Source organism: Mustela erminea, chromosome 6 (genome assembly GCF_009829155.1).
Source record: "Mustela erminea isolate mMusErm1 chromosome 6, mMusErm1.Pri, whole genome shotgun sequence".
In the NCBI taxonomy this organism is placed as follows: Eukaryota; Metazoa; Chordata; class Mammalia; order Carnivora; family Mustelidae; genus Mustela; species Mustela erminea.
The window spans coordinates 103,613,488-103,901,845 of NC_045619.1; the positions used below are offsets into that span (position 1 = coordinate 103,613,488).

Sequence of the window (288,358 nt, forward strand, 5' to 3'; positions counted from 1 at the left end):
AAACAGGGGGCGCCTGAGTGGCTCAGAGGGTTAAAGCCTCTGCCTTTGGCTCAGGTTGTGATCCCACGTCCTGGGATCGAGCCCCGCATCAGGCTCTCTGCTCAGAAGGAGCCTGCTTCCCCCTCTCTCTCTCTCTGCCTGCCTCTCTGCCTACTTGTGATCTCTCTCTGTCAAATAAATAAATAACATCTTTCTTTTAAAAAAAAATTCATGGAAACAAATGAAATGAAAACACAACTGTTCAAAATCTTTGGGACAAAGAAAAGGCGGTCCTGACAAGAAAGTATATAGCATTACAAACCTTTCTCAAAAAGCAAGAAAGCCCTCAAGTATACAACCTAACCCTACACCTACAGATGCTGGAGAAAGAACAGCAAAGAAAGCCTAAACACAGCAGGAGAAGAGAAATAATAAAGATCAGAGCAGAAATCAATGAAATAGAAACCAAAAGAACATTAGAACAGATCAATGAAATGAGGAGCTGGTTTTTTGAAAGAATTAATAAGATTGATAAACCCCTGGGTGGATTTATTAACAAGAAAAGAAAAAGGACCCAAATTAATAAAATCACGAATGAGAGAGGAGAGATCTCAACCAACACCAAAGAAATACAAACGATTAAAAGAACATATTATAAGCAACTATACACCAGCAAATTTGACAATCTGGAAAAAATGGATGCATTCCTAGAGACATACAATCTACCAAAACTGAACCATGAATAAATAGAAAACCTGAACAGACCCATAACCTGTAAGGAGATTGAAGCAGTCTGGTTCTTTGCTCAGAGGGGAACCTGCTTCCCCCTCTCTCTCTCTGCCTGCCTCTCTGCCTACTTGTGATCTCTGTATGTCAAATAAATAAATAAATAAAATCTTTTTTAACCAGGTGGTGGGTATTATAGAGGGCACGGATTGCATGGAGCACGGGGTGTGGTGCAAAAATAATGAATACTGTTATGCTGGAAATAAAAATAAATTAAAAAAAAAAAAAAAATCTTTTTTAAAAATTTCCCAAAAAACAAGAGCCTAGGGCCACATGGATTCCCAGGGGAATTCTACCAAACATTTAAAGAAGAATTAATACCTATTCTCTGGAAACCATTCTAAAAAATAGAAATCGAAGGAAAACTTCCAAGCTCATTTTATGAGGTCAACGTTATCTTGATCCCAAAACCAAACAAAGACCCCATAAAAAAGGAGAAATACAGACCAATGTCCTTGATGAACACAGATGCAAAAATTCTCACCAAAATACTAGCCAATAGGATAGGAATATCATTCTCAATGGGGAAAAACTGAGAGTTTTTCCCCCTAAGGTCAGGAACATGGCAGGGATGTCTGCTATTTCCACTGCTATTCAACATGGTACTAGAAGTCCTAACCTCAGCAATCAGACAACAAAAAGAAATAAAAAAGCATCTGTATCAGCAAAGAAGAAGTCAAACTCTCACTCTTTTGCAGATGATATGATATTTTATGTGGAAAACCCAAAAGACTCCACTCTGAAACTGCTAGAACTCATACAGGAATGCAGTAAATGTCAGGATATAAAACCAATGCACAGAAATCAGTTGCATTTCTATACACCAACAGTTAAGACAGAAGAAAGAGAAATTAAGGACTCAATCCCATTTACAATTGCACCCCAAACCATAAGATTCCTAGGAATAAACCTAACCAAAGAGTCAAAAAATCTGTGTTCAGAAAACTGTAAAGTACTCAAGAAAGAAATTGAGGAAGACACAAAGAAATGGAAAAATGTTCCATGCTCATGAATTGGAAGAACAAATATTGTGAAAATGTCTATGCTACCTAAAGCAATCTACACGTTTAATGCAATCCCTATCAAAATCCCGTCCATTTTTTTTTTCAAAGAAGTGGGACAAATAATCCTAAAATTTATATGGAACCAGGAAAGATCCTGAATAGCCAGAGGAATGTTGAAAAAGAAAGCCAAAGTTGGTGGCATCACAATTCCAGACTTCAAGCTCTATTACAAAACTGTAATCATCAAAATGGTATGGTACTGGCACAAAAACAGACACACAGATCAATGGAACAGAATAGAGAGCCCAGAATAGAGAGCCCATCCATATCTGAATGACTCTATAGTCAACTAATCTTTGACAAAGAAGGAAAGAATGTCCAATGGAAAAAAGTCTCTTCAATAAATGGTGTTGGGAAAATTGGACAGTCACATGCTGTCCAATGTGAATGAAGCTGCGCCATTTCCTTACACTACACACAAAAATAGACTCAAAATGGATGAAAGACCTCAATGTGAGACAGGAATCCATCAAAACCTTGAGGAGAACACAGGCAACAACCTCTTCAACCTCAGCTGCAGCAACTTCTTCCTAGAAACATCACCAAAGGCAAGGGAAGCAAGGGCATAAATGATCTACTGGGACTTCCTCAAGATCAAGAGCTTTTGCACTGCAAAGGAAACACTTAACAAAACCAAAAGACAACTGACAGAATGGGAGAAGATATTCACAAATGACATATCAGATAAAGGGCTAGTGTCCAAAATCTATAAAGAGCTTATCAAACTCAACACCTAAAGAACAAATAATCCAATCAAGAAATGGACAAAAGACATGAACAGATATTTCTGCAAAGAAGACATCTAAATGGCCAACAGACACATGAAAAAGTGTTTCACATCACTTGGCATCAGGGAAATACAAATCAAAACCAAAGTGAGATACTACCTCACACCAGTGAGAATGGCTAAAATTAACAAGTCATGAAAGGACAGATGTTGGGGAGGATGCAGAGAAAGGGGAACCCTCCTACAGAGAATGCAAGCTTGTGCAGTCATTCTGGAAAACAGCATGGAGGTTCCTCAAAAAGTTGAAAATGGAGCTACCCTATGACCCAGCAATCTCACTATTGAGTATTTACCCCAAAGATACAAATGTAGTGATCTGAAGGAGCATGTGCACCCAAATATTTATAGCAGTAATGTCCACAATAGCCAAACTATGGAAAGAACCTAGATGTCCATCAACAGATGAATGCCTAAAGAAGAGGTGGTTTTATATATATATATATATATATATATATACACACATACATACATACACACACACACACACACACACACACACACACACACACACTGGAATATTATGCAGCCATCAAGAGAAACAAAATCTTGCCGTTTGCAACAATGTGGATGGAACTAGAGGGTATTATGCTGAGTGAAATAAGTCAGTCAGAGAAGGACAATTATCATATGATCTCTCTGATATGAGGAATCTGAGAGGCAGGTTGGGGGGTCATGAGGGAAAGGAGGGAAATTGAAACAAATGGAATCGGGGGGAGACAAATCATAAGGACTCTTAATCTCCTGAAACAAACTGAGGGCTGCTGGGGGAGTAGAGGGGTGGGATAGAGTGGCTGGGTTATAGACATTGGGAAGGGTATGTGTTATGGTGGGTGCTGTGAAATGTGCAAGCCTAATGATTCACTGACCTGTACCCCTGGGGCAAATAATTGTATGTTAAAAAAAATTCTAGAATTTTAGAATTGAAACTCAGAGTAGTAATTTTTAGTTAGAGATTTACTGAATAAAAACTTAGCAGACTGGCAACTTCAGACCAAAATTTCATGAATTTCAAAACATACCAAGAGAAATTATCCAATGTGAGGTAAAAAGAGAATAAGATGATTTTTTAAAATAGACTCAGTGAACTGTGGGACATCAAGTAGTCTAATTGTAATGAGTCACAGAAGGAGAGCAAAGAAAGAATGAGAGAAGAAATATAAAAGAAATAATTGAAAAAAATGTCAAATTTGGTGAAAATCACAAAGCTGCAAATATAAGTGTCTTTTTTGAGAATGCATTTTTCAAAAGCATGTATTGGCATTACACAATTTTTGGAAACTACGGAAAGAAATCTTAAAGGCCACTATCGGGGCAATAATATCAGTGCCATGGAGAAGACAATGAAATGACATCTTTAAGGATGTGAAAGAGTGTGCATATTAACATAGTATCATACATCAGGCAAAAATACTTTTCAAAAAAAACCTATTTTTGGATAAATGAAAGCTTAATCAGTACAATTGCACTACAATAAGCACTAAAGAAAATTCTTCACACCTAAGCTAAAGTAACATTGTGTGTCAACTATACTTTAATAATATACTGCACTAAAAGGAAACTCTGATCTACAGGAAGGAACAAGGAACACTCGAAACAGAAAATATATGGCTAAATATAAAAGACTACATTTTCTCTTCTCTTAATCTTCAAAAACAAATGACCATTTAGAGCAGAAATAGTGACATAGTAAGGTGGAATTACAACGTACGTAGAAATAATAGCACAAAGCATGAGGAAGTAATGGAATTACACTTACATGAGGTTTCTACATTTTAAAAATATTAAACTTAAAATTATATAATACCTAACAATTATATAGTAGTAACTCGAGGCAGATAAGTTAAGAATGCATAGTATAATCCCTAGAGCTATCAAGACAACATAATGGAAAAAATAGAGAAATTAAAACAAAACAATAAAAAATTAATCAAGCCAAAGAAATATGGGAAAGGAATAACAGAGGGAAAAAACCGGATGTGATAAATAGAAAACAAATAGCAAAGTAGTAAATTCAAACTCAACCATATCAATAATTATGTTTAAAAAAGGGGGGGACTAAACATAAACACACCAACTAAAGGCAAAGACTTTTAGACTAAATCAGGCATTGCTAAGCTATGATCTCACAGGCCAAATCCAGCCTGCCCCCTATTTTTTAAAATAAATTTAATTTTTTAGAGCAGTTTTAAGTTTGCAACAGAAGTGGGAAGTGTACAGAGAATTCCCAGTCACTCGTCATTCCTGCACACACATAGCGTCCTCCACTATCAACACCCTGTACCAGTTTAAAATTTGTTTAAATCGATGAATGTCTATTCACACATCATTATCATTAAAATCAGTGCTGGTATATAGGAAAGCCATTAACTTTTGTATACATTAGCCTTGTATATTGCAACCTTGTTACAACTTCTTAGTTCCAGGAAGTTATTTTGTTGATTTTGGGGATTTTCTACCTAGATAATCACAACATCTGTGACCAAATAGTTTTATTTCTTCCTTCCCAAACTGTTCTTTTTTATTTCCTTTTCTTGTCTTATGCCTTAAATGCACTTCCATTGCTATGTTAAAAAAGAAGTAGTGAAAGGGGACATTCTTGTCTTGTTCCTGATCTTAGCAGGAAAGCTTCTAGATTCTCACCATTAACTATGATGTTAGCTTCAGAGTTTTTGTAAATTTCTTCATCAAATTGAGGAAAATCCTCTCTGTTCCTAGTTTAATTATGTATGGATATTGGATTTAGTCAAATGTATTATCTACATCTATTGATATAATCATGTGATTTCTCTTCTTAACTTGTTGATGTGAAGGATTACATTAAGTAATTTTTGAATGTTGAGCCAGGCTTACATACCCAAGGTAAATCCAACTTGGTCATGATGCATAATTCTTTTTATACAATGCTGAATTCAATTTGTGAATTTTATTGAGGATTTTTACATCAGTGTTCATTGGTCTTCAGTTTTCTTGTAATGTCTTTGTCTGGCTTGGGTATTAGTGTATTAGCCTCAAAGAATAAGTTAGGAAGTATTTCCCCTCCTTGTATCTTCTGGAAGAGATTATAGAGACTTGTTATGACTTGTTTTTCAAATGTTTGGTAGGATTCACAAGTGAACCCATGTAGACTTTGTGCTTTCTATTTTGAAGGGTTATAACTTTTGATTCAATTTCTTTAATAGATATAGGCCCAGTTTAATTGTGTACTTCTTGTGTGAGTTTTGGCTGATCATGTCTTTCAAAGAATTGGTCCTCAGCTAGTTTATTAAATTTCTGGACATAAAGTTACTCATAGTATCCCTTTATTAGCCTTTTAATATTTATGGGAACTACTGGGATGTCACCACCTTCATATTTTATATTATTAATTTCTGTCTTCTCTTTTTTCTAACTTAGCCTGCATAGAGGCTTAACAATTTTGTTAATCTAAAGCTAAGCATTAGCTTTTGATCTTACTGATTTCCTCTATTGATTTCCTTTTTGCAATTTTACTGATTTCTGCTCTAACTTTGATTATTCCTTTCCTTCTACTTCTTTTGGATCAAATTGGCTCTTCTTTTTCTAACTTTCTAAAGTGTAAACTTAGATTATTGATTTTAGGTCTTTCTTTTTTCTAATATGTGCATTCAGTGCTGTACAGTTTCCTCTAAGCACTGCTTTCATTGCATTTCACAACTTTGATAAATTGTATTTTCATTTTAATTTAGTTCACAGTATTTTTAAATTGCACTTGAGATTTCTTTTTTCACCCATTTAGAAGAGTGCTGTTTAATCTCCATGTATTTAGGAATTTTCCATCTATCGTTCTATTTTAATTTTAATTTATAAGAGCATGTATCTTACAGTTTCTATTCTTTTAAATGTGTGAAAATTTAGTTTTATGGCCCAGAATGTGTCTACTTTGGTAAATGTTCCATTTGAACTTGAAAAGAGTGAGTATTCTATTTGTTTTGAATGAAGTATTCTATAAATGTCAGTCATATCTAGTTGATTGATAGTATTGACCCAACTATGTCCTGACTCATTGCCTGCCTGCTAGATCTGTTCAGTTATACTGGGGGTGCTGACATCTCCAAGTATAATAATGGATTCATCTATTTCTCCTTGCAGTTCTATCCGTTTTTACCTCATGAATTTGACACTCTTGCTATTAGGTGCATACACATTAAGCATTGTTCTATTTTCTTAAAGAATTGACCCTTGTGTAACATTACGTAATGCCTCTCATTATTTCTGACTATTTTTCTTATTCCAAAATCTGTTCTATCTTATAGCTACTTTAGCTTTCTTTTGATTAGTGTTAGAATGATGTGTTTTTCTGAATCCTTATACTTTTAATCTATGTGTATTTTTACATTTGGAGTGGATTTCTTGTAGACAACATAAGGTCTAGTTTTTAAACTACTTCTGACAATCTGTTTTTCACTGTTATATTTAGACCACTGATGTTTAAGATGATTATTGATACATTTGGGTAATATCTCCCATATTTGTTAATGTATTCCACTTATTGGCCTTATTTCTTCCTATTATTGTCTTCCCCTCTTTTTATGCCTTTTGTATTTTAACTGAGCATTTGATATGACTCTTTTTTTCCCTTAGCATATCAATTATAGCATTTTCTAAAATTCTATTTTGGTTGTTCTAGAGTTTGCAATATACATTTATAACTAATTAAAGTCCACTTTCAAATAACAGTGTAATGTTTCACAGGTACTACAAGCACATTATAATATTAAAGAGTTTTTCTCTCATACTCTAAGTACTTCACTGTACTCTTTTTCCTTTCATAATTTCTGAGGGGAATTCAGATATAATTCTTACATTTCCCAAAGGTAAGCACTGCCCCCACCACCACTTGATTCTTTCAGTATTTTTTCTTCACCTTTAATTTTCTGAAGTTTGTATATGAGATGTTGAGGTGTAGTTTTTTGGGGTTGGTTGTTACTTTTGGAAAGTTTGGCATTTATCCTTTTTAGTGTTCTTTGAGCTTCTTGAATATATTTTCTTTTCCTTTCTATTTTCTCCATCTGGTATTCCCATTATGTATATGTTAAAACTCTTATATTGTTCCACCATTCTTGAATATCCTACTCCACTTTTGTCAGTCTTTTTTCTCTTTGTTAGTTTTTAAAGTTTCTATTAACATACTCTCCAACTCAGAGATTCTTCTTCAGCTGGGTCCAGTCTACTAATGGGCCTAAAAATGTTCCATTTTTATTATAGTGATTTTGATCTCCATAATTCTCTATTTTGTCTTAGAATTTCCATCTTTCTGATTAGAGAACAAGAACTTCTTTGATTAGAGAACAAGAACATGGTTCCTGTTCAGTTTTTGTTTTTGCTTTTGTCTACTTTGTCCATTAGTGAACCTACCATATTAATCATAGTTATTTTAAATTCCTGGTCTGATAATTTCAAGGCTCCTGATATTGGCCTTATTTCTTATTCCTGATATTTCTAAGGCTAGCTATGGTGCTTGCACTATCTTTTCAAATTGTGCCTTTTGCCTTTTAGTATGCCTTGTAATTTTTGTTAAAAGCTGCACATATTGTACTGGGTAAAAAGAGCCATGGTAGTGATGTGATAGTAAGGTGGTATGGAGGGAAAAAAAAAAGTTTTATATAATCTTATGATCAGGTCTCAGTCTTTAATGAGCCTGTACTCAGGACTGTGAACTTTATAAACGTTTCTCAGTTCCCCCCACACTCTTAGGTGGAACAAGATGACTCAAGGGGGATATAGGTAGGAATTTCCCTCTTCCTTCTCAGTAGGTTAGGCTCTGATAAAGTCCTATCAGGTTAGGCTTTGGTAAAATAGTTTTTCTTGAAGGCAGATCTTGTTTTTTAAATAATAATAAAAAAAGCTCTAGCATATTTCAAAATGATTAATTTTCTCTTCCCATTGGTAGAAGCACAAGAAGATTTTTCTCCAATATTTACTATGAAAATCTGGTCTAGCTCCTAGTGGTAAAATAAAAGTGTGGGCACCCTCATAAGACTGGAGACCCCCTCTCACCCAAGGAGTTTTTAAGCTCTGAATTATTTGCACTGAGCCTCTAGCAATTCATCAATTACAGTTTATGTTTTCCTATCCCAGTACTGGTTCCTAAGGAAGTTTCTGTTCCAGTAAGTTGTGATTCTCTGTATCTGCCTGTCTTTTTAATTTTGAGGGTAGTGGTTTGTCCAGTTATCTCAATTCTCTGAAGGATCTAGGAAGAGTTGTTGATTTTCACTTTATTTGGCTTTTTACTTGTTCTTAGGACAAAAGGACAACTTCTAAGTTTAACTGGAAACTAGAAACCCCACCTATTTTTATAAATAAGATTTTGGTGAGATACACAAATGGATTGTCAATGGCTGCTTTTGTGGTACAACAGCATATTGACTAATTTTGACAGAAACCATATGACTTACAAAGCCTAAAATATTTATAATTTAGCCCTTTACAGAAAAGTTTGCTGACCCCTGTAGTAGACAACTATATTGAAGGGCGGGACTCAACTATATTCTGTCTCCAAGAGACACATTTTGAGCATAAAGACACAAACATGTTGAAAGTCAAAGATCAAAAAAAGAAATACTCTGCAATAATAAGCATAAGAGAACTGGTGTGGCTATATTAATGTCAGGCAAGAAAGTCTTCCACACAAGGAGCATTAGCAGAGATAAAGGAGAAATTTCTAAAATAACAAAATGATCAGTCAACCAGAAAAATATAACAATCTTAAATGTTTATGAAACTTATAACAAAGAATCAAAATATATAATGTAAAAAAGTGTCAGAACTAAAGATAAACAGGCAAATCTACCATCCTGGGAAGAATAAGTCATAAAATAATTAGAACAAAAAGTTAGTAATTGCATTTGCTTCCTATTGCTACATAACGAATTGACACAAAATTAGTGGCTGAAAACAACACAGTTTTGTAGGGTAGAAGCCAAGGTGAACTTGAATGGCTTCTTCACTGGGTTTCATGGGCCAAAATCAAAGTATCAGCTAATTTGGGCTCCATAGCTTTTAGAGAAGAATTCACTTCCAAGGTCCTTTAGGTTGTTAGTGGAATTCAATTCCTTGTAGCTGTAGCCTGTTTATTGACTGTTAGCCAGGGCCACTCTCAGCTCCTAGAGTTATATGCATTCCCTCCATCTTCAAAGTCAGTAATGGTGCATCACAAAATCTGACTTCCTTCTCTGCTACCAGCCAGAGAAAATTGCTCTTAAACAGAGTTTATTAACATGCATGCCTCTTGGGGAGACACTTGAGGGAAATGAATAATTCTCAATGTGGTGGCTTAAAACTCAGGTTTAAATATTACCTTCAGGGGCAACTGGGTGGCTCAGCAGATTAAAGTCTCTGCCTTCAGTTCAGGTCATGATCCCAGGGTCCTGGGATTGAGCCCCGCATTGGGCTCTCTGCTCAGCAGGCAGCCTGCTTCCTCCTCTCTCTCTGCCTGCCTCTCTGCCTACTTGTGATCTCTGTCTGTCAAATAAATATCACCCTCAGCTAAAAACAAAACAAGAAGGCTATTGGGAGTCCAGTTTGGGGAGTGGTCAGGAAATGTATGGTAAGTAAAAGTACGATTTGTTATGCAGATTTAAATTGGTGCCTCCCCCTGTCATCAGTGAGTCTCCAGTAATCTTTCTCTTCCAGGTACAGAGAGGGAGATACCATTACAAATGGAGATTTCCTTTATAAAATGTGCTAGAGAAGAAAAGTTCTAATCGAAGAAAGTGATAGGCTCACCAAACAAAATAATCAAATCCAATAATCTTGCAGTGCTTCAAGGTGAACTTCCTAGAAGCCTTGTGAAGAAAATGCTATTTCCAAAACTACAGCATATCTCCCCAACCATATGTGTTCCTTTTCTTATTTAAAAAACTTTACTTAGCACTGGGTGTTATACATAAACAATGAATCTTGGAACACTACATCAAAAACCTATGATGTATTGTATAGTAAGTAACATAACACAATAAAAAAATCTTTACTTAGTTTTGAACATAAATACTCAATTCTTATTGAGCAACAACTTTTGATTAGATCTTTGACACAGAAAATAACATAAATGCATGTAGATATTCATGCAAAAAATTCCTTACAATTTCAGAGGATTGATGAATCTTAGTCCTTATACGTTAAGCTCAACCTTCCTTTCTCAATTTACCAGGCCCATGCTGGTAATAGCATTTTATCATCATGATACTCTGACAATGGTCTTTAAAAATAATTACTACTGTTTTAAAATTTTTGTTATTATTTATTAGTTTTATTATTATAAAAGTAAAACATGCTCTTTGTAGAAGTTTATAAAATAAAAATAAGCAAATAAAACATTTAAAACACTTGTAATCCCAATACCTGAGGAGAACCAGAGATGACTTTTAGATTATGTCCTCCTGGTCACTTTATCTTTAATTGAAATAGAGTTGACATATACAACACTGTATTAATTTCAGGTGTACAACATAGTAACTGGACAATTTAGACATTATAGAATGTTCACCACAGTAAGTACAGTTACTTCCTAGTAACTTTTTTAAACATTTTTTACAATAAAAATAAGATCATGTGAAGTTTTAGCTTGCTTTTTAAAATTTAATGATATACTTGAATATCTTTCCATGTCATTGAGTACTCTTCAAAAGCATTATTTTGAAGGGTAGAATAGGAGTGCCTGGGTGGCTCAGTTGTTAAATGTTCACCTTCAACTCAGGTCATGATCCCAAATGATCCCAAAGTCCTGGGATCAAGCCCTGCATTGGGCTCCCTGCTTCAGCGGGAAGCCTGCTTCTCCCTCTCCCACTCCCTCTGCCTGTGTTCCCTCTCTCACTGTGTCTCTCTCTGTCAAATAAATAAATAAAAATCTTTAAAAAAAAAAAAAAGAAAAGGTGGAATAAAATTTTATCACAAGCATTCATCCAAGCCTTGATTGTTATTTTCAATGTTTTACTACTATAAACAATGCAACAATAAACATCTTTGAAACAAAATTTAATTCTTTGCCAAAACTCAGGATATTTCCCTATGTCTTTGAGGTATTATTTTCATACATATTTCCCAATTGTTCTTCATTTCATTTTATATACCACCACCCCAACCTCCTAGCAGTATGGAAGATTACCCATATCATCAATCTTTGCAAACTCTATCTTATTATATTATTGTTGCTGTTATTGTTGTTATTCATTAATATACTAGATGGAAAATACTGTTATTTAAATTTGTATTTCTTTGATTTCTAATTATATTGACTTTTTATGGCTTATTAATTGAATATCTTCCTGCTTTTTGGAGATTTCCACTTGGATATTCCACACACAACTTAATTTAATACATAGAAACGTTAGCTCACCTTTTTCCCCTTGTAAATCTTCTCCTCTTCCAATGTTCCATGCCTTGATCAATAGTACCATCATCCAGCCAGATTCCCAACCATCACTGATTCTTTCCTTCATCTTCTACAATCAGTTCATGACCAACATGTGTTAACAGAATTTCCTAATTATCTTCTAAACTGGTCCACTTCTGTCTCTTCGCTATTCTCAACTATCAGGATGTCTTGCCTAGATGACTTCCCCAGAGCCAGCTGGTTACCCCTGCTTTTAGTTCCATTCCCTTTTGACCCCTTTACAGGGTGTAGTCAGAATAATCCTTCCAAAATACAGATTTTATATTGCCATGTTGCTTCAAGCCCTTTAGTGGCTTCTATTTTTAGCTGGATGAGGTCCAAGTGTCAAGCTGTTATACAAAGCCTACATGACTAATCTCTGCTATTTGTACAGCAAAATTTCTTTGCAGACTATGTCTTGAGTCTGTTTCCTCTGCCTAGAATATCCTTCCTCTTTTCTCTCATTTCCTGGTGTGGTAAAATCCTACTCATCCTGCCAAGTCCAGTGTAAACACCTTCCAGGTAATTTTTCCTCCAACTCTCCATTCAGCTATGAAAGTACTCCCTGTGTGCCTATGGTATATGGGTTCTATGTCTAAAAGAGCATCATGTGGCTATGTTTGAACTTATCTGTTTTCAAATATGTCTTCCCAATGAGACTTATTTCCTTAAAGACAGAGAAAATGTCTTCTTCGTCTCTGATTTCCATAGCCTAGTATAGAATTGGACATACTGGGGTATAAATAAATACTGAACAAAAAGAATTAATAAATAAACAAAGAAAACCCATGAATTAATGAATCTCCAAAATATTTTTTTTTTCAAAATTCTATTTATTTATTTTTAGAGAGAGACAGAGCAAGCATGAATAGGAGGAGGGACAGAGGGAGAGAGTCCTCAACTGACTGAACCACCCTCCAAAATTTTTCTTAAAGAAAGTGTTCTTCCTTTTTTCATCTTCTTTTATTTCAATTCAACAAGGACTTACTGAGTTCTAATGTATTTGATGTAAGTATCAGGGATTCCACAGAAAATAAGACAAAGTTCCTGACTTCAAGGAGATAACTTGCAGACATTACTTTTCCTAAAAAAAAAAAAAAAAAAAAAAAAAAACCAAAGTGAGGAAAATCTGTCTCTATCCTTGACAGACATAACAGAACTTCCCACTCTCAGCTCATGAAAAAGAAAACCCAGTTCACAGTTCCTCAGATTTGGATAACTGTGGTAATTTAAATAATGTTTCTGCTGTCAATTTTACTACCACATAATATCATGTGGTTAGTACAGTGAAAACAACAGAAGGTGCTCTAATTAACTAGTCAAGTTTTGAGGACAGAGAAGGGAGGGGGAAAGAGAAGAAAGTGAAGATTAAAATTAGGAAGAATATAATCTGGTCTAGGATCTTATCCTTCCCATGACTTTCAGAAACTGACTCATTCCACAACTTTAACTTGACACAATTATAAATGGGGAATATCTCCACCATATGTATCAGTAGTTTCATGTGCGGAATATGACAATCAGTTCTATTCTTACAGAGCATCAATGCCCAGTATCTTGTATAAGTCATAAGAAGACATTTGCTCCCTAGGAGTTTGTATCTAGTCTATGAAGATAAGAAAAAATGAAAGAAAGAAACTGGTAATCTTCATTCCTCTCAAACCTGGACAGTTTGGAGAAAAATCATTTCTCATTTGTGTCTGAGTTTTATGGTTCGCTTCTCACACCTAGGGGACCTAAGTAGAAAAAAAAAAAATGTCATTTTGCTAGTATTTTATTCCAGCTCCGTCACTCTAATTGTTCTTTATTGGGTACGATCAAAAATATCCTCCACTGTTGATTGCCTTCTCTTTCCTGGCCTTTCAAATCCTTCAACCTCACCCTTTACAGCATCAAAATTTAAAAATAGGCAACAGTTGGCTTTTTTATGTAGTGATCACTTATTTTGTCAGTTAGAGGCCAGTTCTCTAAAGGCAGGTGTCTAGTCATGAAGCACTTGCTGTAGCACCACTGGTAAGAGCTGAGGATAGACCAACAGTGAAAATGAGCACCTGCTCTGTAGCTAAGAGGACACATAGTTAAAACTTCTACCATTGTTTTGTGTAAAATAATTTTCTAAGCATTTTCCCTCAAATACTGATTTTGTTATATCTGTAACACCTAGGCCACCTCCCTGAGGAAGAGCAACTTATCTAGCAAATCATCCACCCTTTATCCTTGTGATAAGTATTATTGAATACCTACAGTACATGAGATGTTGTCTAAAGATACCAAGAATTATGCTCAAGGGACCCAGAAGACAAACACCAAACCAGGGGAAGTAATCCCAAATGGAAAGAGATTGTATTGTGATGTCCTCATTTTATCATGTTTTATGTCTGACTTGTAATGCCTTTTCTAACTTAGATTTAAATCCCCAGGGTGAACACTTTGTTCTTTGCTGGTACCCAGTGTGCCCCCAGTAATCACCATTATTAAAATTAGCCCCCCATGTCAACATTGTCATCTTTGATGTCCACTACCAACCATAATCCAGAGGAAATTTTAAAAAGGTTAATGTAGGTACATTAATTGATGTAGTCTTTAGAGAAGCACCTTTAGATATTACAAGGCCACAGTATTCTCTGCTCCTTGGGAGTGTTTTTACATAAAACACAAGATTCTCTACAATGCCCACATTTTGGCTCTGTAGTCTAACCTGTCAGAAACTGCACACACATTCTATATACCTATTGGATTTGAGCTGATGATTACAGTTCTGCTCCCCTAACATGACCAAAAGACACAAATACTTACTCACACCTTTGAGACTTAACAATGGTTCTTCCAGCTTCTTATGTCACCACCCTAGCAGTGACCACATACTGTCATAAGTCGACAAGGGTAAGGATGCACTATGGGGTTTACAGCTGTGAATTCTAAGACTTCACATGATAACCAAAGTTATTTGTTGAAGGTCAGTGTCACAGATCTCCCTAATTCCACCAGGAAACATAGATCTGTCATCAGGATTAGTTAGTTGTAAGGGCAGAACATGAATTTATCCCTAAAACTGTCAAGACGTTCATAGGTGAAAAACTTTCTAAAGACTATTTTGGCTTTACAACAGGCCTCCAAAGCCTCCAAGGTAGGAACTGAGTACATGGTAGTAGGCAGTGTGTAAAAGAGTTATTTTTACAGAAGCTCTGTTTCTTGGGAGCTGGCAGAGGGAAGAGCCTTTGGTAAGTACTCATACTCTCCCCAAAGGAATCAGTATCCTGCCTGAGTTCCAAGTTAAGATTAACCCAGCCTGAGAAGTTTCTCTGCCCAGGACATTCACACAAGCCACTGTCCACATAGTTTTCTATTTGCCTCTAGCATAATAACAACAGCCACAGAAAACAGTAAGCACTTAAATCTTTTGGTCCCCTCTGCAAGATCTCCTTGCAGTCACTTTGGGATGCAGTGACAAGGCTGGGTGTCTAGCGCCATTTCTCTTCTAGTCTCCTCCCGGTGGAGAGCAGCATTAAATGCCCACGTCCCCACTGATTCTTTCTAAGGACCTGCAGTGGTCCCTGAGGCTGCTCTGCTTTGTTCCCTTGGCTCCTTCCCTTCAGGAGAGTGGTTCTCAGGCCTCCACATTGGCAAGGATTGAGGTTTAGTCCTACCAACACCTCCTATGGCCCCATTTCAAATTTGAGTAGCTAGACTGGGAGAGAGTATAGATCATATATTTGAGATTGCCCTGGGAGCACCACCCATTGGCTGGGATTTCTAAAGAACTAAGATATTCCTCAAATACCAAGGTGAACTTCAGGTGTACTTTAGATATTAAAAGTGCCATAGAGTTGGAATAATTAAAATAGAATCCAATTTGGCACAGAATATGGTATACTGATGAAACAGAAGAGCTCCAAAACGGACCCTAATAGTGACAGAATTTGGTATCTGATAATAACTAACATGCACATAGCAGTTAATCTTGTGTTCTGGATGGTTATCAAGAAGATGTTCACTTTCTTCAGCCCAGTAATTCCATTTCCTGACAAGACAATCAGGAATGTGGGTCATGTGTCTAAGAATGTTCTTTGCAGAATTACTTATAATGCTGAGGCCGTTTATGAGATAGCACCCTTGGTCACACCATAACGGACTCTCCTATCCAAACTGGGCACATGTGCTTTGAATGTTCACATCATGGCAAATTCCCTCCATTTCTGGAACAGTCTCCCTGGGAACGGGACAACTTAGCACCTCAACTTGGCTTCTGGAGTTTTAATGCAGGGGACTTGGTTTCAATATTAATTTTGTCATTTTCACTAAGGGCAAAGAAAAGTGGTTTCTGCAGAAAAGACTCAAGATGGCCACGCCGAGCCCCCAGTGCTCTGCAAATTTCTCTCTAGATTAGGCTTCCAGCAGCCTCCTGATGAATCCTGATTCTGCCTGCTTTCAAGGGGTCTTTTCTCCCCCTTAGCTTTCCCTCAGTACTGAGAGCCCCCAAATCTATACCTTCTTGTTCTAATGTTAGACAAAATGCCAGTAATGAACTTTGAACCACTTCCTGTCTGATTCCTCACAATCACCTCAGAATCCACACACTTAAAAAGAACAACATTATCCCTATCAAACTAGGATTGACTCCCCCACCATTTAGCATTTTAAGCAAGGAAGTAAAAATTCAAGCCTCTATGTGAAGAGGAAAACTCTGACAATGGTGAAATTTAGAATGAGTACAGAGATGAAAACACCAAATAGGAGAAAATTATTTTAAGAGGAGGGGTGGTAAAACAAAACAACAACAACAAAACAGCTAGAAGGTCCCCTTCAGAACCATTTGAGTTTCTTGTCTTTGACTCCCCAGCACCTAGCACAATGTCTGAAATATGGAGAGTTCTGCTGAATCGAATTGAACAGAAAACTTTGTGATACCCAACGAAGACAAATGAACCCGGATCATCAAAAGCTTATTTTATTTTTATCAATGATCAGCTGCTCATATATTCTGTTTCTTTGTTTTTATTTCAAAGTGTCTGATAATGAGCTCTGGATTTAGAATCACATTATGTTTTATGAGACCATTGCGTTTGTTTTATGATTATCAGCTGTGCATCCTTGGCTGAATCTACCTTGCTTACCCTCACTGTATAACAGAGATAATACTTCCTTCTCAGAGTGGTTAGGAGCCTAACTCAGGGTCTTGCCTGCCATGTTTCCTGGGGTAAGTGAAATGAGGAGGGCAGAGACAGTGTTAAATGTATGTGATATGCCGAGTAGACACTAGTACGGTGCTAGACATGTTCAGGAGGAGGTCAGTAATTTTTTGGGTGAACGAATGCTTGCTTTGTGCACTCTTCTCATGAAACTTATTCAGGAAACTCAAAAGTGAATAAACAGTGCTTTTTATCCATCCTATGATCCTGCCAGTTTTCCTAAAAACCCATCCATGCTGTTGTTTGCATTGTGATTTACAGCCATCCGATGATTACTGTCCTTGAGAAAGAATCTACATGTTAGGTTTAAAGAACCTAGGAGTATTTCTTCAGTTGGCACTGAAATCGCACAAATCATTTGAAGAAGGTGGTGGGTTATGAAAGCGTCTCTGAAAACCCACCCTGCTCACTCTGTTAAAGGATCTCCCTACTGAAATTTCTTGTGAACCTGATGATTTCACAGCTCAGGCTTATGCTGGCCCCAGATAAAGCAGGGCCGCCATTCCTTTCCACCTCAACACCAACTCACTGTTCCTGGTCATAGGGAAAACAGCGCTAGGCAGAGAAGCCGGGTCTAGACTGGCTGCTGCCCGTGACATGGAGTGGTATCTACTTCCCAGGTTGGCGGTGGAGGTGAGGAAATGCATGAGGGAGCCCAGGGTCTACTTCAGGTCAGCACATGGTACTCCTTGGATCCAGGTTTCCTGTGCTGTCCAAACCCAATACAGCAGCCATTAGGCTGGATTGGGCCACTGAAATTTGGGGGCACACACGGATTTTTTTTTTAATATTCGGTCATCAATATTTAAAAATAAAGAGGTTTTATACATGTATAAGAATTGGATTTTCAGCTTCCCTTGAAAATCTGTGGAGAGCTGGTAACACATCCCCATCTAGAAATAATCATCTGGAGAAAGCCCTGGGTACTGCCCCAGTTAGCCCCAGTCCCTTGAGTTAAAAGATAATTTTGAAACAAAGGTACCAATCACGATTCTCATATGGATATAAAAGTGAACGCATGTTAAAGACTGTATTTAATTCATAATGAGCCAAGTGGTGAGATGTTACATCAAGTTCAAAGGAGATCCAAAGATCCAGAACATTGAAATAAAGGTATCTTTGGAGGCAAAATTAGGGAGGGAGGTCTGCTGACTCCTGCTGGACAGAATTCATGTGTCTCTGGATAGGAATTATTTTTGCATTGCTAGCAGTTATTTCCAGTTTACAGAGTTGTGAAACAACCCCCACAGAATCTGAACTAGATAGCCGGAGAGGGTGAGTTCTCTTCTGCGTCTAGACTCCAGATGATGCTCTGTTTTCCAAGGAAGTACACATTTTCCCCTACACTTCCATTTCCTGTCATCCTATTTATGGACTGCCTGGCCCCAGAAGTGTTTGCTCACCCAGATCCTATGGAGCTGTTTGTTATCTCTTGTTTTTATTTGGTTTCTTCAGTTACAACATGTGGAGATTATACCCGATAATGTCTGCATTCCCTCACAACTCCTTAACTCGCATTTCTTAGTACTGCTTCCTTCTGACACCCCACTCCATACACATATCACTCCATAAATTATTCATCCTTATTCAGGCATTCGGGTCCTTATCAGTGAGCCATAGGCTCCTCAATTTCTGTTAAGGTGTGAATAGGTGATGTGTTATTTATATGCTACTTTATCTTCTGCAGCATCTGCTTCCATATCTTCAATTACTACTGCAAACCATCATCACTTGTATGAAAGCACCCCCCCCCCCCCCAGTATTCAGGTTTAAACATCAGCTGCTGCTGGGAAGGTCCACAAATCTATCTGCCAGTGAAGACCCTTGTCTCATAAGACTGTGCCTTTCCCCATACTCCCTCACCCATGGCCCAGTCCTAGAGGAAATAAAACCTCTATTGGCTAAGTGAGGATGAAGATGAGAGAGGGCCAACCACTCCATCTTCCTGGACCCCAGCTGAGGAGCACAGAAGAGATTTAGGTTACCAAGCTAGCAATTTTTTAAAAATATTTTACTTATTTATTTGAGAGAAGGAGCATGAGAGAGAGCACAAGCAGGGGGAAGGGGCAGAGGGAGAGGAAGAAACAGACTCCCCGCTGAGCAGACCCCCCCCCCGCCTCCAATGCGGGACTTGATCCCAGGACCAGAGTTGAAGACAGATGCTTAATTGACTGAGCCACCCAGATGCCCACCAGGCTTTTAATTATTACCTGAGACTAGGCATCCTCATGATGAAATTGTGCCTTGAGATTTTATTACAAAACTAAAAATTGTTATTATATAATCAAGACTAGAACAATTTGGGGTCAGATGGAGTTTTCACCTAAGAATAAGGTGAGACTCTCCTACCCCATTCATTCAGCAAATACTTGTTGAGTGCTGACTAGATTTCTACCACTGTTTTAGATGTCGGGGACAACACAGTGAATATGACGACAAGTCCTGGTCTCATGTGGTTACATTCTAGTATTGAGATTTTATTTTATTTTTTTTAAGATTTTATTTATTTATGTGACAGAGAGAGAGAGCACAAGCAGTGAGAGCGGAAGAGGTAGAGGGAGAAGCAGATTCCCCACTGAGCAAAGGACCCTGAGATCATGACCTGATCCGAAGGCAGATGCCCAACCGATTGAGACACCTAGACGCCCAGTCAGTTTTAAAGAAAAGTTGAGAGATAGAAATCAGCATTGCATTTTGGATACACTGGGAAAAGTTTTTGTTTAATATATGTTATCATACCACTATTACTATCAGCCCACACTGTCCAGTGTTGAAGCTAATCTTCCATCTGTGGTCCGACTCCTATCCCGTCCACTTCCTTCAGGACCAGACACCCCAGACTACACAGGCATTATCCCAGAACATTAAGGTGCTTGCATCTATGTAACCCCCTGCCCTTCTCCCCACCCCATAAGAGGGCCTTATCACTCCCTCAGCCTGACTAAACTTTGGACGGGTTTCTTCCTGACTCTAGGCCCCTGACCTCCCCTAAAGCATTTCCTTTAGAGAATGTGTAAAGTCTTTCTCTGCCCCTTTGAGATATATGTAAATATTTTTAAAAAGCTTTCTGTCAATTTTGCAACCCGGGAATGTCTTCCTCAAGTACATCCCTTTGAAATGTAATTATCAAGGAGATAGCACCCCATGTCCAGTCTCTGTAGTGTGATTTGGGCACCTTGCTTCAATGTGTAGAACCACGTCCTGTCATACAGTTTAGAACGGTTTATTTTTCCTTTGGATAAAGCCAGTGAACAAAAAAGATAACCTATGACCTCCTTTCACCCTGGGCCTCGTGGAATCCAGATGACCTACTGTCCACCAGGACTTCTTCTCCAGCTCATCCTCAGCCCTTAAGAATCCTCCCACACTCTGCTTTAGCAGAGTTGAGCTCAGACTTAGCTCTGGTCTCTCCCTTTGATTGCAATAGTCTCTTTCCCCCCCTTGCAATAATCTTTTCAAATAAAACTTCTCCCTAAGTCTGAATTTGCTTTTTATTTGACACCCTTCAAACTTCTGTCCTGCTCTTACTCCATTCTCTCTTAGATCTTTCCTTCACCAGGGAGATTTCTTCAAATATGCCTTTCATTCCCTACAGCTCCCACTCACTTTGTAACCTTCTAGGATATAAATCTATCTGCGTCTTTCTCCTGAGCATCCTTAAACCCTTCCTGGAACAAGTCTCCCATTTTGTAGCCAGATAGATCCAGGTTCGAAAACCAGCTCAGCTACTTACTAATGTGGCAATTCACTTTCTCTAAATCCCTGTTTCCATTATTTGGAAAACAGGGATTACTTCCTCCCTCAGGAAAGACAGCCATTATTTATGAAGTCAGGAAACCAGTAAATGGACTCACATAGTCACGGTATTTCCAACTTAAGTGATTATAGCTAATGTTTACTGAGAGCTTACTATGTGCCAACTTCAGTGTTTTACATTTAATTCCTCACCACAATCCTATGATTTAGGTATTTTTAGGTATTCATCTTCTCCATATTACAGACAATTTTGAGGCTGATAAAGAGAATTTAGGTAATCTTTCCAAATCTCCAGCTGAGAAGTCTTGGAGTTCACCTTGGGACCAAAGTCTGTATAGAGCTTACCTGCTAAGACGGTCACATTCCCCCCTCCTCCCTCTCCCAAAATAATGATGGACTCTATTTCCCACAGATAACCATCTACACTCTATGCCCCAGTGCATTTGCTCATGGTGTTCTCCTCATGCCAAGTGACTGCTTCCTCCTTACCCAGATACACAAACAACAAACCCGAACGTACACTCATGTGTGTCTCCAGGTTATCCTTAAGACAGTTTTAAAATCCATTTTCTGTGAAATTTTCTCAAGTCTTCCAGAAATAGCCTTTCCTTCAATACTCCCAGAGCTCTTCATATCTCCACATATGCTTCCATTATAGAATTTACATTTGGTTTTTTTTAAGCGTTTTTTTTTTCCATTTATTTATTTTCAGCATAACAGTGTCATTATTTTTTCACCACACCCAGTGCTCCATGCAATCCGTGCCCTCTATAATACCCACCACCTGGTACCCCGACCTCCCACCCCCCGCCACTTCAAACCCCTCAGATTTTTTTTCAGAGTCCATAGTCTCTCATGATTCACCGCCCCTTCCAACTTACCCCAACCCCCTTCTCTCTAACTCCCCATGTCCTCCATGCTTTTTGTTATGCTCCACAAATAAGTGAAACCATATGATAATTAACTCTCTCTGCTTGACTTATTTCACTAGCATAATCTCTTCCAGTCCCGTCCATGTTGCTACAAAAGTTGGGTATTCATCCTTTCTGATGGAGGCATAATACTCCATAGTGTATATGGACCACATCTTCCTTATCCATTCATCCGTACATTTGTTTTTAGGATAAAATATGTGAGGTGACCTTAGGACCAAGCGAAGCTGAGGGAGCTATACAGGAAGGTCAGGAAGAACATGAAAGGAATTTAGAGTAGCATCATAAAGTACATAGATTTGTTGCATTATAGAGGTGTAATGATAAATGAGGATAAACTATAAATGACAATGTAATGACAAATGGGGTGGGTTTATAGCCTTGAAGGCTGATATCAGCTGTGATGATCAGGTCATGTGCAGCTTGAATCCAAAGAACATGGGCTCTAAATGCGCCCCCATGAGAGCATGATTTGAAGTCTCAACCAAAAAAAAAAAAAAAACCCAGCCCTATAAATAAACATTTAGTTCACCCCTCTTTAGCATGAAAAGAACTATCCTGGATATGTGTCCCAGATCTTGTCCCCAGGGCACTGTCCCTGGTCACTCACAATCTCCACACACTGAGAAGGAAACCCCAAACAGCTGGGGATGGGACAATTGCCTCCTTAGTTGGTAAAGGTCTTCCACTTCCCAAAGCCTTAAACCTAAATATACAGAATGAAGTAATTCAAACCTTGATTTATATTTCATGTCAAATTTGGGGAGAGCCTCTGCATATTTGGTACAGAAAGTATTTGTAATATTTAGGAATTTAGCATTTTAGAGTCTAATAGTTTCATCTTATGATTCTAGTTTCAAACGTGTATTTTATTTATTTAGACTTTGGTTTTCAAGTTGGAAGGTAGGAGAATTTTGCCAAGTTTGCAAAGAGTGTCACGATTACCAGACTTTAATACTAGTCTCTGTATAATTAATTCATTAGCCTTACTAGATTTGCCCAAGAACACAGGAAGGTTTTGTATATTGCAAAACTTACATTGTAAAACTTAACAGAAAAAATAATTTATTAAGTTTTTACTTATAATTCATTATTTTTAAAAACAAATTTAACTAGCTCAGGAAATTTAAGTAATGGAATCGTAAGAACCCCTCAAAGCCAAATGCTCTAATCAATAAATGTGTAATTACAATTGTGGGTTGCATAAAGAAGTGTAAAAATTAGTGATTTCAATAAATTATATAATATGAAAATTTCTATACTGATAAACTGCCCTCCTAGAAACCTAAAAATTGACATTGAAGTACAGTAACTACTACTTCTATGTCTTTTTTCCTGCCTGAACTGTGAATTCACTGAGTGGAAAGCATCCTTGCATGCCCATCATCCAACACAAGAATGGCCCAAAGGGTAAGACATACACCAGCTGATATTATCTGTTCTCTCTTAGGACTGTGATTTGTGATTTATTCATACACTCTCAAGAAATCCTCACCACAACCTAGAGTGGAGGGAGGGAATAGCAACAACCCAGTCACCCAGCTGGGGAGAGCTGGAGCCTGGGAGGAACCCCGGCTGACTTGAGGGGCTGCATCTTCCCTTAACTTTTATGTTACCAGTCGAATGGATAACAATCTTTAATGCTGGGATGCTGGGACTTTGGACAGTATTATTTGAGCTGAGGAGGACAATATGCATGTGCTAGACATGGACATAAATTGTCCCCTGTGGACAAGTGACCAAGACAGAGATACAAGATCCAAGTGGAGCTTCCTGGGAACAATTTGATCCAAGTGGAGCTTCCTGGAACAATTTGAGAAAAGTAGAAAGGCTGTCTTCCCTAAGAAACAGAAAATACGAAGAGTCTGGACAGGAGGAGATAAGCAACGGAGAGGAAGAAAATAGTTTTGATTTTGAAAATAGTTTCCTTTAGAAGAGGATTAGGAAAAGTACTGTCCGGTCATGATTTATTCAATGAACGCCCAGCGGACATTTCCTTCATGGTCAGTTGACTGTCGTGGCATTTTGATTTGGAGCTGAGGCACAATGCCAGGTAACCCAGATTAAACAGGATTCTCAGGAGCCAAGGAAAATGAAAAAGAACATCTCTGGGACTGGCCTAAGGAAGAAGTATGAGAGGATAAGCCAGGGGGACAGCCCAAAGGAACAGTATCAGAGGGGTTGGCTGACCAGGAGGGGTCAAAATCACACAAGTTTGGTTATTGTGCTAATTCATGGAAAACCATGAATGATGAATAACAATTTCTGTAACTAGCGAGAGTCAGTACCAGAGGTACTATGGCAGCTTTTTTGCATTCTGAACTTCAACTGTGCACTCTGTCCAAGAGTGTACTGCGGCGGAGGAAAATCAGAGATCAAGTTAGAAGACTGACCCATGGTGTGACCTAGGCCTGCCTGGTCGAACAGCCAGCAGAGAACTTTAGGTGCTTGTGTTGCACAACTGGCAGGCAAGAGAGGGGAAACACTACACTTCTGCTCAATGCTGTTTCCGATCTTTACATTCAAGCACTGTCACCTTGCCCAAACTCACCTTTGATCCCCAAGACAAGCCTACCACATACTTCTCAAAGATTTCTGTGCATGGATCACAGCAATAGTAGGGTGGTAGAGCCCCCTAAAGGCATCTAGAAACTCTGTGGGTACCTCTGGTTATCACGATGACTGAGGAGCACCAGCAGCACGAATCAGGAATGGTAGGAGTTGAAACACACTAGAATCTAACTCTATTTTACAGATATAGGAAACATCTGGCATGGGTTTAATAAATGCTGATTTTTAAAAAATTTTTTTTAGTATTTTACTTATTTGAGAGAGAGTATGAGAGAGAGCAAGTGAGCATGAGTGGAGTTTAAGGGGGTAAGGCAAAGGGAAAGGGAGAAGCAGACTCCCTGCTGAGCAGGGGCTCAATCATAGAACCCTGAGATCATGACCTGAGCCAAAGACAGACGCTTAACTGATTCAACCACCCAGACGCCCCCACACTGCATTTTCTGAGAATACGATCACTATAAACCTAGAAGGGATTATATTTTGTTTTGTTCTGAACTTTGCAAGTAGTTGTTCACTAAATACAGAAGCTGGTACCAAGAACAGTGGCGGTGTTCACAGTGTTTTGGTGACCAACATGACCCCTCCCCTGTGATGACAGGCCAGTTTACATCTGTGCCCATCATGACCGCCTAGCGGAGGCGAGAAAGCAACAACTCCCTCATGCCTTCTGTATGGCTGTGCACACATCGATACACAGGAGTGCATGTTGTTTTATTATGTACTACTTCCATTTCTTGTTTGTACTAATAGGACATTGTATTTTGATTACATGTTGTAGAAGCTAGGGCTTTCATATCATATCAGGATAATAAAGGACACATTAGAAAATACAGGAGGTGTTGGCCATGACAGGAAAGAAAAACTATCTTGACTGAATCATGGTTTTTAGAGAAAGCAAGTATGTGGCACCATGAGTTATGATACAAATGAGAAACAGCACTGCTAGAACATGTAGATTCTATAAGAAAAGATGCTCTATACTATAGAATTATGATTTCTTTTCAGAGTGCACCCGCCCATCTGTGTGCCTACCGGCTGGCTTGCGACCAACCAGGGTGTCATCCGAAATAAGTCATCTGCACTGAAGACAAAAAGGAAAGCTGGTATTGGGTTCCTTTCCCTAGAACACGATTCTCACATCTTACTGTGTAGAATAAACTGCCATGTTTAATAAAAATAAAATTGCTGGGTCTTTTTTTCTAGAGATTCTGATTTAAAATGTCTGGGCGGGGGGGGGGGGGCACCTGGGTGGTTCAGTGGGTTAAGCCTCTGCCTTCGGCTCGGGTCATGATCCCAGGGTCCTGGGATCGAGCCCTGCATCAGGCTCTCTGCTCAGCAGGGAGCCTGCTTCCTCCTCTCTCTCTCCGCCTGCTTGTGATCTCTGCCTGTCAAATAAATAAATAAAATCTTAAAAAAAAAAAAAATGTCTGGGTGGGCCTCAGCCATCTGAGTAATGGGAACGGCCCCACTCAGTTACAGTGTTTCTGCACATCGGTGCTTTTCCACCCATGTGCATACACATCTTCCAGGGTCCTTTCTAAAATGCAGATCCTGATCCAACAGGTAGGGCCTGGCATTCCACATTGCTGCATGTCTTTCCTTCTTTCTTTTTCTAAGATTTGTTTATACGAGAGAGAGAGAGAGAACGTACATGAGAGGGAGAAGGGGGGGGAGAGGGAGAAGCAGACTCCCCACTGAGCACAGTGCCTCAATCCTAGGACCCTGATATCATGACCTGAGCTGGAATCAAGAGTCAGAGGCCTAACTGATGGAACCTTCCAGGCGCCCCTGGCATTCTGGATTTCTAACGAGCTCCCAGGTGATACAGATGCTGTTGGTCCATGATTGCACTGAACAGCACACTTCTGTCCATCTGGGGACAAAAGATTCTGGAGCACGCGAGAGTGCAGGTAGAGAACTCACCCTCCACATTCATGCTCCTTACTCTGTGAGGACGAGATGGACATTACCAGAAGTGAACAGGGTTTTCCTGGTCACCCCCATCATACTGACCAAGGGGCTGCAGGGCAGTGGAATGCAGGGGCCAACCTTGGGTCACCACAAATGGTAGTATGCTGGCTTCACCACAAATGACGGGAGTTTTTATTCGTACTGCACTGAGGGACTTGCCCTCACCACACCAACTGTTCACATGGATCTTGGCTGTGATGTTAACAACTTTTATAAAAAATTTTAATTCCTAAGCATTGGCATTACCGAACAGAGCCCCGGCCTTGCCTCTGCACAGGAGAGAACCCACCCGCACCCACGATCTGAAATCACCTAGATGTTGTCCAGACAGCAGCAGGACAAAGGCCTCGGGGAGTTCAGATCCAAGCAGAGGACTGAGGAATTACTGCAAGTCATTGGAGAACCCATGTCTACAGACAATGTTTCTACATGTACTAACTAGTTTTTTAAGTGTATGTAGATGTCATTAAGACAAATCTTTGAAAATACCTTAAGTGTGAATAATTCAGGTTAGTTATGGAACACTATATACCTTCTCAGTTAATAGATATTAAACGACAATCACATATCACTCGGGGTCATCACAATAGCTGGACATTAAAAAGGGGTCCTTATCTTCCAAAACAAATGCCAGAAATAGCCTGACATAGGAAATTCAAATCCTTCAATATCTCAAAGAATAAGTGATATATATCATTATTAAATATATATTTAAAGAAATTATGTATGTAAATGACTGAATTTCTCATCTTATAAGTGAGGAAAGAAAAAGCTGCAGCAGAATTTATCCTCAGGTGGTTTAATAGACGGATCTTATTCATTATATACAGGATTTTCTAACGACAGTGGGCTGGTCACCAGTCAGGTAAACCAACAGACACAGAAAGCCCGGGGCAGCACAGGGGCCACTAAAAGTTGACAGTCTTGGCTGGCTTCACATCTTCAATATCGGACAATAGCCAGCGGTAAGTACGGTGGCGCCGCAGCACCTCGATGGCCTTGAGCTCCAGGGGTGTGGCCTGAATTCCAAGGTCTTCCAAGCCAGGCAGGTGAGGCGACAGCATGTCTGTGATGTGAAGCTGTGGACACACAGAACCACAGAGAACTCTGAGAACTGACCAAGAACACAAAGTGCTATCTCACTGACCCCTGAAACACTCAAGCTGGCCTGAGTCCCATTACCAAGACTTGTTTCCAAAGGACACATGCTGGTTTTGATTCCTGGACCTCACTAAAAGTAGACCACAGAAAAAGAAAAAGGCAAGGTCACCAAATATAAGCATAAAGGTCCCCAGCACTACCACGAACAAGGAACACTGGGTCCAGATGAGCCATTCCCCAGACTGAATGAGAAATCAATCTGCAATGGAGAAGCGCCAGCCACATCATCACAGTGGCTTCACAGGAGGTCCAGGAAGAAAATAAAACAGAGGCTAATGCAGAACCTGCCCATTCCCCAATTCTCCCTTGTGCATGGGCTTCCTGCTTCCGTTTGTACTGCTGCATTAGGGAGATAATTGGTGTTTATTCCTTGCTAAGAGATAATCCATTAACCTTTGTGCTTCTACTATACTTTGCCTGGTTGACCGATGCTCACCACAGATCTAAAAACACCAAACCCATTTTGTTTGTAGAGGAGGAGAATGAGCTGGAAGACTTCCACGATCCCAAACCATCCACAAGTGCATGAAGAGAATCAGTGTGTGTATAGAGCACCTCACTCCTACATCCACCCCACCTGACTAAGGCTGCAATTTTTACTGAAATGCTAAGAGGCAGCCTCCAAATCGAAAGCCCATGCAGCCTATTGTATTTATCAAAGCCCACTCCATTATCAGTGTAAGAGGCACATTTGCACAAGACACGCTCAAGTATTTGGACAGTCAGTCCTCTTGTCTGGCTTTTCAGGAATGTAGAAGGGATATCTTGAAAACAGTCTCAACTTTCTGGACACAGCTGATCAGAAGGGAGGATCATGCCTGTCCCATCCACATCTGTTCCCCAAGGACTACTTTCTCATCTTCTCTCTGTTTTAACTTTTAGGTAACACTCAGAGGATCATTTGACTATTCTTGTTGAGAAAGGTCAACAGGTCTTCAAATGTAGAGACAATATGGAATTTTTATTTTATTTTGTGTTCTTCCTCAAAACACTTCTACATGCAATGTGGGAGACTAGCATGGGAGACAGCAAGACAGAAAGAACCAAAGCTCTGGAACTCAACACTCTGTAAGGGGACAAAACAGGCAGCCCGAAACTGGTCAAGAGAATACGAAAGGAATAACTGACTTACTTGGATTAGGGTAGGCAGAGTGGAGACCTTTCTTTAAGCCAAAAATGTTCAATGCTATTACATACACTTTCAGAATACAAAGTTGGAAAAACAAAAACAAACAAACAAACAAAAAACCAAAGGGCCGGGAGAAGCAGGAGCAGTTAAGATTTGGCATATATTTTGAGGGTTGCCTGAATAATACCCGCTGATGGTCTATGGCTGTGCTCCACAAAACAGCAGCCGCTGGACAAATGTGGTAGTCTTCATTTAAGTTTAAATTAATTAAAATTAAATAAACTTCAAATCTTATTTCTTCAGTTGCACTAGCCGCTATTTCAAATGTTCAACAGTCGTACATTGCTAGTCTCTATGTTTTGAACACTGTAGATTACAGAACACTTCCATAACTGCAGAAAGTTCTGCTGGACAATACTGGTTTAGACTGGTAAGAGAAAGTAATAAATCAGGGGAGAATTCCTAAATTTTTGGCTTGAGCAACAGAAAGAACAGTGATCTCATTAATTAAAATGAGAGAGGCCAGGAGAGAAGCAGGTTTGCAGTTCTAATTGCGGAGATGTTAAGTTTCAAAAAACTGTATTAGATCCGAATACATGTAAGAGTCTGCAGCTGGGAAGGGTGAGGAGCAATTCAAGGCTGGAGATAAAAATGCAGCCGTGAGCTCACAGACAGCAGCTGGAGCATGAGAGGAGGGGAGAGTCGTTCAGAGGTTAAGCAAAGATACAAAAGGGCTGAGGACAGAGCTTGTCAGTCCCCCAACATTTACAGATCAGGGAGAAGAGGGTAAACCAGGAAGAGAAACTGAAAAGCATGGCCGAGTGAGAGGAGGACAAAGCAAGGGAATATGGAGATGGCCAGAAAACAGACTGGCAAGTGAGGGTTCACAGGGAGAAGGGATGATCATAGGTAGTCCGGGTCACATATAACCTGGAAAAGAGCAGTTTGTGGGGAGAAGTGGGAATAAAAGCCTGAATGGAGTGGGTTAGAAAGACTGAGGTAAGCAATGGTTAACAGCAGGAACAGAGAGCTCTTCTGCAGAGTTACGACTCAAACGGACCCAGACAAACAGGACGGTGGCTAGAAGGGACAAGGGAGGGCTTCACCTTTAAAAAAAATAGAGCCCTGCAATTGCTGGGTCATAGGGCAGTTCTATATTCACAGACCTGTACCCCTGGGGATAAAAATATATGTTTATAAAAAATAAAAAATTAATTAAAAAAAAAATAGAGCCCTGAAGGCATGTTTATGTGCTGTTGGGAATGATCTAGCTGAGAAGGAAAACAGATCACATCTGAGAGAAGCCAAGGGAGCATCCCCACAGCCTGAGAAGGCTGAGGTGGGGTGAGTTTCAGGGCCCAAGCTGCAGGGCTTGCTTCAGATAGAAGGATAATGGACAACAGCATGCAAACAACCCAGCAAGCAAACAAAAATCAATTCTAACTTATCCATCTCTGTAGTTCTCTGCCCAGTACCTGGCCGGAGAGATATTCATCACATACTCACCCGCTCCACTTTATCCCTTGTCGTCCAGGGTTCAAACGGACTCATTTCAAAGAGTCGTGCTACCCACCTAGAAAAAGGAATAAATATGGTGCATGTGATAGCATTTCCACACCCAGTACTCAAGCTGGCCTCCAAGAAGCACCGGGAGAAAGGCTGCCATACAGGTGGAAGCTCACTGACTGTTTTGTTTTGTTTTTTAAAAAATAACCAATGGGGCACCTGGGTGGCTCAGTGGGTTAAGCCTCTGTCTTAGGCTCAGGTCATGATCTCAGGGTCCTGGGATCGAGCCCCGCATCGGGCCCTCTGCTCAGCCGGGAGCCTGCTTCCCCCTCTCTCTGCTTGCCTCTCTGCCTACTTGTGATCTCTCTCTCTCTCTCTGTGTCAAATGAATGAATAAAAAATCTTAAAAAAATAAATAAATAACCAATATCCTGGCACCCCTACATGTGAGTTTACCTTTCCTTTTAAGCTAACCCAGCCCGAGTGCCGTAGCTTGTGGCAGTCCTGTTCTCCACGGAAGATACAACAAATCCAAACAAATGAAAATTAAAATAAAGCCATTACTACCAACAAAATAAACAAAAATATCTGACGTTCAGAGAAGTCAATGCCATCTAATCTAATTTAAACCTCACACATTCAGATATGCTTCTGTTAAAAACACCGGGCAAGCCAAGTAGTAAGGAAGATGCAAATTGTAATCCTTAAAAACAGGGTCCCCCGCCACAAAAAAACCAAAACCAAAAACAAAACAAACAAAAACAAACAAACAAGCAAAAAATATCCCAAGGGAACCAAAAAACTTGAAAAGTAAGGAGATGCCTAAGACAAATGATTCAAATCAGGAAGCAAATAGAAAACCCAGGACAAGAGTGCCACCTGCCTCAATTAATGGCATCTCTCCACTCTTATGAAAATAGGGTTAATAAGGTTTTCCTTATCTGCCGAGCTCCTGTTAAGTATCATCGGAGCAGGGGGTCTCACCCTGAGTCCAGGGAACCCTAGGAATTCCTCAGGCTCCCCACAGAGCACTGGGGCAAAGGCTGGGTGTTCAGGTTCTGAGGACACCCATCACTACAGCTAGAGCAGCTCTGCCTCTATCTGATTTACCTCGTAGGTCTCCAGTGGGTCACTGAATGCGGGGCTCCACGGCTTTCTAAAAACTTAAAAACATCATTCTAGTATGCATAAAAAAATTAAAAAGCAAGCTGAAGATGAGTCAGAATTTCTCCAGGAGCAAATAAAGTCTCAGAGTCCAGACAACCGGTCCAGATGGCACTATACTGGACTATTACAGCGTAATTAAAACACGCACAGCAAACCTCCAACTCTGTGCTCTGGCTGGGTGTTAACAGAGAACTTCTATTCTCCACTTCTGTGTCCTCGACAGGCCACTCCGTGTACATATGCCAACTCCACTACGCGGTAATTCTCAATTTCCTGCTCAGCCAAGAAAGCAGCTCCCTGCAGTCTGGCTTATGGCCCCTGCACTGCACCAAAGCCACTATCAAAATGACCTCACTACTGACTTCAGTGGATACTTTTAAGTCCTTCACCTCGTCTGACTTTTCTGTAGCCTTTCATTCCACAAACACTGACAAAGTGCCTACTGTGTGCCAAGCACTTTTCCCAGTGTGGGAGACACAGAAGTGAACAAATAGCCAGGATCCCCTTCTTGAAACAGTCATTTCCTCCCTAAAACACCCCCTCCTATCCCTATCTAGGCTTCCAAATGTTCCACTTCTTTCACCTAAATGTCTGATGACTCACTTTGAGCCTCTTGATAAATTTCTCTGACACTGCAGGTCCTTTAAACAGAGGTATTCCTCGTGCTTGGCCCCCAACTCTACTCCTTCACGTGCACTTTGTGCTCTTCCCTACCCACGTCACTCAGAGTACTGAGGATGAAGGAGACGACTTAACAAACAGAACACCCCAATGAACAGTATCATCACGCTGCAGTCTGCCTATTTTTCCAATACCTGTGTTAGATCACAAGCTTTTTAAGGGTTTAGAATAATATCTTGAGTCTCTAGTGCCTTGCCTCAGACATAGAGGGCATTTGGGAAATATTTGTTGAATGAATTCAGGAGTGAAATGCCATGTTGGTTTGTAAGTCAATCCCTGGCAAACTGGATGCGAAGGTCTCCCCGACCAGACCACGAAGTTGTGATATGATCATTCTGATATTCTAAACCTGCAAAGGGAAGAAGTGAATCAAGAAGCAAGACATGAAGAAAGAAGATAAGGTATCACAAGATCAAGAGTGAATCAACCCAGCTCCTTTCCCCAGTGACATGACCAGATTGGTTTAATAAAGAAAGATCCTTTCCCACATCTGGGAGAGAGGTTTGAAACAAAGGGAAACCTGATTGTTCCTTTATACAACCTGCTGAGCAAGACACTTCTCCAAATTAAAACCAGTGGTTTCTAATGAGAGAATTTGAAGAACTGCAGATTTAACCTCTTAATACACATTGTTTTTCTCACCCACACTAAGCACATTTCCCTTTCTTTGACACTTCTGGTTCTGTCCTAGAGTAACACCAAGACATCAGAAGCACCTCCAAGTCAGAGATTCAGAAGCTCTACTGTAACAAACATTCTCCCTATAACCCTAGATGACAGTATTACAAACAAATGTATGGCATTAGCTCTATTTTAGAAGGCATAAAAAGAAGCACTTTACTTACCGATAGGCAAAATGTGGCAAAGGATATGGCAGGAAGGGTCTGTGAGCCACAGCAAAGGCATACTGCACCAGGTCGAAAAGGAGGTACCGATTGGGCCTACCAAAAGAAAATTTGTAGTTCCCCAAATTATTCACTCCTTGCAAATTTTCTTTTGAAATTTAACGAACTAACATTTTTCTTATGAAAGACGAAACACATAGCACTATAGTTAATACAGATTGGCACAAAGAAAACTCACCCATAATTCCATCAGAGATAAAGTTAATATATTTAATGCAGCCTTCTCATCCCCTTACAAATACACATTTTTTTGTTTTTACAAATGTAAGATTACACAGGTCTTCCTATTCTGTAATGCCTTTCATTTAACATTAAATCCCAATCACCTTTCTATGTCACTCAATATTCTAGTGCATGTTTAACAGCACATAAATTGTACTGCATACAATCATAACTATTGGATAAACTCCCAGTCTCGGGGATATTTAAGTAATTAAAATATATTTTTCTTTTATGAGATAATGCTTCAATGGCACTCTTACAGTAAACATTTGTACTTATCCATAATTATGTATTTACAGTGTATTCTACAATGGAATTGGCTCCAACTATGCTTGGAAAATTTAAGGCTTTTATTGAATATTTCCAAACTGCCTTCCAAAAAGGTCGTATCAATTCACATAAATTCACATAAAATGCTAGCAGCCCCCTCACCAAAAATGAGTTTAGTCATAAAACTGCTGCCAATCTGCCCTAATAATGGTACCCCAACATTCTGATTTGCATTACTTTAATGATAGAGATTTTTTTTTTCTTTATATAGTTTTGGCCACATACACTTCATTTCTCTCTTTCTTCCTGAAGCCCTATCTATAAAGAATGATTTCTAAGAATGCTTTATATGGGGGGGGGGGTGCTTGTGCATACATGTGATGATGCGTAGGGGGAGGGGAGAGGAAGAGACAGACTCCCACCAAGGAGAGAGCCTGATGCGGGGCTCGATTCCAGGACCTGGGGACCAGGACCCAAGCCAAAGGCAGACACTCAACTGACTAAGCCTCGCAGGTGCCCCAGAATTCTTTACATTTAATGACATAGTTGGAAATATTTTTTGCTGTTTGTATTTTGCTTTTTAATGTTTAAGTGTTTTGTGACATACACAAGTTTAAATATTTCACTTAAGCAAAAGTTCTGATATATTTTATGGTTTGATTTTATATTTAGAAAATCCCTCTTAGGCACCTGGGTGGCTCAGTGGGTTAAAGCCTCTGCCTTCGGCTCAGGTCATGATCTCAGGGTCCTGGGATCGAGCCCCGCATCGGGCTCTCTGTTCGGCAGGGAGCCTGCTTCCTCCTCTCTCTCTCTCTGCCTGCCTCTCTGCCTACTTGTGATCTCTGTTTGTCAAATAAATAAATAAAATCTTTAAAAAAAAAAGAAAAGAAAAGAAAAGAAAATCCTTCTTTAGTAACTAGTGACATAAATTCCCACTTTTTTTTTTTTTAAAGGATTTTATTTGAGAAAGAGAGCATGAGAGGGGTAGGGTCAGAGGGAGAAGCAGACTGCCCACTGATCAGGAAGCCTAATGTGGGGCTCGATCCTGGTACTCCAGGATCATGACCTGAGCTGAAGCAGATGTTTAACCAACTTAAGCCAAACAGGTGCCCCTCCACATATCTTTCTAATGTTTTGAGATTCTTTAATCCATAACATGGTAGATCATTCAGTAAATGGTATTTTATCTTTACCTTATGTAGATATAATACCAGTTATTGAATGATCTACCCTTTCCCCATATTTTGAAATGTCACATACTATATTCTTACATATACCTGAGGCTGCTTCTGTTCCACAGATCTGAACAGTTTTGTCCTGGTATAACCTAGTTTTAATAATTATTATTGCTTATAATACATTTTAATATCTCTTCACCCGTTTGCCTAGACCCCTTTGCCTCAGAAAGTCTGTGAGAGCTCAAGAGCTGAATAAACGTAATTAATAAGCGAGAAACTCCTCATTCTGACATTTTAACAAACAAAAACAAAAACAAAAAAACCATGAAAATGTCAGCGAGGGAAACTATCTGACAAAGGCCTCAAATAGCTTCCTTCAAGTTCCAGAAGGATGGGTAAGGATCACTGCAGGGCATACATGCTATGCCAAAGAACAATCTGTAATCTTCACTATGACAAGCAATACTGGTATCAGGGGTAAACTAATTATATGTAATACACTTGCTCTTCAGTTGCTCTGAAGCACTCTGTGTTCCATTAACTGTGACTCAAAGACCCGTTTAAGTGCCTCCGCTCACAGAGAAAGGCACACTGAAGCCTGTGTCCTTCCCAGCTAAGCTTTCATGGTTCGGCATTATAGTCATTCCTTTGCAAATACCCTCAGCAAAACCTTGCCCCCAGCTGTCTCTCCACTATACTAGCATAGCCAAGTCCCTCTTCTGGCTCATACAAGTATCTGTCTTCTTTGTGCCAGAACCCCAGAAAGACAGAATTGGAGAAATAATACAACGGGACTAACTGACTTCACCTATATTTCTGATCACTAACTTCAAACAGAAGACTCCGTTCCGCTGTGCTACCTTACTCTGCTCTCCTAAGAGCTGTTCTTCTGTGCTCCCCGGGAAAACTTCCTGTCTTTTCCCCAGTCCCTCAAGGTTTCCATATACCTCTCTGACCTACCCCCTGCCTTTTAGCGGATGATCTCCCCACTTATCATCATTTTCTTAACGGTGCCTTCTGAAATACAAAAGTTTTTCATTTTGGTGGAGTCTATTTTTATCATTTTTTATGATTTTTATCACTTTTATCTATTTTTATGAAGTATGCTGTTGATATCACATCAAAAAAATCTCTGCCTAGGGGCACCTGGGTGGCTCAGTCGGTTAAGCATCCAACTCTTGGTTTGGGTTCTGGTCATGCCTCTGGGTTATGAGATCGAGCCCCATGTCCAGCTCCGCACTCAATGCCGAGTCTGCCTGACAGTCTTTCACCCTCTCTCCCCCTCCCCCGTTGCTCCTCGCCCCACTCGCACTCTAAAATACACACATACACACACACATACATACATAAAATCTTAAAAAAATAAAATAAAATAAAACTCTGCCTCGCCCAAGGTCTAGATCATTTTTCTTCCAAAAGTTTTATAACATTAACTCTTACATTTAGGACTCTAATATATTCTGAGTTAATTTTTTCATGTATTGTGTGAAGTTAAGGCCCCATGTTCAACTTTTTTGCATATGGATCTCCCAGGACCATTTAAGGAAAAGATTATTCTTTCCCCACTGAAGTGTCACAGCACTTTTGTCAACAATCAATCATCTATAAACACAAAGGTTGATTTCTAGACTATCAGTTCTGATAATTCATCTATATTCTATTCTCATGCCAGTATCAGTCTTTATAACTATGGTTTTAGAGTAAGTTTTGAAATTAGGAAATTTAAGTGCTCCAACTTTATTCTTCTTTGTCAAATTGGTTTTGGCTATTGTAGATCTCTGCATTTTCATATAAATTTGGAATTCATTTGCCAATTTTTGCCAAAGCAAAAAACAACAAAAAAACAAAAAATCTCCTGGAATATGGATAGGATTGGCTTGAATCAACAGATGAATTTGGGGAAAACTGCCATTTTAACAATATTGGCTCTTTCAGTTCATGACCATGAGATGTCTTTCTGTTTACTTAACTCTTTTTTAATTTCTCTCAGCAGTGTTTTTCAATGTTCTAGATACAAGTCTTATTTTTGTTAAATTTATACCTAAGTATTTTATTCTTTTGATGGTATTGTGAATAAAATTATTTTATTTTTATTTTCAGATTGTTCATCTGCAAATATATGGAAACCCAGCTGCATATGCTTATCCTGTACCTTGTGACCTTGCTGATTTTATCAGTTCTCACATTTTTATGTATATATGGGTCTATAATAGGTATTTAATGAACAAATGATGGAATGGACCAAAATCCTATAGTTAAAAAACTATGAAAAAACTAGGAGCAAAATTAAGGTCTCATGCTTCTGTCTTCACCTCAAAGTGCTGAGAAATAAGCCAAGTTTTCCCCTGTGCTAAAGAGACAGAAAGAGATACACAGATGCCTAGCTACACTTACGCCAGTCACAAAATACATACACTGCCATGCCAAGCACTACTCTCCCATCGATGTGCCAAACAAGTATGGCGCACTACAGCCTAGCAAAGAGACTGGAGGTCTCTTTCCCTCAAGGTAAAAAGGGAAAGGGCTAAGAGTTATTTCCAGCAAGTAGTAAGCAAAGTCTGTAAAGACAGTTCTATTTTCTTGTCATCGGAATCCTAGTCTGACTAGGATCAGATGTCTTTGAGTCTAGTGATTTATGGACCCTGAGCTGAACACAGTTTTTGTAGCTAATTCTCCTGGAGTATATAACTGTGCTAACACAGTGAATGAGGAACTCAGAGAAAGGCATACATCCTGCAGCTGCTAGATATAGAAATGTAATATGGTTTTTAACACTGACAACAATTTTACTAAACTAAGCCTTCAACAAGTGAAAAACGTAACAGTGTATGAATTCATAATTCTCAGAATATATACTATGCTTCCTGGCTTAGAGAGAAAAGCATCTTTTCTCTGGAAGCAAATATTTCTTTTCTTTTCTTTTCTTTTCTTTTTTTTTAAACATTTTATTTATTTATTTGTCAGAGAGAGAGAGAGAACACAAGCAGGCAGAGCAGCAGGCAGAGGCAGAGAAAGAAGCAGGCTCCCCACTGAGCAAGGAGCCCGATGTGGGACTCGATCCCAGGATCCTGGGATCATGACCTGAGCCAAACGCAGCGGCTTAACCAACTGAGCCACCCAGGTGTCCCTCCTGGAAGCAAATATTTCTTAGAAATTACGCTATCACTTAATTGTTAATCAGATTCTCACCTTTCATGGACATCAGGTGTCATCAGTTTGCTTCATAGGACGATAGGGTTCTGGGCCAATTTTTAGGTGGATTTAGTACCTATCAACCTGGCAGACTGAATCTTCACTTTTTAGTTTTAATTAAGTCAGAAAAGAGGTTCTAAACCCAGCTGAAGCAAGATTTAAGAAAATCAGGCAAGTCACATAGCTTAACTGTGCCCCATGTGTCCTAACAGCAAAGACGGCATATCATGAACGATCAGCATCACAATACACTACTGTACCCAAAACCAGCCATCTCCAACCGTTTGGGCACATTGCGATACTCTATCAAAAGCAATTTAATTTTACAACTGTACTTACTCCCTAAAAGTGTTCTGTTTGTGTTTTTGAATCTATAATAATATCCTTTTATATGTTAAAAACATCACTGGAATAGTACAAAACCATCCTTGGTGATCATTGGACAAAGTATATGTAATAGTCTAGGGCAGTTGGTTCTCTCAGACTTTGATGAGAGAAAAATCACTTATTAAAGCAGATTCCCCAGTTCACTCAAAATTCTGATTTAAAGGAACCATTCAGGAGATTCTGACTATAGCGGACTTTGGACAGCTCTTTGAAACACACTGACCTTGGGGCTAGTGAATAAAATTTCTGGAATAAATACCGTAGAGGAAAAAAACTAAAAATGCAACAAATAAAACTGTAGTGACATGTTTAGAAGTTACTGTTCTTCTAAATCATTACAATTTGTTCATTTTAACAGGGAGCACAATTTTAAGGTCAAACTCTAGTCACCTACCCAACGAAGGCAAAAGATTTCCCTCTGGAATCTGGATCCTTAATTGCATTAATAATTCCTTTTGATACATCTACAACCTATAAGAAATTGTAACACATGTTTAAGTAATTGTCAAAAGAGAAAAACAGGGATGGGGAAAGGGAGGGTGGGAGGAAGGAAAGCAGGCCACATCAGTCACAACCAAAAAATAAAAAATAATAAAAAGAAATTAAAATAATGGCACTGTCCATTTGAAAAAGCTCCTTAAAAAACCCACTCCTCAAGGCTTTAAATGATCTGCATATTGGAAGGTTCACCTATATATTTTTTCTGGTCAGCACATGTTCACGCTCAGACGGCTGCTGAGGCCCTTTGACTAGACTGTGCCCACTATCTCTGCAATCTCACCCCTTAACACTCGTCCTAACGCTGTTACCAAGCTGTCACAAATTAGTAGGCAGAATCCTCCGGAACTGCCAATATCCTACTATTCTGACTTGCCCATTTTATATGGGCACATATAAACAGACCCTGTGGTTTTCAACAGGGGTGATTTTAGCCTCACCTGGAAGGCGCTTTTGGCAAAATGCCTGGAGATATTTATAGCTGTCACAACTAGGGAGGTAGTGCTACTGCCATCTGGTGGTGAGTGGCCAGGAATGCTGCCAAACATTCTACAACAGCCCCTCCAACAAAGAATTATCTGGCCCAAAATGTCAACAGTGCCACAGATAAGAAAGCCTGGCTTTGACAAGCTCTTATGGAACCCAACATGCTCTTACCTCTGGACCCCTGTACTTCTGTTCCTTCTGCTTGGAATGCTCCTCCCCAACCCCCTTCATCTGACATGCTACTAGTCATCTTTGAGGTCTCACCTTAGATGTTCCCTGTGGGAGGCTGTCCCTGACCCTGAAGTCTGGATTCAGTGTCCCTCTGCTGTAATTACATAATCCTCTCCCCATCACAGCACTTACCACACTGCATGACAAATGCTTTGCAAGCCTGCCTCTGACTGAGGCCAACGTGAGGAGAGCAATTTGTGTCTCATTCATATCTCAATGTTCCCAGGGATGTATACAGTGTGCCTGGCACATTCAACTTATTTTTCTTATGTGAGTGAACAAGTGAACGCAGAGATACGTGTGCCTCTTAGGTAAACTGAGAGGCAAGCAGTTGGAGCAAGTCGAAAAGAAGAAAATGAGGGAACTACAGGAGTAGATTAAAACCAGAAAATGGATCACCTGAATCTGGATCCAGCCAAAGCCCCTTCATCCAGGGTACTTACGTATACTGGTTGTTTCACCGTCTTCTTGCCCAAGGAAATAAGAGGTACACCACCAAACCAGCGAATATCTGGTAGAAGAAAGAGAAGTATGCTAAGAAGTCCTCAACTACTAGAAGCCCACCAAACTCCACATGCTCCAGGTTAGCAGAATCATTCTGCATAATCGAAATAACGGAATAAACATAGCTGACACTGAGAAAGCTAATGGGCAGCCAGGCCAAATATTGAAGGACGTTGAAAGGAAGGGAAAATGGTCAAATGGCTTGGCCACTTGGTGCACGGCCACTCCCAAGACCGGACAATTACTGCACCCCATCCCAAGGAGGAACATGGGAATCAACAGATCAGCAATACATATGGGTAACTCAGAAAAAGACTCTGATAAAAAAATGGGAATTTAGAATATGATGACTACATTACCACAAATATGTGGGAAATGAAAAGATTATTTAATACATGGTGTTGAGACAATCATTTATTAAAATGAGAAAAAAAGAGGACGAGAGGGAGAGAGAAAAGGCTTCTATCTCACCATAAACCAAAGCAAATACCAAATGGATTAAAAGTAAAGGTAAAAAAAAAAGCCTTACAAAAATTTTTTAAAGTAGACATTATTTATAAAAGCATCAAAAAGAATGAAACACTCAGGAATAAATGTAACCAAGTTGGCTAAAAACTTGCACACTGAAAACTATAAAACATGCTGAAAAATTTTTTTAAAGATTTATTTATTTATGTGAGAGAGGGAAAGAAACAGAATGGGAAGAGGGACAGAGAAAGGGGGAGAGAGAGAATGTCAGGCAGACTCCAAGCTGAGGGCAGAGCCCGACACAGGCTTTATCCCACGACCCTGATCATAATCTGAGCCAAAACCAAGAGTGGAATGCTTAACCAACTGAGCCCCCCAGGCACTCCTCCTGAAAGAAATTTAATGAAGACACAAATAAATAGAAATCCATCTCATATTCATGTCAAACTACCCAAAGAATCTACCAGTAATGCAAACCCTATCAAAATCCCAATGGTGTATTCTGCAAAAGTATAAAAAGCTCCATCTTAAAATTCATATGGAATCTTCAGGGATCCCAAATAGCCAAAACTATTTTGAGAAAGAAAAACAAAGTTAGATTATTGCGGGGAGGGGGAGATTTCAAAGCTTAGTACCAAGCTAATCATCAAGATCCGAACAGTGGCATAAAGATGGACATATAGGCTAGTGGAATAGAATAGGGAGAAATAACTTTTATATGTATGGTTAAATGATTTTTTTGACACAGTGCCAAGACCATTCAATGGGGAAATGACAGTGTTTTCAATGACATTAGTTTCAATGGTGTTGGGGGAACTGAATATCCACATATAAAAGAATAAAGTTGGACCTTTACCTCACACCATATACAAAAATTAACTCAAATTGGATCAAAGACTTAAACATAAGAGGTACAACTACAAAATCCTTATAAGAAAATATGGAGGAAAGCTTCATGACACTGGATGTAGCAATGATTTCTTGGCTATGATACTATAAAATAGGAAACAAAAGTAAAAACAGATAAGAAATGAATTTGGGGAACAGAGGGAAGACAATGACATAATTCAGTCCAAAGCAGAAGATAAATTTTGTTTTATTTTAATTAATTCATTTATTCATTTAGGACATTCCCTGCCCAGTGCAAAGTCCAACACGGAGCCTGAACTCACAACTCTTGATATCAAGACCTGGGCTGAGATGAAGAGTCAGAAGTGTAACCGACTGAGCCATCCACGCACCTCAATGAATTTTATATGTTTTTCATCACAATTTTTCTTAAATTGGAAATTAACATAGAATGTGAAAAGACATGAGCAATCAGGGTGAAAAAACACAGGATAAAAATATCTAAAGTGGATAAATGAACTGTGGTCCATACATAAAATGGAATATTGTTCAGCTATAAAAAAAGAAATAAGCTATCAGCCATATTAAGACATGATGGAAGCTTAAATGCAGAGACTAAGTGAAGGAAACCAATATGAACAGGCAACACAGCACATGATTCCAACTATATGATATTCTAGAAAAGGCAAAACTATGGAGACAGAAAAAGATGAGTGGCTGTCAGGTATAGGAGTGAGTGTCACAGGGTAAGGAAGGAAGAATAAGTAGGTCGAGCACCGGAGATTTTTAAGGCAATGCAACTATTCTCTATAATACTCTAATGGTAGGTAGATGTCACTATACTTTTGTCAAAATTCACAGAATGTACAACATGAAGAATGAATCCTAATGTAAATTATGGACTTGAGTTAATAATAATGTATCAATATTGGCTCATCAATTTCACAAATATATCACCCTAATGCCAGGTGTTAATAATAGGAAAAGTGGGTGCCTGGGTGGCTCAGTAGGCTAAGCGTCTGCCTTCGGCTCAGGTCATGATCTCAGAGTCCTGGGATCGAGCACACAATGGGCTCCCCGCTCAGTGGAGAGTCTGCTTCTCCTTCTCCCTCTGCTGTTCCCCCTACTTGTGCTGTCAAATAAATAAATAAATCCTTAAAAAGAAACAAACAAAAAAAAAAAAAAAAAAAAAAAAAAAAAACAGAGAAAACTGTTGTGGGCAGAGATCAAGGGGTTAAAAGGTATATGAGAACTCGGTGCTTTCCACTCAACTTTTCTATAAACCTAAAACTACTCTTAAAAAATAAAATCTGGGGGCACCTGGGTGGCTCAGTGGATTAAAGCCTCTGCCTTCAGCTCAGGTCATGATCCCAGGATCCTGGGATCGAGCCCCTAATCGGGATCTCTGCTCGGCAGGGAACCTGCTTCCTCCTCTCTCTCTGCCTGCCTCTCTGCCTACTTGTGATCTCTGTCTGTCAAATAAATAAATAAAATCTTTATAAAAAATAAAATAAAATCTATAAATTTAAAGCAATGTAATAAGCCAACAACAACAAAAAATAAAAGTATGCAACTATTCTCTATAATACTCTAATGGTAGGTAGATGTCACTATACATATACAAAAGATGTATACCTTTAATATATAGTCTAAATAAATCAGTAAAAAAAAAATCTCGCAAAACGACACTGTTCATAGGCAAAGGCTGTACAAAGAAAACGGAATGAAAAAATATGAGTAGTTAACAAGGAGAAACAGGAAGCTACTGATAAAACTGCACCTCATTAACCATCCTGCTACCTCCTAGTATTTCCTAGTACTTTCGAGTACTTCCCAGGAGGGTCAGAATCCTCTCCTAATACATAAGTGAGTACACTGAGAGGTAATTGATAATTCGAAAGAATCAGAAACTAAAGCTGGGTTCTTATCGCAGACTTTAAAAATGTATTCTCCCTTCCCACTCCCACAAATGTACAGAAAAGTTACTTTTTAACCTGCAAAATCTCAAACTCTCATCACTTAGTCAGGGAGACTGATTTCCTCTGCCAAGACAAGTCAAATCATTACACAAAGAAAGCCTGACAGCAAGCATAACTCGATGCCCAGCCCATGAAAGCAGTTTCTATACCAGTTTAGCAATGGTCAAATTCCTATTTATTACTCCCTAATCCCATTCCACAGAAGTTCCTATTAACAAGGAAGACTGACACAATCTCAGGATCGTGAGATTTAGCCCAATGTCGGGCTCTGCATTCAGTGCGGAGTCTGCTTGAGATTCTCTCTCCCTCCACCCCTCCCCACTGTTCATGCTCTCTCACTTTCTCTTCCTCTCTAACATAAATAAAATCTTTCAAAAACGAATAAGCGAACAAGGAAGACTGATTGTATGCACCTGACAAACTACAATGCTGTCTCTTTGTCTTTCAAAATCAACATCCAAGGGATCTGGCAATCAGACTAAAGTGAGGAAGTAGTTAAGAGGGGCTTCATGTGAAAAATGTAAATAAGGCCAACACTGAAGCATTGACTAGTACGGTGACATGCGCTACTTCATTTCAGGAACACACCACTCTTGAGACAGACATTTTCATCTCCATTTCAACATACAAGGAAGCTGCCCCTGATACCCTTGCCACAGCCAGTCTCTGCCTCCCAAGACTGCACTCTTTCTGTGAATCTAAGGTGCTTGTTTTCATAGACAGTAATGAAGACCACACTAGGCACTTCTGGGGGACAGAAAATATACCTCAGTCGGCCATGTCAGAGAACCAGTTAGCTTGTGCTTAGCTTCAGTCTGGTTAACCTGCATCCTCTTCTCTAGTACTGAGAAAGAATACAAGAAAGAACACATACTTGCAAAATGATTGAGGAATCTATCCTCTCTTCCAAAGATGTCCGATGGCTTTATGATAATGGCTTCTGGAAACACATCTCTCACTTCCTTCTCTCCAACAGCCTAAACCAACCAAACAAAAAAACAGAGTTCAGAGATGAGTGACTAGAGCTTGCATTCCTTCCACTATCAGGATGTTACTTGTATTTCAAAGGTCAGTTTCTCCAGATTAAGGTAGGATTCATGAAAGTCAGTAACGCAGAATTTTTTTTTGTTAAATAACATATATTTTTTTTGTAAAAACACTTTCACTGATTATTTTATTTGGAAAAAAAACAAACAGGAGAAGAAAGAAACACAATTCTGGTCATTTGCAGTATCTATCAGCTTTCAATCTGACTCTCCTGTCCAGAAGCACTTCATGTAAAAATCCATCTTTCTAGGCCTTTTTGAGCAGGCCCAGTTACTGCCTTCTTTACTTATTTTAAGTTTGTGGTCTTGAAAGCTCTGAAATGTCTTTTTGTAATTCATTTCACACTGTTTAACATTTCCTTTGTCCTGCCTCTAATGGTTCTTGTTAGGCGTCTTCCTATATTTATCCTAGGGAAGCCTACACAGAAGAAAGGAGAAAAATCAGAGTAGAATTTTTCCAGCCTCCATTTTTCTTCCTAACCACAGGTTCCCTGGATGGTATCAACAATATAGCAGGCTGCCAGAGAAAGGAGAGTGTGGTTGGAGGTCACGATATGGAAGTGGCAGCACACATACCTATCCAAAGGAGTGGGGACAGGCCAGGAAGTTTCCTAACCTCAGTACCTTCGCTTGTTACCATCTGCCTCCTAGACAAGGCTTCTTTCCATGCAGGTTTCAGCACCTTGTCCAGCCTTCCTCTCCATCTGCACTGCCACTGAGAGTGACATACATGTCCAGGTGAACTTGAACCTCTCAGTTTCTGGAGCTTCTCAACTCCAGTGACCTCCTCTCTCCACTTCTGCCCCTTCAACTCATTCAGAGCATGACCCATATCAACAACTGCAACTGCCCTTCTGAAGCACTACATGAAGACATCCTGCTCTCAGATGGCAGTCTCCCGTACTTCTACCTGCTGCTTCTTCATCACCGGTTCCTGAGATGTCTGGTCATCACCCTCTCAAGAGCGCTAGTCTGACGCTCCTTTCCTCCACATCAAGCCCTCCTAACTTACCTCAGACTAGATTCCACAGCCCAACTTTTCAATCACTCTCTTACCAATATGGTAAACTACCTCAGCCCTTTTGTCTTTACTCCCCACCCACCAGGCAAAATCCCAATTCTGAAAGAACCACATTAGCTTCCTTCTTTGAGCCATGCACGCTCGCTGCCTGCAGAGCTGGAGGAAAACAAATGCACAAAAACTCACAAACTGGACAACTCTAAAGCAAAACAAAAACAAAAACAAAACAAACAAAAAAACCCCACACTACTTAATTAAAAAATGGGCAGAGGATCTGAACAGACATTTTTCCAAAGAGGACATACAGATGACCAACAGGTACATGAAAAGGTGCCCAGAATCAATAATCATCAGGGAAATGCAAATCAAAACCTCAATGAGATATCACTTCACACCTATTAGCATGGCGATTATCAAAAAGACACGAAACAATGTTAGTGAGGATATGGTGAAAAAGGAACCCTTGTGCACTGTTGGTGGGAATGTAAATTGGTACACCCACTATGGGAAACAACGTGAGGGTTCCTCAGAAACTTAAAAATATAACTACCATATGGTCCAGAAACTCCACTTCTGCTAGTATGTCCAAAGGAAATGAAAACACTAACTTGAAAAGATATCTGTATCCCCGTGTTCAGTGCAGCACTATTTACAATCACCACGACACAGAAGAAATCCTTAGTGTCCAGTGGGAGATAAAGGGTTAAAGAAGATGTCATAAACACACACACACACACACAATATTACTCAGCCATTAAAAAAGGAAATCTTGGGGCGCCTGGGTGGCTCAGTGGGTTGAGCCGCTGCCTTCGGCTCAGGTCATGATCTCGGGGTCCTGGGATCGAGTCCCGCATTGGGCTCGCTGCTCAGTGGGGAGCCTGCTTCCCTCCTCTCTCTCTCTGCCTGCCTCTCCGACTACTTGTGATTTCTCTCTGTCAAATAAATAAATAAAATCTTTAAAAAAAAAAAAAAAAAAAAAAAGGAAATCTTGCCATTTGCAACAACATGGATGGACCCTGAAGGCATTATGCTAATCAAAGTACTCAGACAAAGACAAATGCCATATGATCGCACTTCTACATGTAATAAAAAAGAAAAGCAAAACCCCATCAAACTCACAGACACAGAGAACAGATGCCCAAAGACAGGGGTGAAGGGGCTCAAAAGGAACAAACTTCCAGTTATAAAAGAAATTAAGTCTCAGGACATAACATATAGCACGGCAACTACTGGTAATAAGACTATATTGTATATTTAGAAGTTGCTAATAAAAGAGTAGGTCATAAAAGCTCTCATCACAAGGGGCTCCTGGGTGGCTCAGTCAGTTAAGCATCAGACTCTTAATTCTGGCTCAGGTCATGATCTCAGGGTCATGGAATCGAGCCCCACATCGGGCTCTCTGCTCAACAGGGAGTGTCCACTTGGCCCTCTCCCTCTGCTCCTCCTCTCGCTCATGTTCTCTCTCTCTCCTTCTCTCTCAAATAAATAAATAAGATCTTTAAAAAAATAGTTCTCATCACAAAAAAATCTGTAACTGTGTGGTGATGTTAACCAGACTTATTGTGGATATCATTTTACAATATATACATATGTCAAATCATTCCATTATACACCTAAAACTAAGATGATGTATGTCAATTACACCTGAATTTAAAAAATCATAAACTGGTGCCATTATGCACTCACTTCATTAATTTTAACTGGGCACTCAACATTTCCCAAGTACTGTTTTCTTCTAATTAGCTATCCTCTCCCGTGACAACTTCAAACATTCTCTATTCTATTCAAATTCCTCCCTTACTATTCTTTTCCTTCCAGTAAATGACTTCACCTTCTCATCCAAAGAGAAGACACTGCAGCAGACAAAAACCACCTTAAAAGTTCCTACCAGAAAATCCACAACTCTCCCCCTTTCTTATTTCTTACCTCCCCTGCTCCAGGACTCAGTTCCTTTCACTTTCTCAGGAACCTGCCCAACTGACTCTCTCCTTTATCCTCAGTCTCACTCTTGAGCAGCACCTTCTCACCAGCTCCTACACAATGTCAAGACCTTCCACCTTTAAAAAAAAAAAAAAAAAAAAAATTCCCAACTCCACATGGTTCTCCAGCTTCTTGCCCCCTCCCTCTTCTTACCAAACCACTTAAAACTGCCATCTGCTCTTACTGTCCCCACCACCCCAAGCTCCTGCTCACTCTTTGCTCACCTGTGCTCTAGATTCTGCCCCAACACTTGCACCCAAACCACTCTCGATCAGACCACAGATGACCTCAACACGATCAGATCACAGATGACCTCAACACTGCTAAGTCCAAGGTGACTTTCCGGTTCTCACCTCACTCGGCTTTTCACTGGCATTCATAAGCAACTACTCCCTCCTTGTGACACTGTCTTCCCTTGGCTTCCATGACCTTGTACTCTCCAGGTTTCCCTTCCATCTCACCACATCCACTCCTTCTTGATCTTTGTTTGGGTTTTTGTACGTGCCTCCTCGTCTATCAGAGCACTAATCATGAGTATCCCTCTGAGGCCTGTTCAAAGTTCTCTCAATCTACACTTCCTCACTAGGCAATCTTATTCCCAAACACTGCTTCAGTTAACTGGTTTTATATTTTTTAGAGATGTTGTTATTCATTTGGGAGAGAGAGAGAGAGACGGACAGAGCAAGAGAGAATGAGCATGAGCATGTGGCGGGGCAGATAGAGATGCAGGCTCCCCGCTGATCAGAGAGCCCACTGAAGGGGCTTGATCCCAGGACCACGGGATCGTGACCCAAGCTGAAGGCAGATGCCCAACTGACTGAGCCACCCAGGCTCCCCCAATTAACTGGTTTTATATCTCCAAACCTGACCTCACTTCTGAGCTCCAGTATCATAAACCCCATTCACCATTGTTACTTAGATGATGGACACACACCTGAAACACAACCTGAGTCCAAAATTGGATCATCCTCCTCCTTCTCTGTATATAGTATTTTTTATCTTTGCTGTGTTTTGGAATTACTAAAAGTACTGATGCCCAAGTTCTATCTCCAGAGATTCTATTTTCATTGGTCAGGGTGCAAGATTTTTCAAAGTTGCATCAGCGCTTCTAATGGGCAGCTAAGGCTAAGAACCACTGCCCAACAGTCCTGTCCTTTTCAAGTGTCTCTCCCCTTATTTGCCAGCACTACTATCCACCTCGTGGTATAAGCCACAGGACCGGACATCTCTGAATATGCTCCCTCTCCCTCATCCATGTGGTATGAAGACAGTGAGGGTTGGACATGCTGCTAGCCACTTCATGACTATGAGACACAGAGCTTACACAAAAAGGAGGAGCTGAAAGAATCACAGAGGGAAAAAAAAAAAAAAGAATCTCAGAGAAACAAAGCCAAAACTCTGATGAACACTGGCACCAATGTGACTAAGTCTCCTTATTGCTGGATCTTTCAGATAGAGGGGCCTATAAACCTCCTTTATGTCTGAGCCAGTTTACATTGAATATTCGGATGCTAATAATTAAATGCTCCAAACTGACAGATGCCCTCTCTTCCCCATTATATGCTATGTCACAGTTCTCTACTTTGCAACACCAGGCGCAAGTGGAATTATTTTCCTCAATGGATTAGAAAATAGACGGGGGCTAAGGCTGTGTCGGTTTTATTCACTACTGTATCCCCACCACCTAATACAATATACAGTACACAGCAGATATTTAATACATCATTTGTTCAATAAAAGAATGCAGGGGATCAAAAAGTTGGAGCCACTGGCAAAGAACTGTGCGGTCTTAAACAATCTGACCCAAAGCAGGCTCATGATGGCAGAAAATAAACGCTAAAGACAGCCCCAGACACTGCAATTCCTCGGAGTCCCTGATAATAAAGACATTTCGGGCTACAGAATGACCCCAAATCAGAATGGTCAATCCCTAGGTACAATCTGGATGACAATGTGCTTTCTGGAAGTATAAAAAACCTAAATACTAGATTTCCTTGGCAAATATTTGTCCCTATCATTCTCAGCCTTTCCATTACCCCCCTAAGTGCAGCACAGGACCACGACTAGGCATGATGTTCGAGAAAAAAAGATGGTCTTTTTACCTGTAGGTGACATGGGTAGGATGCTTTAGACAGGAATAATACTCTACTTTTTATGAGGTTTACTATATAATTCTAATATGTCCCAAGCAACCTGCAGCATTTAAGAAGAGGTAAGAATGCTCTATCCATTTCTGAAGCCCCTTACCATAGTTCCCTGCATACAGAAGGCACTCTTCTGTATGTCAGAACACAACACACACATCACACACATCAATCTATTCTGGATACAGAGAATTAGAAACCCGTTTTATTTCTGGATATGTCAGTGAGAAATCCTTATCACTTAACTCATGTTTCCAAGGTTCAAAGGGGCCAAGAAACTCCAGCTCTGGGAACCACTTCCCAAGCCAACTTGTCACTTACCTTATTTCTCAGATATCTAGAAGAGCTTTTAATATCAGCATTCAGATGTGAAACATGAATGAATTTTTCAACTCCAGCTTCTTTGGACACTTGAGCAATTGCTTGGGGAATCTTCACAAAAACATCCTCAAAATCAAAGTTTCTGGAAGAAGGAAAAAAAGGGGGGATCAGTTGAGAACACCTGACTCGGGATTCCAAAGCTTTCTGCAGTAAGCTCGTTTTCATACTATTGCTGGAATTTGTCACAGTTAAACTTTTAAATGGCAATGATTTAACCCAAAGTCAAAATTAATATATATATATGTGTATTTTTATATACATGTAAGTTCTACTGCTCATCATCATTGCTGTACATAATTTAAACCTTACCGTAAGTTGTAAATCAGCACACATAATATTCTCTGTCCTCAAGGAATCCCAAGGCTGAGACCCTTTAAGAACATCTGGCTGCAGTGGTTGGAAAGGAAGCGGGGAGTGTTGGGAGCCGAAAAGGGACCCACTTCTTATCCCTGGGCCTTTGTTTCCCCCAGGGGAAAAAAAAAAACTAAAAAAATCAGTTACTGGTTTAACCCACTAACACTAACATTACACAATAACATTAAGGCTTAAGCTGTACAAGGCACTGTTATTAGTCACTACAGATTTAAAGTTGAATGAGACTCTCCAAGTCACCAAGGAACTTAGAAAAATGTGCTAAGGCGGACATAGATTTTCAAACTTTCATAAATGTTAAGAAAATGGTATGAACAAAGTATTGTGAAACTGCAAGGTTAAAACACTAGCTGTTGATAAACAACCCATAAAGTCTAAAAAGAACTGTTTGAACCAGTACTCAAACTATCTTTGATTAATAATGGAAACACTAGATCTAGAACACTGTTCACACAAGAAAACCAATGTTCAGCTGGATGAACAGTAGGATGGGCAAAATCATCCTGCCTAATCCATCCCAGCTGGACAAATCGAAACAAAGGATCAGCCATTCATGAACCAACTGGTCATTCCTGCAAGCTAATGACACCAACCACACTGACACAATCTCTACTGACTTTTTATGGGCAGCCCATCGCATTGCTCACTTATACCAGACTTACTGCCAATGGCAACTCCTGAGGGGGGGGGTTTCAGTATGTAAACAGCTGTTTAATCAATGCTTAATGATGGACTAATTAAAAATGTGGTAACTACAATTCCTGACATTAGAAGGTACCCAGCGAATGTCTACTGAGCCCTAAGACAGCATATGCAAAGAAAAAATAAGAGCAAAAACTTACTTGGTTTCCCATTCTCGCCCAACAAGATTAATGACCACGTTGCTGTGCTTCACTGCTCTGTGGATAGAATCTCTGTTTCTCCCGTCCCATTCCTGTAAGAACAACAGCCAGTCAGATGCAAACATTAGGGCAAGTTTCAAACTAGGCCATCTGTGGTAGGTATAATATGGTACCATTTCATACAGGCTCCATTAATTACAAGAGAAATGGTCATGAGGTCTCGAACTCCCTGCTGATTCTCTGATTCTCCTGGAGATAAACAGGTCACAGTGTATCTATTTTATCCAGGTAATTAAATGATAGAATTAGAAAAGACAGTATTCACTTTTAGTGGGGAACATTCATTTCTGGCCATCCAACCGCCTCCTGCAAGTTTGTAAGGGACTCTGGTTACCAAATCTCCCTTCCTGAAATAGAGCCCATGAGCAAGGATCATTTGGGAGGAAAACTGACTTTCCCTTCTGCAGCAACCAGATACAGACTGAAGATAGGTGGAGTATCTCTGAAAGGCTAACATTAAATTGGGAGCATTCATGACTATTTTCTTTTTTCTTCTTAACTCTTTCCTCTTTATAACCCCAGATCTAGTCATTTCTACTTTAAAGACATGAAAACAACACTCAGGGAGGAGTGACCTGCCTAAAAGTGCAGGCTGAGTCAATGGCAGATTTCAGTGTAGAACTAAATGTCTGAGCAATTCAGGCTACAGTCAGGTTGACGATTCTTGTCTGAAATGGGAGACCAGGGATTAAATGACCTCAGAAAAAGGTACAGCATTTTCTGTGTTAAAATGATATGAGGAAGTTGCAAGGCAAGGTGGGGCGTTTGGGGGGTAGGAAAGGAATAAATGAAACAAGATGGGATCGGGAGGGAGACAAACCATAAGAGACTCTTAATCTCACAAAACAAACTGAGGGTTGCTGGGGGGAGGGGGGTTGGGAGAAGGGGGGTGGGGTTATGGACATTGTGGAGGGTGTGTGCTATGGTGACTGCTGTGAAGTGTGTAAACCTGGCAATTCACAAACCTGTACCCCTGGGGCTAACAATACATTATATGTTAATTTTTAAAAATTAATTAAAAGAAAAAAGGAAAGAAAAAAATGAAATTGGATTTTTTAAAAACATTTCAAAGGAAATTAATAAGTAGTAAGAAGTTCTTGGGGTAAAACACTAAGGGGTCTGTATGAGTGAGTGGAGAGAGAGAGTGAGAAAGGAATGATGTGGAGATGGAGGAAGCAGGCCCACTAACCAACCGGCGCAATTGAGAAAAGACAGGGCTCCAGAAACCAGACTCACGAGCAAAAGATGAAGCCCTCAGCAGGAGGAACTAGGTACAACTGATGAAGGAGATGGGGTACAAGAGACATATATTAGTGACAGCTGGCGAGTCAGACAGGAATTCCATTTGCTTTTTGTGAACTGTGTGTACAAGGTTATCTCTCCAACCTCCATGGAAAATTTGAAAATACAACCCATATCAAGGGTTTGCTACGAAGATCAAGTAAAACAGACATACAATCTACAGCATGGTAAGTGACATAGCTAATTAAAAAAAAAAATCAGTTCTACACATAAAGACCTAAAAAAGGCTTTTTTTTTTAAAGAAAAGAGGGCAAGGATGAGAAAAAAAAGAATCCAAGAAGACTCAGAGTAGAAAAGCTTGAGCTTGGAGCATACCTGTAAGAATGGTGCAAGAGAGAAGCCTGGAGAAAAAGAATTAAAAGGAAACCAAATTCCCAGGGATAAGGCTCAGGGAGCACAGTCAAGTTAGCAAACCAGGTGGTAATTCGGATAGCAGTTTCCAACAGAGACTAAAGCAGGGAAATCAGTACCTCACACTTAGTATGGTCCATCCTTCTCCAAAATAAACAATATAGTCAAGTCTTCCCATTTTATCTTTCTTGCCTTTCCCCTTTTATAAACAATACTATATTCAAAGTTATATGTTTGGGGCGCCTGGATGGTACAGTTGGTTAAGCGTCCAACTCTTGATTTCAGCTCAGGTCGTAATCTCAAAATCGTGGGATCAAGCCCCACATTATGCTCTGTGCTGGGCACAGAGCCTGTTTATGATTCTCTCTCCATGATGGGAGTTGAGGGAAATTGGAAGGGGAGGTGAACCATGAGAGACTGACTATGGGCTCTGAAAAACAATCTGAGGGTTTTGAAGGGGCGGGGGGTGGGAGGTTGGGAGAGCCATGTGGTAGGTATTAAGGAGGGCACGTATTACATGGAGCACTGGGTGTGGTGCAAAAACAATTAATTCTGTTATGCTGAAAAGAAATTTTAAAAAAAAAGAAAGAAAAGAAAAAAAAAAAGATTCTCTCTCTGTCTGTTCCTTCCCCCCAAGACCACACTCACATGCATTCTCTCTTTCCCCTTCCCTAAAAAACAAACAAAACAAAAAGAAGTTGTAGGTTTAGTCTGTGTTCTCTATTAACACTGAGAGCTCCCTGTGGTCTTGTTCATGAAGACATAATCAGAGTTTAACTCAATGCCAGGCACTCTACAAATACCTGTGGAAAGTATGGGATATATATCATATAGCTCAATTCCAATGACTCGGCATCTGCAAACCAGTCAACGTTTTCACCTATTATTTGTGAAATACTTTAGAGGATTGAAAAAGCGACAGATAAAGTCAAGTCACAAAGAAACAGGGAAAAAGCTAAGCTCTTCTACCTGTAAGACCAAGAAAATATTTGAGAACAAGATTTTAGAGGAAAAAAAAAAAAACTTCAGAAACAGTAATTTCCAACATAGTATTATACTTAGCTTGTGAACATTCAGTAAGGAATAAATGAAAAAGCTATCAAAAGTAAGTAAAAATTTAAAAGCAATCACAAATAATCTACATGAATATATCAAAGATCTTAAGGATGCTTACCAATTTTTTAAAAGGGGAAGTGTGTACATGGGAGAACGCAAGTCCATACAGAATGATAAAAGCTGGACAATTTAGCCAGAAGAACAGGAAACAGAGCATCAAGGCCCAGAGTGTTTCTCAATAGGATAATTGTAGGCACTAGGGGCAGTGCTAATTCTCTGTGGAAAGGGACTGCCCCGGGAGCATCCCTGACTCCTAACTAATAAGCCAAATGGTCTCCAGTCACGGTGGCAACCAAAAAGGCCCACATGTTTTTAATCACCTCCTTGAAAGGTCCCCTCACCCCATCAGCAACTCTTGGCCTAAAGGAAGAACCTGCAGATTAAAGAATAACAATAAGGAAGCAGAGCAAGTGCTGTTCTAAATTCAGTCTGTGCCAAGGAAACTAAGTTATAAAACACCCTATCTGTGATGCTCATCATCTACAGATGCACTGCCCCACAGAATTATAACACGAGGCACACAGGCAATTCTAAATTTTCCACCAGTCACATTTAAAAGAGTAAAAAGAAAGAGGTGAAATTCATTTTAGTAATATACTTTATTTAACCCAATATAGCTGAAATAACCCAATATAGCTGAAATATTATTCCAATATGTAATAAATGTAAAAAATTATTAATGATCTATATCATTTTCTTTGTACTACATCTTTGAAAGCTGGTGTGTAAGCTGGTGTGTAAGTACAGCACATCTTAATTAAGATTAGCCACATTTCAAGTGTTCCATGGCCACATGCGGCTACTGGCTACCATACTGGATGGCACAGGCCTAGAGCAGTGGCTGGCAAACCATGACCCACAGGCAAATCTACCCTATAGTCTAACTAGATAAAGTTTTATTAGAACACAGCCACTTCCATTCATTTATATATTATCTATAGCCGCTTTCAGGCTAGAAGGGCAGAGCTGAGTAATCATGAACAGACTCTGTGACCTACAAAAGATAAAAATATTTACCCACGGCCCTTTACAGAAAGCATCTGTCAACTGCTGGGCAAGAGTTTACGAGACTGGGATAAATGAAGGATGCCCTCGGTTCAGTCTGGGTGAAACTGCTTCTTTATCACACTGCCTCTGTCCTAAAAACGATCTCAATAATTTACATCTGTCAACACAGGCTCTTACCAAAAAGATAATCTGGCCCAGGTCACCCATGGGACGAAGGTGCATGGTGTCATACGGATCACACCGATAGGGTACAATCACCTGTGACCCCATACGTCCTAAAAAAAAGAATGGATTAAAACAAGGATCAAGATTAATGTAATATGGATTTGGTAAATATTTAATTTCTAGTATGGTAAGTGAATGGATACCATGTTTAACAAAAAGCCTATTTTGCTGTGCTAGAGATGCCGTAACTTTACAGAGATGACATTCCTGTTTCTACATCCTATACAGTAAGCATGGTAAGCTTCTTAATGCATAGCAGATCAAGATGACATAAATCCAAGACAGGAGTAATCTGTAACACTGCTAAATGGAAAAGAAACATGCTTCATGGCTTCTCATTAGGCAAACCTAATAAATGGCACTGGAGTATACGGAACTCAAGCAACTTTACTTACCAAGGTGGTTGACAACGTATCGGCCCAGGAATCCTGTTGCTCCAAACACAGTGGCCACAATCCCACTGACTGAGGAACGCCCACCTTTGCCATGAGGTATGAGCGCATGATGAAGCTGGCGCCGGGGAGGGCCGTGAAACACAGCAGTGGCTCTTGCAGCAATAGAAGAACCTTAGACAAAACCCCAGAGTACAAAAATGGCAAATGTTAATACAAAAGTGAGCGTAAATAACCTCTTTTCCTCAAAACTGGTAACGTTATTTTGCTATCACTACTTTCATATGCTTAAGTTTAAAATGAACTTTTAAATCAAAAATTGTAATTTAAGTGCCGACAGCAATAAACACAAAGCACCGCAACCAAGAATCCATGTGTTGTAAGGAAATATATAAAAATTAGAAAGTACAGTTGATCCTTCAACATCACAGGTTTGAACGTCCACTCAGGTACAGATTTTTTTCAATAAATAAAGCACAATACTGTATTTTCTCTCCATTATAATTTTCTTTAATAACATTTTCCTTTCTCTCACTTTACTAAGAACACAGTATATATGTGTTTACATATACGTAAAACATACAGCATATTTTAATCAACTATTTATGTTACCAGTAAGGCTTCTCGTCAACAGAAAGCCATTAGTAGTTAAGTTTAAGGGGAACCAAAAATTATACATGATCTTTTGACTGCAGGAATGGGGGGGGGTCAGTGCCCCTAACTATTGCATTGTTCAAGAGTCAACTGTAAACTCCCTGCCCTATGGGATACAATATACCTAGGAAGATAAATCACATTTGAAAAACAGAAGTCACATATTGAGAGTATAAAACCCCTAAAAGGAACACAGAGAGAATGCAAAGGAAGGAAGCAAAAATTTAGATAATTACAAGGAAAGATTCCTGGATAAAATGGATTTGGGGGACTTTTTTTCCAGTTTTACTGAGAAATAACATACATCACTGTGTTAAGTTTAAGGCGTATAGCATGGTAGTTTGATTTACATATATTATAAAATGATTACAACAGGTTCAGCTTATGTTCATCATCTCACAGAGATATAATAAAAAGGAAAGAAGAAAAACACAATTTTCTCCTTGTGATGAGACCTCTTAGCATTAACTACCTTAATGTTTCTATGAATCATACAGCAGCATTAGCTACAGTCACCATCTTGAACATTACATCCCGAGTACTTATTTATAACTATAGATTTGTACTTTTGACCACCTTCCTCCAAACCCCCCTCCTGCAACCCTTTCTCTAGGAACCACAAGTCTGTGCTCTTTTTCTATGAGTTTGGGTTTCTTTTTAATCCCACATATAAGTGAGAACAGACAAAGTTTAGATCATACAGCATTGTCTTTCTCTGACTTATTTCACTCAGTGTAATGCCTTCAGGATCCATCCATGTTGCAGCTAATGGTCAAATTTCCTAGTTTTTTATGGCCAAATATTCCATCGCATATAAATACCACAACTCCTTATCTGTTCAAATCCCGATGCACACAGGTTGTTTCCATGTCCCTGTTATTGTAAATAATGCTGCAATAAATGTGGGAGTGCAGATACCTCTTTTGAGTTGGTATTTTCATGTCCTTTGAACATATCAGCAGAAGTGGAATAGTTAGATCCCACAGTAGTTGTATTTTTCATTTTGTGAGGAACCTCGATGCTATTTTCCACAGTAGCCATTTTCTTTTCTCCACATCATAGCTAACATTTGTTATCCCCTGCCTTTTTCATGATGGCAATTCTAATGTCTAAGGTGGTATCTCATTGTGGTTTTAATTTGCATTTCCCTGATGACAAGTGATGTTGAGCACCTTTTCATGTACCTGTTGGCCTTTCACATATCCTCTTTGCCCATTTTTTAATTGGGTTATTCGCGGGATTTTTGCTATCAAGCAATAAACTAATTTGAGTAAGGTTGTAAAGAGGAACAACAGAAAGAAAAGATTTCTGTGTGAAACACATTACACATACAACAATGTAGACATGGAAATGAATAAGCCCAGTACAGGGAAGAGAAGATTTACCTGAAACAGACTCTGAAACTGATAATGAATGAAAAAAATAAAGTTGATGATACATGCTGGAGGCAGAGGACTCTTAGCAGAGAACTTTTTTTTTTCTTAAAAAGAGTACAGTTCAGACAATATAAAGCTATTGAAAATCATCAAATGTAATGACAAATCGAATGTTTGGAAAAAGATTTTCCGATCTTTAGAAAGATTAATTTGCCAAACCTCTCACTATTTACATCTCCACTTTATATGCACAAGGAGACCATGTGGCCTTAGCCTAGACATCTGCAAGGTGGGGAAACATGACTTCCCATCACAGACCATTCTTATTTGAGCCATTCTAACAGAGGGTTCCACCATATGGAAGATTAATGACTGTTTCCCAGCAGCTTTGATTTCTTTGCTCCTCTGGAATGACAAAAAACAAATCTAATCCCTCTCCTGCATTTAAGTGAAGCAAGTATATCTCTAAGTCTTCTCCAGGTTACACGCCCCTAGTTCCACCAACTATTCTGCATTCCACAGAGGTGTAAAACTCCTTTGGAATCACACTCCTAATTTTCAAGCCCCTTGAAACGTATAATGGCAGAGTTTTAGAGGAAGTTACCTAACCTTCAGGGAATAGGTAAAAAACAAGTAAAACATTTAAAATGCTAATAAACTTTTGCTAGAATCAACAAACTGTTTACCATCAGCACTGGTGTTCTGTAAACTTGGGGAACACTGAAACAAATCGGAATTGCTTTAGAAGACTTGTGTGGGGGGGCGGGGAGGCAGGCAGGCAGTCAGGGAGGGAGGGCGGAAGGGAGGAAGGGTGGGTAAGTGAGTAACTAAGTGTGTCTGTTTTCTGCACATGATTCTCCAGTGGCACTCTGCCCAGAAACCATGGTTTTTCCCTACCCAAAAGCATAAATTAGAGAAAAAGCCCACTTTTTCAGCTTACTGAACAGTGACTGAAACCACAAAGATTAAAAACAAGCACTGCAGATCAGACACATAACCAACAAACTACAGTAACAGCTAACTTTACAAAACTGTTAGCAGATGCTGGGCATTGTTCTAAGTGCTCAGTAGGTATTACCTTATTTCATACTATTCTTCCTGCCACTTTACAGATAAGGAAGCTCAGGCTCAGAGAGCTTAAGTGACTTGCCTGAAAAGCCAGCAAAGGAGACTGAACAGCAGCACAGTAAGTAAGGGGAAAACAAAAGGAAACGGTACCCAGAAGGTAAAGGAAGAAAGGGACTGATAGAGGTAATAGTTAACTCTATCAAAGGCAGCTGAAAAGTGAAGTAGGATGGGGACAGAGGACCACAGACCTAGATGTTGGTTTTGAGTAGCCTTAATAAGAACAATTTTATTGCTGTGGGAATGACAGCCTGACTCGAGCAGGCAGGAGAGAATGTGAGGAAAGGAAGTGGGAAAAGCAGTATTGAGGATTCTTCTGAGGAGACATGACGTAAAAGGTAGGGGGAGGACTAGAGGAACATAAGGCCAAGGAAGGATTTTTTTTTTCCATATGAGCTATTATAACATATTTATACACTGACAGAAATGAGTAGAAGGGGAAAACGAATGATTCAGGAGAGGGAATACACAGGTAACTGAAGATGGGATGGAATGCAGAAAAGAACTGGCTTTAGATCAAAGTACGAGGGGTTTATCCACTATCACAGGAGGGAAAGCTGAGAATTATCTCAGCTCAGCTATTAGATTTTTATGTTGGGGAAAAAGATCGTTCTCATCTGATTTCTCTGATTTCAAGGTAAAGGTGAGAATGAGACAGAAGCACAGGTTACAAGTTTTAGGAAACTGACAATGTTAAATAATCATATGGAAAAGAAAAAACAAATTTCTTTGAAAAACATAATACTGAAAATCTACTTGATATTTGTATTCATGAATTTAAGGTCAAAATAAGGTCAGTTTGGAGTTTTCTGTAGCTCAGTTCTCTACTATTCAGGGGTATGAAGGAAATATGTGGAAAGCTTGGTTTAATTAGTGTTTTATTTTGTTTTGTTTTGTTTTAAATGCCACAGGCAGATGGGCTGAGGAGTTAAGAATATATGAGGGAATGTTTAGAATGTTCAATAAGGAAGGAAACGAGGACACTGGATAAAGCAGGAAGAATGACTACATTCAAGGAGTTAATACCACAAATGACTGTTAGGAGTATTATAGTAAATGTATATAAAGCACTTAGCACATTATGTAGCACATGTTAAGCACTCCATGAGTAATAGAAGCTTTCACTTGTTATTACCTCAAAATCTTTCAGGCGATGTTACACTAACCTCATGAGATTATTTGTTTATTTTTCCCCAACAATTACAGGCCAACCACTAATCTAGAAACTGACTAGCACAATAAAAAAGTCCCTGGTCTTAGGGAGCTTACATTTTAGAGGGTTGACTTGAAAATTAATATATGGGTAGGTACCTATCACAGTGCCTTGCACTAGTAGGTGCTTAATAAATCTAAGTTGTTACCTTCTTTGGCTCCAACTTCTCTATTTTCTTCCATATATTATGAACACCATTAGGAGAGTAATAGTCTTTATTCATTATATTCTTCTCCTCAAAAACCTCTACTGGCTTCTTACTATAATATATAAACCAATCTTCTCCAAACATATTTGCTTGCACACTGCGTAAGTTTTAAACATTTATAAATCACACATACATTCTGTGTAGTACCAATATGTCATACACACTATAAAGCATATTAAAGCACTTAGAATAGTGTCTGGTATATAGTTTGAACTACGTGTTAGCTACTGTTGTTATTATTACTGAAAATGTTTTTTTAAGTTCTAATACTGTATTTTTGTATCTCACTGACTCCTCTTGCAAAACTCACTTTCCAGACCACTGGACAAAACTGCTTGACTTTCAAAGTCCTCCATTATTTGATCCTACCTAACATATTCAACTTTCTTTCCTACTATCCCATATCTACAGGTAGTCTGTTCACTGCCTCCTAATCACTTTGTGATTCCATTCTCACCACCCTGTCCTTGCCCATGCCAGGAAAATGCCTAGTTTCTCTCACTTTCCAAATCATAACAATCCTAAAAAACAAAAAGAAGAATCAGTGGAAGCACTGCAATTCTCCACTGCTCTTCCAATCTTCCCTACTTCAAATGATACTAATCTTTCCCTTTTCTGATTTCCTATGGTACTTAGTAGTCTCTCCACATCTCACCATATATAATTGTTTCACACAGTTCCGTCCTATAGTTTTTTTTTGTTATACACTAGACTGGCCTCTCTAGAGTTGATGCAAAAGCTTACTTACCAGAGACAATAAAGCATAGAGGTTAACAGAACAAGCTATGGTTTCAACTAAAAAGAAGTTAAAGTGAAAATATTCATTTATTTTAAAATACTTATTTTAATAAATATTTATTTTAAAATACTTAGAACTGTGGTTAGCAAATAGCCAATGCACAAAAATAGCAGTTATTATCATTCATGATCTACATTATGTCCCACCTATGTAATACTTTGACAAGAACCAACAAATGTCTTTGCAAAAAAGTCATAGCTACAAAACCACCCACTATAAACAATGTGAACCAATCACCTTTCTAGTGGTATGTAGCAGCTCTACCCAAGACGGAAAATAGAAATGTGGCCTCCAAATACTCCTGACTTGCTCCTCACCCTAAACATCAGAAGGACTTGTGGAGCTTTTTTAAAACCTAAGGTGCAAGGAGTCAGTCTCAAAAATTCTGATTCAATAGCTCTGCAATGAGTCCCCATTTCTGTTTTTTCTAAAGCACTAAAAATGATTCTGACATGCAGCTAACTTTGAGAGCAAATGATATTTGATAATGACCTGAATACACAATGGAAAAACACAATTTTTGGAGGCTGACTGGGGCAAATTTGTGAAAGGGTGGAAAGGGAAGAATGATACTAAGTTGTAACTGTATTCCCAATTTCTTGCTTTTCTTGCCTCCTTTCTTGAGTGTAAGAGCAAATGTGTATTTTCAACTTGAGGACCATGACAGCATATCCAATCAGAATAGAAGGAAAAATGAACAATGCTTAGACAAACCTTAAGATATCCTTTACTCTTCTTCACATTACTTTCCACCAAGCCCCTAATTGTTCTCTCCAGCATCCCTCGCTCCTCCAGGCCCCAGTGTCTCGACCTAACACATTCTACATATGCAGCGATGTTTTTGACTCAGAAAGTACTTTAATAAATATTACTTTATTTAATCGTTTCGTAAACTTCCTGACATTGTTGTATTACCATCCCCACTGTAACATGAAGAATCTGAAATTGAGACAGATTAAGGGCTTGCACAAGGTCGTACAGAAATTCATTAAGAAACTTCTCTATCCTCTGTCTTCCATCCTTTTCAGATCTCGCCCCCGTCCCAACCCCCGAACGTCCCGCCACCGGCCACACACACTAATTTTTCATAACCTCAAACCCTTACAACCCTATGAGAACTGATCTTTCGATCCTTTACATGTCCCGCACTTCCTCCTTTTCCCTTCCTACTGTTCAGGTTCGCTCAGCACAGACCCCTTCCCAAGTGTACAATTCAATGTGAGCCAAGGAGGGGGAAAGGAAAGCAGAAACTACAGGCAGTCCCGGACCTAGAAAGACCAAGGTAGTCGGGAGTCGGCGTGACCACTGCAGCACCGCGCCACTCTCAACACTTCCGATCCCCGCCTCGCAATCCCAAACGGGGGCCGCTGTTCCCGGTGACACTTACGTGACATTGGCAGGGCCCGGACAACCCGGGGGTGAACGGCGGCCGCCATCTTCTCCCACAATCCCCCACGGCCGGCGCTCCGACCCACTACGGCTACTGAGCTGGGCTAAAAGTCATCGTCCACGTCTGTCTGCGCAGGCGCAAACCGAGAAGCGAAGGCGTGGGTCGGAGATACGGGTGGGATATGAAGAGAGAAGAGCTGGGGGAAGAGAGAGCAAGGCGCAAGGGAGGGAATGTGAAGGAGAAGGGAAAGAAGGGAAATAGAGAAGAATTTTGGGATTAGAATCTCAGATCTGGGGTGGGCCGTAAAGATAATCTCATTGTCAGGGAACGTAAAGTTCAGAGTCAACCAGTGACTGACTGACGGGCGTGCAAAATGGCAGCAGAACTCGAGCTGCAGGGACCCCAACTTTCCTGACTCTGAGTTCAGTTCATTTCCTGAAAATGTCAGAGCAGCTCTGGTGAGACTAGGGGAAAATGGAGGCGTGGCCCCAGCACTCAGGAAGTTCTCAGACGAAAGAACCGGGGTCCAGAGGAGAGGTTGAACAAGAAAGAAGTGAGGCGGGAGGGTAGAGAAGGGAAAGAAGAGAAATGGAAATCAGGATGTGCACGTCCAACTCGCCAATCACATTGTCTCCTCCGAGCCCTAGCTCTTGCTGTACCCTTTACCTGGGATGCTTACTCAGAAGTCTACACCAGCTCAAGTTTCTGCTCGGAGAAAGCTACTCTGACACCCCAGGTGGTCATCATTCCGTCCTCTCTTTGTTGTTTTTATTTAATATGAAAGCACTTATTACCACCTGACATATGACTCCAGGGATGAGTGGCTCAAGGAAGTCTGTGAACCTCCTGAAATGTTAAGTAAAATTTAGCGGGTATGTATGCCACTGCACTTTTTTCTAGAAGGAAACTCAAGACGAGTCTAGAACAATAGTTTATAATTTTTATTTTCTTAACCGTGGACTCTGAGAATCTGCACTGTTCTAGCTAGAGCCTGGGGAGATTGCAGAAAGATTAAACACTTGCATTTTTAAGTAGTTTATTTTGGTTGCTCAAAATCTCTGCGTGGGAGACAGCAACAAGCAATCTGTCCTGAGACATCTGCCTTGGGTTTGTTAGAAAACAAATTAGTTTGGGGGATCTTTCTAGATTTGGTAATTCTTTCAGTGCTTTGTTTTTGTCAAGAGGAAAGTAGTGTGAGTTGCTTGGATGGACAAAAGTCCCCTAATGAGTAGTGGTTGCCTATTACTGGGCTTGTGAGATCCGTTGTTTCCCACTCCCATTCCACCTCCACTATTTCTTGAAGTGTCCTGTACCAAACTGAGTTGGAAGAGAAAAGAAACTCTTAAAGAAAAGAAAATTTCTTGAGAAAATTTTATCAGAGAGGTTCGATAATATTACAGTCTTATATTTCTTGGTCTCATCCAGTGTTCACCCAGCACTTAAAATTCTCAAATATTTGCTTCTGGAGTCAATATGAATATAAAATACTTGACTGGTTCTGATAAACTGGCAGACCCCATTATCATGAGCGGCCTCCTAACCCCTGTGTAAAATGGCAAGGCTGCTATTTTACATCTTGAAGTCGAACACTGGCTCATGTTCTCAATACTAATTTCAAGATGACATATTGTTGAAAGAGCACTGACTTAAAACTCAGAATATTAGATCCCAGTCCTCGCTCTATCAGTTAATAGTTGTCATCTGGGCAGGTTTCTTTTTTTTAAAGATTTTATTTACTTATTTGGCAGAGAAAGAGAGAGATCACAAGTAGGCAGAGCAGCAGGCAGAGCGAGGCCGGGAGGCAGGCTCCCTGCTGAGCAGAGAGCCTGATGTGGGGACCCTGAGATCATGACCCGAGGGAAAGGCAGAGGCTTAACCCACTGAGCCACACCTGAGCAGGTCTATTTACATACCACCAAAGTTTCAAAAATTCTAGACTGTTAGAGCTGGAAAGGATCTTAAGAGATAATTAAGCCCAATTCCTTTATTTTAAAGATGAAGAAACTGAGACAGTATAAAAAAAATCATCAGTAGATAAAAAACCTTGTTGAAGGAAGCCTGTAACAAACCAGTCACTTTTGAATTTGTTAAAAATTTTAATCTTTATCTTGTGGCCTTGATCAAGATTCTTTTGTTTCATGAAAACTATGTGCTAGTCCTATACTTAATCGTTAGTTAAAAGTTCATAGGGTAATATTTCCAAAGAGAATGTACTAAGAATAAAGTCCTCCTCAAGGACAGAAATTGTCAGCCAAATGTCTCTCTAAGTGTGATTTATCCCAGTACATTTCCTCAGATTGAGGCATTGCAGAGAATGGATTAGATTTACTGTCTCTGACCATTGAAGATAAATTATAACCCAGAGATAGTCAGTTTGGGCAAAATATCTGCAAACTTATTTGTTTGTTTGTTTGTTTGTTTTTACAAAAGGTAAGATGCTTATAACTCAGAGTCAAGACTGGGTCCACGAAATGAAGTGATTTCATGGGCTTTGCACAAAAAAATTTAGTTGATGCTGAATTTTTATTTCTCCCTCTCTGTACCCATCTGAATTTGTTTACATATAACACTCTGTTGTTTTAAGTACGATCCAATGGCAAAATTCTCTCCACCCATATTCCCTGCCCAGTTACTTAAAGGAGAAAATTAATTAGGGGAAAGCAAGCCCAGTCCTTCCAAACTAAGCATCAGAGACATGGAGTGTATTTTAACCTATCCCCCTTGTCCTTTGACAACTAAGTTTCTGATAGCCTCACTACTGTTGCTATAGAGACAATGATATCACCAGTTGTGATTCTGATGTCACTCTTCAGTCCCAACAAGGGGGAGGTACATGGAAGGCTGGAGGAGGAAACAAGATCTTGAGCTGAGCAAGAACATCCCAGCATCTTCATTGACTTTTAACGTATAGTCTGGAGTCTTCTGTGGTTCACTCTTCCAGTGCTACAGAGGTAGGAAATCCACTGGACTGATAAAACAGCCTATTTTCTGAGCTTCTGTACTTAAAAAGGAGAATTCAGTGACAAGTGATGGTTAACTTTTAATGTTCAACCCAGCCTCCCTTCTTGCACAGTTTAAATTTTACATCAGGGTTTTCTGGAAATAAATGAGCCTCTCCCTCAGTAGTGTAACAGCTAAACCTATCGTCTTTGCTGCTGAAATTTTAACTTAATTGCAGATTTAACCAGATCTCCTTGGCCATCCATTTGGGATCACAAAGGGGACTTACTCCTCACTTCCCAATTTGATGATGAGTCTGGAAGCTTAACTACCTGCTGACTTCTCTTCATTGTGTAACTATTCCAAAAGTTGTGTTTTTTGTTTTTTGTTTTTCTCCCTGTGCTCTAATAACAAAATCAGACCAGTGTAGCTCTGAGTCCTGCGTCCTAATTCTCATTTACTTTCATCATCTCTACTGTTATTTCTGAAGCCTTGGCTAGACAATAGAGAACATGGAAAAGTCAGGATATATATAAAGCCTTGTGGAGGAAATATCTGTATTTATGAGGCACCAGGAGAAGAAGTTAAGGGAAAGTGAAAATGGAGGAGATCCACAGAGAAGCTAACAGTGAATGGTATCTCCAAGGGAAAAGACACACACAGACACACACACACTTCTAATCCTTAAATAATCCATTGTAACTGATGTTAAGAATAACCAAATTTATTGAGTGTGTACAATGTACCTGGCACTTAAAAGAAGGGAATGAGAGAGAAAAAGAGAATGGATATAATTGAATATATTCTTCCTTTTTAAAATTAGTAATAAAACTTGGTTGAATAAACTTTAAAACATGATGAGATAGGTATCAACCCAGCAAAAGCTTTATTTATGTTGCCTGTAATGTGGGCTTTTCTGTGACTTTAAGAACCTTGAATAAACAGGAGCCTCTTGCTTATGATGGATATAGGAGAAAAATGTCTTGAGATAGAGCTGTGGTCTGAAGTACAGGAACCATAACCAAATTCCTGTGTTATGCCTTCTCTGGCTGGCATTCACAATTTGCATTCCTCCTCGATTATTACTGAAACAGTAACCACACTGGCACTTTTTAAGGGTTGTCCCTTCTATGGGCCACGTGGCTGTAGAAAAACTTCATACCTTCTGGAATATTAACCTGCAAAGCTGTATTTTTTAAAGGAATATATCCAGTGTTTTTAACATTTCCTTTCTGGGACTCAGTTTCTTAATCTATAAAATTAGGTTATTAGAATAAATGGCTTCTAGGGTCCATTTATCTATACACTGTATAGAGTTAGCTTTCTTTCCTCATCAAATTTAATAGATAATACAAAGCATCTTTTTTATTTTCTACCCTAACTCCAGGATATTATTCAGCAACTTTGAGCTTAAGATATTTATGAATCTGTTCATTGGGCCCATTAAACTCTAGATTTTCCTTCCCTTTTTTTCAAATTTCATTATGGGAAATGTATACAGATTTAGAAGTATGAATATCATTATCATCAAAAGATATTTAAGTACTTCATATAAATACAACTAGCCAGGACATTTAGGGCATTTAAAATCTAAAAATAAATTCATGGATGCAGATAAAAATGCAGAAGACATACAAAATAGAATAAAAACATTAGTCTATGTAAGTAGAAGTGTTTGTTGGATATATATGACTAAAAGGTTGTTGATTTATTGGTGTTATTGGGATAGGAAATTCTGTTAATAAATTGTTAGATAATTATTTATACCTTGAATGTGTTTCTGGGGTGAACTTATCCCCAAAAGGAACCAAACTTCAAGAAAGCCTGAATGTGTGGCTTAACACCATAGCAAACTCGAGCAAACCATTTTTTGTTGTTCTCAGATTCTCCTATTTAAGAAAGAAAGAAAAGATTACACTATCTGGAATTCGAAATAGGCAGTTTTCCTGTATTCATTCTTTCAACAGATAATTTTTTTTCATTTTATTTTGTTTTATTTCTTTTCAGTGTTCCAGAATTCATTGCTTATGCACCAAACTCGGTGCTCCATGCAATATGTGCCCTCCTTAATACCCACTACCAGGCTCACCCAACGCCCCACTTTCTCCCCTCCAAAACGCTCAGTTTGTTTCTCAGAGTCCACAGTCTCTCTTGATTTGTCTCCCCCTCCGATTTCCTCCAATCACTTCTCCTCTCCAACTCCCAGTGTCCTCCATATTATTCCTTATGCTCCAAAAGTAAGTGAAACCATATAATAATTGACTCTCTCTACAGTGGATAATTATTAAGCACCAACTTTAAGACATTAGTTACTGTGAGGGATCCCGAGATGAGTAAGAAAATGCATCTGTCCTCAAAACACCATCTTATAATCAAAAACGAATGATGTACTGTATGGTGACTAACATAACCTAATAAGAATTTTTTTTCACTTAAAAAATAATTACAGGGGCGCCTGGGTGGCTCAGTGGGTTAAGCCGCTGCCTTCGGCTCGGGTCATGATCTCAGGGTCCTGGGATCAAGTCCCGCATCGGGCTCTCTGCTCAGCAGGGAGCCTGCTTCCCTCTCTCTCTCTGCCTGCCTCTCCATCTACTTGTGATTTCTCTCTGTCAAATAAATAAATAAAATCTTTAAAAAAATTACTTAAAAAAAAATAATTACAGAGATGAAATATACGTGAGCAATTAAAGAACTAGATGGGATGTAAAGGTTGAAACAAAATATGATGGAAACTTTGGCAGAGGAGCAATCATGTTCAATTAGATATTTAGAAAATATTTTATAGACGTGGTAAGTTTGTCCTGAGCTACCAAGCAAGGGTGGGATTTAGAGAGATATCACAGGAGGGTGGGGTGTGCATGGATATTCCAATATGAGAGTACAATGCCCTAATGTCTTCTATGAAAATGTCTCAGAAGAGGAAATACAGGGAAGATTTTTGATTTGGAAGCTAGAGCTAACATTAACTATATATGCTCTTTGCAACATGAAGATGTATATTTCTCTCAAGTCCTCAAAAGAATATTTACAAAGTGCTTTGAGATCCCTGAATTCAGGACACTTATTCTTCATCCTAGCTACTACTTTTCTGACTTCCTAATCAAGAAGTTTGAAATGAAGTTAAAAACTTCTAGTTTTGTCATTGTTAAATAACCCTATATACCACTGATTTGAAAGTAGAGAATAGCAATAGTCATTTCAGATAGTGTTGGCCAGAAGATGGAACCTTCTTTTTTTTTTTTTTTTTGTCATCTGGGAACATCAGACTGCACCCAGAATAAGATGTGGCCTTTAAATTGAATGTCATTTTGTGCTCATGACCTGCGTACTACATGTGAAAAATAATGAGTAAAGTCAAAATCATTATTTGGTAATAAGAGCAATAGGGTTCATATGTAAAATTAGTCATTTTTATCTGTGTCCTTCCATTGCAGATCCCTTATATTTCATGGCAGGAGAGGTGGGTAAATTTAGGGATAGTGAAGACAACAACAAATTAATCACGAGCTTTCCTCGTACCTCAGAACCTGTCCTCAGTAAGAGTAAGTGATCACATAATTTCCTTCCTTTGTACTTAATTTTCATTCTGGCTTTTTAATTATAATAGATAGCTTAAATAAGTGAGGAGGCCCTATCAATTTTGTCATTTTCTATTAGATGTAATTCATTAAGAGAAAATACCAACTGGAAATTGAAAGGTAAGCTTCTGGCTTTCACTTGTTCTAGCAACAGTTCAGAGCAGTCTATTTCTAAGTCTTCTCATTCTCTGTACAAGTAATAGTAACACCCATTCTTTTGTTCATGGTTCTATGCTTCCTCAAGTATAAGAATATTAGCAGATAATAGTTGCTGAGAGACAATAAAGGCTTGACTTCATAGACATTAAGAACTCCCTTATTATGGTTTAAAAAAAATTGAAATAAGATACCAAAGAATGTTAGGAAATCTTAGAAAATTTTTAAAGAAAAGAATAAATAAAAATAAATCTAGAGAGACTATGGACTCTGAAAAACAATCTGAGGGTTTTGAAGGGGCGGGGGATGGGAGGTAGGGGAAACCAGGTGGTGGGTATTAGAGAGGGCACGGATTGCATGAAGCACTGGATGTGGTGCAAAAACAATGAATACTGTTACGCCGAAAAGAAAAATAAATAAATAAATAAATAATAAAATAAATAATAATAAAGAATCTGGAGCTAGGCAGTCTTTCTCAGAATCCCCAGACCCAGGAGTTCTCATTCTTACGTAGATGTACTTCAGAATCACCCAGGATGCTTTTAAGATATTCAGTGGCTAAGTTTCCCCACCCAAAACCAATGAAATAAGGTTCTTTGGGAGGTGATATCTCAGTCAGTATCTTTAAACAGTTCTCTGGGTGATTCTAACATCTAATCAAGGAGGAAAACCCACTGTATTCCCAAGGAAACTATTGTATTACAATGCCAGGAGGAGTAAGAGAAACTCCCTAATCTGAGTTAGTGATTAAGGTGTGAAAACAGGTACAAATCTTTGCGGGAGCAAAGGACAAGTAGCTCTTAAAAGGTCTTTTTTTTTTTTTTTTTAATCATTACTTGTAATACACTATATAAGAAAAATAGTAAATCCATTTATAAATAAGCTTAGATCTTGTGTAATCTGTATTTGATTTGTGTTGGTTTTTATCTTGAGGGAGGATGTCAGCCCCCACCATTGCCCAAAGTCCTTTAAAACAAACATTTCCAATTAACCAAGGTATTCAGCCCTTCATAATGCTTAACTTATTTCAAGCAATTTTTAATAAAATTTAATTTCACTGTGAAAAAAAAGGAGAAGCTTTTGGACTTTATTGTAACAGTTTAAAACAACTTACAACAATTTTAGGATTTTTTAAATTAATTTATTTGAGAGAGAGCATGCACAGAAGCAGGGGGGAGGGGCAGAAGGAGAAGCAGACTCCCCACTGAGGCAGGGAGCTGAGGTCAATCCCAGGATCTCTGGATGGGACCTGAGCTGAAGGCAGGCACTTAACCCCTTAACTGACTGAGCCACCCAGGCACCCCTATAACAATTTTAAATAAATGTTTTATTTTCTTCAAACCAAATATGAGAACACACATACACACACACACACACACACACACACACACACACACACATTTCTAAAAGACATTTCCATTAGAGAGGAAAAATTGGCCATCTTATTCCACCTTGTTGAGAAAAATTGGCCATTTTATTCCACCTTGTTAAGCAAATTTTATAATGAAAGAAGGGAACTTCAGTGTGGAAGCCTAGTAATGGAAGTCTGGCATGGAAAAAGAGGTCAAAGAAAAGCTTCTTGTAGATTATCAGTGGACAAATATTATAATTAGCCATGTTTTCAAAGACTCTCAAATAAGATGCAATGCTAAGGAAAGTAGACAAGACTAAGGCCAAAGGAAAGGGGGCTGTTACGCTAAATTATGAGGTTAGCAAAAAGCAAGTATAAGCAATTCTTTCATGAAAATTGTCAACAAATGAAAAAAGAAAGTGGTAGCAGCTAGAGGGAGGCTTTGGGGTGGAAGAAGACAACTAAAATGATTATCATTTTTCTGGTTTGGAAGACCAGCTAGACGGCAGTGCCTTTACTGAGATTAGGGAGTAGAGCAAAGTATTGGGAGGGTTATGGAACAATCAACAACAGCAAGGGCATCCATGCAAAGGTCCGCTGAATGGTTTATGTGGCCTCTCTTTTCTCCTGGCACCAGAAGTTTGGCTGAACCATGGAGACTAAGAATTTCCCCCACCCTTAGCTATCTGGAGGAGGGATTAAGCTCCTCTTAAGGAGGAACTACTAGAGTTACTGCTAATATAAGTTAAGTTAGTGCTCCAGAAGTTAATGAAAATGAAGCATTTACTACTTTAAAAGTAAAAGTTGGTGGGACAAAAAATAATAAGTCAGTGGGACAAGAATGGGCAGGGAAAATATAAATTAATTCTATTTTGATCACATTGAGTTTTGAGTGTCTAGTGGAAATCCAGGATGTGGAAAGGCTGTCAAGCAAAGACACATAGAGCAGGACATGGCTACATAGGTTCATTCATGAACAAATCTGTAGTAAATACCTCTAGCATATACCAGGCACCGGCCTCAGTACTAGAGATACAAATATTTAAGAAATCTTCATGCAATTGAGAACTGAGAATGGAGAGATCTAGAGGTTCGTGCATTGTAGTAGCTCATGGGACAAGTCTCTATTGAAAGCGTTGCTCCTGTTGGGCACACATTTGTCTTACTTCTTCATTTCATGTAACTGGTCCTTTGATGGCCCTTTCTCATTTTTTTCTACCTCCAGATGTCAGAAAGGGTTGACTGGTTACAAAGCCAAAATGGAGTATGCAAAGTTGATGTCTATTCACCTGGAGACAGCCAGCCCCAGGACTGGAAAATGGTAAGGTCGAACTTCTTTAGAAATATGGAGGGATTTAGGAAAAAGTGGAATACTCCACCACCACTACTCATCTCTCTGACCCACTACTTTTTAGTTACTCATTACTCACTTAAAATTCTTCGGGAAAAACATGAACTCCTCTAGAATAAAAAATTCTCACCATATTGTTTTGGGGAGAATATCCTATATATGGTAATTTCATAGAAGAAATATAATTAATGCAAAACCTATATATTAACAGCTGTAAATTTTTTTAAATTTTAAATAGAAGGGGATTTGATTTCTAATAAATGTCTACAAAGTTCATAGAAACTATTTTTGAAATGTAGGATGCCTCAAAATTCTCAGAACTTTATCATTCTGTTGTCATCATTCAACAAACATCTATTCAGTACTTAATATCAGGCATTGTAAGTCAGGGTCCAGTCAGAATATGGAAACCATAGCAAATAATGTGATATTAAAAAATTTAGTCTACCCCTGAAACAAATAATTCATTATATGAGTTACTATATATATATATTATATGAGTTACTATAGAGTTAGTACCAAACAAAACTGCTTTTATTACGTATTTTATTTACCTCTGTTCTTTCATGTAGAAAAACAAAAGATAGATGAATTTCAATACTAAATCAAATAAACAAAAAAAGTCATGATTTCTCATTAAGGAAGAAGCACTCTGGGAGATGCAAAAAAAAAAAAAAGAAAAGAAAAGAAAAAAAGAAAAAGGGGTGCCTGAGTGGCTCAGTCGGTTGAGCTTCTGCCTTCCACTCAGGTTATGATCTCAGGGTCCTGGGATCAAGCCCCACATCGGGGGCTCTCTGCTCAGCAGCGGGGGCCTGCTTCTCCATCTCCCTGTGACCCTCCCCACTGCTCGGTCTCTCACTTTCTCTCAAATAAATAAATAAAATATTTAAAAAATAAAATTAAATTAAAAAGAAAGAAAATAAATTTCTGCCCTCACAGACCTTACTATTAATTTGGGAAAATAAAAAATATACGTGTGAAAATATAAAAATAATTGAAAAGTTCTAAATAACCGATAGACCCCAAATATAAGAAGTTCATGATAATTTACCAAACAGCTTTTCTGACCATAATTGCCTAGTTATTTAAAGAACAGATCAAAGTGGGAAGAGGTCAGAGAAAATTTCATAAAGTATCTTTAACAGAGATAGAGGTGAAGAAGAAGAGGATGGTAGGTAAACATGTTGACTTCAAACTAAGGTACTGGAGCAGAAGAACCCTTGCTATCATGTGGAAATGGGAAGACATTACTGCTTACAGTTAGTGCTTTTCTGAATGACAAGTACTGATGGTTTATAGCCTCAATTCTAAACTTTCCGCCATTAGATTCAAATGTCCAGTTTTTAACAACAATCACAAGATATACAAAGAAACGGGAAAGTATAGCTCACTCAAAGGAAAAAAGTAGATCAACAGAAATTATGTCTGAAAAAGACCTGATGGCAGATCCAGCAGATCCACTAGACAAAGACTAAAAACTTGGGGCACCAGGTAGTCTCAGTTAGTTAAGCATCTGTCTTCAGCTCAGGTTCTGGTCCCAGGGTCCTCAGATTGAGCCCCATGTCAGGCTCCCCACACAGCAGGGGATCTGCTTCTCCCTCTTCCTCTGCCCCTCCCCCCACTTATGCTTGCTTGCCTTCTCTCTCTCTCTCTCTCTCTCTCACACGCGCGCGTTCTCTCTGCCTCTCAAATAAATAAAGAAAATGAAAATAGTCTCCTAAAAAACAAAAGAAATTTTAAAAAATTGCCTTAAAGATGCTCAAAGAACAAAAAGAAACACGTGGAGAAACCCAAGAAAACAAAGTATGAACAAAATGCAAATATCAATAAAGAGAAAACCTAGAGATAATGTCAGAAAAGTTCTGCAGATGGGAAGTATCTTATGTATACTACTATAGGAGTACAAATTTTGTGCATATTCTCTCATTTACTATAATTGCAATCACATAAGGAAATTAAAATTAACAATAATTACCTCATGATCCATCAATTCCACTTCCAAGTGAAAATCTGAAGGAAACAAAACCACTATTTCAAAGTGATAACTGCAGCCTCTGTTCACTGTAGCATTATTCACAATAGCCAAGAGCTGGAAGCAACCCAGCCCATCCATGGATGAATGAATAAAGAAAACGTGGTATATGCACAATAGAATATTATCCAACGATAAAAAGAAGGAAATCTTGCCATTTGCAATAACATGGATGGACCTAAAGGGTATAAGCTAAGTGAAATAAGTCAGAGAAAGACAAATACTGTATGATCTCACTTACATTTAGACTCTTAAAAAACAAAACCCCTAGATACAAAGAACAGATAGGTGGTTGCCAGGGGTGCGTGGTGTGAGAGTGAGCTAAATGGGTTGAAAGAGTCAAAAGGTATAAACTTCGAACTATAAGATAAATTTAAGTCCTGGGAATTTGATGTACAGCATAGCAACAATAGTTGTTAATACTGTATTGTGTAGTTGAAAGTTGCAAAGAGAGTAGATCTTAAAAGTTCTCATTATAAGAAAAAATAATTTTGAACTATGGTGTGGTGAGGGATGTTAATGAGACTTATTGTGATCATTTTGCAATATATACAAATACTTAATCATTATATTGTGTACCTGAAACTAACACAATATTTTATGTCAATTAAATCTCCATAAAAAATAATAAGCTTTCAGCCATGCATCAAAAGTAAACAGAAACACAAAACTCACCTGTCCAGAAATCAAAGAACTCTTCTACTTCCAAGTGGGCACAAAGTTCTTAATTACTTTGAGCTTGAGATGGGCAAAAAAAAGCTACCAACACAAATTTTCCATTGTTTCTTAACCAACAGAGAATAGATCTCTATAAACAATCAATCCATTAAAGAGATCACCAAATGATTAAACAATAAAACCAAATTCTTATTCACCACTGTCACTAATTGTTATTGGCCATCAAGGAGCCAAATTGAAAATCAAAAGCAAAATTAGTACAGGGAAAAATTAAAACTAGAAAAAACAGAATGGAGATGGCTGGGTGGCTTAGTCAGTTAAGCTGCTGCCTTCAGTCCAGGTCATGATCCTAGGGTCCTGGGATCAAGCCCCGGATTGGGCACCCTGCTCAGCAGGGAGTCTCCTTCTCTCTCTCCTTCCCACTCATGCTTTCTCTTGGTATCTCTGCCTCTCTCTTTCAAATACATACATACATACATACATACATACAATCTTGAAAAAACAGAATGCAAAGTTCTATTGCCATCTTGGATTCACCTCTGAGGCCAAAGGAAAGATGCACCTCATACTTTTCCTTCCAGATAATATTTATCTCTGTTAGGTGGATCTGCTGGACATCTTGGCAAAGACTTCCAAAACTGTTAAAAGATCATTTTCAGAGAAGGTGAAATAATGACTTCCATATATATACAAAAGTAAACTCACGGTGGGGCTCAGACTAGGTGAAATAATGTGTGTAAAGCGGGAGCACAGTGCCTGGCAAACACTAGTATATAAGAAATAGTAGCTACTAGGGATGCCTGGGTGGCTCACTTGGTTAAGTGTCTCCCTTCAGCTCAGGTCATGATCCCCGGATACTAGGACCAAGTCCCACATCAGGCTCCTTACTCAGGGAGGAGCCTGCTTCTCCCTCTGCCTCTACCATTCCCCCTGCTTGTGCTCTCTTTCTCTCTCTCTCTGACATATAAATAAAAAATCTTAAAAAAAAGAGAAAGAAATAGTAGCTAGTAACTTATGTGACACTTGATAAATAAAGTGCGAAGTTATTCTTTAAAGGGCAGTACTTGTAGTCTTTCCTAGATAGACATTCCTCTAATATAATTACAGTGTTCCTTTACATTTGATAGCAAATAGGACACATACTTCTTTTTTTTTAAGATTTTTTAATTATTATTTATTTATTTGACTGACAGATCACAAGTAGGCAGAGAGGCAGGCAGAGAGAGAGAGAGGAGGAAGAGGAGGAAGCAGGCTCCCCACTGAGCAGAGAGTCCTATGCGGGGCTCAATCCCAAGACCCTGGGATCATGACCTAAGCTGAAGGCAGAGGCTTTAACCCACTGAGCCACAGGACACATACTTCTTATTTTGGTCTATGCTCAAGTGAAAGTTATAGATTGTAATATATAAACCTAAAAATATGTATATGTGCTTATTACAGCTAGTGTCCATTAAGGAATCTGTATTCATTCAAAACTAATAAATTGTCCACAGATATTAACTCCTCAATTAAAAATTGATTGTTCACTTAAGTGATATCATATAGTTCATTGGAAGTCATTTAACATATCAAGACTGGCTTATATAGCCCAGCAAAGTGATTAATGATGCACAATTGTCCTTGAATTCTCTAATTTTTTTAAACTATAGTTTTAATAAGAGATATAAATAAAAACAGATAAATCATGGAAAATAGCAAGTAATATAAAGATAAGAAAAATTGGATCCAGTGCAAATTCAGTACAAATGCTAACTCTGCTACAAAGCAGATGACTGTCAGCTCTTAAGGGTAAGGGTATATATATTTTTTAAAGATTTTGTTTATTTTTTTTAATTTGACATACAGAGATCACAAGTAGGCAGAGAGAGGGAGGGAGAAGCAAGCTCCCCGCTGAGCAGAGAGCCTGATGCAGGCCTTGATCCCAGGCCCCTGAGATCATGACCTGAACCAAAAGCAGAGGCTTAACCCACTGAGCCACCCAGGGGCCCAGGTGCCCCTTAAGGGTGAATGTTTTAAAAGCACTGTAGTGTAGTGGCTGAGAGCATGGGCTCTAGAGTCAGACTGCCTGGGTTGGAACTCCTGCTCCATCAGTGATTAGCTGTATAACCTCAGATCAGTAACTAAAGTGATCTCTCCTTTCTTTAGTTCCTCCTCCTGTGCAATGTGGATAATAAGAGCACTAACATTTAAGTATACTGTAAGAATAATGTTAACTGAGGGGCATCTGGGTGGCTCAGGCAGTTAAGCATCTGCCTTCAGCTCAGGTCATGATCTCAGGGTCCTGAGAAGGATCCCTGCTCTGAGGAGAGTCTGCTTCTCCCTCTTCCTCTGCCCCTCCCCCTCACTCATGCACTCTCTCTTTCTAATAAACAAATAAAATCTTTTTTTTTAAAAGAATACTACTGAGATAGTAGCCTTAAAATACTTGGAATAGTGCCTGATATATCATACTAAGTACCTAATAAATGTTGGTTACTTTTATTGTGATGATACAGCAGTTAAGGCTTGAGAAAGGTGACTGTTTTTGTAACCAGTCTTTGAGGTTGTCCTGAATGTCCCATATCTTTACTTTGTTATAGTCGGATGAATCCTTGTCTATTTTTAAGGAAGCCTCAACTGATCCTATCAGAGTGCTCAGCTGGCTCCGCAGAGACCTGGAAAAAAGTACAGCAGGATTCCAAGATGTTAAGTTCAAACCTGGAGAATCCCCCTTAGGTGGGGAAGTGAGTGACTTAGGAGACCCCTGCAAGGGTTTCTCTGTGGACTATTACAATGCCACCAACAAGGGCAGTCCAGGAAGATTGCATTTTGAGATGACTCACAGAGAGAACCCCATCCAGGGCCCCAGTGTCCAACTTGGTAATGGGAGTTCAGTAGATGAAGTTTCTTTCTATGCTAATCGCCTCACAAATCTAGTCATAGCCATGGCCCGCAAGGAAATCAATGAGAGGATAGATGGTTCTGAAAACAAATGTGTCCATCAGTCATTATACGTGGGAGATGAACCCACGCCCAACAAAAGCTTGAGTACGGTGGCATCAGAACTGGTGAATCAGACTGTCTCTGCATGTTCCAAGAATGCTACCTCAGATAAGTCTCCAGGCTCTGGTGACAGAGCCTCAGGATTATTACAGAGTCCCCCAAATTTGAAATATAAGACCACTCTGAAGATCAAGGAGAGCACCAAGGAAAACAAGGGTGCAGATGATAAGCCTCCTTCTAGAAAGTCTTTCTTCTACAAGGAGGTGTTTGAATCTCGTAATGCAGGTGATGCCAAAGAGGGTGGAAGGTCCTTACCTGGGGAGAAAAAGATGTTCAGAGGGCAAGAAAGACCTAATGACTTTACAGCTTCTGTTAGTCAAGGGATCATGACCTATGCTAATAGTGTGGTATCTGATATGATGGTGTCCATCATGAAGACACTGAAGATCCACGTGAAGGACACAACCATTGCCACCATTCTGCTAAAGAAGGTACTGCTCAAGCATGCAAAAGAGGTCGTCTCAGATCTTATTGACTCCTTCATGAAGAACCTCCACAATGTCACAGGGACCCTCATGACTGATACAGACTTTGTCTCAGCTGTAAAAAGAAGTCTGTTCTCTCACGGAAGCCAGAAGGCCACAGATATCATGGATGCCATGCTTGGTAAGCTATACACTGTAATGTTTGCAAAGAAACCACCTGAAAATGTCAGGAAAACTAAGGACAGGTCTGAGAGTTACTCCCTTGTCTCCATGAAAGGAATGGGTGACCCTAAAAACCAAAATTCAAACTTTGCAGCCATGAAATCTGAAGGTAAATTGAGGGAAAAAGTGTACTGTCCTGCATCCAAACCTGAGGAGAAGTCTTGTGTCGAAACTCTGGGTGAACACATTATCAAAGAAGGACTGACACTTTGGCGTAAAAGTCAGCAAAAAGAAGGAAGATCTCCAGGTTTCCAAAGGGCAACATTTGCAGCTCCCAACAAACAGTACAAGCCTGTACCAGACATTCCTCTGGACTATCCTTTGGATACTTCCAGCCTCAGCCCCCCTTTGCATCACCAAGAGAAACCTGAGAATTTTATGTGTGATTCAGACTCCTGGGCCAAGGACCTGATCGTATCTGCCTTACTTCTGATTCAATACCACCTGGCCCAGGGAGGAAGCATGGATGCACAGAGCTTCATTGAAGCAGCTGGCAGTACCAACTTGCCTGCCAACAAGTCCCCTGTAGTTTCTGATGAGTCCAGCCCCAAGTCTCCTCAAACGGGAGGTAACCAAGAGGAAGCAGAAAAGAAAGATCTGATGAGTGTTTTCTTTAACTTCATCCGGAATTTACTTGGTGAGACCATTTTCAAGAGTGACCGTAGCTCTGAACCCAAGGTGCCAGAAAAGCCAATTAAGGAAGAATGTAGCCACCAGAGTGAAAGACCTGTAACCCCTTCTCCCATCAAATTAAGTGAAGGTGATGAGGCTGGTGGTCCCTTTGCTGGGCTGACCAAGATGGTTGCTAGCCAGCTAGATGGCCACATGAATGGGCAAATGGTAGAACATCTGATGGACTCAGTGATGAAGTTATGTCTCATTATTGCCAAATCCTTTGACTCTCCCTTGGCAGAGCTGGGAGATGATAAGTCTGGGGATGCAAGCAGGCCAACTTCAGCCTTCCCAGATAGTTTATATGAGTGCTTACCAGTCAAGGGCACAGGGACAGCAGAGACTGTCCTGCAGAATGCCTATCAAGCTATCCATAACGAATTGAGAGGTATGTCAGGACAGCCCCCTGAAGGGTATGCAGCACCCAAAGTGATTGTCAGCAATCAGAGCCTAAGTGATACGGTTCAGAACAAGCAACTCCAAGCCGTACTTCAGTGGGTCGCCGCCTCTGAACTCAATGTCCCTATTTTGTACTTTGCTGGTGATGACGAAGGAATCCAGGAGAAGGTAAGGAGGTAGAGTCAGAGGGATTTGGGAAGATTTGTTAAGGAGTAATTAGGGTTTTAAGTTTCTATTTTCTTTCTGCATGGGATGTTGGCTATAAGAGTAGGAGGAGGATAGTGAGAATTTGAAGATGCCTCCTGGCAGAGATAATGGATAAAGTAAAATGGGATTTTGCCCAATAAGAGGCATATTAAAGGGGATAAAGAGGGATAAGTGTGTATATGTATACATATATATGTATATGTATATATATGAAATGTGCTGTTGATTTATCATAAGTGTATGATATGTGGTAAATCAAATCTGATTCTTTTTTCTGCATACAGTGGTGGGAATGCACAGATGAAAAACCTCTAAGAGACTTGGGAAAAGAGTCAGATAAAGGTCTGGACCTCAGCCTGAAATTTGGATAGGACAGCATATTGCCTTAAGAATGAGAAGGAGCTGCTAGGAGGCATCCCAGGAATGTACTGAGGGGGCAGGAGGTTAGTGTAAAGGATCTAGGCTTATACCCTTCCAAACTTGTCATTACTCTCTCAGCTGGTTGTCTAGGAAGTGTTGGGGATTTGACAGGATTCAGTAAATAACATCCCTCTTCCCCTTACTCTAAGTTCTGAATCAATTGCGAAGTAAGACTAAAGAATAAGGCAGATGGGAAATCAACTTATCTCTGTTATTACTGATAAAGGTAAGTATGTGCCTTCTAACTCCTTGCTTCTCCCCATGAGGCCTTGGAACAGCTTACTGAAGAGAATCGTGCATGTGTCTGGTAAGATTGGTATATAACTTTACAGGCAGACCTCAAAGACATTGTGGGTTCTGTTCCAGACCACTGCAGTAGAGCAAAGTCAGGTGAATTTTTTGGTTTCCCAGTGCATATAAAAAGTTAACGTTTACACCATACTGTAGTCTATTAAGTGTGCAATAGCATTATTTCTTTAGAAATAAAGGCATACTTAAATTAAAAAATGCTTTATTGCTAAAAATGCTAACCGTCATCTGAGTTCTTGGTAAATATAACTGCTAGTCAAGATCACTATAGCAAATATAATAAGAAGGAAAATGTTTGAAATATTGCAAGAACTGTCAAAATATGACACAGGAACCCAGAGTGAGCAAATGCTGTTGGAAAAAGAGCACCAATAGACTCGCTTGGTGCTTTGTAAAAGCACCTTCACTTTGTAAAAAAACACAGTATCTGCAAAGTATGGTAAAGCAAAACACAATAGAACAAGTATGCCTGTATGTCAGTTTCAGGTGTACATTGTAATTCAATATCTGTATATACTGTAAAATAATCATCACCATAAGTTGAGTTACCACCCATCACCCCACAATTCAGCTGTTCACACACCCCTAACCCAGTTTCCCTTTGGGTACCACCAGTCTGTTTTCTGAATGAGTTTGGCATTTTTTGTTTGTTTTATTTGTGTTTTTTTTTTTTTAGATTCCACACATAGGTGAAATCATACAGTATTTGTCTTTCTCTATCTGACTTACTTTACTTAGCATAACACCCTCAAGTTGTCACAACTGGCAAGATTTTCTCCTTTTTTATGGCTGAGGAGTATTCCATTACACACACACACACACAGGGCCTATACCTTCTTTATCCATTTATCCATCAAAAGACACTTGGGTTGTTTCAGGTCTTGGCTACAAGATGCAATAAACATCGAAGTATATATAGCTTTTCAAATTTGTGTTTTTGTATTCTACAGATAAATACCCAGAAGTAGAATTGCTGAATCATATGGTAGTTCTACTTTTAATTTTTTGAAGAATCCCCATATCATTTGCCACAGTGGCTGCACTAATTTACATTTCCACCAACGGTGTATGAGGATTTCTTTTTCTCCACATCTTCTCCAACATTGTTATTTCTTGCCTTTTTTATAATAGCCATTCTGACAGGTGTGAGGTGATATTTTATTGTGGTTTTGATGTGCTTTTTCCTGATAATTAGTAATATTGAGCATTTTTATATGCCTGTTGGCAACCTGTCTTCTTTCACAAAATGTCTATTCCAATCTTCCGCTCATTTGTTTGTTACAGTGTTTTTAAAATGTATTATTATTGAATACAGTCCACACACAGTGTGTTAGTTTCAGGTGTGCAAAGTAGTAACTTTTCAATCCTGTACATTACTCATTGCTCACTGTAATGAGTGTAGTCCCCATCTTTCACCATATGAGGTTATTATAGTGTTATTGACTATATTCCCTCTGCTGGACTTTTCATCTCTGTGACTTTATAACTGGAACTTGGTACCTTTTAATCTCTTTCACCAATTTTGCCCATCCTCCAACCTTCTTCCCTCTGGCAACCCCCAGTTTGTTCTCTTTAAGAGTCTGTTTGGTTTTGGTTTATTTATTTAGTCATTTGTTTTGTTTTTTAGGTTCCCCATATAAGTGAAATCATGTAATATTTGTCTTTCTCTGTCTTATTTTTTATTACTATGTTCAGTTTGCCAACACAGTTTGCCAGCATCATTAATTTTTGATGTAGTGTTCAACGATTCACTAATTGGGTATAACCACCAGTGCTCATCACCACACTTGCCCAACCCATCACTTGGTTACCCCACCCCAGACCCCTCCCCTGTTTCCCAGAGTCCAGAGTCTTTCATGGTTTGTCTCCCTTTCTGATTTCTACCCATTCAGTTTTCCTTCCCTTCCCCTGTGGTCCTCCTCCCTGTTCCTTACGTTCCACCCTCTTACACCGTTGGTAGGGATGCAAGCTGGTACAGCCACTCTGGAAAACAGTATGGAGGTTCCTCAAGCCATCTTTTGACCTTTATATTAGCTTTATAAGTGGTTAATCCACTGACACATTTACCAGTGAGATTTTTGCTTTCATGTATTTTCTTGTTACTAGTTAGTGCCTTTTGTTTTTGGCTTAAAGAAGTTCCTTTAAGATTTCTTATAAGGCTTTTCATCCTATAAGGCTCATCATCATTTAGTTTAGTGGTAATGAACTTTAATAGTTTTTACTTTTTTGGGAAACTATCTCCCCTTCAGTTTTGATAACCTTGCAAGGTAGACTCTTCTCAATTGGAAGATTTTTCCTCCAGCACTTTGAATATATCAATACTGTTCCCTTCTGGCCTGCAGAGTTTTTGCTGAAAAATCTGATAGTCTTCTGGGGGCTCCCTTCTATTTTCTCTTCTAAGAGAAAAAAATTTTTTTTCTGCTGCTTTAATATTCTCTATCTTTAAGTTTTGATATTTTAATTATAAATTTAATTATCTCTTTGGATTCATTTTATTTTTTGTTTTTTTTTAAAGATTTTATTTATTTATTTGACAGACAGAGATTATAAGTAGACAGAGGAAGGGAAGCAGGCTCCCCGCTGAGCAGTGAACCTGATGTGGGGCTTGATCCCAGGACCCTGGGATCATGACCTGAGCTGAAGGCAGAGGCTTTAACCCACTGAGCTATCCAGGCGCCCATCTTTGGATTCATTTTATATGAAACTTCCCTTGCTTCCTGGAGCTGGATGTCTGTTTCCTTCCCCCAGGTTAGTAAAGTTTTTAGCCGTTCCTTTTTCAAATAAGTTTTCTCTCTGTTTTTTTTTTTTTTTTCTCTCTCCTCTTCTTCTGGGACCCTTATAATGAAGATGTTACTCTGCTTGATGCTGTCCTGCAGGTCTCTTAAGGTATCCTTACTTTTTAAAATTCATTTTTCTTTTTGCTGCTCTGATTGGGTCATTTCCAGTGCTGTATTCTGGATTACTGACCTGTTCAGTTTCACCTAATCTTCTCTTGAATCCCTCAAGTGTATTTTTCAGTTTAACTATTGAATTCTTCCGCTCTGTGACTTTTGTCTGGTACTTTCTTATGTTTTCCCTCTCTTTGTTGAAGTTCTCACTGTATTTATTCATTCTTCTCCTGAGTTCAGTGAGCATCTTTATGATCGTTACTTTATACTCTTTATCAGGTAGATTGCTAATCTCCATTTCACTATGGCCTCTTTCTAGTATTTTGTTTTTATTCTTTCATTTGGAACATATTCCTCTGTCTTTTCATTTTGTGTGACTCTATAGGTATCTGTGTTTGTTTTATAGGTATTAGGTAAAACAGCTATCTTTCCCAGAGTTGAAGGAGATGAACCTTATTGTTTAACTGTGCCCTAGCTTTTGGTTGCTTCTCCGACCTTAGTGGTGGTATTTTGTTTTTTTTTTAATTTTTTAATTTGACTTCAATTTAATCAATTATACTGTATTACTCTTAGTTTCAGAAGTAGAATTCAGTGATTAATCAATTACATATAATACCCAGTGCTCATTACTTCAAGTGCCAGTGTTAATGCCCATCACCCAGTTAGCCCATCCCCTCACTCACTTCCCCTCCAGCAACCCTCAGTTTGTTCTCTATAGTTAAGAGTCTCTTAGGGTTTTTCTCTCTCGCTGTGTTTATCTTATTTTTCCTTCATTTCCCCTATGTTCATCTGTTTTGTTTTTTAAATTTAACATATAGGTGAAATCATATGGTATTTTTCTTCCCCTGACTTACTTATTTCACTTAGCATAATACTCTCTAGCTCCATCCACGTCATTGCAAATGGCAAGATTTTGTTCTTCTATTTATTTATTTTGTTTATTAACATATAATGTGTTATTTGTTTCAGGGGTACAGGTCTGTGAATCATCAGTCTTACACAATTCATAGCACTCACCATAGCACATACCCTCCCCAGGGTCGATCACCCCGCCACCCCATCCCTCCTACTCCCCTCCATTCCAGCGACCCTCAGTTTGTTTCCTGAGATTAATAGTCTCTTTTGGTTTGTCTCCCTCCTGATCCCATCTTGTTTCATTTTTCCCTCCCTCCCCCTAAAACCCCCCTCCCTGCCCCTCAAATTCCTCATATCCAGAGAGATCATATGATAATTGTCTTTCTCTGACTTATTTCACTTAGTATAATACCCTTTAGTTCCATCCACGTCATTGCAAATGGCAAGGTTTCGGTTTCTTATGGCTGCATAGTATTCTGTTGTATATATATATTCCACGTCTTCTTTATCCATTCATCTCTTAATGGACATCGGGGCTCTTTATTTTGGCTATTGTGGACATTGCTTCTATAAACATTGAGGTCTTTGTGCCCCTTCAAATCATGGTTTGTATCCTTTGGATAAATACCTAGTAGTGCAATTGCTGGGTCCTAGGGTAATTCTATTTTTAACTTTTTTGAGGAAACACCATACTGTTTTCCAGAGTGGCTGCACCAGTTTGCATTCCCACCAACAGTGTAAGAGCGTTCCCCTTTCTCCACATCTTTGCCAACATCTGTTGTTTCCTGAGTTGTTAATTTTAGCCATTCTGACTGGTGTGAGGTGGTATCTCATTGTGGTTTTGATTTGTAGCTTGATTTGTTCTTAACAGATCCCAGTTGTTGAATCTGTGCCAAGATCTTTCAGTCTTCCAAAGGGAGGGATCTCAGACAGTACCTAGTTTCAAGGTAATTGTAAGCCAGATCCTCAGGCAACAACTTTTTTTTTCCATAATTTTTTTATTTTTTAAATTTCTTTTCAATGTACCAGAATTCATTGTTTATGCACCACACCCAGTGCTCTGTGCAATACGTGCCCTCCAAAATACCCACCCCCAGGCTCACCCAACCTCCCACTCCCTGCCCTTTCAAAACCCTCAGATTATTTTTCAGAGTCCGTAGTCTCTCATGGTTCATCTCCCCTCTAATTTCCCCCAACTTCCTTCTCCTCTCCACCTCCCCGTGTCCTCCATGTGATTCCTTATGCTCCACAAATAAGTGAAACCATATGATACTTGACTCTCTCTGCTTGACTTATTTCACTCAGCATAATCTCTTCCAGTCCCATCCATGTTGATACAAAAGCTGGGTATTCGTCCTTTCTGATGGAGGCATAATACTCCATAGTGTGTATGGACCATATCTTCCTTATCCATTTGTCCATTGAAGGGCATCTTGGTTCTTTCCACAGTTTGGCGACCGTGGCCGTTGCTGCTATGAACATTGGGGTACAGATGGCCCTTCTTTTCACTACATCTGTATCTTTGGGGTAAATACCCAGTAGTGCAATTCCAGGGCCATAGGGAAGCTCTATTTTTAATTTCTTAAGGAATCTCCACACTGTTTTCCAAAGTAGCTGCGCCAACTTGCATTCCTACCAACAGTGTAAGAGGGTTCCCCTTTCTCCAAATGCTCTCTGACACATGTTGTTTACTGTCTTGTTAATTTTGGCCATTCTAACTGGTGAAAGGTGGTATCTCAATGTGGTTTTAATTTGAATCTCCCTGATGGCTAGTGATGATGAACATTTTTTCATGTGTCTGATAGCCATTTGTATGTCTTCATTGGAGAAGTGTCTGTCCATGTCTTCTGCCCATTTTTTGACATGATTATCTGTTTTGTGTGTGTTGAATTTGAGAAGTTCTTTATAGATCCTGGATACCAGCCTTTTGTCTGTACTGTCATTTGCAAGTATCTTCTCCCATTCCGTGGGTTGCCTCTTTGTTTTGTTGACTGTTTCCTTTGCTATGCTGAAGCTTTTGATCTTGATGAAGTCCCAAAAATCATTTTCCCTTTTGTTTCCTTTCAGGCAACAACGTTTAAGATATGTAAATACATACAATCTTGTTGATCCACAGTTGCAATCCCTGATGACTTCCAGACTAGGAGATCTGGAGGTGTTGCTGGGCAACACTTGCAGAAATCATGTATTTAGACATGTGCATATGCTCCCTTTAAGACGGTATCAACAAACTGTGGCAAGGCCAGGGGACTGTGCAAATATGATGTCTCCCTGCCCATGTACCTTGGGGTGCCTGTAACCTCTGGGTGTGTGGCAAACCTGAAGCCTGACCCTCAGACTGAAGTTCCAGGACAAGAATATAGGCCTTTTCCACATGAAGGAGATGTGTTTTAGTCTGCTCTCTGTGCAGTGCCATGGGACAGTAGCTTATTTGATTATTTCAGACCCATAGGACTCAGAAATGCAGTCCCCTTTGGCTCCCAGAGCCAGGCTCTCGAAGAGCATCCCCTGTGTGGTTTGTGCCTGCCCACTAGCTGTGGCTTGGTGAGCTGTGGCTTCAGTGTGCAGAAACAGGGTGCTTCCACTGGAGCAATAGGCTAGGAGGTAGTGTGAGAATGGCATCCACCAGTCCCGGCACCAACAAAGCAGAAGGAAAACACAAAAACAGCCTCTGCCAGTGCCTTCATCCCCAGAGAGTACCAGAAAGTTTCTGCCTCCCTGGAGGATGAGGTAATGAGTTTCCTCTGCATGTAGTCCAGGACCCTTTCAAACTGTTGCTTTTTTGCTGGGTTCCAAGCCAAGTGGGTTTGTGCGCAAACCCTTCAAAAGCAGATTTTTCATTCCCTATAGCCTTTTGGTTCTCCTGGAAGTAAACCCGGTAAAACCTGGTTTTTAAGACCAGACACTTCATTGGCTTATTTTTTTGGTGCAGTTCTAAGGGTTGAGATGCCTGATATGGGGCATGGACCCTCTCATTCCTGAAGGACAAGGTCCATTTTTGAGATTGCTCCTAATTGTAGGTCACTGTCCTAGGGTTGGTTTTATTGATAGACCATATCTCTGTTTCTTCTACCCATCTTGATGTGGCTCTTTTATTCTCCCTCTTTAATTCGCTCTCTGGAAGCACTGTTTAGTTAGTTTTGAGGTCCTTTTCAGAGGGAATTATTCTATACGTAGCTGTAGATTTGTTGTGTTTGTGGGAGGAGATGAGTTCAGGATCCTTTTATGCTGTCATTCTGAGTCCTCCTCTGAAAGGAAATTCTGAGACTGGAAAACATGAGTATTTATGTAAGTAGCTGCTTCAGGGTAATGTAGAAGAATTAAGAAACAAATATCTTTACAACACACACACACACACACACACGACACACTTTTAGGACTTTATAATTTCATCTCAGTTGAGAGAAGTGGAATAGCACCAACTAAGTAGTAAGCATGGCACAGGAAATATAAAAATTATTTTGAGAAAGTAATTCATCCTCATAGAAACTAGCGGATGTAGAAGAAGAGATTTTTCTCTGTTTAGTAGGTGGTATTAGTAATCCTTATGACTGGGTTACTTGGTTTATCTGATGCCTGGGAAGACACAGGATTGTAAAATATCAAGATAAGACTTTACTAAACAAGAAACTATGATTTAGAGACTTGCTAGCAAAGTGGGTCTGTGGACCAATATCACTGGCATCGCCTGGAAGCTTGTTACAAGTACAGAATCCCAAGCTCTACTCCTGCCCTACTGAACTAGAAACTCAATTTTAGCAAAATCCCCCGGTCATATGTGTGCACATTTAAGTTTGGGCTAGAGCACAGAACATGGGGTTCCGATCTGAGATACATCCCTGAGTTCTTGGTAAGTTCTGGCTTGTTATAGTTTTCCCAGTCTGTAAAACAACTAGTTTGGTATATAACAATTAACAGAGGGGGCTATTTTCACAAAAGCTGATGAAAAAAAATCTAAAAAGGAGTGTAGGTTCCATGTGTATAATGCATGAATATATTTTTGTTCTATATCCATCTTTTCAGTCAAACCCAGCATACATAATATACATAAAACATTCTGTTTTATATTATTTTGAATTAGAATGTCTATAATATACTTATCCAAAATGAAGACAATATACTTGATTTATACACACACACATACACACACATATCTCTGCCCACTGTAAAGGTAAAGATGAACATCTAAAAGAATAGAAAAGATAGGTAACAGCACATCCAAATGTCAACCAATGAGTAGATTTGCATTGAATATCAGTGTGTTTTTAATAAAAGTTGGGTGACGTATACATCAAAGAAACTACCTAAGAATAATTTGAGATTTTTTTTTTTTTGGAAAGAGATTTAATTAATATATGGAAATACTCTCGTGCTGAGATAGTAATGCTGGAATGCCCATGAACCCAATTCCTTTAAACAAATTGGTGTCCATGTTTGAATAGATAATATATGCATAGTCCTAAATCCAAAGGCACCGGGAAAATGAAGGCTTTTGTTCTATCCATATCTCCCCTCTCGTTTCCCTCGCTGGAGAAAACCATTCTGATCAATTTCTTCTTTATCCCTTCTTTATCCCTTGTGCATGCTTGCATGCACAAGCAAATACTTATTGTATATTTTTTTTCTTTAAGGCACAAATGTTACTACTATATATATATTCTGTTCTGCAACATATTTAGCTGCCACATTTTTTTTTTTTAAGATTTTACTTTTTATTTGAGAAAGAGAGAGAGCACAATTAGTAGAGAGGGAGCAGAGTCAGAGGGAGAAGCAGACTCCCCTATGAGCAGGGAACCCAATGTGGGACTCTATTCCAGGACCCGGGGATCATGACCTGAGCAGAAGGCAAATGCTTAACTGACTGAGCCACCAGGGCTCCCTGCCACATTTTACTCTATGAAGATACTGTATTTAACCACTGTATGGACATTTCAGTGGCTAATATTTTGTCCAAAAGCAGTGCTGAATGCACAGATTCAAACACATCTCGATGTGCTAAACACCTAGGAAAGGAATTTTAAAATGTCAATGAAAAATGTATATTAGATATATATCTCTAGATTGCCTTCCATAGAGCTTGCACCAATTTTCATACCTTTAAAACAATATGAAAGCGGTGCCTGGGTGGTTCAGTTAGTTAAGCGTCTGCCTTCGACTGGGGTTATGAGCCCAAGAGTCCTGAGATTGAGCTGCACGGCGGGCTCCTTGCTCAGAAGGGAGCCTGCTTCTCCCTCTCCCTCTGCCTGCTCCTGGTGCTTGTACTCTGTCTGCCAAATAAATCAATAAAATCTTTTTAAAAAATTATGAGATTTCATGTTTTATCCAAATGTTTGTGCCAGACTTTTCATCTTTGCTGAATGTTGCCTCGCTTTGCACTTGTCTTACTAGGAATGAGGATAAAGATCTTTTTATATGTTTAAGAACCAGTTGAATGTCCTTTTTCATGGATGAATTGTTCATAACCTCTGCCCATTTTTCTACTAGATTGCTAGTCTTTTCCTTATTGATCTGTGAGAGTTTTATATATGTAAGAAAATTAGTCTTTATGATATTAAGCACAATTTTTGTCACTTGTATTTTTGTTTTATTTTGTTTTTGCCATATAGAATTCTAAAAATGTTTATGTAGTCAAATCTAAGTAATTTTTCAAGTTTTTTCCTGGATTTTATGTCATATTTGAAGAAAACATTCTACACTACAACATATTAACAAAACTTACTCGTGTTTTCTTCTAGTACCTTTGTGATTTTTAAAAAATATTTAAGACTTGGGGCACCTGGGTCGCTCAGTGGGTTAAGCCTCTGCCTTCGGCTCAGGTCATAATCTCAGGGTCCTGGGATTGAGCCCTGCATCGGGCTTTCTGCTCTGTGGGGAGCCTGCTTCCCCCCTCTCTCTGCTTGCCTCTCTGCCTACTTGTGATCTGTCAAATAAATAAATAAAATCTTTTTAAAAATAAAAAAAATATTTAAGACTTTGATCCATTTTCAATTCATTTTTATACAAAATGTGAGGTAGGGATGCAAACATTTGTTTTTTTCCAGATAGCTACCTGTCTTTGGTTCTTTTCTTCAACTTTCTGTTCTGTTCCATTGAATTATCTACTCTTACTATTTTAATAGCATCTTGTTTTAATTACTGTTATTCCATAATGTGTTTTAATATCTGATAAGACTAAGGACTCCTTATTTCTCTATGTCAAAACTTTCTAGGGTACATTTCTGTTTCTAACCCTCAGCCACAAGTGACCATTTACCTGTTTTCTATCATTATAGATTTACCTCTCTGTCATTTTATATAATGGAGCCATAAAATAAATAAAATAAAATGTGGCTCTTTTACATCTAGCTCTTCACACTTAGCATAATGTTTTTGAGGTTAACCCATGTTGTAGTATGTATCAGTTCACTCCTTTTTATTGCTGAATAATATTTGATGAAATGGATATACTGTGTTTTGTTTATCCATTCACTAGCTAATGAGCATTTGGATTGTTTTTAGTCCTTTGCTCTTATGAATAATGCTCCTATGAGTATTCACATACAAGTCTTTGTGCAGACATATGTTCTCATTTCTCTTGGCTAACAAGGAGTGGGGTTGCTATATCTGAAGGTCACTAGCAATTTATATGGACTTAAGTTTCTCTACATTCTCATCAACATTATTTTGTTATAATGGTGTCTCACTGTAGATTTAATTTCATAGACATTAAAATGACTTAAGAGGGTTGAACATCATTTTGTGTGCTCATTAGCCATTCATAGATACTCTTTTTCTGTTTTGTGGGGTTTTTTTAGATTTTATTTATTTATTTGACAGAGAGAAAGATCACAAGTAGGCAGAGAGGCAGACAGAGAGAGAGGGGTAAGCAGGCTCCCTGCTGAGCAGAGAGCCTGATGCGGGGCTCAATCCCAGGACCCTGAGATCATGACCTGAGCTGAAGGTAGAGGCAGGCGCCCCCATTCATAGATACTCTTTGGTGTACTCTTTGGTGAGTTGTCTGTGCACATCTTTTGTCCATATTTTGACTAGGTTGCTTTCTTCTTCTTATCAAGTTATAAGAGCTCCTCATATATCCTGAAAAAATATTCCTATTAAGGAATTAAGGAAAAGAGAATTCCTTATATATTCTGGATGCAAGGCCTTTATCAGGTATATAGGATTTGCACACATTTTCTCTTTGTCCTTTTATTTGGTATTTGGCTTTTTATCTGGTTTGTCTTTTTATTCAATGGAGTCTTTTGAAGAGCAGAAGTTTTTAATGATAAAAATATACTTGATCATTTTTTGCCTTTATTGCTTGTATTTTTTATGTTATATCCAATAAATTCTTACCTAACCCAGTGGTTTTCATCTGGAGGCAGTTTTGCCCTCAGGGGACATGTGGCTATGTCTGGAGACATATTTTGTTGTATCAGCACTAAAGGGAGTTGCTAGAGGCCCGGAATGCCACTAAGCATCTAGAACGCTCAGGACAACCGGCAACAAAGAATGACTTGGCCCACAAGGTACATAGTACAAGATTAAGAAACCCTGACCTAACCCAATGCCATGAAGATTTTCTCTTTTGGTTTCTTCTAAATGTTTGATAATTGCAGCTTTTATGTTTAGGTCTGTGATCCATTTTGAGTTCATTTTTGTGTATAACTAGGTAGGCATCTAAGTTCATTTTTTGCATATGGATATGCAGTTGTCTCAGTATCATTTGTTGGAAAGACAACTGGATATATGGGCCTTGAATTCTCCTTCCCTTTATAAAACATCAATTGACCATAAATGTTGAGGTTCCAGCTTTCTTTTGATTAGTGTTCCAATGATATAAATTTTTTTTATTATCTTACTTTTAACTTACATGTATCATTTGAAAAGAGTTTTTTTGTAGGTAACATATAGTTGGGTCATTTTTTTTTTAATCCATTCTGACAGCTGGTGTGTTTATACCATTTACATTTTAGCCTAATTATTGATATGTTTGGATTTGGGTCCACTGCTCTCTCTAATGTGTTTCCTTTTCCCCTATTTGTTGCCCTCTTTTAGATTATTTAAGAAATTTTTTTTAGTATTCCGTTTTAATTTATCATGTTTTTTACTCTATGTTGTTTCTCTAGGGATTACAATATACACTCTGAACTTTCCAGAGTCTACATAGAATCAATAGTTAACACTTAAATGGTGGTGTTAAAATCTTACTAATACATAGGCCTCTTTACCTTCCCCCTTACATTGTGGTTATTTTATATAACCTTACATATATTGAAAAAATCCTTGGACAATATTATTTTTGCTCTTAACTATAAAGCATACAGCCTTACCTTTTTTTATTTCACTTCACTTTATTGTGCTTTGCACATATTGTGTTCTTTACAAATTTGAAGTTTTGTGGCAACCCTGAGTCAAGCATGTCTGTTGGCACCATTTTTCCAACAGCATTTGTTCACTCCATGTCTCTGTGTCAATTTGGGTAATTTGGGTAATTCTCACAATATTTCAAAATTTTTCATTATATTATGATTATCTGTAATCAGTGATTAAAACTCACTGGACACTCAGATGATGGCTGGCATATTTTAGCAATAAAATATTTTTAATTATGTACATCATTTTTTAGATATATGCTGTTGCACACTTAATAGTGTAAACATAACTTTTGTATGAACTGGGAAACCAAATAATTTGACTCACCTTACTGTGATACCACTTAATTGTGTGGTCTTGAACTGAACCCACAGTATCTTCAAGGTATGCCTATATTTTAAAGAACTAAAAAAAAAAAAAAATAGCTTATTTATAATGAGATTTTTACTGTTTCTGTTGTTTTTCATTCATTCCTGATGTTCCCAGCTTCCTTCCAACATCATTTTCCTTCCGTCTAAATAATTAGAACACATTTTAAGTTTTCTTTAATCTGAACATTCTTTTGGACCTGATTCCTGAAGTAGAATTTTTTATGTAGAATTCTGATTTGGCAGTTCTTTTTAGTGCTTCAGAGTGTTGTGTCATTTCCTTCTGATTTCTGTGGTTTCTGATCAGGAATCTGCTGTTATTTGAATTGTTCTCTTATAAATAATGCAGTGTTTTCTCTGGCTGCTTTCATATTTTTTTCTTTAATTTTTAGCAATTTAATTATGACAGGTGCTAAAGTGGATTTCTTTGGGTTTATCTTATTTTAGGCTCACTGAGCTCTTTGAATTTGTCAGTTATATATTTTGGCAAACTGGAGAAACATTCATCCATTATTTCTTTAAGAGTTTTTTCTGCACCACCCTTTTCTCCTCTCCTGGGATTCTAACGACCTTTGGTATTCTGTCACAGGCCCCTGAGCTCTTATTTTTCCAAAGAGATTTAACTGAAGGAAGTTTAATCACTCATGTTGTTCAGTGTGGTGGTGGTGGTGGTGGTTTTTCTCTACAATTCGGTCTTTAAGTTCACTGACCACTGACTTTCTTATCTTCATTCTATTTAGTCCATTTGGATTTGTGTTTTTTAGTTCTAAAATATTCATTTGGTTCTTCTTTTATCTTTCTTTCTTCAGACTTCGTCCTTCCATTTGTTTTAAGAACATGCATATGTACTTTCAGTCTTTCTCATGGAAACATCCCTTTTGGAAAAGCTCCTAATATTTGGCCTGTTTGTTTTCCTTTTCAGTCTCCGAGAGTCAGGTGCAGAATACACAAAATAAAAATCTGGTTACTGGGTGGCTGGGTGGCTCAGTTGGTTGGGCAGCTGCCTTAGGCTCGGGTCATGATCCCAGCGTCCTGGGATCAAGTCCCACATTGGGCTCCTTGCTCGGCAGGGAGCCTGCTTCTCCTTCCTCTGCCTGCCACTCTGTCTGCCTGTGCTCACTCTCGTTCCTCTCTCTCTGACAAATAAATAAAATCTTTTTTAAAAAATCTGGTTACCTAGAAGAACGCCAGTGTACTGTATTCATATGGCTAGAATGTTTGCTTTGGCTCATTTTTCCCATTTAGAGCTTGGCGCGAGAGCTAAACATAGGGTTCCCAGACCTGGGCATGCATGTTGCTTCTGCTAATTTCTAGCACTGTATTACTGACAAGTCTCTCCACCTTTCTGGGCTGCACCTTCCAGGGCCTGAATGGATCTCTGAGCATTCTCAGCTGTCTGTTCTGTGGGACCTGGAAAGCACCACATGCATTTGTCCTCTGGCTATTTCCCCCCGCCCTTGTCTGGCTTTGGGACGATGATGGAGACTGTTTTGTGACATTACAGTGAACTTAAGAACTTTAGAATTCTTAGAAAACGGGACCACCATGGACCAAACACCCACTGGAAGCAGAAAGATTTAGTCTTACTGGGATATTGTTTGTTCCCTATGATGGCCAGGTGGATGCTAACGTCCCTTCTTTAAGGATGATAGTACTCTCTTCTGTCTGACAGGCTGCATACTTTCCAGTTATGGAGGTCGTCTTAGCATCACTGCTGTTTTCCAAGGTCTGCCCAGCCTCTTTGTTCTAGCCTTGGCAGGCCCTTTCTCGTCTGCTCCAGGATGCTCTGCCCCTCTACTACTGCTTTTCTTTCCTTCCCACAGCTACTTCAGCTCTCGGCTGCTGCTGTGGACAAAGGACGCAGCGTAGGTGAGGTCCTGCAGTCAGTGCTGCGCTATGAGAAGGAGCGACAGCTGGATGAGGCGGTGGGAAATGTTACGCGACTGCAGCTGCTGGACTGGCTGATGGTGAACCTGTAATCGGCGCCCACCTACTGCTTTCCCCCTTTCCCCTCCCTTAGTACCTCCACAGCTCCCCTCTCCATATCCTTACAGAGCCCTAACGTTATCTTCATACCACTCACATCAAAGACATGTCATCTTATGCTAGCCACTGGATTTTGCAGATTTTCCTGTCCATGCAAGCAAGGACACAAGATTAAAAAAATTACAATTAAAGGGCTCCCGGTGTTTGGTTTCCTTGGGATCCAATGGGACAATGAGGTAAAGAAACTTCAGGGATTAAAAAATTATCAGAGGGATAGCAGAAGAAAAATAATGCTGTCCTGAGAGGCCCTGGCTAAGGTCATTCATCCTATTTCTAGGTATCCGATCGAGTCCGCAACTTGAAGATCCCCTGCCTTAAAGTGTTCCTAAGAATAAGCAGTTACAATTTATTTTATAACCATGTAAATCACAGCATATTCTCTATTCAGCCTGAATCATTCTAATTATGATATTGAGGACATGGCTGCTTCTCCTGTCTCTGTAGAGTTGCAGAACACTTGTCTCCCTCCACTTTATCCATGGTTGAAGATAGATAGTGTCAAAAAAGATCCAGAAGATCTGAATTCTATTGCCAATTCTGTACTTTTCTGGCTAGTCACCTGTTAGGACACTTCTCCCATTTAATATCCATATCACCCCACTTAATAGGGCATTTTCTATTCTTATCCTGACCTTTCTATGGAATTTTATTGATCTTTCTAGAAACTTTCTCCTTTGGTTTCTAATTTTTGGGTTGTTTTGTTTTGTTTTACATCTCTTGGGGACTCTAGTTAACTCCGTCACCCCCGGCATATTTATCTTTCCTACTTTCTTTTGACCCTCTGCTATTCTCATTCTGTTTCACCTCTCCTGGGTGATCTTATCCAAACCCGCTGCTTCAGTTATCTGGTGTCCTCCTTCGTGAACTATTACACAGTAATTAAAATGAAAACTATAAAGCCAGGTATATTTTCCATGTTGTTTATGAAGTTATGATCTTAAGAAGTTTCTTATAAAATTATATCTGTTCTACAATTAGAATCATATAGAGATTATATATTCATATAGAGAAGAACTAGAAAACCAAATAAAAGAGATTTTGAGGATGATGGATGAGTGAATATATCCTGTTGTTTATTCAGCTACCCCTCCTCTGGGAAATAATCTGTCCCCTACTCCGTGGTGCCACCATCTTCATAGTGTGGACTTGCGACCCAACCCGTCTGATCACAGGATCCCAATATCTCAGACGTAGTGCCTGGTTCAAGTCCAGTCATTTCTGAGATTTTCCTGCCAGCACTGCATCTTTTGACTAGACAATGGTGGTCACTTTAACTTCTGGGCAGAACTTGTCTTTAGAATGAAAACCACAAAAAGAAGAAGGGCTGAGGGGGAATCTGAGCCCTATGACCTCATCTGAATTTTTAGACTCTACAGTGTCTGAAATCACACTTACCCGCCCTGATTCCCCAATTACGTAAACAAATAAATGTCCTCTGTTGCTGAACCTAGTTTCAAGCTAAATTCAGTGATTTTATCCAAACCCACTGCTTTAATTATCTGGTGTCTTCCTTCATGAAATATTACACAGTAATTAAAATGAAAACTCTAAAGCCAGGTATATTTTCTATGTTGTTTATGAGGTTATGATCTTAAGAAATTTCTTATAAAATTGTATCTGTTCTATAATTAGAATCATATAGAGATTGTGAAAAACTAGTTTTTCATTTTCAAACAAGAATCCTAAGGGGTTAGCTGTCTTGGAGAAAAGAAAAAAAAATTAGAGTTCTGTTAGTGACGCTATGACGTTGAGTGCTTACCCCTCCGCCCCCATATACATACATCATTTTATCTGGTTCAGGGCATAAGGAGGGAGTGTAGGTGTAAGGACATTCTCATCATAATAGGAATCATGCTAACTGGCCATGTGAATAAAGTTTTTTTTTAAACAAACCTTTATGCATTAAAAAACAATCTGAAATATTGTACAATATAAGTGCTGTCTCTGATACAAATCATTGGTGGAAAGGAACAGGACACACTTTCAGCAAGGGTCATACAATAGGTGGTAAAATATTCATGTTCTTGGGTGATGAGTTTTTACTTTGTTTTCCTGGGGAGGTCTTGGACTCTTCTGGTCCAACAAATGCCTCTGGCTTTCCGGAAGCTTCTGTTAGTTGAGGCAGCGGGACAACTTCAGCTGCCTGCTGCAGAGAGCCCTGCTGATCACCCGAATTCTGAACCTGCTTAGTGAGGCCACATTTTATTTTGTCTGTAGTGTCTTCTTTGATGATCAGCTCTACCGAAGGTGAGAGAAGACAGAACACGTGTTCAGATGTGAATTATATTCTCCCCATTAGACTGTAAATCACTTTGGGAAAATCCTGGTTGTAATGATATGAAAACACACATTCTATGTGCTTTACAAATGAATAATGCTTAGACTAATGCCAGTGCTTATTCTAAGCACTTTACATTTATTAATTTCTCTGATCCTTTCCACAACCATAGAAAATAGACATTATTCCCTTTCTCATAAATGAAAAAACTGAGACACAGAGTGGTTAACTAAATTGCCTAAGGGCCCACACATGGTAGGTGGTAGAGCCAGAATTTAATCCCAAGCAACCTGAGCCTGGTAACCATAAACAAAACCAGGAGGCCATATTGCATATAAAAGATACCTGCATAATGCTATACCCTGTCTGATAAAAATTCAAAAGGTAGTTATAGGTTGGGCAGAGGAGGACACAGTGAAAGAAAAGAAAGGAGGAGAAAGGGAATTGAAGACAGGAGAAAAGTGGAAATTTGTGATGATAAGGGGGCAAGAAAGAAGCAAACCCACGAGTCTCCTGAAACAGGTTAAATCTCAAAAGTGAGAAATGGCTGGCAAGTAGTGATGTAGTCAGAATAATTATCCATGGTTGAGTTCAGAGAAATTGACAGGAATCCTCTAGAGATACCCAAGCCCTGGACTACAGGAGGAGGACTGGCTATTTGAAGAGCTGTACCTTTTACGTCCAAGTGATGATGCCCTTGAACCTTGGCCTTCCGAGTCTCAGAGGGGAGACAGAGACTGGCTTTCCTCAGGGTCTGGGGCCTGGACCGTGGTTTGAGATTCCGTGGCTCATGAATCCAAGCATGCTTGAGGGCCTGGTCAGGGGTCATGCGAAGAGAAGGTTCCCATCTATATAACAAAGCCCAGCATGGGTTATTGTTTTGCTTCCCTTTCTAATGTTGAAAACATTTTAAAAGACCCCAAAAAAGAACCTAAATAAGATATAATAAAAATGGTTCATTCTTAAAGAACCCATTTAAACCATATTATAACTCAAAGATATCATCGTAGAATAGAGATTACAACATATAAAAGTACCTGGAAGCGATTATGAAGACAATCTTTGTGGGAAATTTGCATGACAAACCAGGGAATATATTAGAGCCCAAATCTTCCAGGGTTCCTAGGATTTCTTGCTCAAGAATTATTATAGAAAATCTTAACCATATCTTAACCAATCTTAACCATCTCAATAAACTTAGATCAAAACAAAGAGATGCTTAATTTCAAGTTCCAAACTACAAAATCTGGGCCTTCAAATATATCATATACAACATTACAGAGTGCTAGAATATTAATATTATAAGGAGATTTGGGTATAATCCAGCCAAACTTTAAAAGGCATCTGACAGAACCTTCAACATTGAATCCTTCTGCCATTCTGGAGTATTTTTAGTGACAAGGAGCTTAGTCACAGAATTAGCTATTCCAATCTTGATAAAAAACAATTCTTCAAAGTTCATTTCTATTGATCCAAAATTCACACTTCCCAGGAACTTTTACACTAATAACTTTGACCCAGGTTCTAATTTTACCCATTAACATTACAATAGTCCTCCCTTACCCATGGGGTAACTTAACCCCCATGGATGCCTGAAAGCACAGATAGGATAAAACTCCACATTTACTATGTTCTTTCCTATACATACATACCTATGATAAAACTTAATTTATAAATTAGGCACAGCAATATATTCACAATGATAACTAATAATAGAATAGAATAAATATAACAATATACTATAGTAAAAATGTGAGTGTGGTCTTTCCCTCTCAAAATATCTTTTAGTCCTATACTCACCCTGCTTATGATGTGAAGTGATAAAATGTCTATGTGATGAGATGAAGTGAGGTGAATGACAGAGGCAGGGTGACGTAGTGCTAGGCTAGTGGTGGCTTTCTGACAAGACATCAGAAAGTCCATCTGCATCTGGACTGCAGTTGACTACGGGTAACTGAAGCCACAGAAAGCAAAACGGGGGCAGAGGTGGGGGGTGCCTACTGTATACAGAATGAGACAACTAATCTTTTATGTCACAATCGTCCAACTATCCAAACACATGTACATCACTACTAAGTGTGGTCCTATAATAGGGTTGTCACCTTCCTAGGTTGTCACCTTTCTAGATAGGAAATTTCAGCTGTTGTCTTACTGGTGTCCATCATGCTGGGAATGGCTTCTAGCTGCAGGTAGATGGCATTAATATTCTAGATTTATAAGGTCATAAGCAACTGAAGCTCCCAGTTCTTTTTCAAACGAACTGCTGCTGAGCTATAACTCCCCTCTCCTGAATTTCTCAAGTTGGCCTACAAAAACTTGACAAAGGACTTTACATATACCCCTCTTAAATTTAACTCAAAATGTTTAGTCTGTCATTCCAAAAATATGCTAATTAGGGAAAAAAGAGGATAAGGTAATACGCCCCATTAGCTTGATCACCTCTTGCAAGTTGTAAGCAACCAGCCCTTCACACTAAAAAAGAAAATTTCTTTCTTGGTTCTGAACTGTGTTCTGGATGGTTGGGGTTTCTGGATAATTCATCTCCATCTCAGTAGTGAGTTTCTGTCACTTTATATGATACATACATTCATTCTGTTATGCACATTCATTCTGTAGTTAATGCACATCAATGTTAATGCACATTCATTCTCTAGCCTCAGCAAAAGGCTGGGGTAGGGGGATGGAGGTAATGGATAGGATCCTTCTCTAGCTCCATTCTTAAGATGAGTAGCATGACTCCCTAGATGGGAAAACTTCCAGCAGTACTTGGTGGCCTATCCGCTGAGCCAGTAGCTTATTCCCAGAGAGCACAAATACAAGAAGAGTATTTTGCTAAAACTACTCCATCCCACTGGAGGAATGAGAGCATATAAACATATGGTTTCAAAAATGCTTAACAATTATAGGATTGATACAGCTAAAAAGGCACCTTAGGAATACTTCATTATAAAAAAAAAGAAACTGAGGCCCAGAGAGAGACAATGACTGACCAAATATCACGTGGCTAATCTATTTGCCATTTAGTGGAGACACACTTGCAAAACCTCTTTTAAAAGAGAGACAAGAGCTAGTGTTTTTGAAACACTCGGCATTATTCTAAATGCTTTATGTACTATTCCTTTTTTTCATTATGACTTCATCAAAATACAGAACCTAATTTCTAAGAGTCAGAATTAGCATACAGATTCTAAAAAAGCTGTACATAATAAATGCTTTATAAACCATCCCTTCCCTAATCCTTTCATTTAGGCTGTGAATCCTAGGGGAAGGAGGGGCGGAAACCATACACTGGGTGTGTATGCAAACAGTTACAACATGCAAGAGGTTTACCTCAGTTCCTGAAGCAGAAGCTATTTGGAACTGGTCTATAACTTTGCTGCCCAGGCAGTCTGAGAACAAGAAGGCAAACTCTACCCACACACTAATCCAGGGTAAGTCATTGAGCCTCAGCTTCCACATCTCAAAACGAAGCAAATCCTCTGCCCTGCTAATCACCCAGTCTGATAAGGGAAAGTATTCTACAGACTCTCAAGCTCTACGGTCAGTATTTTTTATTTTTATAACTATGTTCCAGCCCCAGACTTTTCACCAGCAAACATGTGGGAAAATACAGTGTTTTAAGAGGAAACCCAGAGGCAAAGACACCCTTGCAAACTCACACCAAACACCTTCTGAGAAAGTCCAAGAAGCTTGTGTCGTAGGTTTTCAGCACCACCGTGAGATCCTTGGAATCCGGGTATCTCTTTTTCCCCCTGTTGTTGGTCATATTTTTAGGAAAACCTTTGGAATCTTTAGAGATACAACATTCTGTGTTTAGTCCCATGTGTTAATATACATTAGTCACATCAAGCTGTTCACTCAACCATGCTGTTTCTTGGAGGGGTCTTTGCAGCTCTAGATCTGTCCTACACTAGCCCCCTCCTTCACACACAAACACATGACTTCCATCTCAGACGGAAAGAGTCATATGTAGATTATGCAATGAATGCAATTAACCTTTACAAATAATTTTCCCCCATTCAATATGTTCTGAGCCTCCTTCCTACCTCCCCAAATCAAATGGCTTAACCTTAACCAGGGTACAATAATAACTATAATGAAGAATAATAATAATAAAATAAATCTGAAGTGACAAAAACACTCAGCTCTGAACAAAAAAAGGTATTGTCTATTCTTGGATTATCTATGCCCTTGCTCCTTTCCCACTAACCCAATAAAATAAGAATATGGAAGTATAATAAGAAAGTCATTGTAGGAGAGTCATCTGCTTTCAGAACCCTTTTATAAGCCACACAAGCAAATTAATCTCGTTACTTTTTTATAGCCACATCAAAATTCTGTCCATAAATTAGAATGATTAAACTTGGCTTGTTGCTTAAGATACAGCTTGGAAATGACTTCTTTCAGTTATTTTTATTGATTAAAACTCTCACCAAATGTATTTATCATGCCTGGAAAGAAGTCCTGGAGATGGCTCCAGAGGTTTCCCTAGAATATTCTGTGCAGTGCTTTGAAGGTGAGGTCACTCATCTGGACATCATGTTCAGAAAAGTTATGCATGTTTAGAAAAAGTGACCACTTATGCTCACACCTTGTAAATCTGCATATGGATAGATGTGAATATACACACACAGTTTACACATTGTACTGACTCCTCACAAAAACTCAGTGGGATTCACATGACATATTCTAGAAGGTGCATAATGAAGCCCTTCTATTACTTTTGTAATCAGTGCAACATGTGGGGCCTCAAAAAGAACATCTGCTCACACTGAATTCCTAGAAGAGACCACGAATTTGTATATGTGTGTATAGACAAACATGGGTATGTATATTTACAGACATAAAAATGAGCTGGGGATATTGCATAGGGCATAGGTACTGTGAACTCCTACAGAACTCCTACAAACCCCTTTTCCTTTTTGACTATGACACCAGTGCTCCCATTGGATCCTACGTTGCTCTTTTACAAAAGACTGGATATTCAGGCTCACAGGCATAAATGACAGCTCCTAAAGTAATCACTATGTAATTGTTTTTCTTGTACATGTTTCCCTCACCTCTCTGACACTCCCCCATATTTAATAAGTCTTTATTTCTCCATCCCCTTCTTGTGACCTGGAGCACCTAAATATCTTACTGCCTTTGAAGCAACAACATTTTGCTGCTAACAGGGGGTGTAAACTACAAGTAGCTGGCGGTTGAGGAGCTGTTGGCAGCCCAAATCTGGGGAAGGGAGAGTCAAGAGTTGAGGTGAACTAAGTGTTTCTAAAACTTATCAAAAGAATCACAAAGATCGTTCGTCAAAAACATAACAGACTCTTGCACCCCACCTCAAATCTGCTATATCATAGGTTACACAGGAAGATCATAAAGTTTAGCATTTTTGTCGTGTCTCCAACTGATTCTTATAATCAGATAAAGTTTGGGCAATGCTGAAGAAGATGCCCATCCCGATAAAGCCCTTTCTTATGCAGGAATTTAAGTCATGTGGATATTGCTACCAAAACCACATCATTATTCTAAAGCCTCACTGATGATAAAAACCATTCTCTATGAACCAGACCCTCTTACCAAGATGCCCTATATCCCTTTACTTTCAGAAGGACACTGAAAGTATAATCTTAAATTTAGTGTTATAGGCTTAAGATATAGCTCTTCCCACAATGCCTTTGGCAAGAGGGAACAACAATATCCTCTTTTTTTCCCCTAAATCCTTTGAAATCCAGAAGGTTAAATTAGAAGTGATGAATGCTAAAAGCATATCTGGAATTAAAAGACCAGTTCCATTGTTCTATGTATGTTACAAACAAGTCAGCTAGATCTTCCTGCCTCCCATCAGACTACGCTAGAAGAAGGGTTAGTGCATGGACACTGTTCAAAGGCAGCCAGGATGCTGACTGTGCCCAAACGGAAGGTTTTGAAGCTCCAACCATGACTACAAGATGATGTCTCAACGATTTAACCATTAGAATGGCAAGGGACTAACCAATCAGAAATGATGATAGCTTTGGTACTGAAACAGGGTCATGGAGGCCTCTCTGCTTGCCAGGGCTTAAACTTTTAGTTTCTGGATAATGGTGAGCCCAACAGGTCCTGGGAAAGGGGCCAGGGAACCTGTAGCTGTGGAAGGGGCTTTTTACCAAATGGTGCAGAAGTAGATTACATTTTAATCCCCATATGACTGAACCAATGTATACTGACTGACCATCAACATGACTAAAACCTTTTTGTCCAGGAATTCCCCCATCAGGGTATTTTTAACTCTTTTATTGATAGGGCAAGCTGTGGAAAGAAAGTAAGAGATTTGCCCCATTTTGAAGGCACTCGAGTGGAAATAAGAGGTGAAAGGGCTAGGAACGATGGCAATTCCACAACCAATAGAAGCCTAGAAACTATCCTGATGAGACTGGCTGGTCAAAAATGTCATTCCAGATGGCGCAGAGCCCCTATCTGTGTCTATCTCATGTCTGGCTTCATTCCACTTGGCCAAACTTCTAGTCACTATGGATTTTTCTACATAATAAACCCTTAGGTTTTTGTGGGTCTTTAAAAGGATTTTAGATATGGGACTGACTTTATCTATTTGTACATAATGCTCTGGAAGCCCTGCCTCCTTGGACCTTGTTGATCTGCCTGTCAATCTCACAGCACCAGTCAAATAGAAAGGCAGAGGATCAGAAAATCCAGAGCCTGGGAACTATGATGGGGGGTGGGCAGCATGGGGCCATGGAGGAGGCTTAATTCCAGCAATTATGTAACTGTCCTATACATAACTGGCAAGTCGCAACATGTGCACAGCCAAACTGTTCTAACAGCCTTTATTTACCCATTTTATAGCAAAGTTGTGATGATTCTGGCATAGAAAAGATTTGAAGGATTAAGAGATTTTTCAGCAGGAAAGAATGATGTTTCAATAATCATAAAATGTAGCAAAGAAATTTCCCACTATTCTTATAAAGAAGCTTCTGTTCTTTGATTTCCCTGCACAGTACATAGCGTGAAAGGGCAAGCTGCTTGCAGAAGTAAGGAGACTTTACAGGAAAGGGCATCATTATAGGCTTTGAAGTTTCCATTTCTGCTGATCTTCTGAGCAGGAACCTGGTCATTTTTATGCCAAGACCTCCTTTCCAATGTGACTCCCCCATCCCATTTCCATCGTGCTTTCTGGAATCACTTTTCAGCAACTTTTTCCTTTTCTAGCAGAAGTTCCTAATCACAGGTTGCCTTTGGGATGGGCCCAGTGCAAGAGCACTGAATGATGTTTAGGTGTGGGGGGTACCTCCAAGGTCTATGAGACTTCATCATCACAATTGGAGAAAGAGCATTAGACCTGGGACTTACCAAAGAATGTCTGTCTCCTGGAAGCCGTCTGAATGAAGTGGGTTGGTGGCAGGCCCAGCACCTTCAACAAGTACAATGCAGTGGGTTCACTCTTGTGGAGTCACACATTAGAGCTGGATGGGACTTTGGCCAAATTTTGCTTCTACAGATAAGGATCCGGATCCGGGTATATTAAGTGATAACCTCAAGCCAATGAGAAAAAGGCCCAGAGCATAGGTCTTCTGATGCCTAATTTAGGGCTCTTAGAGTATCCTGAGCATCAATATCAGTCATGTTATTCTAAATAAGCATTAAGACCAACTGGAGGTAGCCAACTTTTAATGGCGGCCAGATCTCAGTGTCAGAATAAATAAACCATTGTATGTGCTGACTACCCTTGAATTAAGGAATGACATACCCCAACTCTGAGAAGTGGAAATCACCAGATGAGTATCAGTCTACTATATGAGAAAAGAAATGTGCACCACTTACTTATTCACCTTTACCCACTGCAGCCTATAGGGATACACAGAGACAGAGCACAGGTGTCATCCTCAGCCCTGGGTTACCTATCCTTGCAGCTGGGTTCCCAGCCACATCCATGCACAACCCTATCCTCCTCCTCCTCCTCAGTCTCAGTGACACTGAGATGAGGAGGAAGCTGAATCAGTTCTGGGCCAAGGGGACCTCAACCCAGATCCCATACTTCCCCGTTCTTCTTGGTATTAGAAACAGGATTGGTTCAAGAACGCTTCATTAAATCATTCGTCATCAACCTTAGAAGCCAAATACTCTGATCATCTCATTTTAGAGTGGTCCAGAAGGGGGAACTGACTTGCCCAATAGAAAGAGCTCAGACTAGGCTCCATTTTCCTGATTCCCAGGCCAGTGTTCATTCCATCATAGATATCATTTATAACTACTATCACCTAAATTATGTTAATACTTATTCGTTTCAATCATGAAATGAAACTATGTTTAATAATTCTCAAGTTTATGTGTGTGTTTCTCTGACCAGCTATTACTTTGAGTCGATCTAGAAAATAGAAATTTGGGATGGATAGACAGATAAACAGATATTAGATAATTAGGGAGACTAACATACACATACACACACATGCATATATATATACATATGTGTGTGTATATATATATATATGGAGAAAGGGAAATTAGATCTTTGTTCATAGTCAAAATATCTAAAATATGAAATTTCTAATTTTTAGGGCTATTTTCTCCTGTTTTGTCTAATTTAGCTCCATAACACGATGCTTTTAAGAATACATAATAAATCATCATACAATGAGTCTTTTTTAATATTATATTAGTCACCACACAGTACATCATTAGATTTTGAGGTAGTGTTCCATGATTCATTGTTTGCTTATAACACACAGTGCTCCATGCAATCCATACCCTCCTTAATACCCATCACGAGGCTTATACATCCCCCCCATACCCCTCCCTTCTAAAACCCTCAATTTGTTTCCCAGAGTCCATAGTCTCTCATGGTTCATCTCCCACTCTGATTTCCCTCTCTTCATTTTCCCCTTCCTTTTCCTAGTGTCCTCCATGCTAATCCTTATGTTCCACAAGTAAGTGAAACCATATGATAACTGACTTTCTCAGTTTGACTTAGTGAGTCTTGGAAAGACTTCTTTTTTTTTTTAATTAAAGATTTTTATTTATTTATTTGACAGAGAGAAATCACAAGCAGGCAGAGAGGCAGGCAGAGAGAGAGAGAGGAGGAAGCAGGCTCCCTGCTGAGCAGAGAGCCCGATGCGGGACTCGATCCCAGGACCCTGAGATCATGACCTGAGCCGAAGGCAGCGGCTTAACCCACTGAGCCACCCAGGCGCCCTTGGAAAGACTTCTTATTGGAAGATATTCTTTCCAGAAAGCTGGGATAGTGAATGACTAATTTGGATAGGTGTTATCTCTGGTTTTTACGTATTTCTGAGTACATTTGAAAGACTGGTATAATAGTTTAATTTTAAAATGTCACTATTCTAGCAGAAAGAGAAATTAAGAAAACAATTGCACCAAAATACTAAAATATCTAAGAATAAACTTAACCAAAGGGATAAAAGATGAAAAAATGCTTAACATCACTAGCCATCAGGGAATTACAAATCAAAGCCACAATGAGATACCACCTTACATCAGTTAGAATGGCAAAAATTAACAAAACAGGGAACAACAAATATTGGTGAGGATGCGGAGAAAGGGGAACCATTTTACACTGTTAGTGGAATGCAAGCTAGTTCTGTTTCCAACTCTGGAAAACAGTATGGAGGTTCTTCAAGATGTTAAAAATAGAGCTACCCTACGACGCAGCAATTGCACTTTTAGATATTTACCCCAAAGATACAAATGTAGTGAAAAGAAGGGGCACATGCACCCCAATGTTCATAGCAGCAAAGTCCACAATAGCCAAACTGCGGAAGAAGCCCAGATGCCCTTCAACAGATGAATGAATAAAGAAGATGTGATTCTATTTACATATGTGTGTGTGTGTGTGTGTGTGTGTGTGTGTGTGTATCACATTGGAATATTACTCAATTATCAGAAAGGATGAATATATACCATTTGCATCAACATGGATGGAACTGGAAAGGAATATGCTGAGGGAAATAAGTCAAGCAGAGAAAGACAATTATTACGGTTTCACTCGTATGTGAAACATTAGCAACAGCATGGAGGACCATAGGGGAAGGGAGGGAAATCTGAAGGAGGAGAAATTAGAGATGGAGACAAACCATGAGAGACTATGGACCCTGGGAAACAAACTGAGGGTTTCAGAGAGTAGGGTCATTGAGGGATAGGGTAACAGGGTGATGGGTTTAAGGAGGGCACGTGTTGTGATGAGCACTGGGTGTTATATGCAACTAATGGATCATTGAACACTACATCAAAAACTAATGATGTACTATACAGTGCTAACTGAACATAAAAAAAAAAGAAAGACCTGTACTCTAAAAACTCTAAAACACTGATGAAAGACATTGAAAACAATACAAACAAATGGAAAAATATTCCATGTTCAAAGATTAGGAGAATAAATACTGTTAAATATATATATGTGTGTGTGTGTGTATGTGTGTGTGTATCCTATACTATCCAAAGCAATATATAATTTAATGTAATCATTATCAAAATACAAACAGCATTTTCACAAAATTAAAACAAATAATCCCAAAATTTATATGGAACTGCAAAAGACCCCAAATAGGAAAAGCAATCTTGAAAAAGAAGAACAAAACTGGACATCTCACAATATCAGATTTTGAGATAAACTATAAAGGTGTAGTAATTAAAACAGTACAGTGCTAGTGCAAAAATAGTCACATGGATCAAAGGAACCAAATAGAAAGCCCAGAAATAAACCTATGACTATATGGTCAATTAATCTTTGATAAAAGAGGCAAGAATATGCAATGGAAAAAAGACAGGATTATACCAGTGAACAAAGATATTTGGACTATGAACAAAAATCTAATTTCTCTCTCTCTCTCTCTCTCTCTCTCTCTATATATATATATATATACATATACACATATTTATTTATATATTCTATATGTGTAAGTATATTAGTATATATTTATGTTAGTCTTCTTAATTATCTATCTAATTTCTACCTATTATCTATCTATGCATCTATACATCCCAAATTCCTATTTTCTAGATCGACTCAAATGGTGTTAAGAAAACTGGACAGCAACACGCAAAAGAATGAAAATGCATCACTTTCTTACACCATACACAAAAACACTTAAAATGGATTAAACCTAATGTGAGATCTGAACCCATAAAAATCCTAGAAAAGAGCATAAGCAGTAATTTCTCTGACATCAGCCATAGCAACATTTTTCTAGATAGGTCTCCTAAGGCAAGGGAAATAAAAGCAAAAATAAACTGCTGGGACTACATCAGAATAAAATACTTCTTGCACAGCAAAGGAAACAATCAACAAAACTGAAAGACAACCTCCCAAATAAGAAAAGATATTTGTAAAGGACATATCTAATAAAGTGTTAGTATCCAAAATAGATGAAGAATTTACACAACTCAACATCTAAAAAATAAATAATCCAATTAAGAATGGACAGAAGACAAATAGATATTTTTCCAAAGAAGACATACAGATGGTCAACAGTTACATGAAAAGATACTCAATATCACTCATCATCAGGGAAATGCAAATAAAATCCACAATGAGATGTTACCTCACACCTGTCAGAATGGCTAAAATAAAAAACACAAGAAACAACAACTGTTGGCAAGGATGTAGAGAAAAAGGAATACTCGTGCACTGTTGGAGAGAATGCAAACTGGTGCAGCCACTCTGGAAAACAGTATGGAGGTTCCTCAAAAGATTAAAAACATAATTACCATATGATCCAGTAATTCCATTACTGGGTATTTACCCAAATAATACAAAGGCACTAATTTGAAAAGATAAACACACCCCTATGTTTATTGCAGCATTATTTACAATAGCCAAATTATGGAAACAACCCAAGTTGTCCATCAATAGATGAATGGATAAAGATGCGGGGTGTGTGTGTGTGTGTGTATGTGTGTGTATTTAGAGAGAGAGAGAGAGAGAGACACATATATATAAGAAGATGTGGTGCATATATATATTATGGTATATATATGGATGTGGTATACATACATATACAAAGATGTGGTGTGTATATATAGATGTGGTATACAGATACACAACAGAATATTACTCAGCTACAAAAAAGAATGAAATCCTGCCACTTGCAACAACATGGATGGATTTACAGAATATAATGCTAAGTCAGAAAAACACAATATAAACAGAATATATGAACAGAATATAAAGCTAAGTCAGTCAGATAAACACAAATACCATATGGCTTCACTTATACTCAGAATTTTAAAAACAAAACAAATGAGCGAAGATAAATGAGGAAAAAAAAAAAAACCAGACTCTTAATTATAAAGAACAGGTGGTTACCAGAAGGGAGGTGAATGAAGGATGGGCGAACTAGATGAGGGGAATTAAGAATACACTTATAGGGGCGCCTGGGTGGCTCAGTGGGTTAAGCCGCTGCCTTCGGCTCAGGTCATGATCTCGGGGTCCTGGGATCGAGCCCCACATCGGGCTCTCTGCTCAGCGGGGAGCCTGCTTCCTCCTCTCTCTCTGCCTGCCTCTCTGCCTACTTGTGATCTCTCTCTGTCAAATAAAATCTTTAAAAAAAAAAAAGAATACACTTATAGCATGGAGGACAAGGGGTGTTAGAGAGAAGAAGGGAGTTGGGATAAATTGGAAGGGGAGGTGAATCATGAGAGACTATGGACTCTGAAAAACAGTCTGAGGGATTTGAGGTGGCGAAGGGTGGGAGGTTGGGGTACCAGGTGGTGGGTACTATAGAGGACACGGATTGCATGGAGCACTGGGTGTGGTGAAAAAATAATGAATACTGTTATGCTGAAAATAAATAAAATAATAATAATAAAAAAGAATACACTTATCAGGGTGCCTGTGTGGCTCAGTTGGTTAAGCATACAACTCTTGAATTTGGCTCAGGATGTAAGCTCAGGGTCATCAGATGGAGCCCTATGTTGGGCTCCATGCTGGGCATGGAGCTTGCTTAAGATTCTCTCTCTCGGGGCACTTGGGTGGCTCAGTGGTTTAAAGCTTCTGCCTTCGGCTCAGGTCAGGATCCCAGGGTCCTGAGATCGAGCCCCACATAGGGCTCACTGCCCAGTGGGGAGCCTGCTTCCCTTCCTCTCTCTCTGCCTGCTTCTCTGCCTACTTGTGATCTCTCTCTGTCAAATAAATAAATAAAATATTAAAAAAAAAAAATCTTAAAAAAAAAAAAAGATTCTCTCTCTCCCTCTGCCCCTCCCCACCCCACCCACCCTCAATTCATGCTTGCAAGTACTTTCTCTCCCAAATAAATAAATAAATAAATAAATAAATATAAAAGGAATACACTTCTCATGTTGAGCACTGAGTAATCTATAGAATTACTGAGTCATTACACCTGAAACTAATATATCACTGTATGTTAATTATATAAGATTTTTGAAATGATTAAACAATAAAAACAAATAGAAATAAAAAAATAAAATGTCACTTTCATAATATGGTAGAAGTTTCATCCTCTGCAACTACTTAAATGTATGATAAAAATGTTTGATGTTAAGGCAAAAGTGTATAGAGGTGCACGTAATTCCAAAGATACTTTTAGGGAACATCCAACAACAACAAAGAAGCACACGGGCCACTGCCCTACAACGACTGTGATGCAGCCCAGTGTTTGGGAGGGCAAGCTATGTACTATCCTGTAGCACTTCAGCCCCCCCCTCACCTCCATGATGCAGGCCAGCTGCTCCACTTCATTCTCCCCAGGGAACAGAGGGTATCCGGTGTACAGCTCAGCCATGATGCAGCCCAGGCTCCACATATCAATGGCCATGTTGTAGGGATGGCCCAGGATCACCTCTGGGGATCTATAGAACCGGCTTTGGATGTAGGTGTACACTGGGAAAGAAAGAGAACCAGCATGTAAAATCCTTCTCTCCAAAACACACTTCTCCAGTATACCTTCTCAGGTGAAGGTCAAGGATAACTAAGACTCCCCTCCCCTTTTCACTCTCTAGGCTTTGTAGGGAGATGGAAGTACAGCTGACCAGCACTACTTCTTTTTTTTTTTTTAAGATTTTATTTATTTATTTGACAGAGAGATCACAAGTAGGCAGAGAGGCAGGCAGAGAGAGAGGAGGAAGCAGGCTCCCCGCTGAGCAGAGAGCCCGATGCGGGACTCGATCCCAGGACCCCGAGATCATGACCTGAGCCGAAGGCAGAAGCTTTAACCCACTGAGCCTCCCAGGAGCCCCTGACCAGCACTTCTGAGTCAAGGTACATGTATAATCTCATCAAATCTTCACAGCAACCTGATTATCATATGGTGTTACTATGCTCACTTTATTGGTCAGAACTCTTAACATAGGCATTATTCTAGGGAAGGACATTTAAGTCAATGAAACTGTATTAAAAGAGGACACAGATTAATATAAAGCTAAATTTTCAAACTATCATGTTAATTTTGGGTAGCTATCTTCTGGAAGTATTGTGATTTGGCAAGGAAAGAGTCATAGTAAAATGGAAAAAGAAACATGCAAAATGTGTACTCTCCTAGTGTGTCTTCAGTATATCGTGTGCATTGTGTTGTATAACATACAGGAGGAAGGGGCCCCAGAGTCTCAACAGATGAAGCCATACAGAAGACAGTATGGTGGGGAGCCTAGATTTTTCAGAGGTGATAGAAACAGGACACTATAGTTACTTCCGCAAGCTAACATTCTTTACCTAGATGCTGGCAGGGCAAGGATTCTGTAGTCACTTCTCTGTTGTTTGGATTGGTTACAGTAAAAAACAACAATTTTGTGATTTAAAACAAAGTAAAGATATAACAAAAATGACTTTTACATGTTGCCTATGTACAAAATGTATTTGATGTACCTTGCAATCAAAGGACATATATACCCAGCATAACTTTGAAAAATAGATTTAATGGACACTCCTATAATCCTTAACGTGTGGGTGGCTTAGTCAGCTAAGCGTCTGCCTTTGGCTCAGGTCATGATCCCAGGGCCTGGGATCCAGTCCCTCATTGGGCTCCCTGCTCAGCAGGGAGCCTGCTTCTCCCTCTCCCTCTGCCTGCCACTCTCCCTGCTTGTGCTCTCTCCCTCTCTCTCTGTCAAATAAATAAATAAAATCTTAAAAGAGAAATCTTTACCATGTGCCAGGCACTATTCCAAGTGCTTTATAGAAAGCAACTCTCAGTCTTTCAACAATCCTGTGAAGCAGGTGCTATTACTGTCCCCATCTTACAATGAGAAAACTGGGGCATACAAAGATTCGGGAAATTATCAAGGTCATTCAGTGATAAGTGGCAGAGCTGGGATTTGAACTCAGGCCGTTCAAGTCTAGTATCCATACTCTATACAGCCTCATGGTTAAAATAAAGATAAAGGGAATGCAAAAGATACAGAAAGGGGGAAATGACTATCTGTAAGCAAGGACAGGATCATTACACATTCTGTTCGGAGCATCCAGGCAGCCAAGGCAAGAGGCTGCACAGCTTTCATGGCTGAGAAGAGTAACCAGATGGGTACTCTGAGGGAGGCAGCCTGTTTTATAGCTGGAATTTCTTATGGGTTCCATACATAAAAGACAAACGTGTGTCTTCAAAAGTAGTACTGCAGCATATGTGGAAACAACCATCTGGTAGTCTTTTCTTTGGCCTCAGGAGGCTTCCTCTGACATGCCCTGCCACCTTGAAGGCGGGTCCCAAGCCCCTCTTTGCTATGCTCCTAGCACAGTCTGCCCATACGCATAATCACTGTACCTGCTACCTTCATATCTTTGTTTCTTCCACTGAACTGTAAGCAATCAGAGCACAGGGCATGTTTGGGTTTTTTTGTTCCTGTAACCAGAATGGTAACAGACCTAGAGAAGATACTCCATCAGCGTTTATTAAATGGTACATGCTCTTGCCATCAAACTTGGTAGAAGTCAAAAGAAGAGGCACTTAAATCAAGTTCAGTGATGTTTGTGCAAGTGTACCCCAACGCTGTTTTCTGCATTCTAGCTTGGGAGAAAATATAGTCATGAGAGCTTAGGACCGTGAATCCCAAACCTCAGAACGCCTGTGTGTTCTACAGTGCAAACTGCTGGGATCTCCCCCAGAAATTTAGATTCAGTACATCTGGGGTGAGGCCCTGGGAGCTGTAAGTTTTCAGAGGCCTCTAGTAATTTATATGCACATCTAGTTAGTTTTGGGGGTCAGGGCTCTGGGGTAATTCCAGATACAGAATTTAAGAGCTGCAAAGGACCCTTGTAGAATGAGTCCAATCTTCTCATTTTATAGATGAGGAGACTTAGGTTCAGAGAAGTGAAACACCGTGTTCAAAATCACACCAGCAATTGTTATGGCTGAGCCCATACTAGAACCCAGGTGACCCCACATCAGAAGTGGTCCTTCAGTAAGTGAAAGAAATCACAATAGGAAAATTCAGAAAGGGATCAGAATGGGCCTACCTTTCTGGTGTTCATAACAACTTGATCCAAAGTCAATTACTTTAACAGAGACTTGGCCCTTTTGGTATAACACTATATTCTCCTAGAGAGAAGGAGAAAGACAGATGTCAGGTTTTAATAATGTTGCTCTACACACGCTACTTACCAAAATGCCTACCATCCTCTGGGACCCAGTTCAAAACGTGACTAGCTCCAAGCTGGCCTCCTCCCACATCTCCAGACACCATGTTCTCCCCGCTCCTCTGACTCCATTCAATCTGTGGTCTGTACCTCTTATTTTGACCCAGAATTGGCTGCCTGGAAGTATTTCTTTTGAACATATTTTGTCTCCTTCCCCACAGAGAATGTGTAACTCCTGAACCCCATTTTTATCTCCTTAGCACCTGACTCTATCTCTTGCTTGCATAAGGCCTTAGAAATATCATTGACTAAATCTAATGTTTCCAGTAAATGTTCCTCCAACATACTGATATGTCAGTAATGGATTTAAAAAAAAGGCAATAATTCATTTTGAGTTGTGATTCTTTCACTGACTTTGAGGAAAATGTGAAACCAGGGTCCCCAGAGAGCTGTGGTTAAGGAAGCATAGCCCCTGGGCTTTCTGAGCACAAGGGTGTACTACCTAGGGCTGGAGTTTAAAGTAAAAGTCATGTTTTCACAGTTCTCAATATCAGATGAATTGACCAGCATGAGTATCAGATGAATTAGTTGTTTACTGAGTCCCTTAACTTTCTAGATATGACCCAGCAGGCCAGGTCTGAAGCCTCTGGCACCACAAATCAAACTTAGTCCATATTCCTTTCCTAAAGAATATCTATATTAACTGGAAGACTTCAATCAGCCAAAGTCTGTAAAAAGCAGACATTACCGGTATGTCTCCAGACCAATGCAAAGGTTCCGTAACTGAATGGCATAGGCCTTCCCATCATATTGATAGAATATAGCTCTAGAGAGGGGATCGATGCATCAAGCCATAGCAGCTCATCAAAACTATCCTTTGAGTCAATAACTCCTGGAATCTTTTTTAAAAAATTTTTAAATTCAATTAATTTACATATAGTCTATTATTCATTTCCAAAGTAGAGTTCAGTGGCTCATCAGTTGTATATAACACCCAGTGCTCATTATATGAAGTGCCCTCCTTAATGCCCATCACCCAGCTACTGCATTCCCTACACCCCACCCCTCCAGCAGCCCTCAGTTTCCTATGATTAAGAGTCTGTAATGATTTGTCTCCCTAATTTTTCTCGTTTTATTTTTCCCTCCCTTCCCCTATGCTCATCTGTTCTGTCTCTTGAATTCCACATTGAATGAAATCATATAATTATCTTTCTCTGATTGACTTATTTCACTTAGCATACACCCTTTAGTTTCTTCATCCACGTAATTGCAAATGGGAAGACTTCATTTCTTTGATGCCTGAGTAATATCTACTGTATATATAAACCACATCTTCTTTATCCATTCATCTGTCAATGGACATCTGGACTCTTTTTCCATGTTTGGCTATTGTGGACATTGCTGTTCTAAACATTGGGGTGCAGATGTCCCTTCACAACACTACATTAGCATCTTTGAATAACCCCCTGATTCTTGATCTACCATCACCAAGCACTCTCCTGGTTGCATGCACACTTTTCTACTGTGTATGTATATTCTAGTTTACTATTTCTCAAAGAAATCCACTATGTCATGTGAATTTCCTTGCTTAGGGTCAGTCTTCTAAGCCCAAAACCATGGATGTAGTGACCTTTTGAAGCGACAAAGCTGAGGATTAGGTACTTGAATGTGTAGAACAAAACAATGTATCACCAGTCTTGTGAGACTCCACCAGTAAGTCCTGAGAGAACATCTCTATCTTGTCAATATTGGATTGTAAAAATATCCCAAATTTGCCCAATGAGTTACAGTTTTTTAAATATATATATATTGTTTTGGTATGGAGGTTCCTCAAAAAGTTAACTGTGGAAAGAGCCAAGTTGCCCTTCAATAGATGAATGGATAAAGAAGATATGGTCCATTCATACAATGGAATATTATGCCTCCATCAGAAATGATGAATACCCAACTTTTGTATCAACATGGATAGGACTGGAGGAGATTATGCTGAGTGAAATAAGTCAAGCAGAGAGAGTCAATTATCATCTGGTTTCACTTACTTGTGGAGCATAAGGAATAACACGGAGGACATTGTAAGAAGGAGGCGAGAAGTAAGTTGGGGGATATTGGAGGGGTAGACAAACCATGAGAGACTGTGGACTCTGAGAAACAAACTGAGGGTTTGGGCGGGGAGAGGGTTGAGGAGTTGGGTGACCCCGGTGGTGGGTATTAAGGAGAGCATGTATTGCATTGGAGCACTGGGTGTGGTGCACAAACAATGAATCTTGGAACACTGAAAAAAATTAAATTAAAAAAATAGATTTACCCTATAATCCACCACTGGGTATTTACCCCAAAATACAAAATACTAATTCAAAGGGATGTATGCACTCCTATGTTTATAGCAGCATTATTTACAATAACCAAATTATGGAAGCAGCCCAAGAGTCCATCAACTGATGAATGGATAAAGAAAAGGTGGGAGATATATATATAGATACACACACACACACACACACACACACACACACACTAGAACATTATTTAGCCATAAAAAAGAATGAAATCTTGCCATTTGAAACAATGTGGATGGAGCTAGAGAGCATAATGCTAAAGGAAATAAGTGAGATGAAGAAAAATACCATATGATTTCACTCACATGTGGAATTTAAGAACCAAAGCAAAAAAACGAGAGGAAGAAAGAGAGAGACAAACCAAGATGTTTTTTAACAGACTCTTAACCACAGAAAACAAACTGATGGCTATCAGATGGAAGGTGGGTGCAGGGATGGGGGTAATAGATGATGGGGATTAGAGAGTACACTTATCATGATGAGCATCAGTGTGGTATGGAAATGTTGGAGTCACTATATTGTACACCTGAAACTGATATAATGCTGTATAAACTATACAGGAACAGAAAACAATAAAAAATGAACTGTTTCAGGGAGCGTGAGGAGAAGGGAGGGAATGAGGAAAATTTAAGGGATATTTACATATTTGTGAGAGCCATGTTGTTTTTGGAACCAGCTCCTGATTGCCTACTTCACACCCTTATCCCTTCCCCCTAGCTACCTCCCCGCACTCCTCAAGTCTGCAGTCATTAACCCTTCTAACAAGCATTTATTTGTTGCCTACCATTACTATTGCCAGGTACCATGATAGATCCTGGGAATTAAATGGTGAGAAGACATGGTCCCTGACCTTGGGGGAGTTTGCAGTCAGCGGAAGATAAAGAAAGCATCCCTACATAGCAACCAGAGCAATAATGGAGCTAAGAATAGAACACCAGCAGGACATGTGGGAAGGGCACGTCATTTGGAGCAAAGGATTTGCTGTACCCTAGGACCAACTCAGAGTACAGTGGATAAAGTCAGGGTTTAGTACAGAGGTTCTCCATCTACCCACATAACATATGTCTCTGAACACCCCTAAGTCCCCTGTAGGAAAGCCCTCAGACCTTCCTGCTCCCATCTGTCTTGATGATAAACCATTGCCCTGATCATGATAAAGCATTGTCCTGATATCTGCCCCTTAGTCTTCATTGCAGTGCTCTTGGATTACACAACATAAAAACATAACTCCTTGGCTCCCACCCTGGAGCCTTGGCCATGATGGCTTCCCAGTTACCACTAAAGAACAGAATGGGGCGAACCATTTCTGAGGGCGGGAACCCGCTCCCTTGGCAGGACAGAGCTTATACTCACAGGCTTGAGATCACAGTGAATAATTTTCTCTACGTAAAGCATTTGCAAACACTTCAAGACAGAGAGGGTGAAACGCCGAACTATCGACAGACTGAAGCCTTGAAAGCTGTTATTCTTCATCAACTCATATAGGTTGATTCTGAAAAACGGAGAGAAAGTGAGGTGTGTGTATCAGTGCAGAAGATATACTGCTGAGTTTGAGCCTACAAGCAATCCCATATCACCTGGTTTCCCTCTGGGAGTAGGCAAGCCTCAGACCAGAGGCAGGGCTTTCCATGTCCTACATACTCAACTTTTCCCATGATTCTTGGGGGACCCAAGAATCACTGTGCTGGCCTCTCAGATGTCCCCTTGTTTCTTATGTGGCAATATCATTTAAGCACTTTGTTACACATGTGGGTGTTAAAAGGTTGGGCCAAACTTCTGAGATATTCGTAGTTTCTCAGGCCCTTCAAAGAGATCCAGGAATTCCACCACCCAAACAAGTGGCTACTCCTACCCCCCGAGCTAATAACGCTATCTAAAACATCTAAAGGTTCCTGATGGTAAGGGGATAAGAGAGTGGGCAGGTGGGGGTTAAGGCAAATGGAGAAACCCTACCCTATCTCAAGTGAGCCTGGATGCTTGGTCCCATCCAACTGTAGCCTTGCAGAAATGATTTACTCTTGCTAGATTATCCTAAATTTTCTAGACAGGCAGAAGCCTACACTACTGTATAAAAAACCTTTTATATTATGCAAATCTGATGACTTACAAATATTGGAAACAAATGCAAAGCATTTTAACAAGAAAAACGGTTCTGTGGGCTATCAGTTTGTGACTCTGCAAACTGTTAAGATGGGAAGAGGAGGGAAAGAAGGGCACAGCCCAGAGACAACTCTGCATCAACTTCTTCCCGGTTTCCCCCGATCTTCCATTTGTAAGCCTTCTGGAACTCCGGAAGTATTTAGGAAGCCATTTATTCTTGAGGAGTACAGGGGAGATGTGAAACTCTAGCCTCATCCTGACTACCTGTGTGACCTTGGGAAACTCCTAACCTCTCTGGTCTTTGGATTCTCCCTCTGCACTCCTGTCCCTCCTCACTCCTCAAAGCTCTTTTAAATACAATGATATCTGACTGTGACTGTGAGTAGTGGTCTAGAAAGGCATCCTGGCTTGTTCATTTTGACAGAAGAGAGATAATTCACCTCTGCATACTGGAAAGTGGACCACATTTTGTAGTCATCAGAGGTGCTGAGAAAAGTATCAATGTTCCTTCTGATTCAAATTTCCCTGGTTCCTAGAATTTTACTAACAGCAGTGGTGTCATGGGAGCACCAAGCTACCAGCTCAGTGAATCCCATAATACTGAGCCCCTTGAGAGTCTACCCTAATTATGCCCCTTTGCTAAATTCTTTCTGGGTTTTTGGTTTTGTTCAAATTATGGAAGATGATCTTCTCAGAGAGACAAGTAATTAAACTAGCATGCCCTTCCAATTAGCACACCCTTCTGGCTCCAATATTCAGAAAGGTGATGCTAATCTATTTCAGTCAGATTCTGTTTCCTGACCAAAAATATCTGCTCCTATCCTGATTTGCTCAAAATCAAAGTCCTCCCCACCCCACCCCCGGGAACACTAGCTGCCTGCTCCCTTGGGTTCCAAACTCAGCACCACAGGATTATAAAGCCAGTGAGTGGGGACATGGTGGCATGGGATAATCCCTTTCAATATATTTCTGTTTTAGTCTTGAGGAAAGAGGACTTGTATTGGTTATGTCACCCAGTTTGGCACCCAGAACTGAGGCAGCACATCCTGAGTATGCTGGCAGGCGACAGATGTGACTGAGGGATGGGGTGAGATGGACAGCTTTGTGTCAGCTCCATTGGCTCCTTGCCCGTCGTGTCCACTCTAGTCATCAAAAGCCCACATCTAGAAAAACCTAGTGTTCTGACCTCGAAGTTTCTCTTCTGTCACCTTAAGCAACTTTTCAAAAGAAAATAAATTAAAAGAAAAAGCAGCTGACCCCAGGAGTTCAAAGGAGATGCAGAGATGATTGCGAAAATAGAAAAAGTCCTTCATGTGCACCACATTGTGGGTGTTGTCTTTGTCCTTCCTTCTGAGAGCTTCCAGGATCTTCAGCTCCACCAGGGCCTGGTGGTGAAATCTGAAGTGGCAGGGAGTGGCAGGGAGGATAGGGAATGGGGACAGAATTCACAGAGTCACGTCATACTGCAGCAGTTAGCCCCTTCCTCCAGCCCCTCCCCATCGCCCCAACAAGAGTCCAGGGGGTGTGGGTAGAAAGCACTAAAAGCATCATATTCTTGCCTCCTCTTTGCCCCATTGTGGAATCAGATAATTAGAGAAAGAGGAAAGGACAAGGAAGATCAGAGAAAAAGGCAGAGTCAGGAAGGGTTGGCATTGTGACGGGGCCAGAATCATGTAGACCACCCCTCCCATGGCCCAGGCCGTCTACCAAACCACACCTCTTCTTGTTCCTGATGATTTTCAAGGCCACCAACTCATTGTTTTTGTGATCCAAGCACTTGGCCACCTGTCCAAAGGACCCTTTCCCGATCATCTCCAAAACCTCATAGCGGTAGGCAATGTGGTCATGCAGGACCTGCAGAAGCCAGACCAGGGTAAGGAACAGAGCCGTAGGCTTTGGGGCATCCCTGATAGTGGTGTCCCTGTGTCAGGCCCTGGTTTACCCCTGGGGGAACTTTCTGAACTGCACCAGGTGTTTGTGCAACTCCCAACCTCCTCTCCTTACTGTTGCATTGGTCAGGTGGCTGCTCAGATCCCAGGCTACCAATGTGGCATCAGGAAGGTCCCACAAGGCACTATCCATGTCAGGCAGTGCAAAGAACATTGGATGGTCTTTAAAAAACTTGGGTTCAGGGCACCTGGGTGGTTCAGTGGGTTAAAGCCTCTGCCTTCGGCTCAGGTCATGGTCCCAGGGTCTTGGGATCGAGCCCCGCATCGGGCTCTCTGCTTGGCAGGGAGCCTGCTTCCTCCCCTTTCTCTCTGCCTGCCTCTCCGCCTACCTGTGACCTCTGTCTGTCAAATAAATAAATAAAATCTTTAAAAAAAAAAAAAAAAGAAAGAAAGAAAACTTGGGTTCTAGGGATGCCTGGATGGCTCCGTCGGTTAAGTGTCTGCCTTGGGCTCAGGTCATGATCTCAGGGTCCTGGGATCGAGTCCCACATCAGGCTCCTTGCTCAATGGGGAAACTGTTTCTCCCTCTGTCTGCCTCTCCTCCTGCTTGTACTCACTCTTTCAAACAAATAAGTGAATAAAATCTTTAAAAATAAAAAATTTTAACTGGGTTCTAGTCCCAGTCCTGCTATCATCTCTGGTTGGTGGGAACCAACCCACCTATGTGGGAACCTGTAAAGTTAAGATGAGTGAACAAAGTAGTTCTAAGGTACCTTTCAGTTTGGATATTTCATAATTCTTGAATGCAGCTGAGCAGCAGCCTCAGTTTGGGGAAAGCTCTATTTCAGACCCTGGGTGTGTCTCCAGCAACCAAACAAGGTTTCCTGTCTGTTCTGCCTCTTCCTGGTCAGATCTGGTTCTCCTCTTGACTTACCCAGATTTAATTCTGATGTGAGAGTTAGCAGTACAGAACTTGAACCTTTCTGAACTAAGAGGAGAAAGATTTTCGAAGAGCCAGAGTCACCCATGCCCCTCCATGGGCTGGGAGCTAGAGAACAGGTGTTTATTCAAAGCAACAGGAAATTTTTAATTAAAAAGACTTTATCTCCGTATCTTCAGACAAGTCACTTTCCCACTCTGAATTGAGTGCCCTCATCAGGCAGCCTAGGATTGAAGGTCCTAGATAACAACCTCTAATGCCTTCTAGTTCTGAGAATCTCTGATTTCTAGTTTTGCCCTCAGGAATTTGGGAGAGGTGAAAGACATGTGTTTGTGCACAAGTCCTCAGGGTGTATTTGTGATCCCATGCTGCTGGTTCATTTATACAGCAAGAATCAGGATCATGCATATCAACAGGTACGTTACTAATACGTGGACGTGGATTACCCTACTTGCAAAAGTTTGTCGTGACAATGTACAGGGAAAGGGCAATGGACAAGTTCTGCACATGTTGGCATAAAGGTATTTTGCATGGGTCACCAATTTGGCTGTATCATAATTATTCATCTACATGTCAACTTTGACATTGATTGTTATTACTTGAGGCCAGGAACGAGGTTGTACTCATTTCTGTAGTTCCTTTTATATTTCCAGAGTCTGGCACATGCTCAAGTGTATGATAGGTTCTCAAACAAGTATTCAGCTAATAATGGCTGACAGAATAGAAATGAGAACGCAGTTGTGCTGCTTGTTTGGGAATTTGGCATGCGTTGGAATGAAATGGAGATGGAGATTTTGATTATGCAGTGAGCATGCATTATCCCCGTGCCTGCCTCCACCAGTAACACTGCTCCCTAATATTTGAGACAGAGGAACTGAACTGCAGTGAATTAATATAAAGGTACTGCTGACATTGCTGGGGAATTTCCCAGAGATCCTACGCCCAGGTGGGGTCGGGGTGGAGGAGCTAAAGGTGTCCAGATGAACTGGAACTAAGGTTTGCACTGGAGATTCTTAACCAAGGATCCCTTAACAATCCACTCCTCTTTGAAACTTTATGTATGTTCAGGATGCCTTTTCTAGGATGAGGACTTATAGCACATATCAGACTCCCAAAGGGATCCTTGGCCTAAAAATGTTGAGAACCAGGGCACTAGATGGAGAATCTGTGCCAGAAATTCTAAAGCCTTCCTTCTCAGAGTGTGACCCAAGGACCAACAGTGTGGGCATTGCCTGGAAATGTCTGAAAAAGGCAATATCTCAGACTCCACCCCACACCTGCTGTATAAAAATCCACATTTTTAACAAGATCTCCAGGGGAATTGTGTGCATAGTAAAGCTTGAGACACATGGCTCTAATTACTCCTAAGAAATATGTTCTTCTCTGAAGCCATCGAAGACCAATCTTGTCTTCTTTAAATGTAACCACATTGTGAGGAAATGTCCAGAGGAGGAAATTCCCAGCAGCCTATAACTGGTGGGCTAAGCATCATGTATCTGGACATTTTCAGAAGTGGAAATTGCTTTCTGAAGCAAAAGAGACACTTTCCACTGCCCAGATTTTGCCTTCAGGCTGATAAGAGGCACTGTCCTGGTTAACCCCAGAGATGCAATCAGAAGAGGAGAAGGAGAGATCCCCTTCCCAGGATCCATCTCTGGGAAATTGAAAGGAGTCAAGGACTGGGTGCCAGGAACTACAGTGACAAGAACTTTTTTTGGTTGTGGAGAAATGGCATTTAAAATGAAATAGAAAGAGGTCCATGTGTGGGAGTGTATGGAGGAGACAAAAAAGAGGATGTTGTGGAGACTGCATTTTTCCCCTGGAGTCTGGCTCTTCCAATGGGTACAAGGTTATGCAGAAAAAGAACCTGTGGGAATTTGCTCGGGATGCAAGCCTGTTCCCCAAATACTCTTGAAGAAAAATCAGTACTCTGTTAGCAGAGTAGTTTGTATATTAATTGCATGTTTTCCCATTTTTAAACATGACATTTCTTTGGTTTAGCACCTACTAGAATCCTTCAGGATGCCTAGTTTGAGATGTATCATCACCAAATGTTATTTCAAAAAAAAAGAAAAAAAACCCACACTTTTTTTTTTTCTTTCCAGACTACTTCCTGTCCCTGAGCCCCACGCCCCTGGAGTTACCACCACATATTTCCCCATCACCTTTATATAGGAGCCGTGTTCATCATCAAAACTTGTTTTGCTGAACTTCTCAGGAGTCACGTGGAGCTTCTCTGCTTCAAGCCCCAGGAACCATAGCTCCGTGTAGCCCAGGATTTCACTTTGCTCATATGAAGATAGCTCGTTCTTAAAAAACTTAAGAGCCTCTGTGTGAAAGACACTATAGTTGTCAGTTAAGGCAATTATGGGGATTTGCCCAGGGTCTTGATGATGGCACGCCTTCTAGCTCATGAGCCAGTCACTCCTGCCCTCAACTAGGTGGCTTCCTAAGGACCACATGTCTCGAATCTCACAGGTAGAAATGTAAATGATAAATGTTAAGGTGTTGTGCTGATTTCAACAAATCAGGAGGGAAACACAAAGGAAAGGAAAGAGAGAATTTAGCCCCCAAAAGCTATGGGTTGCAGCAGCATGGGTAAAAATTTCAGGAGGTAAAGCTGGTGTCAACAGTAGTATGAAACTACTGGCAGCAGTTTCCAAGTTGATATGGTTTGGGGCTACACAGTTTTTCCCAAGAGGGTTTGCAAACTATAATGTCCTCAAGGGCCAGGCAGGTTACTAAAGTGCAACTTTAAAGGCCCAGGAGGTATTACCCACTCAAATCTGCAGCTCAGACTGCAAGGAAGAAACTTGTGTTTGCTCTTCTCCACCCTCTTCTGGCCAGCCCCCCATCAGGTGTTTGGTGTTTGGTTTGGCAGCAAGTGGGGTGGGGTTCAAACTTTAAGGAGTTAAATTGGAGAGTGCTGAGAGAGAGTCCTGAGGATTGGGAGTAGGAGGGGAAGGCACCATGTTATTTGACAAACTGCTGAAGAGTTGGAGAAAGAACTGCCAGGAGGAAGAAAGACATGAGAGACAAGACCTGTGTCAGTCATGTGAAAGCTACGTAAGGCATATTCTTAGCCCAGAAGACAGAACCAAGACCTAAGACAGCAAGGAAGCAGGTATGAGCTCTGTAAAGGCAGAACTAGCTCAATATTGAAGTGGTCTCCTTGTGGGTAGTTCCTCAGATTGTTTAAGAAGAGGAAGGACAATGACTTAAAGGCTGTGGGTAAAGAGCTCCAAGCGTAAGATAGTGTTGGCAAAGTGGGTGTTGGTTTTCTTCCTTTGAATTCTAATAGGGGATGCATCTCTGAACCTTGTGAGGAGTTGGAGTCCTGGCCAAAAACTATGAGTGCTCTTTCAGGCCCAACAATAGGTAATTGTAAAGGCTTCCTGGCAGGGTTCCTGGGTAAGCTGCCCTTCCCATACCAGCACTGGTGCAGAGCCAGTGCATGAAATCTCTGAGAAGTTGCAGTCAAGGGCTCAGGTTCCCCTAAGCAGCCATGCACTTAAGCACATCTACATTTCTAACCCAGGAGCCCCTATTCAGATGCCTTCCTCAGGTACTTCTGCCAAGACCTCCTTGTCAAGAGGAGGAAGTGAGACATCAAGACAGTTGCCCTACTCTGACTCAGTACTCAGTACATTTCCACTCTGAACCCTTCCCCTCCACCTCTCCCTCCCTCTCCTGCATAAAATGACAGGAGGCTTGTTCAACTGCCTAGGCAGTGAACTCTGACTGAGCTCATACATCTGACCTGGAGTGATGTCAGTCCACAGGGAAAATGTAACACTGAGGAGCTGGTGTTTTCCCCTGTAAGTGATGAGAAGTAAGTGATCACAGTAAGTGATGAGAAGCTTACTGTTACTTTCATTTTGGCTTGTTGTCTTAGTTGACTTCTCCAACACCTCGAAGCTTAGCCCTCTCTGGTTCAGCTCAGCTCAGGACAACTTGACCATCTAGAATCAACCCCCTATACCCTGCTACTTCCCAAAAGACATACCTGCCGCTGTCAGAGGCACCTTGTGCTTTCTTGGTGGTTTCTCCTCTGGCTTGGGATCTTCGGTTTTAATGCTTGAATGAAAAGGCATTTCTGAAGCCTTGAGCTCAGAGGCTGGCATCTGATTGTGACTTTGATTCTCCTGTCCAGACAAAGAGACTTGAAATAAAGTACTGATTAGACTTTTGGGTGTCACAAACCATTGATTAGTCCAAGAACACCCACATCCAGCCAGATTCTTCTCCTAGCTTTCCAGGGAGAAAATGATAGTCATCAGACATTAGGTTTTCTCAGTCTTTCTCTCAAAGGAAGTATCTGTCTGACACACATTATTCTCTGTGAGGCCATTCACAATACCTTATGCAGTTGATAGCCCCAGTGACATCTTACTCCAGGAAAAAATTGGAATAGTTTTTTTTACTACTGCTCTTAAGAAGGCCATTTCCTAACGAGATAAAGTGATTTGCCCAAGTGCACAAACTCTTCAACTTTTGTGTTTGTAATACCTCTTTAATTTGGCACGTTCTTATGCTCTTTCTTTTTGGTCCTTCCATCAAAAAATATAGGAGACATTGGAGGAAAACAATCATTTCATATGCTTCTACCATTTATATACCAGACATTTCATTCTTCTTTCCCTCAAGGAATCCTCAGGACAACCTTATGGAGAGCCCATTTTATAGATAAAAGAAAGTCAATGATTTATTTGCTAGGTTTACATTCATTGTAGAGTAAGAACGGGACGAGAACCCAACTCTTCGGGTGACATTGTGCTTTTCCCACCATCCTCAGCCTTTCTAAACTTGGTTCCGGACCAGACTCTTTGACCTGCCTGCTCAGGGCCATGTCCACTGCCCTGTACTCACCTGATACAGGAGGGGTGGCTTTAGCAAGACTTTGTTGCTGATGCGTGGGAAGTTAACCATGTTCTTCTTCCCCTTGGTATCCACAAAAGGGAGTGAAGCAATGCTGGTGTTTGGATTCTATATAAGGAGAAAGTGGATAAGATGCAGAAGCCTCAGGCAAGAAATCTATGTTTCCAGGTAGTCATTTCTCCCAGCTCCCCTGCTACAGCAAGAATGAGTCTGAACCAAATCCAGATCTAAATCTATTTTCAAAGCTCTTGTAGAGAAAAGCAGAGTGGTCAAGCAGATGAGCTCTGGGTTTGAATCCCTGCTCCACCACATACAACTGCAGACCCTAAATAGGCCACACATCTCTTTCTCTAAGCTTCAGTTATCTCACCACTACCATGGGGACAAAAATGGGATCTACCTCATAAGGCTTTTGTGAGGTAAATGAGGCAATTCATGTAGAGTATCCCATAAGTGTTAGCCATTATTATCATCATTCCAATATCTTATCATCCTAATATGGGAAAACATTTCCTGCTATATAATGTACATCCCCTTTGCTGCAACATAAGCTCACATTTCCTTTATATTATTGATTTGACCTCACTTGGATCCCTGCCCTCACGCACTGATTGATTACAAGAGGGGTAATCTGTCGGTGAATAGCAACATTTAAAATAGTGTGGAGATGTGGAAAGAACATACGCATCATGTTATGCTGAGTTGATGAAAAATGCCTCTGAAAAGTTATCCTAGCCACCCACCTATCTTCAACCTTTCCTAGAAAAAAGACACTAAACATCACTTCCCACCTTAGGCAAGAATCGAGTCATTCTGAAGTCCTTGATCTTGGAAGGTGGCTTCTGAGCTTGAACCAAAGGCTTACTCTCAACCTAGATCAAGTAGAACAGTATTGGAATAGTATTTAGCATGCTATTATCTCAAGATATTGAGAAATATTTTGCTTCATTACAACAATCAAGACACAGTTGGAGCCAGCTCTCTTGATGCCAAAGCTAGAAAGAGGTAAGAGAGGCCTAGAGAAGTACTGAATGAATATATGGATGAAGTCATTTTCTGGCAGTACCTATCCTAGAGTGAATTGTCCTATGGTTTTCAAACTTAAAAAAAAAAAATCCATGGAAGCCTTTCTTCAAATAAAATCTTAACTAGGCACCCTGGACAGGGGAAGAACTAAAAGCTGAGCTCCTCTTTCTGAAGAGAAGAAAATGCCCACAGTCTTGCCCAGGGACTCTCTCTACCCTCAGAGTGTCTCTGAAGTGGCTCTGCCCCTGTGGAACCCACTAGAATACAGGAGCCCAGCCTGAACACCTGTTACCTGATCAGAACAGACTTCACACCTAAAAAGGGGTCAGGAGGAAAAACCAAAACAGCAGGGCTGTGTCCCCCAAAGTGTCACAGACACACCATCAAGGTTTGTGACATAATTGCATGTGATACAAGATAACAGCTATCTAATGTTTATACATTTATTTTAATATCCATTTGAAAAACTACAACTTATTAAACCTACAATTTTACTATGTAAAACGAGACCAAAATTTAAGTTTAAAAATGTGAGCATTATGCAGATATGGCAAAAACCATGAAGGTGGCACTAAAATTACTAAAGTTTAGCAAGTACAGGCTACAGTTTGAATCTAGGTTCTTCTCTTCGAAGCAGAACTCATGGGTGCTCCTTCTTTTCCAGCCCCCTCTTAGGGAGCTGAATGAGGTTAACCTGAGACACAGCTGGTGCCAGACCCAATCCTGTAAAACCTGGCATACTGGCCACACTGAAATAGGAACTGGGGACAGTTCTTCCACTTAATATCTAAGCCCTATACAGAGCTGTAATAATGGGAACTATGTAGAATAGGCCATCTTGACCTCCTAGAATAGGGACATGATCTGAGAGAGTAGGGGCTGCAGAGAGCATGGTTCATGGCCTAAGACCAAACTAATTTGATTGGCTAACATATACTAATGCAGGATTTAATTATCTATTGAATGGACAATGATGATATCTGAGCAAATACTGCAATCACAAATCTCACAAAGTCCCCACTTCTCATGAAATAAGTCATGCAGGAATTAAACTTATAAGTCATCAACAATGACAAGCTGGCATTGAGAACAACTAGGGAGACTGGAGAGACCAGTGAAAAGTATATTATTGAAACACAACTAAATACCAAACAAAGGGTATGAATAATGTGTGTCGACAAAGAAGGAAGAGATCCATGCAAATGCATCTGATAGAAGGGATGTGAGGAAGCTTTGTGGAAGGGGCTTGGCTTGCTCTGGGCTTTATCTGGGAGGATGGGTAGAGAGTGTTCTCTCAAGGTGAAACAGTATCTTGGAATGCTCTGACGGTCATGCTGGCTAAGCTGGAGCAGAGGATATACTGGATTGAGGAAGGCAGTGAAGTCTTACCTAAGACATTTGGTCTTTATCTAACGGGCAGTGGTGAATCACTGATAGTTTGCAAGTCTGGGTGTTACATATGCACAGCAGTACTTCAGAAAGACGCGTTAGCAGCAATGTGGCACAAAATAATGATCACAGATATGAACTCTGACATCAGGCCTTAGTTTTAAATCCCAGCTCCACTACTCATTAGTTGTTTGACCTTGGGCAAGTTACTAACCTTTCCTCTTGTAGTACAGAGATAATGACGGTACCAGTCTCATAGGACTGTTATAAGGACTAAGTGAATTCATGTACATAAAGCACTTAAACCAGTGCTTTGTGTATACCAAGGGTAAGTACTTGCTAGAAGTCATTCTCTTGTAAAATGAGTCATTCTCTTTCCTTCCTTCTCAGGAGAAGGAAAACATGGACTCAGAATTGATGGAGTATGAGCAAGATGAGCAGTCTAAAATGCTTAAAGGCACTGAGTATATTTAGTATGAGAGAAGATAAAACAAAACAAAATGTCTGAGAGGTTAACAATTCTGATACTTCCATACATATATATTGGAATCAAATGACTAAATAAATGAATTGTGGATGACAGCAGGTTTGCCATGTTAGACTGGAGATTTACAGATAATCAAAGTCATCATCAACATTACCACCATGTGATAATGGATTAGGGTTAAAGGCATCAGTAGGAACTCTTGTTTAACTCAATGTAGTTACAAATGGTTACATATAGAAATATCTATAGATACGTGTTTACACAAAGGTTAATGCATGCACTTGTGCACACACAAACATATATACACACACACACAGCTTTGTTAGCTTGAGAGGTCCTAAAAGAAATAACACCCCAAAGGAACAAGCACACCTAACACTCACAACTTGGTTTCTAATACCATTCTCTAGTAAAAGGAACCAAGTCTCCTTGGAAAAATGATTGATTCTAGAACTGGGTCTGGAAATGCACAGGATGAGCCTGGAGAATCTTCTACTGACATAAAGTAAGAAAGGGCCATACGTACCCCAATGCTCATAGCAGCAATGGCCACAATCACCAAGCCGTGGAAGGAGCCAAGATGCCCTTCAATAGACGAATGGATAAGGAAGATGTGGTCCCTATATACTATGGAGTATTATGCCTCCATAAGAAAGGATGGATACCCAACTTTTATATCAACATGGATGGGACTGAAGGAGATTATGTGGAGTGAAATAAGTCAAGCAGAGAGAGCCAATTATCTTATGGTCTCACTTGCTTGTGGAACATACGAAATAACAAGAGGACATCGGGAGAAGGAGAGGAGAAGGGAGTTGGGAGAAATCAGAGTGGGAGATGAACCATGAGAGACTGTGGACTCTGAGAAATAAACTGAGGGTTTTGGAGGGGGAGGGGGTGGGGGGTTTGGGTGAGCCTGATGGTGGGTATTAAGGAGGGCATGTATTGCATGGAGCACTGGGTGTGGTGCATAAACAATGAATCTTGGAACACTGAAAAAATAAAATTAAATTTAAAAAATAAAGTAAAGAAGGGCTACAAAACAAACAGCAACAACACATTGATGAAAGTGTGTCAAAAGGACACAGGCACCAACTGAAAGAGTTCCTAATGGCCAGAGCTAGAAAAATTTTAACAAAAAAAATAAAGTAGTGTTGGATATAACTCAAAGTTTAAAATAAATATCTATGAATCCATACTGATGTAAATAAATTAATAAAGAAATAAATAGGGGAGAAGAAACAAGCTTCCCATGCAGAAGAGTTCCTATTACACAGACATTCCACCCTGGAAGAGGAGAGCATAACTCCCCACCCTTTAAGCTGTGCATAGTGACTTGTTTCCAGAAAGTATGGCATGGAAAGCAGGGAACAAAAGCAACTTTACAGGATAAACTAGACAAAGACTACCTTAGCCAGGTAATCTAATCAACATGAGCGACCATAAACCATGTGGATAACATGGACCATTGATATGATGGATGAAAATGGCCCTTTACCTCAAGTAGGCTTCCTCCCAAAGCCTACAACCCCAATGACATCATGAGAAAAACAAATTCCAATAGAAAGGCATCCTACAATATACATGACCAACAGTCCTCAAAACTGTCGAGATCATCAAAAATAACAAAAGTCTGAGAAACTGTCACAGCCTAGATAGGAACCTGGAGCGGACAAAGAACCTTAGGTAACAAGGAAATCTGCCGAAAGTGTGGAGTTTAGTTAAAAATGTATCATTATCTTGGGGCGCCTGGGTGGCTCAGTCATTAAGCGTCTGCCTTCAGCTTAGATCATGACCCCAGGTTCCTGGGATTGGGCCCTGCATCAGGCTCCCTGCTTGGTGGGAAGCCTGCTTCTCCCTCTCCCACTCCCCCTGCTTGTGTTCTCTCTCTCATTGTTTGTCTCTCTGTCAAATAAATAAGTAAATAAAATCTTCTAAAAAAAAAAAGTATCATTATCTGAATTTTTTTATTTTTTTAGAAGATTGTTTTAGTTTTTTTTTTTTTTTAAGATTTTATTTATTTATTTGAGAGAGAATGAGTGAGAGAGAACATGAAAGAGGAGAAGGTCAGAGGGAGAAGCCGACTCCCCAAGGAGCTGGGAGCCCGATGCGGGACTCGATCCTGGAAGTGCAGGATCATGACCTGAGCCAAAGGCAGCTGCTCAACCAACTGAGCCACCCAGGCGCCCTCATTATCTGAATTTTTAAAAAAATAAAAATAAATAAGAATTCAGTGTCTGCATGGCTTAGTGTGTTAAACATCTGACTTGTGATGTCAGCTCAGGTCATGATCTCAGAGTTGTGAGATCAAGCCCCCTGTTGGGCACTGATGCTCAACAGGGAGTCTGCTTGAGATTCTCTCTCTCTCTCTCTCCCCCTCTGCCCTGTGTCCCTCTCTGTACTTCCGTGCATGCTCTCTTTCTCTAAAATAAGTAATAAATCTTAAAAATCTAAAAAAGTGTATCACTATCAGTTCATTATTACAACTGAAGTACAACACAAATACAAGATTTTAATAATAAGGGAAACTGGGTGTGGGGTACAGAGTGATATATGGGGACTCGGCACTATCTGCTCAATTTTTCTACAAGTATAAAACTGTTCTTAAAAAAGTGTATTAATGGGGTGCCTGGGTAGCTCAGTGGGTTAAAGCCTCTCCCTTCGGCTCAGGTCATGATCCCAGGGTCCTGGGATCAAGCCCTGCATCGGGCTTTCTGCTCAGTGGGAAGCCTACTCCCTCCTCTCTTTCTGCCTGCCTCTCTGCCTACTATCTCTCTGTCAAATAAATAAAATCTTAAAAAGAAGAGAAGGGTATTAATAAAACAAACAAAACTCCTGAGGGGAGGGGTAGTATCAGAAGTGCTATAGTTTATGATTCACTATAAGCTTGTTCTACATGATCTGCAGGACAGAATGAGGACAAAGTGTGGAATTTATAGAGAGGTAGTTTCTAGCTCAATATAAAGGATTTTCTAGAGCTTAGAGCTGTCCAAAAATGGAGTGGGAGTCCTTAGGAGCTAGTGAGCTCTCTATCACTGGAAAGGCCAAGTCCACCAATAAGCCACTGTGAGAAATATGCATGGGCTCAGAGGGTTGGACAAGATGCAACCTCCAAAGTCCCATTTGTCTGGAAGACTCATTTAAGTGGTACTTGGGAGTGTCTTGAGTGGATCCTTAATCCTCTCATGGAACCAATACTGAGAACCATTGTATAGAAGAGTGCCTCCTGAACTTTGTTACAACATAACAGACTATAAAAAATTACCTTTGTGTGACAACGCAGGGTAAAAAGAGAAGGCAACTCACAGACAGATGCTACCAGCACAGGATGCTGCCCAAGGCTTGTCTGCCCCAAGGGTTGCTGGCTTTTATATCCGTGCACACCTCTACCAGTGGGTCACACAACTTTACCAACTTGTTGCTTGTTTGTCTCCAGCCTTCCTCAATAGGGACCGGATGTCCCACAACAACATTTCATTCTATCACAACATCCCCAGGACGCAGGAAGAAGAGAGTATGATCTCCCACATGCACAGTGGCAAAAAAGACTTTTTCTTTTAAGACCAGGAGCTTCGTAACACTGTACTATGGTCCCTCACTGACCTTTGAGCCACTGCAGTGGGAATCTCTAATAGTCATGAGCTCTCTATCCAAATGTAGAGTCCTCAGTATAAAAAAGATTTTATGCACAGGGGTACCTAGCATAGGCAGTGATTCCTATGCTGTCTAAGACCTGGACACTGTTCTGAGGCTGGAGAAAACCTCTGGAGGAGCCAGGAGATAAAAAGGCAGGGCATCTGAGAATGCCACCGAGGTCCTTTCATGGCTCTTTTCTGTGTGTATCACTGTTCCTGGAGGTCTCAACAGCCAGAATTGAACTGTGAGGCTCCTTTATTTTCCAAGCTTCTTATATGAACATGTACTGCTTTTATAACACAGAAAATATCATTGTTTTAAAAAGCAATATTACAACACAGAAGTCTACATGGTTCATATCAACACTAGTGGGGAAAGAGAGTGACACTGGCAGGGCGCACTCTTTCCCTGAGAGCCTGAAGCACAGAAAGTTAGATCTGAGGAGACACTGTCAAGGAACCTGGACTCAGAGCCTCAGAGCATGGTCACTGCACTGTGCAGATCACACGAAGGGAGGTAGACCCCTCTGCTCACAAGTGGGCTCAGATTGCTAGGATTCTCCACATCAAGGCCCACATTTGAATCTTGGGATTCCCCTAGGGTCTCCAGCTAAGCTTGCCATCACTGGTAATAGACCGCAGAGGGTCCAGGCCCTGCACCAACATGCATGGTGACTAGGGAGGTTGATCAGAAGCCTGGTGTCTCAACTTCTGACCCTGGGCCCCTCCTCCACCTCTCTTGTGCTTTTGTCTTCTGAACTGGAATCCCTTGGGCTCTCTTCTTTTGTTTTCTCAGCAAAAGAAATGGCTAATTCTATCTCACTACTTTGCAAAAGTCAGCTCAAATAAAAGCTGAGTTTGGCTTAAAACCTGATTCAGAGGAAGGTGGGAAAGCTGAAACCCAGCTTCTGCACCCCCCAACCCTTGTCCCCAACAATCGGGCAAAATAACTAAAAGATGCCAAACGATTCTGGTTGCTGATTCCTGTAACTTGGACTCAAGGATTCTCCCAGGAACACCTGCTTCCTGCCTCCCCAAGCTGGGGTGATACCTGGAACCAGAGTTTGGATGGACCTTAGTGACGCATTCATTTTTAACAAATTTACTGAGCACCTCCATGTGGCAGGCAGTATGCTAAAGCACAGAGTCCGGGGTTTCAAATTTCCTGAAAAGCTCTTAAAATACATCATCTCCAACCTACCTAGTGGTGGAACCCAGAAACCCATATTTTTAAAAAAGCACTCCAAGTGAGTAATTTGCAGCCAGAATGGAAACCACACTCTAATGACATCCCCTCCTTTGGAATTAATACCTTCCCACTCTGAACTTGGTTTTCCTTTATGTCCTTGATATGTACGTATACTTCCTAATTTTTTGTGAATTCTTATCTGCCCTCAACAAGAGTCTATGGCAGGAAACAGGAGGCCTCTCAAGATTATTCCCTCTGGCGGGTTCATTTAGGGGTCCCCAGAGTGCCTAGCCAGGTGTCAATATCCATGGCATCTATAGTCATAGGAGCCTGGATTGATCTGGGACCACCTGCAGGGACGGGGCATACCATCTTCCTTGCTGGGATAATAGGATTAGTTATAGGCTGTTTCTAATGAAGGCTGCCTCTGTGTATGTTGTCACAGGGAGGTGCCTTTGTTATAAATCTAAATTATTCAACACAAGCTGGCTGCAGTTAGCACAACCTCCCACTTACAGGACTGAATGAGAATGTTTTCACAAACTTGCTAATTGTCATCTATGGTTTCCTACCATGGATAGCATAATTATGTTCCTCCATAAATATTCCTCCAAGACTCTGCCCACCATATCCCTGGTTTAGACGGCTGTTGCAGTGGTCCCCTTTAATAAAAAAAATAGGAGTCTTATCTCAGAATTCTGAGCCTTACATATTTGCCAAAGGAAGGAAGGGAAAGAAAAGGGACAGACTGAAGAAGAGGAAACCCTAGTCCTTGTCCTCGAAGACTCTGTTCCTGGTTGGTAGTCCGCCCTCTCCCCATGTATCTCCATATTCCCTCTTCTAGTGGCTTCAGTTCTCACCAGGGGAGCTAGCGCTGTCCTGCTCCCCAGCACTTCCTTTTGGAAGGAATGCCTCCTAATCAGCAAAAGCACATAAGAGAATTCCCCTGCCAATACCTCTTCTCAAAGGTAACTGCATTTTTCAAAGAGAAAGAAAAGAAAGTGTTTTGGTGCAAATAAATGAATCTCTACTCACAGAAGGCTTCCCGGTGCTGGGGAGCTAGGTGAAAGAGATCGCTCATTTTAGGAAAGAAGGTCTTCACAAATCCTATCAGACAGGAGCACATTCTCATCATCAACCACACAGACATGTAACTTCTATGTCCGAATGGAGGACAGAATTGCACCAATCCCGTGTCTTGCATCAGTGTCCTCTCCCTGGTGCCACTGTGTCTTCACCTTCCCTACTTTGCATTCTCCTCATGCCAAGCCCCCATCCCCAACATGCACAGTTTAACCATGAATCACAAGGGAGTACATTTCCTGCCCCCTCACTGATAGGGTTCCTTGTAGGTTAGTTAGAACAGAATCTCGAGATACACTGTCTTGTCTTATTACCTTGGACTGAGCCCCAGATGTCCTCATCTGCAAAGTTCAGGGGAGAAAACAAACGGATTCTCAGCAGGCATCAAGGCCAACCTGGTCTCCTGCCCCTGGGCCACCCAGATGTTTCAGAAAGGCAGACACCTCTATCAAAACACCTGCCTCGATCATACCTCACCAGCTATTTTTCTATTTTCTTAGCTGGCTCCTCCTCGTCTCCTCCTCCTTCCTGTTAATTAAAAAAGAAAAAAAAAAATCCAAGTGCATGATCAAGGTTGGGTGGGCAGATGAAACTCAAGTTCTGTGATTTCAAATCACAGCTTCCTCCTTGTAAGCTCCATAATCCCTTCCCAGAAGCCAGAGCAACTGTGAGTTCAAAACAAATGCCTTAACGCAGAGAGAGGGTGTGACAAGAAGAGAGAAAATAAATCTTTGGGGACTTGCTACAGAACACAACAAGTTTGACAATTAGGATCATCCGAGCACTGCAGAGAGCTGGGGGAGACAGTTGCTAGGCTCCTCACATCCCCAGGTAAGGCGTTAAGCTACTGTCGCTGCACAGAGCCTAAGCAAGTTGCAGCATCTCTCCATTGCCACTTGTAAATAAGATTCTGCCATGAAAGTCCCTTTGCTGTGTGAAGAAGCCCAGGATGTCTGGACAGAAAAGAGTAGCCTCCTGCTTATACCCACAGCCAAGCCTGGACTCGGGAGACCCATTAACAGAGTGAACGTGGCCAGCCACTTGGGAAGACTGAGGCTTTCATCTCACTGACGCAGTGTCCTCTCTGGAGCCCTGCCCACCAGGCTATGTCCCTGGTGAAGGTGGAGGAAGGACAGCCTGGATGTCTTTAGGGCTTGAGGGGGGGCAAGAGCAGGAGCCCGAAAGCCTAAGTGCTTGGAGACATTTTCTATTGTCCCCAGTGCATGGCCTTGGGGATGACGTTTCCCCTTCCGGCCTTCTGTTGAGTGGAGCTTGGACATTTATGGTGCTGGAAGCCACCTTAAGGAATCTGTAATCAAATGCCCTCATTTTACAGATGGAGAAAGGGAAGTTAAGAAGATTATCCATGTCATTGAGTTATTAACATACTACAAAACTCACCCAATTATCAAAAGCTATCATTAAGGTATTTCACATTCCTTTTCGCACACCACGTCTTTGAAACGTGGTGTGTCTTTTTCATGTGCAGCACAGCTCCAGTTGGACGAGCCCCAGCTCAAGGGCTCCATAGTCTCACGTGGCCAGTGGCTGCAATACTGGACCTTATGGTTCCAGAGGGCGAGGCTAACAGTAAACAAGTTAAACAAACAACTACATAATATAATTAGAAAGAATGGTGAGCGAAGGCACGTCCAAGGAGGTGGTACTCAGCAGTTAAATGGTTGGATGGGTAGGAGAGAAATGAAAGAGAAAATCCCTGTTTTTCTAGTGCTGAAAACAGAAAGCATGCCTTTAGAGGGCTTAGGATGTACTTTCTAGCACTTGTTCATTAATTGACAGAAAAACTGTAAAGTCACACTCTAAATTAACAGAGTCTTCAGTCCCAGAAGCTGGCCACGAGACAACACATTTCCTTCGGACAGAGTGACAGAAAAGCCAAATGCTGTGCAATGGACTCACTCACTGAGATAATGAGGACCGGAAGAGAGGACGGTCCCTCTGCCGGCAGTTCGGATAAACTCTACCGTGAGGCCATTTTCCTCAAGTGCACAGAGAACCTATGTCACTGGAAGCCACTGGGAGACTCTGTGATCCTTGCCGGCTAATTGAAAGGATGTGGACTCTCCACAGGCATCCAAGACAAAGCACTCCCTGTGGAGATCTCTCTGTTGCAGATGGCTCTTTGATATTTTACTGTGTTTTAGCCAAATGAATGGGGGCATCTTTTAAAGAAGCATATACTACTATCTAGAGGATCACACTGTTGTCTTACATCAGTTATTAAAAACAACATTTTTAAAACTTCCTTAGCTGAAACACTACCCAGATCTATATTTAAAATACTTAAGTATTTATTATTATAAATATTATAGTTATAACTTTAATGTTACAACATCGAATGCCATGAAGTAAATATAAATTACTATCAATTTACATAAAATATTTTTTCAACACTTGCTTGGGATAGTTAATATGCTGAGACCCATAGTACTCTCATCGTCCAAGTTTCTTAAGGTGAAGAGATTATAATTCATTCTTTTCATTCTCCAATTAATATTGTAACTATCCACTGAAACCCAAGATTTCATGTGCTGAGAACGGTTATTGATTTGTTTGTCTTTCCTTACTTAGACTTATTCAGCTCAACTAGAGGAGAAGTCCATTGGGAAAAATGAACATATGGTGAAAAGACATTTATTTAGGGCCCATAAGAATAATTACCAATGTAAAGACAATAGCAGTAAGTTTAGATAATATTTTTTATTTTTATTTTTTATTTTGGGAAAGAGAGAGAGAACATGTGCACGTCCGCATGAGCCAGGGAAGGGGCAGAGAGAGAGGGAGGAGAGGGAGAATCTCAAACAGACTCCTCGAAGGGCTTTGAGATCATGACCTGAGCTGAAACCAAGAGTCGGACACTTAACCAAATGAGCCACCAGGGGCCCCTAGAAAGTATTTTTAAATGGTATTGGTAATTGTTGGCAGTTAAAAAAATATAACATCAATGAATTTATCTTCAGTGTGATTTTTTTTTAATTCCTATCATAGCAACTATAGCAGAATATGCTTTCCTTAAAATTAATATAAATATATTATGGAACTTTATGCAACAACATTTAACAGAGTTAAATGACTTTACTCAACAAAGAGGCATGGAAAAGAGTAGTTAAGACTATGGGTTTGCATTCTATCTGCCACGCAATGTTGTATGGCAATGGCTGGTTAAATCCACTTGAATTTCAGCTTTCCCATCTGTAAAATGAGGATAATAATTGAACTTGCCTCTAAAGTTCATGTGAGAGACACCCAAATACTCAATAAATATGAGCTCAAGAAGGTAAGAAAATAGATACAATTTGCAAAACCTGTGATGATTTTTCTAAGTCGTAACCAAGACCATCTGTTTGCACAATATTTTTAAATTTGGACAGAACGTTGTCTTTATTATATTATCCTGTTTTGATGTAGACTTATTATTTTAAATGTTTTATATTGTTTTGTCAAAAGAAATGTTTTAGGAATTAGTAAATTTTTGTGACTGTGAATCACAAAATAATGGTTTCTGTTGTATGTGGTAATGCCAAGGGTAGGGTTGGGGGGCAGTGGGCTTTGCATTAGGATTCATTTTTATGAGTTATAACCCAGAGGGAGAGAATATTAAGGCTAAATCAGGAACACTGCTTGAAAGAGGTGATGTAAGAGTCATAATTTTAAGGAAGTGGTGTGTGATCTACAGGGGGGAGAATTTTTATCGGATCTCAGATAGGCTATTGAACTCTGGCTCTTCCATTCAGTGACACAAGCAGGATTCAAAGTCAAACCTGAATGCCATGGGCTCAAGTTTGCCACAGAATTTTCAGAGCAAAGATCCAGTATGATCTTTGAGTCAGTGTGAAACTCAAACTGAGGGCATTAGATGAAAAAGTACATCTGATTAAGAAGTAATCTTGTGACCACATCACAAAATTACCTTTATGCTGTGGTGTTTCACTAGTTTTTGAGGCTGGGTAAAAAGAAAGACACTATGTCTGTGTTAGGGAAAAACAAAACAAAACACACAGACCTTTTCTGGAAATGTTTGGGACAATTCTGGGACACCTCCTGTGTGGTTCCAGAAATACAGAGCCCAATACAAAAGACTGTAGTACAGACACCAATCCAAGGTGTCCTCAAACACAAGCCACCTGCTCAATGAAGGCCTTGCAGTTCTGGAGTTCACGAAACTCCACTCTGGCCCGGCAGCCAATCTCCCTCCAAGCCCACCCAGACCTGTCTCTGCCAACCAGCCTGGTCCCTCCACACCAGAACTTCCCCTCATCCTGTCATCAAAGGTACTAGGAGGAAAACAGTCAGTCCTGGTCTCAGGTCCCCAAGTCTTCATGATGATACCTCCCCTGCCCAATGACAGTCAAGGATCTTTACCTTCCCAGGGTTGAGATTCTGTTTCTTTCTTGCTTTCAAAATTGGGAAGGATGTCAAACTGCTATTCCTTGGTTTTTTAGCATCCATGGTAGTCCTGTGGGAAGAATAGTAAAAAGTACATTGGCAGTAGGAGCAAAATATAATATAGCCCCTGCACCCAAGGATAGGAAGAATGCAAAGCAGTCCTCGAGATAAAAAGTGGCAGGCTTAAGGTGTCTAGGTGGCTCAGTCTGTTAAGGGTCTGCCTTTGGCTCCGGTCATGATCCCAGAGTCCTGGGACTGAGTCCAGCATCTGGTTCCCTGCTCAGTGGAAAATCTGCTTCTCTTTCTTACTCTGCTTGCTGCTCCCCCTGCTTGTCCTCGCTCTCTCTCAAAAATAAATAAAAATACTTAAAAAAAATACAGTGGCAGGCCTAAAAGCAATGGCAGATTATCTGTTAACTCCCTTTTTCTGTCCTGGTGGCTGATGATGTCAGGAGAGAGGGCATCTTGACATCAGTCCTTGGGTGCTCAGGGTAAAGGGAGACAGCAGTCAAAGGAGGAAGATGAGCTAATGAGGTGGCCAGCAGTTTAGGACACCAAACAAAAAGACCCATTTCCTCCAGCTCACTGCAAAGTAAACCATTCTCTTTCCACAACCGCCTCTTGCTCTGAAAGATAAATATATTAGTGGTTACTTGGTAGGTTACTGCTTACAGAAAAAGAAAAAGGGACAATGGGTAGAAGTGCTTTGCCTCAATCTCATTTAGCCATTTTTTTGCACCTTCTTTGTTCAAAGCAGATCTGTATGAATAATGAACTCACTGCAAGATGAAAAACTAATTCACATTAAGTATACGGAATCTGGTTAAAGCGGGAATTCATGTAAATGGAAGAGTCTAGGAGGCTCTCAATCCACTGTTACATGCCTGTTCCATTAACAGACAGCGGCTGGGGTTCTGCTTTGTGTCCCTTTGACGCTCCTTTCAGCCTCTAACTCTAGCAAGAGCCAAGGGAGCCAAGGACATATGAACAAGGACAGAACAGGGATCGGTGCAAACGTTATCCTGGCTCCCGCAAACCACTCCATTGGTAGGTTCTTGCAGATCCTATAATAAATGGTGACAGCATCACAATTCTGAAGTTATTCAAAGGACTCAAGACAAGTCCCACCCACTATTATCGCCTCATAATGTTGAAAACCCAGAAATTACTTGTCTATATATAAATAAGAAGTTAAAAAATATGGTACACGTGTACTATAGGATATGATGCAATCACTTTAAAAAATGAAGTAAGTCTCTATGTATACCTTGTAATGTATTCAATAAAAACAGAAAAATATGTATGATTCCACATTTGTTTAAGAAAAAAACAAGATGGAGGCACCTGGGTGGCTTAGTCCATTGAGCCCCTTGCCTTCAGCTCAGGTCATGATCTCAGGGTCCTAGGACTGGGCCCTGAGGCAGGGACTAAGCGGAGAGTCTCCTTGTCCCTCTCCCTCCACCCCTTCCCCTGATCAGGCTCGCTCTCTCTTCTCTCAAACAAATACAATCTTTAAAAAAGAGGGAAAAAAAAGATGTTTGCATGTCTTAATCAGGTATATTGAAGAATAAGGAAAAACATAAACTAAAAATAATTACCTTTGAGGGGTGGATCTGGGAGAGGTGAGTGGAAACATGAATTTTAACACACATACAATATGAAAAAATCCTACGCAAAAGTAAACAGAAAGTACTAGTTGCTTCTCTTCAAATGATCATAATGTCACTTCTCTCTTCCCTTCCTTTCTTTCTATAAACATCTGCTGAGATAATTCCTCTGACAAACCAGACATAGCCTCTGGTTTGTCCTTATCTTGGAGGGAGACACACGGAGACAGGCCAGTACAATGCCTATAATCAGGGCAGTAACCGAGGCCAGTGCAAAGAGCTAACGGAGCGCACTGCAGGGGGGTGACTGAATCTGTTAGAAGAGCTGAGGAAGCCTTCACACCTGAGCACAGCAGAACTGTCCTTGAAGAACAAACAAGACAGGCATGGAGTCCAGAGCTGATGGACGAGACTGCAAGCACAACAGCATGAGAGCGCTCTGTCTTCTTCAGAAAGTGCGAGCACACGGACATTGCCGGTGGAGGGCCAGAGATGTGGTTAGACTCTAAAGAAAGAGTCGCATGGGCCATTCTAAGTCTGACAAAATCAGATTTGTACTTAGGGTCATCTCTCTGGCTATACGATGGAGCCAGGTTCGGAGGAGCTCAAGTAGGAAGCTGTCTTGAACATCCAGGCAAGAGATGATGAGGACCTTCAGTCAAGGCCATGAGGGTGAGGAAACAGTGGATGTGGGAACTTGGGAATAATTGGGTAGAAAGAACTGGTAGAATTTGGGCCATCGGTTCGATGTGAGGGTTGCCAAATTCAAACATGGGGTAAGAATGAATACAATTTTTCCTGCCAAGGCCTCCTCCATCTACTTCACAGGGATGTGGGAGATAGTGCAAGTCCCCCTGTATCTTTGCCAGCAAGTGGAGCTCTTTTCTCTCTTCAGCTTCTGGTAGCACTCCAGATGAAGAGAACATGTAGGTAAAGAGAACATGAAGACCTGAAGAATACGTTGAGGGATCTTGGAGTCTAGTCTCCCTTCTGCCCTCAGATTCTGAGCAAGTCCTATGCCTTGTCTATACTCAGTCTCCTCATTTGCAAGATGACAGGACTGGACTAGATGACCTCTGATGTCCCTTCCAGTTCTACACTGTATTAAATACTGACAGATTGGAAAAGGTCTATTGCGACTCATGCCACCAGTTCCCTCCTTTGGAGAATTCTATGGTCACCAAAGACTATCTTACGCCATTTTCCCTAGTAATGTTTTCAATCTGACTTCAATTTAATCTATGACACAGAAGCTATATTCAAAGCTTCCCAAATGCCACCTTTTATCCTCAAAATAAATGGTGAACCAGGAGAATATTTATATCTTGTTTATAACTGTTGCATGAAGGGTTAAAGATAACACATCTCAGAGCTAAAGTGAATACTGCTTTGAGAACTGAAACTAAAATTTAAAAACTTCCTCCTATTATGTCACACCAAGATCAGTTTCCCTTCCTCTCCAGCCCAGACCCATCTCCTTTCTCCAGATTTCAGCACTTTTGTGTGTGGAGATCATTTTGTCACTTGGTCAACAACTTGAGTGTTAATTGTTTTAGGGGTATATGTTTCATCTCTTCTTGATTGTGAATCTCTTGGAGGCAAGAATGATGAGCTCGGATTTTATTTTGTTTCTTATAGTCCTCCTTGGGACAAGGACCATGGCTTGTCTACTGAAAGCTCTTGGTACAAATGTGTTGAAGAAAGAGAAATCTAAGATAGTTTATGTTAATTCATCAAAAAACTTGAGACCACCATCTGAATGCCAGAGACCATGCTAAGCATGGGGAACTGAGAGATAAGACAGAATCCTTGCTTTCAAGGAGTTCAGGGTCTCGTGGGCATGACAGACCCATCAACACTGGGGCCAGCATTCTGCATACATAGTATTTTTACATAATGTGTTATCTATGTACACCAATCTTCAAGGCCCAGAAAGGAAATATATCTTTTGAGATTCACCTGTTACGATTTCAGTATTTTTACTGCAGCTGCCAAGCAGATTGATCTTTACACCCTGGGGAGCTATGTTTGGGGCAGAAATTATGGCTGTGTGGGACTGGCAGGGACTCCCTTTGCATTTCTGTGAATAGGAGATAACGTACTTAACGTATGTAAGTTACTCTCACTGCCGCAAGGAAACTCCTTGGCCCTTCTGCCGTTATCCCTGAAACCCTTCATGGTCCATGGATGGTTGGAGCCGGAAGAGGTGTTAGGGGCCATTCATCCATTTTCCGACCCTGGCAGAAATCCTCTTTAGAGCACACCCAGCAACCACTGGGTCTTTGCTTGAATATTCCAGTGACAGAGCTCACTGTTTATCTAGGCAACCCATTTCCCATCGGGCTGTTTATACATACGGCTGGTGCTCAGCAAACGCTGGGAAGAAATGATATTGAGCAACATGTCCTCCAGGGATACTTGCTATCCTCTACGGAACAACAAAGAACACATCTACCCACCCTTCTACCCCAAGAGCTCTTGAATATTCAGAACAGTGCCTTTTTGCCTCCGCACCCACCCATCACCAGGCATTCTGTCATTTTATTTCAAGTACATCTTGGTAGGACAGAGTATTCAGGCATGACAGAACTTGTACTGTGGGGTGTCTGGGTGGCTCAGTGGGTTAAAGTGTCTTCTTTCAGCTCAGATCATGATCCCAGGGTCCTGGGATTGAGCCCCACATTGGGGCTCTCTGCTCAGCAGGGAGCCTGGTTCCCCCTACCGCCTCCTCTCTCTGCCTGCCTCTCTGCCTACTTGTGATCTCTATCTGTCAAATAAATAAATAAAATCTTTGGGGGGGGGGGGAAGAACTTTTATTGTTATTGTCCCTCTCTACTTCCTAGTTTTTTTATGACCTTGTTTTAAGTGGCTACAGTTTTCTAGAGTCTAGATTATGTACAGGCAGTGAGATCTCCACATCACTCACCTGGTCGCTCTGTTACTATTAATGAAGACTAGACTGGTGTTTGCCCTTTTTAGCTGTAACAAAACAGTCACGTTGGATTTGGGATCAGCTAGAACCACGGACCCCCAGCACTGGGTCCTCCACAAGTTTGCAAAGCATGTGTTCTAGCCAAGTTGCTGGCGACAGTATGGAGCTGCAGAAGGCAGAAGTCAAAGAGTGGCTGTCACACCACTCGAGACTCCTTTCAGGTGTATCATTACCCTCTTGATAAGGACTAAAACCAAGGAGGGAAGGAATACACCTAAGTCCTAGAGTCAATAAGGCAAAGTCCAGGTTTGAAGAATTCCTTAGAACTCCTAGATTTTATGTACTTAACACATGTAGACGATTAAATCCTGGATTTTACATACTGAACACATGTAGATGGCAGCAAGGGACACGTTTTTCCTTTCATAGTTTGAACTCTCGGTTGTCTCCACTGAAACCTGAACAGTGAAGCTTGAATTAAGATAGAGGTCAGGGGGGTCACAAGTTACCTAAGCCTTGAATTGGCTGATGGACATTTCAAATATAGCAAGCACCACGAATCAACTACAGATTTTTTTTTAAATCCAAATTTTGCATGGTTCATCCCCCTTTTAAGGAAAATATTTCCTAGGATGAGCATTACCTTAAAGTGGCAAGGACCACCCAGAGGGAAAGTGACGCCCTGTACGGACCTATGATCCACACACAGCTTAAAGCTGTCCTGCACTTGGCTCTGGTTGAGCATGGAGGCTGCAAGCCTATGGGCTGAGCCAGGATAGTCTGGTACCAGCCACATCCTAGGACAACCAGCAGGTGTGGGGTTGTAGGCTCACCTTTGACCTCCCAAAGGACCAGTCACGCCCTGGAGATAAAGGGGGAGGCAAGTTTTGTGCCCCTTGTTGTCGGGGTCAGGGCTGAAAGCAATTTCAGATCTTTATGAGTTCCCTAAAATCCCAACGCTCCCCACCCCGCACTCAGCTGAAGTCGTGAGGATGCAGCGGTTCAGAGCACTTTTCCTCCCGTCCGTGCCCACACCCCGCCCCTCTCTCTCCTCCAACCACACTCCCCCTACTATTTTGCATTATCTGTACCTCCCTTCTCCCCTCTTCCCCCTCCTTCTTCCCGCGTTGCCCCAGAGGCTTCTGGCTCACCGCGGTACCTTCTGCCCCGCTAGCGCCCCGCACTGCCTTACTTGGTTCGGGCGCCGGCAGGAGGTGGGAAGAGCTGCATTGGGCTGGCGCAGACTGCCCGGAGGCCGCTTCGGGGCGCTCGCTGGGGCTCCCTGCCCGCGCGGGTGGGGGACCACGCCCTCCTCCCGTCGCCATAGAAACTCTGGCAGCCCTTTTTGTGACTTCGGCCGCGAAAGGACTTGGATTTTAGTCCCGTCCCAAACCACCGTTCACAGCGGCATAAAGAGCACCTCTCTTCCCGCCCTACTCCCGTTCTCTCGCCCCAGGTAGAGCTGAAGGACATCCCAAGGATAGGCAGATTGGAGTTCCCCGAACTGCCCAGGCTCATGAAATTATCCCTACTTTTCTCCCTCTTCCAAAACGTCTGTGGTTCCTGGTAGCTCATAGCAAAAGTTCCGGATATAAAATAGTGATCAGATGAGCACTGTTTGAGCATTGACTCTGAATCAGGTTTCAAATGCATGAAAACAAAAGTTCTAGCCGGGTGACAGTAGCGTGACCTGGAGGAATAGCGTCTGGCCTCCGGAGGAAACGGACATTCAGAGAAAGCTTTTAGAAAGATCGGAGTTGAATTTGCGTCTCCGAGGCCAAATAGGAATTAGCCATGTAAAGCAGGCAAATAAGAGTCCGTGTAAAGGCCGGGAGCTAGGGGACCACGTGGTATCGCGGATGCTGGCCGTGTTTGGTGTGGCAGGAGTCAAAAGTGCCTGTGGGCAGCGTGCGCGCAGGTTGAAGAAGCAGACAGGGGATAGCCAGATTTGAAATAGCTCGTGAACTAAACAGGCTAGGGTGGATGTACCTGGATTTTAAGGTGAGGGGTGTTCATGCTCAGATTTCAGAAAACTTTCTGGCAATATGGTAATGGAGGGTAGGCCAGAGTAGGTTAAATATCAAGGCAAAGATGCCCGCTAGTAGTGAGTGATAATGTTTCAGAGTAAGGGACAGCAGGTGGAAGAACAGTTCTGAGCAATCTACAAAATGGGAAAGAGCTCAGGGACTGGATGTGAAGGGCGGAAGTGCCCCCTGCCCTCCAGTCGATGGCAGTGCCCTTTACTTACAGAAAATCTAGTGGGGGAAACACGGAGGGTAGGAAGGATGTTACTGATTTACTGATGACTTACTGCATCAGATTATCAACGGACCAGGCTCTTTTGTAGAGCAAGATCAGGGCTAAAAATAAATCCCGACTTGGCAGTCATTGTCATGTATGTGACCACTGGAGTTTGAAGTCACCTAAGCTTAAAGGGTGGGGGGCGGTGGGACGGGCAGGGGAAAAGAATGGAATGGAATCACACAGAATAGGGCTCAATGGTGGAAAGAGTGGATGTAGGTGACACAAGTTTATAAGGCTGCAAAATAATTAAGAGCAGGCGAGAAAACTACAAGAGAATAGCGTCAGGTGAGCCCAGGAAAGAAAATGCATTAATAGGGAGGGTCTATAAAATTAGGTGAGAAAAATGTTCACTGGATTTGACAACAGAAAGGTCATTCGTGCTTTCTGAAAGGCCAGTTTTAATATTATTTAAGGTAATTTTCAGTGCAGGCTATTACTTCTTTAAAAAGATTTTGCTTTTTTAAAAAGACTTTATTTTAGAGAGAAAGCAAGTACAAGTCAGGGAGGGGCAGAAGGAGAGGGAGAAAATCTTAAGTGGACTCTCCGTTGAGTGCAAGCCCAATGCAAGCTCATGACCTGAGCCAAAAACAAGAGTTGGGGGGATGCCTGGGTGGCTCAGTGGGTTAACCCGCTGCCTTCAGCCCAGGTCATGATTCCAGGGTCCTGGGATCGAGTCCCGAATTGGGCTTCTTGATCCACAGGGAGTCTGCTTCTTCCTCTGCCTCTGCCTGCCACTCTGCCTGCCTGTGCTAACAAACAAATAAAATAAAATAAAATAAAAACAAGAGTTGGATGCTTAACCGACTGAGCCACACAGGTGCCCCCAAACTTACTTGGAATAACACAGAGGAAACAGGTTCATCAGGCTGGTGCCCGATGATTAATCAGTGATATCAGTACCGAATACAGGGTAGGCTCTTAACAAATATTTACTGTTAAACTGTACCATATAGAGCACCTTAATACCTTATAACTAAATACATGTTTTAAGAAGGGGATGCAGTGGGGTAGGAGAGGTGGTCTATGACAATATAAAAATAAACACAAGAAAAAAAAACCATACAAGCAATAAGCAAATGCTCGCTTTAAGATTTTTTTATTTATTTGAGAGAAAAACAGAGCATGAGCAGGGGGGAGGGGCAGAGGGAGAGGGAGAAGCAGACTCTCTGCTGCACATGGATTTCCAACAAAGAGCTCGATCCCAGGACCCTGAGATCATGACCTGAGCCAAAGGCAGATGTTGACTGAGGCATGCACGTGCCCCTGCAAATGCTCACTTTAATTATAATCCTAAATTCCTTATTTTCACATTAACAGATTTTTTATAAACCAAGGAAAAAACAACTAATAATATTATACATGTTTTAATGGTTAGCATGATTTTAAAGGTTTTATTTATTTATCCATTTGAGAGAGAGCAAGAGAAAGAAAGAGAGAACTTGAAGAGTAGGGGAGGAGCAGAGGTGGAGGGAGAGGGAAAGAATCTCAAGAGATTCCATGCTCAGGGCAGAGCTCAATCCCATGACCCCGAGATCATGACTGAGCTGAAACTGATATTCAGATGCTTAACCATCTGAGCCATCCAGGTGCCCCTAATCGTCAACATGATTTGAAGAGTCTTTATTAAACAGTGATCAGGGGCTGGTTGAAATTCTCACCATAAAATGTAAAATATCTATAACTATTTTTATTTATTACAAATTCACATCTAAGCTTCCTGAAGAGCTATATCATCTATCATATAGATGTATCATAATAGGGATGACTAATTACTTGGCCACCCTCTAAAGCACTGGCTTAACATGAAGTGGTGATTCTAAGAAACAGCTCCCCCCACCTTATAGTTACAACAAAAAGACTTAACTTTTTTTTTGCGCAAAACATTCATTTAATCATGAAATGTAGACAATCAGAGACAGACAGATGTAACGGTATCAAGGAAAAGAGCACACCGAGACTCTTCCACTTTTATTACAGGTTTTGACAATGAGAGCTTCATAAAATCTCATGAAATTCTAGTAGCTATACAATAAACATCTACTTCTGAGTAGGAAACATATGCCACATTACAGCAACCATTTTAACGTGTAAAATAATTCTGAATTCTTACTATAAAAATATTGGCTAAAATATGAAACATCTTTGCAGTAAAACTGATCATGTAACTTAAGATTTCAGAAATGTCTCCTGGGAAAAATGGGAATGTTTCCTTTCGCCAGATAAATTCTCAACAGTGAAGCTTAAGGTGCCATAAATTAGACAAAGCTAGAAAGCAACATCATTTTAGTAGAAAAGAGCAGTATGCAACATGGACTTCCTCCTTGTCGAAGGGACAATCACTTAATGACAATGCCTTATTATAAACACCGGAAAAAGAGAATACATTCTTCAGGAGGAAATAACACCACAAGATAATTCTTATAAACAATTTTCTTCTTGAAGTCTTGAACAGCTTCAGAAGAACATCTTCACAAAATAGGCAGAGGCAATTCACATGACATGAAAGGATTCCTTTATATTATGACACACCCTCCTTAAATAGAAACACATTGTAAAACCCTGATTCTCTTAATCAAACATTTGTTTCCTGCCACACTCAGCTATGAGCTGCGTTTGGATGCAAAGGTTTAACTCGTGCTAATCTGGACAAGCCAAGGCGGAGACTCTGATTTGGAGACTTAACAGACACCCCTGCCAGTGGGCTCCTGTTGCTGTTGCTGCTTCCAGATGTCGCTAAAAGAAAACATATCACCTGATGCTCAGTATGTTTGCAATCTCTTAACAATGATCAACTTATAAAACAGAAGATGCAAAAAATAAAAAAAAAAAAAGCAGGTATGGATTACTGTGGTATACAAGTTCTATCAAGTTATAAACAAGATCAAAAGAATCAACAGTATTAAAGGGCAGAAAGAATACAGTACTGCCTATTTTCAATCATGCTCAAAAAGCAAGATAATGACACCAAAACTTTAAGCACAAAAGCTGAAACAGGTAAGTTGGGAACAACTAATACTGGTCATGAGAAATGAGTGAAGTTATAATTTCTAAAGTAGCAGAAAAATCCAATGCACTTTTGAAAATACTGCAATTCTTACAAATACTTCTTGAATCTATTTTTTCAAATATTAAATTATTGTAAACATGACAAATATTCTTTTTATTTATTTATACTAGTTCATTTAAGTGACATCATACAGTATTTGTCCTTCTCTGACTGGAGGCGGGAGTGGATGGGTGAAATAGATAAGGGGGATAAAGGGTTCAGAGAAACAAACTTCCAGTTATGAAATAAATAAGTCATGGAGAGAAAAAGTCCAGCATAGGGAATATAGTCAATAACAGTGTAACAACATTGCATGGGGACAGGTGGGGACTGTGCTTATCATGGTGAGCACTGAGTAGTGTGTGCAACTGTTGAATCAATATGTGCCTTATATTTCACAAGATGAAAGGTAGTAATTAAAAGACATTAAGTAATCATGCAGTCTCGGACTCTTTTTTTTAATAACGCTTTTTATTTAATATTTCAAGTTTTTATTTAAATTCTAGTAACATATAATGTAATACTAGTCTCAGGAGTAGAATTGAGGGATTCATCACTTACATATAACACCTGGTGCTCCTCGCAACAAATGCCCTCCTTAGTGCCTATCACCCATTATCCCTCCCCCACACCCATCTCCCCTCCAGCAACCTGCAGTTTTTTCTCTATAGTTTAGAGTCTCTTATGGGAGAATACAGAGGGGGAGAAGAACCAGGAGAGACTATGGACTCTGGGAAACAAACTGAGGGTTTTAAAGGGGGCGGGGGTGGGAGGATGGGTGAGCCCAGTGATGGGTACTAAGGAAGGCACAGATTGCATGGAGCACTGGGTGTTATTCGGGCGCAAACAATGAATCATGGGACACTATATCAAAAGCTAATGATGGGGGCGCCTGGGTGGCTCAGTGGCTAAAGCCTCTGCCTTCCGCTCAGGTCATGATCCCAGGGTCATGGGATCGAGCCCCACATCAGGCTCTCTGCTCAGCAGGGAGCCTGCTTCCCTTCCTCTCTGCCTGCTTCTCTGCCTACTTGTGATCTCTGTCTGTCAAATAAATAAATAAAATCTTTATTAAAAAAAAAAAAGCTAATGATGTACTGTATGGTGACTAACATAACACAATTAAAAAAAAAGAAAATATAAATAAAATAATAAATTTAAAAAGAGTCTCTAATGGGTTGCCTTCCTCTCTTTTTTTCCCTCTTCCCCTATGTTCTAATCTTTTGTTTCTTAAATTCCACATATGAGTGAGATCATATGGTATTTGTCTTTGACTTATTTTGCCTAGCATAATACCCTCTAGTTCTCCATCTAAACGGCAAGATTTCATTCTTTTGGATGGTTGAGTAATATTCCATTTTATATATATATATATATATATATATCTTCTTTGTTCATTCATCAGTTGATGGGTATCTGGGCTCTTTCTGTAATTTGGCTATTGTTAATAACGCTGCTATATACATGAGGCAGCAATACAAAAATACTGACTCAGACTGAAATCTGTCTATTAATACCTAGTCATCAGGGGGTGACCACTGTGGACCAATCAAGAAATATAAGTGAAAAGATATGAGTAGATTTGGACTGACTTAGGAGGGAGAGGGGAAAAATGAGGATAGACATAAGACAGGGAGGAAAGTGGACAGACAGGTTCTGACAGAAGATGACACACACTGTGTTTAAGGAAGAAAACCGGTATCAGTTTCCTTAGACTTGAGGGTGCATATGGTTGGGTGAGAGAAAGTGGATACAGGACTACTTAGGAAGCCACAGGTAGTTTGGGCATAAATTGGACAGGGCCTGGACTAGGTTTTTGGTAATTTCAAGGTAAGTGAAGGTCAAAGAATTCTTGAAGAATCAGTGAGACTTGGCTATAGAGCGAAAAAAAAAAAAAACAAAAACAAAGAGAAGTCAAGTCTACAAGGGCATTTGTTAAATGCTGGAAGACCATGTACAGGTCCTGAGGCTTCAGTCAGACTGTGACCAGTGGGTCTTGAGTAAAAAAGATTTGTTACCAAAAATAAATATGAGGAATGTTAAATGTTAACACCCTTTGACACTGTAAATCCACCACTAAAAATTTGTCCTAAGAAAATAATCAAGGATGTGCCTACAGATTTCTAAAAATAAGGATGTTTGTGCTTATTACAAACTTATTTATGATATTGAGAAAATAATAAACAATCTGGATGCTCAGTATAAGGGAATGACATATGATGAATAAATGCAGCAATTAAAAACCTTGATTTTGAAAAGTATGTAATGATATGGTATGACACTTAAAACTAGGGGAAAAAATTGGCCAGTGACAATTTTCCGAGCCCCTGCCCTTGATCAAGAAATATGCCATACCTGGTGGGACCCACTTAGGTTTTCTGCCTTCAGTTGAAGGACTGCGTATTTGTAATGGTTTCCTAGTGGCCTCTGAAGAAAGAGAAACCTTTTTTGGTGAAGGCTGAGATTCTGATTTCACAGCAGCTGGAGCAGAGTCTCTTGAAGTCACGTCTTAAAAAAAAAATAAATAAATAAATAAATAAATAAAATATATACATATATATACACACATATATATGGAACGAGAGAGAGAAAGTAATGAGCACTGGGTGTTATACACAACCAAGTAATCACTGAACTCTACCTTCAAAACCAATAACAGACTCTGTGTTAATTAACTGAATTTAAGTAAAATAAAATTTAAAAAATATAAACATAGAAAAGTTTTGCACAGAGGAAGATTAAATCTAGCATGTAGATATAAAAATTAAGTTACATAAACTTATAAAAATTAAAAAGGCAATATCATAAATTTGGAAAACGCTTACATTCACTGAAAGCCTGAGAATAGTCATCTCTTATGAGCATTTGTGGGCAAGGAAGTATGGTACCCACACCACATACATTACTTTTAACTCTCTGAGCAATTCTGATACAGATATTCCTATCCCCACTATCAGATAAGGGAGAGAGCCTAAGCAATCCGCCTGTAGCCTGGTAGTTGATTAAGTACCTGAGCCAGGATCAGGAATAAGGTCCACCTCCCAAGTCTATACCTGCAGCCAGGACATAACAGGGTCTCCTCAGTATGTGTAAATGAGACGATATATTAGGCTCTAGGGTTACAAAGAGTATAGCTCAGGGATCTTGTTCCCAAGGAACTTAGACTCTAATAGAGTTCAGTCACTAGACTCCAGTAAGAAGGGGAAAAAAAGCAATGAGATGTGTATCGCGCAGTGTGATGAGACAGAAGACGACTCTAGAGGTATGCACAGGAGGAGGGAACCTACAATCTATGTATGTATGTGCATAGGTTTCACAGGTCACGGGGAGGTTGTCTGAGGACAGTTTGAGCCAGATCAAAGCTGCAAAGTAAAGAGAGAGGAAAGTTTTCTAGGCAGAAGGAGAAGAGCATGCAAAGCTGGAGAATGCAGCCGGTTCTAGGAGAGCTGCCGGTTCAGGATGGCTAGATAGAGCGGGAAGGTCAAGGATAGGAAGGTGAGAGACGTACAGGGTGCACATCACTGATGCAGAGTTTTGCACACCAGGGAAGGAGTCTGGTTAGTTACAATCAGGTACTGATTTTTCTCAGGAAAACCTGTGTTCTGAATACATCTCTCTGATGGTAGGGTAAGACAAGCAGACCACTTAGAAGGCTCTTAAGGTACTCTAGGGTAGAAGTGATAAGAGCCTGAACCAGGGGTGAATGGAGGAAAGAACAACAGATTGGAGATCTTCTAAGAATTAGATGGGGGCAGGCGGTGATGGAGACAAAGAAATAATCATGACTTGCAAGTTCCTGTCATGGGCCCATTGCCTGATGGTGTCATTTACCCAGAGAATAAGCACAAGAATGGGACTAGGTTTGGGGCTTTTTTGGGAGGGATGTGCTGGAAATGAAGGCAGGAGGAGAGGTGAAATACAAACTCACTTTTAGATAATGCTTACTATGACATGATTTAAGGGATATCTAAATGCACATGAATACGTAAATTTTCATTATATACTCTTCTTATGTTAACATCTAGTCCCTAGATGAGCACTGTCCAACAGTTTTTCTGCTACGATGGAAATTCTGTGCTGTCCATGTGATAACCACTAGCCACATGTTGTTATTAAGCACTTGAAATAAATGTGGTTAGCAAATCCACGGAAGTGACTTTCAAAGTTTATTTAACTTTAATTAAATCTAATATAGCTGCATTTGGCCAGTGGCTATCATATTGGATAGCACAGCTCTCGAGATTTTCTCTATCAAGGGAAAAACTGTAGCATGTGCCTGAATAAAGACTCTCAAAAGTTACTCAATACCTTATTAGTGGGGCTAGAAATATAATCCTTCTTTGCTGATTCCTAATCCCGTAATTTAGCAGGTAAATTTTACTTCTAATATTACTTATGAAACTTCCTTGTGAAGCAACATGCTTCAAGAAGACTTGAAATGGTAAATTCCAATGTGGAAACTGACATTTTATTTTGAGCTTTTCGTGTGTCTTAGTGAGGAAGCATAAACAAACATCCAAAGAAAATATAAAATATGTTCATGTTGTTAATGACTTTTTCATATCTGTCTGTGGCCGGCAGAAGAATGGCTCCAAACATGTCCATATTGCAAATGCCAGGGCACAGAAACGGGCTTAGCAGATGGCACTGAGTTAAGGATCTTGAGATGGGGAGTTTGTCTTGAATTATCTGGATGGCCCAAAGTACTCACAATGTCCTTGTAAGTCAAAGTGAAAAGCAGGAGAAAGATGGAGAGAATCAGTGATGTGATGTGAGAAAGTCCCTGCCTTTGCTGGTTTGAAGTGAAAGTGGACCATCAGTCAAGAATGCAGGTAGCCTCTAGATGCTACAAAAGGCAGGAAAAGGAAAAGGAATACAGTCCTGCCTATAGCGTGATTTTAGTGCAGTGAGAACCACTCTGAACTTGTGGCCTACAAAATTATACAATAATTTTACAAAATTATAAAATTATAAAATAATTAATTTGTGGTTTTAAGCTACTATGTTTGTGGTAATTTGTTATGGCAGTACTCAGAAACTAATACACTGCTTTCTCTCTAAAACCCTCTGTGCCTAAAATCTAATTTCTCAAAACCAGATGACTTTGTCAATTTAAAAAGACACTAATTGGGGTGCCTGGGTGGCTCAGTTGGTTAAGCCTCTGCCTTTGGCTCAGGTTATGATCTCAGGGTCTTGGGATCGAGCCCCCCCACTGGACTCCCTGCTCATTCTCACTCTCCCTCTGGCCCCCAGCTCGTGCTCTCTCAAATAAATAAAATTAAAAAAAAAAATAAAAAGACATTAATTAGAACCTCACTAATTCAAAATAGAGTGGAGGGAGGAATATGCCTCAATCAGTATTTAGTTGTCATTTCTTAGTAAGTACTCAGCACCATGCTATTTTAGTGAAAGCAGCTCCCACGACAAATAGGGGGAGTCCAAATAATGGAAATTTTAGTTTCAAAGAACTAAGACATAAAAATATATATCAATAAGGAAAGAAAAATCAGGTTAATATACATTATATTTTACAATAATCTATCATATATTATGAATTCAAGAATATCCTGTCTTCTTTTACATAAGAAACAGGTATTCCATGCTCAAGTTGTCATAAATTCCGAGTTTTATTATAAAAATGGTTTCTAACGGAATTTGCTTTGAAAAACCAAAGAAGCCCTTAACATGTGGCAAAAGGGTTCTCAAATCAAATCAAAGGGTTCTCAAATCAAAGAAAGCAAGAAATGAAAATCATGCAAACTTCCCTGTTCATTGTCTGGAAAAAATATGGTCCAGTGGCTAGAGCCTGGGCTCTAAATGGATAAAACTGGGTGCAAATTCCAGCTCCTCAAATAATTATTTGTAAGAATTTCAACAAGTTATTGAACGTGAGCATCAGTTTTCTCACTGTAAAATGCAGGTAACCCTAGCTGTCTAGGGTGGTCGTCAGTGCCACAGGGAGGGGAATTCTAGTTAAGAGCTCCATAGGTAGTGGGGCTCAGAATTCTCATCTGCTTTTCTCCCTTCCCTGCCCCTCCTCCTCCTATGTACCTTAGCTAGAAGTGAACACTGGCAAAAAGTTAAGAAAAAAGGCAGAGAGAAGAAAAACACATTAAGTAAACCAAACATATTTCCTTTATAAAATTAAATATTTTGCACTAAGCTTACCCAAAGTATCACATCTGGATTTAGGCTTCTTCTCTTTTTTCTCAACTGGGGATTTTACCTTCACTTCTTTCTTTTTAATTTCTTTCGCTTTATTTTTTCCCATGGTGAAGTCTTCGTCATCGTCTTCACTCTCACTAAAATCAGAGTCGTCCTCAGACTCTTCACCTAAAACAGAGAATTACATACCGATCTTTGTTCTAAAAAGTGAGGCTTCCATGCGTACCTGAAACTAATGTAACATTGTATGTCAATTCACTTCAATTTGAAAGCAAAGTGAGGTTTCTATTGCCTTGACTTTACTGCCTTTGCACTATAATTCTTGGGCAGCTCGCACTCTGCTGTGCCATGGCAGGACTGAGAGCATGGTTGCCTGGGTTGGAATCCCTCTGCTTACACATGTGTACATGTGTGGCCTCAGATAGTCTGCTCACTTCACTGTGCTTAGGTTTCCTATGTATAAATGAGGACCATCATAAAGGCTACATCAGAGGGTTGTTGTGCAGATTAAATGAGTTAATACAGGTAGAGCGTTTAGAATAACATTTGGCAAACAACAAGGAAAACAGAACTGTTTGTTCTACTATTATCATTATAATTTTCCATCAGTAATCTTTACTTTCAATTTTTCCAATTTAACTTAGTAATTAAGAAGAATGGTAGGGCATAATATTAGCAACTCCTTCAAAACAAGGACCTTGATGGTAATAATAACAGTACACTTTTTAAAATCATATTTTAAATCAACATTCTAGAATAAAAACCCATTGGGAATTGAGAAGAGACTAAACATACCACAACATCTTAACTGATAATCCTATGTATGATTTCATTGGGACACACCTCTCATTTCCCACAAGCTCTTCTCTGTATTATATGGGATGATACAAGCCAGTCAGGTGATAGGTTAACCAGCTACAGCTGCTCTAGAAATCAACATTTTTCACAGAGCTGGAACAAATAATCCTAAAATTTGTATGGAACCAGTAAAGACCTCGAAGAGCCAAAGGAATGTTGAAAAAGAAAACCAAAGTTGGCGGCACCACAATTCCAGACTTAGAGCTAATAAAGAGCTAATAAAGCTCTATTACAAAGCTGTCATCACCAAGACAGTACAGTACTGGCACAAAAACAGACACATAGATCAACGGAACAGAATAGAGAGCCCAGAAATGGACCCTCAATTCTATGGTCAACTAATCTTCAACAAAGCAGGAAAGAATATCCAATGGAAAAAAGACAGTCTCTTCAACAAATAGTGGTGGGAACATTGGACAACCACATGCAGAGGAATGAAACTGGACCATTTTCTTACATCACCTACAAAAATAAACTCAAAATGGATGAAAGACCTAAATGTGAGACAGGAATCCATCAAAATCCTAGAAGAAAAGACACGCAGCAACCTCTGTGACCTTGGCTGCAGTAACTTCTTGCTAGACATATCTCCTAAGGCAACAGGAACAAAAACAAAATTGAACTCTTGGGGCTTCATCAAGATAAAAAGCTTCTACACAACAAAGGAAACAGATGATAAAACCAAAAGACAACCTACATATGGGAGAAGATATTTGCAAATATCTTTTCAGATAAAAGGCTAGTATCCAAGATCTATAAAGAACGTTATTAAACTCGACACTCAAAAAACAAATAATCCAGTCAAGAAATGGGCAGAAGACATGAACAGACATTTCTCCAAAGAAGACATACAAATGGTTAATAAACACATGAAAAAATGTGTTTCACTCATCATCAAGGAAATACAAATCAAAACCACAATGAGATACCACCTCATGCCAGTCAGAATGGCTAAAATTAACAAGTCAGAAACAACAAGTGTTAGCAAGGGCGCAGAGAAAGGGGAACCCTCTTACACTGCTGGTGGGAATGCAAGCTGGTGAGCCACTTTGGTTCTTCTAGAAGCTAAAAACAGAGCTACCCCATGACCCAGCATTGCACTATCCTTTATTCAAAGGATACAAACAGTGATCTGAAGGGGCACCTGCATCTCAATGTTTATGGCAGCAATGTCCACAACAGCAAAACTACAGAAAGAGCCCAGAAGTCCATCGACAGAGGAATTACTCAGTCATCAAAAAATGAAATCTTGCCATTTGCAATGACATGGATGGAACTAGAGGGTATTTGCTAAGCCAAATAAGTCCATCAGAGAAAGACAATTATCATATTTTACTCCTATGTGGAACTTATGAAACAAAACAGAGGATCATTAGGGGAAGGGAGGGAAAAAATAAAACAAGACAAAATCAGAGAGGGAGAAAACCATGAGAGACTCTTAACTCTAAGACAAAACTGAGGTTTTCTGGAGGGGAAGGGGATTGAAAGGATGGGGTATCTGGGTAATGGACATTAAAGAGGGCACATGATGTAATGAGCACTGAAACTAATAATACGGGATATGTTAATTGAATTTAAATAAAATTAAATTAAAAAGAAAAAAGAATATCTGATAGTTAAGCAATGATTCTTCTGTTCTGGGGAAGGCCAGGGGAGGGGAGTCAGAATATCATGTCTTATAAATAATAAATTCTGAATAGTAAGTGTAAGTAAGTAGTAGTACTGTATTTATAAAAACCTCCTTATATTTTCTATATTATAAAACAGTACATACTTATTTCAGGAAATATAGAGCACACCAAAGAAATATCAAGGCAAGGGGTGCCTGGGTGGCTCAGTCATTAAGTGTCTGTCTTCAGCTTAGGTCATGATCCTAGGGTCCTGGGATGGAGCTCCACCTTGGGCTCCCCGCTCACTGGTCTGCTTCTCCCTCTCCCACTCCCCCTGCTTGAGTTCTGTCTCTAGCTAAGTCTCTCCCTGTCAAATAAATAAATAAATCTTAAAAAAAAAAAAAAAGAAATATCAAGGCGAAAGAAAATCTACTCCTAACCTTGCCACTCAGAGATAACCACTGTTATGCTCACCGTATATAATACTTACCTATCTGTAGGAAATAATATTTTATATAAAAAATAATTTACATAAACATTCCCAAGCATATAACAATAGATAATAATAAACTACCGCTCAGACTCAATATTCATCAATTTACTTTCCTACATTTGTTTCATCTCTCTCTTGACTTCTCTTCACCTCCCTGCTCGGAATATGTTAAAACAAATCTGAGACATCAGGTCATTACACTTCTAGATACTTCTGAGTATGTCTCTGAAAAATGGGCTTTTTTTGTGTTGGAGGGGATGTGGAGAAAGGGGAACCCTCTTACACTGTTGGTGGGAATGCAAGTTGGTGCAGCCTCTTTGGAAAACAGTGTGGAAATTCCTCAAGAAATTAAAAATAGAGCTTCCCCATGACCCTGCAATCGCACTACTGGGTATTTACCCCAAAGATAGAGATGTAGTGAAAAGAAGGGCCTTCTGTACCCCAATGTTTATAGCAGCAATGGCCATGGTCACCAAACTGTGGAAAGAACCAAGATGCCCTTCAACGGACGAATGGATAAGGAAGATGTGGTCCATATACGTTATGGAGTATTATGCCTCCATCAGAAAGGATGAATACCCAACTTTTGTATCAACATGGATGGGACTGGAAGAGATTATGCTGAGTGAAATAAGTCAAGCAGAGAGAGTCAATTATCATATGGTTTCACTTATTTGTGGAGCATAACAAATAGCATGGAGGACATGGGGAGTTAGAGGAAATTGAAAGCGAAGGTGAACCATGAGAGACTATGGACTCTGAAAAACAATCTGAGGGGTTTGAAGTGGCGGGGGGTGGGGGTTTGGGGGAACCAGGTGGTGGGTATTAGAGAGGGCACGGATTGCATAGAGCACTGGGTGTGGTGCAAAAATAATGAATACTGTTATGCTGAAAATAAATAAATATATATATATGTATATATATATATATATATATATATAAATGGGCACTTTTTTTTAACACAACAATGTCATTATCATATCTTACAGTATCAACAATAGTTTCTTGGTATCATCTTCTACCCAGTCAATATTAATCACTTTTAAAAAGAGCAGTATCCCTTCCCTTTTCACCCCAATGCCTCTGAGTTGTTGAAGTAACCAGGTCAGATGTCCTACAGAACTTCCAACATTCTGGATTTGTCTGTTTTCTTCCTCATGGTATCACGTAGCTTACTCTGTGAGTAGGAATTTTCTTAAGGCTCAATTAGAATGAGGCTCACCTTATTTTTTTCCTAAGTGATCACTTCATGAGTGATGCTCTGTACTCCATATTGTATCAGTTCACAAAGCACATAACATCTGTCCTACTCTTAGTTGGCTCAGCTGCCCAAACTCTCATTGTGAAGGTCCTCATTAGCCCTCCATTGATGGTCTATGCCTAAATTAACATCTTTATGATCTTCAAATTGCGACTTCCTTATTCTGTCTTTACACACAAATAAAAACTTAAAAACAGGTATAAGAGTAATCAACCCACATATTCTCATAATGATTACTGGGTTACATAGAAGTAGCTGTATAATGCCAGCAGACAACATGGAGGCTGCTAGAAATAGTACTTTGTAAAATCAAATAATTATCTGGAGTTCCGAAAGGATCTAGGTGGGGAGGGCAAGTAGTGGAGTTTCTCCAAAATTTCAAAATACAGACTCTAGGAGGACAAAACTTCCTATATATCCAACAGTATTAGTAGTGCATGTATTCTTTTCTTGGCTTGAGAGGATAAATGGTAGGAGCTGGCTAAACTCCATCAAGCTTTTCTAAAGATGGGGTCCAACTGATCATCATCAGGCAACAAAGAAAGTAGTTTAAATAATTTGGTAGTGGGAAAACAGAGCTCCCAGAATCTCAAGTCATTAACATACCATATTGGCAAATCTGGCAGGCCCAAACAGTGGGGTTATGGATTCTGTGAATCTTCAGATGTCCTTAAGAGAAGTCTTATGCTCTCTCCAAATTTCATTTTTCTTTCTCTACTGAGGGTCACAATGATCCTTCTCTTCTCATCTAATCTGCTGATGAATATTTGAGTTGCTTCCACCTCTTAGCTATCATGAAGAATGTTGCTATAAATATGGGTGTGCAGAAGTCCGAGACCCTGCTTTCAATTCTTTTGGGATACATACCCAGAAGTGGGATTGCTAGATCATATGATAACTTATACTTTTAATTTCTTGAGGAACTGCCATCCTGTTTTTCACAGCGAAAATCCCACTACCAGTGCACAAGGGTTCTGATTTCTCCACATCTTCACCAACACTTGTTATGTTCTGGTTTTTGACATTCTAATGGGTGTGAGATGACAGCTCACTGTGATTTTGATTTGTATTTTCCTAATACAATACAATGCCCGACATTGGGCATCTTTTCATATGCTTTTTGGTTATTTGTGTATTATCTTTAGAGATTTTAACTACTTTTAAAGGCATACAAGCAACTATAAAGTCACTATCCAAATTACAATTTCAATAAAAACTTATTTTTATAGAAGGATTTGAGATATTATCTGAAATTCAAATGCAAATAACACAATTATTTCTCTTTTTGAATCTCTATCATGCCTGAAACATAATCCATATAAACCTGGGACGCCTGGGTGGCTCAGTTGGTTAAGCAGCTGCCTTCGGCTCAGGTCATGATCCCAGCGTCCTGGGATCGAGTCCCACATCGGGCTCCTTGCTCCGCAGGGAGCCTGCTTCTCCCTCTGACTCTGCCTGCCACTCTGCCTGTGCTCGCTCTTGCTCTCTCTCTCTCTCTCTCTGACAAATAAATAAATTAAAAAAAAAAAAAAATCTTTAAACTTGGCCAAAAAGCAAGTGATTTCATTTCCACAGAAAAAGCAAACATTTGAACCATTAGTAAATAATTAAATAATATGAACCATTATTAAAGACAAATTCATTTCACTGGCATGCTAAGTAAGCTTGCAATTCATAACTTTAAACCTGTTTATGGATTGCTCTGACAAGCGTGCATCAGATAACGACAACAACATTCTAGAAGTGCTATGATTATCACCCTGAAAAAGCACTAAAACTGACAGGGGTTATTTTTATCATTTGGGGCTTTTTCGTATTCAGTAACCTTAAGTTGGGAAGCATTCAGCCGTGCTCTCCTATACTGTTTCTCCAGGGTGTTTTTTTCACTGGCTCCTGCTTTCGGATGTTCCACTTATGTCTGTGTTTCTCCAACTAGGACCCCGAGACCGCCTGCTTCGGTATGACCCGGGTCATGTAAAATGGCTCTATACTACCTCCCTCTTCTTCAGGGCTCTTCTATGATGACACTGGATACATTCTACATTTCATTATTGTCTGTGTTCCCTCACTTGAACTCCTTAAGGGAGCTCTGGTTTTTGTTGTTGTTGTTCACTGCTATATTCCTAGTTTCCAGAATATAATGCACAGAACAGATACTCAAAGATTTCAGAATGCAGATGAACAAAATCATTTGCATGTTAAAAATCATTTGCATGAACAAAATCAAGAGCATGTTAAAATCTGTCAAACTATATCACCTGATTTGGCAAAACTTTATGGATTTATTCATTTTAATGAATAATGAATAATGATGTCCTGTCATGGTTACTATGCTTCTCATCTGCCCTAATTTCTGAATGAGTCTGAGACCTGTCACAATAAAATACAGGTTTCATCTCACTTCCACCCCAAAATGTCATGAATTTCCACTACCTACAGAAAAAAGTCTACATGTCTCAGAGTGGGCCTGAGACCCTCCATGATCCTGTGCCCACCTGCCCCTTTAGCCTCTTCTATAACAGTCTCTCCCGCAGGCTCACTGACTTCTTATATGTGTGCTTATCTATGCCACTGTTTATGCTTTTCTGTCAGTCGGGAATGCTATTTTGCCCTGGTATTTTGCCTAAATGCTACTCATTTTTCAAGGCACAACTAAAAGGTCACTTCCACGTAAAGCTTTCTCCCTAAATGGCAGAGCTGAATTTGACTGTCCTGCTTGTTTCTCAAATTTGCACATATCAAACATTTAGCACAGTGCCTCGCATACATTAATGGTCTCTAAGAACTTTTGACTGAATTTCCATAGGCTTAATTTTGAGGTAGGCTGTAACTCACCAGTTGCAGAGTCTGGTTCAGAGTCATTAGCACTGTCGCCATCACTGCCTTCCAAAAGAATCTTCCTCTGTTGTACCACAGCTTTTGATGCTGCTTTTCTTTTCCCTTGAGCACCGTGCAAATCGTCTTCCTCAGTAATCTTATCCAAATCTTCAGGAGAGGTGTAAAAACCAACGGGAAACGTTTTGTCACAAATAATATTGAAAGAACTGCAGGATAGACTTCTACCACATCTATTGTTTTTACGTGCCCTGCTCCGTCCCTCCGCTGCTTCTGAGAGATCACAGAGTCTGACCTGGGTCAATCCCAGTATATCAGTCTCCTGACGAGAGAGTCCAGTTTAAGGATACATGCGAGACTCAACTGAGGAGGCTTTTCCCCAAGAAATGGTAAAAACTGGAGCCCCTTTCTTTCGTGGTCAACAGTTATTGGCTAAAATCCGGGGGTCGTCATGGCCCTCCCCCAGGGAAGAAAAGGCAAATGGGTCTGTAGTAAGAGGGAAGAAAACTACTAAAACACAAAGCAACAAAGGAGAAGAGGAGAAGGGAACCTTGACAAATTTAAAGATCTTGGTTCTAGCTACAGTGGCAGTGTTTAAATAAAAGTCAGAAAAATAGCAATGTTGATAGAAAAAGTAAATATTATTAATATCAAAACTTACCTAAATAATCACTGGCCACACTGCAATTGGAGATATGGGGAGACTTAGTCACTGTTCTGATTCCGCTGCTGCCACATTTTTCAGTGCCTAAAGACAAGGAAGAAGGAAAAAGATACAGATGCACTTTAACCAGCCAAGGAGCAGAAAGAGGAAAATTGGTGCTCTGATGTAAAAGTCCCCAGATACAGAGAAATGATCCAAACTCAGAACACAGTGATTTACCTTGGAAAGGTTAGCATATGGTTAGGAGTTTGGGCTCTGAAAGGAAGACTTAGACTTCTGTTTAAATTCAGGCTCTATCACTTACATTGGCTGTACAACCACGGGAAAGTTGCTTATCCTCTCTAAGACTTAATGTCGTCATCTACAGCATGGAGATAAAAAAAACAGTGTGTGGAATAATTGGATTTATTGTGGGTGATTAAACACCGATCATATGTAGGAATTTTTTACTGTAGTGCCTAGCACATAGGAAACAGTCAATAAATAATAGCCATCATTTCCGCATAGGCAGATACATGCTCTTACTAACGGAACCTCTTCAATCAATGTAATAGCCTTAAAATGATCTAAAGTATTTCAAGAGGACTTTCAGTCATGAAAATTGGTACTATTAAAACCCATTGCTATAAAGTGCATTCATCTATGAGAAGTGGTACTTCCAAGGAAATCCTGCCATGTATTCTACCCTCTCTTACAGAAGAGAGATGAATTTCATTTTCTCAATTTTTGGATATAAGATAATTCTCTTTTTACATTTCTTCAATTTCCTGATTACTAAATGGCTCCCTAATCAACAGATTCTCAATAACTTCCAAATTGGAGGCAATATTGATTTAAACATCTATACCCCTAAATAAGCTAATGAACTAAAAATATCCTCCAGCATAAGTTAAGCCAAACAACTTCATCCAAAAAGCATTTTAACAGTTTGACTATCTTTTCCAGGAATAATGATTTCTGCCTCTCCAGAATATCAATATTGCCATCTGCTGCACAGTTGCCAGAAAAATTGAAGGAGAAAAACCCAAAGAGATCCACAAGTCACACATCTTTTATGTCCACTGAGCTTGCTAACCAAACTAGGATCTTTAACCGTTGTAAAAAATAAAAATTACCACCATCAGGTCATGTTTAACTGATCTGAATTTTGAGAGAAAACAGGCAGATTGTTAGGACTGTATAGACCAATTCATTTGATCAAGAGGTTAAACGTCCACTGTAAACAAAAATGTAACTTGAACACCCAAGCTCATAGTCCATGACCACAAGCTGACAGTGAGTGTTAAGCAAAGATGTGTGTGTGCACAGAGATTTACACATCAGAATAAATAGCCGGATCTAACTGGGCCCTCTACAAATTGCTCCATTTGTTGTCCCAGGCGTTAACATTTTATTCTTTCCTCTGTGAAATGAGAAATGATGACAGAAACATTAAGGTTATAAAGATAAATATATGGAAAATGAAGTTACTTTTATCTTGAGCCTCTTCTACATCAGTGGTGACTGTTGGAAGTTCCTTCACTGATAAAGCTAGTGCGACTTCTAAGTCTCGCTGGTAGAGCTTGTCATCTAAAGCCATCCTAAAGTGGACACACAAATAAAAATGAGTTTTTAAAAACATCAATCTCAACCAAATAGCAAAATCTGCAGTATTCCTGAATTACTATGTAAGAGCTGCCAATCTCACAATAATGTTTTTAAACAGTAATCATAATCATAATTGACAACACTGCTAATATGTAGTAATGTCATATTACATCTAGCACAAAAGACTGAAAAGAGGAACAGCAAGCGCCCTTGTAAGTACTGCTTCCTTTCTGCATAATGTCAGTCCTAACTACCCACTCTAAGCACCTGCTCAACCTAGAATAAAGACTTGGCTCAAAAGTCCACTTAGAAATCTTCCTTTACCTCACTCACACCTCCTTTAGCCAAGTATTATAGCTCTTATATTAAAGAGGTTTTTTTTAAAGATTTTATTTATTTATTTGATAGAGAGATCACAAGTAGACAGAGAGGAAGGCAGAGAAAGAGGGGGAAGCAGGCTCCCCACTGAGAAGAGAGCCCAATGTGGGGCTCCATCCCAGGACCCTGAGATCATGATCTGAGCCAAAGGCAGAAGCTTAACCCACTGAGCCACCCAGGCGTCCCTTAAACTGGTTTTTAACATCTGTTCCTCCCAATCTCAGTTTTAACAACTATGTCACCAAGTACTTACTATGTATGAGGCATGCACTAGATAGAATACTAAAAGTACCCTCAAGGAGTCTGCAATTAATGAGGAGGGTAGGGAAATAAGACATACTAATAATTATCCTATATACGCAGATTATTATATCTCCTATTCAAGGTGGTTCAAAGTGCTACGGTATGTAAGAAAAGAACTCAAAAATTTAAAAAAAAAAAAAGTTACATAAAAAATGAAATACTGAGGGGCGCCTGGGTGGCTCAGTGGGTTAAAGCCTCTGCCTTCAGCTCGGGTCATGATCTCAGGGCCCAGGGATCGAGCCCTGCATCGGGCTCTCTGCTCAGCAGGGAGCCTGCTTCCCCCTCTCTCTCTGCCTGCCTCTCTGCCTACTTGTGATCTCTGTCTGTCAAATAAATAAATAAAATCTTAAAAAAAAAAAAAGATGAAATACTGAGATGTACCTTGAGGAATTTATTATTTTTTTAAAAACAAGTTTTATTAAGATATAATTCACATAGTATAAAACTCACCCTTTTAAAGTATACAATTCAGCAGTTTTTAGTACAGAGTTGAGAAACCATCACTGCTATCTAATTGCAGAGCATTTTCATCACCCCAAAAAGAAACCCTACATCCATTAGCAGTCACTCCCTGCTTAGTCCTCCCCAGCACCTGGCAACCACGAATCTACCTTCTCTTTCTATGGACTCACCTACTCTAGACATTTCACATCAGTGGAATCATACATGTGACTTTTCATGGCTGGCTTCTTTTGCTCAGCATGTTTTCAAGGTTCATCCATGTTGTAGCATATATCAGGACTTATTTTTATTGCTGAATGATATTCCATTGTATGCAGAGACGATATTTTATTTATCCATTCACGAGCTGGTAGACATTTGGATTGCTTCCATTTTCTGGCTATTATGAATAATGCCGTGAATCTTCTTCATGTCCAAGTTTTTGTGTGGGTATGTATATGTTTTCATTCCTCCTGGGTATATACTTTGGCCGGGTTATAAAATAACTCTGTATTTGGCTGCACAATTTTATATTCCCAGCAACAATGTGTGAGAGTTCCCATTTCTCCACACCCTCTTTAAAAGTGGTTTCCATCTGTGTTTTTGATTATGGGTGCGGAGTACTGTCTCACCACAGTTTTGATTTGCTCTTCCCCAATGGCTAAGAAAGTCAGTCATCTTTCATGTGCTTATTAGCCATTTGTAGAACTTCTTTGGAAAAATGTCTACTCAAATCCTTTGCCCATTTTGTAAATTGGGTTATTAGTCTTTTTACTGTTGAGTTGTAAGAGTTCTATATATATTCTGAATACAAATCCCCCATCAATTATATGACTGGAAAATATTCTCGTCCATTTGTAGGTTATTTTTTTCACTGTATTTAAAATGTAGTACAAGAGGACGCCTGGGTGGCTCAGTTGGTTAAGTGGCTGCCTTCGGCTCAGGTCATCATCCCAGTGTCCTGGGATCGAGTCCCACATCAGGCTCCTTGTTCAGCGGGGAGCCTGCTTCTCTCTCTGTCTCTGCCTGCCTGTGCACGCTTTCTCTCTCTCTGACAAATAAATAAATAAAATCTTAAAAAAAAAAATGTAGTACAAGCAGCTCAAAAACAAAAATGAATTTTAAAAAAGAAAAAAGAAAAAGAACGTGGAGTAAATTTCTCTTTGTTAATCAACTTTTCTCACACTTGCAGCAGTGAACCATATCATGCCCTACCTTCCATTTGTTAATACTCCCCTTCAGCCCATCTCTTCTCCATTCTACAGGTGTGGGGCCTCTCGGTACTTGCTTCCATCATTTTCTTTTCTCTTTTGGTACTAACTAGTGGAAATCCAGAATTCATCTACAAACTATAGGAACTTCTCAGCGCTGGACAACTCTCAACAATATAAAGAGAAAATATCTTCTATCTACAGAAAAATACATTGTTTAATTTTTATAAAATTATCCTTACAAATGTAATTTTTAACAAAGTACCTTTATAAGACTTGAGGACTTTAGAGACAGGTACAGAGTCCTACCGAAGTAAGCTGTAACTCCTAAGCGTTGTAATTATGATTGTCTTAATACTTAAATGAGCATTTCCTTACATGTTTGTGAATTTCTAAGGCAGAAAGTCAGAAGGGGATGAATGTTACATCCCTGTTCTCCTACACCCACTAAATAAAATAATACCTAGGCCTCTGCTCAAGTAATAATTTAAACCAAGAGTTTGAATCTGTCTCTCTCTTATATGAACATATCTAATATATATTTACTCTATGTCTTACCTCTCACCTTTTTTTAGGTGTTTTCTCTTGTAGTGGGACATCTTCTTTCTGGAGATTCTTCAGCTTAGGTTTCCTTGTTTCTAGTTTCAACTCCTTTGGTGTTGTTCTGGGTTTCTTATTTAAAGGTGCAGTTGCAGAAACAAAGTCATCTATTTATGTGTGAATCAAAAATAAACGTCTATGAAATTGCTTCTCATAAGTAAGAAATAAAAACATTTTCTGAGCAGTTGAAATTCATTACAGTGTGCATTCAAGTTTTAAACATTAAGAAACTTGTTTAATTGCCACAACGTAAAAAGTATTGTTGGCATATTATTTACTTTTATTATCACTCATGCTTTTCAACTTTGCTTTAGTGGCATTTATTTTTAAATTACCAGTCTAGCAAAAACTGATAAAGTTTCAGTGACACTCAACATAAAATTGTTGCTATAGCTTTTATACTCATGCGTGACACACGTGTGCATAGCCTCTGACACATGTAGTCTTAATTGCAGCATTAGTATTAATACGTGTTGTCTCTTTCAAGCTTCCCCAAGTAGGAATATGATAACTTGTGGCTTGCCCCCCACCTCCACTATGTCTAGAACACAACTGGCAATTTATAAAAATCTACTGACCTATTGATGACAGTAATAAAAAGCTACAAGTTAGAGTCTCTACTATTTTCTTCCAAGTCTTAGACACACTTATAGTCGAGCCCAAAGCAAAAAAACAGGTTCCTTCAAATCTCAGGATTACTAAAACATTTGACTCACAGAAAGCTCTGGTGGTCTGAATAATGCAAAACCTACTTCGAAGTATAATGTAATCTAACTGAACGTTTCTCACACTTTCTGACCAAAATTCTCTTAATAGCAGAGACAAAAAAATATGTCAAAATCGCATATAGAGTATAGCTTATTCCTAACCTTTCTTCCAGGTCTTTTTTTTTTATTCCAAGTTTTTATTTACCCTGTTAGTTAACATACAGTGTAATATTAATTCTTTTTTTTTAAAGATTTTATTCATGTGACGCCTGGGTGGCTCAGTTGGTTAAGCAGCTGCCTTCGGCTCAGGTCATGATCCCAGCGTCCTAGGATCAAGTCCCACATTGGGCTCCTTGCTCAGCAGGAAGACTGCTTCTCCCTCTGCCTCTGCCTGCCACTCTGTCTGCCTCTGCTCACTCTCTCTGACAAAAAAAAAAAAAAAAAAAAAATGTTTTAAAGATTTTATTTATTTGACAGACAGAGATCACAAGTAGGCAGAGAGAGAGGCGGAAGCAGGCTCCCCACTGAGCAGAGAGCCCAATGCGGGGCTCGATCTCAGGACCCTGGGATAATGACCTGAGCCAAAGGCAGAGGCTTTAACCCACTGAGCCACCCAGGCGCCCCCAGTGTAATATTAATTTATTAGAATTTAGCGATTCAACACTTATAACCAACACCCAGCACTCATCACAAGTGGTGCCCTCCTTAATCCCCATCACCTATTTCCCCCATCTTCCACCCACCCCTACTCTGGTAACTATCGGTTTGTTCTCTATAATTAATAGTGTATTTCTTGGTTTGACTCTCTTCCCCATTGCCCCCTGACATTTTCATCTGTTTTGTTTCTTAAATTCCACATATGAGTGAGATCATACAGTATTTGTCTTTCTCTCACTTATTTAACTTAACTCTATCCATGTCGTTGCATATTAGTAAGATTTCATTCTTCTTTATGGCTGAAAAATATATGACCCAGCAATTGCACTAGTAGGTATTTACCCAAAGGCTACAAAAAAATACTAATTCAAAGAGATACATGCAGCCCAATGTTTATAGCAGCATTATTTTTTGAAATTTAATTTTAATTTTCAGTGTTCCATAATTTATTGTTTATGCACCACACCCAGTGTTCCATGCAATACGTGCCCTCCTTAATACCCACCACTGGGCTCACCCAAACCCCCACCTCCTTCCCTCTAAAACCCTCAGTTTGTTTCTCAGAGTCCACAGTCTCTCATGGTTTGTCTCCCCCTCCGATTTCCCCCAACTCACTTCTCCTCTCCATCTCCCAATATCCTCCCATATTATTCCTTATGATCCTCAAGTAAGTGAAACCATATGATAATTGACTCTCTGCTTATTTCACTCAGCATAATCTCTTCCAGTCCCGTCCATGCAAAAGCTGGGTATTCATCCTTTCTGGCGGAGGCATAATACTCCATAGTATATATGGACCACATCTTCTTTATCCATTTGTCTGTTGAAGGGCATCTTGATTCTTTCCACAGTTTGATGACTGTGGCCATTGCTGCTATGAACACGGGGGTATACAAGATGGCCCTTCTTTTCACTACATCTGTACCTTTGGGGTAAATACTGCTATGAACATTGGGGTACAGATGGCCCTCCTTTTCACCACATCTACCTTTGGGGTAAATACCTAGTAGTGCAATTCCAGGGTCATAGGGTAGCTTTATTTTTAATTTCTTAAGGAATCTCTACACTGTTTTCCAAAGTGGCTGCACCAACTTGCATTCCCACCAACAGTGTAAGAGGGTTCCCCTTTCTCCACATCCTCTCCAACACTTGTTTACTGTCTTGTTAGTTTTGGCCATTCTGTGTAAGGTATCTCAATGTGGTTTTGATTTGAATCTCACTGATGGCTAGAGATGAACATTTTTTCATGTGTCTGTTAGCCATTTGTATGTCTTCTTTGGAGAAGTGTTTGTTCATGTCTTCTGCCCACTTTTTGACATGATTATCTGTTTTGTGTGTGTTGAATTTGAGGAGTTCTTTATAGATCTTGGATATCAGCCTTTTGCAGTGTCATTTGCGAATATCTTCTCCCATTCCGTAGGTTGCCTCTTTGTTTTGTTGATTGTTTCCTTTGCTGTGCTGAAGCTTTTAATCTTAAAGTCCCAAAAGTTCATTTTCACTTTTGTTTCCTTTGCCTTTGGAGACATGTCTCGAAAGAAGTTGCTGTGGCCGATGTCGAAGAGGTTACTGCCTATGTTCTCCTCTAGGATTTTGGTAAGATTCCTGCCTCACATTGAGGTCTTTTATCCATTTCAAGTTTATCTCTGTGTGTGGTTGTAAAAGAATGGTCGAGTTTCATTCTTCTATACATAGCTGTCCATTTTCCCAGCCTCATTCATTGAAGAGACTGTCTTTTTTCCACTGGATATTTTTTCCTGCTTTGTCAAAAGATTATTTGACCACAGAATTGCAGGTCCATATCTGGGCTCTCTACTCTGTTCCACTGGTCTATGTGCCTGTTTTTGTGCCAGTACCATGCTGTCTTGGTAATCACAGCTTTGTAGTAAAGCTTGAAATCAGGCAACATGATGTCCCCAGTTCTGTTTTTCTTTTTCAACATTTCCTTAGCAATTCAGGGTCTCTTCTGGTTCCATACAAATTTTAGGATTGTTTTTCCAAGTCTTTGAAAAATGCCGGTAGAATTTTGATCAGGATGGCATTGAAAGTACAGATTGCTCTAGGCAGTATGGACATTTTCACAATGTTTATTCTTCTGATCCATGAGCATGGAGTGCTCTTCCATCTTTTTGTGTCTTTTTCAATTTCTTTCATGAGTGTTTTGTAGTTCCTCGAGTACAGATCCTTTACCTCTTTGGTTAGGTTTATTCCCAGGTATCTTATGGTTCTTGGTAGCAGCATTATTTACAATAGCCAAATTATGGAAAGAGCCTGAATGTCCACTGACTGATGAATAGATAAAGAATATGTCATATATAAGATTTTATTTATTGTACCATTAATGGGGATTTCACATTATATTCTGTAACACATTTGTGTTTTAATAGACAATGTGTTTCTTCTTAGGGAAAGGGACAAGAGGAGACAAACCCCACTATGAGAAACATGAACCTAGAATAGCCTACATCTAAAAAGCCATCTCACCTGGCCCTGTTCATTTATCACTTACCTATATAATTCTTGTCAGTGTAATTATCAGCATAATCATCCCAAATGCTTAGAACATCATTTTTACAGCCCTAACTCATATACACCTGGACAATATGTTCAATGTTAGAGTTCTATGTTATATAAATTCTGAGAAAATAAATTTCCAAATTTTTAAAGCAAAAATATGAACCTCCACTTACCATCGCTGTCAGAATTCTCAAACTGTGAGTAATTGATTGGTTTCTTATGCCTATGACCAAGAGAGAAATTTAATTACACAAATGCCAATTTCCCACCTCCAATCTTTAAGACCACTGAGTAAAGGAAAATGTGTTTTGACTCTCTTAAGAATACTTAAACTTGAAACACGAGTTAGATTTTACAGTGGAACTTAGCATTAGCTGAAATAATTACAACTATACTTGATATATCTGATAAGGAAAATATGTATTCAGATAACCATCAAAGTGAAAACAATATCATTAACACAATTTACATATTGTTTAATTGCTGTGGGGCACTTATAAGTTCCTGTTACATATATGCTTTAACAGTGCATTCTGTCTCCTTATTAGATTATAAACTTGACACTGAAAGCTATTGTCTCTCTTTTTAAAATCTCCCCACAATACTAAATAATGTTCTTTATGCACTGGACACTGAAACAATGGTGAGTGACTTGTACCTGCCACCTGAAACAAATCTTTCTACTACTTTAGAGAGCCATTAGAAGAAAGTGATATTCAAAGTGGAAAAAAATGAACTCACTTTCTTCCCCCTTCCCCTAGGCACTAAATAAAACAGCATTGTGGTTTTCTTGTCTATCTTCTGCCAAATACAACTGTGAATAACCTAGTAGGCCAGTTCTTTCAAACAAAATGGTGTTCTATGAAAAAAGAGGTCAGTTCAGCTCCCAACTCAGTCTCACAAGTGCTTTCCCTGAAGACAACCACTATAGAAGTAGCTTATGTTGTGCATATGTAACTGTGTCACTCTCCTACTCTTTGAAGTTAAAGAATTTGAAAGCTGAATAAAATACGAAAACCCCTTTAGTAACTCTGAAGACTGAATAATAGTAAAATATAATAAAACCTCTTAACAAAAGAAGTACGCTCAACAGTTGAGCTATAATATGAGAATTCTTACTGTTTCATCAAACACGGTCTTAAGTGAAACTGGCATTTTCTCTCTCTCTCTCTCTTTTTTTTTTTTTGTACTCTGAATGTGCAGCAGTAATGAATACAAAGATATTTGTGCCACTGTCTTAATTTGTGCTGAGGCTCCAGCAGTTATGCCACCACTGCAGTCCAGATGATAGAATGATGAATAAAGCGAGCAATGTCTTGGGATTACTATGAAAATAGTTTTGACCTCATGGACCTCCTTACAGGGTTTCAGAGAACACTAGGGGTCTGTAGACAGTACTTTGACAACTGCTATTCCAGACAAGAGGGTTATGTCTTCGCTATTTGGGTGTTTAAATCCATTTCAGACTTCATGAGCTCAAAAATGGAACTCCTGATCCCCCACACTCAAAGCTGTTCCATTTCCTAGTCTTCCCTACCTTGATTAGTACAAGGATCATCCATTCAAGTAGCTCAGGCCAAAAATACTGTGAAATCATCTTTGATTCTTTTTTCCCCTTACCTCTACATTCACTTCACCAACAAGTTCTGTCAGCAATATTTCCAAAATATATCCCAAATTTATCTGCCCCATTCCATGTCCACTGGTAATACCCTACTCCAAACCACTATCCAATGATATGATGGTTTCCCTGTCCCCATTGTCGTCACCCCATCTTCCATTTTTCTCCAAAAGGATCCAGTGAATTTTATAAAGCCAAAATTAGATTTCCTTGTTCTACTTAAAACTCTCCATTGGCTTCCCATTCTACATAGAATAAAATCTAAACTCCTTTCTAGAGCCTACAAGGTCCTACCTACTCTGGCCCCTACCTATTTCTCTGACCTAATCTACAATTCTCTCCACTGCTTGCTAATGCTACAGCTTTAGGGGCCACACTAGCTGGACTCTCCCAGATTTTCACTGGCTAGCCCATTCTCATCATTCATGTCTCGGATCATGTATTATCTCTGCAGAGAGGTGCATCCTAACTACACTATTTAAAATGAGTTTTTCCTGCTCACTCTCCATCACTTTGCGGTATTGATTTGTGGTCCCCTAACCTGACCCCTTGACTGGAATGTAACCTCCCACAATCAGTACAGTATACCAGTAAACTCTGAATGAGTGTCTGACTCTAGGCCTCCATAGCACTCCGCTGTGGTTAAGAAGGGGAATAGTTTCAAACAGTATAATGGAAAGTACAGAGAAAGAGGATCTAGAGCCAGAAGATTTAGGTTTGAGTGTTACCCTGCCACTCACTAGCTGTGACTCAGCTAAATTGTCCTTTAAGCCTAGGAGTTTAAATCGATAAAAACGAATTGCAGTGATGAAAAAATGAAAAAACACGCAAGCAGGACCTAGGTGAAATGTAAAGTGCTGTTCCAACGTTAACATAACCAGGGCTTATTTGAATGGATGGGTAAAAGAATCCGCAATAGCTGCGAAGGGAGGCAAAGAGAAGGAAAAAGTTAGCATGCTAGGATACTTCTACGGATTGGGGGACTCTCAGTGGACACTGGCAGCTTCCCAGAAACCGTCCATCCCAGCCCACTGTCGCTACCCGCCGTTCTATTTGGCCCTTTCCCCTCAATCATGTGTAGACGAAGTTGCTTACAGCGTCCTCCTGCTTTTTCTCCCCATCGCCGCCGCTGTCACGAAATACTCACCTCACAGGCCGCACCATGGCCCCCTCCTAGGCTGAAAATTCGCAGCTTTCAAGTTCTTGTTGGCAACAGCGGCGGTTTCAATTCCCGCCCAAAACCAGACACAGAAGCTCTCCGCCCCCTGCCACCAGCCCTCCAATGATTACCAGCCATTCTTGCAGCTGCGCATGCGCTCTGAGAAGAGCTGCTTGCTCTCGTCGTTCCCAAGGCATTGCCCTTCCGCATCCGGTCTACCAAAGCCCAGTTTGTGCTTTGTCCTTGCACTTTCGCCACGACAGTGGATTTCCTTAGAAATCAGTAGAAATACAGTAAAAATACACATTCTTACGTTTTTTTAATGATTAAATTGAGGTAGGGTGGGAAAAGTGGGCACTTAGACCGAGGAACTTTCTACAGAGTGTTGGGAACGAGGAAAAGGTCTGGGCGAATCTGCTGAAGCGGATCTGTTGACTGTAAAAACAAAGGGGTAAGTCAGCTGATGTTCCCTGTGCCGCAGCTCACTGACAGCTCGGAGTGTGCGTTCGGCTCAGGACTTCGGAACTAGGGTAGGTGAGCTCAGGACCAAGAGCGAGGAAGATCTTTGGGACTGCATCCGCCTAACGGAGGGGGTGTTGTCCTCATTCGGCAAGAGCTTCTCGCGCCGGCAACTTGCCGTCCCTTTCCTGCACTCAGAACCTGCTCTCTGTTGGCGGCAGGATCTCATCCCAATTTTGCCCGGAAAACCTTCCTTGATTTTACCCCTGCTAAAAATAAATAAATAACATAAAATTGGGGAGAGAGAACTAAAATTTCAGTTTGTTGAAACATAGTAAGTTTATATGTTGAACCGTTTAAAACCGGAGCTAATGGTTTTTGTTGATCGAAAATACTGATTCTAAACAAGATTAGATCATAACCCACTTATCCCTAACTTTCAGTTCCCTTTTACTGTGTTCCCTTACTGCCTTTGTCTTCATCATGTATACTCAATCAGTATCCTATGATTTTTAAATTACTACGGTATTAGAGAACTTTTATTATTATTACTAGCCTTCATCTCTTGATCATCTTGTCAGATGCTTCGTATTTATTACTCAATTAATCCTTATGACAGTCTTACAAATTTAAAGACTCCCCGGTGCCCATCTAAGCTGAGACCTGTAGAATGAGTAGTTGTTATCCAAGAAAAAAGGCAGTAAGAGTCTCTAGGCAAAGAAAAATCATTCAAAAAGGTTGGAAGTGGAAAGAGAGGTTTGGTATTAAAAAGAGCTTAATATGACTGGAAAATGGTTTGTGAATTTGTGTGTTGAGGATGAGGGGTTGCAGGTGCTGGGGGGGAGAAGTGTAGAAATAGAAACGTTGTGTACTGGGTGAAGGCATTTGAATTTTATCCTGAGAGCAATGGAATATGATCAAAAAGTTTTAAGTAGATGAGCAACATGATCAGATAGGCACTTTGGAAAGATTACTGTAACTTCAGCATGGAGAATACTGTGAAAACTGATTTGATGGTGAAAAGTGTAGAGATGGAGCCTACTATGGAGGCTGATAAATAAATCCTTAATTGATATTGATTCTTCCTCTTTGTGGCCAGAATTTCGTCTTTTTGAAGTGTCCGATTTACCTTTTGGGATATACTGTACTTTTTCTCACATGGAAATCTTCCTAACACCATCTTTCTTGCATCCGTATCCAATAAGATCTCATACCCACAGCATCCAAGATCTTCAAGATCACTTCTTGGTCCCCGATCTGTTTCTTTGACTTCATATTCACCAGTTGTTTCATAAACTCCTTATCTGTCCACCTAGTCATCTCTTCCTAAAAATCTTCTCTGCTCTTTTCTCCGTGTTCTCTATTATTGAGAATCCTGCCTAGGTATGCAAAATAGTTTATGGGCATAATGGCTTTTTTTTTTCCTAAGTGAATTCAAAAGGAACTTTTTTTATTAAAAAAAAGAAGCACTTCATTTTCTTCGTGAAGATTAAAATGCAGGGATGAAGGTAGGAAAACCAAAAATAATTAGCTTCGAGTCACACAAACAAAATCACTGAGTCATGGAACATTTTCTTAGAAGTGGTACAACAATAACGAAACATGGTTTTTATGGACTTATAATCTGCTGGGTTTTTGTTTGTTTGTTTGTTCTATAGAAATCCTGCCAAAGAAGATGAAGAAAAGCAGAGAAAGATTCTGCAACACAGAGAGGGAATTTGTATATAAATTCAAAGTAGGAAGTCAGTGCTTAGAACTGAGGGTGCCTCTCAAATTTCCTGTTCAAGAGAATGCCAGTCATTTACATGGGCGTCTGATGCTGCTGCACAGTTTACCATGCTTTATAGAAAAAGGTGAGAACTGATTTTGTAAAGGTTTATCTATTTATTTTAGAGAGAGAGACACACAACGAGCTTGTGGGGGCTGGGGGAGGAGCAGAGGGAGAGAATCTTCAAGCGGATTCCCCACTGGGTGTGGAGCCCAGCACTGGGCTTCATCTCATGACCCATGAGGTCATGACCTGAGCCAAAATCAAGAGTCAGACACTTAACCAACTGAGCTACTGAGGCACCCTGAGGATTGATTTTTTAATACTTTATTATTTTCTGATAGTCTCTTTCCTTAGACATTTCATATTAGAAAGCTTAAGCCTGAGAAGCTTGAAACAGAAGATGTGTTTAATTGCTTCCTAGAATAAAAAGGTTCCCCAGGCCTTTGATTTATTGATTTTTTTCTATAACCCTTGTAGTTGTTTACTAGGTAATTTAGTACAAAAATTAAATTATAGGGGCACCAGGGCAACTTGGCCAGTTAAGTGTCTGACTCTTGATCCCAGCTCAGGCCTTGATCTCAGGTTGTGAGTTCATGCCCCATATTAAAAAAAATTAAAAATAAATGAAAAATTAGCTACAAGGTTTGGGTTAGAATGCTTACTCTCTTAATTTAGTTGGGTGGATTCATTTCAGTTATCACTACTTATGATATTAGAGAATTGTGTTGCTAAATGCATTGCCTTTTTAATGATCTGGTCCTCTATTCCTGAGATATCATGGAAGGGAAGCAATACTAATCTTTGAATAATTATTGCTTACCTAAATTAATTCCATAAGGTCATCTGTATTAAATCATTTGTAAAAGGTCTCTGTGTTTTATCTCGCAAATGATAAAAACATTTGAAGCTGAGAATATGTTAGGCCATAGAGTTGTAATGGAATCTAGGAACTTTTTAACATGATTTCATTATACAAATAAGGAAACTGGTACATTGAAAAGTTAAATTCTTTGCCTAAAGCAGTGGTTCCCAAAGGTTGTTCCTTGATCAGAAGCTACAGCATCCCTTGGAACCTTGTTAGAAATGCACATTCTTGGGCCTCGCCCCATTCTTTCAGAATCAGACACTCTGGGGGTGGCATGTAGCAGTCTATTTCAGTAAGCCCTCCAGGGAATTCTGATACATGCTAAAAACTGAGAACCATGGGTCTAAGGTTATAAACATAGTGACAGAGCCAAAATCAGAACACAAATACCCTGATTTCTATCCCTATGCTCTTTCCATTATATCATCTCTAAGTAGTGTTGCTAAAACTGGAATTATAGATCATCCCAATTAAATCCATTTAATATGCTAATCACCCAATTTCTCTTTCAAATTCAAAGAATGTAACTCTATATATTTAAATATGATAACCTTCTGAAAATTTGTAGATTTTTCTTTTTCAGTTTTTCAGTTTCTTTTTCAGATTTTTCTTTTCAAACTGAAAAATCAGACTTAAGAAAGTAATGTTTTTAAATCAGTGTCAAGGTTATACATAAGAGTTAAGAGTTTTAACCTTTCTCAATGCAATAACCTGTAATAGTAAAGAAAAATAATTGTGAAACTAGTCAAATGATACCCAAGCTAATTTTATTTTATTTAGACATTCAGTTAAGGATACAAGCTTGATAAAATTTCACATTGGAAGACCTATCCAGGTAAAATGTTCCCTCTTTATGTTGGGATTTTCTGATGTTGGCATTTCTTATCCCTGTTACAGACTTAAAAGAAGCTCTAAGCCAGTTTATAGAAGAAGAATCCCTCAGGGATTATGACAGCGACGCCGAAGCATCCCTGGAAGCTGTGAAATCCGGTGAAGTAGATTTACATCAGCTAGCCAGTTCATGGGCCAAAGCTTATGCTGAGGTAACAAAATAGATCAGATTGTGAATTTCAGAGATATTCTGGACTTCAGTGAAGCTTTTAAATTGCTAAAGTAATAGTGAAACAGTTGCGGAATCCTTTTTCCTCGACATACTAGACTTTATTCCATAATATATGATCTGTATTGACGTTCATGTGCTTCCTTCCTATATGAGGGTAAGCACAAAATACTTTATGTAATGTCTTTGTAAAAGGGAAGCTACTTTTGTATTTCTAACCAGGACAGGGTTGGCAGATTTAGCAATCAAAAATACAGGGCACTCAAATCCCAAAGAATGAATATTTTTTTTTTTACTGTAAGTATACCCCACATATTATATGGAACATAATTAGAGTAAAATTTATTCTTTTCTTATATGAAATTCTAATTTAACCCGGTGACCTGTAGCATCTGGAAACCTTAAGCTAGCAGTAGTGGTTCATTTTAAGCTTTTACTTTTGTCCTCTCACTTATCCTCACTATTCTTGTTGCCTTTTTTGTTTTTTTAAGAGATAGAGCAAACTGGCGTGAGTGGGGGTCGGGGGCAGAGGGAGAGAGAGAATCTTAAGCAGGCTGCATGCTCAGTGCGCAGCCCGATGCAGGGCTTAATCTTACAACCCTGAGATCATGATCTGAGCCAAAATCAAGAGTCAGTCACTAACTGACTGAGCCACCTGGGTGCTCCCTCACTGTCATTTTTTTTTTTATTAATTTTTTATTTTTTATAACATATATTTTTATCCCCAGGGGTACAGGTCTGTGAATCACTGTCATTTTTATAGTTACATAATGTCATCATTTTTCTATTTAAGTAATATATCTTATTTCATAAAGTCTAAGATGTCATCTATCATAACATACCATTATTTTATTTACTACTGAGATAGAACACCACCACCAATTAAACAATGATAGAATACCAAGATACCATCAGTACAAGACGCATTCTGATTTCTCAGAAGTGTAATGTGAAAAAATATGGACATATAATGGTGAATGAGATAGACACAAAATGAATTTACATTTGAGTTAGAGAGCCAGAAACAAAACTACACAAACAGACAAATTAAATAATTGCAAGCTATAATGAGTGAATTACATACCACTTTAAGCAACTCGGTCTGTGAGAATTTAAAAATCAATTTTATGGACACTGGGGAGGGTATGTGCTATGGTGAGTGCTGTGAAGTGTGTAAACCTGGGATTCACATACCTGTACCCCTGGGGATAAAAATATATTACATGTTTATAAAAAATAAAAAATTTTAAAAAAATCAATTTTATGGGGTCATATTTTGTTGTTCAAAGCAGTTTCCTTCATGCCTATTAAGGTTTCCTAGTATATTTAAAAAAGATGATACTATTTACATGTATTATTTTAAATATTAAGAACACGGGTGCATTAAAAAAGATACACCTGTAATAATTATTATTTAAAACCACATCTTTCTGCTGATGAGAAAGAACATAAGATGTAGTAAAAGAATAATTCTACTCAATTTATTCAAGTAGTATTTTTTTGTACATCTAAAATGGGTTGGGCACACAGTTGAGAATAAGTCTTTGCCTTCAAGGAGCTTATGCTCTGTGGAAGGAACCAAAGAAGTCTGTAGCCAGTAACACTGTGCAGTTAGTGTTGGGATCAAGGTAAATACCTGGGAGCATGTAGAGAAGGTGGGGGAGGAAGAGTGCCCAAGAGTTCCTGAAGAAAGCAATCAACCCCTCTTCTAGGATTGCTATTGGTTTGATACAAAATCTGGAAGCAGAGCCTCTTCCAGCCCTGATTTGGTATAACCAAAGAGACAACTTCCCAAATGTTAGGTCAGTGACTGGTTAGGTGTTTAAGTTGATATTATTATAAAAGTGTAATTACCATATTCACTAATTTATGGTTTTCCTTATTTTTCTGCGTATTAGCCATTCTAAAAATAGGAATTTTACTATCTTCCAGATTAATGATCATAACAGTAGTAATAATAATAATATTAATATAACAAAATAAAAACACTTTATACTTATTCATTTACTCCCAGGATTACGGATTTATTGTGAACTAAAATCAACAAACCTCCATAAAGCAAGTAATCTGTTCTCACCCTCTGCAAATTTAGAAGATACATAGCCCCCCATATTACATAGAGTTCAGCTTTCTAACAGTGCCAGAATACTAGAAGTATAGTTGCTTGTTTGTTTTTAAAGAATTAAGGAAAGAAAGAACGAAGAATCTAATTCTGAAAGTAAAAAATGGAAATCTTGACTGTCAGGAAAAAAACCGAGAGGACCCAAATACTGTTATACCCACTGGATATATTCAGGCTGTGAAAATTATAAAAGCTGAACAGCTAGTACAAGCTCAAGAAATGTAGGAATCAGCAACTAAAAAGAAGGAGTTAAAAAAAGAAAAAGAAATTATGTTGCAAGTCACCAAAAAGCCAGGAGAGATTAGAAGCTGCAGCCTTGCAGAGATCAGAAGAATCCAAGTATGATGAGCCCCAGAAAGGGGGCTACCGCATGGCTGCAGTGTATGGGTAAACAGTGTTACAGTCATCTGAGAAGGATAATGGGACCATCAGTAAAAAGGTGAAAGAGCATAATGTTTACAGTAATATTGATGACCTTGGTTTTGAAAGAAGGAGCTCCATTTACTATAAATGGACTTAGCAGATGTTTCAAATGCTAATATATTTAAATCATGAAACTTTTGCCTTCACCACCTTTTAACAAAGATCTTCTAAAAATGTAGTACAGGGGTACCTGGCCGGCTCAGTAGGAGGAGTGTGCAGTTCTTGATCTCAGACTCCTGAGGACCCCGAGTCATTGTTATAAATATAAGTGATGATACCTTTAGGTGATACAGTGAGGGTCAGCTCCAAGGAAGGATGTCTGTCCCATCTCTGCAGAGATGTACCGAATACCCTGCTGTTATGTAAGGGATTTCTGTTTTAGAGGACCATTGCCCCCTGACAACAGAGCTGTACTTCAATGGATGTACCTGCCTGGTAGCAGAGGTTCTGATGGCCTACTAAAGTGTGTCTGACTGTGAATCCCTACTGTGTGGAGGAATTCTCTTTTCTTCCATGTTTCCTTTTCTTGCCTACTGCCATAGGTTCTACGTTTTCAGCCTCTAAAAACCTTTTATGGCTTTTTCCTAATCAACTGCTATGTCTTTGCTATTGCACTAATTTTTTTAAATTATGAGAAGTAAGCTTGGCTAGATGAAGAAAGCTAGACAGAGCCAACTGTTGGCAAAATTGTGAAGTTGACTTTGTATTTTTGGTGGTGCCCTATGTTCCATTTTAGTGTTGTCTTCTCAAGTCTCTCTATTCATCCATTCATCAAATGTGAACTCAGCTTCTTTTAGGCATCAGATATTGTGTTAGGCACTTGGGGATAAGCAGAAAGAAAATAGACACAGTTCTTACCTTCATAGAGTTTACAGACTGACAAATATTTAAAATTGAGTGCCGTGGGGGCGCCCAGGTGGCTCAGTTGGTTAAGCATCTCCCTTCAGCTCAGGTCATGATCTCATGTCCTGGGATGGACCCCCATGTGGGGCTCCCTGCACAGCGGGGAGCCTGCTTCTCCCTCTCCCTCTTCCTCTTCCCCTCCCCCCACTCATGCACTCTCTCTCTTTCAAGTGAATAAATAAAATCTTAAAAAAAATAAAAATTAAATTAAGTGCAATGAATATGATAAGTGCTATGGTATAAGACAGTTGCAAGGAGAGCACAAAGCTGGAGAACTTCAGAAAAGCTTCCCACAGGAAAGAGAAAGTGAGTTGAGGCCTGAAAGATTAGTTGGAAATAGGTGGGTGGAAGGTGTGTGGTGGGAGAGGAGAGAAATAATATCCTAGGTAAGGTGTACAAATATAAAGGTCTGGAGGTGAGAGAGCCCATGGCACATTAGAAAAACTGAAAGTTGTTCAGAATGGCTAAGAAAGAGAATTGTAGGTCATCTTGCATTCTGTCTTTATGCCGAAGGTAATGAGCAGCTTTAGAAGAGTTTAGCAGAGAAGTAAGATGATGATCCTAATTGCACTTCAGGAATATCAGTTCAGTGCATTAATGTGAAGAGTTTATCCTGCGGAGAGAAATACTGGAATAAGTTAGAAGACTGTTGTAGTTAGGGGAGAAATTATGAAAGCTTAGTCTAGAATAATGGTAGTTAAAATGGTAGATAAAGAGAAGATACCAAAGACTTTCCATTCATGTATTTTTTTATTCAGCAAACACTGTGTGTGGATCCTGTACCAGACATTGGGGATGTATCAACATGACAAATCTGGGCCTTATTCTCATGTAATGTTAGTGAAGAAGACAATGAGCATGTAATTTACAATATTAAAAATTTTATTAAGGAAATAAGTAGGGTGCCATGGAGAGCCATGAAGGGGGTGAGGTAGGTTGGGAGAACCTAATTTATATAGCATTAGAGAACTCCTCTCTAAGATGGTAGTATTTAAGCTGAGACTTGAAAGATAAAATATCACTTGGCTCAGATTTCTGGCTTGCACAACTGAGGGAATGGTGGAATGGTGGCTCCCTTCACTTGAGCTCCCTTTACCTGAGAAGCAAGTTACAGCATAAAAATGATGGCTTCAGTTTATACCCTTTAAATGGGAAGTGCCTACAAGAGGCATCTATGTGGAGAAGTCCCATAAACACTTAGCTGTGTACACGTGACACTCCGGAAAGATGATTGGATTAGAGACATGGGTATGGGAGTCATTCATACATAGATAAATTTTGAAGTCATGGGATGAATGAAATTGCCGGTGACTATGTAGAAGGAAAAGAATGTATTCCTGTGCAGAATCTTGATGAAACCCTGCATTATAGTTATCTGTTGACTTACCTGTATCTCCTGCTTGTGTGGATAGGCGCCTGGAAATGTTTAGTTTATTCTCTATTATAGCTCTGGAACCCAATGCCTGAAAATATAACAGTGCTTTGGTATGGGTTGGTAGATGGCAAAAAAAAAAAAAAGATGAACATACAAATAAATGAACACACTAACACTTAAGAGATGAACAGAGGAAGAAGAATCTGCAAAGGGAAGAGAGGGATTGGCCCAGGAAGTAGAAAGAAGAGAGATTATGGCTTCATGAAAGTTGAGAAAAAAGAGGTGCCAAGAAGGAGGAAATAGCTCATAATGTCAAATGCTGCTGAGAAAATGAAGTGAGGAAAAGACTCAAAAAATATCCATTGGGTTTATCAAATAATCTTTCTCTGCGGCAAGATCAGTTTTAATGGATTGGTGGGGCTGAAACTAGATTTCGGTGACTTCAAGAATGGAAGTGTGGAAATAAGACTTTAAGAATGGAGTGTGGAAACAGAATGAGTACAGATAACTCAAGAAGCTTGGTTGCATAGAGAAGAAGGGTGAGACACTTACAAAATGAAAACACAAGGTCAGAGGTTTGTTTGCGATGGTACCAATGAAGACTAGAAGGGATAAAATCCAGAACTCAGGGAATTAATCCTGACTGGGAGGAGGGACATTTCTTCTGTTTTGGCAGAAAGGAAGAAGAAAAGGATGGATACAGATTCTGAAAATTTTATTGCTTTAGTAGCAGGAAGTTGAGGACATTTTCTTCTAACTGCTTCTACTTTATCTGGGAAATAAAGAACAGGCCACATGAGGTGGGGAACTAATGACACAACTGGATATTTGAGGAGAGAACTGACCAGAAAAAGATGGGATTGCCAGGCATCATTCAAGGGAAACGTTAGAGTAGCACCAAACATTAGAGTAGCACCAATCTGTCACCATAAACGTCACATTTTTGTGCTTTTTTTTCTGCTGCAGTGTTCTACAGTCTGATTTCAGCCATAGAGAAGAGGAATATGAGTTTTGTTAGGTGGGCAATAGAAAGAATATCAGTCCTGGTGGTTGAGGATTTGGGCAAGACAATGGACCATTCTCTAAACAGCTAAGAGAAGAAAATGAAGCTGGGCTGGACCTAATGGCTGATAAAATATGAGAAAGTAGAAGGGTCTGTGCAGTGGAGATCCTGATGATTTAAAGAACCAGTAGCCTGGGAGTAATTGAATGTGAATCTTGGTTAGAGGTTATAGTCAAAGACTGAATGTTTCAATTTCAGAGGCTAAGCTATTCCTGGGGATGGTGCAGAATGGGGTTTTAAGGAGGAGTAGAGAACTTAGTAAAGATAAGTTCTGAGAAGCAAGAGGCAGGGCATTGGATTGGTTTACCCACATGGGCATCCAGGTAACCCAGGCTGATGACAGGAGTGGAAAAGAGAGGACGTCTGTGAACTCAGGGCCAAAGCTTTATGCGGGATGGTGGAAGTGGGGAAGTAATGGCCTGGACATTAAAGAATTTTCTCTCTGCAGGTCTTTACCCAGTGTCCCCATTCCCCTCAGCTATCACAATTCCTTTCCTAGTATCCTCTGTCCTGAATAAATGGCATGAGTTAGGTTAGGAAAAAACTCTGTTTAGTGCTTCTCGTGTAGGTAGTTTCTACCTATTTGTAAGGCTTACTCTGGGCCAAATTTTAAATTGATGCTGCCAATTATTAGTTAGCTTATCTGTTACTATGTATGGGCAGGCAGATCCCTATGATCTCTCAGGGCTCCTTCCTACATAATTTGAGCATGAACCTGAAGTGAATTTTGAACTGAGCTTAAGTCACATATGCTATTTATAATTCCTAGAGCAGTTACCAGAATGTGCTTTTGGGACTTCAAGATCAAAAGCTTCTGCACAGCAAAGGAAACAGTCAACAAAACAAAGAGGCAATCCACAGAATGGGAGAAAATATTCACAAGTGACACTACAAAGGGCTGATATCCAAGATCTCTAAAGAACTCCTCAAACTCAACACACACAAAACAAATAATCATGTCAAAAAATGGGCAGAAGATATGAACAGACACTTCTCCAAAGAAGACATACAAATGGCTAACAGACACATGAAGAAATGTTCATCATCATCAGCCATCAGGGAGATTCAAATCAAAACCACATTGAGATACCACCTTACACCAGTTAGAATGGCCAAAATGAACAAGACAGTAAACAACAAATGTTGGAAGGATGTGGAGAAAGGGGAACCCTCTTACACTGTTGGTGGGAATGCAAATTGGTGCAGCCACTTTGGAAAACAGTGTGGAGATTCCTTAAGAAATTAAAAATAGGGCTACCCTATGACCCTGGAATTGCACTACTGGGTATTTACCCCAAAGGTAGAGATGTAGTGAAAAGAAGGGCCATCTGTATAATTAAAAAAAAAAAAAAAAAAAGAAGGACCATCTGTACCCCAGTGTTCATAGCAGCAATGGCTACAGTCACCAAACTGTGGGAAGAGCCAAGATGCCCTTCAACAGACAAATGGATAAAGAAGATATGGTCCATATATACAATGGAATATTATGTCTCCATCAGAAGGGATGAATACCCAAACTTTGTATCAACATGGACGTGACTGGAGGAGATTATGCTGAGTGAAATAAGTTAAGCAGAGAGAGTCAATTATCATATGGTTTCACTTACTTGTGGAGCATAAGGAATGACACGGAGGACATTAGGAGATGGAGAGGAGAAGTGAGTTGGGGGAAATTGGAGGATAAGACAAACCATGAGAGACTGTGGACTCGGAGAAACAAACAGGGTTTTGGAGGGGAGGGGGGAAGGGGTTGGGTGAGACTGTATTGCATGGAGCACTGGGTGTGGTGCATAAACAATGAATCTTGGAACACTGAGAAAATAAATTTAAAAAAAAAAGAATGTGCTTTCAAGTTTTCAGAGGCATCAGAGCAGATGAAATCCATGTTCAAGATTCAGCTAGTCACCTTAAACTCTTCCCTCCTGATCTGGCTACTGGTTGAAGTGTAAGTGAAAGAAAACAAGGGGGAAAGCTTACCGATTGAGTGACTGGGTTCAAGATAACCTAGTTCTGGGATATGTCTGCTTGTTTAATTTTTAGGTAAATTATTACTCTGAGTTATATCATCATCGATTACAGTTTTTGTTTTCATTGGTAAGAAAAGGGAAGAATTCAGATTGTTCTTTTTTTTACAGGTGTATGTCTACAAAGATCAGTAATGGAAAAAAACATTGAATTCTTTGTGTCATTTCCACTTTTGCTGTTAAATTATATAATCTTTTTTTTTTAAAGATTTTATTTATTTATTTGACAGAGAGAGATCACAAGTAGGCATAGAGGCAGGCAGAGAGAGAGAGGAGGAAGCAGACTCCCTGCTGAGCAGAGAGCCCGATGCGGGACTCGATCCCAGGACCATGAGATCATGACCTGAGCCAAAGGCAGCGGCTTAACCCACTGAGCCACCCAGGCGCCCCAAATTATATAATCTTTGACAAAGGACTACTCAGCCAGTTTTCTCGCTTGTAAAAGCATTGTGTTTGTCTGATGTATTGACAGATCCCAGGTCCTTGGGACAGCATCCGTACCTCCCCACATGGTTGTGTGTATACTTCCTTGGGTGGATCTGTGTATGTGTTGAGGGTATCCCCATTTTGCCTCTCCCCATATTTCTGTTTTTCTTGTTTATCAGTGTTTACTCAGTCCCTTATCATTTTGATAGTTAGCTGTTTTCATATCCTTAAAAGCATATTTTTAAAAGATTTCATATTCTTTTTTTTTTTTTTAAGATTTTATTTATTTATTTGACAGGCAGAGATTACAAGTAGGCTGAGAGGTAGGCAGAGAGAGAGGAGGAAGCAGGGTCCCTGCTGAGCAGAGAGCCCTATGCGGGGCTCGATCCCAGAACCCTGGGATCATGACCTGAGCCGAAGGCAGAGGCTTTAACCCACTGAGCCACCCAGGCGCCCCAAAAGATTTCATATTCTTAAAAGCATTTCAAGAAGAAAGCAGAATACTAGAAAAAGTCAAAATAATTGAGTAGGTTTATCTTTTTTTTAAGATTTTACTTATTTATTTGACAGAGGCAGAAAGAGATCACAAGTAGGCAGAGAGGCAGGCAAAGAGAGAGGGAGAAACGGGCTCCCTGCTGAGCACAGAGCCCAATGTGGGCCTCGATCCCAAGACCCTGAGATCATGACTTGAGCCAAACACAGAGGCTTAACCCACTGAGCCATGCAGGCACCCCATGTGGATTTATCTTGATGTAAAATCCTATGCATGAATTGGGTTTTCAGGGCTATTGCATCACTAAACATTTGAGTATATATGTAACCTCATTTTCTAAATGTATATCCTAAAAACCTTTTTTTAGCAATGTATTTTTAATAATGAGAAGCTTTTTTCTAATTATAATAATATAATTTAAGAAAGCTAAGGTCATCAGAAATCCCACATTCCTGAAGTAGCCACCATTAGCATTTTGTTGATCATCCTTTGTGTGTGTGTGTGTGTGTGTGTGTGTTATTTTACAGAAATGAGATCATAGCACCCTTAATTTTTTTTTAATTATGGACACTTCCTATTTTTTCTTCTATATTAGCACCCCTTCCTCATCCCTACCTCCAGGTAATTCATATTACAACTTAGTTTATGTCTTTCCATATTTTTTGTATACTCAAATAATCCTATGTAACTTATATCTCTATTTATATAAATAAAAGGTCTCAATCCATTGTCTGATGAACAAAAAAAGATTCATACTATATATACTACCCTAGCAGTATAGTAAATAAAATGCCATGTCATGATTTGATAATCTCTATATGTCATCTTGTAGACCACGTTAGAGCATGCAAGGCCTGAAGAGCCCAGCTGGGATGAAGATTTTGCAGATGTGTACCATGACCTAATCCATTCTCCAGCCTCTGAAACTCTCCTAAATTTGGAACATAATTACTTTGTTAGTATCTCAGAACTGATTGGTGAAAGAGATGTGGAGCTGAAAAAATTACGAGAGAGGTATTTCAGATTTCTTGCACTATCATGATTAAATGTCATATTGTCAGATATGATGGCTGCAGGACAGTTGGTTTTCATTTAATTGTAAAATCGAAGAACAAAATAGAAAAAGATTCTCTAATTTTGAAAATTAATCTTCTTGTGTATTTCAGTTTGTAATTTCAACTAGGAAGTCATCATAGGCTTATGAAATTTCTCAAGTGAAATTTCTCAAGTGAATAAATTATGGTGGCTTTATATGTTATTTCAAGTTCCAGGCACTGCGCAAAGAGCTTTAGATGATGTCTTAGCCCTGTTCAGGCTGCTATAACAAAACACCATAGACTGGGTGGCTTAAACAAGAGAAATTTCTTTCTCCCAGTTTTGAAGGCTAGGTAGTTCAAGATCAATGTGCTGGCAGATTTGATTTTTGGAACACCCATCTCCTGGCTTGTACAGAGTGCCTTCTCAGTGTGCGATCCCTTGGCCTTTCCTCAGGGTGTGGTCCTAGTGCATCCCTTCTGGAGAGAGAGCTCTAGATACTAATTCCATCACGAGGGCTCCAACCTCATGACTTTGTCTATACCCATTGACCTCCGAAAGCCCCCCCTCTGAATATCAGCACACTGGGGATCTGGGTTTCAACATACGAATTTGTGGGGACACAAACATGCAGTCCATAACAGATGCCCTATCTCATTTGATTCTTACCATGACCCTACTGCAGATGAGGATAATGAGGCTTAAATAAGTCAAATAAGTCAAATAACTAACTTGTCTAAGGACAAGCTGGAATTTGAAGTCGTAGCTCCACTCCAGAGTTCTTAACCACTGTACCATGCTCTCTCCCCATTCAGAACGTATTTAAAACCCTACATTACTAAGTTCATGGTCTCATTCAGTTCATTTTTGTAAGCTTATTTACATGAGGGAAAAAATAGCACTGGTATTAGTCCAGGATATTTTAATTATATTTTATTTCATTGTGTACAGTATTGCAAACAATCCTTTTGTGATTCATTTTTTTCCTCCAGAGTAAGTAAAAAATTGCTAGCATTATTTATTTTAAAGCATGACTTTCCAGATTGCTTCCTAGCAATTCTATAAAATGTAATGATAATCAGGATAAGCTTCTTCTAGATAATCTATTTTCATCTAGCAGAATCTAATATTTATTACCTTGCAAATATTCATTTAAGACTTTAGGTACATGGCATTAAGATAATGTTTTGAGTAGCTAATGAGAAATTTCTTTGATTGTGAAAGTATATTAGGACCAAATCACATGTATTTTTTGTGGCTGACATGATAGTCTGTCCCAAGGTAGTAAATTTAAAATGATGTACCGGTTTGCTCCTGGCTCTCATTTGCTTTACATTAGAAAATGCTGGGACCAGCAAGATGAGAATAATCTGTTATCTTGAGGGTTGTCATAGTTAGGGAAACTTAAAATGCAAAAATTATAAGCAAATGGATTTAGTAATTTTTTCCCGAGAATTATGCTTCTGCGTACCAGATCAGCATTTTCACTGTATTGCATAGATTTGTACATTTTCATAACAATTCTATTCCTCTTTTATTTTCCTATCTAGTAGAATATTACAGCATTTCAGAAAGAACTTGATGTTTTGACATCTGTCACTCCATATGGGTTTAGCTTTGCTGGTGAGCTACCCTGAGGCAATTTATTCCTTTCTAGGTGGGACACCTGCAGTACAGGTAGTTGCCACCAGGTAAAGAGTTGAAGCTGTGACCCTGAGGGAGACAAAAATTTGATTGTTTTTTAGTCCTTTATTATGTAGCCAGTAGTACTGTGAATATAATTTTAGGATAAGAATGAAATTTAGGTTGGCTTTATATAAATATATGGAAGTATAACGACCTAACACTTACTACTTTCTGTTGAACTTCATTTATTTGATTTTTCCTACCAAAGCTTTAAATAATAAAACCTTCAGCTCATTCTGAATCTACTCCTGAATCTCGGGTTTTCTGGGATTGTCCTCATTCTGCCTATTTAGATACATTGAAAAATTCCTAGCTTGGCTGTCTGGAGTCCCTATTAGTAGCCACGACTAGTACCTTCATTTAGCTGGTGAGCTACTCTGAATTGTGCCCACTTTGCCACCTACTCACCACACCTCACAGAAAACCCTGCATCTGGCCATCAATATTCTTTAATTGTTCTTTTTTTCTAAATCAAAAGAAGATTCCTATTCCACATGATTCTTCACCTTTTGGGAAGCTGCATTAACTTATTAACTGCATTTACAGGTACTTCATACTTTTCTTTCTATCATGGAATAGCTTTTTATCAGGAGTTTATTTGGGTTTATGTTATTTTTTGAAATGTCCTTTGGCCAAATCTCTTGATGGGTTTTTGTTTTGTTTTGTTTTTTCTTTGTAAACATAATATTTAAATACATTTATTTTGACAGCAGTTTGTAGTTTATTCTCCACATACCCAAACTGTTAGCTTGAAAGGGAAAGGTAAGCTAGGTTCCTCTTGAGGTAGGTGATTGTTGTAAAGGTGAACAGTATAACTTAAGGCAAGTTGGAATTCATTGATAGCCATGGAAGCTCACCCAATTCATTTACCCAATGCATAAGCAGAAGTGACACATTTTCTTAGTCCTGTTTTCATTTTAATTCCACTGTGCATCTTTAAAAGACAGTTTCTTAGCACAGTATAATCATTGTTTGCTGTTTTGTTCTGTTACAGCAGACTTTTACAATCGTTTTTTCTAAGTGTCTTCAAGATAATATTCAGATTGTTAGAATTGTCACACCTGACATGCTGAGCCAACATCTAGTTAGACAGAACTAGAAATACAATAAAGTTTCCTTTGATCTTAATCTGAGACAATTGTATTGTATCTTTCGCTCTTGCAATTCCGACACATTTAGGATAAAATAAATGTTCATGCAGTTTACTTTGTTGAATTATTGATTAGTCTTTTTTTCCTCACTGTTAATTTATTACTGTCAGCAAACCAGATTTAAGATATAAATGTTTAAAGATACTCATTTATTGATATTTAAAGATTCTGAATCTTTAAAACTTAAAAATGGCAATGATACGTTTTATCCACTAGAGGGAACATGCGTAATGTAAAATATTAATCTGTTTATATCAAAGTTTGTATTTATAACTCTGTTGCCGTTATTTCTTCTTTAATTAAAAATTTTACTTGCAAGCACCTGGCCCCCAATAGATATTGCAAGTTAATGGGGTCATCCTCATTAGAATTAAGTGAGGACTAAATGGTACTGAATATTTAATACTAGGAGGTAAATACAGAAATGTATAAATGTATAACATATAAATGACTTATTTATCACATACGTATAAGTATCTTAATCAGTTGTTATAAGGATAAATTCTCTTTTAAGAGCAATTAATATAATTAGACTGATAGTAAAATCCTTTTCATTTATATCTTTACTTCATTCTTTTCCCTTCTGTTTGAAATACATTTTAGGACAAACTTTTTAAATACATTCATATTAGAGGATAATTTTTTAATTTGAAAAATTTAAAGAACTTATTTATTAAAATATATCGAAAAGACAACAAACTGTAGGTGTACAATTCAGTAAGTTTTTATAAAGTAAGCACAGCCATCATCACTCAGCATAAGAAATGGAATATTTCTAGCACTGCCGAAGGCTCCCTAGGGCCTTCTTGTCACAGCCCATCCCTCCCACAAATAATTGGTATCTGAATGTCTAATACCAGTGATTAGCTTTTCCTGTGGAAAAACCATGTTTAATTTCTGCACAAACAAAGAATGTAAGGCCAAAGCATATCTTTAGAATGTATTTTATATTCCTCTGTAAAGAGAACTTTGTGATTTAATACCAGTTTGATTCTTAGAACCTAACTGATAGCTTCAAGTGATAACTATAAGCTAACTTTCAAAGCTTGAAGTCACTTTAACTCTTGTGCATATAAATAGAAAATGTAAAGCTGGAGTCAGAGTGTCTTCTTTAAGGAAATCTGCAGATAAGAAAGGAGTCTAGTTTTAAGCATTAGTCATGGAAATTGAAAGATTGCCTAGATTTTGACCGCTCTCACTTCTGTGTTAAATTTAGATCATGATCTAGCTGAACAAATGAAGCGTTACATGACATTATCATTATTCCCACATCCCCGTTTTCAGGCCTTCAGAGTGCTTTCCAGGTATTACAGTTGCTTTTCCTGGACATCTTCTTATAAAAGAAAAAAATTTATTTTTACTTCGTGGAGCTTGTTTAATGAATCTGGAGTAGCCATCTCCTTAAAGATATCATGACTATATCTGATCTGCTTATTTATGTTTTAGACAAGGCATTGAAATGGAAAAAGTTATGCAGGAATTGGGAAAATCACTGACAGATCAAGATGTAAATTCACTGGCTGCTCAGCATTTTGAATCCCAGCAAGTAAGTAAAGTACAATGATTTTTAGATACACAGGTACGTTTTCTTTCACTTATGCTTATAAAAAAAAAAATGACCACTTGGTGTACTCTCTCTTTTTAGGACTTAGAAAATAAATGGTCAAATGAATTAAAACAATCAACTGCCATCCAAAAGCAAGAATATCAGGAATGGGTGATAAAACTTCATCAAGACCTAAAAAACCCTAACAACAGCTCCCTCAGGTATTACCCATCTGTTCTTATTAGATGAAAGTTCATTGTTAGGAAGAGTTCGTATGTATTATAAAATTGAATCTTTTAGTTGCAGCTATTTTTAAGTTACCAGTGACCATCTAAGATAATTTTATACTTCTAACACCTTTAGTATTATCTGGAATTGTGTGGGTTGTTTGGGAGGGGGGTTAATTGGTTGGCTTAAAATAGTGACTTACCCCCGTAGAACTTAGCTATAAATCTCTTAGGTGTGTATATCTAAATATCTCAAGTACAATCTCTTGTTTGTTTTCAATTGGCTTCAGTTCAGTGCAGTTAGCATTGGTTGAATGCATCTTAAATGCCAAGCACTCTCTAAGCAGAAAAACAAAGATGGCTACACATGTGGAGCTTATATTCTAGAGACTGACCTATAAATAAAATAATACTGTATAGAATGACATTTGCAGTCATAGAAGCATGTACAAGGTAGAAAAGGAGTGTATATACAGGTAATGAATCATTGAGCACTACATCAAAAACTAACGATGTACTGTATGTTGGCTAATTGAACTTAATAAAAAAAAAAAAAGGAAGGAAAAGGAGTATAGAGGACTTCTGTAATTCATAACCTGTACAGTACCTGATGGCCTAAATGCATTTTATTCATATGTTGCCCTAGAGCTTGACAGGCGCTTATGTTATTTCCTGGGTATATACTCATATGTTTGAGAATTTCTTTCTTTCAAATCTTAAAGCATATTCAACTGGAAATGTACTTAGTACAAATGTGATAATCCTGTTTCCAACAGTTGCCTGGTATCTGCTCCAAACATTTAGAAATAGCATTTTATTTGTGTAATGTCGGTCTCCCCTGCTAGTCTTGCCTTGAAGACAAACCATGTCTGTTTTTTCTATTATACCCAGATCTTTGCCAAGTGTCTACCTCTTCACACTGGCACATAAGACATGCTCAATAAATATTTATAGAATGGGGAGACAAATAGGCAGATGGATGAGTTATCATTTAGCTGTTTACCTGATATCTGTATCACCTCTTCTCCAAATATTATGATCTGTCATTGCCTTATTTTCCCAATATATTTGAACAATTTTTATGATTAGAAATGGGGTAACATCCTTGACACTAATATATTTGACTCTACTCCTCATTTCAACTAAATAATGAACAAGAAATTTTAAAAAATAATGAACACAATACAAAGGGAAAGGTGGGCAGAAAGAAGTGTTGAGAGCATCTGTATCCTATAATATATAATGGTGTTTCTCAAACCGCTGGTTGCAGTCTGCTAGGACCATTCTAGATTCATTACTTTCCAGTCAGATGTTTAAAAATAGCAATAAAATGGAATGGAATGAAATGGAATGGAACGGAGTATGGCAGAGTAGAATAAGGAAAAAATATGAGAGCACATCATGGATGAAGCTTTCTATAAATAAATGTGTATATTAAGCCAGAATGTGAAGTATATACTGTATGTTTTGGTTAGAAATGTGGAGAGTCTGGTGATGGGCATTAAGGAAGACACATGATCTGATGAGAACTGAGTGTTATACGCAACTAATGAATCATTAAATACTACATCAAAAACTAATGATGTACTGTATGTTAACTAATTGAAAAAAAACAAAATAAAAAAATAAAATTAAAATAAAATTAAAAATTAAAAAAAAAAAGAAATGCGGAGAGTCATGGATTTCAGGAAGCTGAAAATGCCCCTTGTTATAAAAATTATCTCGCTTTGCTGCTATAGTTTTAGAAATTCAATCTATAGAATCAATTCCACTGTGTACATATTGGCCTCTAGCTGATGCTGCTTTTACAAACTAAGTATTCCTATGAAAAGATGTTTTTACTAAGACTTTGTCAGTTTTGCTTTTCTTTTAATAGCGGTTTCCTTGGGCAGCAGAAACTTGTTTACAACTCAACTCCGTATAGAACTCTTGTAAGAAATTGATAAAAGTGGCATTTTATTTTTAGCCATTATTTTTGCTTTTTTTAAAAACATCAGGCCTACTGAAGGGTAAATTATGCAAATTAAAATTTACCTCTTTTAGGTTTTGATGAGTTTTGATAAACTTAACTGTCATGAAATCATCACTGCAATCAAGATATAGCATTTCATTTTTATATCTTTATAGCTCATTCCTTTCTCTTTCCCAGCTCCTGGCAACCTGCTCTGATTTCTGTCCCTGCAGTTTTGATTTCTTTTGGAATGTCTTATAAATAGAATCAAACCGTTATGTAGCAGTTTGTGTCTTCTTTCCCTTATCATAATGCTTTTGTGACTTATTCATGTTGTTTCATTTATGAATAGTTCTTTTCTTTTTATTACTCAGCAGTATTCTAGAAGTATTATAGTTAAGATTTATAGGCATTAATCACGATGTATTATTTCATATACGTTATATATAAGTAATTATGTCTACTATAAAATAAACATATATATCATATATGATGGTGTAGAGTTTTGTTTTTCTTTTTTTAAGATTTTATTTATTTGACAGACAGATATCACAAGTAGGCAGAGAGAGAGAGGAGGAAGCAGGCTCCCTGCTGAGCAGAGAGCCCGATGTGGGGCTCGATCCCAGGACCCTGAGATCGTGACCTGAGCCAAAGGCAGAGGCTTTAACCCACTGAGACAGCCAGGCGCCCCTAGTTTCATTTTTCTTATGATATCTTCATTTGGCTTTAACATCAGGGTAATAGTGGTATCATAAAATGAGTTGGTGGTCTGCTGATGAACCTGTCAAAGGGGTTGATATCTGTAATCATCAATCTGATATCATGTCTTTCTTTCTCGTACTTTAATTTCCTTCCTCCCTTTGCTTAAATTCCTTATGCGTCCTTGTGTGTTGTTTTCCAATAGATCTTTTAGCATATTGCTCATCATTGTGTGAAAGTCTTTTTCTTGTATGCGCAGTATCAGGGTCATCTCTCAGTTTGTGTCTGTTGATTGCTTTTGCTCTTGACAATGGGTTATTTGTTTCTTTTGCTTGCTTTTTTTGGGTCTCTCTCTCTCTCTCTTTTTTAAAAGATAAATGCTGGATGCTGTGTGTATTAGAAGAGACTAAGGTAAATAATACTTATATCCAGAAGTGAACAGGCCATTAATGTAAAGGTCATGCTGCACTAGTCAGTAGTTGAGCTGAGTTTGGTTTTTGTTTTTTCAGTGATAACCACAGGCTTCATGTTCTCTACTATAGTAAGCTGGTGCCACTTTGTATTTAAGATGAGGCTTTGGGTTCTAGAGGGTTTTTCCCTGTCATCCTGTTCTTTCCAAAACTTCCAGTAGTTTTTGCAGGCCTGTGCCACAGCATGAGGTCTCTCTCTATGCTGTTGTTCTACCCCTGAGGACTAGACTGTTGTTTGTGAATCGGACTTGGTGCTAGACTCATAGTTGGGGGTGGGGAACAGGTCTCTTTTGTCTTTGCCCAGCTTCAGTCTTGGGCAAGCCTTGTCTACCTAGGGCTTGAGTTTGGAGCATTCTCAGCATTTCTGTCTGTGCCACCAAAGAGGCTCCCTTGTCTCCTGGACTGCCTCCAGTGTTTTCTTGGAAACACCTGGTGGAGACCAATGGAGAAGAGTTTGCAGGTACGTGCAGACCTCCCTGTGCCTGAGGCTCATAGCTATTCCAAATTTACATGCTAGCCCACACTTGGCCTTTAAGAATTCATTAAAATGTTAGTGAGTTCTTCTTACCTCCTTACATTACAACTCATTTCTATCATGCGCTGCCAGAAATGAAAACTGTGTCTCCTGTCTGCCCTAGGAGGGGTGTGTTGCACTTTAGAATTGAATTTATTTGGTTGCCATGTTACCTCAAGTTTCAGAAAAGTTAGGATTTTATAGATGATCTGGCTTTTTCTTGTTGTTAGAGTGGGAGCAGCAATCTCTTGGGGCTTTTCACATCCTACAGTGAGAGTGTTTTATTAATATAAATCTATTTTTAGGTTTAAATTTGCTGTATATACTAATGAAGTTAGTGAGACTAATGAGGCTCTTTGGAATTATCCCAAAAATGTAGTCCAAAATGACTATGAGAGACTTATATCATCTTCAGCATACCGTGACATTTGAATTTACAGTCGTACAGTGCCTCCATGGAAACCTTTTCAGCAAATAAGCAAGATCACAGTAGAGCAAAGAGAGAAGTCCTTGAAAGGGAGGAGAATGTCCTTGAAAGGGAAAAAAAAAAAAAAGGAAAACGTTAAAAAAAAAAAAAAGATGTGAATACATCAAAATGAACTTCATCTTTTTTTTTTCTTTTATTTGACTTCTCAATTTTTATTTCTATCACTTCACTGATTTTTTTTTTGTTTTTCCTAGAGTCAGCCTTGATATAGGATATACTACATTTTTTTAAATGTGCCATTTTAAAATAGTAAGTTAATTACTTCATTTAATATTCTCTTAGGCCACATGCGTTGATATTCTAATGACTGGAAAGAATAATATGCATTACTTACTGTAAGGAAATCAAAGAACAAGTAGGAATTTTAAGAACTTCTGGTGTTTATGATTCTTCCTTATTACCATGGATTAAGGAGTAGTTTAGGAATAAATTAAGTGGTACTCTCAGCTTTCATTTTATCTCATTTCATAATAAAGCTTTCTTTCCTTCATGAAAAGTTTTTGACAAATAGACAAAAAAAGTATATGAATAATTTTATTAATTTCAGTGAGGAAATTAAAGTTCAACCAAGTCAGTTCAGAGAATCTGTAGAAGCAAATGGAAGGATTTATGAGGAACAGAGAAAATTGGAAGAAAGTTTTACCATTCACTTAGGTAAGTGGATTCGTTTTTTGCAGGCATAATTTATTATAAATTGGGAAGCTTTTTTTATGATGTAAGAGAAAAATCCCTAGCATATGAGTACAATGTACCCATGTTGTTTTTAATTACAAATTATGTACTGCTTCCAGCGACATGCAGAAGAATGAAACTGGACCTCTTTCTCATACCCATACACAAAAATAAATTCAAATGGATGAAAGACCTAAATGTGAGATAGGAAACCATCAGAATCCTGGAGGAGAACATAGGCAGCAACCTCTTTACCCTCAGCTGTAGCAACTTCTTACTAGAAATGTTGCCAGATGCCAGGGAATCTAAAGCGAAAATGAACTATTGGGACTTCATCAAGATAAAAAGCTTCTTTCTGCACAGCAAAGGAAATGATCAACAAAACTAAAGGACAGCCTTCAGAATGGGAGAAGATATTTGCAAGCAATGTATTTGGTAAAGGGTTAGTATCCAAAATCTTTAAAGAACTTATAATCTCAACACCCAAAAAACAAATAATCCAGTTAAGAAATGAGCAGAAGACATGAATAGGCACTTTTCCAAAGAAGGCATCCAGAAGCTTACAGACACATGAAAAGATGCTCAACCTCACTCATCATCAGGGAAATACAAATACAAACCACAGGTGTGAGATACCACCTGTCAGAATGGCTAAAATTAACAACACAAGAAGCAACAGGTGTTGGCAAGGATGCCAAGAAAGGTGAATCCTTGTGCTGTTGGTGGGAATGAAAACTGATGAGTTTGGAGGTTCCTCAAAAGGTTAAAAAAAGAACTACCCTACAACCTAGCAGTTACACTACTGGGTATTTACCCGAAGGATACAAAAATACAGATTGAAAGGGTATAGGCACTCCAGTGTTTATAGCTGCATTTTCACAACAATAGCCAAACTATGGAATGAGCCCAAATGTCGGTCAACTGATAAATGGATAAAGAAGTTGTGGTATGTATATGTACAGTGGAATATTACTCAGCCATCAATAAAATGAAATCTTGCCATTTGTAACAACATGGGAGGAGCTAGAGTGTATTAGGCTAAGTGAAATAAGTTAGTCAGAGAAAGACAAATACTAAATGATCTCAATCACTGTCGACTTTAGGAAGGGAAACAGATGAATATAGTGGAAGGGCGGGGGAGTAAAAAAAGGGAAGAGGGAAACAAGCCATAAAAGAATCTTAACCACAGAGAACAAACTGAAGGTTGATGGAGAAAGGGGAGTAGGAGATGAGCTAGATGGGTGATGGGGATTAAGGAAGGTACTTGTTGTGATGAGCACTGGGTGTTGTATGTAAGTGAATTCTACACTGAATTGTATGTCACTGACTTCTACCCCAGAAACCAATATGGAACTGTACGGCAACAAAAAAAATTTAAAATAAAAAAATTATGTCCTTCTTCCATAGTTTGTTTTGCCAAATATTTTCTGGTATAGCTAATATATTATTTTTTTTTAAATAGGAAGGTTAAATCTGTATAGTTATTAGGATGGGAAATTGCAAAGCCTATTTCTAATTATTTGTAGCACAGATTTATCTGAATTCTTGCCATAGAGATTTGCATCCTGTTATACCGGATTTTTGCAGCTGTCTTAGTTTCTTTCTGGGACTGTTGCCCACCCCCCAGGAGCCCAGCTGAAGACCATGCATAATTTGAGATTGCTGAGAGCAGATATGCTGGACTTCTGTAAGCACAAAAGAAATCATCGAAGTGGCGTGAAACTCCATCGACTCCAGACTGCCCTGTCACTTTATTCCACATCTCTGTGTGGCCTGGTTTTACTAGTAGATAATCGAATCAATTCATATAGTGGTATTAAGAGAGGTAAGTTAACATCACCTTATTTATTTCATTAAATTTCCCCCTTTTAATACCATTCCTACAAAGAAAGAATTTATAGAAAAGCAAAAAATTTAGTTAGCCCTAGTATTTTAGTAGCCAAGCAACACACATACCCAGCCATGGCTGTTTTAGATTTCTTTCATACTTTAGCATTTGTAGATTGCTTCAGGATATTTACTCCCTCTTAAAATTCTATTATATCCTAAGTACTGCTCTTACAAGATTCTTGCTTCAAGGCATAACAAAAAGAATAATCTAGATATAAACGTACTCAATTCAGAAGCAAATCCTGGCTCCGTGAATTTTAGTTCATCCCTTTGTCCTTTCTTCCTAGGATTTTAGATAACGTATTTCTTATATGTGCTAGGTAAAATCCTAAATTCCCTCTGTACAACTCACTTTGTATGATTATTTTAAAAATTTTAGATATATATATTGAAATGTATACATTTTTAAGGAAGCTTGAATAGAGTTTATTTCCCATCATAACTCTAAGAACTGTCTTGTTTTTTTAGCATTGGGGGACTGGATGATGATTAAAGTAACTGTAATTTAAAGAAGGTTTGAAATTATCTGAAAATTTCCTTATCTATTAATTGTTTACTCTTTTGAGTGAGAGATTAGGTTTCTGATTCCAACAAAAATCACTGTTCCCTAACTTAAGACATAATTATTGAAAGGGCAAGTGTAAGAAATCATACTTATGAATTTTATATTTTATTTCTACCAGTTGTCATTTTATAAGTAAATACTAAATATTTGATTGTTCACTTGTAAAAGTTTATAAATGTTTTGGGTTCCTTAGATTTTGCCACAGTTTGCCAAGAATGCACTGACTTCCATTTTCCCCGAATTGAAGAGCAGCTGGAAGTTGTCCAGCAGGTGGTACTTTATGCTAGAACCCAACGAAGGAGTAAGTTGAAAGAATCACATGGTCAGTAAAACTCAAATTTTTCAAAAGTTCACTTTAAGTGTATTCTGTCCCTAAACACTCTAATAGCATATGGACCATTATTAAAATACCAAAAGTTGTATTGGTGGAAAAGTGGAAGAAAGAAATTAAGAACAAAATTTAAGATCTTCAGAAGCTTGAATTCTGTTCTTAATTTCCTTTTTGCATGATTTTGTTCAATAACCTTAGCAAAAACTGTTTTAATTTTTTTTTTTTTTAGCAAAAACTGTTTTTAAATTTAAATTCTGGGGGCACCTGGGTGGCTCAGTGGGTTTAAGCCTCTGCCTTCAGCTCAGGTCATGATGTCAGGGTCCTGGGATCAAGCCCCACATTGGGCTCTCCACTCAGCGGGGAGCCTGCTTCTTCCTCTCTCCTTCTCTGCCTGCCTCTCTGCCTACTTGTGATCTCTCTCTGTCAAATGAATAAATAAAATCTTTTTAAAAAAATTTAAATTCTGTAGTTAAAATTGAAGTACTCATTGGAAAGGTGGTGGTCTTTTGATCCAAGTTCTATATCTCTAAAGTGCTTGCTATATCTATATCTCTAAAGTACTTGCTACCTCAAAGGGCATTGAAGTGATAGAGTAAATGTTAGCACAAAATATACACTTATTATATGTTCCATCTTTGATACTTCTTAGGTAGCAGGAAGTCAGTTTTAAGACTTGTTGTTTATTGTCCTTTTGAAAAATTACTATGTCCAGAACTATGTCCTGCTTTTTTTTAAAATATTTATCCACAATATAAACATCCTTTCTAACTATTTGAGAAATTTGCTGGAATGTTATTTTTAAAGCTATAGAAAATGTTCATGGCATTGCTCTGTAGAAGATTTCTATTTATTGATAGACTTAGGAAGATATGAGTAAAGGAAAGAATTTTAGCTCAAATTACAGAGTAATTATATTTTTAATTGAAAAATATAAGTTTAAAAAGCAGTTTTTTTATAAATTAAATTGGCACTGTAAATTTGCTTAGTTAAGATCTAACTATAAGGGTAATATCCATTCAAAAATAAATGTAAGCTGTGTGTTTCTTGTTTTTCAGACATCTCCTATTACACAGGCATAAAATTGCAGTAAATGTTTTATTTGGCTTTAATGCATACTCAGTTTTTGTTGTTTTTTTTTTCCAAAAACTTGATGTTTTCCCCAAAAAATAAAATATGGCAAGTTATTAAAGTATGGCTGGTCAGACTTTTAAATCTGCTTCTGGTAGTCGGATATCTTTTTTGTTGGTTTGTTTTGCAACTTCAGCGTTTAAAAGAGACCATCATAGTACTTTTGATTCATGTGTTGTGTTCTGTAGTAAGCTAAGAAATATTGCTTGATGTCTTTGTTCCTCTCCCAGTAGAAATTGCAGAATTTCTCCCTTTTTCCTAATGCTAAAAGGTAGCTCTCTAGACTTACTATGATTAGCATTCACTATGGTTTCCATATTCAATAGACTTTTAAAAACTTGTTTTATTTTTTAATCATTTCCTAAATAGGTAAAACAATCTCAAGATTCACAATTTAAACTGTACAAAGAGCATACAGCGAAGGTCTTCATAATTGTCCACCACCCATTCAGTGCCCTTCCCAGAGTCAGCCAAGCCTGCCTTGTGCCTTCCAGACCTATGCTAATCTGTATATCCATGCATGTATGTGTGTACATGTATTTATTTTTCCTTTTTACACAAGTGGAGTTTTTCTCTGCACACTTTTCCATACTTTGCTTTTTTTTTTTTTTTACTGAATATTTATCTTGGCCATCATAGCATATCAGTGCATAAAAAACATCCTTACTACCTTCCCACTGCCACATAGTAGTCCATTGCAAGGCATCCTGTTATTAATCAATTCCATGGTAGACATTTAATCTGTCCCAGCATTTTTGCTATTATAAGTAATAATACGTAAACCACCTTATGCATACATCATTGTGCACATGTGAGCATCTCTGTAGGCAGCGACTCCTAAAGAGACATTACTGGGTTAAAGGGCGCATACATTGCTAATGTTGATAGTGTTCCCAGTGGCTCTCCATAGCAACGCCGCTAGTTTATATTCCACTCTAGGGACTGTGGCTTTGCTGTGGCACTGTGTGTCACATATGACAGAGCCAGGCTGTGTTAGGAAATCATACAGAAATGTATCCGAACAAAGGACCTTTCAGAAAATTCCAGTCTGTCCTTTTACTCTTCTGTCATCTTCTTCCTCCATCTCATTCAAACTAGCAGTGATGTAATCAGAAACATCTTAATATTATTCTTAGTAGGGACTAAAAGCATGGAGATTGAGATCATGACAGGTGTGGGAGAAGGAGGAGGATTCTAAGTATATTTATGAGAGATAGAAAGTGCAACAAATGACAGGAAGTTTTCAAACCACATACAGTTAAGGCAATGTGTGTAAATCATGGTATTATTTTGTTCTTGTTCAAGCAACTATTTTGTGGTTTAAGTGAGTCAGTGAAACAAGCAGGTCTATAAAAGACAACGTTCTGAAAGGAACCCACATGTCGTCATAGAAGAACTCTGTGAAAATACTTTCTCCGTCTTTTCCTCTTCTGTGTACACCCACGTATTTGTTTTCCATGTTTACATCCTGATACTCAAGTACCTGTTTATTCTAAGGCATTCCATTGTTTTCCTTACTGTGTTCATTATATTAGGATCTTTCTATTTCTACAGTCCATGATAATAAGTCACATGCAGTTTTGCTTCTGTGTACATGTTATATAAATTTTTTTAAAAATGAAAAATAGTCATTTTCTTAATATTACAAGGCATTACCATTAAAACATGGGGAGGGGAATGGACAATGACCTCTTCTCTCTTATTCACTTAGTAGGGATTCTGTTTGTTCATACCCCATATGAACAAAATCACTAGAATCCTTATTTATCATTTCTTTTGTTTTCTGTATTATGATCATACATTTATACATTTATTCAAAGCCTATCAGTTATATCACACTGTATGAGAGATAGACTATTACAGTAAATATAGATTCTGGCAACACAGAATCTCTTCTCTCTGCCTCTCTCTCCCCCTGTTGATAAAATATTTGCATTTATAAGGTACAATGATACAGTCAATTAGTCAAAGCAGTCACTAAGTAAAAATATTAAGTTACTTTCATTCAGAACATTTTTGAAAGCATAATTGCCCTTGGTATTTTCAGTTTACCCATTTGAAGTTCTGACTGTTTTCAAGTGATACTCTGATGGTGACAGCCATTCCAAATAGTTGTGTATTTAATTGGAATACATATACACCCTCTTAAAGATAGCTGCTTTGAATACTAATATTCATTCTGCATTTTTGAGTTTTGGTAGAAGACACATCTGAATCTTCTAAGAAATCTATCAAAAATACATATACGTACATAAAATAATTTGTGTCCAAGTATAATGCATGGTCAATAGTGATTTGTCTTATTTTACCAATATTTATCCTTCTAAATAATGTCATCCCTTCTAGAAAGAAAGAACAACTATTGACTACCTAAAACAAAAATTTCCCATTTGAAACAAAGTCTCACATATCTGTTTGAAATAAATTGTATATGGTGACAGATAAGAAATAACAGATTTCAGAATGGGCTGATTCCTGGTACTACTAACCATTTGCTTGTAGTCCTGAACAAGTTATATCACCAACAGTGACTCAGAATCTAAAAATAAAGATGATCACACTACTACTATCTAATGAAGTTTTTTTATGTGTAGTTAATTTAGTGCCCTGAACCTCCTAGATGAAAAATAGGATAGTGGCAAGTGGAATGTGGTTAAGGCCATAGGGTTTGGAATCTGGATATGTGAATTCAAGACCTGGTTCTGCCATTTACTGTGCATCCTTGGTTAAGTTACTTAACCTATCTAACCCTTTGTTCCCTCATATATACAATGAAGATAGTAACAGTACCTACATCATGAGATTGTGTTTTAGGAGTTTTGTAAGAATTAAATGAGATGATACATGTAAAGTATCTATCAGAATGCCTGGCACCTAACTAGCCTTAGCAAACTTTTGCTGTTACTGTGATTGTTTGGGGAGCAGTAGAATTAATGTGCTTTCATATGTTGTTATGTTCTTTCATGTTGCATTATCTCATGAGTAGATTCTGGAAACCGAAATGGAGGAAGTGACGATAAGGCTAAAAACGCTGACAGAAACTATTTAAATATTTTACCTGGTAAGTAGTATTTTATTTGAAATTGCAGTTTTCTTATAATCACATCCATGGAGATCAGAGATTTGAAATAGAAGTTTTTATGGTGTATACATTATAAGAAGTTTGTCAGTGTATCACTTTGAAGCAACATTGTATCGACAGAATGTACTTTCACAGATGTTCTGCAATTTAAATCTTTATTCTTATTCTAGTTCTGACTTTCTAGATCCATATAATAAATATTGTTCAGACAATTGCATAAATTTGATAGCATTTGCTATTTTAAATTTCTTCTATTATACATTGTTTCATTGTTTCTTAAATGAAGCAAGAAGTCATTTTTACTGTAAAATATAAACAATACTAGAGACAGAAACAGTTGAACTTGTAGAAAAAATGTGGGTCACATAATTTACAATCTTTCTTACTTCCGCCTCCCCATAACCGTTCCTATTTCCCATTTCTTTCATTTCCTTTGTTGTTTTTGGATAGATTATTTATCAGCTGGAAATTCAAGCTCTTGATCCTCTTCCAGACTGAATTCACTGTGGTGACCCTTGTAGTGTTTGGATGACAGGGTATGTAGCAAGGAAGGCATATCTCTTCACAAGCATAAAGTCTGTTAAGCTAACTAGTAAAGTTTGCATTTCCCTAAATAACTAGGTTGTTCCTTCACTGTTTCTACCCCAGATTTTCTACAGGTAGGTCGCATCCCATTTAATGTAAGCAAATAGCATATCGCTTTCTGGTATCCATCTTGTCAGTCCCAGTCAGTTAGCTTGTGGTCATCAGCTTCCGAACTCCTTCCCACCTTCAGAGATCCTACCTTCGTGGGTAATGTTAGAGGCAGGATTGCATCATCACATGCTGTTTCCTCCACTTTGTGGAACAGGAAGCTGTCCTCCTCTCTATCTAAAAATACCTTCATTGAGACAGGATTTATTGTATTTCTCTGCACAGATCCATAATTTAAATCATCCATATTTTGTGGCTTTCTTAAAATGTGCCAATCTCCTTACCTATTCTGGAGGTACCGATGTGTGGGTTTTTTGCAATTTACTTCTTTCTTGCTATATTTATTTCCTTCCTTGCTCCTTTTTGGGAAGAGCCTATAGGTTAGTATCCCAACCACTAAATCAGGAGGATATGTCATAGTGAGCATTAGAAAACGAGTACCTAACTATTGGATTAGATACGCTGACAGCATCTGAATTTCCATTTGTCCAACAGCAAGAAGGTTTACCAGAGATGAAGATCCAAATCACAAATGCTTTTCAGCTTTCAAGCTACAAAAGTTTTATTTATATATTTGTATATTTATATATTTCATTATCTTAGTATTTATCATTTATATCATCTAATTCTCACAACAACTTATTAAGGAAAGCAGTCAGGCATTATTTTTCCCATTTCTTACACGAAGTACAGAAAATCTATAAATCAGATTGATTTGCCCAAGATCACTCAGCCAATAAGTGCTTAGAGACCAGACTTTCTCAATACCCAGTCTAGTCCTTTTTCTGCTATATCATATTATTTTGATGACCACTGCCAGCTCATAACACCCATTTCACTACTGGGTAAAACAAGGCCAAGAGACAAGTCATGTAAGGTCAAATGAAGCAGTGCCAGTTTGGGGATTAGGAGCACCTGACTTGTTCACTAAGTCATCTGCCTCACCACTGGACAATGGCCCATGTTTAAGGCTGCCACTCCCCTCATCGAAATGATCAGTTGGAGCTGAGGTGGTAATGTACTTCGCTGGGCCCAGAATGATACTGTCTCGTATGGTCTGCCAAGTTTCTGATAAGCGGTCTGCATCTTTTATTGCCTTCCAGGAAAATTGTAACTGTACTCTTCCACCAATTTTCCTTTTCCTTTTTTTTTGTTTTTGTCTAGTTTATTTTGACGTCTCTGTTATTATAATTTCTTTTTCTGCTTATCTAGTCTTTCATCTTAAGTCAAAGAAAAAAAAAAGGCCTTTGCATGGGGCCTGTCAGTGGCATCCATGGGTACAGCTTATAAACACTGGGTACTACAGATGAGTAAACATTGTGCTAACGTATGTCTAATACTTTTAAGCATACTGTGAGTTTTATAAGTCAATATAAATAAAATCCTATAATAATGACTTTGAAGCAAGGGGAAGTAGAATTTGTGAGGGCAGGGGTTAGAGATGGAAGTGTAGTTCTTAGAAGAGCAAAGCTTTCCTAGAATTTTCTTATCAAAATTTCCAGGAAGGCATGTGTGTTTGTAAAAACATAGTCTTTATAAGCTTGTATATTTTACGTAATTATATTGAGAGAAACTGTAGAATATAAAGGCCGTTGACTAGTGTGACTACATAGAAAATGGAGCAATTATGGGAAGCATGGATTTTAAGCCTTGTCTATAAACATTTGTTCATCCAGTCATTCAACAAATACTTACTAAGTACCTTCTATGTAGCAGGCACTATTTTGTATGTTGGAGATAAAACAAGATAGACAAAATCCCTATAGTCATTGAGCAGAAACAATGGTCTCTTTGATTTAAAAAAAAAAAAATGCTTTTGCACAGCAGAGGAAACAGTCAACAAAACTGAAAGGCATCCATAGGAATGGGAGAAGATATTTGCAAATATCTTATCAGATAAAAGGCTGGTATGCAAAATCTGTAAAGAATTTATCAAACTCAACACTCAAAAAAACCCAAAAAATCCAGCCAAGAAATGGGCAGAAGGCATGAACAAACATTTCTCCAAAGAAGACATACAAATGGACAATAGACACATGAAGAAATGCTCAACATCACTCAGTGTCAGGGAAATGCAAATCAAAACCACAATGAGATACCACCTCATGCTGGTCAAAATGGCTAAAATTAACAAGTCAGGAAACAGCAGATGTTGGTGAGGATGCAGAGAAAGGGGAACCCTCCTATAGTTGGGAATGCAAACTGGTGCAGCCGCTCTGGAAAACAGTATGGAGGTTCCTCAAAAAGTTAAAAATGGAGCTACCCTACAACCCAGAAATTGCATTACTAGATATTTACCCAAAAGGTACAAATATAGTGATCCAAAGGGGCACCTGCACCCCAGTGTTTATAGCAGCAATGTCCACAACAGCCGAACTATGGAAAGATCCCACATGTCTGTCGACAGATGAATAAATAAGAGAGGTATGTATGTATGTGTGTATATGTGCATGCCTGCGCACACACACACACACACACATAAAATAAAATATTATTTAGCCATCAAAAAGAGTGCGATATTGCCCTTTGCAATGACATGGATGGAACTAGAGGGAATAAATCAGAGAAAGACAAATACCATATGACTTCACTCATGTAGAATTTAAGAAACAAAAGAGATAAACATAGGGAAAGAGAAGGAAAAATAAGAGGAAAACAGAGAGGGAGGCAAGCCGTAAGAGAGTCATAACTTAAGGAACCAACTGAGGGTTGCTGGAGGGGACAAGGATAGGGGTTGCGGTAACTGGATGATAGCACTAAGGAGGGCACTTGAAGTAATGAGCACTGGGTGTTGTATGCAACTGATGAATCACTGAATTCTACCTCTGAAACTAGTAATACACTATGTATTAATTAAATCGAATTTAAATAAATTTTTTAAATAAAATAATCTCAAATGAAGAATTTCAATGCTGAGAAGAAAACAGAACAATGTGGAGAAAAAATAAGGGGTGTCCTATATCAGATGGGAGAATCAAGGAAGAGCTCTCTGAGAAGGTACTCTTTGATCTGAGACATCATTGGTGAAAAGAAGTCAGACATATAAGAATCTTGGGGAAAAACTCGGACAAGGCAGCCCTGATTTGGAAATAAGCTCTACATGTTTGAAGAACTTTACAAAAGCCTGTGTGGCTGCGTCAGAGGAGACGGTGAGACAAGAGGACAGACAGATACATAGGCAGTCATATAGACCATGGGAACCACAGTAAAGAGCTTGGATTGTCTTCTGGAAGAAGTGTGAGCCTGCTGGACAGTGTTAAGTAGATGAGTGATATAATCTGATTTATAAAGAAATTGTTTGGCCTGCAAATGTGGAAATGGTTTGTAGGTAGGAAAGATGGGAGCAGAGAGATGAAGAGGCTTTGACAAAACCCTAGGTGAGCGATGATGGTGGCGTGTACTAGGGTATGAGCTAGGGTAATAGCAATAAAAATGGAGTGCCTCAGGTTTGAGATAATTGTTGGAGATATTATTTGAAAGTAGTTGATGGTGCACTGTACTGTGGGTTAGGGAAGAAATACCGAGATAAAGGAGGTAATTAAGGACAACTTCTGTGTTTCTGTCCTGTGCCAGTTAACTAACTGAAGGGAGATTAGATCCATGAATTGAGATGGAGAATGCTGATTTAGGGTGTAGGGAAGAGAGGTTATCAAGCAACCTGTTTTTACATGCTCACTTTGAGTCAAGTAGGACATTTTGAACATTTACGTAAAAATAGAGATAAGTACTCATTTGGTTTCCTTACTACTTAGTGATCACTTCAGGCCAATTTGTGAACCTAATGCAAAATTGGCTATTGTCTCTTTTTTTCATCACCTCTCCAAGAATGAAGGAGCCGGGGCTGTATTTGCTTCCTGAGCCCAACATAGATTCCTGATACACCTCTCCTAGTTTGGCTCATTGACTGCCATATAGTTCCTTATAAAGTCCACTGATGAATGAGATTTATTCATTTGAAAATCATGCTTTTATTTGGTGTTCCCAGGAGAATTTTACATTACACGGCATTCTAATCTCTCAGAAATACATGTTGCTTTCCACCTTTGTGTGGATGACAATGTGAAGTCGGGAAACATTACTGCTCGAGATCCTGCCATTATGGGACTTCGAAATATCCTCAAGGTTTGCTGTACCCATGACATCACAACAATAAGCATACCTCTCTTGCTGGTGCATGATATGTCAGAGGTAAGCAGGTAGAAGAATAATAATACCGTAATTTTATAAATATGTTAACCATCAACATTGCATAATAATAATAATCCACTTTACATTTTAAAAGCACTTTTTAAAAATAATCCAATGGACCTTTGTATCCCCTATATGGTTAATAGCACTGAGTGACATATGATACAAAACAGTGAATAATCCTTAACAATTTATGTCCAGAGAATATAGTAAGTAGACTAGAAAATAAAAATTAGCTTAAGCTTTGGATAAGACATATGGCCCTACTCCTCCCCTTTCTCTTCCTCTCCCTCTGTTTTTGTCTTAAGTAGCATTAGAATTACCTCCACGTTTATATTTGGCCTACACTAACATTAAAATTAGTTTGCATTCTCTGACTATGCATTAATAGGCAGCAGAAGGAGGTGCTAGATAACAGGAAGAAACCGGCCTCATTTTAACATTCTCTCAAGAATGCTCGAGGATGCGTTTTGGATAATACAGTTGGCTTCTACAGTTAAAATATGGCATAATCATTGATTGATTTTATTACATACTGTGCTTTGTTTTATATTTTGGAAAAAAGTCTTCCCATGACTGTCTGCTTTCTCCTGTTTTCCTTCTCATCCACATAAAAACTGGTTAGAGAGGATAAGCTGAAGAAATAATGCAAAGACCAAAACTCAACTTCAAGTAGTTTGGAGAAACAAAGTAGCCTCAAAACAGTGGGTGCAGGCAAGTGTTTTTGGGAGAGCTAGTGGTCAGCCTGATGGTGAAGGACCCGTATCAGCAACTTGGGGCCTGCTGGTTCAGAGGTGGCTTTTTTTTTTATTTTTTTTTCCCCCATAAAATGGCTCGATGTGCATTGTGAATGTCAGGAAGGAAGCCTGCCCATTGATTATTAAAACTTATTTCCCAAAATAAAAGATGTATAAATGCTACTTTTTAGAGCAAAACATTTCGATTCATTCATCTTAAATGCAGTACCCTATATAAACACACACACAAAATCAATTCCAGGTAAGCCGGGGTGATTTTAAATGACTTACCACTTACATCCCATTTGTATTTTCATCAGACACATTGTTTCAATTAAGAGAATTCTGGCTCCATCCTATGAAAGCTGCATCAGACTGCCTAATCTGTCACCATTCACTTATGTAGCCTAAGTCATACCTAATATGGTATCAGGAGAGATGAACACACATGGTTTGTTTGGGGTTTTTTCAACTGTACTTTATAAAGTTTTAGTTCCATCAGGCATGTTTAGCCGTGGTTAAGTTATCATCACTAACTAGTCCATCTATAAAAGTCTTTGGAGAATAACAAAGAAAGTTTGTGATGAATTCCAGCCGCAAGGAAACATCCAAACATTCCTGCAGCTGGACTCCTGGTTAACCAGTTTATAAAAATGGTTATATGTAGGTGGGAAACAACCTCAAAAACAGTATTTCCAAAAGTCACTAAGTTTGGATTTACTTCCAGACATCTGATACTACTAGCATTCCCTCTCCCACAATGTTACAAAAGTTACATGTTTTAAATTGGGACAGCCAGCTGCAGGACATTAAGTTTGTTTCCAAAGTGTCCATTTTAATTCACAAAAGTATATTGAGCCACCATCCTCCCATTTGTTGTATTTAAACACCCATTCGGGTCACGAAGTTTATTCTACAAATTCAGACAACACCACACAGGATACAGAGTTAATCTTTGTTTTAGTTTTCATGCAAGGGTCCCAAAGCATTTTCAGGTGTTGTTTACTTTCTCTAACAAACAGAATTTCTAGACACTCGGTGACCACATTTTAGTGGTGCACAGTAAAGACCATAGTGTCTGTGGTATTTAGAGCTGTAGAAATTAATTGTAGTTCTAAGAAGAAAAAAAAAAAAGACGGAAAGGAAAGAATAATCTATCAGCAAGAAAAGAGACATCCTGATAATCACCAGGTTATCCCTATAGATATTTGTGATATAAGATACTGTCATACTGGAGCCAATCTAACCTGATGGGTGTAGAATGAACCTGTAAGTCAAGAATCCCAAGTTCCTGATTCCCTTTTATTTTTTACTGTTAACTTGTTCAATAATTTGGAACTTAGAGCTTTTAGTTACTATAATTGTGGTTGATGAAGAGGCTATTTGTTTTTAAATTTTGTTTAGAGTAGAATACACATAATAGAAAAGTATACTGAAGTATATAGCTCAAATTTTCACAAACTTAACACCCCTGTAACCAATACCTAGATCATAAAACAGAACATTACCACCACCCCAGAAGAACCCTAACCCTTCCTGTCTCATAAACCATACTCTCTCCATGAGGGTAACCATTTTTTTTTTTTCCCATTTTGAAAAGCATGGATTGCTTAGGCTTGTTTTTGTAGTTTATATAAGTAGAATCCTATAGTATGTACTCCTGTATCTGGCTTCTTTCACTCCATAATTATGTTTGTAAAATCTACCCACATCGTTGTCTATGGTTGTTCATATTATTCTATATTACTCTACTGTGTGACAGGACCACAATTAGCAATGCATTCTACTATTTAGGGACATTTTGGTAGTTTCTGGTTTTGATTATTATGACTTATGTTGCTATGAACATTCTAGTAGGTAGATTTTGGCATTTCTATTAGGTATATACTTAGGGATGGAATTGTTCAGTGTCACTGTATGTGTATGTTTAGCTTCTGTATTTACAACCAAATAGTTTCCCAAAGTGGTTTACTTAACCCATTGTTTCTGCATGTGAAAAATCAGAAAGCCAGATTGTTCCTCACCCTGAGATAATGACTAAGAAACTGATTAATAGGAGTATTTCAGGTCCCTCAGAGCCATATACTTGAGAGTAAAGAATAGCCTTTCAGTTTCTCCCATGGGTGTATAAACTCAGAAAATAACTCCTTGGTTACATTCATTCCTATGTATTTTATGGGTTTTGGTGCCATTGTAAATGGGATTGGTTCTTTAATTTCTCTTTCTGCTACTTCACTATTAGTATTTTTTGCATTTTTCTGTTTTAATTTCTAATGTAATAACTACCAAGAGATAAAATCCACATAGGCAAAAGCTCATTGATGTCCTCACTGATTTTTAAGAGGGTAAAAGATCTCCCGCCTCGGGGTCCTTGCTTCTCAAGGAAGACTCCCTCTGCCTGTGCTCATGCACCCTCTCGTTCTCTCTGTAAAATAAATAAAAATCTTAAAAAAAAAAAAAAAAGAGTGTAAAAGATCCTAAGACCCAAAAAGATTGAGAACCACTCTAATGAAATAACAAATGTACAGTTTTGATTATGAAGACTTGCAACATGGGAAAGTAATTCTGGTGATAATGAAAAGAAGTAGAATTTAAAATGGTATAATCACGGATCATAACTATAGAAAATAAATGGATCAGTTCTAGTCTGGCAGTAGCACTCATGTGCACATTTGATCAGAGATTAGAAAGGAATGTAGAAAAATGAATGCATTCGGCGTGGTAGGTGACCGGGACGGGATGTTTGTGTATTTCTGTCACTTTTGTAATAACATGTTATACAATAAAAGCATTTTAATGCATTGTTCCAATATTATACAAGTTAATGGAATTAGTCATGCTAAAATTGAGAATATTTGGAGTTCCTATGTCACTTTGTCTTTAGAATTAATTATCTAGAAAGTTTTAAGGGTATGTTTATTTTTTTAATTATAATTAGTAGGATAATTAAATTGGTTTGTATTCCACAAATGTAGTCTAACAGTTACAACAAATTATACCTAAAGACCAGAAGAAATCCACCTAAAGTTAGCAAATAGGTGCCCAAATCTGTTCACGAAGTAGATGGTCAATATTATAGGTCTTTTTTTTTTTTTTTTTACAGAGTTCTGTTAAAAACATATGATTTGTTTTGGTCCTCTTTTTAGGAAATGACTATACCATGGTGCTTAAGGAGAGCAGAACTTGTGTTTAAGTGTGTCAAAGGTGAGCAGAACCTTATATTTCAACAACATGACCTGTATTTCTTAGTCCCAACTATTGAAAGTAGAGCAGCTCAGGAGAAGAATATGAACATTACCTCTGTCCTCTGGTGTCCCAGTTAAAAGTGGTTTAACAAGGCAAAGATTCTTTTACTTCTCTTTTTCCAGTCATAAAGGAAACAAATCTCTGGCCCTCTTGAAATACAAGGATATTTGGATGTTATTTGTATTTTGATCTGATTATACCTTGCTCTCTCTTGCCTTTTTATTTTCTTAAGAAGAAAATATAGAACCACATCTTTGCTTTTCCTTCAATAACCTGCTTTAGCTTCACTGTGTAGAGACTAAAAGGACTTGAGAAATCATAAGGGAAAATGCATTGACAAAATGATATTAAACCTCTCTGGCATGGAGAGTTAAGGATTGCAGAAGTTCATCTGTTCTTTGGGCCTAGCCTCTCCTACACATGAGTGGCTACCCAGAAAGGCAAGACATGAAGCCCCACAGTGAAAATTCAGTTTATCTCCATAAGGGGCTGGTAGGTTTGAAGACCAGAACCTGTAATTCAGCAAAGTCTGTTGCTCTGTTTTAGGTTTCATGATGGAAATGGCTTCCTGGGATGGAGGAATTTCCAGGACAGTGCAGTTTCTGGTACCACAGGTGTGTTAATAGATCTCTCCCCAGTTTAATCTCTGCTATAATATTGCTCCCAGATACAGCTAGGCACCCTGTCCCAAACTCAGTAGAACATAACAAAATGCTAATATCTTTCTATTTATTAAGGAGAAAAGTGTTTGGATGCCATAAAGGCATTTAGATAATTGTCAAAGATGTCAGCATCTTCCACTCAAGGGATCTTTTATTTAACCCTAGAACCAAACTTGACTCATTTTTTGTTTTTTTCCCACATTCGTGATCTATAGTTCTTGAAAAATTCACATAAAAGGACATTAGCAGAAAATGATTCTGTATTCTATATAGAGCTTAGCAAAGTCAGTGGTACTTTAGTTACTGACTAAGCTAGAGTTATCTAGGGATTTTTCTGGTAATTAAACTTACTATTTGACAGAAACAACATAGTTTCTCAGAACAAAAACACCCGCTGCCTATAACCATGTGGTTAACTCAGTCATGAAAGAGAATTTCCAAATACGGCTGTCCTTATCTAGGAATAGTTCCATATTTTAAATGACTTTAAAATTTGAAAAATCAATGATGGTTTAACAAATGTGAACTTTTTTTTTTTTTTTTTTACTTCTGACAGAGTATTTCTGAAGAGATGTTTTATCAACTTAGTAACATGCTCCCCCAGATCTTCCGAGTATCATCAACACTTACTCTGACATCCAAGCACTAAACCCTTAGAGACTGACACATTGGCAGAAGAAGCCTCTTAAACTTTCCAGGAACTTGAGCTGTGCTGGGATTCTGTCAAGCAAAAGATGCCCAGAAAGAGAACTTATAATCCAAGTCACGAATCAAATCATGATGTATGTCTGTGAAACCTTCCACAAATTCATATACTGCATAGCCTAGTGATCAGCCTTTTGGTCATACATTTATTCTTAACATTTCTTTATGAAACAATCTTTTTTTTCTACTGTTAGGCCCTGTCTGCAAATATTAGTACCTGGACACTTGATATGGGAGATTGTTCATTGCATTTTCTTGGAGACATCTGAGTTTTCCAAAAGATTTGAATCATATCAAGTGCAAGACTTCATTAACCATAAGAATAAAATCTTTCCTTTACCTTAATTTGCCAAGCAAAAATTAAAGGCAGTGCGATATACATTGCAAGTATGGATTTTTTTGTGAAAATCTTTGTAGTAACACAAGCATATGAGACAAATGTGCTTATTCTTTTAAATTCTATTTCAAAAACTCTTTCTAAGGTTTTATAAGTCAGGAAAAAAAAAAGTCAGAAAAGGACTTTGGATTCTTTACCTCTGTCTCATCCTCTCTATATGACCTTCCCCTTGTCTATTAATAACATTTCATGGGCTGGGAAAATAGTATGCTCATTTGCAAGCCCAATGGAAAGTTAGTCCAAGCCAACACCCGGCAGAATTTCAGTGCTCATCAACATCATGACAGACAACAAAGATCATTTTTATTTCTCCATCCTGCTTCCTACATTCTCAACTTCCTTAACCAGTCTTCCACTTCCTGCATTCCCTTGCTGATAACTATGTCCCCATTTCGTTCTGTGCTCTGTTTCCTCTCCCCTTTTTCGTCATCTTTCCTCCTTTCTCAGATGATGCATATCACTTATTTCTCCCATCTGTAACACATTTGCTGTGAGTAGTGACTATATTAAACAAAGACATTTACAAAAGAAACAATTTCATCATATTCAAGTTATATGGATGTTGTAACTGACCAATGAAATGAAATGAAGAACCTTTGATATCCTGATGAGGTGTTACATCTTGATTCCAAGAAACAGAAAGCACTCTCGTTAGTATATCTAAATACTTAAATATAGTAAATTATAGAAACTCTTTTCACACACAAAATGCTTCCCCATAACACAGAATGTGTCTTGATTTTCTATGCAAGGAAATGACTGTCCAAGTAACAACACTAAGGAGGACATGGACTCCAGACTGTATCTGTTACACACTAACACCTTCCACATGCTTTTCCAGGGAACTTGGTTATCCCATCAAGAAGAAGGTGGGTATTCTGCTCTCACAGTGAGAAATTATCTTCCAGGCATCACTGTTGTCCTTAAGACTGATTCTAATGCAAAGCAGGGTACACAGAGGAGGAAAATAGGGGTGTGTGAGAGCAGTATCAAAGACTACTTTAGATCATAATATGAAAGGTCAGGTTGGAGGTGGGTGTCCTTGGATCCATATAAGGCATTCAAAAGGAGGAACCAAGAATCTTTCCATTGAGGTCCTGTAACTAAGTGGACAGCCAGTAGCTAGGGGTACAGCCAGAGGTCAGGGGGTAGGAGTAAGAGTTCAGTCATGCAAACTTGGTAAATGCTGCTGCCCTAGAGCAATTAGAGGTACCGTTTGGCCCATGAAATCAAGATAAAGGTATTAAGTATCCTTTTTTTTCACATGGCACTGTATTATGATATATATGGAGTATAAGATTGGAAAAATGCTTATGATGGTATATGAAGACATACCAAACTCTGAGCTAATAACAAATAATAATTCAAGTGATGGAGATTTTAGTGAAGCAGTAGATGAGGAAGTCCGGAATTTTGTGTTTGGACCAGAAAGGGTGAGATCATGACTCTTTTTGGAGTGTTCTAGAGGGCTTCATGGAGGGGAGTGGTTTGGGACATTTCGTGAGTGATGTGAAGAAGGTATCTCAACAGGCTGAGAATGGAAGGGGCATTCTAGGTCTAAGATACAGATAGGAACAGAAATCAAATGAAGGGAGGCACTGGCAAATGGCCCGCAAGTTGAGAGAAGCTGACCACAAGAGTCTTTTGGGGGTGGGGTATAAGGCCTTAGTTCAAACATTGGTGAGGTGTTCCACTGAGCATGAAGCTTTCTGGTTGCATGAACAATTACAGTGTTCCTAAGACAGATGACAATATGGGCCTCAAGTCCTTAAAAATATGCTTGGAAATCATGCAGGGGCACTGAGCCTGGTGTCTCCATTCTGTATTGCTCTGTCCTCCCCTTCCCTAATTTTTGTTCTCAAAGCACAAAGCCAAGCAAAGCTATAACCGTGCCATTGATCAGAAGTGTGGCATCAGCTGTTCTCAGCATGGCATTGTGGCCAGAATGGAAGAAATGCATGAAAAAGAATTTCAACAGAAACACAGCTCGGTTTGCCTGGGAGTTGGCAGATCTCTTCCTGGCACAGAGTACACGTCGTTTGTGCCACTTCAGTTGGATGCTGGCACATTCTCACAAGAAGAAAAAATGTTGCACAAAGGAAAGATGAATTCACAGAAATGTTCCTAATGTAGAGGCCCTAAGGAGATTCAGCAGAGCTGGCCAAAAGAAGAAACAAAACTCAAGAGAGCAGAGTCTTGGCTGTTTCTCAGTCTCTAGGTGAGAATGATTGCTTTTCTGTGACTCCGTTCTCCCATTCAGATGAAATTGGACTGTTTTGCTCAGGAGGAGTTAGAGCAGTGTGAAAATCACTATCACAGTTATGAAATAAAAAACGTTTTACAGGGGCACCTTGGTGGCTCAGTGGGTTAAAGCCTCTGCCTTTGGCTCAGGTCATGATCTCAGGGTCCTGGGATCGAGCCCCTCATCGGGCTCTGCTCAGCAGGGAGCCTGCCTCCCCCTCTCTCTCTGCCTGCCTCTCTGCCTACTTGTGATTTCTGTCTGTCAAATAAATAAATTAAAAAAAAAAAAAAAGTTTTACAACACCTGATTTACCTGAAGTACCGTGTATTCAGAACCATTTAGAGGAATGGCTTTTCTACCCTTTAATTATCAAATACCCTTTCCATTATCTTCCCCATATTTCTCTGAAACATTTTGAAAATTTTTACCTAGCAAACAATTGAAGTAAAAAAAAAAATCATCTTTTTGTTGTTGTTGTTAAAGACATATCTGGGGAGCTGAGTGACAGTATTAGCAAGCAATACATAGTGTATTTTTATCAGTGCACAATTTCCATACATAGTTTTTATGCATAAAGTACATAGAATTATCGTGTAATACCAGGCAAATTCACAAAAACAACTTTGCTGTTTTACTTAACGTGCAAGATCTCATCCCAATGAAATGTATTTCAGAAAGATTTTTTTTAGTTTATTTAATATTATGTTCAGTTAGCCCTCATGAGTTTTTGATGCAGTGTTCAACGATTCATTAGTTGCCTATGACACCCAGTGCTCATCACAACATGTGACCTATCACCCAGTTACCCCGTCTCAAACCCCCTCCCCTCTGTAACCCTCAGTTTGTTTCCCAGAGGCCAGAGTCTCTTATGGTTCATCTGCCTCTCTGATTTCTTCCCATTCAGTTTTCCCTTCCTTCCCCTATGGTCGCCTGCACTATTCCTTATGTTCCACATATGAGTGAAACCATATGATAGTTGTCTTTCTCTGCTTAACTAACTTCACTTAGCAGAATCCCCTACAGTTCCATCCATGTCAATGCAAATGGTGGGTATTCTGATGGCTGAGTAATATTCCATTGTATATATGGACCACATCTTCTTTATCCATTCATCTGTTGAAGGGCGTCTTTGCTCCTCCCACAGTTGGGCTATTGTGGACATTGCTGCTATGAACATTGGGGTGCAGGTACCCCTTTTCAGAAAGTTTTTTTTAGTAGCTCACTAACATCTCCAAGGACCACTAATTCCAGGAACCCCAAGCTGGGAACCACAACTTTAGGTAGAAATACTTACGTGAGAGTACCTTACAAAGGGAGGGCAGGGATAAGGATGGCCTGAGTAGCAGATTGGCCCTAGAATCCCATTCAATAAGCACCAAATGTTTACTGAGTTTCTTCCACACACAAAGGGCATGGTGGTTAACAAGAGTCAGCCTCTAGAAGGCTATATACAAAGGCTGTGGGACTTGAGGAACTATGTGATGAAGGTAAGAAGAATTGGCAAGGTTTTCTGTGATCTGTGATGCTATGACCAAGATAAAATCCCAGGTGAAGCAGGTGAAGGGATAAGTAGCCTCCTGAGAATACCTGCAGAAGAAATAATACAGGCTTGTGATGTCCTGTTCAATATACACAGCTACTATTACTGCAGTACAATCCAGATCTCTCTAGCTATCCTTTTCCTGACATATCCAAATCCAAAATTTGTCTGAATTTTATGCCGCATATAGTCAATCCTCATTAATCATGGATTCTATATTTGTGATTTCACCTATTGCTCAAATTTATTTGAATTCTAAAATTAGTCCATAAAGGCATTTACCAAGGCCCAAAATCATTTACAAAAACAGTGGTTTTTTATTAAAAAAAAATCAAGTTGTGTGGCTGTTTTAACTGACTCACAGAATGAAATGGACCTTTGGCAGCACTCACGAGAGAAAAATTTTGAGTAGACACACACACCTTCCCAGCTGAAAGGAGGAAGGTGACGCTCTGCCTTCTGGTTTCAGCGCTCATAAACAAGTGTCCTTTTCATGGTCTATTTAGTGTCGTGTTTTCATACCTTTATGCTTTTTGTTGGTGATTTTGCTGTCGGCCCCCCCTAGTGCGATGCTGAAGTGCTATCTAGTGTTCCCAAGCACAAGAAGGTTGTGATGTGCCTGATGGAGGAAATGTGTGTGTTCGAGAAGCATTGTCCAGGTGTGAGAGTGCTGTCAGTCATGAGTTCATGGTTAGTGAGTCAACAATCTTTATTAAATAAGGTGTCTTTAGGGCGCCTGGGTGGCTTAGTGGTTAAAGCCTCTGCCTTCAGCTTGGGTCATGATCCTGGGGTCTTGGGATCAAGCCCTGCATCTGGCTCTCTGCTTGTCGGGGAACCTGCTTCCTCCTCTCTCTCTGTCTGCCTGCCTCTCTGCCTACTTGTGATCTCTATCTGTCAAATGAATAAATAAAATCTTTTAAAAAAATAATAATAAGGTGTCTTTAAGGGGCACCTGGGTGGCTCAGTGGGTTAAAGCCTCTGCCTTCGGCTCGGGTCATGATCTCAGGGTCCTGGGATAGAGCCCCACATCGGGCTCTCTGCTCAGCAGGGAGCCTGCTTCCTCCCTCTCTCTCTCTGACTGCCTCTCTGCCTGTCAAATAAATAAATAAAATCTTTTTAAAAAAAAAAAGGTGTCTTTAAAAAGAAATACACATTTTAAAATGTTATGTATGGATTAATTCACAAAAATGTAGTGAGAGGCTTGCAGAAACCTCGCTCTGTATTTCTTCTAGGAGCAATGGCTCAAAATTTCCTCCTCCGTGTGCACAGCACTAGAGGCAACAGGCTGTGTGTCTTCTCTCACAGGCCAGAGCACGTCAGAGCTACCCATGGATATCTTTCACACATAGGGCATAAGACATGAAACATATTATCAGAGAAGCAAACAGGTCCTTTCCTGGAGATGTTTAGGAATTAAGCAGAAATTGCTGTCACAAGTTAGTTATGATATCTGCAGGAGGAGGGTGTATTTGTGGGTCTCTCCTTCCCTGTTTCATTCTCTCCTGCTTGCTTTCTTTTTCTTTCTTTCTTTCTACTAAAGTCATAGCTTCTTCTTATCAGGAAATCTGTACTCAGAACTGCTCAGGATGACAGTATGGCATCAGAGATGGGGAGCATAGTCCCTAGAATTAAATCAGGTTCAAGTGCCACCTCCCTGATTGACTTGCTGTGGTTTGTCACATTGGACATATTACCTAACCCTCTTAGGCAAGCTTCCTCGTCTGTAAGCTAGGAAAAATTAATAATAGTATCTACCTCATTGAGTAGTTGGAAGGATTAAGTCAGAAAGTGCACACTACCTGGCATATAGTCATTCTATAAATATTTGCTGCTATTACCCTTCCTTCATGCCTTCCTGTCTCCCCTTCCTTTCTTCCTTCCTGTCTGACCTTTCTCCTCCTTACCTTCCTTCCTTTCACTAGATAGTAGGGATTCGAAGTCATTTAAAACGTCATGTCCTCAAGGAGCTTACAACCCTATTGAGCTGAGAAGGGAAACTGTAACTCGCAGTATTAGCCCACACAGAGTAAGGGTATACAGTCAGTGCAGAATCAAGTGTACACAGAGTGCTGTGGAAGTCAAAAGAGAAACATGAGCAATGCAGTGGGCTGAGAGGGATGTTGAGCCCCTTGAGAGCTGCTTGGCCCTGCCTTTCTCTGGCATTGCCTGAGTATCCTCTGGGAGCCCTTGTTACCCTCAACATAGGTCAAGCACAAATCCTCCTGGCAGGGAGACAGAATGCCACCTGTGCCAGTGGCAGCAACAACTTCAGGAACAAAGGACAAGGCAGGTTAGAATGTCAGGAGGAAGTCACAAGGTAGGTGAGTAACCGTGTATTTGAGTGGAGCAGGAAGGACTATTACATTTTTATCAGGTGAATCTAGATTTTAGACATAACAGTAGTATGAAGTAATTATAAAAGTGAAAGTCTCCTAGCCCTGTAACAGCTTCTGGATTTGCTTCTGGAATGCTTCCCTCGTTCTTCTCTTATGACTGTCTTGTCAGTGAGCTGATCAAAAGTTTCCTACCTTACAGGTGACTGAGGCCAGAGGATTAAGTGCTGGCAAAGGATTAAATGCTACAAAGGTATAGGGAAGAAGTCCTGCCAGTGGAGGATTAGAATTCAGACATAAGTGGCCAACTTGGTGTAATTGTGCATGTGGTGGCAGTGAAGGGCTGGGGGTAATAAGCACAATGTTTTATTTTAAAAATTGTCTTGGCAGGGCATCTGGGTGGCTCAGTCCGTTAAGCGACTGCCTTTGGGTCAGGTCATGATCCCAGGGTCCTGGGATCAAACCCCACATTGGGCTCCCTGCTCAGTGGAGAGCCTGCTTCTCCCTCTCCCTCTGCCTACCTGTGCTTGCTCTCTCTCTCTCTCTCTGTCAAATAAATTTTTTTTTTTAATCGTCTTGGCTATCAGAATAACAAACCACTGTAAAACTTAGTGGCTGAAACAGGAAGCATTTATTTATTTATTTATCTAAATTTTATTTATTTTTTAAATTTCTTTCCAGTGTTCCAGAATTCATTGTTTATGTACGGGAATCCTTTATTATTCATGACTCTCTGGTTCACCTCTGTAGTTCTTCTGGTCCTACCTGTGCTCATGCATGAGCAGGTCTTCACACCTACTTCAGTCGGTCAGATAAGCAGTTCTGATGAATGTGACAAGGCTCTCTCTCGCATGTTTGAGTGTTGGTTGCTGTAGGCTGGAATGGAAGGACCTCAGCTGGGACATCTGGACTGTCCTTCACTGGGTCTCATCCTCCAGGAGGCTAGCCCAGAATTTTTCGCATAGCCATCGCAGAGTTAGCAAGGAGAGAGTGGAATCATGCACTGACTCTGGAGTTCTAGACTCAGAGCTGACATGCTCATGCTTCCACCATGTTCTATGGAAGAAGCAGGTCATGAAGCCAGCCCCTACTCAAGGAGTGATGGAGTAGACTCCCCGTGTTGATGAGAAGGGCTACAGAAGTCACATTGTGAAGAGCATGGACACAGGATGGGGAGAAGAATTGACAATCTTTTTGCTCTTAATGTATGACTCTCTCCTCAGCAGTTACCACTCTCTCTTTTTTACATTAACATATAATGTATTATTTGTTTCAGAGGTACAGGTCTGTCATTCACCAGTTTTACACAATTCACAGCACTCATCATAGCACATATCCTCCCTGCCTACACTGTTGGTGGGAATGCAAGCTGGTGCAACCACTCTGGAAAACAGTATAGAGGTTCCTCAAAGAGTTGAAAACAGTTACCACTTTCTTGATGTTGTTTTTCACTCTTATGGGTTTATTTATAGTTTTAATTCATAGCTATATAGTGTAGCCATTTCTATACAGTGTAGCTGTAAATGTGTCATATTGAAATGTGCCAAAGTGTCATATTGAAGCTTTGTTTTCCACATGTCATTCAACAACTTGCTTTTTAAAATTTCAACATCATGTTTTTGAGTTTTAATCATGTTAACATACATAGAGCTAGTTCACTAATTTTAGCTGCTATATTATTTTTGAATACTCTGAATTATATGCTTGAAGCCCGGGTTATTTATTCATTCTCCTATTGATGGACAATGGGAGATTATTTCCACACTTGTGCCACCTTGTTCTGTGCTGCGGTAACCACGTTCTTAAACAGGATCATTGTGCATATACGCTAGTTTCTCCAGGGTATAGATCTCTGAATGCAACTGCTGCATTACAGAGTCTTGACATCTTCAAATTGATAGTTTCAAATATTACTCCAAAGTGGTTGTACTAAATTCCCCTTCTATTTTCAGTATGTGAACACTCCCTTTTCTCCATATCTCATATAGACTAGGCACAAATTTTCAGAAATGTACATTTTTCCTGTTTTGGTAAGTATGAAATATCATCTCATTGCTCTTTTGCTTTACATTTCTGTGGTTACTGGTGATGATGAATAGCACAGCATGTATGGTGTCAGTTTTTATTTTTGTTTTTTTGAGTTGTCCTTGTGGATCCTTTCTATTTTTTCTATTGGGTTGTCTTTTTCTTGTCCTCTTTTTAAATTTTATCTATTTGACATAGAGAGAGAGACAAAGACAGAGCACAAAAATGGGGGAAAGAGAGAAGCAGGCTCTCCACTGAGCAGGAAGCCTGATGCAGGGCTCAATCCCTGACCCTGGGATCATCACCTGAGTCAAAGGCAGATGCTTAACTGACTGAGCCACCCAGGCACCCCTATTGGGTTGTCTTTTTTATATTTATTTGTAAACATTATTTTTATTGTCTGAACATTAAACCTTTATAACTTATTCTTGCACATCTTTTTCTGCAGTTTACAGTTTTCTTTTCACTTTTTAATTATATTTTATTTTTCATAGTTTTAAATTTTAGTTTAATATAATTTATCACTCTAAGATGTATCTAAGAGCTGAATAGAAAAGCAAAAATAAACCTACACCCAGGCTCTTTGTGATAAAACTGCAGGACACCCAAAATGAAGATAAAAGTCTTAATGGTATTTTAACTTTTTAAATAAAAACCAATCAAAAGCGTTTTGAATTACAATTTCGAAAAGAGCAGTCTTCTCAGTAGCAATAACAGATGCCAGAAAATGATCAGTGACAGAGAAAATAACTGCCAACAAATGATCAGTGTCAGAGAAAATAACTGCCAACAAAAAGTTTTATACCTAACTAAACTATCATTCAAGCCATACATCTACATAAACACATTTAAGTAAAAAAAAAAAAAAAAAGGAGGTTTCAACTAGAAGAACTCTCTAAAAGATCATCTCAAGGAAATTACTTTACTTCAGAAAGAAGGAAACATATCCTCAAAGGAAGGAAGAGACTTTCAAATTGAGAACATAGGGTTTGTTCCTATAAAACAGCAAAAGGCCAAGAGAAATTTGGCCAAGTCATCAACAAATTTATTTAGCTATTTATGGATTTTCTGATAACTATCTTACGAGTTTAGCCATGAAACACACATGGCACACTGTCCCCATTTAATGTTTGCCAATTTCATTTTGTTGGCACAACCACCTTAGTTAAATCAAGACATCATTTTCCTTATCAGAATTTCTCCATCTCTAAAACTTTATTTACTATTTTCCACCTATGCTGCATTCCAAGTCAATACTTCTTATCTGTTATCTTTTCACTCTTTCTCTTAATTTGTATGTAACTTACTATTTGTTTTGATTTCATTTAACTTCAGTGCTGAGGACCACATAAATTCTACATTATTTTAATTTATAAAAATTCTTCGTAAATCTGTCTGGTATTTTGTCATAGTGTCTTGTTCTTTTCTTATGTTTTATATTCTTTCTATGACTAATCATTTGAGATATGTTTATTATATATGCTTATCAGATCATTCAATTATTATTATTTTGCTGAGAACATTTAAGTTCTCTCCTAGCAAATTTCAATTATATAATACAGTGTTATCAACTATACTCACCATGTTTACATTAGAGTCATAGATTTTATGCATCTTATAGATGGAAGTTTGTATCCTTATTACCAACCTCTCCCTATTTCCTCCACCTCCCCAGAGTCTAACTTTTTTTTAAGATTCTACAGATAAGCAATGCCATGCAGTATTTGTCTTTCTTTGTCCAGCTTATTTTACACAGTATAATGCCCTTAAGTTCTAGCCATGTTGTTGTAAGTTGACATGATTTTCTTCTTTCTCATAGCTGAATTAGGGGTGTTTGTGTGTGTTTATACACACATACATCTTCTTTATTCATCTGTTGACAGACATTTATGTTGTTTCCATATCTTGGCTATTGTGAATAATGCTGCAATGAACATGAGAATGCAAATAACTCTTCAATATCCTGTTTTCATTTCCTTTGGATATATAACCAGAAGTGAGATTGCTGGATCATATGATAGTTCTATTTTTAATTTTTGAGGAACCTACATGCTCTTTCCTATAGTGGCTGTACCAGTTTACATTCCCATCAACCATGGACAGGGTTCCCTTTATCTCACATCCTCACCAGCATTTGTTACTCTTGTCTTTTTTTCCATCAGTTTTATTGACATATAATTGACATATAACACTGCAACATAATGATTTGATATACATATATATTGTGAAATAGATACCATAATAAGTTTAGTTAGCATCCATTACCTCATGTAGTTACAAATATTTTTTCTTATGATGAAAACTATTAAGATCTACTCTCCTAGCAACTTTCAAATATAAAATGCAGTATTGCTAACTACAGCAACCATGCTGTATGTTATATCCCCAAACTTGCTTATCTTATAACTACAGGCTTGTACCTTTTAACCACCTTCACCCATTTCCCTCCCCAACACCCTCATCTCTGGCAACTATCAAATCTGTTCTCAGTTTCCATGAGTCAATTCTTTTTTTTTTAGATTGCACATATAAGTGAGATCATACAGTATTTGTCTTTCTCTGACTTATTTCACTTAGCATAATATTTTGGAAGTCTATCATGTTGTCTCAAATGGCAGGATCTCCTTTTTTTAAAAAAAATTTTTTAAAGGTCTTATTTCTTTATTTGCAGATAGAGACACAGTGAGAGAGGGAACACAAGCAGGGGAGCAGCAGAGGGAGAGAGAGAAGCAGGCTTCCCACTGAGCAGGGATTTCGATGTGAGACTCAATCCCAGCACCCTGGGATCTTGACCTGAGCCAAAGACAGACACTTAATGACTGTGTCACCCAGGGGCTCCTGGGATCTTCTTTTTATGACTGAATACTAGTTCATTACGCACACATACATACATTCACACATACACACATCACATTTTCTTTATCAGTTCATTGTCAATGGACACTTAGGCTGTTTTCATGTATGGGCTATTATAAGTAATGCTGCAATGAACATAGGGGTGGAGATAGCTCTTCAAGACATTGATTTCATTTCCTTCAGATATATACCCAGAAGTGGAATTGCTGGATCATATCATAGTTCTAAAAACTTTTTGAGGAACCTCCATATTGTTTTCCATAGTGGCTGCCCAATTTACATTCCTACCAACACTGCACAAAAGTTTCCTTTCCTCTGCAGTCTCTCCAAAACTTGTTATCTCTTGTCTTTTTGACAATAGCCATTCAAACAAGTCTGAGGTGATATCTCATTGTGGTTCTGATTTGCATTTCCCTGATAATTGGTAATATTAATCACCTGTTTATATACCTGTTGGCTATTTGTATGCCTTCTTGGGAAAAGTCCTATTTAGTTCCTGTCCATATTTAATCAGGTATTTTTTTCTGTTGAATTTTTTGAGTTCTTCATTTATTTTGGATATTAAGCCCTTATCAGATACATGATTTGCAAATATATTCTTCCATTCCTTAGGTTGCCTTTTCATTTTGTTGATGGCATTCTTTTCTGTGCAGTAGTTTTTTTAGCTTGATGTAGTTGATGTAGTTCCACTTCTTTATTTTTGGCTTTGTTGTCTGTCTTTTGGTGTCAATCCTCCTCCTCCCCAAATTATTGGCCATGATCAATGCAAAGAAAATATGCTTTCTTCTAGAAGTTTTATGGTTTCAGGTGTCAAGTTTTTAATCCATTTTGAGTGGAATTTTGTGTATGGTGTAAGATAGTGGTCCAGTTTCTTTCTTTTGCATGTGGCTATCCAGTTTTTCCAACACCATATATTGAAGGTCTATCCTTGCCCCTTTGCCTATTTTTGGCTCTTTGTCATAAATTAATTGACCATATAAGTATGGGTTTATCTGTGCTTTCTTTTGTTCTATTGATCTAGGTCTGTTTTTATGCCAATACCATACTATTTTGATTATTATAACTTTGTAGTATAGTATGAAATCAAGACGCATGATGCTTCCAGCTTTGTTCTTTCTCAAGTTGGCTTCCGCCATTCAGAGACTTTTGTAGTTCCACACAAATTGTAGGATTATTATTTCTTTTTCTGTAAAAATTGATATTGGAATTTTTATAAGGATTGAATTGAATCTATAGATTGCTTTGAGTATTGTGGGTATTTTATTTTTTTAAGCTTTTATTTACGTTCCAGTTAGCACACAATGTAATATAAGTTTCAGGTACAGAATTCAGTGATTCAACACTTCAATAAAACACCCAGTGCTTATCAAAAATGAACTCCTTAACTCCCATCATCCATTTAACCCGTCCCCCACCCACCTTCTCTCAAATAATCATCCATTTATTCTCCATAGTTAAGAAATTATTTCTTGGCTTGCCTCTCCCTCTTTTTTTCCCTATGATTGTTTTGTTTCTTCAATTCCATACATGAGTGATATTATGTGGTATTTTTATTTAACTGACTTATTTTGTTTAGCATAGTACTCTCTAGCTCCATCTATGTTGTTGTAAACGGCAAGGTATTTCATTCTTTTTATGGCTCAATAGTATATATATATATTTGGACATTTGGGCTCTTTCCATAATTTGGCTATTGTTAATTACATTTCTTTAAACATCAGAGTACTGGGGTGGTGTCTCTTTGAATTAGTATTTTTGTATTCTTTTTTTTTTTTAAGATTTTATCTATTTATTTGACAGACAGAGATCACAAGTAGGCAGCAAGGCGGGCAGAGAGAGAGGGGGAAGCAGGCTCCCCGCTGAGCAGAGAGCCCGATGTGGGTCTTGATCCCAGGACCCTGAGATCATGATCTGAGCCAAAGGCAGAGGCTTTAACCACTGAGCCACCCAGGTACCCCTGTATTCTTTTTTTTTTTTTAAGGTTCATTTTTATTTATTTGAGAGAGAGATCATGAGTGGGGTAAGTGGCAAAGGAAGAGGGAGAGAGAATCCTCAAGCAGAATCCCTGCTGAGCATGAAGCCTGATGCAGGCTCAATCCCGGGATCCTGAGATCATGACTTGAGGCAAAATAAAGTTGGATGCTTAACCAACTGAGCCATCCAGGTGCCCCAAGTATTTTTGTATTCTTTGGGTAAATACCTAGTAGTGCAATTGCTGGATCATAGTGTAGGTCTTTTTTTTTAATTTTTGAGGAACCCCGATACTGTTTTCCACAGTGATTGCATGAGTTTTCATTCCCACCAACTGTGTAGGAGGGTTCCCCCTTTCTCCACATTCTCACCAACATCTGTTGTTTCTTGTGTTGTTGATTTTAGCCATTCTGACAGCTGTGAGGTGATATCTCATTGTAGTTTTGATTTGTATTTCCCTGATCATGAATGATGGTGAGCATCTTTTCATGTGTCTGTTGGCTTTCTGGATATCTTCTTTGGAAAAATGTGTATTCATGTCTTCTGACCATTTTTTAATTGGATTATTTGTTTTTTAGTGTTGAGTTTTATAATTTCTTTATAGATTTTGGATACTAACCCTTTATCAGATATGTCATTTGCAAGTATCTTCTCCCATTCCATAGGTTGCCTTTTAGTTTTGTTAGCTACTTCTTTGCTGTGCAAAAGCTTTTTTTTTTTTTAAGATTTTATTTATTTACTTATTTGACAGAGATAGAGAGAGCACAAGCAGGGAGAGTGGCAGGCAGAGGGAAAGGGAGAAGCAGGCTTCTGACCAAGCAGAGAGCCTGAAGTGGGCTCAATCCCAGGATCCTGGGACCAGGACCCAAGCCAAAGGCAGATGCTAAACCAACTGAGCCACCAAAGCACCCAAGAAGCTTTTTATTTTGATGAAGTCCTAATAGTTTATTTTTGCTTTTGTTTCCCTTGCCTCAGGAAACTTATCTATAAAGAAGCTGCTATAACCAATGTCAAAGAGATTACTGCCTGTGTTCTCCTCTAGAATTTTTTTTAATTTAAAAATTTAAATTTTAAATTAAATTTAATTTTTTAAATTTAAATTTTTTTGTCAAAAATTTAATTCAAACTACAGACATTTCGCTTCCATTGTGTATGAGACGTTCTGTAAGGGGCTTGTGATAGATTCAACAATTAATGAAATGTGCTCAATGAATTTGTAGGATAACACTTAATGTACACATTTATACACAAAGTTAATCCTTGATGGGAGCAAACAATCAGTATATTCACCTAAGTATATGCCTAGATAGAGGTACAGCTCTGTAAAAATTAAGTAGTTACAAACTTACAAAACCCATAATTTGTACATATATTAAGTTTTGCTGTGCTTTTTGCCCCAAAACACACAAGTGTTTCAAAGACTTTTTTCTTACCTAAAAATATGTCTTAGATTAACTTTCAAATAAAATTGAAACACATTCTAATTGTCATGATTGCCTATTCTGCCAGTCATAGATGAATTAACTTATTTTTTTCAATCACATGGAACAGAAAAAATACATATCTTTCTAAAATGGTCTCCTCTAGAATTTTAGTGGTTTCCTGTCTCACATTTAGGTCTTTCATCCATTTTGAGTTCATTTTTGTATATGGTATAAGGAAGTGGTTCCATTTCATTCTTTTGCATGTAGCTGTCCAGTTTTCCTAGCACCCCTTGTTGAAGAGACTGTCTTTTTCCCATTGCATGTTCTTGCCTCCTTTGATGAAGATTAGTTGACCATAAGTTGTGGGTTCATTTATGGTTTTTCTATTCTGTTCTGTTGATATAGGTGTCTATTTTGATCACCACAGCTTTGTAATATAACTTGAAGCCCAGAGTTGTGATGCCTCTAGCTTTGCTGTTCTTTTTTCAAGGTTGCTTTGGCTATTCAGGGTCTCCTATGGTTCCATACAAATTTTGGGATTGTTTGTTCTAGTTCTATGAAAAATGCTGTCAGTATTTTGATAGGGATTTTATTAAATGTGTAGATTTTTTTTATAGTATAGACATTTTAACAATATTTGTCATTCCAATCCCTGAGTATGGAACGTCTTTCCATTTCTTTATGTCATCTTCAATTTCTTTCATCAGTGTTTTGTAGTTTTGAGAATATAGTATACCTAGGAATAAACCTAACCAAAGATGGTAGTGTGGATATTTTAACAATCCAAATCCATAAGCATGGGACTATCTTTACATTTATTTTTTTCTTTAATTTCTTTCATCAGTATCTTATAGTTTGCAGTGTAGAGATCATTCACCTCTTCAGTTAGACTTATTCCTAGGTCTTTTTTTCTTTTTGATGCAATTGTAAATGGGATTCTTTTCTTAATTTCTCTTTCTGATATTTCATGGTTAGTGTATAGAAATGCAACTGATTTTTATATATATTGATTTTTTTAATCCTACAACTTTACTGAATTTATTAGTTCTAACAGTTTTGTGTGTGTGTGTATATGTGAAGTCTTTAGGTTGTCTATGTCATACCTTGTTATCAAATGCAGATAGTTTTATTTCTTACTTTCCAATCTAGTTGTCTTTTGTTGCTCTGTCTTGCCTAATTGCTCTGGCTAGGACTTCCAGTACTATGTTGAATAAAAGTGGGGATAGTGGGCATCCAGCCTTGTCCCTGGTCTTAGAGGAAAAGCTCTCAGCTTCTCACCATTGAGCACGAGGTTAACCGTGCACTCATAATGTATGGCCTTTATTCTCTTGTAGGGCATTTCCTCTAAACCCGGTTGTTGTGAGTTTTTAATAATAAATGGATATTGAATTTTGTCAAATGCCATTCTTTGTTGCATTTATAGAGATAATCATATAATTTTTATCATTTATTTTGTTAATGTAACATTGATTTTTAGATGTTAAATCATCTCATCCCAGCAATAAATCTAACTTTATCATGATGTATGATCTTTTTAGTGTATTATTGATTTTGGTTTGCTAATATTTTGTTAAAGATTCTTGCATTTATTTTCATCAAGAATGTTGTCTTCTAATTTTCTTTTCTTGTCCTTGTCTTATTTGGTATTAGGGTAATGCTGGCTTTATAAAATTAATCTGGAAGTGTTCCCTCCTCATCTCTTTTTGGAAGAATTTGAGATGGATTGGTGTTAATTCTTCTTGGAATGTTTGGTGTAATTCGACAGTAAAGCCATCTAATCCTATACTTTTCTTTGTTGGGATATTTTGTTTTGTTACTGATTCAGTGTCCTTACTAGTAATTGGCCTGTTCAGCTTTTCCATTTCTTCAAGATTCAGTCTTAGTATCTTGTATCTTTTTAGGAACATATCCATTTCTTCTAGGTTGTCCAATTTTTTGGCATAAAATTTTTCTTAGTAATCTCTTGTGATCCTTTGTAATTTTTGTGGTACCAAATTGGATTGATTGCCAGTTAAGAGAAACATTTCAACATTCTCTATAGGGTTTAAACAAGACCCATGATTTTATAACATAATATTGTAAATGTCCTGGAGGCAATCTAGAAATATTTTTCATACGTAGGACAAGAAAAATCTTAACTCCCAAAAGATAAACAGGAAATGCCAATTCTGAGATTACACAGATTTCAAGATTATACAACAAAGACTTAAAAAATAGCTCTTATAAAAATGCTTTATGAACTAAGGACAAACTCTCTTGAAATGAATAAAAAGTAGAAATTCTTAGCAAAAACATAGATAGAAAGAAGATTCTCATGAAAATTTAAGAACTAAAAAAATGATTATCTCTAAAATCACTGGGTAGGGTCAGAAATAGAATGGAGATGGAAGAGAAGAATCCGTGAACTTGAAGATAATAGAAATTCTTCAGGCTAAATAACAGAGAGAGAAAAGTTTGGCAAAAAAATAAGCTGAGCTGCAGGGTCCTGTGGGAAAGTACTAAAAAGTCTAACATTCATATCTTTGGAGTCCCAAAAGGAGAATGAATGTAGTGCTGAAACAACATGTGAAAAAATATTGGCTGAAAACTACCCAAATTCAGTGAATGATAGAAACTTAAAAATTCAAGAAGTTCAGTAAATCCCAAACAGGATAATTCAATGAAACTTACACCCAAACTCATCAGAATCACACTACTGAAAACTAAAGACAAAGAAAAAAGCCTTGAAAGCAACCAGAGAAAACCAATGCATTACTTAGAAAGAATGCTAACTTGAATGACAGCAGATTTCTTTTCAGAAATTGTAGATGCCAGAAGGAAGTGGGTAAATATTTCTTAGGCACTAAAAAGAGTGTCAACTCAGAAATCTGTACCCAGTGAAAATATATTCAAGAACGAAGGTGAAGTGAAGACATTTTTTGATGAAGGAAAAGTAAGAGAATTTGTGGTTAGCAGACCTGATTTGAAAGTATTGCTAAAGGAAGTTCTTCAGAAATTAGGAAAATGACTTTTAGGAAGAAATTTGGAATATCAAGAGTGAAGGAAGAATAACCAAAATGGTAAATGTCTGAGTAAATATAATAGACTATTTGTCTCTTGAGTTCTTTAAAGTATACCGGACAGCTGAAAACAAACAAAAAACAAGTAACATTGTCTAATGAGGATTTTGATGTATGTAGATAGAACTACCTAACAGCTACAAAATAAAGGGAGGAGTAAAGGGTTTATATACTGATCAGGTTTCTGTATTTAACTGAAGTGGTAATATTAAGCCTAAATAGACTATGAAAACAATCAAGCAAATAAATAAACAAGTAAATATCCTGAGACAAGAAATTTGTCTGATGAATTCAAGTAAATAAGACATTAAATTGTACCAAGGGGATACTGGGTCATGTCTGCTTCTTCCTCATCTGAGAAAGATTCTAAATGGAGATTTTGCCTCATGACCCAGCCCTTTCCCACATAGCCACATGTAAACAATCACCAAATCCTTCTTACTTCTTTCAAATCTCAAATATTTCTCTCCATTCTGTTAGGGTCTTCATAGTCCAGGGCTTGCTCGCTCTTTCTTTCTAGATTTATTTATTTATTTGACAGAGAGAGAAAGAGAAAAAGAAGCAGGGGGGAGAGGTAGAAGAAGGGACTCTCAAGCAGACCCCCCCACTGAGTCCAGACCCTGACAAGGTGCTTGAACTCATGACCCTGAGATGAAGACCTGAGCTGAAATCAAAAGTTGGACACTTAGGGACACCACGGTGACTCCGTTGGTTAAGCGTCTGTCTTCAGCTCAGGTCATAATCCCAGAGTGCCGGGGTCAAGTGCAACATCAAGCTCCCTGATCATTGTCTTTGCTCTGCTCATGTTCTCTCTTTCATTCACTCACTCTCTCAAATAAATTTTAAAAATCATTTAAAAAAAATAGAGTCGAATGCTTAACTGACTGAGCCACATACGTGCCTCTGGGGCATCATTTCTTATCTATATACCTATATATCTATTTCCCCCAGAAATGGTCTCCCTAATTCTAGTTTTGCCTCCTGCTTTTTTCTTCATCCCACTCCAATTACCTAAATTCAAATATTTTTATGTATTTCTGCTTATAACATCAATTACTCCCTCAATGCTTTTAAAATAGTGAATCCTTTAGCCTGTTCCAAGGCTTTTAATAGTATGCCTCCTGATCATCTCTCTACTCTCCTTTCTTGACACGCTAATTTCTCCCCCTAACTATATTCTCTAGACCGGCATAGTAAACATTTTAGGTTTTGAGGGCCATATGTTCTCTGTTGCAACTACTTAACTCTGCAGCCACAGATAGTATGTAAATCAATAGGTAGAATTACTTGCAAATAAAACTTTAATTACAAAAGCAAGCACCTGCCTGGATTTGGCCATGGGCCGTTATGTGGTGACCCCTGCTTTAGACAACTGAACTACCTACAAATCTGGGGACGTGGCATTTTCTTTTATCTCTCGAGTACTCCACAATGTGTTGTCTGTTGGGAATGTTTCTTTCCTTTGTCTGGCTACTTTCAGTTCATTACCAGGTATCAACCTGGATGCTACTTCTTCAAACTTTCCTTAGACTCCCTATCCCTCTACCTCCATCATTGCACTTACCACACTAATATATTTACCTACCGATGTGCTTCCCTGTTTACTTGCCTGTCTTCTCCAACTTTTGTATAAGCTTCTGGAGGGCAGAAACTACGTTCTGTCCACATTTTAATCCTTACTGCCTAGCAGAGTACTTGGCACATATAAGCACTTGATGAAACTTTCAGTTTTTCCATTGAATGAAGGAAAGGACCATAGCCCTCTGGCTGACCCAGAGCCTGTATAAACCTTCAGGCTGGGAAAATACTGCCTAACTAGACAGTTGTATCTCAATGGAAGCTGTGATCTGTTTTGGGCAAGCCATCCCTTTCCTTTGGCCTGGATGCTTCTTCCAGGACCAACCACTGTATCTCCTCTCAGGCAGCACCCATCCCATCTACCAGGCAACTCAGAGTTGTCTGACCCCACTTTCGGCAAGCATTCTCAGCCACTGATTTTAAAAATACGCCCCGAGGGGGAAATTGCTATATCTCTTTCCAAAGGCTGTTGTAGATGCCAAGGCAGTGGACAATGAACGATTTGTGGTTAAGGGCGGTGCCACCACCATTCAGCCAGGCATCCTGGGGACTCTCCCTGCCTGTTCAATGTCCTCCCTTTCCAGCCCATCACCAATAGAGTGGGAAAAAAGCAACTTTCTCTGACAAGCCTTCAGGTAATTAAGTACCAGAAGGATCCACCATGTGTCCTGTTCTCAACTAGGGTTAAATGTCAGGTAAAGACACAGCCCTTCCTGTGGGACCTAACCATCTATTTTTAAAAATAATTCAGGCTGGGGCGCCTGGGTGGCTCAGTTGGTTAAGTGACTGCCTTCAGCTCAGGTCATGGTCCTGGAGTCCTGGGATCGAGTGCCACATCGGACTCCCTGCTCGGCAGGGAGTCTGCTTCTCCCGCTGATCTTTCTCCTCTCATGCTGTCTCTCTCTCTCTCTCTCAAATAAATAAATAAAATCATAAAAAAAAAATTCAGGCATGTTTGAACCATTTAGAGGTTAGTAACATGCATTTATTTATTTACTTATTCAACCTAATGCCAGGCACTGTGGGATGCTAAGTCACAAAGACAAAAAGTTCACTCAAGGATATTCTCAGTCAACTAAAATATCGAGGAGGAATATGTAATGTGAGAAGGTTTTAGAGTTAAAGATATCAAAAGCTAAAGTTGTCAGAGAAAGTTCCATCAAGGACGTGGAACTTCAACTGGTTTTGAGGAAAGTATGGGGTACAGATTTATGAATGGAGAGAGAAAAGAATTTCAGAAGAGATGACATGGCCAGAGGTGAGGAGGAAAACCAAGTGTGGAGAGAGGGGAGGAGAGGTCAGGAGTGGGAGATAAGGATAGAGAGAAAATGAAATATTGTAGTGGGAGACCTTGAAAACTGGACGTTTAACCCCAAGCGTCGGGGGATAATATCCTTCTTCTTTTCTTTAACTGAGTTTTAGTTCACATACCCTAAAACTCACCCTTTTACAGTATAAAACTCAGTGGTTTTTAGTATAGTCACAAAGTTAGGCAATGATCATCATGATCTAATTCCAGAAAGACAATATCCTTTTGAATATTTCTGAACAGAGAATTCATGGGTAAATCTGTGTTTCAAGCAGAGTACCCCAGCTACAGGGGCAGGAATGATTATGTGGAAAGAAACTGGATGTGGAAACAAGCTAAGAGGTTCAGAGGCTTGGAGACCTAAACCAGAATAGGTCATAGGCCACCTCCTGTCTATGATCTCGCTTCATCCATGATAGTGAGGTTTATGGAAGGATAATTTATTGAGATAATAATCTATGTCTTGCTCTCATATTTTCCCTCCCTTGTTCCAAGAAGATAGCAGACATTTGTGTTTCTTAACCTAAGCAGTTTCCGGGAGCTAGACTAAAAGCTAGTTGCCTGTGGACAGCCACCCTTCCTGACTTCTGTTTTAGGAGTTCTGAACTCAATATTGGGATTGTGTTGGGGGAGGAGAGAAAAGAGACCCTTTGGGGGCAGTGGGAGCTGAAGATGAGAGAGCAGAGAAGGAGACTCCCCCCAGATTTTGAGGGGATTTCTGGTTCTGAGAGGCAGGGGGTGGCGACAGCATGCTTGACCCCATGCCCCAGGTCCCAGAGCTTCAGGGCTGAAACCCTCAGAAAAGACTCCTGTGCCCAAGTGTGGTACAGTAAGTTTATCAATTTTGGCAAGATGAACTAAAGACCAGAAGAGCTCTCTCCTAAGTGTTCCATTCAACAAAAATGCCCGTTCTAAGAGATGAGGAGCCCCAGCGATAATGGAGACTGCATTAACCACCATTTTGGCAGGTTCAGTTTCACACTCAAAGAAGTTGAAGCACTGGAGACCTTTTTGAGAGGTCGTACAACATAGGGGTTACTCCTCCAGATTCTAGGAACAAACTGTCTGGGATTGAACCCATAAGATGGGCACATAAGGAAAGCTATGTGGGTGTTGAGTTATTATTATTTAATAAGAGGAAAACAAATAGGGGAAAGGAGGAGTGTTGCCTTATAAAGGCAAACTATTGGGTGGAAATAAGTGTGGGGAAAATAGAAGGAATGAAGAATTTTAAAAGGCAATATTAAGGATGAAATACTTAAGGTAGATAACCATTTAGACACAAAGAAGAAAGGACAGTAAAATTAAAATGAATGAAGATAAATAGAGATAGAGAAATAGATTATTAGATTGATAGATATGAAATAAAAAGAGATTGAGAAATAAATACATAGTAAGAACATCACAAAGGTAGAACAATGGTGGCAAAGAGTATATATAATATACTCTTATTATATACATAATATATATAACTGAGAAAGTTACATAATTGAGAAAGATCAACTAATATGGTAGATGATAACTCAGAATGAAATATAGGAAATAGCATCAGATGCAACATGGAGAAAAGAGGGGCCATAAAGGAAAGACTCAAGGGAGGTGGTGAGGACTTAGTCACAATGGATTGAATGACTTCCAGTCTGTGAGACAGAGGGGACTACTGTCCCCCTGCCTAACCCTGCCCCACCAACCCCCTCCCACACAGCTCAGCTCCATCTTCTCTGACTTCCAAACCATGTTCCTCCAACTGAGGACTCCCTATTCTCTGTTCTGCACAGTTCAGAAGTAATTTTCTTCTGTCTCGTTTTCTAAGAGCTTTGTGTATGCAATTCTTGTCTCCATTCCAAAAGACTGTTTACCACTCTCTCCACTTTCGTGGTATCTCACCCAGTATGTAGAAGAGAGAAAAATATGTGGAAGACTAGTCCCAGTATAGAAGTGGGAATAGTAAGGCTACCAGTATCACCACGCTGTAGGACATCGCCCATCACCCCTGGAAAGTTCATCTCTAAAAACAACCTGGAAGGGAGTGCCTGGGTGGCTCGGTGGGTTAAGCCTCTGCCTTCAGCTCAGGTCATGATCTCAGGATCCTGGGATCGAGTCCCGCATCAGGCCCTCTGCTCGGCAGGGAGCCTGCTTCCTCCTCTCTCTCTCTCTCTCTCTGCCTGCCTCTCTGCCTACTTGTGATCTCTCTCTGTCAAATAAATAAATAAAGTCTTTTTTTTAAATAAATTAAATAAATAAATAAATAAATAGTAAACAAACCTACCTGAGGGGAACTTGTCTAGCTTGCCACAGCACAATAAAAATTTATGTAGTATGTAATGATCGTTTCCCCTCATACTTCTCAAAGGTCCAGACATCTGTAACTCAGTATTTTCCTATAAATAATTGGTTTCCCTACATAATTGTGAGCTCCCCGAGGGCAGAGATTATATGGGAAAAGCTTCAGAAATGCTACAGAATGAGCAAGGGCTTCTGTTCTCTTTATGCCACTTCCAAGCATCTGAAAATTTCTACCATTGTAGTTGATGTGCTCGGTCCTAAGGACAGAAACTGTATCATCAGGAGAAGGGAACTTTGGCATAAGAAAAGAGACCTATGAAGCTCTGTTGACACAGGTCCTGAATATAGGACCAGGGCCCTGTAAGGATCCAGAGAGAGTTCTGGTCATTCTGGCCAAATGAAACTCCCCCAGACTGATCTAAACCTGTTCCTTTCCTCCTAGACAAGAGGAAGGAAAAGTCCCATTTGTAACCACGGAGAAATAAAAGTCTTCCTCAGTGATTATATACAATTTACAGCAGAGTGTTTCATCTGCTGTCCGGGAGCCTGTAATAGCTGGAATTGCCCTTGTTCCTCTTCCTCCTTGAGGGCCAGAGCTGAGAAGTGCTCTGTGATTACGGGTCAGGGCATGGCATCTCTATGCCAAACTTGCTCAGCCTGGTTTGCTATTGTGTGCGTGCGTGTGTGTGTGTGTGTGTGTGTGCCTGCTTCCAGAACACAATTTTCCCACCGCCCTGCATGGTTTTTCAGTTCATAAATAATGAGTTAAGATGTCTTTGCCATCTCACCCATACTTACGGGAAGGGAGGCAGGGAAAAGGAAGGGAGGAAATTAGAATCATTCCCTCACCCCACAACTTCACGGTGGATTGAGAACTCCAGTATCAACAAAGCAGAAAAACTGAGGTGAGGTGGGCTGAAATGTACTGATGTTTACAGTACAGGTGATGAGAACCTGAGAGCAACAGACTTCCTAGATTGTGAAGGTGAATGATGCCTCATGAGATAGCTTGTGACTCTCTCTAAGTTTTGGAACACAGAAGCCTTGAGGAGAGTGGTATGCAATAAAATATTAGAAACCTTAAGTCTGGGTTGCAAACTTTTTCTATAAAGGGCCAAACTAAATATTTCAGGCTTCATATGCTATATAGTTTCTCTTACAACTTCTTAGCTCTGTAGTGAAAAAGCAGACCTAGACCATATGTAAACAAACTGGCATGGGTATGTCTCAATAAAACTTTATTTACAGGGACACCTAGGCGGCTCAGTTGGTTGAGGGACCAACTTCTGGTTTTGGCTCAAGTCATGATGTCTCGGTGGTGAGATCGAGCCCTAGTCGGGTGCTGTACTCAGTGCGGAGGCTGCTTCAGATTTTCTCTCCCCTTCCTGTTCACACACTCTCTCACTTTCTCTCTCTCAAAAAATAAATAAATAAAATCTTAAAACAAAAACAAAAACAAACAAAAAAAACCCTTTATTTACAAAAATAGCAGATGGTTAGCCAGTAGGAGGTAGTTTGCTTAACTCCTGAACTGAGTGTTTTAATAGTCTGAGGATCTGTTTTTGAAAAATCTTGATACTTTTAGAGTAAAGACTAGAAGACAGAAAGGATGGAGAAGGAAAGGAAGAAAACGAAGAGGTAAAGAATGGGTAATAACTGTCTTTGGAATAAAAACAACTTGGAGGGGCGCCTGGGTGGCTCGGTGGGTTAAGCCTCTGCCTTTGGCTCGGGTCATGATCTCAGGGTCCTCGGATCAAGCCCCACATCGGGCTCACTGCCCCGCAGGGAGCCTGGGTCCCCCTCTCTCTCTGGTGCCTCCCTGCCTACTTGTGATTTTTCTCTCTCTCTCTCTCTGTCAAATAAATAAATAAAATCTTTTAAAAAAAATAAAAAATAAATAAAATTTTAAAAAAAACAACTTGGAGCATCTGGACTTACAGGCTGGGTACAAAGGGAAGCACAATCCCAGTTTGAGTCATTTGTGGGTGAAATTTTGGACATCTTTAAGTGGGGGTTTGAGTACTTGCAAGGAAAGCAGTTGTGATGAAGTACTGAGGAGTAGAATCTGGGTTCTAACATGAGAGAACTATCTCTCTGTATTACTTACCTATTTCTGTATAGCAAATTAACCCCAAACCTCGTGACTTAAAGATAAGTGTTTGTTATCTCTCATCGTTTCTATTGGTCGGGAAGTCAAAAATGGCTTGACCAGCTGTTTTGGCTCATGGTTTTTCATAAAATAAAGACACGTCAGTCAGAACTGCCATTATCTGAAGGCTTGACTGTAACTGAAGGATCTCCTTACTCACCGCCTGGTGAGTTGGTGTGGGCTGTTGGTGAGGGACCTCCGATCTCCACAGAGATATTTGAGTGTTCTCACAACATGGCGCTGGCTTCCTGCAGAGTAAGTAAACCAAGAGGCCAAGACAGAAGCTGCAGTATTTGTATGACCCAGGATCAGAAGTCGCACACCATCTCATCTACCATATGTCAGTGGTCACAATGACCCGCCCTGATTCAGTCTTGGGGAAGGCCAGTGCCGGGTGCAAATACCAGGAGGCAGGAATCAATGGGGTCCTACCTAAAGGCTGACCACCTGCCATCTAATAACAGAGAGAGGTAAAAGATATGTCTATGATTTCAGTCTAGGGTCTGCATATTAAGATGGCTTGGGAATTTGTGTTAGTTAGAATGCATCTGGCTAGAGCAAGAGACCAAAGCAAAACACCCCACTTCAAGTTGCTTAAACATTAAGATTGATTTTAAGAAAGAATCTAGAGTTAGAAGTTCTCAGGGTTAGTCAATTCTGTAGCTCAACAACATCAGGTTCTTGTTCAACCTTTCTGTGGTTTTCTTGGCTTTTCCTTCATGGTCACAAGATGGTTGCCACAGCCCACATTACATGTTTACACAGTTGTATGTGAAAGCAGAAAGTAAGGAATATCTATTGGGTAGCCAGCTAGCCCTGCTCGCCACAGAAACTGGTATGACGCTCTGAACTGAGTAATATGAATAGTGTACTTGTAACTTCCCTAGAACCGCAGGCTCTCAGGGATGACTAAGTCCAGTTCCCATGTAGTGCTTGCATCCATTCTGTTGGATCTAGGGAACATTGTCATACACCAAAATTTCCCCTCACTGCGGTAAAATAGCTTGGCTGCCATAGATACGACAGAGGCTTCTGGTCAAAGTGCAGAATTGTAAGAAATGTCAAAAGTTGAGGCCAAGTTATTTGGGGGACGATCCCTGAGCCCCTCACTGGTAGTAGGAACTTTGGAAGCGCTAATGGAGTCTTTTATTAGGGACTGCCTTGGCATGCTCTGATCACCATGTAGATGGGTATCTTTCTTGCCCTTAAATTGAGTTTCAGAAGAGGCACATTCCCCTAAATAACTTTTGCTGGTGACAATAAAACCCAAAATTGAATAACTAAGACCCAGGGATAAAAGTCACCAGGAGAGGGGCGCCTGGATGGTTCAGTGATTAAGCGTCTGCCTTCAGCTCAGGTCATGATCCCAGGGTCCTGGGATCAAGCCCCACATCAGGCTCCCTGTTTGCTGGGAAGCCTGTTTCTCCCTCTCTCACTCCCTCTGCTTGTGTTCCCTCTCTCATTGTGTCCCTCTCTCTCTGCCAAATAAATAAATAAAATCCTAAAAAAAAAAAAAAAAAGAATCATATAATATGTAATCTTTTCTTATCTGGTTTCTTTCACATAGCATAATGTTTTTGAGGTTCTTTTATCTTATACCATGTATCAGTACTCTGTAACAGTTACTGCAAAAAGTATTCCATCTTGAGAGTATATGCATTTTATTTATGCATTCCCAGTCTGATGGACATTTGCTTGTTTCCATTTTGGGACAACTATGAATGATACTATTATTTATTCATGTATAAATCTTTATATAGACCTATATTTTCATTTTTCTTTAACTTTTTGAGCATTTTTGCTCAAAACTATTTTTGGAGGCTGCATCATTTTACATTCCCACCAATAGTGTATGAAGGATCCGGTTTTTCCACAATCTTACAAACCCTGGTTTTTGTCTCTTTTTTATTGCAGAGTCATCCTGGTGAGTGTGAAAGGATATTTATTTATAGTTTTCATTTGCATTTCTCTCAGGCTATTTATTTTGAGCATCTTTTCATTTGTTTATTGTCTATTCATATATCTTCTTTGGTAATATGTATATTAAAATATTTTGACCATTTTTTAGTTGGGTTACTTGCCTTCTTATAATTGAGTTGTAGGAGATCGTTATATATTCTGGATATAAGTTCTTTAGCAGATACATGATTTGCAAATCAGATACATCAGATACATGATTTTTCCCAGTCTGTTCCTTCTTTGACTTTCTAAAATGACCATAAAATAAAGCACACTTTTAATTTTGATGAAGTCCAATTTGTCCATTCTAAAATTTTTTGTTTATTTTATTTACTTTTTTGAAATGGATCAGTTATTTAATTCACAAACTTGACTTGTGAAAGAAAACACAGAGCGGAGGTAGCCCAGAAGCTATGAAAGAGCTTCGATTTTTGGCAGAATTTGAGAGTCCACACTTTCTGATCAACTTTGAGCTGCTCTGTAGTCCCACATTTCTCTCTCTCTGTGGAAGATTTCACCTTTACACAGCTTCTTCTTCTTCTTGAAGTAAGCATCAGTAAGGTGTTTTGGGATTTTCACACAGTTGATATCAGTTTTGGTAGAAGTGACAATGACAGATTTCTGGAGTGTTCCACACAGGATAACTCAATTGAGGGCCAGAGGGCCAGTCACAAGTAGCAAGTCACTGCTCAGTTGTGTCAGGAAAACCAGCATCTTGCCTCTGTGGTGCCCAGTGAGGACAGTGATAATGGTGCCAGGAGTGATCCTAGCTTGAAATTTTCTCACACGCTAACTGAAAGGGTTTTTTTGGTTGGTGTTATTGTTATTTTTGTTTTGTTTTGTTTTTAAGATTTTATGTATTTATTTGAAAGAGAGAGCACAGAGGGAGAGGGAGAAACAGACTCCTTGCTGAGGAGAGAGCCTGACATGGGACTCAATCTCAGGACCCTGAAATCATAACCTGAGCCAAAGGCAAGATGTTTAACCAACTGAGTCACCCAGGCAACCTGACTGAAAGGGTTTTGTTTGTTTGTTTGTTTGCTTTTTGTTTTGCCATGGCTCAGCAACATTTGAGGCACATTTTCATAGGATCATACCTAGGCATTTTGTGAAGTTTAACCACTCCGGGACCACCATTCTTGTCACCACCAACTGGTTTTATGACAGTAGCAACAACCTTCTTTTTCTTATCACCCATAGATTTTGTAATTGAATACTTCCTCTTGTACATGGCCTTTCTGGAATAGTTAGCTGACCAGGAATACTGGCCAATTCCTTTGACCAGGACAGGGTTTTGGCTACAATGGGACTTCCACGTCTTTGGCCTGGAGGTTACAGTTCTTAACCTTGCCACCAGCATCAGGCTTCCTCCTCCTCTTCTTCTTCTTCTTTTAAGATTTCTTTATTTATTTGAGAGAGCGGGGACGGTATAAGAAGAAGGAGCATGAGACTCCTTAAGCAGACACACCGTTAATTATAAAGCCCACTGCAGGGTTCCATCCCACAACCCCGAGATCAGGACCTGAGCCAAAATCAGGAGTTGGTCATATAGCTGACTGAGCTACCCAGGTGCCCCCAGCATCACACTTTTTGGCTTCAAGTTTCTTCTCTTTAATATCCAGCTTCTCAGATTTTTCACCCACCATCTTTCAAGATAAGAAAGAGCCAATTTATCATTTTTTTAAAAGGTTTTATTTATCTATTTGACAGAGGGAGACACAGCAAGAGAGGGAACACAAGTAGGGGGAGTGAGAGAGGGAGAAGCAGGCTTCTCATCAAACAGGAAGTCCAATGAGGAGTTCGATCCCAGGACTCTGGGATCATGACCCAAACCAAAAGCAGACATTTAGCGACTGAGTCTCCCAGGCACCCCAATTTATCATTTTTAAAGTTAATTTTTATGTGTAGTGTGAGGTAAAGACTTAAATTCATGTTCCTAAAAATGGACATCCAGTTCTCTTCAGAACCATTTGTTGAAAATTTAGCTCTTTGCCCCATTGAATACCTTGGCAGTTTAGTCTAAAGTCAACTTACCATAAATGTGCAAGTTTATTTCTGGACTCTCAATTCTGTTCTATTGATCTTCTATCTTTATGCAAAAGTTCTATTGAAAACTTACTAGAAAGTTAGTTTTAATAATCAAGATGGCAAGTTTTAAAATCAAGAAGCCCTCCATTTTGTTCTTTCTCAAAAAAATGGCTATTTGGGTTTTTTTAATTCATTTTCATATAAATTTTAGAATTTTATTGCCCAATATACAAAAAAAGGGGGAAATTTTTATTGATATTACTATAAATTTGGGGAAAATTGCCATTTTAATAATATTGAGTATTGTAATCCATGAACATGGACTGTCTGACCATTTATTTAGACCTTCTTAATTTCTTTTAACAATTTTTAAATTGAAATTCAATTAGCCCAAATATAATACATCATTAGTTTTCTAATCTCCAGTGTACAGGTCTTGAACATCTTTAGGTAGATTTATTCCTTGATATTAAATTCTTTTTGGTGTTATTATAAAAGAAATTATTTTCTTAATTTCATTTTCAAGTTGTTTATTGTTAGTACATAAAAATAAAATTGATTTTAGCATATTGGCATTATAACCAATGACCCTACTGAACTCACTCATTAGTTTTCATAGTTTTTTTGTTTGTTTGTTTTTGTTTGTTTGTTTGTTATTAGTTTCCATAGTTTGTTTGTTTTTGTTTGTTTCTTTTGTTTGTTTTACTTCTTGGAACTTTCTATCTATAATATAATATCATCTGCAAATAAAGACCATTTTACCTCTTCCTTTCCAATCTGGTTGCCTTTTACCTTTTCTTGCTTAATTGCACTGGTTAGAACCTCCATACAGTTTTGAATAGAAGTGAGAAAAGAAACAAGTTTGCCTTGTTCCTTAATTTAGGGAGAAAGCTTTCAGCCTTTACTATTAAATATAAGGTTAGCATAGATTTTTTCATAGATGTCCTTCATCAAGTTGAAGAAGTTCCACTTTATCCTTGACTTTCTGAGTTTTTATCAGAAAATTATATTTATTTTAACAAACTTTTTTCTGCTTATGTTGAAATAATTATAATCCTTTTTTAGTTTTTTAAATGGTGAATTACACTGATTTTTGAGTGATAAACCAAGGTTGCATTCTTGGGATAAATTCCACACTGTCTTAGAGAGTTACAATTTTTCTGTATTTTTTTTTTATTATTCTTGTTCAATTTTATTTCTTTTTTTTTTTTTTTGGGTGTTTCAAGATTCATTGTTTATGCACCACACCCAGTGCTCCATGCAATACGTGCCTTCCTTAATACCCACCACCAGGCTCACCTAACTACCCCACTCCCCTCCAAAACCCTCAGTTTGTTTCTCAGAGTCCACAGCCTTTCATGCTTCATCTCTACCTCTGATTTCCCCCAATTCACTTTTCCTTTCCTTCTCCTAATGTCCTCCATGTTATTCCTTATGCTCCACAAGTAAGTGAAACCAGATGATAAATTGAATCTCTCTGCTTGAATTATTTCACTCAGCATAACCAATTTTTCTATATTTTTATAATTGATTTGCTAAAATTCTCTTAAGAATGTTTGCATCTATATTCATAGATATATTGATCTAAAGTGCTTTTATTTCCATTGTAATGTCTTTATCTGGTTTTGGTAAGTGGTAATGTGTGCTTCATAGAATGAATTTCTTTTTCATCAATTTTCTGCAAGAGTTTGTGGAGAATGGATATTATATCTTCTTTAAATATTTAACAGAATTTACCAGTGGGCTCTCTGGGTCTGAAATTTTCTTCTTGGCAAAGTTTTTAACTTTTAGGTTATTTATTTAGAGCCATTCAGGTTATTTATTTATTTGAGAAAGAGAGAGGGGGAAATTATTTATTTCTACTTGCATGAATTTTGTAACCTGGATCTTTCAAAAACAGATCCATTTTGGTGAAGTTACCAAATTTATTGTCATAAAGTTGTTCATAATACTCCTTTATTATTCTTTCAATACCTGTAGAATCTGAAGGGATTTCACTTCTCTCATTCCTGATACTGGTAATTTTCATCTTTTCTATTTTATTTTCAGTCTGGCTAGAAATCACTAATTTTATTGATATTTTTTTAAAATTCAGCTTTTAGGGACACCTGGATGAGTCAGTCAACTGAGCCTCTGACTCTTGATTTTGATTCAGGTCATGATCTGAGGGTTGTGGGATCTAGCCCTGCATCAGGCTCCATGTTCAGTGGGGAGTCTGCTTATCCCTCTTCCTCTCTCTCTGCCACTCCCCCCACTCATGTACTCCCTCTCTCTAAAATAAATAAATAAATAAACAAACAAATAAATAAAAAAATAATCTTTTAAAACATTTCATTTCTTAGGTGCATTAATTTTCCTTTTTTCCCATTTTTTTATTTTATTGATCTCTCTAATCTTTATTATTTCCTTTATTCTTACTTTGTATTTAATTACTCTTCTAGTGTCTTAAAGTCAAAGCTGAGGTCATTGATTTGAAATCTTTCTTTTTTTTCTAACATGGCATTTTGTGCTATAAATTTTCCTCTGAATTCTACTTTAGTAGCAGTCCACAAAGTTTTTAAAGTTGTATTATTATTTTCATTTAGTTCAAAATACTTTTTAATTTCCCTTTAGATTTCTTCTGTCACCTGTGGATTATTTAGAAGTGGGTTATTAGTTTTCGAATATTTGGAGATCTTCCAGATGTTTTCTGATCTTCCAGATGTTTTCTGTTATTGATTTCTTAATTCTATTGTTGTAAAAAAATATACTTTATATGACTTGAATCCAAACAATATTGGCTTTTGGCCCATAATATAATCTGTCTTGGTAAATGTAATTTTTTTAGTTGTTGGTTTGGGTTTATAGAGTACATTTTTGACATAACACACTCCACCTCAAAATGTTACTATACTACTTCATGTATAGCATTGGAATCTAATAGAGTTTCTTTCCTCCTAGACTTTCTGCTATTGTCATACATTTTATTTCTACTCATATTATAAACTCTACACTATATTGCTATTATTTTAATCTATCAGTTATCTTTAAAGAGATTTAAATAAGTTTTAAAATTTTGTATATTCATCAACATATTTACCATTTTTTAAGATTTTATTTATTTATTTGAGATAGAGAGAGCAAGTGTGAGAGCATGCATGAGGGGAGGGGCAAAGGGAGAGGGAGAAGCAGGCTTCGCACTGAGCAAGGAGTCTGCTGCAGGGCTGGATCGCCACCCTGGGCCCATGACCTGAGCTGAAGGCAGAAGCCTAACTCACTGAGCTACCCAGGTGCCACAACATATTTACCATTTCTGATGCTTTTCCTTCCTTTAGGTAGATCCATACCTCCATCTGGTATCATTTTTACTCTCCCAAAAGGACTTCCTTTAACATTTCTTGCAGCATGAGTCTGCTAGCGATAAATTTGTTTAGCTTTTGTTGGCTGAAAATTACATTTTAAAAAAAGATATTTTGGGGTGCCTGGGTGGCTCAGTAGGTTAAGCATCCAACTTTTTTGTTGTTGTTGTTGAGATTTTATATATTTATTTGAGAGACAGAGAGTTAGAGAAAGAAAGAGAGAGAATGAGAGCAGGGAGTGTCAAAGGGAGAAGCAGACTCCCCTCTGGGTAGGGACCCTGATGCAAGGCTCAGTACTGGGATTCCAGGATCATGACGTGAGCCCAACACAGACACTTAACCAACGGAACCACCCAGACACCCCAACCATCCAACTCTTGATTTCAGCTCAGGTCATGATCTCAGGGTGATGAGATCAAGCCCCACATCATGGTTCCTGCTTAGTGCAGAGTCTGATTAAGATTCTCTCTCTCTCTTCCTCTGCCCCTTCCCTGCTTGTGTGCCTGCATGCACTAAGTAAATAAATAAAATATTTTTAAAGATTTTAACAAAAAATAAATAAGATACTTTGCTGAATATAGGATTCTACATTGATAGTTTTCAACCAGTATTTTAAAGATATTTGTTCACCACCTTCTCATTTGCAATATTTCCTACAAAACAAACAAAACCAAACAAAAAACTCTGCTGTTATCCTTACCTTTATTTCTCTGTACATAATAAGTGGTTTTCCTTTGGCTGCTTTTAAATTTTTTTGTTTGCCTCTGTTTTTTAGAAATTTGTTATAATTTGTCTTAGAGTTTTCTTGATATTTCTTGGGTGTGTGGTTTATTGAGCTCCTTGAATCTGTGACTTTATAATTCTCCTCAAAGTGGGAAATTTTTCAGCCATTGTTTCTGCAAATTTTTTTTTTGTCCCCTCCCCAACATCAGAGACTCCAATTACACATATACTAAGTTGCTGGAATGATGCTCTGTTCCCTTTTTGAATTACTTTTCTCTCTGCAATGAGTTTGGATAGTTTCTATTGTTAAGTCTTTGATTTTACTGTTTTCTTCCACAGTGTCTAATCTGTCATTCATCCCACACTGTCTGTTTTCCACCTCAGGCACTATGGTTTCCATCCCTAAAAGTTCCACTTGGGTCACTTTTATATCATCTGTGTCTCTGCTTACCATGTTTAATCTTTCCTCTAGCTTCTTGAGCATATAAAATATAAGTATAGTAACTATGTTAATGTCCTTGTCTAATAAGGCTAACATTTGGGTCAGACATGGGTTGTTTTCTACTTTTTATGTTTTTCTCCTTATTATGACTCATATCATCCTGCTTCTCTTTGTGACTGGTCATGTTTTACTGCATGTCAGATATTTGAAGTTCACCTTCAAATATTGGGGTTTGCATGTTCTCTTATTTCTATGAACATTCTTGGGCTTTTTCCTGGAGTGAATTTAAGTTACTTGAAAATAGATTTATCCTTTTGAGTTTTTCTCTTATTATTTGTTAGGTAGGCCCAGAGCAGCATTTGATCTGAGGATAATTATTCCCCATTACTAAGGGAAGACACTTGTAAGTACTCAACCTAATGTTCTCATGAATTACTGTATTTTTCCATCTGTTAGGTGGGAACAAGCACTGTCTCCAGCCCTACAGAAGCTCCAAGTACTATTCTCTCTAATCCTTTTATGTAGCTCTCCCCCCCCTCCATCTTCAGGTAGCTTACACATATGCTAATCTGTACCCTGCCGACCACTCCAGAGGGTTGCCCCTCTGCATATCTCTGAGTTCTCTCTCATGCAGCTGTCTCTTGTCTGGTACTCTGCCCTGAAAACTCTGCTTCATCTCCCACAGTCAACTTCATTTCCTCAATTCAAAGCGTTTACCAGACTCCACCTACATTTCTTCTCTCTGAGCCATGCTTGAGAATTCTCTTAAGACAGTAAACTGGACAATTGTCTCATTCACCTTGTTAATTTCTCATTTTTCAGGGAAACTTGCTCTTTGTGTCCTGATACATAATGTTTGAAAAACTGTTGTTTGATACATCTTTTCTAGCTTTTTAGTTGTTTTGAACAGGTGGGTAAATCCAGTTCCTGTTATTGCATCTTAGCCAAAAGAAGTCTTGAAAATGTTGCAGAGAGAGGGTCCAGACCCTTAGTCCAGGGCTTAATGATCACTGTTATTAAGGTATGCCTCTTCTGGGGTCTCTGCTGAATGCTCTCTACTGAGCAAATCTAATTCTCTCCACTCTGGCTGGTCTGAACACATATAGCCCCGTGACCTCTGGAAATTGCCCACCTTCCAGTGTTCTGATAGTGCTTACCCTATTCCCATAGAGTTCATCCTGTATTTATATGGCTGGATATTGAGCAACAGACTTAAGGGCAAACACATCCAGATTTCTGGAGCTCTTTCTCTACATACTCCTTCTTCTTGGTGTTCTACCCTGCAAGTTCGTGCTGCCTCAGTCTCCTTCAAACACTGGTCTCTGCATCCTCATCTCACTGTGACCTCTATCTAGGCTCTGCTTGGGTTCTGCTCTCCTGCTCTGTGGTCTGGAAAGTGTCTCCAGGAGGAAGGAAAAGGTGACACTAGAATCCACCTCATTTGTTTCCTTTACTCCAGAGATCACAGTCCTGTACTGCCCATTAACCAAGGTCTAGAAGCAATTGTCCCATCTTTCGGTGTTCTTACTGTCTGCAGTGGGGGCAACAAATCCAGTGTGGGCTTCCCCATCATGGTGTAAGCAAAAGGCCAATGGAAATTTTTTTTTCATGACAAAATGAAAATCAGAATTTTGAAAATGTTTTTTTCTTTTAATGGATATGCCCCACCCCCACCAAAATTCTGATCACCCCTCCACAAAGGGCTGGGCCCTTGCTGAGAATACCCTGCCTAGTGAAATCCATAGATTCAAAGCCTTTAATTCAACATCTGTTCAGACATTCTATCAACTTTATTGTGTGGCGGGCACTGTGCTGGGTTCTGAATATACAGAGATCAATAAGACACCATTGTTTGCCTCAAGGATCCCACTCTCAGAATGATGACCTTGTCAAATTATTATAATATAACCTGGTAAGGGCAGTTATTGAGATAGGTACAAAGCACTAGTGAGGTGAAGATGGGCAGGCAGTGGAGATGGGGCCACCAAGTCCAGCCTAGAGACAGGAGGAAGGTTATCGGGGATTGCTTCCAGAGGTGGCACTTAAACTGAGTCCTTAAAGATGGGAAGCAATTTGCCAGGCAAAGAGAGGACAGTTAGAGCAAAGACCTGGGGGCAGAAGCAGCACAAAGTGTGCCTGAGAACAACAAGCCATGCAGGGATGCAAAAATCCCCAGAGCTGGAGAGGCCAGCAGAGGTCAGGACACCATGGGCCAGTCGTGCCACACTGGGGAGCCTGCCACTAAGGGCTGAGTCTCTTACATAACCCTGCATGGTGGCTGGCAGGGTGCATGCCCTCCTCAGCACGCAGTAGGTATTATTAGATGATGATCAGGAAAGGCAAATCTGAGAAACCGCAAAAGTCTGAGCAGAGCCAAAATCCCTTACGTTCTGAGGCTCCAGAAAGTTATCTGACTCCTCTGCCCCTTTGCAAATTCAGCTGAGAAGTGCTGCCATGGTGGTCAGCCAACACTGAGGTGCTGCCTCCTTGGCAGTTGGCTAGCCCTCTAGGCTTGTATATATGGTGGAGGACAGTAGGGGGAGAGAACAGGGGAGCGCGAGAGAGAAGAATGACAGAGCCAGGAGACAGGAAGACATAAAATGACAGCAAGATGGGAGCTCAGATTGAAGGATAGATCCAGAAGATGATTTCTGGGGTGGAGGGGAGGACATGGACTCCCCCCAGCAGACTCTGCACATCCTCGACCAGCCAGGTCACAAAGCAGAGGGTCCAGCCACCTTCCCTCCCCAAGGATGGGCTGCAGGGAGTGGAGCACAGTCTTGCATGTGAACTCAGGTCAGGATTCAGACACATGTAGACAACCAGTGGGCAGGCCCCAGCAGAAGTCTATTTACTTGAGGGGTGAGGAGCCTCCATCCTGAAGGAAAAGGGAACCGAAGCGGATGAGCTTGTCCCCTGAACAAAGACTGAACGTGCTACAAGTAGGGAATCTGAAAATAAAATCCAGATGAATACATCACCAGAGGACAAGTAGTACCAGTCAGACATTCCTTTAATAAGTATAACTATGAGGAAGAGAACGAAGATACACGTTCCTTCTTTGAAAAAGAACACAAAGCAGCTTTCAAACCTTGAGGGCTTCAGGTCATGAGCTGTGGTGAGAAATGCCATATGCATGGCTGCCAGGGGGAGGTGGCAGGCTGAGGGACAGCATGGTCCACCCAGATGCTCTGCAGGGACCCCAGACAGGAGCAGTCACATAGTCACAAACATGTGTGAGACGTGCTCTGGAAACTCCACAAATAACCTGGGAACGACTTATAGTAGGGTAAAGTCCCTCCATGTGAGATCGTAGAGGCAAAAACTCCGGAAATTTGGATCATAATGGAGTAAGTCATGCTTACATGGGTGAGACCCGGAAAAATTGAGTTCCACTGGGAAAGAACAAAGTATGGATTCCTCCTCCGACTAGCTAGCAAGACAGCACCTGACTTCTCTGGCAGAAGCTGAAGACCTTTGTTCTGGTCCAACTTTCTCTCTTAAATCCTCCCACTGGTAACAAGTTTTATGAACCCTAAGTACCTCTTTTGCTCAGCTCAAAGGCAGGGTTCTTCTTAATCCCTCCCCCTCAGCACATGCCCATGCCATACCTGCCAAGCAAACCCAACCCTAAAACACCAGGGGTAGGCATCCAGGTGCCTGTCTGAGCAAGAGGGAAGGGGAGGCAAAGGGAGGCGGCCAAAGGAGCTCAAAGAAAACCTGAGACAGAAGAGAAAAAGACACTAAACACAAATAGTTATTCTATTTTCTATCTTACAATTTTTTGTATTTTCAAATTATCTATAGAAATAAGCAAATACTACTTTTTTCAAAGCCAAATGAGAAAAATACGAATAAACACAACTTTTCACAGTCAACATGAGCTAGATATGCTGTCCCTTAGGGTCACTCTGCAGAGCTCGAGCTTTATTATGTAATACACAAGAGTCCTAGAACGCCACCTGCTCGGTGTTACAGAAGTGGTTCCATTGTGTAGGTGATGTGCCAAATTTGACGGAGCCGCACTGAGTGGTACCCCGCTCAGGGACAAAGACCCTGCCATGGAAGGAGACAGACATTGACATTGTTTCCCACTCACCTCCAGTAACTCTTGGCTCTTCCAGAAAGAGTGATTGACAACCCCAAAGGCTGCTGGGCAACTATTCGAAACAGGGGTCCAAAGAGAGGCCTCCCCCACCTGTTACTCTTTTCTCTATCACTTCACATCCATAGGGGTCCGTAAGCCCCAAGAGAAGGGTCAAGTGCAAATCTGGTAAACCAAGAAGCCCGAGCAGTTGTCAACTTAATTAGCCTTCAGGAGAAATATATGGATATATGAGCACAGTGGAGTTGCTATAGAGAAAAGCCCAGGAGGCACATTTAGAACAGGGCCTCATCACATCACCCGATAAAAATAAGACTCAGGCTTTTTAATAGAATGAATTACTTAAGTTTTATATTTAACAGGGACGATACCAAGGCTATTACTGGTTTTCAGAATATTTTAGGAATCTAGACTGCCTGCTTTGGCATATGTTAACAGCCATCACAACATATGCTCTTGTGGCCAGGAATTAAGAACTGGAAGCCCATATGTCTCTCTCCCACCTCCTGAGATGAGAGAGGGTCCTTCTTCCTCTGGGGTTGTCCTTCCTCAATTGGGTGAGAGATTTTCGAAGTGTTTGTAATAAAGGACTGAAGGAGAGCTCTACTGTGCTTTGCGCAGGGCTGTTCGCATATATCATTGCTAATCTCTATCACGGGCTTATGAAATGAAGGTCTCATTTTGCAGATGAAAATAATGAGGCTCAGAGAGGTTCAAAATTTTTGCAAGGTCACAGAGCTCACGAATAGTGGAATCGGGACTCAGATTCAGGTGTCCTCCATTCAAAAGCCCATTGCCTTAAAAGACACCACCCACAATCTCTGCACACAAAAGAATCTGGGAGGGAGGGAGTCTCAAGAGATTTACCATTTTTACTGAAGTCTGGTGTGGACCTTGTTAGAGTTCAATCTCTCCCCTGAGGCAGTCCCAAAGTGGATGGGTGCCAAGTGATGATGATGAGCGCCTCTCCAGGTATCCAAGACAAGTGTTCATTTCAGACGGACTTTTTACCATCCAGCATGCTTCTGGAATGCGTCTTCCCTACATCAGCACAGCAAGCATAAATAAGACAATATTCCAAACTGATCATCAGTAAGAAGACATCTCCACTCCTCTTGCATACGTGAAAACTTAAATATATGAAATCAAGTGAAGGTCACGTTTTTGTCTTTTGATTATTCATGATTCTCCTACTTTGCAGAGATTCTTTTGTATGATTTTCCATCAAAAGCCTACACAGTAGACTCAATCTGTGCCCACAGGTGCCAGTCATTCACAGTTTTGGGGAAACCAGGGTATTGGTGACAGTGAGGCTGGAAACAAGGTAGTGGAGGTGCCAGGGAGGGACAAGGCGTTCGGGAAGCTGGGGGTCCTGGTGCGGAGGGGATCCTAAGCAGAAGTACATGTATCCCTCCCCATTAATTTTACCAGCGGAGGATAATGGCAGAAGATGCCAGGGCTTCAGGGGGTCTCAGAGAACATATCAAGGGCAAGACTGAAATGCATGGCCTGACAGAAATTCTAAGCAAAGCATCAATCCAAATGAACAGGACAGAAAGGCAGAAGGCAGGTACAAGTACAGACCAAAGGCTTGACCCAGACCAGAGCAGGAGGCTTGGAAACAGAGGGAAGGGAATGGTGTCTCAGAAGAATCCCTAAACGGTGGGATTCGTCCTAGGAGCTTTCCCCAAGCTGCCCATAACCTCCAGTCTGTGTGTGGAAGTCAATCATTTGTGCTATTGAAATAATTCTATGATGTACTTTTAGCTTTGAATGAGCTCAGTAGACTCTGTGGTGGGCCAGTCTGGTCATCTAACTTCTACTACAGACAATTCTGTGAGGGGTTAAAAGCACAGGCTTTGGATTCTGGCCAGTTGTTAGCTATGGTAACTCAGGACAGTCACTTAGGTTTTCTACACCTTAGCTTCTTATAAAATGGGAATGCTATGAGTCAGATGCCAAGGATGAACCCAAGTAGGAAAATGGCCAGAGGACTCTGTCAAGGACCAGCACAACTTCTACCTCATTGGTTGGGTGAAGGCCATGGCCAGAAGAAGTTTGACCCTAGCTCTCTCTTCCTCGACAATCCTAAAGCTCCTTTGACCACTTCCCCACACTCCACCACCAAATCTCTGTTCTCTCCTGTTAAAAGGGCTTGGTCTTTCGGTGTCCCCCAAAGCTTACCTTGGCATGCGTTACCATGAGCTCTTTCCATGAAAAAGTCTCTAGTGTAGCTCAAAGGCCACGGTCATCACCTGCCGCCAAGCTTTCCCTATCACCGTCTTTACCCTTTGCCCTCTAAATAAGGAAGTCAGCGGTACTGCCAGGCCAAGAACTTTTGCCCAGTTTGGGTTCTGGGTGGCCTCTTGCCTCCGTCTCCCCTGGGCCCCCAGCCAAATCCTCCCTCCCTCAGAGATGCTCCCTGCTCACTTCATTCCTGCCTCATAGCTGGAATGACAGTGGCTCCCAGAATCCCTGGGGTGTGGGGAGGGTGATGGGGGTCTGGGGAGCCAGCCAGGCCCAGGAGCAGGTTAATGTTACAGCCCTGGATAAGTGAGCTGGGACAGTTGACGTCAGGGTGATGATGGGTGGAGGGGAGGGACAGTCTGCTGAACTATAAAGATAGGTCAAATCAAATATAATCAACTCGGGACGGAGCAAGCGGGCGAGCTAGACGCCGTCCCCAAGCCATGGTCCCTACCAGCCTCGGCTCAGCCTGGGTCCCTCTGCTCCCAACCCGAGTGCCCAAAGCAGGCTTTGGTTTCATGTCAGCAGCCTTCATCTGCCTTCCAAAAATAAGCCCCTGCCGCCATGCTGAGGGGAGAAAAACAAGAAGGGCGGTATTTTTAGGGCCATTAATTCTGACCACGTGCCTGAGAGGCAAGGTGGATGGCCCTGGGACAGAGGCTGTTCATCACTATGTCCCGGGGAGCAGGACGTCTTCAGGGCACGCTGCGGGCTCTCGTCTTCCTAGGCGTCCTAGTGGGCATGGTGGTGCCCTCGCCTGCAGGCACCCGCGCCAACAGCACGCTGCTGGACTCCAGGGGCTGGGGCACCCTGCTGTCAAGGTCTCGAGCTGGGCTAGCTGGAGAGATTGCTGGGGTGAATTGGGAGAGTGGCTATTTGGTGGGGATCAAGCGGCAGAGGAGACTCTACTGCAACGTGGGCATCGGCTTTCACCTCCAGGTGCCCCCCGACGGCCGGATCAGCGGGACCCACGAGGAGAACCCCTACAGTGAGTGCCAGCTATGGCCAGTCGGGAAGCGGGGGTCTTGGGCTCAAGCAGGGCTAAAAGACAACGGGGACTTGCTCTGGTGCATGGGGTCTTGTTGCAAAAGGGAGAGAAGTGTTACTCCCTGCTTGGATGCTCACGGGATTGCCGCCTCCCCTAGACTCACTTGGACCGTGCCTGGTTGCTCGCTTGATATGCTGAGGTCTGAGCATTCTGGTGTCCTTTGCCATCACCCCATGGGGCCCCAGTGGCACTAATTACTTCAGCATTATAGGCACATCTATATGGCCCTGGACGACCACCAGAAACCATCAGCAGGGAAGCCATAAGGCATGGGTGGAGAGAATAAATGAGGGGACTGGGACCAGGTTAGACTCAAGCTGATTTTTACTTAGCTTCCCTCTTTGAGAAGGAAAGGCAAGTGATTTGCAAAATTTCCTGCTCAAGTACATCTTTCTTTTATAGTCCAACCTGCCTTCTCTGTCCTCAGGCTCCTTGTCCTAGGATTGCTGCATAGATAGACTGGCCCGACCAAGAGGGGACAGGAGCTGCAGAATCCAGTTAAGCCGTCAGCCTCTGTGTGGCTGCAGTGTTTGCAAGTTGAGATGAGCTGAGATTTGGTGAAACATGTGGAGAATCAACTTTATGAAAAAACTCATCAGCATTCATTTTTCTACCCCGGGCCAGGACCTCATGTGATTAAGTCAGAAAGCTAATCTTACGTAGCTAGGTTGTAAGCCTTGGATCTGGTGTCAGAACCACCAGCATCCTCCGCACCCCCCCCCGCCCCCGCCCTTGTGGAGCTGGATCTTTGACAGTATAGTGGCAGGACTGGCCGAGTCCAAAGTGAGATCAGGGATACAGGGTCTAGCTTTCTAGGAGCCGGGGACGGGCTTAGATGTCCTTGTGGCATCACCTCTAGTTTGATATCCCATGCTGCTCCACACAAGCCTTGGGTAACGTGCCCCCCCCTTTCTTTGTCAGGCCTGCTGGAGATTTCCACAGTGGAGCGGGGTGTGGTGAGTCTCTTTGGAGTGAAAAGTGCCCTCTTCATTGCCATGAACAGTAAAGGGAGATTATACACAACGGTGAGTCTATCGGGCCGGGGGAGCTCCAGCTTAAGGGAGCAACCTCCAGCTGTGAGGGCTGCAGCTTACACAGCTGAAGAAAATGCTAGAAAAGCTTTGAGTAGAGAAGTGCCTATCTGTCTAGAACAAGAAGGAGGGGCCCGTACCAGTAACCCGCCCGGAAGTCATACCTCGCTTGCTTCACAGTTAATTCGCATCTGCTCTGGGCCATGTTTCTCCTGACCCTTCCATTGTTGTAATTAAATAGGAATCATGGCTCAGGAGGCTACTGGTTCTGAAGGAGAGCTGGACGCCGACATAAAGCTGTCATCCGGGCTTATGGTTGGGTTTGATCCCCTGAGCTGGAGGGGCCCAGAGAAGCAAGGCTCTGGGGTGCTGTTCCGCAAGAACTCCCCTCTGAGAGGTACCCCCACCTATGGTCCAGCACACCTTCATCAGGGTGTGAGATTTTACTTTAAGGTTTTAAGTCCTCTGACCCCTGATCCCAGAGGCTAGAGAAACATACTCAGCCCACCCTCTGGGCTGACACCCCACCGCTAGTCCCCTCCCCATCACAGATCACCCCTGGGAGGGCAAATGCTAGTCCTTTGATGAACCAAGCCAACTTCTAAGCATATATACCTAAATCTCTGCTGTCTTTGACCTCCTGGGCCCTGGGGCTCTCCTCTCGTGATTCAGCTTATTCCAAAATATGGGCTGGGAAAACATGCCTATGAAGTTGAAACTGGGAGTTCTTTTGACAGAAATAAGAAAGCTAAAAAGGTAGACCTCTGAGCAATTGTCAAGGAATACCAGAGTTATTTATGAGAAGGGCTTGGAGTGCTGTTCTACCTCTCCTTGGAGACAGACTGAGCATCAGGAAGTGAGCAGAGAGAGCTGGGGTTGGTGCCGGGTTCTGGGGAAGCTATCCCTACAGAGGGGGTCTGCTCCCTACCCACCCAAAGGGGGTGCTCAGGTGGCCTCTTCTGTGTGATCTTTAGTGCTGACTCTAAGTCTGGGTCGGTTTGCATGGAGACAAGGCATGGATTAAAAGTGGGTGTCTGGAGTAAGGGGAAGAGCTGGAGGGTAGGTGGCACCAGGAACCAGAACTCGGGCCCCAGTCTCTATACCACAGGCCCTTCTGCTGCAGGTGTGACACGCATTACCTGCAGAGCCCAGAGGTGGGTCCACTCGCAGCCCTGACTGGACATGAGACCTTGGAAACCTTGGAAAGTCCTGCCTGTAAAGGGAAGATAAAGATCACACACACCTCCCAGGGCTGCGGGGGGATAATGCTTGGAAAGCCCTCCGCAGGGTGCCCGACAAACACTAGGTGCTCAATATGGGGTGGCTATTACATTATCTAAGGAGGGCGAGGCACCCCGCTCGGAGGCTGTGCACCCCACTTTCCTAGAGGTGAGGCAGGTAAGACCTTTTGCATCCACGGCATCTTGGTGTTCAAAGTGCAGATAGATGTCAGGGACCTCTATCAGAGATTCTTATCCAGCAGAGCTGGGGTGGGGGCCTGGATATCGGTTTGTTTGTTGTTTTTGAAGCTTCTTTGGTATTTCTGAGGCACAGAAAGGTGTGAGGACTACCAGGCTACATGGCCTTTGGAAGGTTGGGCAGTAGAAACCTAGCATGAGCCTTGGAATTCCCACTCTTTTTCTCAGACACCTGTCTGCACAAAGGTGATGGAGAAGGGCAAAGGCTGCCTGGGACCAACATAGGTGTGGGTGCAGCAGGGCCCCTTCCTGTGGAATGAGTCATCTCCAAAAGCCCCTTCTCACCAGCCTGCACAGTACCTGGGATCCCACTGACTGGAAAGCCAGGAATGGAGGTTGTTGGCTGTGACACTGTCTGTAGGGGACCATTTAGCAGGTAGATCTCCGGGAAGGAAACCCAGATGACAGAAGCCCTTCTCTAGTATTGCTTTCTCCTTACCCAGAGGGAGGCTCAACTCTGAGCAGGGAAAGGGCATAAATACAGGAGCATTTATCCACATCCCCCTTGAAATGTGGGGCCCTGGCAAGAGAACCTGCATGAGATTCCAAACTCAGAGCTTTAATCATAGTCAGAGAAAGTACTGCAGGGGCACCTGGGTGGCTTAGCCACTTAAACGTCCAACTCTTGATCGCAGCTCAGGTTTTGATCTCAGGGTCGTGAGTTCAAGCCCCACATCTGGAAGAAAGATGAAAGGAAAGGAAAGGAAAGGGATGGTGGAAAGAAAACATTTAGATATCACTGCAAAGGGGTAAAGCATTGAGTAGCAAAAGGGAAGGAGCCATGCCTGAAAGTGGGCTGATTCCTGATGTAGGAGACACATCTGCCCCAGCCACCAGGGCCCATGACTTCAAAGGGGGTCAAGTGGGCCCATTAGCTGGAGGGTTCACTAAGTGAACAAGTCCAGGGAAAGTTGGGGGGGGGGTGCTGTCCTGAGGAAAGACCCATTCACTCTGCACACTCAACCCCTCTCCCATTTCCCAGGAACATTGGGTCCAGGAACACCTTGTCCGAGGTGGGAGCTCGGCCCCCCCTGGAGCCCAGGGCAGGGTACAGAGAGTGGGCCTGGAAGAGGGTGTCTGGCCAAACTGTGCCAGAGGCCTGGGCAACTGATGGGCTGAAGCACCTCTACCCCCTCCTGCTGCCCCTCAGGGGCCTGTTATCACAGTCTAAAAAAACAATTGCCAACTGATCCCCGGAGCCAGGAAGACTCCCGCTGGGTGATGATTTCATTCACACTATTTCCCTTAAGCCCCTAGAGCTGCCTCAGCTCCCCTGGCTCAGCTGCTACAGCCTGCAGCTAAATGAGATTTCTCTTGGGGGGAGGGGACCTGTGCTGGGGTTGGGGACACGGGACAGCTCATGGTCAGAGAATAAGAGCCCTGAAAAGCTGCCCAGGAAAAGTGGCCTCTTACCTGCTTCACCTCTAGGAAAGTGGGGTACACAGCTTCAGGGCGGCCTCGCTCTTCTTAGATAATAACCATCCCATATTGAGCACCTAGTGTTTGTCGGGCACCCTGCCGCCCCCAGCAGCCCCGGGAGGTGTGTGTGATCTTTATCCTCCCTTTACAGACAGGACTTTGCAAGGTTTCCAAGGTCTCACGTCCAGTCAGGGCTGTGCGTGGACCCGCCTCCGGGCTCTGCAGGTCATGGACGGGAAGCCCACAGCGGAAGCACACCGACAGGAGACTGGGACCCAAGTCCTAGCCCCTGTCCCACCTGCCTTCCACTACTCTCTCATCTGGGGCAAAATCACTGACCTTCTCTGGGCCTGGACCTCTGCTCTCTGAGTGTAGCCAGAGGCAGAAATCAGTGAATTCCAATCGCCTTCATCCTTTTAAAAGTAAAATTGAGAAAAATCAAAGATCTCCACCTGACAATGTTCTATGAGAATCCTTTGGCCAAGAAAAATGTACACAGACAACAAGCTAGTACGAACTGAGTTATGCTTTGAAGCGATTTTAGTTTTACTAATTAGAGCTATCTATACCCTTCTCATCAGTAGTAGTATGACAGCGTGCAAAACACGCTGTTTGTTTCATCCATCAAGGCCTTTGATTATTCTCTCGGGCATTACTTCGGGACAGGGGAGGACTCAGCAGCAAAGCTCAGAGAACAGATTCCTGAAAACGTGTTGGCTCCAGGGGAAGGACTAGGGGCTGAGACCTCAGAGCCCTGCAGACAACTTTCCCCAGCTCACCGCCTGCCTGCTACAAAAGGCTACACCAAAGGGCACCTGGGTGGCTCAGTAGGTTAAGCCTCTGTCTTCAGCTCAGGTCATGATCTCAGGGTCCTGGGATTGAGCCCCACATCAGGCTCTCCGCTCAGCAGGGAGCCTGCTTCCCCCTCTCTCTCTGCCTGCCTCTCTGCCTACTTATGATCTCTCACTCTGTCAAATAAATAAATAAAATCTTAAAAAAAAAGAAGTCTACACCAGAATTAGAGAATGATGTGCCTGCTGAAAACCTTTCAAACACTGTAAATTGACAATGCAATTGTGTGTTACCAAAAAAAGGCAGGTGCAATAGACAGACCTCTTCAGGGCTTGGAGATGGTATTTCTCCATTTCTACTAAAGACAGGTAAAGAAACAGTCAGGGGCTGCAGAAGAAAGGGTCTTAGAAAAAAGAGCCTTTTTTTTTTTTTCTCCTCACTCCCCACCTCCTTAAATACGTCTTCCCCCAACCCTTCCCAGGCACACACACAACCAGAGTAAGAGGGGCAGGTGGCCAAGGCAGCCCTGGGAGGAAGAACTTTAAAGACAAGCACCCACCCCCAGCAGTCCAGGTGACTTAGCTCTGTTTGAAGACAAATGATGGTTGTTTCCTCCACCCCAGACTGTAAGGGGCATTTTTGCCAGAGGTGACACACTGAAACAGCCCTCTGCAAAATCCCTCTCCAAAATGCCCTTCTTCTTGTGAGAGCTGATCTCTTTGGAGTTTTGGTTCCTCATTAGACCTACATGGAATTTAAGACGTTGTCCTGGTGGGGCCTGAGGCCCGCCCGGCCCAGGAAATGTGATCTGGTGGAATTATTTTGATTTGTTCGAGTAATCATATATGGTAGCTCCTTTTCTTAACACGGCGTTCACTTGGCACAAGTGCTTTTCTCACCAGAGCCGAGCAGCCAGCACTCCCAGGCCACGAGACCCGGGGGCTCAGGATGCCAGAGGCACGGATTAAGGGGCTGGGTCTGGATACCACACTGAGCATCAGGCAGGACAGTGGGAAAATCCGCTGCTTCAAAGAGTTCAGGGAAATGGTCTTGTTTTCCTGCCGTCTGAACCCTAAGGACGGGTGGAGGGGTGCAGAAAAGGACAGGCAAGGGAAAGAGAAGGCTCCGAAAGCAAACTTCATGTTTCACTGTAGATTTGTACGCAGTTCTGGGGAAGGCTGGGAATCTGAGCAAGGCTAGAGAAAAAGAACCAAACGAAAGTAGGAAAACATTTTTGTGAAAGGAGAGAAAATTTGAGTAATCCCTCAAATTGGATGAGCAGAGCACAAAGCACAGTGCGAATAAGCGCCATTGTGCATATTTAACAATGTTTCAGGAGCCCCAGATGCTAGGAAAGACTGGATTCTTAATCCACACATTCTAGAATGGAGGATACGGGCAGAAGGTTCCAGAGTTTCCTGCCTGAACCACTCTGTCCCTCCCCTTTCCCTTTCTCTCCTCTCCGCACGCTGGCACCAGGGTTTGGTTTCCTCTCTCGAGTTTGCAAACCACACTCGAAATCTGTCCCGTAAGCACCATCCAGATCAGAAATTCATTCTCCTGGAAACTGACGGTGGGGTACTCTCCAGGGATATCTAAGTTACAACAGAGGGGAAAGTAGTGGGTGGCAGGGGCTGAACCGGACAAGGGCGGAGGGACCACCAGTTTCTGATAGAAATGTTTTCTTGGCTCTGTTTCCTGGCCCATCTCCTATCCTGAACTCCTTTCCTGCTTTAAACAATCTACTTACATGACTAGGTAATATATGAACACGGTGGGGCAGGGGATGGAGGGAGAAGGTACAAAAGAACATGCCATGGAAATTTAGTCCCTTTCTCACTGTCGTTTGAAGCCACTAGTATCTACCTCCCCAGTGAAAGGCACTACCCAGCCTTGTGTGTTGCTCCAGGAAGAACCTGTGTCCCTGTGAGTGTGCCCTCACTGTTACCTTATAAACTCACACGGATAAGAGCACACTACACACCATTTCGAAGCTTGCCTCTTCACTTACCAGTATGGCTTTGAGACCATTTCAAGTTCATGCACATGGAGGTTCCGTATGTTTCATGGCTCACAGTATTCAATTGTAGGACTCTGCCAGAACTGAACTTCTTCCCTCCTAATAAACACTTTGTGGTTTTTGGTCTTTTACTATTACAGAAAATGTTGCAGCGAGTAACTCTTGTACATGTGTAGGAGTGTGCCAGTAAGATAATTCCTAGAAGAAGAATTAGTAGTCCTTTTTCATTCTGGAAGATATTGTCCAATTGCTCTGTATAGAGCTCATTACAATACAGACACCCAGAGACATTAAATGAGAATTCCTAGTCTTCGTGCTCTCACCAAGAGAAGAATATTATCAAGGGGCACCTGGGTGGCTCAGTCAGTTAAGCGTCAAGGCTCTTGATTTTGGCTTGGGTCATGGTCTCGGGGTGTCGAGATGGAGACCTGAGTTAGGCTCCAAGCTTAGCGTGGAGACGGCTTGACATTCTCTCTCCTTCTCCTTCTCCCTCTGCCCCTCCCCAGCTTGCTCCCATGTTATCTCTCTCTCTAAAAAAGAAAGAATATTATCAAACACCTGACTTCTATTAATCAAACAATTAAAAAATGTCTCACCATTATGACTTAGATTTCTCTTATTAGGTATATTTTCTCATGTTCAAATGATAATTGTATTTCCTTTTCTGTGAATGGTCTGTTCATAAACAGTTCTCAGTTAAGGGTTCTGCATATAGTAACAAAATTGTACTCTCTGACACATACACATGCAACTATTTTTTTATTTTTTATTTTCATTTTATTGGGTTTTTGTTATTTATTTATTTATTTTAAGTAGGCTCCACACCTGGCATGGAGCCCAGCATGAACTTGCGACCCTGAGATCAAAACCTGAGCAAGAGTTGGAAGCTCAACTTCCTGAGCCACCCAGGCGCTCCGACATGGCAACTATTTTCTTATGCAACTATTTTTTAACTGAGTTTGCTATTTATATTTTTGTTTTGAGGCAATTTTTTTTTCCAGGCAGAAGTCAAATTTATTGGTTTTGCTTTTTTTATGGTGTCTAGTTTTCAGTGTCCTGCTCAAAAAGAGCTTCCCGACTCAAGATTATTGAAACAAATTTTTTCTGGACTTTTAAGGTTCTCATTTTCACATTTAGATCTTTGCTAGTTGTAGAATTTATTGTAACGTAAGGAATGAAATAACAAGTCAAACTTTATTACTATTATTATTATTAGATATTATCCAGTTGTTCCAACCCCATCTTCTCGCTAGTGATTTGAAATGCTTTTATTTTATATAAATTTCAGATCCATTTTTATTTTATATTGACATATATTTGGATCTACTTCTGCTTCTGGACTCTATTTTGTTCATCGATCTGCACCAGACCTGTTTTTCTTTTTAGAAAGAGAGAAAGAATACGTGATGTACATGTGCGTGCGGGCAGGTGTGCAGTGGCAGAGAGAGAAGGAGCGAAAGAGAAAATCCCAAGCAGGCGGCATGCTCAGCGCAGAGCCCCACATGGGGCTCAATCCCAGGACCCTGAGATCATGACCTGAGCCGAAATGGACAGTCCAAAGCTTAATTGACTAAGCCACCCAGGTGCCCATGCACCAGACTTTTAATCGGTGTAGTTTTATTTCTCAGTTAAATTTATAATCAATTTTGAGCGTACTTTCTCCCAGCGTTGTTGCTTCAGAGCTTTGCTCACCAACAATCTTAGCTCCTGTGGCTGACCCTACACCCCATGCACAGGTAAAGAAACCACAGTCCAGAGAGGCCCCAAAGAGCAGTGCTGGAGCATCAGCCTCTGTGTACCCTAGTTCTGTGCTCTTCTCATACAAGCTCAAGGTCTCGAAGTCATTCAGTCCATAACTGCGGAGCTTAAAACCAAAAATGTGTCATAACCACAGCAGGTTTTGCAGGAAGGGCAATCCAGGTTCAGACAGGCTTTCAGGGCTTTTAATGTAAAGTAGTTTGTGATAGAGAAGAGTTATAATAATAACAATATTTTCTTCTTCACTACATGCCAGGTGTTATAACAACGACTTGCTGTATGTTATTTCAATTCATGCTCACGCCAGTTCTATGGCATAATCATTCTTACTGTCCCCCAATGTAGAGATGAGAGAGCTGAGGTTAGGTCAGAGGAGGAAAGGTTAAACCATGTGTCCCTGTTCACAGAGCTAATTAAGAGGTAAATCATCCTCGACGTACCCTCAAACCAGTGTACACCTATGCTTTTTATCTACTCTGATTAGTTTATTCTCTCTGCCTTTGGGACCGTCCTTCCACAAATACTTACTGACCATCCATAACAAGGCTATCTGTGCTGCTAGGAAGTCAGCTGGTGTGGCTGGCTGAAGCTTTCATATTCATCCCAGGTAAATTAGCACTTGTGGAAGTGCCTTTTAAACGATAAATGGGGGAAAGGAGAAAGGGACAAAGGGCAGGAGGGGAGTGTGCCCTTCCCTCCTCACACTGCAGGGCTCCTAGCTCACTCTCACGCTGCATTGAAGGAGCCAGCCATGGAGTCGGAGGGGGAGGGGTATGCACCTGCCTTGCTGTTGCCCCTGTTAAATCAGGGTCCATTCAGCGTCACGTACCTGACAAGACAGTCCTTGTCTTGGGCTACTTGGAGTCTATTGGGATGGAAGAAGCTGTCCCTGGGGATCACACACTCCTGTATGTGCTGCCTGAGAGGTGCAGGTGCCCAAAGCGGGGAGGGCGGGGTGCGGTGGGGGAGGGGTCTGGGAGCCCAGTGAGCTAGCTCATCACCCTCCCTTCATAACAGGAAGAGGCTCTGGTCCATCCCCCGCCTCCACCAGCCCAGGGTGCTCACAGTACGATTCCTTCAGAGAAGGTCAGATGACACCTCTGGCACAGCCGGCAGGCCATTGAGTGGGCTTTTTATAGCCGATGGCCTCAGTCAGCAGGAAGGAGTCAGAAATTACATCCCACCTCTCTCTTTTTGTTTCATTCTGTACTTCTTTCGAGACAGGATCTCAGATCTCCTGGCTCTTATCTTGCTCTTTCTTCCTCTAGAGCCCACAGAGCCGTTCCCTGTCCAATGCACAGAAATGTCCCCAGCCTCCCTCAGCAGTGGGCCCAAAGGCCTGGGGAGGAAGGGCCCTCTTTTCTAGGAATAAAGGAGGACATGGGTGATAGCGGGAATGAACTTGTTGATGTGTGACAGGAAGTTCAGCCTTCATTTTCTGAACAGATGGTCCACACACGCTTCTCTACCAAATTAGCACTGAAGGGGCTGATTTATCACTGGCTCCAGACTCCACGGCACCACCTGCCACAGAGGCAACCAGGTTCTCTTCCCCATAAAAATGGCTGCTCCTCACCATTTCTGTTCCCAGACTTGCCATGAATGTCTAGGGGGCACCGGGCCTCTTCTGGGCTCAAAGTCAAAACCAAGAATGAACCTCTTTAAGGGGTTGCAAACCTAGGGCATAAGCTGGAATAGACAGAGTGAGTGGACACCAGGGGAAAGAAGAAATGGTTAACATAGTCAACAGGCAGCATTGGAAAAGACCTGCCCACCAAGGACACAGCTTGCAGGAAAGGGAACAAAGGCTGAGAGGGAGATCCTGCCCGAGATCACACAGCTAGAAAGCAGGGAAGTTACTAAGTGGAGCCCAGGCTCCCAGTCCTGCTCCATGAGACCACCTCTCACAGTGGACATGAGAAAACAGCCTGTTGTGTCCTTTTCTGAATGGAATAAATTATCAGCGAGGTGCTAAGAGGAGAGCGCCCTTAAATTGAGGGTCAGGAGACCCACCCCCTGTGATCCAGACCATTGATGTCCCTGGACCTTGGTTTCTTCATCCTAAAGGAGGGAACGTGAGAAGGACCCAACAGCTCAGAAGTCTCTTCCTTTCTGACCTTCCATGACCCAGTTCACCTAGGATGGCTCAGAATCCCTGCTGGTTGTCTGACAGAGAGGAGGGGAGGTACACCCGGTAGGGGGCCCGTTACACCTCATTTGTAACTGAGCCTCTGCTGTTTGCCCATTTCTTTGGCAGCCCAGCTTCCAAGAGGAATGCAAGTTCAGAGAAACCCTCCTGCCCAACAATTACAATGCCTACGAGTCAGACCTGTACAGAGGGACCTACATCGCACTGAGCAAATACGGACGGGTGAAGCGGGGCAGCAAGGTGTCCCCCATCATGACTGTCACTCACTTCCTTCCCAGGATATAAGGACCCGGAAAGGAGGCTCTCAGATTGAAAGCAACATCTTTTGTATCAGAATTTTGCACAAATGAACAATCCCCCTTGCCCCCCACGACTCCTGAGTCAGGCTTCTCTTGGGCTTGGGGAGAAGCCATACCAGACCCTGTGGTATGTAACCAACCCAAGAAAGGGCTTGCAACCAACCTCCTAGAATGGCGATGGATATATGCTCTGAACTCAAGTGAGGGAAGAAGCTACACGGGGCATGTGACCATGTGCACGGGGAAAGGCCAGCGTGGCAGCATGTGCATGTGTTGGTGTATAACCACACACCGTTGTATAGACAGTCTGAGCAAAGGCGTGGCAGAGTGTCGGGTTTCTTTCTCCCAGGATCACTGCAGCAGGAATCTGCCTGCAAGAATGTCTCCCGTCAAACCAGCAAGATTGATGTGGACTCTCATTGTGCCACTTCCCAATCATCCTTCCATTCAGAGGCCACTCGCATGCACGCATGGCGTGCGCAGGCAGTGGGAGCAGCTGTCCTCTAAGCATGGAGGGCGGGATGGAAGGGAGAGAGGGTTTATCTGCAAACCAGAAAGAAAGTGGGCAGGCTCCAAACTTCCTGCCTATGAGGGCTCCGGGGACACTGGGCTGCCCTGACAGGGAAGCTGGGGGAGAAGGGATCCTCTTCTTGCAGAAATGGGGTAGAGCTGTGTCTCGAGCAGCTGGGGAAGGCCTGCTGGAAGCGGCGGAAGGGACTGGATGTCCTGCGGAGTGCCATTCGGCCTGGAGGATTCAGTGCTGTGTGTGACTCCAAGAACAAGACAGGGCCAGGCTCCCTGCCCATAACTTTTCCTCACTTTGAACTGGGTCTTATTTTAACCTCAGATGACAAGGATCCTAATAATGGCAACCTCTTTGGCGAGGGGTGAGGGGGTACAAAATAGGGCATGAAGGAAGTAGAGAGGCTTGGACTGCAGATGATGATTCCTCTCCAGCTACGTCCGGGAAACTCACCCAAGTCCTCATCTGATACTCTCACTTCCTTCTTGGTCGTCCATCTCGCATTCACACTGGTGGCTGGATGCAGTAGAATGGGCACCATGACCTCCAGAGTTTGCCCCCTCTGCTCCCCCTACAGTAAGAGAAGAGTGATAGTCCTATGAACTCAAGCAGCCAAGCTGTAACAGCTCCTTGCTGTACAATGCCTTCTTGCCTCCTGTCCTTTGAGAGTATTTAAAGCAGAGGTTCCCCCCAAGTGACTATAAATGTTGTCTGCCTGGAGCCTTCAGATTCCTGAACGATTGGAATGTTCCTAAATCTGAAACCACAGAGAGCCATATCAGAGTGCAAATATTTTTGGCATACGTGAACCATCAAGTTACAGAATGACCTGACACCCTCCGCTACTCTTAGGGGCCCCCTGCCTGGAAGACAACCCCCCATCTGCTGCAAATGCCTTCGCCTTCAACATACCTCTCTATTTGCAGATGCGACCATCTATAGATAGATCTGAGCTGAGTGACTATGAGCTGGACATGGAGGTTGGCTACTCAGCAGAGGCATCCTACAGGCTACCTCTCTGTCTGGCACACATCAGGGAGGACATGTGCTGGATGAGGACGAAAAGGCCCCACAAAGGTGAGCAAAGATTGAACATAGAGTAAGAGCTCAGGAGCAAGAGTAGACATGACCCCGCCTTGGAAGAAACTGGCAGGAGCTGGGGTCTTGGGTCAACTGGAAGGGGGAGAAAACTGGTCCATCTTGACCATTTGGAATATTCAAAGGGCAGGTCTGCTTGGAGGCAGAGGACAAAGCTGATTATCTTGTCCAGAGTAATTGATTAGTTTCTTTGACAGGGTACATCAGAAACTGATGTACTCAGAACCCGAGGCATGTAGCCATACCCAATGGAAGGTGCTGGGAGTGCAGAAAGGCTCTGGGAGTGCAGAAAAGTGTTAGGTCCCAAAGTGTTAGTTCCTTTCTTCCTAAACCTCTGAGCCAACTCGGCATGAGAGGGGATACATTTCTCAAAAGAGTCTCAAGGCCTCAGACTGCTAGACCTTGTCTGCATCTTTCTGGAGGCTCATAAAAGTGCTCAGACAGTGACAAGGAGTTCCTCCAAAAGTCCACTTCCATATCTCATGCTAGGAATGAGAAGGAGAAGCTAAGACATGCCTGGGACCAGGCAGGCTTGCTATCCAGTCACCATGCGGAGGTACCAGCACACCCATTGCCTATGACTGGAATTGCTTCAAAGTTAGGAATTGCCTATGTCCTAACTGGTACCGGAGCCTATGCTGTAGCAGTCGTTGAACATTCTGAATATATTCCTAGATGTGGTGATGCAGCATTGACTCTTTAAAATGTCTCCTATCCAGAGGCATTCTCTCCCAAGAGCTTTCTCTTCGATCTGTAAGTGGTTTAGGCTTACAAGTCACTCTCCGGCCATAGAAGTGGGTTAACGGGCAGGAACAAAGGAAGATCAGCAAAGGACTGCTCAGTCCCTTCTCCCCTGCAACTGTGTCTGTGCACAGGTGTGTCTGATCACCATGTCTACCGAGCTCCAAACTGAGCTCTCAGCCCCGTTGGATCCAAGAGGCTGTAGCAGACATTATGTAGGCAGGGGAAAGAATGACCTTCACCTTCCTGCTGCCATGTACTACGAACAACTTAGGTCATCTCTCTCCCAGATCCCGAGCTATGATCCTGGTTTATAGAGTTTTGTAGTCATTGGCTTCTCTCCTATCCTGAACCTTCTCTGGCAGCTCCATGCACACTTGCGACTCCAGAACCCAGATGCTGCCTTATTCCTTCTTCAAGAGCAAACTATAAAAAATAGGAGCAACATACGAGCACATTCTTGGAATGAACTTCTCAGCTGGGGAGACGTGAGCTCAAAAACCATAGGGGACCCGGTAGAGCACCCTGTAGAGTCTGCACTCTCCTCAGGACAATGGGTGGACCTCAGAGGAAACAAAAAAATCCCAACTGCCCCATTGAAACTGTTGATTGTGATTGCTCCATCATTTGCTCCTTCTAATACCCCTTCCGTTCCTACTTGCCATGCGTCTTTGAACCTCCCATGGAAGGCAGCATATAATGTTGTAATCCCCTACCATTACCCTTCCCCCTCTGCTGCCACGTCCCACAACACATCCAGCATATGCACCCCATTCTATGGCTCAGGAAAGAGAATATTTTCTCCTCTCTCCGGATCTAGGCTACAAAACTCTCTCCTTTTTAGACATATAGGATTTTCTCAGGCCAGGAACCCAGGCCCGAAATTCTCTCCTGACTTTGTCACATGCTGGGAAGTTTGGAATTCTTCTCATGATGGTGCTGAGCCCCTTTCTTGTCCTAGACATCAGAGCCTTCAAGTTCTCATTCTGAAGAATCCTAAGAGAGAAAGATGTGTGAAAGTTCACAAGCTGTAGTTCTCCTTCCTCCCAGAGTTGTAGGTCCACTGCCCTTGCCCATTATGTGCCACGGCCACTGGTAGAAACATATCTACCAAAAGTAGTCGCTGGCCCCTAAGACACGGGGTTATTCTCTCTTCTCTCTATCCCCTTCTGCTGCTTTTCACGTGGATGGATGCTAGAAAGCGCCTGTAACTTTCTGTCCCCAAAGGCTCTGGGTCAGATGTCACTGAGGAGGGACTCTCTGCCACTTGCCACTTTCGTGTCTAGGAAGTGGGTCTCTCAAATCTTGCCCCCTGCCTCTCCACTTGGCCAGGAATGGCCACTCATTCTGCTACCTCCCAGAATGATTAGGAGAAGCCCAGGAGAGAAGATAGAAATAACTCCATTCTGTCCTCACACCTGAGTTGATGTTTCCTCTTCCTAGAACGGAAGGAGGGAGTGATTACACCCAAAACAGATCCCAAATCTAGTCCGTCATGCCAAGAGCCAACACAGAACCATGTTTGTATACCTCATTGAACTACTGAAATTCCAGCACTCAGACAGCTGTGTCCTCATGTGGTTTTCCCCTTTCTATAAATCAATAAGTACCTCAGACTGGGTCCCAGTGCGGAGCTGTCCTCAAGTTTGGGTCAAATGAGTAGAAAAACCCAGAATTTGTTCAGTCATGTGCTTGTAAAATGTGATGCTTCTATTTTTTAATATGTATGTGCTATGCACAAACCATATCATGTTCCAGCAAAAAGTAAAAGGTCTTTTTATACGTTCCTCTAAACTGTCCAACTCTGCCCCTCCTATTAAAACTCACAACGAATCTCTGGGTTGTTGTTGATTTTCACCTTGATTCTTTCTCATCTGTCAAGGTGGAAGGCGAAGGGAAACAGAAAGCATGGATTCGTGGTGCTGTCCATATTACAGATTCATGGTGCTGTGGGTTATTAAGGCAAAGAGAATTCCTATGAGCCACTTAGTCCAACCACCATATTTTATAAATGGAGAATTCAGCCCCAAAGAGGAGGGAAGTTACCATAGACCATAATGAGGCAGCGACCCTCTTCCTCTTCTGCCTTGGTTAAAGCAAGATATCCCCATTTCTGTGACTATAACATTTACTTACTCACCCATCAAGAAATAGTTATTGAGCATCCTATTTCTGTGCCACGTTGGGTGGAGCTTTGGGATATGTGAGTGAAGGAGATAGATACATTTCCCACCCTTTCACAAACTTGCATTAAAAAATGAAAATCACCCAAGAGTGTGTTAAAATGGGGATCCCCTGGCCGCACTTGCAGAGAGACTGATCCAGACCCCTGGGTAGACCTTAGGAGTCTACCTTTGTAACACACGCCCCTGGTGATTCTGACATTGAGAAGCCCTAGTCTAGTAGAATGACTGGAATTATAGAATATTTGAGCCAAGGTCTTTCAATAGGTTAAAAGAAGACGACCAGGGAGCTTATTTTTCTCACCCAGCATCCCAAAGCCAGACGAGAACCCATGACTCCCCAGTTTATTCTCTCTTGTTCCACGTGCCCCTTCCCACACCCTCCCATCCTCACACCTGTGATCTCCACACTCTGTACCTCGTCATGCCACTCCCTCCCATATCCCTCTTCTATTCCACATGTAGTCCCTAGGGAGAGACTAAAATGTGTGCCTTCCCTTGAGCAAGACTGGGTTCTCAATAAATCTATGTGCTCTTTGGAAGAGCTGCCTGGTCTTGTGGCCTCTGTGCCTCATTCTTATATTTAACCACACAATTAATATTTCTAAAATCTGACTATGTGCCTTGGAATATCACTGTTGACAAATTATGTGTGGGCTTATATACCGGTAAGGGGGACAGACATTACACAAATAACCACAGCAAAATGTGATCAGTGGCATGAAAGATAAAGTCCAGGTGTACAAAACCCAGGTATGGGGGCACAGAACAGGGTCCTGAGCTCATCTGAGTGGACAAGGGCATCCATCCTACAGAAAATTGAGCTTTGAGGGGTATCAGCCAGATTTGGGTCAGGCAGCGGGGAGGGAGGTCACAGCAGGTGCTCGAAGGTGCAGGTGGGAGCCCAGAGGAAGAACAAGACACTTGGAGGACCTGAACCAGGGCCAGTGTGTGTCCAGTATACAGAGAGAGGGAGGGGTGAGATGGAGCCCAAGAGAGGAGAATTCATTAGAAACTGTATCATGGAGCACCTGGTAAGTATAATAAGATGCTTGAATATTTTTCAATTTTTCATATGTAATCCACCCTATTCAAATGTACAATTCAATGCTTTTTAAGTAAAGTTAACCAAGTTGTGCAACCATCACCATATATCAGCTTTAGAACACGTTCATTACTCCAACTAGATGCTCTGTGCACATTACTCTTAATCTCCACTTCACCATGTCCACCGCAGGCAACCATTAATCTACTTTCTGTCTCCACAGTTTTGCCTTTTCTGGGTATTGCATGTAAAGAAATCACACAATATTTGGTTTCTTGTATTTGGCTTCTTTCACTGAAGAAGCTTTGATTTTCCTCTAAAAACAATGTGAGGTCCATCCTTGCTGATTTGAAGAAGTAACAGGACCAAACAGGGACTTTAGAAAGAAAACTATAACTGTCCTTTGTAGAGTGGTGTGGAGGAGGCCAGTCCTCTGCAGGGAAAACAGCTGTAGACTTTTGGAGTGCTCCAGGCTGAGGACATGGTGACCGAAGATGAAAACAGGTCCGGTCAATTCACACAGCAGTCCTGGCCCCAGGGAGCTCTTCATAGGCTGAACCTCCTTCTTCTAGAACATGGGAACCAGACTCCACCATTTTCCAAAGTGAATCTCAAGAGATTTCACATTCTCTGTTTGATGAGCTCTCTCATTCCTAGATGGACCAGCCAAAAAATTCCTCTGCCGGTATCTGTGCCCAACATCAAGACCTTGAGGTCCAGGGCAATGGTTCTGAACATAAGCAAAGGGACTTTACAACCTCATTTTACAAATAATGCTTGACCAGGATGGCTGCTGCCTCTTATTTCCTCAGGGTTTAAGAGAAAGTGTCAAAAATGCCAAGAAAAGCTAATACTGGGTATTGAACTATTATTATGAAAACAATATCCTGGGAGTACTCTGGAACTTTTCACACCCAGTTAAAATTTCTATGCTATATTCTCTGACTGTCTCCTACAAGAGGAAATGATGCTCAGAGTGAAAATTTCCAGATCTGCAAAATCCTCAGTTGATAAATGCATTTTTAAGAATTAAGTGCATATTTTAAAAAGATTTCAACATAAAACTTTGGGTACTCCTCTGGAAGAGTTTAAAGTTCAGTCTAAAAAAACCCAAAAATCAGCCAACCAAAATATTCTACTCCTTGAGCATGCCTTCTAAGGTTGCCCTGAAAGGGAGAAGGGAGCCTATTCACAGTGGCTCTTTGGAAAGCTGAAGAGTCACTTGATTGGCCAGTTGTAGTGTTTGCAAAAAATATCAGTGATTAATCATTGCTTATTTCTATAAGGAACCCTAGAGCCCTCCCATCTGGTTTTGTTGGGCCACTCTCCATCTAACAGGCCAGTATATGTCTCCATGAGACAAGGCTACCTGTGGTTCCAAGAGACCACAGGGGTGTTCTCCCTCTTGGAGAGGTGCACAGACTGCCTGTCTGAGTCAGCTCAGGGTACCTTCACAAGATGCCACAGAATGGGTCATTGCATAACACTGTTCTGGAGTCTGGAAGTCTAAGATCAAGGATCAGCAAGATCTGTTCTGCTGAGGCCTCTCGTTCTGGCCTGTAGAGAGCCACCTTCTCTTTGTGTCCTCATGTGGACTTTCTTCTGTGTGTGGACATGGACAGAGAGAGCTTTCTGGTGTCTGTCCCTCCCTCTCTTTATAAGGACACCACTCCCATAGGATTCTGCTCTGCCCTTATGACCTCATTTAACTCCAATCAGCTCTCTAAAATCTCTATCTCCAATTATACTTCCATAAGGGATTTAGGCCCCCAAAATATGAATTTTGGGGATATGTAGACATTCAGTCCATAGCAGTCCCCCACCACCATCTGGGGAAGTCTGGCCTCAGACATGATGAACATTCCAGGAAGGAGATTGTCAGTCCGTCCATTCCGCAGACATCCAGGGGGTCTGTTATAATCACAAGTAGCCCTCATGTGGGGGCCCTATTCTTTTGAGTAGGTGAAGTTACCTCTAAGGTAATGGTTCACAACAGGGGAAGATTTTGACCTGCAGTGGAGACATGTATGGGAGACTTGACAATATCGGGAGACATTTTTGATTGTCACAACAGGAGGTGCAGAGTGTGTAGAACTACTGATATTCCATGGGTAGTGGCCAGGGATGCTAAAGAACCTCAGGCAGTGTACGGGACAGCCTCCTAACTAAAAGAATGATCCCGTCCCAAATATCAGAATATCAATAGTGCTGAGGTTGAGGAACCTGCTCTAAAGGGTAGCCCACTTCTCCTTTGTCCTGCTATTCTTTAATCGATCCTCATCAGAAGATCCAAGTTAGGAAGAAAAGGCTGGAAGAGAAGCTTCAGATGCCATTATCAACCTTTACACCCAGACCCATTCTCCAGGAGGTCCCTGTAAGAAGGTGATCAGTGGGTACCCAGGTGACTCAGCTGGTTAAACATCCAACTACTGATTTTGGCTCAGGTTATGACCTCAGGGTCATGGAATTCAGCCCCATGTCGTGCTCCATGCTCAACCTGGCATCTGCTTGAGATTCTCTCCTTCTCCATCTGTCCCCTCCCCCAGCACATGTGTTCCATCTCTCTCTCTCTCTCAAGTAAATAAATAAAATCTCAAGATGAAGGTGAAGAAGAAGGAGGAGGAGGAGGCGGCGAGTGTGATCAGGACAGTGGTTTTTCACAACTTGTACAGAGAACAGGTTGGAAGATGGACACTGAGAAACCTTGCACTTGCGTGTCAGTTTGTATTTCTGGGTCTGCAGGGTGGCATGAGGGGCAGGTCACTAAGATCAAAGGGAAGAACTCAATAGGCCCTCACTCTTCTTTCTCACCATCATCCTGCTTCTTCTTGCACCTGGACCAGGGCTCTACCTCCAGTCCCAGGACAGCCAAGCAGGACTTTTCTTTAGAACTTTAGCCATAAATTGTTTTTACGTATGTAATCTTAATTTCTTCACTTTTTTTCAAAGATCACAGTTGATTCTCATTTCTTCAAGGTTATACAATTAAAACCACGTTCATGGTAAAAAAAAAAAATACAGAAAACTCAGAAAATTTAAAAAATGACTTCCTCACTCATAATCTCACTCCCCAAAGACCACTGCTGTTAAGATTGTGCTAAGCTCTCCTTCAGTCTTTCATACGTAAAACAAGTGGGACCTGCACTTGAGGGGAGGCTGCTGCAAACTATTTTATTTCGGTCTCTCCCCAGCCCTTTAAGTTTACTCCATGGACCTGGCGCACTTGGAGGAAAACTCAGGTACTCACAAGGCTTTTCTGAACACTTGGGGCTAATACAAAGACATAGGTATATCAAGTTGCAAAAGAAACTTTTTTTTTTTTTTTAAGTTTTCTTTTTCATTTGAGTTGCAAAACAGAGCCACTATTCAGAAATGTTAACACCAGAATAATCTGCACTTTGGTCTTCACTCAAAGGTAAGACTTCCTCCCTCAACCCCAGCTGGGGCTGCTGCAGTTATGTGAGAAAGTATGGTCATGGTCAGTTTCTTCTCACTTCCTTGGGCAACTCCTCAGAGACTTGTTGTTCTTAAGGACCCTTTTGGGGTGCAGGAGGGAGGCCAGGAGGAGGAATGGTAAGGTGAGCAACAACATTCTCACCTGAGTGGCCCCATTATAAATTGGCTTTGTGTTCTCTGGGCCTAGCAAATACCTAAAACTCTCTCTTTCTCTCTCTCTCTCTCTCTCTCTCAACCTTTTTCTCAATCCCATTCTTTCTCAGTGCCTATCTCTTTCTCTCATTAGGTGCTGCTTTAGATTTTTCATGGACTGTCCATCTCTGGAGAATTCTTGCCTATAACATTCATGACCCAAGAGTTCATCGATTTGGGGGGAGGAGTGGGGAATTTGCCTACTCCCTTTCCATTCCCTTAGAAGGCCAGAAATCCACCTGCAACTTCTTCCTGCCGTAACCCATTACCTCCATAGTAGGCTGTATTGAGCTAGCTCTGAGTCATCCCCTCTTCCAAATGTGACCCACATCCAGTCCTTGGGAAATACACACAATCCTGGCCCCTATAAACTCCAGAACAGAAGCAACCTGCCCTTCACCTGTACCACAGGAGCTGCACTGAACCCTCCTTTCTCTTGCTTTGGAGACCTCCCAGGCAGAATCACACAGTATCTATCGTGTCCCTCAACGCTGGGGATATGTGGTCCACAAAATGTTGTGGGATCTCGCCAACTGTCTAATGCACTCCAGCCCAGCCTAGAGTCCTCTAAAAAGTTTCCTCCTGAAATCCCACTTCTCAAAACCTTATTTTCTGACCCTTGATATAGATGAATCCCACAAATTCTTGAACTCCCCTCAACCCCTAATCTCCCCCCCAATATTCTTTGGCCCTTCTCCATTCCTCTTCATCCAACTCCGCCTCACCCTTCTCCAGGGTAAGCTGTGGGTTCCCTCTGATTTCCGACAGGAAAATAACACATCCCAAAGTTTTTAACGGTCTTCTATTCATTTTTAATTGGGAACAAGCAGCGAAACAATTACAAGTGAGTTAAAAAAGTAACCCATAACTCTTGATTAAAAATATTTTAAACCCACAGACATCAATTAGGAGGGTGGAGGAAGAGAGGTAGCAAAATTTGGAAGAGAATACAGGAAATAATACTAATTGTGCTTTTTGCCCTATTTACAGATCTAAATGTGTGTCTCCATTTATGGACTGTGTTATGTGTTTCTTGACTTGTTAATAAAACTTCAGGAAACTACAGATGTAATTATTTTATAAGGAAGAACAAAAAATATTCAGCAGAAAGAGCCATTTCTTCATGTTTTCCAAATTGTTGAAAAACGTGAAAAGATATAACTTCCAAAAATTTGTTCTTTTTCTAACTTTTTTCTAATTTCCCTCCCACAGTTCCCAGTGTTGTTTACTTTTTCGGCTAAGTACATTTCAATCATTGTGTACTTTGGTTCCTTTGTCCTTCAGGGTCTCTCTCTCTCTGTCTCTCTCTCTCCCTCAATCTCTCCCTTTTTTTTTTTTTTTTCTTTGAACACGACAAAGATCATAAAGATTTTATATCAGTTTCCTGGGGCTGCTGTAACAAATGAGCCCACTCCAGGGCCTTCAAACAGCACACATTTGTTTTCCCACAGTCTGGAGGCCAGTTGTTGGAAATCAGTTTCATTGGGATGAAATAAAAGTATCAGTCTCCAGAGTGTCTAAGCTAGACTCTGTCCTTTGAAGACTTCATCTTCTGGTGGCTGCCCCATATTCCTGGTTTTATTACCATCAATTCAATTTCTGCCTTTCTGGTCACATTATTTTCTCCCCCCTTGTCTGTCTAGTTTCCCTCTGCCTCTCCTTTATTAATTTACATGAAATTAACATAACAAAATCAACTCAAATTGAATTCAATTCAAATCAATAACAATTTAAACAAAGAGTGCAACTCAGTGGAATTTGGCACATCCACAATGCTCTGCACCCATCACAACTATTTCATTCCGAAATTTTTTTTTCACTCACAAAGACCCTGCACCCATTAAGGCTCCCTGTCCCTGGGAACCAATAATCTGCCTTCGACCTCTATGGATTCACCTGTCATGTAAGTCACATAAATAGAATCGTATAATATGTGGTCTTTTATGTGTGACTTCTTTTTTCAGCTTAATGTAAGCTCATCTGTGTTACAGCGTCCCTCAGGGTCTCTTACCCAGAACACCCGACCCCGGAAGGAAATCAGAACAGCCGTTATTAGACCTTTTGGTACTGCCCCCTTGTGGTTGCTTTCTTAATAATGATTATTTCATCCCTAGATTTCAAGATGTTCAAGAAAGAGCCACTGAATGCCAGTTGTGAGTTGGGACGTGGATGCTAATTTTAGAAATGAACGGATCACAGCTTTGCCTAGAAAGAGATCATGAGTGGAAGACAGTCACCTGCCCAGTTAATGCTGCTCTAAGTCAGAATACACATGAAATCACATAGGCAGAAGTGACTCACGGGAGAGGACAGGTTGGGAAAATGCCTGGAGGAGGGGCCAGTGGGGCTGGGGCTGCAAGGATGAAAGGCACAGGGAGAAAAGGAAGGCATATTCCAGGCTAAGAAGAGTCTGAGCACAGGCCTCAGTCAAAATATAAAACCCAAGCTATGAAAAACAATCTGAGGGTTTTGAAGGGGCAGGAGGGTGGGAGGTCGGGGAAGCCAGGTGGTGGGTATTGTGGAGGGCACGGATTGCATGGAGCACTGGGTGTGGTGCATAAACAATGAATTCTGTTACACTGAAAAGAAATAAATTTTAAAAAATTTTTCTCCACTAAATAAATAAATAAATAAATAAATAAAACCCAAGCTAAATTTGGCTTAGTGTGGGGTTAGAGCGTGGCAGACGGGTGGGAGGGTCAAACCTTGGACGCACCGTTCAAAAGCTGCAGGATCTTAGGAGAGTTATTGAAGCCTCAGTTTCCTTCTCTATGGCAATGGGGACAATAACAGTGTCTATCTCATACAGTCCTGGTCAAAATTAAATAGAATCATGTACATCCAGTACTTTGTACAGTGCTTGGCCTATGTCAGGGTCCAGTAAAAGTTAGCTACTAGAGGCAAGTAGTTAGGATGCTTTAGAGTGCGAGCGGCATGGATGGGTGTGGGAAGGAATGAAAGTTGGAACCAGGTCTTGAATGCCAAGCCAAGGAGCTCAAAATTACCTTATAGACAGTGGTTGCTTCGTTGCAGGCTTTTGCAAGGAAAGTGGGGTAATGAGATCCTTTTTTAAGAGGAGACATTTGGGACAAGGATAACAGATAGGAAGCCAGGAAGATACTAGTTCATTTATTAAACAAGTATTTATTTAAAACCTACTGACTTTAAATAACCATGCTGGTACTTGTAGAGATCAGTAAACTGGAGACAGTGGGTTCCTGTTTATTGGAAGTTTCATTTCAGTGGAGAATAGACCATCTGCTAAGTCTCCACAGCCATATTACATGTCATGGCGGGAGGGGGAGGTAGGTGGTTGGCAAGGAAACACACAGCGCTAAAATGGGGAAGAATGTCAGGAACCTGGGTCCCTTAAGTGTTCTGTGCCTCAGTTTCTTCATCCCTTAAATGCCATCAATAACCCTGCTCTGCCTACTGTGCCGTCTGTGTGTAGATTCACAGGACATGGTATTCTGGAAGAGTTTCATGAGGTGTTAAATCACTATAGAAGTAAGGACAATGCGCTAGTTCTTTCCCTGCCGATGGCAGGTTGCTGGTGAGATCTTGGAGACCTACGCTGCAGGATCCTCTGCGGTTGCTTCATCTATCCTCCTGAGCCAGTCCACATGCAAGACAGATCTGGTTCTCCTCTCCCTGTCCCCTCTCCTGCTTCGAAGGACCAAATGGAGAGACAAAGGCAGGCAAGGAGCAGAAAGGAAGGAAGGAAGGGAGTGCGGGAGGAAATACTCTTGTTAAGTGTCAGACCTGTTCTATCAGTGGTTACCAGTGGGAGCACCAGGACAACCTGGGAGTGTGTTTTGTTGTCACAATGATCGGGGATGCTCCCAGCCTTTGTGAGCAGAGGTCACAGTACAGAGACATCTGCAACATGCAGGACAGTGGTAAAGAATTGTCCCGCACTCCGCTCAATGGTAGAATGTCATACAAGAGAAACGCCTGTTTATCAACCTGAGCCTGGACTCCCAACTCTATTTTACATCAAGCGGGAAGTGTTTTCCCACCGGTTTCATAGGCTCTGAACTCTCCAGCAGGGGGTGAGTCCCGGAAGGACCGCCTGCTCTTGATTTTGCTTGGAATTTTCCAAGAGCAGTTCACCATTTTGGAAAATCTTCTCATGAGGGTGCTCTGGTGGTACTAAGTTATCAGAAGAACTGTGTTGTAGTTCCCATGTTCACGGTCGTTCTGTGTGTGTGTGTGTGTGTGTGTACACAGATATACTTATTGAGCCCTGACTTCAAAAGTCAAAAAGGCATGTAATTTTTAATTAAACGTTTTTTTGCTACTCTGAAATCCGATTTGTCCATTGCAAACTACATAGGAGCAACTACGTTCTTTATTTGGCCTGTTAAAGTAGTTGTGCTTGAACACTTAAATATTGAAATACAGAGTATTTGAAGTTACTTTCATTTCTCCTGCAGTTAAGGCATTCTAGTGATGTTCTTAAAGTGGTGTGTATAAATTCTATTAACTATGAATCTCACTTTAAGATAGTAAACAGGTGGGATGCCTGGGTGGCTCAGTGGGTTAAGCGTCTGCCTTCAGCTCAGGTCATGATCCCAGGGTCCTGGGATTGAGTTCTGCGTCAGGCTCCTTGCTCGGCAGGGAGCCTGTTTCTCTCTCTGTCTGCCGATCGCCTGCTTGTGCTCTCTCTCTCTCTCTTTCTCTGTCTCTGACAAATAAGACCTAAAAAAACCAAACCAAACCAAACCAAAACAAAACAAAAACCAAAAAACACTTTAAAAATAAGATAGTAAACATGCTGTTATAAAACATTTGCTATGAAATGTGCTGCTTTGTGTGACGGGGTAGACAGTTACTGTGTTGGTTCATTTAAAAAGAGCAGGTGAATAGATAAAGCTCCCAGAATTCCCTGGTGACCTGTCATCAGAGCAGATTGAGAACTGTCTCTATTTACCCCTTGCGTCCCTGGCCTTGTAGCTTCCTTGGAAGGTCTGTCTGGGCAACTACTCTGTCTGGTCTGATTTTAGCAGGCTGGAGCACCCTATCGCAAGGACCAGGGCAGGTATGTCCTCACAGTTGTCCATAACAATTCATACTGTGTCCAAAACCCCACACTAAGCCATTATACCCTGACGATGTGATTGGGGGCAGAAAAAGTCCCCACATTACAAAGAATGGACAATGTCCTTCTGAGGGTTCTACCAGCCTAGGGCTGTCGCAGTCAGTGACCTGACCTGAGTCGCCTGGGCTAAATTTAAGTCCCCAAGGGACCGTCCCCCATCTGGATCCCTCTGGTGATCTGTCCTTCACCCTGGGATTTCCAAGTAGCAGAAAGATGCTGTATTTATAGGGCATCTTTCTTAGAAGAGCTCCAGCCTCTTTTGGGACATTAGCTCATTGCAGCAGGGGTAGAGGGAGGAGAGAGAGCTAGATGCTGCATTCTTCTTTCCCGTTAAGGCAGAGGAATGAGCCCCCCTTTAGAGGCTCCCTGAGACCTTTAACTGGGTCAAGTAAACCTCCCCCTGGTGGCCAGCACCATTCTCCCAGCCCCTCTGGCCTGGATATGGAGCAGCAAGAAGCTGGAGATCCGCCTCGCTTTCTCATGTCCCTAGCAAGCCTGCCATGAACCAGCTGCATGTTTAGCAAACAGAAACACAGAGGCCAGTTAAAACTGGATTCCAGATAAACAGTGAATAATGTTATAGTATAAGTATGCCCTCCAGAGCTCTTTTCTGGACACGGCAGGATCTCTGGCTGAATTATTTCTTTAATCGTGGTAAAACAGACATAACATAGAATTTACTATTTCAGTCGGTTGTAACTCTACATTTTAGTTGCGTGAAGTACATTCACACTGGGCAGTCACCGCCACCATCCGTCCCCAGATTTTCATCTTCTGCATCTTCTTAAATGGAAACTCTGTACCCACTAAACACTAACCCCTCATCCCTCTCTACCCTCAACCCCTGATAGCCACTAGTCGATACTTTGTGTATGGACTTTGTGTACTGTGTGTATTTCCAGGATACCTCATATAGGTGGAATCATAGCATACTTGTCCTTTGTGTCTGGCATATTGTCATTCAGCATAATGTCATCAACTGTTATCTGCACCGCGACACCAAATGGCATCATTAAGCCCATCCCTCCCTCCCTCCGAGATTCCTCTTCCCGCAACTTATCCGCATCTGGAACCCGATGATGCGTCCTCTCACACACTTCCACGAGGGGCTAGGATGCAGACTTAGCTGGATGCCGTACTTTCAAGTTGTATAGAGTTTCCTTTCAGATACCCAGTTTCCATTCCTGTGCATCTTCTCATGCTCTGAATGTAGGGTTCCCATATTTGCCAAATAGAAGCACAGAGGTCAGTGAAAGCTGACATTGACTTTCAGATAAACAATGAATCATGTTATAGTATAAGCATGCCACCATGCAATATTTGAGTCATCCTTATACTTAAAAATAATTTGTTCTTTATCTGCAATTCAAGTTTAACTAAGCATCTTGGATCTTACCTGGCAACCGATTCCTAACACCCCTCCATGTTGGTAGGAAAGCCCTTGCCTTCCTAATTTCTCTTCCCCGTCATCTATACCTACAGATGCAAGCAGTATGGATCTAAGTGAAAAGAACATTTCAAAATTTCAAAAGACATTTATACTTAGAGGACCTCATCTGAATCTCAGGTCCACATCCAGTTGGTAGAAAATCAGTTGGTCTTTCCAAGTTTTATTTACCTCATCTGAAATGAAGACAGTAACCCTAGCTGCGCAGTGTGTTTAAGAATCAAGTGGTGGGGAAATTGGACGGGGAGATGAATCATGAGAGACTATGGACTCTGAAAAACAATCTGAGGGTTTTGAAGGAGTGGGGGCTGGAAGGTTGGGTGATCCTGATGGTGAGTATTGTGCAGGGCACGTATTGCATGGAGCACTGGGTGTGGTGTATAAACGATGAATTCTGGTACACTGAAAAGAAATTTTTAAAAAAGAAGAAGAATCAAGTGATACAGCATGTGTGAATTTCCTTACACATTTATTTCTTTGCTCTAACTGTGGGGTTATCTGCAAGGAAGCAAGGATGCCTTTGAGATGTCTCCCATGCCATCACTGTCTGAGTACATCCACATGAGACACCCAAATCAAGAGCCACCTAGCTGGGTCCAGTCAACCTCAGAACCGTGAGGTGTATTAATAAAATAACTGTGCTTTTTTAAGCCATTGAATTTGGAGATCATTTTTTTTTCTTTGTGCAGCAGTACTTACTAGAATAAGTGGGAACAACAAGTACAAAGGTCCTGTGGCAGAAAAGTGACTTAGGAGGAAAACACAAGGTGATGTGCCTCATTTTGGCCTTTTTAGATAAAAAGAGCCAGTCCCGTCAAGTCCTATACACAACCCAGTAACTCTCCCCTTCTCCACATCCTTCCTGTGATCCTCGTCTGCCTCTTGAATACAGTCTTTTCTGGCCAGTGATGGCACTACCCTCTGGCTGCTGCAACCAGTCGCCTGTGATTCCTCTCACCCCTTTCATTGTAGTAAGAGTCACCGTGGTCAGGCACCCACAGTGTGTCCGGCATTGTGCATACTTAATTCTCACCGCATGTCTCTAAGGCGGGCACTATGACCATTCCCCACGGACTGATGAACGTTCTGGGGACAGATGTGGGGGAACTCGCCTATGCGCACACAGGTAAAGCAGCAGAACCAGGATGCAAACCTGGGAATGTCTGGCTCAGAGCCCACACTCTTACCTAGAGGGCACTACTGCTTTGCCGAACTGGTAAATTCACTGGGCCACTGCCATGTCTCGTCATGCCTCTCGTGGATACTGGGGTTGGTGGCAATCATTATCCAGCTTGTCTTTCAGCCATCTCTGTTCTCACTCTGCAGGTTACCTTCAGGTGGCCACTAGAATGATATTTCTTGGCTCACATCTGTAGAGTAGGATCTAGACTCCCTTTGCAAGCCCTTCACTTTCTAATCTTTGCAGACTTTCCATACCTCCCCCCGTCCACCTTTCCCAATGTCACAAGGAATTCACTGTCGCCTATACCTGCTCCTTCTGAGTCTCTACCTATTGCAAGAGCTGATCCTTCCCCTAGAATGCCCTTTCCCATCCAGTGCAATTTTCACTACCCCGCTCAAGCCTCACCCCTAGTGGAAGCCTTCTCTCCTCATGGCCCCTACTTCATTCCTTTCATTCCCTGCACACATTTCTCGTGCTGCGCCATTATTACACGGGACCTTGCCAACTTCCTCCACTTGCTGGTTGTTCTTTGATGGCAGAGAGAGATTCATGAGTCATCTCTGTATCCCAGCCGCAACATCCATGCCGGCTTACAATAGGTGTTCACTAAAAAAAAGTCACATTGAAAGAATAAACGAACAAATGAGTATGCTTTGAGTATATGGGATGGGCTAGAGAAGTCATTAGAAAATCAGTGGTGCTGTCGAGTGCACAGAGTGAGCCCTTTCTTAGTTGTCGAGAAAATATAACAATCATAAAAGAGGCAGATGGTTGGCCTGTGTACTAACTAACCAAGCTCTGGGTCCTGGGCCATGAGTAAGAGAGCCAACCAGCAAACAACCAGTAGTTCTGAGACCCCCTTGGCTTCCTGCCGTGACGCTGAGGGCAGAGAGCCCTTCCCCCACGTGCCCTCGTTTCCTCCCTCCTCCCGCAGGGGCTGTGAGTAATCGGAAAGGAAGCTTATGGGGAAAGCCCTACACAGCTGATGAAGTGCTAGTAAATGGCCGCGTATGGCTGGCCAGCCCACAAGAAAAACATGTGGCCAAGTGCGTGATTCCTGTCACCTTTAGTCCCGTGCTGTGATTTATCGTAAGCATCTCTCTTTCAGCCAACAGTTCTAGGAATCAGGCGGGACACTGAATCCTCAGACTGCAAGGAACCTACCAAGGCCAGCAAGCCTATGTCTTCCCTTAAGACTGAGCATGCCCCAAGTACATGCCCCCTTCTTAAATGTCTTCTGGACATTACTCAGAGCTGCCTAGGGACACCTGTTCTGGAAGTTTCTCAAGTGAGAAAGTTTACCCACAACCAGTATCTTTTTACATTCAGCTCAATCTCCACCAGGTCATTTTCTGACTTTGTGTGACTCTGTGCTCAACACGGTATTCAGGCCCTAAGGGAGGTCACCAAGACGGGTAAGGCACTGCTCCTGCCCCCAGGAGAAGTGGAGAGTGCAGAAGCTGAGACACAACCTCTAGAAAAAGCCCACCTTGAGCCAAATTCTGTCTTCACCACTTCCTACCTACAGGACCTTGGGCAACTCACTTGACCTCTCTGAGACTCAGTTTCTCTACCTGTAAAATGAATGTGATCTTTAGTACCTTCCTTGTAGGTCTGTTCTATGAATTAAACGAGTAAATATGCCCAAAGTGCTTAGCACAGCACAGCCTGGTACAGAGTAAGGAGTCCATACACGTTGGCTACGGTTACAGCACTGTGAGGGACTCAGACATGACCACAAGCTATTGCTAATACAAGCAGCATAATGATGTCTTCTCACATATATTCTACATTATGGCATTCTTTTTACACTTTATCTCATTCAATAAGACAACAAAGAGAATAAGAGGTGACAGAGGCCATTATTTGCTGCTAGAATTAAATGCTTGGAGCTGAGAGTAACCTTAGAATCAATCTAATCTCTATTTGGCAGAGAAGAAAAAAACATGTGGCAATAAATTGTCCACACCATACATCTCAGTAAGAGCAAAAACTGGAACTAGGTCCTGGTCTCCTAACTTCCCCACATAATGCCCATTCTCCTACATCATCAGCATACATGCACAATTAGGGCAGAGATGGAGAGATGAGGAAAGTCCATCGGGAGAAATCTGTCTGCTTGTTCTTTCCTTGGTAGGAGTATAAACACAGAATGAGATGGTCCAGGGCTGGGCAGATAAGGTCAGACAGGTGGAAAACCAGCAAAGTTCACACGTCTGGTCTTGGCACTGTCTGATTCAAATTGATTTTTGCTGAAATTAATTCTTAAAATTTTTTTTAAATGTCAAGGTTAAAATGCTTAGAGAGAGTATTTGGAGAGCTCTCATCTGGGTATAAGCTTTCAATGAACATGAAACATTAATTAACACAAGAACGAATATTCAGTGTTGTGGTTGATTCTTTTTTTCTTTTAAATTTTATTTTTGAAGCAATCTCTACACTCACTGTGGGGCTGAACTCACAACTCCAAGATCACTTCACTAACTGAGTCATCCAGGTGCCCCATGGTTGATTATTTCTCTGGAATCTTTCTCTGGAATCAGGAACCTAGAATATTTATCAATCTACTCACTTTTTCATCAGTCATAACTCATACACTGTGTCTTCACAAAGATCTGGCTCTGGGGTGCCCTGGGTGGTGCCGTCAGTTAGGTATCTGCCTCTCGGTTTTGGCTCAGGTAGTGATCTCACAGTCATGATCTCAGGGTTGTGAGGTCAAGCCCTGTTTCAGGCTCCAGGCTCAGTGCTCAGCATGGAGTCTCCTTGGAGCTCTCTCTCCCTCAGCCTCTGCCCCTCTCCCCCTCCAATAAATAAATCTTAAAAAAAGGGGGGTCTAGCTCTGAGCTGGGCACAGTAAGGGAAACCCTCAAAGGTTGCCAGGGTAGCTTTTCTCCTGATCAGATGTTGTCACTGTCCCAGGAAAGAGAGCACGGATCCACCTTCTGTACCGACAAAGGCACTATGATCTCATGCCTATGCGGAAATTAAGAAACAAAACAGATGGACACAGGGGACAGGGAAAGAGGGAGAGAGAGGGAAACAAACTATAAGAGATTTTTTTTTAAGATTTTATTTATTTATTTGACAGACGGAGATCACAAGTAGGCAGAGAAGCAGGCATAGAACGGAGGATGCAGGCTCCCTGCTGAGCAAACAGCCCGTCATGGGGCTCTATCCCAGGACCCTGGGATCATGACCTGAGCCAAGGGCAGAGGCTTTAACCCACTGAGCCACCCAGGCGCCCCGGAGATTCTTAATTATAGAAAACAAACTGAGGATGGACAGAGGGATGTGGGTGGGAGATGGGCTGAATGGGTGATGGGTATTAAGGAGGGCACCTGTGATGAGCACTGGTGTTGTATGTGACGAATCACTAAATTCCACACCTGAAACCAATATTGCTATATATGTGTGTGTTAACTAACTAGAATTAAATAAAAATTCGAAATTAAAAAAAAAAAATGTTGAAGGGCGCCTGGATTGTTCATTCAGTTATGTATGCATGGGCCTTCAGATCACAACATGGTTGGAGTCGGGTGCTGTGTCAGGCTCCCTGCTGAGCAGAGTCTGCTTCTCCCTCTCCCTCTAGCCCTTCCCTCTGCTCATGTGCTCTTGGTATATAAATAAATAAATAAATAAAATCTTAAAAAAAAAAAAAATTGACCTGGCACAGTACTTTTGTAAAAAGCAGGCATCCAGTCTTTACTGGGTGGATGCATGGACTGGATGGACAAGAGAATTATTCTTGACGGTTCCCTGTTTGCTTGGCTAACAAGTGAATTACCAAACTTTTTTTTTTTCTTTTAACCAAACCCTTTTTAAGCTGAGCATGCTTTTCTGCCCATGGCACTCTCCAGGCTCACAAGAAGTATATGCATGTGCACATCCCCCATGTGAAAAAGAACTTATGTACCAGATAGTCCAATTTTAAATTGAAACCCTCCAATTTTTTTTTAAAAGACCATCCTCATCCATCTTCAGTTCTGAAATATTTCTACACTATCCTACCAGTGTTCTTACAAACTAGTAGGAATCATTGCAATACGTAGCTATCCATTGGTCATAGCGCTAAAATCTGAGAGTTATTGCTAGGAGACCACAGAGATCATCTGGGTCTGTGGTTATCAACAGGGCAGTACATGAGACTCATGTGGGGCTTTTACAGGATGCTGATGATTAGGTTCCCATGCGTCATTTCTGGAATCTGCATCCAGAATCCCTTCTGAATCATGTGTCTGATGTACAGGCTGGGCCTAGTCTACTGCCAGGTGCTAGAATCTATACCTGGGCAAAAGATCCAGCCCCCTCCTTTTACAGATGATAAAGCTGAGGCACAGAGGGGATATCTAATTTGTGGTCACTTCTAACTAACTATATGTTGTCCAGACAACACTGGTTTCCGTGTGTGAGCCTCCGAGGCAGCGTCCTGGTGCTGCCTCCAATATCCCCTGTAATTCTCTAATGAGCTTAAACTTCCTCTTTGAACTTAAAGCAGAGCTGGCACCCTCCTTCCCCTTCATGATTTTCCCCTCCAAGAAGCCTCAAACGAAACACTACCTTTCATCTTCTCGAAACCCCAGCAAGAGGAGAGAGGAAAGAATTAGCACCAGTCACAGTTTTATAAATGCAAATAGATTGCAAGCAGTCAACATAGCCCGTCTTAGTGAATACAACAAAGTCCATGTCATGTGCCGAAGGTGGCAGCAAGTGCAGTCTGCCGTAGCTCAGTCCAACATTTGAGGCTTTTGTAGGAGTCAGTCCGGATTGTTATCTGATATTTATGCTTGACTAGTCTCCTTAAGATGACCAGGATGACCGGCTCTCTCAGAAAATGCTTAAATGGGTGGCTTAGGCCCAGAAGACAGCTTCTTCAACAATCAGAATGGAACCCAACAGCCCATGTTAACCTAACGCGAAGCAAACGATTCATTCAGACCTCACTCAATTAAATGAACTGCTTCTCTTTGTTGGCCTCGTGTATTCATAGGATTTTCTTAAAGCTTTCCCACATTTTTGCACACAAGCTTCCCCAGATTTCTCCTTTTCCATATGACCTGTATCAGCATCTCCTCTTTAGCACAGAAACAGAGA

The 288,358-nt window shown here is 40.2% G+C and overlaps 6 protein-coding genes and 1 pseudogene across 25 annotated transcripts; 3 read left to right on the forward strand and 4 right to left on the reverse strand.

Annotated features, from left to right (window-relative positions):
- Window positions 1–27,206: 27,206 nt before the first annotated feature.
- NDUFA9 (NADH:ubiquinone oxidoreductase subunit A9) lies at window positions 27,207–62,363 on the reverse strand. Its single transcript, XM_032349064.1, has 11 exons — window positions 62,239–62,363; window positions 55,480–55,650; window positions 55,037–55,134; window positions 51,023–51,114; window positions 49,749–49,890; window positions 44,111–44,213; window positions 39,880–39,947; window positions 38,616–38,692; window positions 32,913–33,008; window positions 30,220–30,286; window positions 27,207–27,502 (listed from the first exon to the last, which is right to left on the reverse strand). Exons 1-11 carry the CDS (start codon window positions 62,285–62,287, stop codon window positions 27,332–27,334), a joined length of 1,134 nt encoding a protein of 377 aa, XP_032204955.1. The 5' UTR covers window positions 62,288–62,363; the 3' UTR covers window positions 27,207–27,331.
- A 33-nt stretch (window positions 62,364–62,396) lies between these two features.
- AKAP3 (A-kinase anchoring protein 3) lies at window positions 62,397–96,435 on the forward strand. Of its 5 annotated transcripts, none has more exons than XM_032349047.1 (6): window positions 62,984–63,113; window positions 65,055–65,192; window positions 68,616–68,723; window positions 71,492–71,587; window positions 76,907–79,255; window positions 94,310–96,435. In XM_032349047.1, exons 4-6 carry the CDS (start codon window positions 71,492–71,494, stop codon window positions 94,463–94,465), a joined length of 2,601 nt encoding a protein of 866 aa, XP_032204938.1. In that variant the 5' UTR covers window positions 62,984–63,113; window positions 65,055–65,192; window positions 68,616–68,723; the 3' UTR covers window positions 94,466–96,435. The 5 variants fall into 5 exon arrangements, with proteins under 5 accessions (XP_032204940.1, XP_032204938.1, XP_032204941.1 ...); XM_032349050.1 differs by having other exon boundaries at window positions 76,934–79,255; XM_032349051.1 differs by lacking the exon at window positions 94,310–96,435 and adding an exon at window positions 79,864–80,098.
- Window positions 96,436–96,499: 64 nt separating this feature from the next.
- DYRK4 (dual specificity tyrosine phosphorylation regulated kinase 4) lies at window positions 96,500–144,523 on the reverse strand. Of its 13 annotated transcripts, none has more exons than XM_032349052.1 (16): window positions 144,426–144,523; window positions 144,067–144,147; window positions 138,671–138,764; window positions 126,270–126,350; window positions 125,470–125,586; window positions 124,607–124,745; window positions 122,766–122,929; window positions 119,489–119,625; window positions 119,029–119,169; window positions 117,025–117,163; window positions 113,219–113,300; window positions 110,484–110,656; window positions 104,155–104,215; window positions 100,470–100,599; window positions 97,483–97,658; window positions 96,500–96,770 (listed from the first exon to the last, which is right to left on the reverse strand). In XM_032349052.1, exons 1-16 carry the CDS (start codon window positions 144,461–144,463, stop codon window positions 96,526–96,528), a joined length of 1,998 nt encoding a protein of 665 aa, XP_032204943.1. In that variant the 5' UTR covers window positions 144,464–144,523; the 3' UTR covers window positions 96,500–96,525. The 13 variants fall into 13 exon arrangements, 12 of the variants coding, with proteins under 12 accessions (XP_032204943.1, XP_032204945.1, XP_032204947.1 ...); XM_032349054.1 differs by lacking the exon at window positions 144,067–144,147 and adding an exon at window positions 139,116–139,320 and having other exon boundaries at window positions 144,426–144,506; XM_032349056.1 differs by having other exon boundaries at window positions 144,385–144,442.
- A 2,878-nt stretch (window positions 144,524–147,401) lies between these two features.
- RAD51AP1 (RAD51 associated protein 1) lies at window positions 147,402–173,818 on the reverse strand. Of its 3 annotated transcripts, XM_032349065.1 has the most exons (9): window positions 173,633–173,818; window positions 171,038–171,087; window positions 166,952–167,093; window positions 163,937–164,046; window positions 162,464–162,550; window positions 161,803–161,952; window positions 154,749–154,913; window positions 150,936–151,088; window positions 147,402–148,270 (listed from the first exon to the last, which is right to left on the reverse strand). In XM_032349065.1, exons 1-9 carry the CDS (start codon window positions 173,647–173,649, stop codon window positions 148,134–148,136), a joined length of 1,011 nt encoding a protein of 336 aa, XP_032204956.1. In that variant the 5' UTR covers window positions 173,650–173,818; the 3' UTR covers window positions 147,402–148,133. The 3 variants fall into 3 exon arrangements, with proteins under 3 accessions (XP_032204956.1, XP_032204957.1, XP_032204958.1); XM_032349066.1 differs by lacking the exon at window positions 150,936–151,088; XM_032349067.1 differs by lacking the exons at window positions 171,038–171,087; window positions 173,633–173,818 and having other exon boundaries at window positions 166,945–167,086.
- Window positions 173,819–174,087: 269 nt separating this feature from the next.
- C6H12orf4 (chromosome 6 C12orf4 homolog) lies at window positions 174,088–214,706 on the forward strand. Of its 2 annotated transcripts, XM_032349068.1 has the most exons (14): window positions 174,088–174,174; window positions 175,762–175,956; window positions 177,637–177,782; window positions 187,461–187,642; window positions 191,947–192,046; window positions 192,146–192,267; window positions 196,942–197,048; window positions 198,694–198,891; window positions 199,715–199,843; window positions 203,967–204,041; window positions 208,741–208,943; window positions 212,827–212,884; window positions 213,473–213,540; window positions 214,145–214,706. In XM_032349068.1, the coding sequence occupies exons 2-14, from the start codon at window positions 175,779–175,781 to the stop codon at window positions 214,235–214,237; spliced, it is 1,659 nt and encodes a 552-aa protein (XP_032204959.1). In that variant the 5' UTR covers window positions 174,088–174,174; window positions 175,762–175,778; the 3' UTR covers window positions 214,238–214,706. The 2 variants fall into 2 exon arrangements, with proteins under 2 accessions (XP_032204959.1, XP_032204960.1); XM_032349069.1 differs by lacking the exons at window positions 174,088–174,174; window positions 175,762–175,956; window positions 187,461–187,642 and having other exon boundaries at window positions 177,675–177,782.
- A 27,071-nt stretch (window positions 214,707–241,777) lies between these two features.
- On the reverse strand, window positions 241,778–243,067 carry LOC116593618 (annotated as a pseudogene).
- An 11,655-nt stretch (window positions 243,068–254,722) lies between these two features.
- On the forward strand, window positions 254,723–268,731 carry FGF6 (fibroblast growth factor 6). The gene is made up of 3 exons (XM_032349070.1): window positions 254,723–255,292; window positions 256,274–256,377; window positions 266,108–268,731. The coding sequence occupies exons 1-3, from the start codon at window positions 254,947–254,949 to the stop codon at window positions 266,282–266,284; spliced, it is 627 nt and encodes a 208-aa protein (XP_032204961.1). The 5' UTR covers window positions 254,723–254,946; the 3' UTR covers window positions 266,285–268,731.
- The last annotated feature ends 19,627 nt before the right edge of the window (window positions 268,732–288,358 follow it).

Bases quoted from the DNA above. Each gene is read 5' to 3' on its own strand.
- NDUFA9 (XM_032349064.1), bottom strand. From the start codon at position 62,287: ATGGCGGCCGCCGTTCACCCCCGGGTTGTCCGGGCCCTGCCAATGTCA. The intron at 55,651-62,238 runs GTAAGTGTCACC...GTTTTGTCTAAG, and splicing joins CCGGGCCCTGCCAATGTCAC to GTTCTTCTATTGCTGCAAGA. The intron at 27,503-30,219 runs GTGAGTATGTGA...GTGTGTCCACAG, and splicing joins CAAGGGATAAAGTGGAGCGG to CTTCACATCACAGACATGCT.
- AKAP3 (XM_032349049.1), top strand. From the start codon at position 71,492: ATGTCAGAAAGGGTTGACTGGTTACAAAGCCAAAATGGAGTATGCAAA. The intron at 71,588-76,906 runs GTAAGGTCGAAC...ACTTTGTTATAG, and splicing joins AGCCCCAGGACTGGAAAATG to TCGGATGAATCCTTGTCTAT. The intron at 79,256-94,309 runs GTAAGGAGGTAG...TCCTTCCCACAG, and splicing joins ACGAAGGAATCCAGGAGAAG to CTACTTCAGCTCTCGGCTGC.
- DYRK4 (XM_032349052.1), bottom strand. From the start codon at position 144,463: ATGCAGCTCTTCCCACCTCCTGCCGGCGCCCGAACCAA. The intron at 119,626-122,765 runs GTGATGGGGAAA...TGGCTTCTGCAG, and splicing joins AACACGGCTCCTATATAAAG to GTCCTGCATGACCACATTGC. The intron at 104,216-110,483 runs GTGAGGGGGGGG...TACTTGTTGAAG, and splicing joins AGCTGGCCTGCATCATGGAG to GTGCTGGGCCTGCCACCAAC.
- RAD51AP1 (XM_032349065.1), bottom strand. The intron at 162,551-163,936 runs GTAACTTCATTT...CCTTGTCTTTAG, and splicing joins AGAAGAGGCTCAAGATAAAA to GCACTGAAAAATGTGGCAGC. The intron at 161,953-162,463 runs GTAAGTTTTGAT...CCTCTCCTGAAG, and splicing joins TGTGGCCAGTGATTATTTAG to ATTTGGATAAGATTACTGAG.
- C6H12orf4 (XM_032349068.1), top strand. From the start codon at position 175,779: ATGAAGAAAAGCAGAGAAAGATTCTGCAACACAGAGAGGGAATTTGTA. The intron at 198,892-199,714 runs GTAAGTTAACAT...TGGGTTCCTTAG, and splicing joins ATATAGTGGTATTAAGAGAG to ATTTTGCCACAGTTTGCCAA. The intron at 212,885-213,472 runs GTGAGCAGAACC...GCTCTGTTTTAG, and splicing joins TGTGTTTAAGTGTGTCAAAG to GTTTCATGATGGAAATGGCT.
- FGF6 (XM_032349070.1), top strand. From the start codon at position 254,947: ATGGCCCTGGGACAGAGGCTGTTCATCACTATGTCCCGGGGAGCAGGA. The intron at 255,293-256,273 runs GTGAGTGCCAGC...TTTCTTTGTCAG, and splicing joins CCACGAGGAGAACCCCTACA to GCCTGCTGGAGATTTCCACA. The intron at 256,378-266,107 runs GTGAGTCTATCG...TTTCTTTGGCAG, and splicing joins AAGGGAGATTATACACAACG to CCCAGCTTCCAAGAGGAATG.